The following is a 288,358-nucleotide window of genomic DNA, read 5'->3' on the forward strand; positions in this document are numbered from 1 at the left end:
TCAGTCGACATGGGTAGGATGGGAGGCCGAAGAACTTGTTGTTCTTCAGGGTCCAAGATGGCACCGCGGTGGGCGACGGGCCTGGCACGCCGGTGGGTGACCGGCCTGGCACGCCGGTGGGTGACCGGCCTGGCACGCCGGTGGGTGACCGGCCTCGCACGGCGATGGGTGACCGGCCTGCCACGCCCGTGGTTGACTGGCCTGCCATGCCGGTGGGTGACCGGCCTGCCACGCTGGTGGGCGACCGGCCTGGCACGGCCGTTCTATGGTGGATGATGCAATATGACTGTAAGGGGGGTCATGAACTGTCATTTCGAATTTCATATTCACAAGTATGTGTTGGCCTGCACCTCCCCTGAGGAATGCGTGCACCGCCATGGCGGCGCCACGATTGTATATTTTCAAGAGTTGCACCGTCGCGGAAGCGCGCGCATGCGGTTGCCGATGTGTGACCATGATGGTCCGTGCAAATGTAGCCAATGGGAAGAGGTAACGCGTGGCGCATATGGGCAATCGAAAATAGCGGAAGCCGTGCACCGCCACACCAGGGCCAGTCATTGTTTTTTTTTGAAAGAGGCATCCAGGGGAAACCAATTGCTGCTGACGTGTGCCACAGACATGGGCTCAGGGCCCTATATATGTGTGATTTTCACAAGCACACATTCATTGCTTAGAGCCACTGCTGCCCGTGACCATCACCTCGACCTGCTGCCGCTGAGCTGACCCACGACTGCTGCCCGTGACCATCACCCCGACCTGCTGCTGCTGAGCTAACCCACGACTGCTGCCTGTGACCATCACCTAGACCTGCTGCTGCTGAGCTGACCCACGACTGCTGCCCGTGACCATCACCTCGACCTGCTGCTGCTGAGCTGACCCACGACTGCTGCCTGTGACCATCAACTAGACCTGCTGCTGCTGAGCTGACCCACGACTGCTGCTGTAGTGCCACAGTCCAGGACCTTGCCATGCAGAGAGTGCGAGAGGTCCGGTCTCGTCCCTTCAACGCAGCGGAACTAGATGTTCTTGTGGCCGGTGTGCTCAGCCACTACGAACAGCTCTACGGTGCACCCGGACAGGTGGTAAGTGCAGTGGTGTACATGTTGTTTGCCATGAGGTGGTCAGTGGCTCCTGTCTTCTGCAAGCCTGGCGGTGTGCTGTGGGACCTTCACATGTGTTGTGCAGAGCATGGCTGTATGTATATACGTGTTTCTATGAAGTTTGTGCATGTCATACTGTCCACTTACGTTACCCTCTTGTCTCCCATCATGCTAGGTAAAGCTGCACCTTTGCAAGGCCCTGTAGAGTAACATAGCACGTGATGTACCGGCAGTGGGGGTGTGCAAAAGACGACACACACACTGCCACAAGCGCTGGGACGACACATCCAGGCTTAGCAAGAATGTAGCAGAGATGACACTAGGGATGATTCCAAGATCTTCACAACTGGCCCGACGCACCATGACCCCTCTTATGCACTGTATCATTGCTGTGACGCATCCTGACCTGTCCGCCCGGCTGAGTGGGGATCAACAGCAAACTAGCAGTAAGCAGACTGTATGTATATGTCACTTGGGAGTGCAATGCATGTATTGGTGCTCAGACACAGTAGTGACTTCGGTGGTGCGTATGTTTTGCAGAAATACCATGTTGGTGCCATTAGCGGAGTGTGCGTTGGCATACAGGTCCTCCAGGTTGACTGGCCACTTGCTTAGTAGTTGAGGGTTCAAGGACATGCCGAAGAGGTCTGTGGTCCCATAGCATGACATGTGTGCAGATCTATAGGCACCTGCCCTGTTCGTATGATGTACATGTTTCACGGCCACCACCGGTTCTTTAATGTGAGGATGACTGGTAGGGGTGGGACGTGTGAAGGATGGGGGCTACATGTTCTTTGTCTGAAATTGAATTAGAGATTTATTGTCCTTCAGTACGGGAGTGTGGCACTTACTTACACCTCTTTTCTCTCTATTTCAGCTTTGGCAGAGGGCACTGACCCACAGACGATGGAGATGAGTGGTGGCAATGCATCCGGATCAGACATCACACACACGCAGACTGACACAGAGGAGGGCAGCCCCAGAGAGGGGGACAGGACCGTCCCTGAGGACTCGCATGTCGAAACACCATTGTCCTCATCTTCCGACAGTGTTGGTGAGTCAGCACTGTTGTCACAGACAGGGAGTGGGCAATCAACACCTTCGGTCGGGACACAGCACACAGGCCCCACACTGCCGCCAACTGCACCAAGTGCTGCTCGTGCACGCAGAAGTAGGGGGAGCAGAGTGGCCTTCGGTGCAGGCACCACTGCCCCTGCCCCGGTGACCCAAAGTGCACTTTGTGCTGAGGCTGGTGATCTGCTGCGACAGCTGTGTGTGGGCAGACCAACATGATCAATGCATTCCCAGACCACGATAGGAAGTTGGTGCATTTATGGAGGGGATGCATGGCGATGTTGCTGGTCTACACAGGACAGTTCAGTCATTGGCAAACACTGTGTCTTCTGCCATTGTACAGTCGCATCGACAGGGTGCAACTTCTGTTCACCCATCTACACCACTTTATGTCTCATGGGGGAGTGAATTTTCTGACGAGGACTCATTTACAGGTTATTGCACTAGAAGCAGCCACAGGCAACACGGCAGGGCACGGAGGGCACAGACACCATCCCCTAGGACAGGAAAATCTGTTACCAAAGATGACGTGAGACACACTGGAGTTCACACACAGGATCCCCAAGGGGTGTTGGGTGAAATGGCTTCACATGCTACACAGGCATCCCACACAAAAGGTACTCCCAAGGCAAGGGAAACTCCCAAGTCCAGGGACACTCCCCTGGACAAGGACACTACAAAGACAAAGCCACCTCAAAAGAGCAGGGACACTCCCAAGGACACTACTAAGGAAGGGGCGACTCCCAAGAGCAGGGACAAGGAGACTACAAAGGCAAAGCCACCTCAAAAGAGCAGGGACACTCCCAAGGACAAGGACACTACTAAGGAAGGGGCGACTCCCAAGAGCAGGGACAAGGACACTACAAAGGCAAAGCCACCTCAAAGGAGCAGGGACACTCCCAAGGACAAGGACACTACTAAGGAAGGGGCAACTCCCAAGAGCAGGGACAATGAGACTACAAAGGCAAAGCCACCTCAAAAGAGCAGGGACACTCCCAAGGACAAGGACACTACTAAGGAAGGGGCGACTCCCAAGAGCAGGCACAAGGACACTACAAAGGCAAAGGCACCTCAAAAGAGTGGGGACACTCCCAAGGACAAGGACACTGCTAAGGAAGGGGCGACTCACAAGAGCAGGGACCCTCCCAGGGATAGGCACACTACAGAGAAAGGGGCATCTCCCAAGAGCAGGGACACTCCCAGGGACAAGGTCGCTTCTAGAGACAGGTACACTACAAAGGACAAGTCTGCAGCCAGGGACAGGGCACCGTCCAGGGAAAAGGGAAAGTCCAGAGACAAGACTCCTCCTACGGCCAAGGCACATCCAATGGACAGGGCTTCTCACATAGACACTAGCTCCATCAAGGACAGGCATACATCACCCCTGGCTGCACTGAAGCTGATGTTGTCGAAGGAACGGAAAACAGATGTCCCCGCGGTGGAGTTCCCCCATACCTCCACTCCCATCCAGGCCCGTCAGAAGCAGAGGAAGGAGTTCCCTGTTGGTGCATCCCCCATTACACATGATGCAGAGGCTAGAAGGCAGGCACACAGCAAACGACAAGCAGGGTCCAGCACGTCCGCAGAGAGCAGACCCCCAGCAGCAGATGCTCCACCTTTGGTGGGTGATATTTCATTTGCGTCCGCACCACTTGCCAGTCCTGTCATGTCCAGGGTGCCCTCACATATCCCTAAGAAACGTAGACACACACCATTGACACCTGACCACCCCGATGTCGCTCCAGTACAGCAATCCCCAGCTCCCAGAGCCACCCTGCCTCCTGGCCCATACAGCCCTGTGGCTCATCATTTCGGTGTTCCCAGTGGAGCATCAGAGGTTCACTCTCAGTTGTCAGATAGTGGCACTGTGTCTGTTGTTTGCTGTCATGCATTATGTTGTGGCACTGTCTCAGTTGTGCCCTCTCCTGTTTCTGGTGCTGGCAGTGTGTCTGGGTCTATGGCTCATGTGTCAGTCACTGGAGCTGTGGCTGTGTCTCACACTCCTATTTCTGGTGCTGGCAGTGCGTCTGGAACGATGACTCATGTGTCAGTCACTAGAGCTGTGGCTGTATCTCACACTCCTGTTTCGGGTACTGGCAGTGTGACTGGATCGAGGGCTCATGTGTCAGTCACTACATCTGTGGCTGTGTGTCACACTCCTGATTCTGGTGCTGGCAGTGTGTCTGGGTCTATGGCTCATGTGTCAGTCACTAGAGCTGTGGCTGTGTGTCACACTCCTGTTTCTGGTGCTACCAGTGTGTCAGAGGCAAGTAGTTCAGGCAGTCCACCAGCTTCTGTGCTGTGAGGTGTGTTTCCCTTCACTCACATGTCATTTGACTTGGTGTGTAGATTGTCCATTGTAACCAGCCTTGCATTGTTGTTGTCCTTGGGACGGGTACCTTGAACCACGTACTTGTGCTGCCTCTGATCTACCTGTTCTATGCAATGGACAGTTGAGGCACTTCACCCTTCTCATGTGCTGCCTCTGATGTACCTGTTCTATGCAATGGACTGTTGATGCACTTAGCCCCTCTCATATGCTGTCCCTGATGTACCTGCTATGTTGGCCACAATGCCCTGTTGCTGTTCTGATACTGCATTCTGCCCTCTCATGTGCTGCCTCTGATGTACCTGTTCTATGCAATGGGCTGTTGATGCACTTAGCCCCTCTCATATGCTGCCTCTGATGTACCTGCTATGTTGGCCACAATGCCCTGTTGCTGTTCTGATACTGCATTCTGCCCTCTCATGTGCTGCCTCTTATGTACCTGTTCTATGCAATGGACTGTTGATGCACTTAGCCCCTCTCATATGCTGCCTCTGATGTACCTGCTCTTTGCCTTGGACTGTTGATGCTCTGTGCCCCTCTCATGTGCTGCCTCAGATGTACCTACTCCTTGCCTTGGACTGTTGATGCTCTGTGCCCCTCTCATGTGCTGCCTCAGATGTACCTACTCTTTGCCTTGGACTGTTGATGCACCTGGCCCCTCTCATGTGCTGCCTCTGATGTACCTGTTCTGTGCACTGGACTGTTGATGCACCTGGCCCCTCTCATGTGCTGCCTCTGATGTACCTGTTCTGTGCAATGGACCGTTGATGCACATCGCCCCTCTCATATGCTGCCTCTGATGTACCTGCTATGTTGTCCACAATGCCCTGTTGCTGTTCTGATACTGCATTCTGCCCTCTCATGTGCTGCCTCTGATGTACCTGCTCTGTGCCTTGGACTGTTGAGGCACTTAGCCCCTCTCATGTGCTGCCGCAGATGTACCTGCTCTTTGCCTTGGACTGTTGATGCTATGTGCCCCTCTCATGTGCTACCTCAGATGTACCTACTCTTTGCCTTGGACTGTTGATGCACCTGGCCCCTCTCATGTGCTGCCTGTGATGTACCTGTTCTGTGCAATTGACTGTTGATGCACCTTGCACCTCTCATGTGCTGCCTCTGATGTACCTGTTCTATGCAATGGACTGTTGATGCACTTAGCCCCTCTCATATGCTGCCTCTGATGTACCTGCTATGTTGGCCACAATGCCCTGTTGCTGTTCTGATACTGCATTCTGCCCTCTCATGTGCTGCCTCTGATGTACCTGCTCTGTGCCTTGGACTGTTGAGGCACTTAGCCCCTCTCATGTGCTGCCTCAGATGTACCTGCTATTTGCCTTGCACTGTTGATGCTCTGTGCTCCTCTCATGTGCTGCCTCAGATGTACCTACTCTTTGCCTTGGACTGTTGATGCACCTGGCCCCTCTCATGTGCTGCCTCTGATGTACCTGTTCTGTGCAATGGACTGTTGATGCACCTGGCCCCTCTCCTGTGCTGCCTTATATGTACCTGCTCTTTGCCTTCGACTGTTGATGCTCTGTGCCCCTCTCATGTGCTGCCTCTGATGTACCTGTTCTATGCAATGAACTGTTGAAGCACTTAGCCCCTCTCTTTTGCTGCCTCAGATGTACCTGCTCTTTGCCTTGGACTGTTGATGCTCTGTGCCCCTCTCATGTGCAGCCTCAGATGTACCTGCTCTGTGCCTTGGACTGATGGGGCACTTGGCCCCTCTAATGTGCTGCCTCAGATGTACCTGCTCTGTGCCTTTGACTGTTGATGCACTTAGCCCCTCTCATGTGCTGCCTCTGATGTACCTGCTCTGTTATGCCCAGTGCCAATGCTCTTGCATGCTCAGAGATTGTACCCCGATTATTTTTATAAAGCAAGTCAATCATGTGTAGTGGTTTGTCGTTGTCATTCCAGCTTGTGTACTTCAATTGTGGATATCTTTTTGCGATCTAATGTGGTTTCTCCAACATGATACTCCCCCTCCCAACGTCAAGGCCCTGTCAGGTACTCCCCTTCCGACAGCAAATGGTGTGTTGCGTACCTGCGTCGTCGTCGATGATGGTCCATGACTTGCCGGTGATGGAGCGCGAAGAGTATCGGAAATGCGTGTAGCGCTGGGTCCATGACGGCGAGCAGCTTGTGGTGGGTATCTCTGCAATGTGTGATTTCTTCGCTGTGGGGAATCCGCCGTGTTCAGGCAGGTTGTTTTTCCGCAGCGGTTTTATGTGTGTTTCCCGCCATCGTGATTTGGGGGATGGTCGGTGACGTCAGTCCGTACGGCAGTGTCTCTGGATTGGTTACGTCTGCCGCGGGGTCGGGTGTAGTTCGCCGGCGGGCACGGACTTTTGACAGTGTTTACAATCCTATTATGGCCGAAGGAGTGTCCGCGGCAGGCGGACACGGAAAAGGCATTTTCCGCCTACTCCAGGACGGCGGTCGCACTTCCTAATGAGCCCCATAGTGTACACATTATTTTGATAAGTTCTGAGGACTGCTACTATTGTGTTGTTGAGATGTTTTACATTTTGCTGTGTTTCTGTAGTTATGTTTTGTTTACTTCAGTCCTGTATTTTGAATGTATTTTTTCACTGTGTTTTGTTTTGTTACTTACTCAACTTCCAACTTGTAACAAATGCAAACATGCTTCCAGTCAAAAGGAGCAAATTCTAGTATATAGCCAGGGAAAATGCCTATTTTCCATTGCCAAAGGTGTTATGTGTATTTGTAAAGTGCATTATCATCCACAAGGTTATCCTGCCACTGAGCAGCTGTGTGTGTGTCTAGCCCTGCCAATGTTAGGGCGGTTAATTGAAAAGCCAGGTCTTTAGCTTCTTCGTTATTCAAGAAGAGATGAGGAGGCTCTGGTGGGATGTGGGCTTTAGGAGTGATGTAGGAATGCTTTAGGAGTGATGTAGGAATACACCTGTCCACGTGATCTTGTTCTGTGTATGTATGGGATGTGTGCTAGTAGGAGTCCTGCAAAGCACAGGTGTCTAGGTGGCTGCTGGAAAATGATGTGACAGTTTAGGTTGATGGGGCCTACGTTGTTTTGTGTCTTAAATGTGTGTGTGAGGAATTTTATTTGAGTGCATTTGTGTATTGGGAGCCAGCGGTGCTCTCTAAGATGTGTGGGATGTGAGTACTATTTAGAAGGATAAGGTTGAGTCTGGTTGTTGAGTTCTGGATGTTTTGCAGTCTTCTAGCAAGTTGCCTGGTGATCCCAATGTAGGGGTGTTCCCATAGCGCAACTTCTTGGTGACAAGGAAATGACTGGCAGCTTTTCTGGTGTTGCTTGGGAGCCATTTGAAGATGCAGGAAGCAGTGGCAACATTGACTTGTGCAGACATGTTCAGTTTGCTGTCAATCATTATTCTGAGGTTTCTGTCATGGGGTTTGGTTGTGGGTACAAGTTTGGACAGTCACCAGTTGAAGTCCCATAGTGAGATGTTCTTGTTGAAGATCACTACTTTTATCTTGTTGGTATTGAGCTTCAGACAGTTCACTTTTATCAAGTTAGGGACTTCTGTCATCCAGCTGGAGAACTTGTTTCTTGTGTTGGGTGTATGCTATGAAAGGGGGAGAATAAGTTGTGTGTGGTTGGGGTAGAAGAGGATGATTATGTTGTGCATGCAGATGATGTTGGTCAGAGGGATCATGTGTGTGTTGAAGCCGGTTAGGCTGAGTGATGACCCTTGAGGGTTTGTGGGCTTTTGAGGAGCAAGGTGCCAGGTTGACAGCTTGTGTTCTGTCAGTGAGGAAGGGGCTGATCTAGCAGAGAGTGGATCCTTGGATGGCAATCTCTTGCACGGACCTGATGAGGATCGGGTGTGATATCATATCAAATACCTGCCAAGAGGTCCAGGAGAATGAGGTTTTGCCATGTCTCCTCTGTCAAGGATCATGCAAATGTTTACTGTGACGGCAATGAATACTGTTTCTGTACTGTGGTTGAGCCTGAATCTGGACTGCTTGACATAGAGGAGCTGGTGGTTGCTAACATGGTTGGTAAAGTGTCAGTTGATTAGTGTCTACACACTTTGCCAGGCATGGTAGGAGGCAGATGGGTCTGTAGTTGGAAAGAGTGGCTTGTTCAGGGCAGGTGTTCTTGATAATGTGCATGATGGTAGGCATGTTTTCAGGTTTTAAGGAATGAGTCAATGGAGGCATTGAGGATGGGCGTTTGTGCTTCGTTTATTGGTAGGAGTCCATTGGGGAAAGCGTGGTGGGAGGTAGCATACTACTGATTTAGCTCTACGATTTTATATATCAATCATTCTAAAATCACGACATAGACTATGCCTTAAAAACTCTACCCACATTCATTTTCTGTTTCTCTGGCCAATACATCATACCTTAGTTATACCCTTCATATATAGGTAAAACCAGTAGTAAAGAGTTTTAAATAACTGCATGGTTTATAGCTTTCTATATTTTCTACTGCACTTCACATTTCTGTGTTTCATATCCAAGGCATCAAAACAGCTTTGTATAATAAACTGTAAGTGAAATGAAATGCTGATAGCCCACATCCTCTCCAGTCTCACGGGGTGTGGAGTAGGAAAATGATCACAATCCCCTAAAAATGATTTACATATATCATTTTAGCCTTGTAAATAAAGAATTTGAACTTGCTTTTTTTATATATGTCAGTATAGAAAAATTTTGATAATTTTAAATATTTAAAACCTACGTTTGAGAATAAATTATGGAAGCTTAGACAAGAAGGGGATTTGCATGGCTCAGTTTAATATACTTCAGACATGTGAGCCCAATTCCAGAGTATAGAGGTGCATGAATCCAAAATCAATATGTTGAATGTGTTTTAGCAAAGCCAAATCAGTATGGCGGCTTTTTATCCCTAACAGAAAGGCCAGCTGTAGTCTAAAAATAAAATTACATTGGATTACGCACCCCAAAAAATATATCATCCACATTTTTCAGAAAAGGCTTTATTCATTTGATATAATCTCGATGTGAAACATTTCAATCTATCCATTTGCTTTGCATACATCTTAATAAAAAAAACAGTAGCTCTCGTTCCCTCATGAACAATTACTACAAATAAATGAGTAGGAATCATGAATCATGATCAAGTGCAACATCAAGCTTTATTCACAACCAAGATGGATCGCACACCGCTAGCCTCTCCTCCGGGTCGCCCCTTGGCACTCTGGTACATGTAGTGCATGTAGATGGACGAGTAAAAAGTAGTACGCCACAGTTGGTGCGAGTAGTTACTCATTATCCCCAAGTTCTCTGGACCAGAGACATGGCCCGGATTTCGGGACAGTTTCCCTCGTCAGCAGAGCTTTGACTGTTGTGTGGCGGCCTTCTCTTCCACCCCTAATGATCTTTCTCTACTGATGAGGGAAGTTATCCCAAAACCCGAGACATGTCTCGAGCGATATCCTAAAACCCGGGGCATGTATCGGGTCTAGAGATTCATCAGTCCTACAAGTACCGACTTGCACCCACCTGGGCGATCCACTAAAGAACTGCAAGTACCAGAGTCCCGAGGGGCGACCTGGAGGAGGGGCTAGCGGTGTGCTCTCCATTGATGACTAAACACAATACGGTTCCCTTGAGCTTTGGGCCAACGAGGCTCGTCAGCTCAGGGCTCACGGGAGCCGTTTAAGTACAACCAAGATGGATTGCACACCACTAGCCTCTCCTCCGGGTCGCCCCTTGGCACTCTGGTACATGTAGTGCATGTAGATTGACGAGTAAAAAGTAGTTCACCGCAGTTGGTGCGAGTAGTTACTCATTATCCCCAAGTTCTCTGGACCCGAGACATGGCCCGGGTTTCAGGACAGTTTCCCTCGTCAGCAGAGCAGTGTTTGGGGTGGATAAGAAGGCCGCCAAGTAACCGTCACAGGCCCTGATGCCTCTCCGGCGCGCAGGTGCCTCTCCAAGAGCTCGTCAGCTCAGGGCTCACGGGAGCCGTTTAAGTACAACCAAGATGGATCGCACACCACCAGCCTCTCCTCCGGGTCGCCCCTTGGCACTCTGGTACATGTAGTGCATGTAGATGGACGAGTAAAAAGTAGTTCACCACAGTTGGTGCTAGTAGTTACTCATTATACCAAGTTCTCTGGACCCGAGACATGGCCCGGGTTTCGGGACAGTTTCCCTCGTCAGCAGAGCAGTGTTTGGGGTGGATGAGAAGGCCGCCAAGTAACCGTCACAGGCCCTGATGCCTCTCCGGCGCGCAGGTGCGTCTCCAAGAGCTCGTCAGCTCAGGGCTCACGGGAGCCGTTTAAGTACAACCAAGATGGATCGCACACCGCTAGCCTCTCCTCCGGGTCGCCCCTTGGCCCTCTGGTACATGTACTGCATGTAGATGGACAAGTAAAAAGTAGTTCACCACAGTTGGTGCGAGTAGTTACTCATTATCCCCAAGTTCTCTGGACCCGAGACATGGCATGGGTTTCGGGACAGTTTCCCTCGTCAGCAGAGCAGTGTTTGGGGTGGATGAGAAGGCCGCCAAGTAGCCGTCACAGGCCCTGATGCCTCTCCGGCGCGCAGGTGCGTCTCCAAGAGCTCTTCAGCTCAGGGCTCACGAGAGCCGTTTAAGTACAACCAAGATGGATTGCACACCACTAGCCTCTCCTCCGGGTCGCACCTTGGCACTCTGGTACATGTAGTGCATGTAGACGGACGAGTAAAAAGTAGCTCACCACAGTTGGTGCGAGTAGTTACTCATTATCCCCAAGTTCTCTGGACCCGAGACATGGCCCGGGTTTCGGGACAGTTTCCCTTGTCAGCAGAGCAGTGTTTGGGGTGGATGAGAAGGCCGCCAAGTAACCGTCACAGGCCCTGATGCCTCTCCGGCGCGCAGGTGCGTCTCCAAGAGCTCGTCAGCTCAGGGCTCACGGGAGCCGTTTAAGTACAACCAAGATGGATCGCACACCGCTAGCCTCTCCTCCGGGTCGCCCCTTGGCCCTCTGGTACATGTACTGCATGTAGATGGAAAAGTAAAAAGTAGTTCACCACAGTTGGTGCGAGTAGTTACTCATTATCCCCAAGTTCTCTGGACCCGAGACATGGCATGGGTTTCGGGACAGTTTCCCTCGTCAGCAGAGCAGTGTTTGGGGTGGATGAGAAGACCGCCAAGTAGCCGTCACAGGCCCTGATGCCTCTCCGGCGCGCAGGTGCGTCTCCAAGAGCTCTTCAGCTCAGGGCTCACGAGAGCCGTTTAAGTACAACCAAGATGGATTGCACACCACTAGCCTCTCCTCCGGGTCACACCTTGGCACTCTGGTACATGTAGTGCATGTAGACGGACGAGTAAAAAGTAGTTCACCACAGTTGGTGCGAGTAGTTACTCATTATCCCCAAGTTCTCTGGACCCGAGACATGGCCCGGGTTTTGGGACAGTTTCCCTCGTCAGCAGAGCAGTGTTTGGGGTGGATGAGAAGGCCGCCAAGTAACCGTCACAGGCCCTGATGCCTCTCCTGCGCGCAGGTGCGTCTCCAAGAGCTCGTCAGCTCAGGGCTCACGGGAGCCGTTTAAGTACAACCAAGATGGATCGCACACCACTAGCCTCTCCTCCGGGTCGCCCCTTGGCACTAAGGTACATGTAGTGCATGTAGATGGACGAGTAAAAAGTAGTTCACCACAGTTGGTGCGAGTAGTTACTCATTATCCCCAAGTTCTCTGGACCCGAGACATGGCCCGGGTTTCGGGACAGTTTCCCTCGTCAGCAGAGCTTTGACTGTTGTGTGGCGGCCTTCTCTTCCACCCCTAACGATCTTTCTCTACTGATGAGGGAAGTTATCCCGAAACCCGAGACATGTCTCGGGCGATATCCTAAAACCCGGGGCATATATTGGGTCTAGAGATTCACCAGTCCTACAAGTACCGACTTGCACCCACCTGGGTGATCCACTAAAGAACTGCAAGTACCAGAGTCCCGAGGGGCGATCCGGAGGAGGGGCTAGCGGTATGCTCTCCATTGATGACTAAACACAATACGGCTCCCTTGAGCTTTGGGCTGACGGGCTCTTGGAAGATGCACCTGCGTGCCGGTTCTGGCAACGAGGCCTTTGACTGTTGTGTGGCGGCCTTCTCTTCCACCCCTAACGATCTTTCTCTACTGATGAGGGAAGTTATCCCGAAACCCGAGACATGTCTCGGGCGATATCCTAAAACGCGGGGCATGTATCGGGTCTAGAGATTCATCAGTCCTACAAGTACCGACTTGCACCCACCTGGGTGATCTACTAAAGAACTGCAAGTACCAGAGTCCCGATGGGCGATCCGGAGGAGGGGCTAGCGGTGTGCTCTCCATTGATGACTAAACACAATACGGCTCCCTTGAGCTTTGGGCCGACGGGCTCTTGGAAGATGCACCTGCGTGCCAGTTCTGGCCACGAGGCCTTTGACTGTTGTGTGGCGGCCTTCTCTTCCACCCCTAACGATCTTTCTCTACTGATGAGGGAAGTTATCCCGAAACCCGAGATATGTCTCGGGCAATATCCTAAAACCCGGGGCATGTATCGGGTCTAGAGATTCATCAGTCCTACAAGTACCGACTTGCACCCACCTGGGTGATCCACTAAAGAACTGCAAGTACCAGAGTCCCGATGGGCGATCCGGAGGAGGGGCTAGCGGTGTGCTCTCCATTGATGACTAAACACAATACGGCTCCCTTGAGCTTTGGGCCGACGGGCTCTTGGAAGTTGCACCTGCGTGCCGGTTCTGGCCACGAGGCCTTTGACTGTTGTGTGGCGGCCTTCTCTTCCACCCCTAACGATCTTTCTCTACTGATGAGGGAAGTTATCCCGAAACCTGAGACATGTCTCGGGCGATATCCTAAAACCCGGGGCATGTATCGGGTCTAGAGATTTATCAGTCCTACAAATACCGACTTGCACCCACCTGGGTGATCCAATAAAGAACAGCAAGTACCAGAGTCCCGAGGGGCAATCCGGAGGGGGGCTAGCGGTGTGCTCTCCATTGATGACTAAATCAAGCCTTATTCAATTATATACTTTTTTGTGGCTACTTTGCTACTGGGGTTTAGAACTGAGCGCGTCATCAGCACTGCAGTAAGCATTTTTACAGTAGAGTATGCGTTATGATTCTTTATGGAAGGCAGGGCAACGTGTGCTCATGACTCACACAACTCAAATGGGCAAGCATGCTCACCGATCAACAAATTGTAGCCTGGCATTAATGAAGATCATTTTGGGAAATGTAATTTCACATAGGGTCGTTTGCAGTGCTTATTTTGTAACAGAATATCTACTCAAAGCTCTGCTCAGGACACTGCGATCAGCGCTGTGCAATGTCGGCAAAAAATGGGCACGCTAGTTACTTTGCTACCATGGTTCTGCTATTTTAATTTCTTTTCTGATATTATCTTGACTCTAGACAGTGAGGAAAGATAATCAAAACAATGTAGGTCATATACTGATTACTGATTCAGTTACTATGTATTTCTCGCTTGTGGTGATCATTATTAGTAAGTAGAGTGCCTCAGAGGCTCAACCATGAAAAGACCAAATTTCCCCTCATTCTAAAAGCAATGACTTTTAAACTAAAGCTGTAAAAGAGTTTATATGGAGTGATGTGCAAAGCATTATTTTTGGGTTGGAAGCCTAAAATGAAATGGGAGAAGTTATGTTTATTTTTCTCAGGTGTTGCTTATAAGAAAACAACATATCTTAATGTTCAGTGGTACTTCTCTGGGTAATTGGGAGGATTTTGTTTTAACTATACGAGTCCTTTTCCTTTATTTTTATTTTTTATTTTTTGTGTGCTGGTGTGACATTAGCCTCTTGCATTACCTTAATTATTTGTTGTTCTTGGTTAGGGTTATTAACAATGTATTTGATTCTTTAAAGAATACTTTGCTAAACAACTCTTAACTTGAAGGGATAGCATGTTTTCAATTATTGTTTTTATTTTCTAATTAAACCTAGTGTACCACACATGTGTATCTATTCATTGTTTGAATGTAATGTCTGCATGGCTGGGTGACATTATTTTATCCAGCTCAAAAGTGTACTCATTCTCTGAATCACTGAAAGCAGTATGGGGCATATTACCAACAAGTAGCGATATTTATCGCTAAATAGGCTTAGCCGTGATTTTTTTATCGCTGCCTATCGCTGGATGTGTTAGCAGAGAAAACATGCTATTAGCAACGTTTTTCTCCATTGTGCTAAAATATCCAGCGATAGCGGCGAAATGCGTGAATATCGCTGAGAATACAGCGATATTCACGCACTAGTGACGAAATGCTCTTAGTCATGTTATCCACTTCCCGTTGGATAACATGGCTCTGGTCCTGGTAGGCGGTCGTTTTTGGCGATAGCAGGAATATTTTCATCGCTACGCCTGCCTTGCTAAAAGGCGATAGCGACGTTAGCGACTGCTTTCAGTCGCTAACAGGTTGGGTACGCCCACTTTGCATGTCATTAGCGATAAATGTCGCTGAAATGCAAAGCGGGCCCCAAACCGCTCGCTATCGCCTAATAGCTGTCTCTAACATCAGTTAGCGACAGCTTGCTAATAGAGCGATAGAATTATCGCCGCTTAGCGGCCGAAAACGGACGCTAAAACGGCGATAATTGCATATCGCCTCCCTTGGTAATATGCCCCTACGTTTCTCCTTTGTTTGTACCTGGGTGGTGGTAAATACTTGTTTGTTTCTAAAGTGATACAGTAACAATATCCAAAAATGATCATTTAAACATCGTTGAGATTAATTGCACTAGATATAATTTTAGATAAGAATACTTTGACTATTTGGAATGACCTACTATTATAATTTACAATTGATAACCTTAAATTTCCTCAAATCGAATTTTCATTTAAGATGCACAATTTAGATCCCGCTTACAAGAATAATTCCTGATTTCCATGGTAACAGCAATCTAACTGTGAGAAATGATAACATATGCACGTGACCTGAACAGCTTTCAGGAGCAGCTCTATCAACGTAAAAGTTTTCAACATGTTTCCATGACAAAATGCTCAGAGAAATATTCTGCACAAATCCCCCAAAAATTACTAATTGTTTTAAGATGCGTTATTGAACAATTGAGCCCTAAATATGATATACAGAATATATATCATGTAACATGCTTAAATAACTGTAGTTTAGGTCAAATTATATGCATACGTTTATTCATTGACCCTTCAATAGCAAGTAAGTTATATTCTGCATGTCTTTGTTATTACAAATAACAAACTCACTGGAGATTAAGGAAACGCTTGGCGATGAGAATTGCCTTTAACTGCTCATGGCTTTTCTCTCTTGAAAATTATGAATGGTGATTGTGCACAGCAATATTCATTTCACTTGGTGCAATGATGTTCCTAAAACGATAACACTGCTGATAGTGTTAATGTATGTAATTCTGAGATGAGTGAGTATTGTGATTTTTCGAGGGCATTCTGCGAGCCCAAAAATAAATGGAAATTAAATGGGAATTGTTGTTTCTTTGTGTTATTAAATTGGTGATTCTCTATTTTCTTGGCTATGATATATCTGAATAACAATTTGGCATCTTTTTACTAGTTGAATGCCTGGAAGGAAAATCAATTTGGGAAGCAGTTCTAGGTTCAGCTGGTAACAGGAGTGGCTGTCTAGCCTACTTGTAATGAGGGTCTTAATTGAAATACTGTTGTGTGTGTGTGTGTGTGTGTATAGAGTCACTGAAAAAAAACATAGGTTTCAGGGGTGTTATAGTTAGCTGGACATTTCACTCATACAAAACCATTGAAATTCCACTGTTACAGTTAGTTGTACTAACTGTTACTCGCGCGCCCGCAATCCACTGCTGATGATGTCACATATTACATCATTCATGACATGATCAGTGACATCACTGATGACATCTCAAATACCATCACTGATGACATCACTGATGACATCATCCAGTGAATGTGGATTGGTTTGGTATTTATATATGTATTATATATATAGCAATCTGCATTGAAGAATGAGTGACTATATAAATATCTGGATGGAGAACTTAGTAGCAGCGAGACTGACTGTTTACTTGACTAATTTATAGTGTCTCACTAAATATATTGGATAGTGACTATCTGTATCCTTTTATCAGTTGTTGTTTAAACTGCTGCACCAACTGGTTACTAGCTACGTGAAAGTCTATATTAGTAATTGATTAGTTAACTGAGTATTTGTATGGGAGAGTGAATGTGTGTAGTTCTTTGGTAGGTGTGTGACTGCCTAAAGATGTGTGAATAATTGATTCGGTAAGTATATGAGGTTAAGACTACATGTTATAACAGTTGTTTGGGTGAGTGAATATTGTTATGGGTATGGTGATGAGAAAATATATCTCTCAATGGTACAAGTTCAACAAACTATAAAAATAAAAGGCAGTGTATGTGACATTTGTTGTATGTAAATAAGTATTTATACGACTCAGTGATTGTATGAGTCACTGTATGGATAACTGTATAGTTTTAATAGTGATTTTATAACAAACTAAGTATGAGTTACTATCTATATGAATAAATGAAGTTGTGTTTGTATAAGTGTGCAGCTGAGTAAATATAAGTATGGTTTCCATCAGTGAGTAGGAGAACTGCATAATTGAATATGATGTGTTCTGGTGTGTAATGTCGATATAGGTGTATAAGTATATTTGATAGTGTTCTTTTGATCATTGACAGCATGTATGAGTGAATATATAGGTAAGTGATTAGATGTGTGTGTAGATCTAGGAATCACTGAGAGTGTTTTAAGAAACTTTTATTGGTGTGTCAATGGATTCAAATATGGTACGCTGTATTTTACAGTGAGTGATGAAAGGTTATACTAGTGTATGATGAGGTGTATCTGATTGTCACATGGATGATGTAATCAGTGATGTCATCAGTAATGTCACTGATCATGTCATGAATGATGTAATATGTGGCATCATCAGCAGTGGATTGCGGGTGCGCGAGTTACAGTTACAGTTACAGTTACAAAAAAACACCACTTCCCCAACAACGAGCCAAATCTGCAATGCTACCTAAAAACACAGGCGATAGTTCCACTTACCACTAACAAATTAACATCAGCATTTAACTAGTGTAAGGAGGTCGGCTATGTATTGCATGAATTACATCCAAATCACACCCATATTTAAAGACGAAAACACCCAACAAAATCACAACACCCAGCGCCACCACCACTACAACCACCCCTCCTGACCCCTCCCCCTCTACTACCTCAGAGGCAGCACAAAACAGGACATTGAACTTTCCCAAAATAATATATCCCATCAGCAGCACAATATCTGACTGTCCAGAGATGTGGCAACCAACTATGTATAAGGGAGTGAACAATAATTTACACAATGCCAAGACTACCGGTGATATGCTATACACAACTCACTATACAAACCAAATACTTTTCAGTGTGTAGATATACTATTGATATGTGTAGTGTATTGCACAGGGGACGCAACCATATTATCTCAGACATTGGGGAATATCTTGGTCATGTAGCTTTGTTGTCCCCCCTTGAAGTAGAAGAGGAGTGGGCTGGTCCAACATACGCAACTCCAGCGTAAGAGTATAAGGACATAGGCCTTGGGCGTGGTTCACTTGTGCAAAGACAAAAGACTCTGCTACAGCGAAGGTCCTCACCCTGCCACAAGGCTGCCACCATGACCACGTGCCTCCTCGATACAGGCCCATTGCGACCTCAGCGTCACAGCACTGCAGACTTATGTCTGTATCGACTACACTGCGGACAGCAGGGTTTACAACTTGATTTCAGATTTGGATCTACAATACAGAAAACATTAAATTAAGCCTTGCTTTATTTAATGAGGAGACAATTGTACACATATGTCTTCAAATTGTGTTAACGGATGTGACAAAACGCATACCTTGATGTCTGTCCTGACTACTGCCTTCGATCTACACTGCAGACAGCAGGGTTCACAATTTGAATTCAGCTTTGGATCTAGACTACAGACAGCATTGAATTTAGCCTTGCTTTATTTAAGGCAGAGACAATTGTACTCTATGTCCTCAGATTTTGTTAAAGTATGTGATAAAAAGCATTCCTCAATGTCTGTGTCGACTACTGCCTTCGATCTACACTGCGAACAGCAGGGTTCACAACTTGAAATCAGCTTTGCATCTACACTACGGACAGTAGGGAATTCAGTGTTGATTTATTTAATGCAGAGATAATTGTACTGTATGGCTTCAGATTTTGTTAAAATAAGTGACAAAAAGCATTCGTCGATATCTGTGCTGACTACTGCCTTCGATGTACACCTCGGACAGTAGGGTTCACAACTTGAATCCAGCTTTGGATCTACACTACGGACAGCATGAAATTCAGTCTTGCTTTATTTAATGCAGAGACAATTGTACTATATGTCTTCAGATTTTTTTAAAGGATGTTACAAAAAGCATTCCTCGGTGTCTGTGCTGACTATTGCCTTCAACCTACACCGCGGACAGCAGGGTTCACAACTTGAATTCAGCATTGGATATAGACTACGGACAGCATGAAATTCAGCGTTGTTTTATTTAAGGCAGATACAATTGTACTCTATGTCCTCAGATTTTGTTAAAGGATGTGACAAAAAGCATTCCTCAATGTCTGTGTCGACTACTGCCTTCGATCTACACTGCGGACAGCAGGGTTCACAACTTGAAATCAGCTTTGCATCTACACTACGGACAGTAGGGAATTCAGTGTTGATTTATTTAATGCAGAGATAATTGTACTGTATGGCTTCAGATTTTGTTAAAATAAGTGACAAAAAGCATTCGTCAATATCTGTGCTGACTACTGCCTTCGATGTACACCTCGGACAGTAGGGTTCACAACTTGAATTCAGCTTTGGATCTACACTACGGTCAGCATGAAATTCAGTCTTGCTTTATTTAATGCAGAGACAATTGTACCATATGTCTTCAGATTTTGTTAAAGGATGTTACAAAAAGCAGTCCTCGATGTCTGTGCTGACTATTGCCTTCAATCTACACTGCGGACAGCAGGGTTCACAACTTGAATTCAGCATTGGATCTAGACTACGGACAGCATGAAATTCAGCGTTGTTTTATTTAAGGCAGAGACAATTGTACTCTATGTCCTCAGATTTTGTTAAAAGATGTGACAAAAAGCATTCCTCAATGTCTGTGTCGACTACTGCCTTCGATCTACACTGCCGACAGCAGGGTTCACAACTTGAAGTCAGCTTTGCATCTACACTACGGACAGTAGGGAGTTCAGTGTTGATTTATTTAATAGAGAGACAATTGTACTGTATGGCTTCAGATTTTGTTAAAATCAGTGACAAAAAGCATTCATCGATATCTGTGCTGGCTACTGGATTCGATGTGCACTGCAGACAGTAGGGTTCACAACTTGAATTCAGCTTTGGATCTACACTACGGACAGCATGAAATTCAGCCTTGCTTTATTTAGCCCCTTCGATGCGGCCGCTTTTTTTCCCGTGTGCGGCCGCCGGCCGAACACGGGCGGGCCATGACGAACCCCAGCCGTCATCAGCACACGAGCACCGTAGTGCATGACGGCTGGGGTTCGTCACCAGCATGGAAGGGGTTAATGCAGAGACAATTGTACTATATGTCGTCAGATTTTGTTAAAGCATGTTAAAAAAAGCATTCCTCGATGTCTGTGCTGACTACTGTCTTCAATCTACACTGCGGACAGCAGGGTTCACAACTTGAATTTAGCATTGGATCTACACTACGGACAGCATGAAATTCAGCCTTGTTTTATTTAAAACAGAGACAATTGTACTCAATGTCCTCAGATTTTGTTAAAGGATGTGACAAAAAACATTCCCCAATATCTATGCTGACTACTGCCTTCGATCTACATTGTGAGGGCTCACGATTCAGGTGGAAAGACGATTGACAATGTCCGTTGCCTACTGGAATGCATCATGCATCGCAGGGTATGCACAAGGTGAGTTCTTCAGGTACCACTAACTCACTGCACCACAAGTAATCTCCACATGGCCTTATTAAGACAGAATTCACTAGGCAAAAAACATTGCTACCAGTGTGGCCCCCCGGACCAGGCATCATTGCAGGTTACGTACATGCTCAGTGCCAAAGGTACCACTAACTCAGTGCACCATAAGTCATCACCACGTGGCCGTATTCAGGCAGAATTCAACAGAAAAAAGACATTGGTCGGAATGCTGCCGCCCTGGACCACGCATTATTGCAGGGTACGTACAAGCTCAGGGCCAAAGATACTTCTAACTCAGTGGACCATAAATCATCGCAAAGAAGAGTGAACAGTTTTATATCAGCAATGAGGCATACTATCACTTGTAAATCAAATTGATGCAGAATTCAATAGACAAAAAATATTAGTCCAAGTACTGTGCCCCCCCCCCCGACCACGCATCATCACAGGGTACGTACACGCTAAGTGCCAAAGGTACTACTAACTCAGTGCACCATAAATCATCTCATCGTTACATAGCCTTATTAAGGCAGAATTCAGTAGGCAAATGACATTGCTACCAGTGCGGCTTGGCCAGAGCACACATCATTGCAGGCTCCGCAGAACTTTGATGCTTCAGGTGCCACTAACTCAGTGCACCACCTATCATCGCTGGTTGCACACACGCTAACTTACCAATACTGTGCAGCTCTACTCAACGCCACCTGGCCATGGGCTCTTGCTAACCGCTGCCTCCTGCCTACATTGCGGTGATCAGAGATCACAATTAAAGAGACTCTTGATTCATTATTTGCTAAGTGCAGTACCAAACTAAGTATAACATCCCTCAAACCTACACAATATACCTTTAGTATCCTTCCATCAAGAACTTCTTTTATATCAGTTACAAGTTTAGTTCAATGACAAAATTCACCCTGCAAGTCCAATGGAACACTGAATGCTGCGGACAGCACAGGTCACAATTTGAACTATAATGTCCCGGAAACCTACGTATTTCGACAACGTATTCCATATATGTTTCGCCTTTTATTTGAATCATGATTACAGATGATGCAGTACAGTAGGCAACAGACAATGCTTACAGTGCAGCCCGTTCGGACCATGCATCATCGCAGGGGGAGCATACGCTGAGCACCAGACGTAAGACTAACTTAGTACACCATAAATATTTGCCACATGGCCTTATTAAGGCAAAATTCAGTAGTCATAAGACATTGTTACCAGTGCGGACTCCCTGGACCACGCATCATCGCAGGCTGCACACAAACCGCCCCTACCTCAGTTCACCACAACTCATGAACCCTTTACGATAGAATCTTCTGTGTATTATTTCACATGTAGTGCTCCTACCATTGTACAGCAGAAGTCATAAACCATTTATGATGGAATGTCTGTGTATGATATGATGATTACTATTGTACTTGTTACCAACAGCAATGTAATTAAATGGAGTTGAGCGCATGTGCCCGTACCGACTTCAACTATCTCTCTGTGTCTGTGTATTCATTATGTTTTTAAAATGCTGCCCCTGGGCCCTACCACATTATATTGTGCTGTAAACAGCATATGCAATCATCTTACCTCTGGCAGTAAAAAATTGTTTGGTTACATAACTTTCTCTCGCTCATTCTACAAATACGATTGTAGAAACGGGGGGCAGATGTATCAACATCCAGATTTGCGAATCTCAAATAGCGATTTTTTAGACATCGCTATTTGAGATTTGCAAATTGGTATGTATGTAGAAAATCTCATTCTTTTTGCGATTTCTTAAATTTCCTTAATTGCGATTCGCAAATTGTGAATCGCAATTAAGGAATAATTTCCCATTCATTTATATGGGCCAGGAGGCCCATAGGAATGAATGTGAAGTTATTCTCAATTTGCGATTCGCAATTTGAGAATCGCAAATTGAGAATAATTTCGAGGGTGCAAGGGTGTCATAAGGACACCCCGATGCACCCCTGAAATTCACATGTGTGCGCATATGGAGCACATACATGCCCTAAGGGCATGTATGTGCTCCACATGGAACCTTCACAAATGCAAAAAAATGCTTTTGTGAAAGAAATTGCAAATTACCAACTTCAAGTTGGTGGTAATTTGCAATTTTTTAATGAGAAATCGCACAACTTTGGTGCTTCATACATTACATTTAAAAAGGAATCGCAAAATGTGTGATTCCTTAAATGCAATCGCAAAATAAGGAATCGCAAATTTGCGATTCCTTATTTTGCACTCAAATTTGCTACATACATACCATTTAGCGAAAATGAGTTGGCAAGCGCGAAATTCGGCGTTTGAGAACCCATTTGAGCTTCATACATATGGCCCCAATCACTACAATACTGCAAGCAAAGTGTATAGTAAATTTATACCTGTATCCTATTGCTCGGGTTTATTTTGTAGCATATTTATATAGCGCGAAATCGACCCACAAATATGTCAGCGATTTACATGAGCACCGTATTTACAGTACATTTTCAGGCATGAGTAGATTACGTGATTTGTCTACAATAAAAGGATGTGGACGCGACTCCGAGGCTTGAACACTGATTTCCAGCAACAAGTATAACAGTATACCCGAAAGACCACATAAGTATATATATTAGTTGCCCTTCATGTGTCAAAAACTTCAACCTAAAGCTTTCATAGCCCTGTATTACTACAGCTTCAACACTCCACTGAATGTACAACAAACATTTATATTTGCAGAAATGCATCATGTCCACCATCTTTTATGTGTGGAACTACGGATTTCACGTACCTTCCATGTTGGCCATGTTGTGGGACTTCACAGACATTCGCGTTTAAGACCCAAGTGATGGCAGCACTACAACATAGACACCTGAATCCGTTGATTTCTCAAATAGCTCACGATGGAGCCACGCCCATAGCTCCGGAGTCATTGTTCACAGCCTCACACAGCACTGGCATACGTCAGGCCACCCCACTCTGGTTACGCTTACAGGAACACACAACAACGCTACATGGCCCAGATTTTAATTGTAGTGATTTACTAGTTCCAGGTCTAGTTGTCGGAATGGCACACACACCCTACTTCGTGGCTGGTATACACCCACACCACACCCATCAATCAATCAATCAATCAATCACGGCATTTGTAAAGCGCGCTACTCACCCGGGAGGGTCTCAAGGTGCTGGTGTACTACTCGAACAGCCAGGTCTTGAGCTGATTCCTGAAGGAGAGATGGTCTTGGGTGCGCCGAAGGTGGGTAGGGAGGGAGTTCCAAGTCTTGGCTGCCAGGTAGGAGAAGGATCTTCCTCTGGCGGTGGCTCTGCGGATGCGTGGTACGGTGACGAGGGCGTGGCTGGTCGATCGTAGCTGGCGGGTGGGCGTGTAGAGTGTCATGCGGTCGTTGAGGTACTTGGGGCCCAGGTCGTGGAGAGCCTTGTGTGCGTGGGTGAGGAGTCTGAACGTGATTCTCTTGCTGACGGGGAACCAGTGCAGGTCTCTCAGGTGTCCGGTGAAGTGGCGTTGTTGGGGGATGTCCAGGATGAGTCGTGCGGAGGCGTTCTGGATGCGTTGGAGTCTTTTTTGAAGTTTCGCTGTGGTTCCGGCGTAGAGGGTGTTCCCGTAGTCCAGTCGGCTGGTGACGAGTGCCTGGGTAACGGTCTTCCTGGTTTCTGGGGTGATCCATCTGAAGATCTTGCGGAGCATGCGCAGGGTGTTGAAGCATGATGAGGAAACTGCGTTGACTTGACTAGTCATCGAGAAAATTACAAAAAACAATTTGATGGACAGAATGTAGATCAATGTCTTACATTCACCCACGTACAATGATCTGGGCCTAAATCCATCGTTTTTTGCACTCCACACCACCCTAGGTTAGATAATGGCTTTATGCAAATCAGCTCTGACCCTGTGCCCCATGGGAACAGTCCAGTCCGAACTACACAGCCATATCTTTCCCAGACCGGAATAAAGCATCCGAGGACCGGACCGGTTTGGAGGTAACACCTCTCAACAGCCCGGCTAGCTTGACTCCAGTGGTGTGGAGGCTCTGGGACCCACGTCTAAGCTACCCCAGTACACTCAGGGAGAAAATTACAAAAAACAATTTGATGGACAGAATGTAGATCAATGTCTTACATTCACCCCAGTACAACGATCTGGGCCTAAATCCATCGTTTTTTGCACTCCACACCACCCTGGGTTAGATAATGGCTTTATGCAAATCATCTCTGACCCTGTGCCCCATGGGAACAGTCCAGTCCGAACTACACAGCCATATCTTTCCCAGACCGGAATCAAGCATCCGAGGACCAGACCGGTTTCGAGGTAACACCTCTCATCAGCCCGGCTAGCTTGACTCCAGTGGTGTGGAGGCTCTGGGACCCACGTCTGAGCTACCCCAGTACACTCAGGGAGAAAATTACAAAAAACAATTTGATGGACAGAATGTAGATCAATGTCTTACATTCACCCCAGTACAATGATCTGGGCCTAAATCCATCGTTTTTTGCACTCCACACCACCCTGGGTTTGATAATGGCTTTATGCAAATCAGCTCTGACCCTGTGCCCCATGGGAACAGTCCAGTCCGAACTACACAGCCATATCTTTCCCAGACCGGAATCAAGCATCCGAGGACCGGACCGGTTTCGAGGTAACACCTCTCATCAGCCCGGCTAGCTTGACTCCAGTGGTGTGGAGGCTCTGGGACCCACGTCTGAGCTACCCCAGTACACTCAGGTAGAAAATTACAAAAAACTATTTGATGGACAGAATGTAGATCAATGTCTTACATTCACCCCAGTACAATGATCTGGGCCTAAATCCATCGTTGTTTGCACTCCACACCACCCTGGGTTAGATAATGGCTTTATGCAAATCAGCTCGGACCCTGTGCCCCATGGGAACAGTCCAGTCCGAACTACACAGCCATATCTTTCCCAGACCGGATTCAAGCATCCGAGGACCGGACCGGTTTCGAGGTAACACCTCTCATCAGCCCGGCTAGCTTGACTCCAGTGGTGTGGAGGCTCTGGGACCCACGTCTGAGCTACCCCAGTACACTCAGGGAGAAAATTACAAAAAACTATTTGATGGACAGAATGTAGATCAATGTCTTACATTCACCCCAGTACAATGATCTGGGCCTAAATCCATCGTTTTTTGCACTCCACACCACCCTGGGTTAGATAATGGCTTTATGCAAATCAGCTCTGACCCTGTGCCCCATGGGAACAGTCCAGTCCGAACTACACAGCCATATCTTTCCCAGACCGGAATCAAGCATCCGAGACGGAGGAGTCCAGGATGAAGCCCAGGTTATGTGCATCGAGAGGGAGGAGTCCAGGATGAAACCCAGGTTGTGTGCATGGTCCTTTGGCTTGGGAGCGGTGCCCAGGGCAGGGGGCCACCAGGAGTCATCCCAGGCGGAGGGTGATGATCCCAGGATGAGGACTTCCGCATTGTCTGAGTTCAGTTTCAGTCGGCTGTTCTTCATCCAATCGGCGACGTCTTTCATACCTTCATGTAGGCTGGCTCTGGCGGTGGCGGGGTCGTTGGTGAGGGAGAGGATCAGTTGGGTGTCGTCGGCGTAGGAGATGATGTTGAGGTTGTGTTGGCGTGCGATTGCTGCGAGGGGGCTCATGTAAACGTTGAAGAGGGTTGGGCTGAGAGAAGATCCTTGTGGTATGCCGCAGATGACTTCGGTGGCCTAGGATCTGAACGGGGGCAGGCGGACTCTCTGGGTTCTTCCGGCGAGGAACGAGACGATCCACTCCAGTGCTTTCTCTTGGATTCCGATGTTGCTGAGGCGTTGCACTAGGGTGCAGTGGCAGACAGTGTCGAACGCCGCAGAGAGGTCCTGGAGGATGAGGGCCGTTGTTTCCCCGTTGTCGATCAGGGCTCTGATGTCGTCGGTGGCTGCGATCAGGGCGGTCCTGGTGCTGTGGTTGGCCCGAAACCCGGACTGCGAGGGGTCGAGGGATCTGTTCATCTCGAGGAAGGCGGCGAGCTGTCTGTTGACGGTCTTCTCGATGACTTTGGCAGGAAAAGGAAGGAGCGAGATGGACGGTAGTTCAGTGGGGTCTGCCGTTGGTTTCTTCAGGAGGGCGGTAAGCTCGGCGTGCTTCCAGCTCTCCGGGAAGGTGGCGGTGTGGAAGGAGGTGTTGATGATGTCCTGGAGATGGGGTGCGATGATAGCGTCGGCTTTGTTGAAGACGTGGTGTGGGCATGGGTCGGTTGGTGATCCAGAGTAGATGGATTTTATCATGCGGGTGGTGTCTTCGGTGCTGATGGGGGTCCAGTTGCGGAGGGTGGTGGTGGCGGGTGTTGGTTCGATGATTGGGTGCGTGGTTGGTGCGTCGAAGCTTTTGTGTATGTCGGTGATCTTGCGGTGGAAAAACGAGGTGAGTGAGTTGCAGAGGTCTTGCGAGGGAGTGATGTCGTTGTTTCCGGCGCTGGGGTTGGAGAACTCTTTGATGATGTTGAAGAGTTCCTTGCTCTCGTGGGCGTTGTTGTCCAGTCGTTCTTTGAGTGCCGTCTTCTTGGTGGCGCGGATCAGCTGATGGTGTTTGCGGGTGGCCTGCTTGAGGGCGGTCCTGTTGTTTGTTGTCCGGTCAAGCCCCCAGGCTTTCTCGAGGGTGCAGCAGTTCTTCTTGGAGTCCTTGAGTTCATCGGTGAACCAGGGGGTTTTCTTGCTGCCGGGTCTGCTGGGAGGGTTCTTTAGTGGTGCAAGGTCGCCAGCGCAGTTGGTGAGCCAGCACAGGCATCACAACACACGTGACCCTACTAATAAAAAAGACTGGCTGCACATCCTCTACGCCATTTTAGAGTTGCTCCAATCCCAAGCACTGTGATGGCCCTTCCCGGTAGTTCAGACGCCTCATGTAGGCTTGAACAACCAAACGGGGGGTCCACCACTACGTGCGTGGCCTCTTTGGTCAATAAGTTAGTGGTACCGCAAGGACTGAGCGGGTGAGCAACCTGCGATGATGATGGATGCACGAGTATGTCCTTTGCCCTAGCGATATCAAGACTCAGCACCAAATGTGAGACTTCTTGGTGGCAGAGCGGGACTGAATGATGAAGAAGGTGCTCTATGTGCAGAAAGGTGAGCAGTGAGGAGTGGGTGCGCACCGGAGGGAGTAGATGCAATACAGCAGACTGGATACAAAAAGGTGGCACAACGATTTATGCGTACGCAGTCCTACATACCCTATCTTATTGCATTTGTATTTTTTTTCCAACAGCAGGAAAGCTTTTATAGTCGGTCAAATGTGCTTCGCTCCCACATGCGTAGCGAAGTAGATGAGTATTTATTTTTTTATACACTTAAATTTACCATCTTATTTTGACAATCTTTCCTTTCTCAATTCATTTAGGACTCTCGCCTCCATTGCTGTGAGCAGTACAGCTCGTGCCTTTGCTGGAGTGCAAGACATTTTCTATGTGAAAAAACGGGGATATGAACCTAACCCATGAATTGCACACGCTTGTGCGTGTCTGTTTCCTTCTATGCTAAACCATTGACTTTTGTGTGCGACTTTTTCTAAAAGGCTGCACGCAATTGGCCAGAGCGGGAGCATTGCTCCGTCCATGGCCTATTGGTATCTATTACGCGCTTGCTGCGCATAATAGACTGCAATACCACATGAGGTTTCAATTCACATGCCCAGACATGGGCGTGATGATTGACACCATGTGTATGACTGCGCACCACTTGTTTTCTATAACCAGATGGAAAAAATGACTACTCTACTAATTGTTCATACATTGAAGCCCATTAAACAAGTTGGAACAGGAGAGGTAGTATTGATAATGGAGAAAATCTTCGCAGCTCACCTTTTTCCCCCAGGGAGTGTGTCCAACCGCGTGCCAGGTTATAGTGCACCCTCAAGTTTAGTGATCTAAAAGATAGTATACAATTAGTAATTGCAGAGTACATACAACTGCACATGGATACAAATGGTTGTATTTTTAATGGGGGAGGGATGGTGTGTGAAAGGGCGATGTTATTCTACCACATTAAGATAGTGGCAATTACCAATCATAACATATTTCTTTTACTATTTTTTAGATGTGGAGCTTCAGGGTGCACTATGTCCCGTAACGTGGTGGAAGACACACCGGTGACAGAAAGGTGAGCTGCGAAAATTCTTTTCAGAGTCACTCTCTCACTCTCTTTCTTGCTCTCTCCTTTGATAAACAAATGAGCACAATCTTATCTTCCTTTTTATCTAACAGGTTGTGTTTCACAAATTGGCGTCCAACATCTCCAAAGCTCAATGTTCGAGGAATCTGTGATGATGATACGTGGCCATGGTAACAAAGCCTAAGAAGGTTGCTTCGACACATGGTGGACCCTCTTTGAAACACGCCAGTGGCACAAGGTGAGCAAAGAAGCTTGTTCCCGAAGCAACGAGAAGTCACCTGTGGGCGTGGAGAGTGGTTAGTGTGCAGCAACTTGAGTGCGTAGGAATGTACAATCACCTCCAGGCAGTGGGAGTGGATACAGTCTGGGTGCCCAGGAACGGGCACTCATCTTTCTGACACTGGGAGTGAATGGGGTGCAGCAGTCTGGGCGCGCAGTAATGAGAACTCACCACTATGCTGTGGGAGTGCATGGGGTATAGCACCCTGGGAGGAAAAGTGTGCACAGACACCGCCTTGCAGTGGGAGTTGATGTAATACAGTAGCCTGGGTGTGCAAAGGCATAACGCAGACATATTTGTGCGCAATTGTATACTGTCTTTCAGATCACTAAACTTGAGGGTGCACTATAACCCGGCACACGGTTGGACACACACCAGTGGCAAAAAGGTGAGCTACGAAGATTTTTTCCAGTATCAATACTACCTCTCCTGCTCCATCTATTACTTTCTCTCTCTCAAACTTTCAATGTCTTTTTTTCTCTCTTTCTCTCTCTCTCTTCCTCTCACACACTATTTCTCTTTTCAAGTTATGAACCCTACTGTCCACACTGCAGATTAATAAATCAAGGCTGAATGTCACACTGTCTGCAGTATAGATCCAAAGCAGAATTCAATTTGTGACCTCTGCTAAATGCAATGTTTGCAAAAGGTAAGCAGAGTGGCCTAGGTGCACAAGGCCTCCAATCAAAGGCGGTGCGAACAAACAATATTGTCTTGCATAATGACATGATCTCTCACCTCATGCTGTCTCATCACTGAATCATTTTAAAGACCTGCTGGACCATACTTTAGATCTGAGTCAGAGGGCACTTCCCTACAGACACCTCTTCAACCTGGACCTACGAGAGGGGTGGGATGCATCATTATCACTGCACACATGTGAATAAGCAATATTGCCAAGTGTTATGTTAATTTGTGATCTTTGACCTCATTCAGTTACTTCTCTGTCTCATTTTAAATACCATCTATACCATAAGATAGGCCTAAGCCTACGAGCAGCGCTGCCCTACAGACTCCTGTTGAGGGTGATTCTGTGGGAGGGGTGGGGTGCAATACCCTGAGGGTGCATGTCAGAAAAAGCAATCTTGCCTTCCGTAATGATGTAATGTCTCACCTCATTCAATCACATTGATCTAATTTTAAGGACCTACTAGACCGTACTCTACAGACATGTGACGTTAACTTTTAGGACACTTTAGTTACTTCCTCACTGAGTGTACATGCACACGGGCTCCCACCACTGCATTACAGGCAAACATTAAGCTTCTAGCAAATTCTCTATTCCTATATATATTATCATTAGCATGATATATTATAATTTAACCTTGTGTTTTCTCGTGCATTTCAACTCCCCTTTGAACCACGATTATCACTAACGATTAATCGTACTTTAAAAACGAAGGATGGGCTCAACTCCTATTTACTACCAAGCATAAAATAAACATTCATTTACCTGCAATTGTGTCCTCCTTTAAATTACTTCTCTCTTTACAGAGATTTGTTGATTGGCTGAAAGGGGCTGAGAGGTAGCTCTCCCCTGCAATGATGCCCTGAGCATTCTAACACCATCCATGGCAGTATCAAGACACCATTCCATTGCGGAGACCTGCTCTTCCAAACAAATGTATCCTGGACTTGGAGCTTGCAGCAACACATCGTGGGACACACCAGTGGTGGAAAGTGAGCTGTGAAGCGTCAGTGTGCAAGACCTACATTTGAGCACATTGTGGGGTAGGGACTGCGGTGCAGCACTCTTGGTTCACAGGTACAGACAAGCGATTTTCCAGTAAGTAATAATGTTGGACTATATTATCAAACAACAGCGATCTCTGGCTTCATGTATTTAATTTTAAGGACTTCTTAAACCACATTCTATCTCACAGATCCCTGTGTCCTAGACGAGTGACAAACAGAAAACACTAAGGACTGAGTGCGATAGGCTGACTCTCTATCTCCTCCTGCCTCTTTACTTTGACCTCTCCCTCCCCTTCTCCCTTCCACCCACTACCCTCCCTTCTATTTTAACTATGATCCTTTAATTCAAACTACCTTTTTTTATCTCTTCGACGTAGCAAACATACTTATGTTTCTTTCTTGTTTTGCAGGTTACCTAAACTGCTACCAATGGAGTCCATCTCACGTTTTATTATACTGTTCTATTACAGTTATGTTTCTATTTATTTATTTCTTTTTTAATAAAGGGTAATTAAAAAAATGAATAACTGAGTGTATACGTCTTTTTTCTGACAACATTTGACTATAATTGAGTGTGATATTTATCTGCTTAGAGAAGATTTTAAAGTCAAAACTGTTTAACATTACAGAGAACATACAAAAAATAATGTAAGTAATTCTTAGGCACATAAATCCTGAGTAATTATACAACTACAAGAGTTCTATGAGTGTATCACTTTATAACACCATAAGTACTGTCCATGTGAATTTAGAACAAATAAGGCACTGCCTAACACCACTGAGGCTACAGAGACTGCTGAGGCACAACCTGCATATTAAAATAAAGATCCTGAGTATGACAATTCCTGGACTTAAGTTGCCTCGAACTCCTCGAACAATTAGTAAATAATGGCAGTCTCTTAGACTACAAAATGTCACTGTACCATCCGCGCCCAATTCACATGTGACATTATCACAGTAATTTGGTGATCAAGACCGGGCGCTTATGGTGCGCTCAGGATGCACGGATCCACCGCGGCCATAGAAATATATGTAACTTTAATTGTGATTTCCTCAGGAACTACTGAACGTATTTACACCATTTAAGCAAAAGGCACAAGTCTGAACCAAGGACTACCTCTTTGCCAAATTTGGTATAATTCTGTTCAGCAGTTCGGGCTGTAGCCGCGATGAACGGTTCCTATGGAAAATTGCATGGGAAAAACACATTTTGGGACCCCCTTTTTTCTCAGCCCCCGCTTCACAAATCACCCTAAGACTTTCAGGATAGGAGTGGACTAGAGTGCCCAACTAGTTTTGAAAAGTTTTCAAAGATTTGTCAACCGGTGCCAAAGTTATTATAAATAGAATGTTGCGGATTTCATATGGAAAATAGGTCCTAACTATAACTACCTACTGGCAATGGCCAGTAGGTAATATATACATATATATATATATATTACCTACTGGCAGTCGCCAGTAGGTAGTTATACTTAGGACCTAGTTTCCATAGGAAATCCGCAACATTCTATTTGGAATAACTTTGGCGCCAGTCGACGAATACACGCACAATTCTCCAAGAAGATGGGGCACTCCGCTCTATTCCTGGACTAAAGCAGCCATCTAGCCCCCCACTATCTTCTTTGTGATTCGGTCATTGGTTTGTCAGCGCCATGATGCTCCTTCCGGAGCGAACGTTTGCGCTCTATAAATACCTATCCAATATCCAATATCCAATATCCTATCCTGGAAGTTTCGGGGTGATTTGTGAAGCGGGGGCTGAGAAAAAAGGGGGTCTAAAACATGTTTTCCCCATGCAATTTTCCATAGGGGTCTTTAAGTGAGGCTACAGCCCGAACTGTGGAACGGAATTACACCAAATATAGCTAAAAGGTAGAGTTTGGTTCGCAGATTACACTTTTTGTAAATGGTGTAAATTCGTTCAGTAGTTTCTGAGAAAATCAAAAGTAAAATCATAGATATATCTATGGACGAAGTACCGTACGTGTACTGACCGAGGATAGTATGCGTACCATTATGAGCAAGAGCTGTATGCTAATTTGGTTCTCGACTGTCTGTCAACACTCCAAACCAGGAAGTGTTGGCAGCCCTACGGAGGCACAAGAAATCAGAAAAAGAAACTGTAAAACTGCGGAAAGGGGGTAGGGTAGAAATACCCTGATTTACTAGGCCTGCATAGGGGGTCTCAAAGGACCCCCAAGGTCTTTTTTTAATTTTATTTTTAGTCTCGGGTGGGGGGCAAATCCCGGGAGCAATTGATTGTTTCTAAAGGGGGGGCCCAGAGGGGCCTCGTAGTCCCGACGACCGCCACCCCGGGTCTTCTTTTTTAAAAATAAAATAAATGTGAGTGTAGGGGGCTGAAATCCCCCCCCCCACACGCCCTGGGGACTACTACCTCCCCGGGGCTCTAATATTTAAACTGTGGACTCCGTGATGGATCTCCCAGCCCCGGGGACCACCTCCCCCCGGGGCTTTTCAATTGATGGGAGGGGCAGCCAGCCCCCTCCTGGAGCCTTTGATGGCCCCGGGGACCACCACCTCCCAGGGCCGGCTTCTGCAGTGTCTCAGGGTGCCTATCCCTGGGACACTGCTGTTTGCTGTGGTTGGGTGGGAGCCTCGGGGTTCCCGCCCTACCATAGCAAACTGCTTTCCTATTTGTAAGAGAGAGCAGGTTAACCTGCTCTCTCTTTCAAGTAGGAAAGTAGATTGCTTTCCGTTAGGGAGAGCAGCATGTAAGCTGCTCTCTCTGACGGAAAGCAATGCCGGCTCCTGAAGGACGCGGGGAGCTGGCTGGGACCGTGGGGGCGTTGGGGCTCCACCCACGGTCCCCAATGTTTTATTTGAGCCCCGGGGAAGGGGTCCCAGGGACAATAAAAATAAGTGATAGGGCTATTTTTTTATGGTAAAATTATAATACGACGTATAGTGCGAGGTTTCTAAGTCATACCTAAGCAAGTAAAAGAAAAATATTTTTTAGATATTTATCAAGTTTATATGTTTAGATGCTGGGTGGTTCTAAAGAGAGCCTGTGTGTTTATTGGGAGATTTTAGTACCTTCACAAGAAGTACCGATGCTGAGTCTAAAGTTCCAGAGGAAGACTCTGTTTCCTTCATCTGTGAAATGTACACCATCTCTTCTATAGATGCCATGCATATTGAAACGCAGATTGTTGTGGTAAATGGACCCCATTCTATAGTCTCTGAGAAAATCTGAAACAGATTTATTCACATGTTTTCTAGCTTTCTCAATCTGTGTACAAAATTGATTGGACCAGTTCGATTTCTGTCTTTGTCATATGTTGGAATACACAAAGGCAGTTTGGTGGAAAAGTGACATCAGCTCTCCAAAGTGTCCTTCATAAGCATTTCCAGACCTACCCCAGTCAAAGTGTCTAGGTCATTGCCACCACAGTGCACAATTATGAGGTCAGGGTGCTAGAGATGTAAAAAGTATTTCTCCAATGGCATCAATTGGTGCCACTTTAACCCTCTCTGTCCAATCCATTTAATGTCTACATTTGGTAAACCTAGATCTTTGTGAATTCCTTTCTTTTCTGCGTACCTTTTGCTCCAGAAAATATAGTTCTGTCCCACAATCCACATTCTAAGCATCTTGAAGGGAGGTCTGGATGCACTCAGATGGTCTGTAAATGAAGTGGCAGTTTGAAAAGTAAGATTTTTCTAAAATTGTGGATTACATGCAGTTTTGAAAAAAGAAAAGAAATGATTGGTTGTTTGAGAACATTCTACACTGAAAACTAGGGTGCATGTTTCAGTTTTTTAAAAGCCTGATTTTTAATGGTTAACAAAAACTGATAGAAAAGAACATTACATAAGATAAGCTGGTATATTGACAAGTCGAGCACACTTGCTGTTTTGATTTACAACATTGTTTGATGAACTTTTCACCTGTGTGTTTAGTTAACTGTTCCCTGAAGTGTTTGTATGGTAACAGGCAGAAAGCAGAATGGGGTAGGGTTGAAGGTTTTGTCAGTTGGAAAGGGTTCAAAAGTTCAAGGAATAGAAAAGTGTGTTTCGTTTTGATTTAATGTGGGAATAAATGTGATTTGTTATTTATTTGTATATGTATGCAGATTGAGTGTGTAGTTTGACAGGAATATTTTTCTATTTGCTATAGGTCTTCCTGACTCTCTAGGACTGCTCATGGGGTTTTACAGTGATCCCCAAAGTCAAAATAGTTTTTTTTTTATCACAGTATACTTGTATGGTACGCAGCATAGGCGATGGAAAAAAAAACTGAAATCCGTTTTATTGTTAATTAGCCGCTGCGGGGGCAAAATCCCAGGGTCAATGTTTTTATTCATAATGGGGGGCCCAGAGGGGTCCCCCAGCCCCGGGGACCACCACCCCGGGGCTTTAATGATATGTATGTTGGGGTGCTCCTGGCCCCCCGCAGCCCCGGGGAGCGCCACCTCTTGGGTCTCTAATCTTTAAATTGGGGGGTCCGTGATGGATCTCCCAGCCCCGGAGACCACCACCCTATGGGGCTTTACAAATGATGGGAGGGGGCACCCCTCCTGGAGCCTTTGATGGCCCTGGGGGCCGCTACCCCCCAGGGCCGGCTCCTGCAGTGTCCCGGGGTGCCTACCTTCGGGACACTCCTGTTTACTATGGTAGGGCGGGAGCCTCACGGTTCCTGCCCTACCATAGCAAACTGCTCTCATATTTAGTTTTTTGGTACTTATAAGTAAGTACCTTTTGCAGAGTCTAAACTTGTTGAAGAAGAGTGTTTTACAGTGTGCTGATCATTTGACCTCTGTGGACAGTTGACTTTTGCATGATGTGTTGGGGGAAGGGTTCGAAGTTATGTGAGTTGGATAGGGTTCAAATTTTGAACCAATAGAAATGTGTGTTGGGTTTTGAATTAATGTGTGAAGCAATTTGATTTGTTATTAATAAGTATATATGTGTAAATTGAGAGGGAATTTGTGCCATTTCTTGGTTTTGCTGCGAACACTGAAGTAGAAAGATTCTGTATAAGAATATCTACTGTGTGACTGGCATTCTTCTTAATCTACAATCAATTTGAAAGGTGAGTTCATAACTTGTAAGGGAATGTATGTAGTGCATTTTCTTTTTAATAAGAAAAATGTGATTATCCTTCTAAAGTGTGTAGAATCACATTCTGACTTTTTCTAAATTTTGTTAAGTATTGTGAGAAAACCATTTGGTAAGTTAATGCGATTAGTGAGTAAGCTTTGTCCAATAAAGTGTAGTACTAAAAAATATAGATTGTGTGCAGTCACTTTTTCAGTTGTAGAGTAGTTAATAGTGTTGGTTTGTTAGAATTAGGCTTGCGTTTTAAGTTTACAATTTTCCAGTCAGCGTACAGACACTACTGTAAATTCTCTGGGATATATTTACAATCCTCTTGTGCGTCTTTGGGCTGCTATTGTGTTACTTTTTTTATGAAATGTTCGCAAAAATAATGCAGCAAATTGTTTATGTATTTGCAAAATGAGTCATTGTTGTACAGTAAAATGCAGTAGTTATATTTCTGTATTGTGTGCACTCATATTAGCCCTTCAAGTAATGAATTGTGTTTTTTCTGTAGAATCAGACTTGTGTTTTAAATCTACAATTTAAGTCAGTATACATACACTGCTGCATACACTCTGGGGTACATTTACATGCACCTTGTGCATCTTTGTTGTTGTATTTTGTCAGTTTTTTATGTAATGTCTCTTCATATTTTATCTTTTCCATATACTTCTACTTCTCTCCTGATACTCCTCTCTGTCTCCTCATACTCCCCCTTTCTCCTCACATTCTCCCTCTCTCTTCTTATACTCTCCCCTTTCTTCTGATATTTCCCCTCTTTCGTTATTCTTACCTCTCTCTCTTCATACGCCCCTCTGTCCTTATTCTCCTCCCTCTCTTTTTATAGTGCTCCTCTCTTTCCTCATACTCCCTGCTCTCTCCTTATATTCCTCCTCTCCCTCCTATACGCCCTCATCTCTACTGATATTTGTCTCTCTCTTCATACTCCCCCCTCTCCTCAGATTTATCTGTCTCTCCTTTTACTCTGTTCTCTCCTCATAATGCCTTTCTAGTCATATTCCCCCCTTTCCTCATATAACCCATTGCTGCAAAATTGGCCCTGTACCGAAATCGGCCGAAAACCGGCCCTGTCAAAGAGCTCGGTGGTACCTCCAAACCCCCTGAGTGGGGACGGGGGCCGGCTGAGCACTTTGCCAGGGCCGGTTGTGGTTCCCAGTCTGGCCCTGCATACTCCCCCCTATTTTCAAATTTCCCGCTTTCTCTTCTTATTGTTTTTTCTCTCCTTATACTCCCTTTCTCTTCATATTCTCTACTCTCCTCATATACCCCTTCTCTTCTTATATTTCCCTTTTCTCCACATTATTCACCCCTTCTCCTCTTTCACCTTCTTCTCTCCTCATATCTCCTTCACTCCTCATACTTCCCCCATCCTTTCATACTCCTCTCTCTCTTCATATTCCCTGTTTTGCACACACTCCCCCTCTCTCCTCATACTGTTCTCTCTCGCTCTCCCTCCTCATACTCCTCCCTCTCTCCTCACACTCTCCCTCTTTCTCCTTATACTTCCTCTCTCTACTGATATTCCTTCTCTTTTTCTCATCCTTTCGTCTCTCTCCTCATATTCCTTCCTGTCCTCATTCTCCTCCCTGTCCTCATACTCCTCTTTCTCTCCTCTTACTCCTCCCTCTCTCTACAAACTCCCCCTTCTCTCCTCATACTCTTCTTTGTCTCCTCATAATTCCCCCTCTTTCTTTATACTCTCCCTCTCTCTTCTTATACTTCCTCCTCTCTCTTGATTTTTCCCCTCTTTCCGTATTTGTAAAATGAGTCAGGGTTGTCTACTGAAATGTAGTAGTTATATACATAGAATGTGTGCAATCATGTAATCGTTTTAGACTTGTAAATATGTGTTGGTAAAATGTAAGGTCTTATATTTTTTTGTCTAGAATCAGATTGTGTGGGTCTACATTTAGAATTTATATTGGCTCTTTTTAACATTCTCCCCCTCTCTCCTCAAACTCCCCACTCTCTTCTTATACACACCCCTCTCTTGTTATACTCCTCCTTTGTCCTCACACTTGTCCTCTCTTCTCCTCATACTCTTACTTCTCTCCTCATACTTCTATTTCTCTCCTCATACCCCCTTCACTCCTCATACTCATCCAGTTTCTCATACTCCTCACTGTCTCCTCATAGTATCTGTTTTCTTCTAATACACCCCCTCTCTTCTTATATCACCTTTTTTCTGCACATCCTCATCTTCTCATACATACCCCTCTCTCTTTATACTCCTGTTCTCTCTTTATACGTGCCCCTCTTTTTTATACACACTCTCTGGGGCCGATTCTGAATCGGGAGAAAAAAAGTCGTACGACTCATATTCGTAGACGTCTCCGTATGAATGGAAAAAGACTGTCCGAACTGCTTAGTACGATCCGTATCCCAAAAATACATCTGAATATCTGCGAACAGTACGAACCATAATGGAAGACTCGTACAAAATGGCGTCGGAACCCAAACCGTTTGTAAACTTGCCGTACAACCAAACACGTACGATCCAGACCGGGGACCGAGTACGCGATTTGTACGGGCAAACGTAGTCGTGCCTGAAGCATGATTCGTATGGAAAACATTGCGTATGAGCGAGCCACACTAACAAATACGAACCGCACACCAATCAATAAAACGTACACGAACCCCCACGGCAAAAACGGCACATATCAGCCAGCCGCACCAACAAATGCGAACCGCACACCACTCAATAAAGCGTACATGAACCCCCACCCAGAAAACGGCATGTATCAGCCAGCCGCACCAACAAATACGAACCGCACACCAATCATTAAAGCGTACACGAACCCCCCACACCGAAAACGGCACGTATCAGCCAGACGCACCAACAAATACGAACTGCACACCAATCAATAAAGCGTACACGAACCCCCACCCGAAAACGGTATGTATCAGCCAGCTGCACCAACAAATACAAACCGCACACCAATAAATAAAGCGTACACGAACCCCCTACCCGAAAACGGCACGTATCAGCCAGCTGCACCAACAAATACGAACCGCACACTAATCAATAAAGCGTACAGGAACCCCCACCCCGAAAACGGCACATATGAGCGAGCCGCACCAACAAATACGAACCGCACACCACTCAATAAAGTGTACGTGAACCCCCACCCCAAAACTTCACTTATCAGCCAGCCGCACCAACAAATACGAACCGCACACCACTCAATGAAGCATACGCGAACACCTCAAAAACGTCTCGTATGAGCCAGCAGCACCAACAAATACGAAACGCACACTCCCCACTAATAAAGCGTGAACCCCTAAACCGGCACAAGGAGGGTGCAAACGAGTCGCACAACATCACAAAACATGTCTCCTGTGTACACACCATTTAAAAACAATGTCCTGGCCACATCCAAACAGCCAAACAGAGGCCCAAGTCACACCTACCCCTTAAAACACACACCAAAAATTCAAAATAAGCCACACCCACAAATGGACCAATAAAAGGGCCCACACATACAACCCATCATCCATTGCAACATACCTATTTGCGCAAAGACACTGACAGGGCACCAACAATTGCACCCATACACCTTCACACATACATCCTATCTCATTCACAACCACACCACCCCCTACACAATCAGATTCACACACCCTCATCCATACACACCATCGCCCCCTCAATCACATACACCCCGCACCATGACCACACCAAAGAATCCAAAGTTCACTAACCCGGAGATGGAGATCCTTACAGATGAAGTCATCAGAGTTGAGCCACAACTGTTTGGTGCATTGGTCAGACAGACCAGCATTACAGACAAAACCCGCCTGTGGGAGAAGATCGTCGATAAGGTCAATGCTGTTGCACCCATCAGGAGCACCAGGAGGGATTGCCAGGCCAGGTGGTACGATCTGCGGAGGATTGTCAAGAGGAAGATGGACGAAGACTACCCAATGCACACCACACTGGAGGTGGTGGTCCCCGCAGACCTGCCCAATACCATCCCTGGGAGGAGAAAGTCATGGCCCTGCTACCACCGGTGGGAGTTCATGGAATCGAAGGAGCTCTGCAGCAGTGCCTAACAGTATGGGGTGGTGTGGGCATGACTTACAGCAGTGCCTAACATGACTTCCAGCAGTGCCTAACAGTATGGGGGTGGTATGTGGGTGGGTGCAGAGGACTTCTAGCAGTGCCTACCATGACTCCCAGCAGTGCCTAACAGTATGGGGGTGGTATGTGGGTGGGCGCAAAGGACTTCCAGCCGTGCCTAACAGTATGGGGGCGGTATTTGGGTGGGTGCAAAGGACTTCCAGCAGTGCCCAGCAGTATGGGGGTGGTATGTGGGTGGGTGCAAAGGACTTCCAACAGTGCCTAACAGTATGGGGGTGGTATGAGGGTGGGTGCAAAGGACTTCCAGCAGTGCCCCTAACAGTATGGGGCTGGTATGTGGGTGGGTGCAGAGGACTTCCAGCAGTGCCTAACAGTATGGGGGTGGTATGTGGGTGGGTGCAAAGGACTTACAGCAGTGCCTAACAGTATGGGGGTGGTATGTGGGTGGGTGCAAATGACTTCCAGCAGTGCCTAACAGTATGGGGGTTGGTATGTGGGAGGGTGCAAAGGACTTCCAGCAGTGCCTAGCAGTATGGGGGTGGTATGTGGGTGGGTGCAGAGGACTTCCAACAGTGCCTAACAGTATGGGGGTGGTATGTGGGTGGGTGCAGAAGACTCCCAGCATTGCCTAACAGTATGGGGGTAGGTGCAAGGGGGATGCCAGAAGGCTGGAAGGGGGAGGGGGAGAGGGTGCAAGGTATAGGCTAGGAGGTTGCACAAAAGGATAAAGTTGTTTGTGAGGCCATGCTGCATTAGCCAATGTACATGCCCGGTGGCATTGCTCTGAAGACAATAAAAGTCATGCAATGATGTTACCTGTAATGCTGCTTAACCCCTTCGACACTCATGACGAGCTGGGCTCGTCATGGTGTAGCCTTCTCAAACACTGATGACGAGCCCAGCTCGTCATGAAATAAAGTAAAATAGCAATTCCCAGCACAGGAGGGGAAAACGCATAGCAGCCATGGAGTTAAAGATTCTCCACACGACTGCCAGGGACTGTCCGTACCTTTGATCATCAGAGTGGTGCGATGCTGAAAGGGTTCCATCTCCAAATAGCCCCTTGGTCTGAGTACAAATGACAGACACAAAAGGGAGATCGGGCAAGGGAAGGAGATGATGGGAACTGCATGGAGGGAGATCTGAAACAAAGGTAAACAAGCATAAGGATTCAATACTTTTGTCACAGAATCACAGAATACCTTGGGACCTACACGGTACCAGTCACACCTGTGAACTGTAACCACTGCCACTGTACCCTACGTGTGATCACAGATTTAGCAATGAGCCTAGATCAGATTCTTGAACACCGACACATAAATAGGTAGTACAGTTTCTCACGTAAACAATGCTAGTGTAACGCTCACAAGGCTGCAACTATGCAATTAGATCCATGCGGCCATAAAATATTTCACAGTGTATGATTGAGGGTCCTAATCTCAGAAAATGTAATGTATAGCAGTGCTACTGACACAAAGCCAACAATCCGTATTTAGCCCTGTGAATCTGTAAGGGCCATGACGGGAAAGTAGACATCACCCGCATGAGCCGTTAGCACCTCCTCCAATGAAGAAGGGAGTGACCTGAAAACAAGGAAGCCCTGCGGGAGCCAGTCATTGGCTCTTGCAACTGTGCCCCACTATGCTAAACATGACAAGCAGGTGGGACCAAACTCAAACAGCGAGTAATTTATTTATTTATTTATTTAAAACACTTATAGAGCGCAGCTGTCACCTGGCAGGTATCCTGGCGCTGAGAGCTTACTCCTGAGTTAGAAGCAATGGGAACTGAATTATGGGGGGGTGGGCGTGGCAGGGGAACTAGGGAAGAGCCAAGTTTTTATTCGTTTCCAAAAAGGAAGAAGCTGTGGAATTTGACGGATGTCGGCGGGAAGATTGTTCCAAAGCTTGGCAGCTGCTACTCTAAAAGATCTTCCCCCGATCCTGGCCCTCTTAAATCTGGGTATCGTCACAAGGCAGGCAGTAGCGGATCGTAGAGTTCTGGTAGGGACATACCAAGAAAACATTTGTTGGAGGGGTCTTGGACCTGATCCGTGTAGTGCCTTGAAGACCAAGCAGAGAGCCTTGAAGGCTATTCGGTGCTTCAAGGGAAGCCAATGAAGCTCGGCTAAAGCAGCTGTGGCCGAGGATCTCCTGGTCCTACCAAGGACCAGTTTGGCTGCTGCCGACTGGACTCGTTGGAGTCTGTCCAAAAGTACCGTAGGAGACTCGAGCAAGAGGGCGTTGCAATAGTCGAGGCGACTAAGAATAGTACACCTGTAATGAGGAACCAATCCACAAAAATAAGTCTACCGTGACCATGAGATGCTGCACGGCACAAGATAATCCTGTGAATAACCTCACTCGACTGGTGCCACGGAGATTTAACATTTGCCACAGCCCAAAGTTGTGATGACATCAGCGCAACATACCTGGCATCATGGGAATGGAAAGTTAACATCAACTCACAGAGAAGGCTAGCGAAGCAGGGTTCTCCACCAGCACTGAGGTAACGACATGACAGTGACATGACAAACTGGCACAAGGGGCACTGCATCCATGCAAACAGACTCACATGGCAGTTGAATGAACATGTGGGACATACACTGGCCCACACCTAGAAAACATGGTTTTTGGTAAATCAAACTGTACTGGACCACAAGGTTGAGTGGATGATCCAGACACATCCTGCTGCACACAGTGAGGCTGCAATTCCCCACAGAGGCCGTGGTTGTGATGTCAAGTGAAGCCAAGTTTAAATTTATATATCGCACTACTCACCCAGATGGTCTCAAGGCGCTTGAGGGATGGGGGAGCTTTACTTATCAAATATCCAAGTTTTTAGTTGTTTTCTGAAGGAGATGTGGTTCTGTGTGAGGCGGAGGTGGGTGGGGAGGGAATTCCAGGTCTTGGCCGCTAAGTAGGAGAAGTATCTTCCTCCCATGGTGGATCTTTGGATGCGTGGAATTGCGGCGAGGGCTTAATTGGATTATCGAAGTTGGCGGGTGGGGGTGTAGAAGGACAGGTGCGTGTTGAGGTATTCGGGTCCTAGGTCGTAGAGGGCTTTGTGTGCATGGGTAAGGAGACTGAACATTATTCTCTTATTGACGGGGAGCCAGTGGAGGTCTTTCAGGTGACTGGAAATGTGAGCTTGGCGGGGGATGTCTAGGATGAGTCTGGCTGAGGCGTTTTGGATGTGTTGGAGTTTTTTCTGTAGTTTGGCTGTGGTTCCGGCGTAAAGGGTGTTTCCGTAGTCTAGTCGGCTTGTGACAAGTGCATGGGTGACCGTCTTTCTTGTTTCGGTGGGATCCAACAGAAGATTTTGTTGAGCATACGTAGGATGTTGAAGCATGAAGATGAGACGGCGTTGACTTGTCTGGTCATCGAGAGGGAGGAGTCCAGGATGTAGCCCAGGTTACGTGCATGGTCCGTTGGTATTGGTGTGTTTCCCAGGGCCGGAGGCCACCATGAGTCGTCCCAGGCAGAGGGGGATGATCCTAAGATGAGGACTTCCGTTTTGTCCGAGTTTAGTTTTAAATGGCTGTTCTTCATCCACTTGGCTACTTCTTTCATCGCTTCGTGTAGGTTGGTTTTGGCGGTGTTTGGGTCTTTGGTGAGGGATAGGATCAGCTGAGTGTCGTCTGCATAGGAGATAATGTTAAGGTTGTGTTGGCGCGCAATGGATGCGAGGGGACTCATGTATACGTTGAAGAGGGTGGGACTGAGTGAAGATCCTTGGGGTACACCGTAGATGACTTCGGTGGCCTCTGATCTAAAAGGGGGGAGGCGGACTCTCTGGGTTCTTCCGGCGAGGAACAAGATTATCCAGTCCAATGCTTTTCCTTGTATTCCGACGTTGCTGAGGCGTTGTATAAGGGTGTTATGACAGATTGTGTCGAAGGCTGCGGAGAGGTCGAGTAGGATGAGGGCAGAAGTTTCTCCGTTGTCCAGTAGAGTTCGAATGTCATCTATAGCTGCGATGAGGGCGGTCTCTGTGCTGTGTTTGGCTCGGAAGCCGGACTGTGTAGGGTCGAGGGATTTGCTGGATTCGAGGAAGGCTGCGAGTTGACTGTTGACGGCTTTCTCAATGACTTTAGGAGGGAATGGGAGGAGTGAAATGGGGCGGTATTGCTTAAGTTCAGTGGGGTCTGCTGTAGGTTTCTTCAAGAGGGCGCTGAGTTCGGCATGTTTCCAGCTTTCCGGGAAGGTGGCGGAGTTGAGGGAGGAGTTGATGACGTCTTGGAGATGGGGTGCGATAATGGAGTCTGCTTTGTTGAAAATGTGTTGGGGACATGGGTCGGTTGGCGATCCTGAGTGAATGGTGTTCATGAGGCGGATGGTGTCTTTAGTGGTGATTGGGTTCCAGGCGCAAAGGTTGTTGGAGGGGGGTATAAGTTCGGAGGTAGGTGGGGTGGGCTGGTCTCCAAAGCTGTTATGTATGTCAGCGATTTTGTTGTGGAAGAACGAGGCTAGAGAGTCGCAGAGGTCTTGGGATGGGGAGATGTCGTTGGTGCCGGCGGTGGGGTTGGTAAACTCTTTGACGATGTTGAATAGTTCCTTGCTGTTGTGGGCGTTGTTGTTGAGTCGATCCTTCAATGCTGATTTCTTGGTGGATCGGATCAGTTGGTGGTGTTTGCGGGTGGCGTTCTTGAAGGTGGTCAGGTTGTCGGTGGTTGGGTTTTTTCTCCAGGCTTTCTCGAGGGTGCGACAGATCTTCTTGGATTTCTTAAGGTCGTCATTAAACCAGGGGGCTTTTTTGCTGGCATGCTTGATTTGATGGTTTTTCAAGGGTGCTAATTCGTCAGCGCTGTGTGTGATCCATTGTGTGGGGTTGGTGGCTGCTTGGTTTGGGTCCGATCATTTTGCAGGAGGGTTTTGGTGAAGCGATGTGAAGAGCTGGTCGGTGGTAACTTTATTCCAGTTTCTCCGGGGAATTGGTTGTGGGTGGTTGTGGGTCGTAGCCTTTTTGTAGTTGAAGTGAACGCAGCTGTGGTCCGTCCAATGGAGGGCTGTGGTGTGATTAAAGGAGATGTGCTTGCTGGAGGTGAAGATTGGGTCAAGCGTGTACCCGGAAAAATGGGTGGGGGTGTCAACAAGTTGTCTGAGTCCGAGATTGGCGAGGTTGTCCAAAAGGGTGTTGGCATTGCTGTCGTTGTTCTTTTCCATGTGGAAGTTGAGGTCTCCCATTAGGATGTAGTCCTCGGAGGGGAGGGCATGAAGGCTGATGAAGTCAGTGATGTCTTCACTGAATTGTGTGCGGGGTCCGGGTGGTCTATAGATGAGGGTGCCTCTGAGTGTGGTCTTAGGGTCGGTGTGAATCTGGAAGTGAAGGTGTGCGGCGGTTGTGAGGTTGTCATTGGAACTGATTGTGATGCGGATGGTGTTCTTATGAACAATGGCGATTCCTCCTCCTGTTTGGTTGATGCGCTCCTTTCAGATGATCTTGTAGCCGTCCGGGATGGCAATGGCGATGTCGGGCGCTGATGAGGCGTTCATCCAGGTTTCTGTGAGAAAGGCGACGTCCGGCGATGTAGTGTCGAGTAGGTTCCAAAGTTCAATGGCGTGTCTGTGGACCGAGCTGGTGTTGAGTAGGATGCACTTCAGATGGTTAGTGTCGGAGCTCTGTTTGGAGTCTGTGGATTTGGTGTGGGTCCTGATGCAGTCGAACTTGCAGGAGTGGCAGGTGAAGGGTCCATGGGTGTGTCCTGGTGGGGCTTGGAAGCAGTCTGGGAGGCGGCCGAAGTTGAGTGCTGAGAGGGTAGCGGTGTCGTACGTTATGCGGGAGGAGAGGATTTTGCGAGGGCCAGGGGGTCTGGCGCTGGGCGTGGTCCAGGCGCGTACGGGCGTAGACGGGCTTTACTTTGGCGCACCTTCGGCGCGCATGGGGCGCTTACGCTGCGCGTGAACGCTGCACGCAAATGCATCTGACATAAGTGGATAGTGGAGGGGGCGGAGCGAGGGAGGAGCAGCTGGGAGGCGTGAGTGGGGTGGAGAGGACGGGCTCCGAGGCACAACAACAGCAAGATGGCAGCAAAAGCAAAACCGAAACAGGTTGGGGCACAAAGTTGGATTACGCACCGGCACAATCAGGCACTAACAATAGTATTCAAATCTGTGATGCGAGCGCTACGATAATAACTGCACAAACGAGCACTACAAATTATTGTCTAACCTGCACAAGCGAGCAATGCACAGATGAGCAATACAAATTAGCACTGTAAAAACGAGCAATGTATAAGTCAGGATTAAAGCGCTATTCAATTAAAGCAGGCAGCAGTTCTGTAAAGCGCAAAGCAATGTGAGAGCAGCCCAATGATACCATAGGAGACTAGGGAGCGTGGGGAGCGACCGCTTCTGAAAGCGTCAGGACGGTCACAGCGCTTCTGAGGATGGGGCGAGCCTTAGCAGTCAGTGGGAGGGAGGAGCAGCTGGGAGACGGGAGTGGGTGGAGAGGACGGGCTCCGAGGCACAACAACAACAAGATGGCAGCAAAAGCAAAACCGAAACAGGTTGGGGCACAAAGTTGGATTACGCTCTGGGCAGTGGCACCGGCAGAATCAGGCACTAACAATAGTATTCAAATCTGTGATGCGAGTGCTACGATAATAACTGCACAAACGAGCACTACAAATTATGGTCTAACCTGCACAAGCGAGCAATGCACAGATGAGCAATACAAATTAGGACTGTAAAAACGAGCAATGTATAAGTCAGGATTAAAGCGCTATTCAATTAAAGCAGGCAGCAGTTCTGTAAAGCCCAAAGCAATGTGAGCGCAGCCCAACGATACCAGAGGAGACCAGGGAGCGTGGGGAGTGACCGCTTCTGAAAGCGTCAGGACGGACACAATGTCAAACCATGGTATTTGCAATGTGTCAGGGTCAAGGTTTACACACATTGATGCATTCACCAGAGTCAAAACTCAACTACAGATGACTGTCAAGAAGGGTAACTGTCATGTCATGGGAGTGGGGCAACCTGAAATTTGAGACATGGTAATGTTACAAGTATGTATGGTCCGACAAAATGCACATGAACATTTACCACACATTTGAAAAAATACCATCACAAAACAACCTGTTTGCAATCCTTACCCAAACTGACATTTCAACATGTCTGTGCAAGTAGCGCTGATTCGGCTGACGTTGCTATCTTCATGAGGAATAGCAGAAGAACTAAGATGACACCAATGGACAACAGGCACGGTGACCTGGGAATGACAGTAACACAAGGGGTCACGTTCAGAATAATTCCATTCAGACATGGTCATTTATCATACACTAACTGTACATTCCATGTTCGCACATTGCACGCATGTGTGTGGCATTACATCAGCACTTATGTGACACTGCACAACAAACAACAAAGTGACATTGCATATAGTCAGCTGGACACACAGTATGCTTCACATGCCACTCTATGGTACAAGCTTGCACAATATCTTACTAGGACTCACCATCATAAGAAGAAGTTGCGTATCAGCTGACTCCGAATATCATCCTCCTCCTCCTCATCATTTCTTGCATCCTGGCTAAGGCCTTCATCCTCAACGGGTGGATGTTCCAGCTCATCAGGATCCAGGATGAGTGGCACGGCCTTCTCAACTGCCATGTTGTGCAGCATGCAGCACACAATGAAGATGTTACACACCTTGAGCGGGGCGCATGGGAGGGATCCACCAGTCTTGTCGAGGCACCTGAATCCGCTCTTCAGGAGTCCAAACATTCCCTCTGTGACTCGCCTGGTCTGCCTTGTGCATTGTTGTACCGCTGGTATGCAGCTGTTATGGGGTTGCAGAGCGGGGTCATGAGCCATGGCATGTAGGGATATCCTGCGTCTCCTACAAATTGACATCATGGCAATGAGAGTGTAATGTGATGCTGTGAGAGAGATAAACATAAAAATGAGACATACATGAGAAACAGAGTTTACCCACCAACAAGACATGCCCGATGGTTGCACAGTTGCATCATCATCTGTGGTACCCTGCTACGCCTCATGATGAATGCATTGTGGCACTATCCTGGAAAACGTGCACAAACATGTGAAATGAGCATGTTAGCAAGACACACCATCAGGGCATTTATGGAGTGGTAATGTTTCCTGTTGCGGTAGGCCTGCTCCTGAGCTTGTGGTGGCACCAAAGAAACATGTGTTCCATCAATGGACCCAATTACATGTGGCATCCCATCCAGGGCATAGAAATCACCCTTGACACCTGTCAACGCATCTGGAGTAGGGAATTTGATGAATTCATCAATGTGACTCAACATAGCAGCTAACACATCACGTAGTACACGGCTGAACATGGTCTGTGACATCCCCCCCACATCGGCTATGGTAAATTGGAATGTACCTGTGGCAAAGATATGTAGGGCTGCCATCACCTTTACCTTGGGTGTCAGCGCAGTTGGATACCTGTGTTGTGGTAGGAGATGGGGTTCCAGCCTGTCCGTCAAAATCCTGAATCAACTAGCGAGTGAATCTGTAATGGCGGATGCAATCACGTTCCCTCATGGCATCCAAGTCTGGCAACGGCCTTGGCAGAGAGGGTGCCCTGCACGACATGTTGGGGGAAAAAGGTGTACAACTGTCAGCCAACAACTATTACAATGTACATAGCACAAGCAACAATGCTTCAGCACATCAAATCCCCATTGATTCTGGCATGGGCTGTACATCAAGAACACATATGCCAGCTGGCTGGCACTCCTCCATTAGAACTTATACACCTGTTGTCTGTGACATGGACATGACATGCACACAAATGATCTGCTGGGCTGGTCTGAGTGAGCAGGACAATGTATCACATCTGTGACACACGTCACATGACCTGCATGAGAAGGTTGTCAACACATCCAGACAGCTGACTGGAAGGCACACACCCACGTCACATTTGCTATTGATTGCACAAATCCATAATATTGTGAATGAGGTGTGCATTTGACTAAACTACACCACAGCCATTATCAGAATGCAGACCTGTATGTTTGTGGACAAAAGTTCTATCACACACATGAGCAGTTGAAATGCCCCCGTGGCATGGTGTGCAAACATGGGAAACCTTTGCAATCACGGCACAGACCCATCATAGATGCACCTACAGCAGATTAAGTTTACGGGATACAAACAGCATGCCTAATCTTTCACATGGGACACACATGACATTGTCACACAGGGTCATGCGGGGCATCAATTTTACAAGTGAGACAGTGCCCCTGTACCTGGCATCATGTGACAGATGCCCGTACTGAATAGTGTGCCATCCCAGTGTTGATGTGCATCACAAACATGTTTATGAGGTTACTTATGTGACAAGTGTAAAGGTTATGTGAACCACATAGTGCCCCATCACAAATGACATATCTCAACAGCTCATCACACATCAACTGTGCCACATGATCACATGCCCTGTGCTATATCACTGTCTGTCACACCTAGGGCCTGCTGATGTAAGGATGCCGTGCCAATATATACATCAACATCCTCATTAAGACCTTACACCTACATCCTGAGGTTCCGTGACGATTTGAACCCGTGTTTCTCACATTGTCGTAAACGCATAATTTTGGTATCAGTGAACCGCAAATGATCCATTTAGCATGTCCTGGTGTTTTCGCTATGCTACGAGCAAGAGCATTCCTGTTATAAACATATTTCTGATTCACCCATGGCATCCATCTTAGAGTATGGCAGCCATTTTGTATTCTTGCCCTCACATAGTCAATGAACACACAATGACCTCTGATTAATCCATTTCGTTTAAGGACACGTAAGCCTTAGCCGGCGATTCACCTTGCTAGTGACACGTACACCTTAGGACAGAAACACTGTGGCCGCATGACTCGGCAAAAGCTGCCTCCCCAGCCTGAGGCCAGTCCTGCTATACTGGTTCTCGTGTTCGTTGGCCTGATCATGATTAGGCGGCCGAAGCTGGTAGCCTTGCCCATTTACGACCCACAAACATCTCTTATCCTGCTTTTCTATCTCCTGCACCTGGCTCTGCTCCTTTCCTTCTGGGCCTTTATTAGGGGGAGGTAACGAAATTTACGATGAGGCGGTCCGGCTCTTGAATGAAAAGTTGACATGAGATTATGATGGAACAGTGGGAACCCCTCGTTCGTAATGTTTTGACATCAGATATTGTTGGCGATTCTTGTGTAACACCAAATATTTATTGTTTAGGACATGAAGGTTTAGAAATGTACTAGCATGTGAAGAATGTCGCCCCAAGCTAAAAATTTAGTATTTAAGGAGCAACCCACTTTGTACAAATCGAACAGGCTCCTAGATTCTGCCCGTGTGTAGTTTCTGTGACTTCTGTGTCCCTGCAGTAATAAACCTTTGGTCTTTGACGCCACCATCGAGAAGCCCGTGTTTCTGTTTATTTGTGCACCGAGACAGGTAGAACTCCGGGGTCTTCGGGTGTTGTCCCTGACACCTCTGGACGGAACCAAAAAGTCCAGAACTCCAATTGGCGCCCAGCGTGGGGCGACGTCATTCGGTACCGGTCCAAAAGCCTGAAGAGTTCGAGAAGCTTCGTGTGAAGATTCCAGAGGGAGGCGCCCCACTTCATCGATCCCGGCATATCGCAAAAGTGGCCAAACGTTCTCTTCCACGAGGGTTCCCGTGCGGAAGGCTGCAGTGGTCCGCTGCCTTGACTGTCGCCCTGTCTTGGACCCGAGGTGCAGACCTTAGTACGGCGAGACAAGACGGGTTTCTCCTTGGTGACGTCTCCAGTGCCTCAGTTAAGTATTAAGTGGTTGCTAGTTGTTTGGTTACTTCGTAAGGGTTTGCTCCTGTTTGGATAATCCTTTTAGTTCTTGGTTTGGTTTGGTTTCGTAAGATTATCACTGGTTGTTCTGGTTACGATAATCATTTGGTTTAGTTTGGGTATCGATACATTTGTTCGCTTTGGTAGGCCTAAGTTCTTGGTTCAAGTGCGCACCTTTTTTTGTTTGTGTCTGTTTGTGTTCCGGATTATAAAATGGTAAGTCGGAAAAGTTGTATGTTGTCTTGGTTTGGTTGCAACAGGGATTCCCGGTTAGAGGACTCATGTCTGGTTCCTCCGATTGGGACTCCTCTTTACGATCTTTATTGCAAGTTCGGTGTGGGCCCTATCTCTTATAACGAGGTATGGATCCGCTACACGGAAAAAGACGGTGTCCTTAGTTGGCCACTGCATGGTAGTTTTGAACCTGAAATTCTCGACAATTTAGAAGTGAAATTGTTTAAGATGAAAGCCCGGCCGGCAATGTTTGATTCTTTCCGTTATTGGCGAAAAGAACAGAGAGAAACTAAAAAACTGAAGAAAGAACAGAAAGAACAAGAGTTGACTTTAGAACAGTCTGCCAAGCAGCTGCAACTCAATGAATCTGAGAAAGCGATGGAGGTGGCTAATAGAGAGCGTAATCTAGCGATAGACAAGTGCTATCCTGCCTTGCCATCGAGTACAACTAAGATATTAGAGGACCCTGAAAAGGATCCCCTGTTGTCTTACTTGTTGAGGTCACCCCCACCATATGTACAAGGTGCTACAGCTCCACCTTTGCCTAATGTTCAATTACCGGTTGCTGGACAGCCTGGTATTCCTGCTCCCCTGAATCAAGCACCTGTCGTCCCTGTGGTTATCAATGTTCCTCCGGCACCCCCTCTTCCAGGCTTGCCAGCTCCAGCTACTCTGCCTATACCTGTACGGCTGAATCCTGTTGTTTCACAAGCTACCTTGCCTGTTACCCCTACTGTTGCTGTTTCTTCTGTCCCGACTACTACTCTTCTTCAAACTTCTGCAAGCTATATGACTCCGCTTTCTGTTCGTCGGAGAATCACTGATTCTGTCGCTAATATTATATCTCCCTTTTATAAGACTTTGATTAGGAGTCCTGTCTCTGATTCTGTTCAGAGACGTAGTCAGCTTCCTAGTAGTGAAGAACGTGGAATATTAGACTCCACTGCCCTTAGATGGATTTAGAAGATGGGAAGATATAGTGTGCAAGATGTATTAGATACATTTATGCAATGGAAGGAACCGACACAGCGCTATGTGTTTGATGTCATGTGTTCCCTTTTACGTGAAGAATGGGAAGAGGGTGAATCTGAACAAGTACCAGATGAATTAATCCAAATTCAACAAAAATTTGCTGCAGGTATGATAGTTGGTCAAGAGATAAAGGAAGCTATGGAATTAATTTTAGATTTTAGATTCGATCCCTCCCTTCGTTCACCAAGAGACTTAGAGAAACGTAGCACGAAACAAGGTCGACAATATCCTATGAGAGAGGTTCCTCCAATTTGGCGCGAAGCCGTTCAAGCTGATGTGAACCATGGTATTGCAGCCGCTCCGGCCCAATTCCAGAGAGTGTGGATACACATTCCGTGGAAACGAGCTGAAGTGCTAGCAGTGAAACAGGCCTTGCCAGATCCGCGTAAAAATCCAGCCGGGTACTACAAAGAATTGGCGCAAACAGTTGAAGCTTGTGTAATGAATTTAGCGGACATTGACATGTTATTTGGCAATGTAGTACCGCAACCAATTTGGGCTAAAATACGTAAAGAAAATCATCCAATTGCTCTAGGTGGTGATTGGGCAGCTATAATAGCGGCAGATGGTCAACAAATAGGTGGTTCTAAACCTGAACCTCTAATTGCTGATTTACCTGGTAGGATAATCGAATTAATGAAAACTTTGATGCCAGCATTGCGCGTTAACTGGGACAAGTTATCCGCATGCAGACAGAAAAAGGACGAAAGTGTCTCCGACTTTTTCACAAGGTTTGAAGAAACTTTCATAGATCACAGTGGTCAGGATATGAGCACAGAAGGAGGCCAGAGATTATTCGTTGATACATTTGTTCACAATCTGTTACCAGAGCTAAGTAATAAATTAAAAGATTCTGAAAGTGCCTGGGCTGTCTCTACGACTGTGCAAATACTTGCAACTGCTCAGTACTATGAAAATAGGGATAAGGAAGAAAAAGAAAAGTCAGACAAGAAGACGAAAGATTTAAAAACTAAAGTCCTTTTGCAACAGGCATATCCGCCTCGCACGAATCAGAATAATCAGACTAACACACAGCAAGGGCCATATCAGAGGACAGATTATGGTTCTCAGAGACCACAATATCAATGGAATCAGTGTGCTTACTGCAAGAAGGAAGGTCATTATAAGAATGAGTGTCCTGTTTTAGCACAAAATAATGCTGCAGCAGCTCAGAGAGGTCGTGGTGGTTCTATGCCAAATTCTAGAGGTCGAGGACGAGGTGCTATGCCTCCACAAACGAATGATCGCCCTTCTAATTATTTTGATCAACGAAATGGACAATCTACTCAACCAAATAGATCTCAACAATATCACGTTGAGGACTACTGTGAAGTTAGTGAGGAATTTCAGCAAAATGAGTATTAGGACAGCCATGGACAAAGAGAGGGAGTAGTATCAGTTCCAGTAGATCAGAGTGGGCCTTATGTCGCAGTAGCAACATCAGGTGTAGTCGAACCGTTTCTGTTGGATACTGGTGCAGCAAAAAGTTCTATCATACATGCGAAACTCCCTGGCGCACCTTTGTCTGGCTTAACAAATGTTTCAGTAGGTTTTTCAGGCGCCCCTGTTCACAACCCCGTATCTGGTCCTTTGTCTATTTCTGTTGGACCCTGTCAATTGAAAGCACCCCTGATTTTGACGACTGGTTGTAATGAAAATCTGCTTGGTTTAGACTTGTTAAAACGCCTATATGCGACACTGTACTGTTCTCCGGCAGGAGTACAGCTTACATTAGGTAAGAGAATCATCTCCCCGATGTACTTGTCAATGGATGCGCTCCCACCAGAGCTGCGTTCTCTCCCTGATACTCTTTGGGCGACTGGTCCTAACGATGTTGGTCTTTTAGAAATCCCACCATATGTAGTCACTTTGAAAGCAAATGTCTAATTTTCAAGAATCCCTCAATACAAGATATCTAGTGAAGGTGAACGAGCGCTTTTATTGATCGTGCAAGATTTGATCAAGAAAGGCGTAGTAGAAGAAACTAGAGGAAATGTCTGCAACAGTCCTGTGCTGCCGATTCTGAAACGCACTGATCCTTCTAAGCCTCCAGTCTATAGGTTTGTAATCGATCTTAGAGAGGTTAACAAAATTGTGATTCCACAGTTTCCTGTGGTTCCAGACATTACTGCATTGTTAACGTTGATTCCTGCGACAGCCACATGGTTTTCAGTCATCGACTTGAAGAATGCCTTTTTCAGCATTCCGATAGCCGAGGAAAGCAGAGATATTTTCGGCTTCTCTCTAGGAGGCCAAAGCTTCAGGTTTAAACGTGCTCCACAAGGCTATTGTGAGAGCCCATCCATTTACAGCCAGGCATTAAAAAGTCAGTTAGATTCTTTTGTACTTCCTACTGGTTCTGCTTTAGTGCAGTATGTCGATGATCTTCTAGTGGCTGCCAATGACAAGGAAACTTGCAAAGCAGCTACAATTTCCTTATTACATCATTTGTCTGATTTGAACCACAAAGTATCTCCTTCCAAGATGCAATATTGTTGTCAAGAAGTGACCTACCTAGGTCATCTCTTGTCAAAGGAGGGAAGAAGGTTGACCCCAGAGAGAATAAAAGCAATTACGCAAATGAATGTTCCTAGCACACAGAGAGAAGTACGTGCCTTTTTAGGTATCACCTCATACTGTAGGCAATGGATCCCAAATGTTTCTCTTTTGGCAAAACCATTGGTGGCTTTGACTGGGAAAGGTGTTCTGAGTCCAGTGCCATGGTCTGCCGAATGTCAGCAAAGTTTCTCTGAGTTACGAAATGCACTGTGTTCAGCTCCTGTGTTGGGTACACCCGACTACAGTAAACCATTTACACTCTATGTTCACGAGAGAGAAGGTTGCGCGTTGAGTGTTCTGACGCAACGATTTGGTGATAAACAACGCCCTTGTGCGTATTTCTCATCAACATTAGATCCGGTAGCCAGAGCGTTGCCTAGTTGTTTGAGAGCTACAGCAGCAGCTGCAGCGTCCATTCGACAATCTGCTGGTTTGGTCATGAACAACATGCTAGTGGTCATGGTTCCTCATGCTGTGGACACACTCATGAACCGAACCAAGACACAACACCTTACCAGTGCTAGATTATCAGGCTATGAGCTGACACTGTTAGCGAGTCATATTCAGATTAAAAGATGCAATGTATTGAATCCAGCAACATTGTTGCCGACTAATCAGGAGTCGAGTGATTCCGAACCACATGACTGTTGTTTCAGAACCGAGGAAGAGACAAAAGGACGGATTGATCTTAAGGATACTCCGTTACCAGATCCAGATGGCACGTTGTATGTTGACGGGTCTTGTTTTAAATTGGAGAATGGTGATGTGACAGCTGCATACGCAGTAACGAATTTGAGTACGATTGTGGAGACTGCAAGAGTGAGTCAGAAGTCTGCCCAAGCTGCAGAATTAATCACGTTAACAAGAGCGTGTGTTTTAGCTAAGGGAAAGAGAGTGAATGTTTTCACAGATAGTCAGTACGCATTTGGCGTTGCCCATAGTTTTGGACGATTGTGGAAGGAAAGGGGTTTTATTACGTCCCATGGGACTAAGATCCAACATGGTCAGCTAGTCAATGACTTGTTGGAATCTCTAACCTTGCCGACTGAAGTTGCGATTGTGAAATGCAGTGCTCATCGAGCAATCACGGATGATGTTGGTCGTGGAAATGCGTTTGCTGATGAGACCGCTAAACAGACAGATAGGAATACGATGAGTAGAATGTATGTTGCAACGTCTGCAAGATGGATTGCTGAATCGGGAATGTGTGAGGATACAGTGGAAAGTGTGAAAGTAATTCAAGAAGAAGCGACTGAAGAGGAAAAGCTTGCATGGAAAGAGAATACGGGTAAATTGGACTCGAATGGGTGTTGGATTGATTTGTCGGAACAGCAGCGTTGGATGTTGCCTGATGCGTATGTGCTTGCGGTAGTAACGATGGCGCATGGAGCAGCGCACATCAGTTCTAAAGGGATTTGTAAGATGTTGGCTCCAGTCTGGAAGAATGATGGAATTAGTAAGTGTGCAGAAAGAGTGGTGAGAAATTGCATGATATGCTTGATGCATAATCCTGGCAAGGGAGTCCCCACACCCGCTGGTCACTTCGCTCCTCCTTCCTGCCCCTTCGAAGTGATCCAATTAGACTTTATTCACATGGAACGTTGCAACAACCTTAAGTATGTTCTAGTGGTAGTCTGTGCTTTTTCAAGGTGGATCGAAGCATATCCACTAAAGGACAATACTGCTTTGTCCACTGCCAAAATCCTTCTCAAGGAATATTTCCCCAGATACGGCATGCCACGGATTGTATGGTCAGATAATGGAAGTGAATTCGTAGGGAAAGTTATGCAGAGTGTGTGTGCAGGTTTGAACATAAAACAAAAATTTCACAGTGCGAATCATCCCCAGTCTGCTGGTCTAGTTGAGGGCTACAATGGCACCCTCAAACTGAAACTTGCCAAGAAACAGGCCTCCACGGGCTTGTCTTGGCCAGACGTACTACCTTTGGCTCTGTTATCCACAAGAGCGACTGTACATTCTCGAGTAGGGCTTAGCCCTTACAAAATTGTATTCGGTCGACCTGCGAATGTTTGGGGGGTACCTAGACCGAAGGAATTTAAGCAGCTGGAATATCCAATGCTAATTGATTACCTTTTTGACTTGACTGCTAAATTGAGTCTCATTCACCAACAGGTTTTCGATGCTTTGCCAAAGCCACCGGAGAGTCCAGGTCATCAGCTGAAGCCCGGTGATCAAGTAGTCATCAGGAACTTTGGACGAACCAGGAATCTCCAACCCAAATTCGTCGGACCATTCCAAGTCCTGTTGGCGACGAGGACTGCTATACGTGTGGCTGGCAGAAAGAACTGGATCCATGCGACGCACGCTAAACGTGTACCTCTTCCACTTCCTTATGATAACTGGGTGAAAAAAGGAATTGGTGCCTCTGAAACCCAACCAGTTCCTAGATACATTCCTTTCAGTGATGCAGAACTAATTACTGATCCACCAAACCCTGAATCCACTTCTGAAACTGCTCCTCTGGACTCTGAACATTTATCCCCTGCATCAAACGAACACTTGCCATCTGCGGACTCGAACATTGTAATTCCTGATGAAAACAGTCTGTTTCCAGATCAAACAACGTCAGGAAAATTGAGATATAACCTCCGTTCTCATTTTATGGACAAATAAAGCAGGAAACTGCCTATTTTTCATATTTCAATCTGACACATTGCCTCCAGCCAGGAAGTTTGCTAATATTTTGTATTTCTTCATGTATATTTTGTTGTTTTAAGTGCCTTGCCGTCTGGGTAGCCGTAGGGTCGTGGCCTTGTGCCTAGTTGAATCTGCGGGGGCCAGACACAAGGTCGGTCTTTCTGTCAGTTCTGGGAACTCCCAGGGCTGGTAGAGGCATTTTCAACTACGTACATACCATCAGTGGTCGCGAGCGGTTGTAGAAGATGGAGCTTCCTGAGCTGCACCGAGAGAATGTAATTTATGTCCGCAGAAATAGACTCTACAAGATTCTTCATAACAAATGTTTTCTGATACAATGTGCATTTACGTTTTTGATTGTTTTAATAACGTTGGTGGGTGGAATCGTCTCTGGGGTACATCTAATTTTTGCACCAATAACAAGTACCGTACCTCCCCTTGATCTTGTTTCTTCTACTGTTGCTTCCTATCATTCCTTTTGTCCGTTCCCTGAACATGAGCAAGCTTGACGCTCAGAATTCATTAATAACACTTTTGTACAACTCTTGCATCAACACCAACTGGTAGTTAACACAACAGACTACTGGGTATGTGGACTGATACCACATACTATGGATAAAGGCATTCCCTATCTGGTCTTGCCTTTTAGCTATAATGGATCATTTCAGGCCTTCCAGACTATATTTGTCTATGCCCTATGACCTATCCTCCGCGTCCACCACGTTCCGCTAAATATAACTCCGCTAATAAAGCTTTAGTCAAGGGAATCATTGACATGATTAAAGACGTCAATAACACCCCATCTTATCCTAGGGATGAATTACGAGTATACCTGAGTTGGAATTCTACAGAGTATCGCATTAGTTTGGGTGAAAGCAAGCGTAAGAGCTCCACTCCAGTTTGGGTCGTGCCTCACCGAGGTCAAGTCTGTTTGCAAGGTAATGGGAGAAATACAAGAGCTCAGCTAGGGAAGAGTGAGTGCGTTGAGACTTACGTATATCCGTCGAACTCTTCCCCTGCCTTTCTTACTGCTAGGGGTACCTACTTCATCTGTCAGGACAGGGCATATACATGGTTGCCTGCTGACTTTTCAGGTTCATGCTATATTGCTCGACTATTGCCTCCAACATACACTGCTTCTCCAGATTATCACAAGACCAGAGTAGCAAGAGGTGTTTTCAGCAAAGAAGATACCGCTGGTCAGGAAGCCGGAGACTTCTTCAAAGGTTTCCTTCCGTTCTGGGGGCCTATGGCCAATAGTAGAAATCTACGTCAGCTAACACGGGTAGTTGAATCTACTATTACAGAAACTGCTGGTGCCCTTAGTAATTTAACAGCTGAGCTCCAGGCGGATCGTCTCATAACGTTGCAGAATCGTATGGTTCTTGACGTAATACTTGCAGATCGAGGTGGGGTATGCAGAATGATCCAATCGAGCTGCTGTGTTTTCATACCCAATAATGCTCCGACTGTATACGAAGCGATCTCTAAGCTACACATGATTTCCGACTCTATTCATGTAGACAAGGGAAACTGGTCCTTAATGGAGTGGCTTTGGACTCTACTATCAGCGTGGGGATGGAAGGTTCTGATGGTCATTGGTATTATCTTAGTATTCCTGTTCTCGTGCTGCCTTATTATCCAATGTGGTCCCGCTTTGTGTAGTCTCTGTATTGCAACCTGTTTTAGAAAACCACCTGTGTTTGGAGACAAGGTACGAGAAAGGATGATGATGCAACAGCATATCACTGACCTAATGAACATCGAGATAGACTCTGACATAGACTGAGTAATTGCCTCTGTAAGGGCAAAAGGAGGGTCTGAGGTTCCATGACGATTTGAACCCGTGTTTCTCACATTGTCGTAAACGCATAATTTTGGTATCAGTGAACCGCAAATGATCCATTTAGCATGTCCTGGTGTTTTCGCTATGCTACGAGCAATAGCATTCCTGTTATAAACATATTTCTGATTCACCCATGGCATCCATCTTAGAGTATGGCAGCCATTTTGTATTCTTGCCCTCACATAGTCAATGAACACACAATGACCTCTGATTAATCCATTTCGTTTAAGGACACGTAAGCCTTAGCCGGTGATTCACCTTGCTAGTGACACGTACACCTTAGGACAGAAACGCTGTGGCCGCATGACTCGGCAAAAGCTGCCTCCCCAGCCTGAGGCCAGTCCTGCTATACTGGTTCTCGTGTTCGTTGGCCTGATCATGATTAGGCGGCCGAAGCTGGTAGCCTTGCCCATTTACGACCCACAAACATCTCTTATCCTGCTTTTCTATCTCCTGCACCTGGCTCTGCTCCTTTCCTTCTGGGCCTTTATTAAGGGGAGGTAACAAAATTTACGATGAGGCGGTCCGGCTCTTGAATGAAAAGTTGACATGAGATTATGATGGAACAGTGGGAACCCCTTGTTCGTAATGTTTTGACATCAGATATTGTTGACGATTCTTGTGTAGCACCAAATATTTATTGTTTAGGACATGAAGGTTTAGAAATGTACTAGCATGTGAAGAATGTCGCCCCAAGCTAAAAATTTAGTATTTAAGGAGCAACCCACTTTGTACAAATCGAACAGGCTCCTAGATTCTGCCCGTGTGTAGTTTCTGTGACTTCTGTGTCCCTGCAGTAATAAACCTTTGGTCTTTGACGCCACCATCGAGACGCCCGTGTTTCTGTTTATTTGTGCACCGAGACAGGTAGAACTCCGGGGTCTTCGGGTGTTGTCCCTGACACCTCTGGACGGAACCAAAAAGTCCAGAACTCCAATCCCTGCCATGTGTTTTCCTGGTATCACTATTGTAATGGTGCCATGCGTGAGCTCCTAAAATGCACTGTACACATGCATTCACTAGAGCGTGTCAAACGCCCAGTACCCCAATCGTACATCCGTGTGGACGGGTTGTTTCATTATTGCATTCGAGCCATACACGAGCGGACCCTACCCCAATAGTATGTGCGTGTGTATGGGTCGTTTCACTATTGCATTCGAGCCATACGCGAGCGGACCGTACCCCAATAATACGTGTGTGTGTACGGGTCATTTCACTATTGATTTCGAGCCATACGCGAGCGGACCCTACCCCAATAGTACGTGCGTGTGTACGGGTTGTTTCACTATTGCATTCGAGCCATAAGCACACGGACCCTATCCCAATAGTACGTGCGTGTGTATGGGTCGTTTCACTATTGCATTCGAGCCATATGCGAGCAGACCGTACCCCAATAGTACGTGCATGTGTACGGGTTGTTTCACTATTGCATTCGAGCCACACACGAGCGGACCCTACCCCAATAGTACATGCGTGTGTAAGGGTCGTTTCACTATTGCATTCGAACCATACGAGAGCGGACCGTACCCCAATAGTACGTGCGTGTGTAGGGGTCGTTTCACTATTGCATTCGAGCCATACGCGAGCGGACCCTACCCCAATAGTACGTGCGTGTGTACGGGTCGTTTCACTATTGCATTGGAGAAATACACGAGCAGACCGTACCCCAATAGTATGTGTGTGTGTATGGGCCATTTCCCTAATGCATTTGAGCCATATGCGAGCGGACCGTACCCCGCCATTGCATGTGTGTGTGCGGGACGTTTCACTATTTAATAAGTTGCATTCGCGACAGAAAACGCACCGTACTTGTGTGGGGATCCCAGAAAACACAGAAGGAAAATCTAGGGGACGAGTTGAATGGCCAGAATGCAGGCTCGTTGTCAATGAAACAGAGATTTGAGTGTGTTCTACAGGTGTTGTGAAAATTCAGTTGGGTAAAACTATACAATTTTGCAAAATATGTTGTGGTGCTCAAGCTCAATTTTTTAACCATGCAAATGTGTGTCATGGCCTTATGTGTAATGGGATTGGATGAAACATAGGATGCAAACTAATCTGGCCTATCACACTGTACTCCTTGGACTGACAGCCCCTCTGCAGCACTGATTTAAGGCTGCATGTTGCTGTGAGAGGGCACTTGCCTGCACAACATTGGAGTGGACAACACTGCTGTTGTCTCTGCAATCCCTGGACCCTGAGTTTGCTGAAGATGGAGAGGGCACCTGCATTCAGTGAGGAGGAGAACAAGGCCCTCCTGGATGCCCTCCTGCCAAACTACAGCAAGCTGTATGGGAAACCAGGGGATCCGGTGAGTGATGAATGTGTGAGTGACACTACTGCCATTGTGTATTTATGGAACAGAGATGCAATGTTGTTTGGAGTGAGTGCTGGGTGTGTACATTGTGGTATCTCCCATGCAGTGAATGATGTGGTTAAATAGTGTTTACTGCTTACCTGCATAGTGCTAACTGTGACATTCAATTCAATGTGAATCACACTTTCTGCTGTGCCACACCTTGCATGTTTTTTTGGCATGATTTACTGAGGTGCAACAGTGTTCCCCCCAGAGTGACAGATGAATGTACTCACTGTTGATGATTTTTTTTCATGACCTGTGTGGATGTTGGACAAATGCATGCTTTGAAGTCATGGACATTGAAGAGTGTGAATGTTCTTTGTCACCTGGCTAATTGTGTATGGATGTTTTGCAACACTGATGCATGACGTATGCCACAGCTGTACCCATCTGATGTGACAAGTATGCAGTGCTGTGTGCATGACTTGGACAGTTAGCATGACACCTGTGTCACATCTTTCTAAAGTGTGACATGTGCAAAGTGATGTTGTATACACTGTTGACAATTACAATCAAATGATCTGTGCCAGGGTGTGTATGTGGGGTCTGCTGAGGGTTCTTGGGTATAGTGGGATATGTGACAGCATTTCACGTGCTGTCCACCACCCTGAAGTAGCATATCTTGTTCGGTGTGTGCCATGCTCAGTGAGTGGTTTGCACCCCTTATGGCATCTGTTGCCTTTCAAAGGCATGTAGTGCATTAGTGTTTGCTCAAAGGCCACATTCACATGGACAATGATGCAAGTCCGGGCAGCATCCTATGCCCTGTTCTCATCATCAAAGTGGTGCAAGTGTGTCTTTGGGACATGGACCAGGTGTACTGATGTTGTTTTTCTACCTGACAGGTATCTGCCTATGAGAAGGGGGAGATCTGGCTTGACATAGCCAGACCTGTTAGGAGTGAGGGGGGCCCTCGCCGAAGGATCTGTAACATCAGGAAGAGGTGGCAGGACATCCGGTGCTGGACCCGCCGTATCGCCCGGGTCCAGCTGAAGCTTGAAGCTCCTCGCCGGCATGGCAGCACCCGTCACCTCACCCCCCACATGCTCCGGGTCCTGGAAGTGGTTTTTCCAGTCCTCCATAGGCAGCTGCAGGAGGGACAGCAGCAGGGAGGGGGTAGGTACATGTCTGTATGTTGTCATGTGTGTTACATGCTACCTGCAGTGCTCAGAAGCCTAGTAACACACCCACAGTTGGGGTGGTGTGGGCAGACAGGCAATTTATGCATTGTCATTCCGATGACCCATATTCAGCTGATGCTCTTTTACATCCCTTCCCCTCCTCCACATATGTCACCTGCTTTGGGTATTTCATTTTTGTGCATGTACTCCTAGGGTGAAATGTATTAGTATGCAAATTGCTTAGCACATCATCATGTTGGAGGGAGGTCTGTGACATGTGTTGGTACCTTACCTGTTCCACGACCTGTGCACTGTGTTTACCCTTCATGATTTTTTGGCACTAATCATGAGTCTCAACATGGAGTTCAGCACGGGTCTGCCTCAGTGGCCTTTGTGCCTGGTATACTTTGTATTTCTCATGTGTTAGCTACATGTGCACACTGTCCATGTACACTGTCCATGTATACAATGTTTGTCTTGTGCATACTCTCACATTGGCAGTGAGTGTGTGCATAATCAGAAGAATATGTTGCTGGTTGTTTGTGACTAATATGGATGGGCTGCCACACAAGGTGACCTTGGGTTACTTTCCATTGCTGCACAGTTATTGATACCCTGATACTGACTTTTCACTACTTGAGCTGTATCACTCACATTGAAGGGGTGGTGGGGTTGTTGTGCAGGGGAGGTGTGATGGGCCAACCTGTTTCGCCTTGTCAGTGGTGAGCTGTGTATGTAATTTCTGATGTGAACTCATCACTATGCACTTACCCTTTGATGCTGGACAATGCTGTCGTTGTTGGATTTAGAGGCTATGTTGTTGGCTCACAGAGATGATTGTTCCACATAGATTTGTGCAACATGTATGTATTGGTGGTGCATCGCAGTTTTGTCTTGGTGTGCACACTACTGTATTCAAGTTTCCCATGTGGTTGAGGGTGTGTCAACAATGCAGCGATGTTTTAATATTCACAATTGCAGGCACATTAGCTTAGGCATTTTCAGGATTTTGGACATGTGGGCCACTTCACTTGACAGCCAGTGTGTGTTATATGCTTGGAACTGTATGATCTGGTGATAGATGCCCCTGTGAGGAGTGTGCAAATCTGTCAGTCCATGTGCCTAATGGGAATAGTCCAGTCAAAAATGTCAAGCCATGCCTTCCCTGGACTGGAAACAAGGTTCCTGGGACCACTTGCTGGCATTACAGCCGTCTTAAGCCATGCTTGTTTGTATACACATCTTTGGTTGACGCATGCCTGGCTGTAGACAGCTGTGATGCCAGTGAGAGGTGATAGAAAGCTTGTTTCAGGTCCCGGGAATTACATGGACACAGCACTCCCACACGTAAGTCGAAACGCAGACCTCTAGGCACCCAATCACAGGGGATGTACGCACACCCACAGGGACAGGGGACAGACATCACCCACCCACCCACAGACACACTACACCTGACTCACAGCCCTCTACCTCCACTCCCATTGTGTCCCCGAGTTCGGGTGATAGCCTGTCAGAGCTGGCAGCAGTGTGCAGGTCTAAATATGTTGCCACCTTTTGCGCTACACCTGCCACTGTGGAGCAATCCTCCCCACCTGCACCCACTACCCATACCCTTCCCTCTCCTGTCCCTGCGATGCCGGACACTGACTCCGATGATACCCCCATGTGTCCACAGACCTCTGACTCTACCATGTGCAGGCAAGGTTTGGGGTGACAACCTCCACAACATCACCACTGTTGTGAACAGAATTTTGGACTGGCCATTGGCCTTCTGTGAGGCTGGACTCATTTATTTATTATTTTACATGATGGCGCTGAATAAAGCATTTTATTTTTTAACCTGAACTATTGCATTTCAGGCAATTTCTTTAGGTGCTGTGTGCCCTTGAGGTGGTGTAATGTTGATGTTTTGGTATTGTGAAAGATGTCTATTTTTCTGATGGGAATGAGGTGGACCAAGGTATCTCTGTGCTATCCCAATGCAGCAGCACATTATCTAGATTGGTGTGTTTGCAGTTTGCATGCAGACATTATCCCACAGAGTGTTCCTTCCTCAGTGTCACATGAGATCTTCACTAAAGACAGTTGCACAATTGCTGTGGTGATTTTTGTATGGATTTTCCCTAGGATTGTACATTCCCTTCGGCAATGGCCATGCGTGCTCACAAATGAAATCAGATAATTGGTCATTGCCATCCATGCTACTCCCTGTGCTTGGGTTTGTAATGTGTAGTACTGCCTTCAGGGGGTCCATCATAATTTGTCACACTATGCATGACAATGTTATCCGCCTTGACCTCATGATTCAGATAGTAAACTTAGAACTTTGTGCACACAAAGACACATTTGGCTGCTTTGTATCTAGGGGTTTCGTAGCCTCTTCTTTCCATGAGGGAGTACATGTTTCACCACCTGGATATTCACATCATGTCCGGGATGTACATGATAATTTATTAAAGTAAACACATGGGTGGATATGCATGTGGGATCTGACAAGAAAAACCACATGTGGTGTTCCACCCAGTGTGTGACAGGATGCCATTCTACGTGAAGTAGGTCACTCCTGTGAGAGATGTGTTGATATGCTTACAGGATAGGGATGTACACATACAGCCATGTAGTTGTTGTATGCTGTTGGAAATGCACACCCCTATGACTGAGCACTGCTGGGAGTCCTATCCAGCCACCCCTCCTATGTCTGGTCACTGCTGGGAGTCCTATCCAGCCACTCCTTATATGTCTGGGCACTGTTGGGGGTCCTATCTACACCCCCTCCTATGTCTGGGCACTGCTGGGAGCCCTGTGCAACCAACACCTATACTGTCTGGGCACTGCTGGGAGTCCTATCCACACCCCCCTCCTATGTCTGGGAAATGCTGGGAGTCCTACCTACACCCCCTCCTATGTCTGGGCACTTGCTGGGAGTCCTATCTACACCCCCCTCCTATGTCTGGCCACTGCTGGGAGTCCTATCCAGCCACCCCTCCTGTGTCTGGGCACTGCTGGGAGTCCAATCCAGCCACACCTCCTATGTCTGTGCACTGATGGGAGTCCTATCTACACCCCCCTCCTATGTCTGGCCACTGCTCGGAGTCCTATCCAGCCATCCCTCCTATGTCTGGGCAATACTGGGAGTCCTATCCAGCCAGCCCTCCTATGTCTTGGCACTGCTGGGAGTCCTATCTAGCCACCCCTCCTATATCTGGGCACTGCTGGGCGTCCTATCTACACCCCTTCCTATTTCTTGGCACTACTGGGAGTCCTGTGCACCCACCCCCTATACTGTCTGGGCACTGCTGGGAGTCCTATCTACACCCCCTCCTATGTCTACGCACTGCAGTGAGTCCAATCTACACCCCCTCCTATGTCTGGGTACTGGTGGGAGTCCTATCTACATCCCCCTCCTATGTCTGGGCACTGCTGGGAGTCCTATCCAGCCACCCCTCCTATGTCTGGGCACTGCTGGGTGTCCTATCTCTACACCCCCTCCTATGTCTGGCCACTGCTGGGAGTCCTATCTACAGACCCCTCCTATGTCTGGGCACTGCTGGGAGTCCTATCCAGCCACCCCTCCTTTGTCTGGGCACTGCTGGGAGTCCTACCTACACCACCCTCCTATGTCTGGCCCTGCTGCAAGTCGTAACCAGCCACCCCTCCTATATCTGGGCACTGCAGGGAGTCCTATCTACACCCCCCTCCTATGTCTGGGCACTGCGGTGAGTCCTATCCAGCCACCCTTCCTATGTCTGGGCACTGCTGGGTGTCCTATCTAGACCCCCTCCTATGTTTGGCCACTGCTGGGAGTTCTATCTACACCCACCTCCTATGTCTGGGCACTGCTGGGAGTCCTATCCAGCCAACCCTCCTATGTCTTGGCACTGCTGGGAGTCCTATCTATACCCCCTCCTATGTCTGGGCACTGCTGGGAGTCCTGTGCACCCAACCCCTAAACTGTCTGGGCACTGCTGGGAGTCCTATCTACACCCCCTCCTATGTCTGGGCACTGCTGGGAGTCCTATCTACACCCACTCCCTTGTCTGGGCACTGTTGGGAGTCATGTGCACCCACCCCATATACGGTCTGGGCAATGCTTGGAGTTCTATCTACACCCCCCTCTTATGTCTGGGCACTGCAGTGAGTCCAATCTACACCCCCTCCTATGTCTGGACACTACAGGGAGTCCTATCTACACCCCCTCCTATGTCTGGGCACTGATGGGAGTCCTATCCAGCCACCCCTCCTATGTCTGGGCACTGCTGGGAGTCCTATCTACACCCCCCTCCGATGTCTGGGCACTGCTAGGAGTCCTATCCAGCCACCCCTCCAATGTCTGGGGACAATTTGCTGACCGTGCTGGTTGCTGCTGTGGGCATTCCTAGCCCTTCTTCTTCTGTAGGGGAAGCATGTGCAGCGCAGGGCTGCGAGCGTGTGGGACCGGACTTCGTGTACCAGAAGCCTCGGTAACCCGCGCCTCCCGTCACCTGTCCACTCTCCCTGATCGCCACGCCCCGCCTTCACATTTTAAAAGGACTTGGATGCAGAAACGCACTGGGACAATTTGCTGACCGTGCTGGTTGCTGCTGTGGGCGTTCCTAGCCCTTCTTCTTCTGCCACAACTTGCGGACCCGCTTCGCGGGTCCCGCAGCATTTCTTCTGCCGTCAGGAAGCTTTGGACAGTGTTTGTAGGGGAAGCGTGTGCAGCGCAGGGCTGCGAGCGTGTGGGACCGGACTTCGTGTACCAGAAGCCTCGGTAACCCGCGCCTCCCGTCACCTGGCCGCTCTCCCTGATCGCCACGCCCCGCCTTCACATTTTAAAAGGACTTGGATGCAGAAACGCACTGGGACAATTTGCACGACTGGGACAATTTGCTGACCGTGCTGGTTGCTGCTGTGGGCGTTCCTAGCCCTTCTTCTTCTGCCACAACTTGCGGTACCCGCTTCGCGGGTCCCGCAGCGTTTCTTCTGCCGTCAGGAAGCTTTGGACAGTGTTTGTAGGGGAAGCGTGTGCAGCGCAGGGCTGCGAGCGTGTGGGACCGGACTTCGTGTACTTGTGTAAGCCTCGGTAACCCGCGCCTCCCGTCACCAGGCCGCTCTCCCTGATCGCCACGCCCCGCCTTCACTCTACTGGTCCATGTATTTGGTCCACGTATTTAAGAGAAGAGCTCTCCTCGTGGCGCGGGAGCGTCCCGGGAGAAGCCCGGGACAAGGGCGGGACCGTCTGTGGCCGTCCGGGGCCGGAAGAGGCTGGGCTGGGCCCCCCTCTGATAAGCTCTGATTTTAGTCTTTTATTATTAATAGGTTTGTACTCCTATCTACCATTGAGTTCCTCTGACAGTAGTTCATGAAATGTGTGTTTTTAATTGTTATTGGTTGAGTTAACTTGCCCACCTCCTGTTTATCACCCCTTTTTTTTTCCTTAGGCATTATTTATTACTGTATTATTAATTAAGAATGTCTAGCCCTACTCCCAACTCTCTTCCTAATTTTGTGGGTGTATCCATTCTCGGCCCCCTTGATAAATTTTTTGCTAGAGCCACTAAAGATATTGATAGAGAGTTAGCTCTAGCCGAAAGGAGGGCCGAGCGTCGCCTTTCAATTGAGCTCCTTAAGAGACAGGCACCTTCTAATCACGAGAAGGTTGCTATAAGCACTTCGGTACATGATAGCACGTATGTTGAGGCCGATGCGGAATTGTATAACACAGATAATATTCCCTTAATTTTTCAAGAAAGCCCGCCATTATTGGATGTAGCTGTGGAAGGTCAAAGTAACTTGTCCACGGTCGCATCCAAAAATCTTATAGATCTTAATACCCCTTCATCTTTAGATGCTGTTCCCCATTCTATTAGTAACATCTTACCTCCACCCCTGAAGATCCAAACTGAGGTAGTCACGCTGCTTGATCCTCAATCTACTATTAAAACTAGTAGAGCATGTGACAATCAAATAAGTCAAGAGAGCAGAGGAGTGGTATGCTCTCCAGTTAGGAAAAGAAGGAGGAAGGGAGGGAAAAATAAAAGTGGGTCTGGCAACCCGTGGAAGCCGCCACAGGTAGCTGTCCCCAAAGAAATTCCACCAGATGTAGTGGGGAAAGAATTAATAGTGGAGAAAGAAGTAATAGCAGGGAAACTTGTTACGGACCATAAATCTACTCTTAATGATGGGCTTCTTGAGGCTGTTGAAAGGCTCTTATTCTCCCTCTCGTTGAGAGGCTTAAAAGGCTGGATAAAAAACTGGATCGCCTCTTACCAGAGTTTACTCCGCCAGAGAACCCAAATCCAACTACTCCAGCTATTCCAATTGAAAACAAAACTATAACTAAACAATCTGAAAACAATCAATGTAGGCAACACACTCCCACTGTGAAACCTAATAACGTGCCTGCTAATAAGAATCCCATTAAACCAGTAGGCACATCAGATACTACAGTTATGAAAGCCACAAGTAAAGAAAAGACTCGTTCAGTGGTTCCGAAGCCCGTTCACACCAATAGATTACCCTCCACCCAAATAAATTCTTCTAATAGAGGTAAATTTAATTATAAAAACATAGTAGATTTGCCCCCGGACTCATCTAATTTTGTTATTATTTTAACAGGCGTTCCTGTTGTTCCAGAGGGAAACGTGGAATCAAATATTAGTTTAAAAAACAAAGTCATTCACTGGTTACGTTTGAATAGACCATTACCTTTACACTTGAATGGAGACATTGTCTCAGTTAGAAGGTGTTATTGGGTGGGCACACGCCCTAAAGACATAGAGGGTGATTTGATTATTGTTAACTTCCGGGATAATAGGGTGGTCACTTATATTAGTGGCTGGTTTCCGGGTGGTAGTAATGGAGGAGTGTCAACCCGAAATCTGACATATTTTTACCCGGAAAACATGATGTTCTCCTCGATCAAACCTCTGATGAGACATGGTTTGCATTTCCCTTATCATCGGAAACAATTTACGAACCTGTCTATCCCCACCCATTTCAACAGAAATGTTAATTCTCTCCCTCCGTTAAATCACCCTAATATGTACTCTAGTTCAAATAACTACCTCCCTACAAATCCAAAGGACTTTTGGAATATTCCTTTATCGAATATGTTCCATCTGTTAACTCCTATGGATCTAAATGACTGACTGAATCTAACTTCCCTACAAAAAATACTAGTCCGGGACAAAATGTTTACATTTCCTTCTTTGGTTGAGGAGGTTATGCCTTCCCTGGTGTCCCACCATGAATCTACCTCGTGGGATGATACGAAGACAAAAACTAATAATAATACAAATGATGTAGAGGACCCTTGGGCTAGTAATATACTCCAAAACCGCTGTAAACAACAAAATGATTTTGTAGTTTATGGCAGAGATGGTGATGATGTTATTCATGGGAATACGGGATCTATGTATAAATCAAACCTTAATCCTGACTTAGATCAGCGGTGTGGAGACAACCCTTGTACATTTAGAGATATAAATACTCTTGATACTGATGTGGTAACAAATGGTATAGAAAATAGGGTAGATGGGTGTGACTTAGCTCATCCTAAAGAGAAACCACTACAGGGAAAAGTAGGTAAGCGGGTGGAGGCTAGCTGCTTTCGTTTAATTTCTTGGAATATAGCCGGCCTTGGGCGAAGACTAGAGGATCCTGTCTGGTTAGACTATATTAAATCTTTTGATATTGCCTGCCTCCAGGAGACATGGAGTACTGTGGATCAGAGCTTGGATGGTTTTCAAATGTTTAATGTTTGTGCAACACCATCGCAAACAGGGAGAGCTAAGGGTGGGCTTATGACAGCTATCTCTGTAAAGCATAACTTAAGACATGTGATCCGAGTGGTGGAATCACCTTGGTACCAATTAGTTATGATCAAGGACCTATTTCTGGTAACCCTTCTTCTTATAATTTGGTAATATAATATATTTGATCCCCATGTAACCGTAGTTATTGATAACTTACAGGAGGAGATTGTTAAGGTGACAAACAGGGTTGTCCCTCTTTTTATTATATGGTTAGGTGATTTTAATTGTGAGCCATGTAAATTCAGCGGATCTAGGGTGTGTGGTCTGATGGATTTAACTGACCAACCTATGGCTTATTTTACCCATTCCAAACAAGGGGAGGCTCTAAATAGTATTGTCATGAATAATGATTTATGTATCCTGGATATGTCTAGCTTTTCTGGTGCATTGAATATACCCACCTTCCAAGGTACAGGGGGCAGAATGAGTACAATTGATTTTGCCATGGTATCTAAGGGTGTCTCTCATTTTTTGAAAGATTTTAAAATTGAGGCGAACCCAGCTAGTGACCATAACCCCCTAATTTTGAGCTTTAATCTGGCTCTTGAGAAGAACAAGTTTGTGGAACAACCTATAGTATATAGCCAAATCAGGGTGTCACTTTGAGGTGGGATAAAGTACATGTGAGGCAACTGGAAGCGGACATCTTTAAGGAAAATAAGGATAAGATAGAAATTTGTCTGACACCCATATCTGACCCAGACCGCATAATTAAGAATTTTGAATTGCTACTGGGAAACGTTGCTTCACACCTTGTAAAGACAGGGGGGAGGAAACAAGATCGAGGGCCTAAATGGTTTGATGCGAAATGTTCTTCTGCTCAAACACATTTAACAAAGGCATTACGCCAAGTCCCACATGATAGAGAATTGGTTAGATCAGCTAGGAAAAGATATAGTGATGCAGTCAGTAATAGGAAAAATGATTTACGGACTAAAGCATGGGAAGACTTGGAAAAAGCGGTTGATCTAAGGGATAATAGGCTTTTTTGGGAGATAATAAACAGGCCTTTTTTAAAATCAGGGGAAGAGAATACCATCTGAGTGCATATATCTGAAGACTCCTGGGTAGCTCACTATAGCAAAATCTTTAATCCAAATGAGATACTGCTGGCTGCTACCACGGGAGTGGGTGATTTTAATTTTAATATGGTGTCAGCAAAATCACTTAGTGATTCATTAACGCTTTCAGAGGTAAAGATAGCTTTGACCAAGGGGGCTGCTTTAAAGGGCCCAGGCCCTGCTGCAGTACCCTTGGATCTTTTTAAACATAATTTGGAGGTCTGGTCCCCATTACTTTTGAATGTTTTTAAGGCAATGACTGGGGCCCATTCTGACCTCTTGGAAAGAGGCAGTTGTGGTACCTATTTTTAAGAAGGGTGATAAGTCTGACCCACGCTGCTATAGGCCAATATCATTAATAGACGCGTCATGTAAGTTAATGGGTAGGGTGATATTGGCTCGCCTTGAAACATGGGCAGAGTCAGCGGGGGTTATTGTAGAATCCCAATATGGTTTTAGAAGAGGGAAAGGAACTATTGAGCAGTGTTTAAATCTAGCACTGATTATGGGCAAGTACATGGGTGCCAAGAATAGTTCTATCCATTTGGCATTCATGGACTTATCCAGTGCTTTTGACACGGTATGTAGGGGTAAATTATGGTGGATGATGGAGTCTATGGGGTTTGAGGAGCCTTTGGTTACTCTGCTCCGCAGGCTTCATGCTGCCACAATGGTGAGAATTAGATATGGCCCTGGGGGAGAGAAAACTAGATCTATATTATCTACCGAAGGTGTCCGCCAGGGATGTATTTTAGCCCCCTTTTTATTTCTGGTTTATACTAACGGACTAGAAAGTTTTTTGTTAGAAACCGGTGCTGATTTTCCTTAGATCAATGGCAAAAGAATTCCAATGTTGTCATATGCAGATGACACTGTCCTAATGACCCTTACTTCCAATAGCATGCAGATTTGCCTGAATGCTTTTGATATGTTTATGGGAAATTTAGATCTTGGGGTCAATTTTACTAAATCTTTTGCCATGACTTGCTGTCCGAAAAGTGTTAAAACCCGCAAGTACATGGTGAGGGATTCAAATATAGAGAAAGTTGATAACTTTAATTACTTGGGAAACCTTTTTAATAAAAAATTGAACTGGGAACCTTTGAAATTAGCCCGGGTTCAAAAGGTTACACAATCAATTGAAGCTCTTTTTCGCTTTGCCAGTAAATTAGGACAACGACGTATAGCAGAAATAATATCTTTGTATAAAGCTAAATGTGTCTCTGCTATGACTTTTGGTGCTGGTGTCCACAAAATTGTGAAAAGCTACAGATTATGGAAAATAAATTTATAAAACGTCTCCTATCTGTCCCATCGGGCACGTCAAACATTTTTTGCCATGGGGAGGTTGGTATTGAGTTTGCAAGTGACATTATACATGTAGCTCCATTAGTATTATGGTCTAAAATTTGGCAATCTAAGGAATTGATATTGACAAAAGATATCCTACAAGATTGCCTTAAACTTGAGTACTATAGGGAAATCCCATGGCTTCGATATGTCAGAGATACCCTTTATAAGATTAGGTTAGGCAACATGTTTACAAACCATGGCATGATCAATAAGGATGCTAAGTTAACTATCAAAAACGCCTATAGTTCTAAATTGGGCTCCTTAAGGAACAGTGAATATGTATTACGTGTTCGGGGCAAACTATTGCGACCCTTTTATTTATCATATATTATGAATACGCAATGGCGTTTCTATCTGACAAGGTTTCGCCTTAGTACTCTACACTTCCTTTTTGCCTTTCCAAAGCAGGGGGAGGTGGAGTGAGAAGCTACCTTGTTGCCCCTGTAATGATAAGGTCTCGCAAAACACTCTGCACCTTATTCTTTTTTGCACTTTGTATAAGGTCCCAAGAAATACTTTTATTAAACCATTACTATTATCCTTTGGATCATGCTATTATAAAGAAGGATATGAATATTTATTATCTTTGTCAACTGAAAACATCTGTAATGCTGTACTGAGTTTTATTAGATCAGCTCTTGTTATTAGAAACCGATATTGAATGTTTATGAAAATCAGTATTATGTAAATATGTACTGTGGTTTTATTGTAGCTTGTGTTTTTATATTGATGTATACTTTTATGATTTCTTTGTGGAATCGAAATAAAGTTATTTGAAACGAAAAACGAAAAATGTCTACGCACTGCAGTGAGTCCAATCTACACCCCCTCCTATGTCTGGGCACTGCTGGGAGTCCTATCTACATCCCCCTCCTATGTCTGGGCACTGCTGGGAGTCCTATCCAGCCACCCCTCCTATGTCTGGGCACAGCTGGGAGTCCTATCCAGCTACCCCTCCTATGTCTGGGCACTGCTGGGAGTCCTACCTACACCCCCTCCTATGTCTGGCCCTGCTGCAAGTCGTATCCAGCCACCCCTCCTATATCTGGGCACTGCAGGGAGTCCTATCTACACCCCCTCCTATGTCTGGGCACTGCTGGGAGTCCTATCCAGCCACCCTTCCTATGGCTGGGCACTGCTGGGTGTCCTATCTACACCCCCTCCTATGTTTGGCCACTGCTGGGAGTTATATCTACACCCACCTCCTATGTCTGGGCACTGCTGGGAGTCCTATCCAGCCAACCCTCCTATGTCTGGGCACTGCTGGGAGTCCTATCTATACCCCCTCCTATGTCTGGGCACTGCTGGGAGTCCTGTGCACCCACCCCCTAAACTGTCTGGGCACTGCTGGGAGTCCTATCTACACCCCCTCCTATGTCTGGGCACTGCTGGGAGTCATATCTACACCCACTCCCTTCTCTGGGCACTGTTGGTAATCCTGTGCACCTACCTCATATACGGTCTGGGCAATGCTTGGAGTTCTATCTACACCCCTCTCCTATGTCTGGGCACTGCAGTGAGTCCTATCTACACCCCCCTCCTATGTCTGGACACTGCAGGGAGTCCTATCTACATCCCCTCCTATGTCTGGCCACTGCTTGGAGTTCTATCCAGCCACCCCTCCTTTGTCTGGGCACTGCTGGGAGTCCTATCTACACCCCCCTCCTATGTCTGGGCACTGCTGGGAGTCCTATCCAGCCACCCCTCCTATGTCTGAGCACTGCTGGGTGTCCTATCTCTACACCCCCTCCTATGTCTGGCCACTGCTGGGAGTCCTATCTACAGACCCCTCCTATGTCTGGGCACAGCTGGGAGTCCTATCCAGCCACCCCTCCTATGTCTGGGCACTGCTGGGAGTCCTACCTACACCCCCTCCTATGTCTGGCCCTGCTGCAAGTCGTATCCAGCCACCCCTCCTATATCTGGGCACTGCAGGGAGTCCTATCTACACCCCCTCCTATGTCTGGGCACTGCTGGGAGTCCTATCCAGCCACCCTTCCTATGTCTGGGCACTGCTGGGTGTCCTATCTACACCCCCTCCTATGTTTGGCCACTGCTGGGAGTTATATCTACACCCACCTCCTATGTCTGGGCACTGCTGGGAGTCCTATCCAGCCAACCCTCCTATGTCTGGGCACTGCTGGGAGTCCTATCTATACCCCCTCCTATGTCTGGGCACTGCTGGGAGTCCTGTCCACCCAACCCCTAAACTGTCTGGGCACTGCTGGGAGTCCTATCTACACCCCCTCCTATGTCTGGGCACTGCTGGGAGTCCTATCCAGCCACCACTCATATGTCTGGGCACTGCTAGGAGTCCTATCCAGCCACCCCTCCTATGCCTGGACACTGCTGGGAGTCCTATCTACACCCCCTCCTATGTCTGGGCACTGCATGGAGTCCTATCTACACCCCCCTCATATGTCTGGGCACTGCTGGGAGTCCTATCTATACCCCCCTCCTATGTCTGGGCACTGCTGGGAGTCCTATCTACACCCCCTCCTATGTCTGGGCACTGCTGGGAGTCCTATTCAGCCACCCCTCCTATGTCAGGGCACTGCTGGGAGTCCTATCTACGCCCCTCCTATGTCTGGGCACTGCTGGGAGTCCTATCCAGCCACCCCTCCTATGTCTGGGCACTGCTGGGAGTCCTATCCAGCCACCGCTCCTATGTCTGGGCACTACTGGGAGTCCTATCCAGCCACCCCTTCTATGTCTGGGCACTGCTGGGAGTTCTATCTACATACCCATCCTATATATGGGCACCGTAGGGAGTCCTATCTACACAGCCCTCCTATGTCGGGGCACTGCTGGGAGTCCTATCCACCACCCCTCCTATGTCTGGGCACTGTTGGGAGTCCGATCTACACCCCCCCTCCTTTGTCTGGGCACTCGGGGAGTCCTATCCAGCTACCCCTCCTATGTCTGGGCACTGCTGGGAGTCCTATCCAGCCACCACTCCTATGTCTGGGCACCTCTGGGAGTCCTATCCAGCCACCCCTCCTATGTCTGGGCACTGCTGGGAGTCCTATCAACACCCCCTCCTATGTCTGGGCACTGCAGGGCGTGCTATCTACACCCCTCCTATGTCTGGGCATTGCTGGGAGTCCTATCTACACCACCCTCCTATGTCTGGGCACTGCTGGGAGTCCTATCCAGCCACCACTCATATGTCTGGGCACTGCTAGGAGTCCTATCCAGCCACCCCTCCTATGTCTGGGCACTGCTGGGAGTCCTATCTACACCCCAACCTATGTCTGGGCACTGCAGGGAGTCCTATCGACACCCCCCTCCTATGTCTGGGCACTGCTGGGAGTCCTATCTGTACCCCCCTCCTATGTCTGGGCACTGATGGGAGTCCTATCTACACCCCCTCCTATGTCTAGGCACTGCTGGGAGTCCTATCCAGCCACCCCTCCTATGTTGGGGCACTGCTGGGAGTCCTATCTACACCCCCTCCTATGTCTGGGCACTGCTGGGAGTCCTATTCAGCCACCCCTCCTATGTCAGGGCACTGCTGGGAGTCCTATCTACGCCCCCTCCTATGTCTGGGCACTGCTGGGAGTCCTATCCAGCCACCCCTCCTATGTCTGGGCACTGCTGGGAGTCCTATCCAGCCACCGCTCCTATGTCTGGGCACTACTGGGAGTCCTATCCAGCCACCCCTTCTATGTCTGGGCACTGCTGGGAGTTCTATCTACATACCCATCCTATATATGGGCACCGCAGGGAGTCCTATCTACACAGCCCTCCTATGTCGGGGCACTGCTGGGAGTCCTATCCACCACCCCTCCTATGTCTGGGCACTGTTGGGAGTCCTATCTACACCCCCTCCTATGTCTGGGCACTGCTGGGAGTCCTATTCAGCCACCCCTCCTATGTCAGGGCACTGCTGGGAGTCCTATCTACGCCCCCTCCTATGTCTGGGCACTGCTGGGAGTCCTATCCAGCTACCCCTCCTATGTCTGGGCACTGCTGGGAGTCCTATCCAGCCACCACTCCTATGTCTGGGCACCTCTGGGAGTCCTATCCAGCCACCCCTCCTATGTCTGGGCACTGCTGGGAGTCCTATCAACACCCCCTCCTATGTCTGGGCACTGCAGGGCGTGCTATCTACACCCCTCCTATGTCTGGGCATTGCTGGGAGTCCTATCTACACCACCCTCCTATGTCTGGGCACTGCTGGGAGTCCTATCCAGCCACCACTCATATGTCTGGGCACTGCTAGGAGTCCTATCCAGCCACCCCTCCTATGTCTGGGCACTGCTGGGAGTCCTATCTACACCCCCTCCTATGTCTGGGCACTGCAGGGAGTCCTATCGACACCCCCCTCCTATGTCTGGGCACTGCTGGGAGTCCTATCTGTACCCCCTCCTATGTCTGGGCACTGATGGGAGTCCTATCTACACCCCCTCCTATGTCTGGGCACTGCTGGGAGTCCTATCCAGCCACCCCTCCTATGTTGGGGCACTGCTGGGAGTCCTATCTACACCCCCTCCTATGTCTGGGCACTGCTGGGAGTCCTATCCAGCCACAACCCCTATGTCTGGGCACTGCTGGGAGTCCTATCCAGCCACCGCTCCTATGTCTGGGCACTACTGGGAGTCCTATCCAGCCACCCCTCCTATGTCTGGCACTGCTGGGAGTTCTATCTACACACCCATCCTATATATGGGCACCGCAGGGATTCCTATCTACACCCCCTCCTATGTCTGGGCACTGCTGGGAGTCCTATCTTCACCCCCTCCTATGTCTGGGCACTGCAGGGAGTGCTATATACACCCCTCCTATGTCTGGGCACTGCTGGGAGTCCTATCTACACCACCCATATGTCTAGGCACTGCTAGGAGTCCTATCCAGCAACTCCTCCTATGTCTGGGCACTGCTGGGAGTCCTATCTAAACCCCCTCCTATGTCTGGGCACTGCAGGGAGTCCTATCTACACCCCCTCCTATGTCTGGGCACTGCTGGGAGTCCTATCTATACCCCCTCCTATGTCTGGACACTGCTGGGAGTCCTATCTACACCCCCTCCTATGTCTGGGCATTGCTGGGAGTCCTATCCAGCCACCCTTCCTATGTCAGGGCACTGCTGGGAGTCCTATCTACACCCCCTCCTATGTCTGGACACTGCTGGGAGTCCTATCCAGCCACCCCTCCTATGTCTGGGCACTGCTGGGAGTCCTATCAAGCCACCGGTCCTATGTCTGGGCTCTACTGGGAGTCCTATCTAGCCACCCCTCCTATGTCTGGGCACTGCTGGGAGTTCTATCTACACACCCATCCTATATGTGGGCACCGCAGGGAGTCCTATCTACACCGCCCTCCTATATCTGGGCACTGCTGGGAGTCCTATCCAGCCACCCCTCCTATGTCTGGGCACTGTTGGGAGTCCTATCTACACCCCCTCCTATGTCTGGGCATTGCTGGGAGTCCTATCTACACCACCCTCCTATGTCTGGGCACTGCTGGGAGTCCTATCCAGCCACCACTCATATGTCTGGGCACTGCTAGGAGTCCTATCCAGCCACCCCTCCTATGTCTGGGCACTGCTGGGAGTCCTATCTACACCCCCTCCTATGTCTGGGCACTGCAGGGAGTCCTATCGACACCCCCCTCCTATGTCTGGGCACTGCTGGGAGTCCTATCTGTACCCCCCTCCTATGTCTGGGCACTGATGGGAGTCCTATCTACACCCCCTCCTATGTCTGGGCACTGCTGGGAGTCCTATCCAGCCACCCCTCCTATGTTGGGGCACTGCTGGGAGTCCTATCTACACCCCCTCCTATGTCTGGGCACTGCAGGGAGTCCTATCGACACCCCCCTCCTATGTCTGGGCACTGCTGGGAGTCCTATCTGTACCCCCCTCCTATGTCTGGGCACTGATGGGAGTCCTATCTACACCCCCTCCTATGTCTGGGCACTGCTGGGAGTCCTATCCAGCCACCCCTCCTTTGTCTGGGCACTGCTGGGAGTCCTATCTACACCCCCCTCCTATGTCTGGGCACTGCTGGGAGTCCTATCCAGCCACCCCTCCTATGTCTGAGCACTGCTGGGTGTCCTATCTCTACACCCCCTCCTATGTCTGGCCACTGCTGGGAGTCCTATCTACAGACCCCTCCTATGTCTGGGCACAGCTGGGAGTCCTATCCAGCCACCCCTCCTATGTCTGGGCACTGCTGGGAGTCCTACTTACACCCCCTCCTATGTCTGGCCCTGCTGCAAGTCGTATCCAGCCACCCCTCCTATATCTGGGCACTGCAGGGAGTCCTATCTACACCCCCTCCTATGTCTGGGCACTGCTGGGAGTCCTATCCAGCCACCCTTCCTATGTCTGGGCACTGCTGGGTGTCCTATCTACACCCCCTCCTATGTTTGGCCACTGCTGGGAGTTATATCTACACCCACCTCCTATGTCTGGGCACTGCTGGGAGTCCTATCCAGCCAACCCTCCTATGTCTGGGCACTGCTGGGAGTCCTATCTATACCCCCTCCTATGTCTGGGCACTGCTGGGAGTCCTGTCCACCCAACCCCTAAACTGTCTGGGCACTGCTGGGAGTCCTATCTACACCCCCTCCTATGTCTGGGCACTGCTGGGAGTCCTATCCAGCCACCACTCATATGTCTGGGCACTGCTAGGAGTCCTATCCAGCCACCCCTCCTATGCCTGGACACTGCTGGGAGTCCTATCTACACCCCCTCCTATGTCTGGGCACTGCATGGAGTCCTATCTACACCCCCCTCATATGTCTGGGCACTGCTGGGAGTCCTATCTATACCCCCCTCCTATGTCTGGGCACTGCTGGGAGTCCTATCTACACCCCCTCCTATGTCTGGGCACTGCTGGGAGTCCTATTCAGCCACCCCTCCTATGTCAGGGCACTGCTGGGAGTCCTATCTACGCCCCTCCTATGTCTGGGCACTGCTGGGAGTCCTATCCAGCCACCCCTCCTATGTCTGGGCACTGCTGGGAGTCCTATCCAGCCACCGCTCCTATGTCTGGGCACTACTGGGAGTCCTATCCAGCCACCCCTTCTATGTCTGGGCACTGCTGGGAGTTCTATCTACATACCCATCCTATATATGGGCACCGTAGGGAGTCCTATCTACACAGCCCTCCTATGTCGGGGCACTGCTGGGAGTCCTATCCACCACCCCTCCTATGTCTGGGCACTGTTGGGAGTCCGATCTACACCCCCCCTCCTTTGTCTGGGCACTCGGGGAGTCCTATCCAGCTACCCCTCCTATGTCTGGGCACTGCTGGGAGTCCTATCCAGCCACCACTCCTATGTCTGGGCACCTCTGGGAGTCCTATCCAGCCACCCCTCCTATGTCTGGGCACTGCTGGGAGTCCTATCAACACCCCCTCCTATGTCTGGGCACTGCAGGGCGTGCTATCTACACCCCTCCTATGTCTGGGCATTGCTGGGAGTCCTATCTACACCACCCTCCTATGTCTGGGCACTGCTGGGAGTCCTATCCAGCCACCACTCATATGTCTGGGCACTGCTAGGAGTCCTATCCAGCCACCCCTCCTATGTCTGGGCACTGCTGGGAGTCCTATCTACACCCCAACCTATGTCTGGGCACTGCAGGGAGTCCTATCGACACCCCCCTCCTATGTCTGGGCACTGCTGGGAGTCCTATCTGTACCCCCCTCCTATGTCTGGGCACTGATGGGAGTCCTATCTACACCCCCTCCTATGTCTAGGCACTGCTGGGAGTCCTATCCAGCCACCCCTCCTATGTTGGGGCACTGCTGGGAGTCCTATCTACACCCCCTCCTATGTCTGGGCACTGCTGGGAGTCCTATTCAGCCACCCCTCCTATGTCAGGGCACTGCTGGGAGTCCTATCTACGCCCCCTCCTATGTCTGGGCACTGCTGGGAGTCCTATCCAGCCACCCCTCCTATGTCTGGGCACTGCTGGGAGTCCTATCCAGCCACCGCTCCTATGTCTGGGCACTACTGGGAGTCCTATCCAGCCACCCCTTCTATGTCTGGGCACTGCTGGGAGTTCTATCTACATACCCATCCTATATATGGGCACCGCAGGGAGTCCTATCTACACAGCCCTCCTATGTCGGGGCACTGCTGGGAGTCCTATCCACCACCCCTCCTATGTCTGGGCACTGTTGGGAGTCCTATCTACACCCCCTCCTATGTCTGGGCACTGCTGGGAGTCCTATTCAGCCACCCCTCCTATGTCAGGGCACTGCTGGGAGTCCTATCTACGCCCCCTCCTATGTCTGGGCACTGCTGGGAGTCCTATCCAGCTACCCCTCCTATGTCTGGGCACTGCTGGGAGTCCTATCCAGCCACCACTCCTATGTCTGGGCACCTCTGGGAGTCCTATCCAGCCACCCCTCCTATGTCTGGGCACTGCTGGGAGTCCTATCAACACCCCCTCCTATGTCTGGGCACTGCAGGGCGTGCTATCTACACCCCTCCTATGTCTGGGCATTGCTGGGAGTCCTATCTACACCACCCTCCTATGTCTGGGCACTGCTGGGAGTCCTATCCAGCCACCACTCATATGTCTGGGCACTGCTAGGAGTCCTATCCAGCCACCCCTCCTATGTCTGGGCACTGCTGGGAGTCCTATCTACACCCCCTCCTATGTCTGGGCACTGCAGGGAGTCCTATCGACACCCCCCTCCTATGTCTGGGCACTGCTGGGAGTCCTATCTGTACCCCCTCCTATGTCTGGGCACTGATGGGAGTCCTATCTACACCCCCTCCTATGTCTGGGCACTGCTGGGAGTCCTATCCAGCCACCCCTCCTATGTTGGGGCACTGCTGGGAGTCCTATCTACACCCCCTCCTATGTCTGGGCACTGCTGGGAGTCCTATCCAGCCACAACCCCTATGTCTGGGCACTGCTGGGAGTCCTATCCAGCCACCGCTCCTATGTCTGGGCACTACTGGGAGTCCTATCCAGCCACCCCTCCTATGTCTGGCACTGCTGGGAGTTCTATCTACACACCCATCCTATATATGGGCACCGCAGGGATTCCTATCTACACCCCCTCCTATGTCTGGGCACTGCTGGGAGTCCTATCTTCACCCCCTCCTATGTCTGGGCACTGCAGGGAGTGCTATATACACCCCTCCTATGTCTGGGCACTGCTGGGAGTCCTATCTACACCACCCATATGTCTAGGCACTGCTAGGAGTCCTATCCAGCAACTCCTCCTATGTCTGGGCACTGCTGGGAGTCCTATCTAAACCCCCTCCTATGTCTGGGCACTGCAGGGAGTCCTATCTACACCCCCCTCCTATGTCTGGGCACTGCTGGGAGTCCTATCTATACCCCCTCCTATGTCTGGACACTGCTGGGAGTCCTATCTACACCCCCTCCTATGTCTGGGCATTGCTGGGAGTCCTATCCAGCCACCCTTCCTATGTCAGGGCACTGCTGGGAGTCCTATCTACACCCCCTCCTATGTCTGGACACTGCTGGGAGTCCTATCCAGCCACCCCTCCTATGTCTGGGCACTGCTGGGAGTCCTATCAAGCCACCGGTCCTATGTCTGGGCTCTACTGGGAGTCCTATCTAGCCACCCCTCCTATGTCTGGGCACTGCTGGGAGTTCTATCTACACACCCATCCTATATGTGGGCACCGCAGGGAGTCCTATCTACACCGCCCTCCTATATCTGGGCACTGCTGGGAGTCCTATCCAGCCACCCCTCCTATGTCTGGGCACTGTTGGGAGTCCTATCTACACCCCCTCCTATGTCTGGGCATTGCTGGGAGTCCTATCTACACCACCCTCCTATGTCTGGGCACTGCTGGGAGTCCTATCCAGCCACCACTCATATGTCTGGGCACTGCTAGGAGTCCTATCCAGCCACCCCTCCTATGTCTGGGCACTGCTGGGAGTCCTATCTACACCCCCTCCTATGTCTGGGCACTGCAGGGAGTCCTATCGACACCCCCCTCCTATGTCTGGGCACTGCTGGGAGTCCTATCTGTACCCCCCTCCTATGTCTGGGCACTGATGGGAGTCCTATCTACACCCCCTCCTATGTCTGGGCACTGCTGGGAGTCCTATCCAGCCACCCCTCCTATGTTGGGGCACTGCTGGGAGTCCTATCTACACCCCCTCCTATGTCTGGCACTGCTGGGAGTTCTATCTACACACCCATCCTATATATGGGCACCGCAGGGATTCCTATCTACACCCCCTCCTATGTCTGGGCACTGCTGGGAGTCCTATCTTCACCCCCTCCTATGTCTGGGCACTGCAGGGAGTGCTATATACACCCCTCCTATGTCTGGGCACTGCTGGGAGTCCTATCTACACCACCCTCCTATGGCTGGGCACTGCTGGGAGTCCTATCCAGCCACCACTCATATGTCTAGGCACTGCTAGGAGTCCTATTCAGCAACTCCTCCTATGTCTGGGCACTGCTGGGAGTCCTATCTAAACCCCCTCCTATGTCTTGGCACTGCAGGGAGTCCTATCTACACCCCCCTCCTATGTCTGGGCACTGCTGGGAGTCCTATCTATACCCCCTCCTATGTCTGGACACTGCTGGGAGTCCTATCTACACCCCCTCCTATGTCTGGGCATTGCTGGGAGTCCTATCCAGCCACCCTTCCTATGTCAGGGCACTGCTGGGAGTCCTATCTACACCCCCTCCTATGTCTGGACACTGCTGGGAGTCCTATCCAGCCACCCCTCCTATGTCTGGGCACTGCTGGGAGTCCTATCCAGCCACCGGTCCTATGTCTGGGCTCTACTGGGAATCCTATCTAGCCACCCCTCCTATGTCTGGGCACTGCTGGGAGTTCTATCTACACACCCATCCTATATATGGGCACCGCAGGGAGTCCTATCTACACCGCCCTCCTATATCTGGGCACTGCTGGGAGTCCTATCCAGCCACCCCTCCTATGTCTGGGCACTGTTGGGAGTCCTATCTACACCCCCCTCCTATGTCTGGGCATTGCTGGGAGTCCTATCTACACCACCCTCCTATGTCTGGGCACTGCTGGGAGTCCTATCCAGCCACCAATCATATGTCTGGGCACTGCTAGGAGTCCTATCCAGCCACCCCTCCTATGTCTGGGCACTGCTGGGAGTCCTATCTACACCCCCTCCTATGTCTGGGCACTGCAGGGAGTCCTATCGACACCCCCCTCCTATGTCTGGGCACTGCTGGGAGTCCTATCTGTACCCCCCTCCTATGTCTGGGCACTGATGGGAGTCCTATCTACACCCCCTCCTATATCTGGGCACTGCTGGGAGTCCTATCCAGCCACCCCTCCTATGTTGGGGCACTGCTGGGAGTCCTATCTACACCCCCTCCTATGTCTGGCACTGCTGGGAGTTCTATCTACACACCCATCCTATATATGGGCACCGCAGGGATTCCTATCTACACCCCCTCCTATGTCTGGGCACTGCTGGGAGTCCTATCTTCACCCCCTCCTATGTCTGGGCACTGCAGGGAGTGCTATATACACCCCTCCTATGTCTGGGCACTGCTGGGAGTCCTATCTACACCACCCTCCTATGGCTGGGCACTGCTGGGAGTCCTATCCAGCCACCACTCATATGTCTAGGCACTGCTAGGAGTCCTATCCAGCAACTCCTCCTATGTCTGGGCACTGCTGGGAGTCCTATCTAAACCCCCTCCTATGTCTGGGCACTGCAGGGAGTCCTATCTACACCCCCCTCCTATGTCTGGGCACTGCTGGGAGTCCTATCTATACCCCCTCCTATGTCTGGACACTGCTGGGAGTCCTATCTACACCCCCTCCTATGTCTGGGCATTGCTGGGAGTCCTATCCAGCCACCCTTCCTATGTCAGGGCACTGCTGGGAGTCCTATCTACACCCCCTCCTATGTCTGGACACTGCTGGGAGTCCTATCCAGCCACCCCTCCTATGTCTGGGCACTGCTGGGAGTCCTATCCAGCCACCGGTCCTATGTCTGGGCTCTACTGGGAGTCCTATCTAGCCACCCCTCCTATGTCTGGGCACTGCTGGGAGTTATATCTACACACCCATCCTATATATGGGCACCGCAGGGAGTCCTATCTACACCGCCCTCCTATATCTGGGCACTGCTGGGAGTCCTATCCAGCCACCCCTCCTATGTCTGGGCACTGTTGGGAGTCCTATCTACACCCCCCTCCTATGTCTGGGCACTGCGCGGAGTCCTATCCAGCCACCCCTCCTATGTCTGGGCACTGCTGGGAGTCCTATCTACTCCCCCTCAAATGTCTGGGCACTGCTGGGAGTCCTGTTAACACACCCCCTATACTGTCTGGGCACTGCTGGGAGTCCTATCAATACCCCCTCCTATGTCTGGGCACAGCAGGGAGTCCTATCTACACCCCCTCCTATGTCTGGGCACTGCTAGGAGTCCTATCCAGCCACCCCTCCTATGTCTGGGCACTGCAGGGTGTCCTATCTACACCCCCCTCCTATGTCTGGCCACTGCTGGGAGTCCTATCTACACGCCCCTCCTATGTCAGGCCACTGCTGGGAGTCATATCCAGCCACCCTCCCATGTCTGGGTACTGCTGGGAGTCCTATCTACACCCCCTCCTATGTCTGGGCACTGCTGGGAGTCCTATCTGCACCCCCTCCTATGTCTGGGCACAGCTGGGAGTCCTGTGCACCCACCCCCTATACTGTCTGGGCACTGCTGAGAGTCCTATCTACACCCCCTCCTATGTCTGGGCACTGCAGGGAGTCCTATCAACACCCCCCTCCTATATCTGGGCACTGCTGGGAGTCCTATCTACACCCCCTCCTATGTCTGGACACTGCTGGGAGTCCTATCTACACCCCCTCCTATGTCTGGGCATTGCTGGGAGTCCTATCCAGCCACCCTTCCTATGTCAGGGCACTGCTGGGAGTCCTATCTACACCCCCTCCTATGTCTGGACACTGCTGGGAGTCCTATCCAGCCACCCCTCCTATGTCTGGGCACTGCTGGGAGTCCTATCCAGCCACCGGTCCTATGTCTGGGCTCTACTGGGAGTCCTATCTAGCCACCCCTCCTATGTCTGGGCACTGCTGGGAGTTCTATCTACACACCCATCCTAAATGTGGGCACCGCAGGGAGTCCTATCTACACCGCCCTCCTATATCTGGGCACTGCTGGGAGTCCTATCCAGCCACCCCTCCTATGTCTGGGCACTGTTGGGAGTCCTATCTACACCCCCCTCCTATGTCTGGGCATTGCTGGGAGTCCTATCTACACCACCCTCCTATGTCTGGGCACTGCTGGGAGTCCTATCCAGCCACCACTCATATGTCTGGGCACTGCTAGGAGTCCTATCCAGCCACCCCTCCTATGTCTGGGCACTGCTGGGAGTCCTATCTACACACCCTCCTATGTCTGGGCACTGCAGGGAGTCCTATAGACACCCCCCTCCTATGTCTGGGCACTGCTGGGAGTCCTATCTGTACCCCCCTCCTATGTCTGGGCACTGATGGGAGTCCTATCTACACCCCCTCCTATGTCTGGGCACTGCTGGGAGTCCTATCCAGCCACCCCTCCTATGTTGGGGCACTGCTGGGAGTCCTATCTACACCCCCTCCTATGTCTGGCCCTGCTGGGAGTTCTATCTACACACCCATCCTATATATGGGCACCGCAGGGATTCCTATCTACACCCCCTCCTATGTCTGGGCACTGATGGGCGTCCTATCTTCACCCCCTCCTGTGTCTGGGCACTGCAGGGAGTGCTATATACACCCCTCCTATGTCTGGGCACTGCTGGGAGTCCTATCTACACTACCCTCCTATGGCTGGGCACTGCTGGGAGTCCTATCCAGCCACCACTCATATGTCTAGGCACTGCTAGGAGTCCTATCCAGCAACTCCTCCTATGTCTGGGCACTGCTGGGAGTCCTATCTAAACCCCCTCCTATGTCTGGGCACTGCAGGGAGTCCTATCTACACCCCCCTCCTATGTCTGGGCACTGCTGGGAGTCCTATCTATACCCCCTACTATGTCTGGACACTGCTGGGAGTCCTATCTACACCCCCTCCTATGTCTGGGCATTGCTGGGAGTCCTATCCAGCCACCCTTCCTATGTCAGGGCACTGCTGGGAGTCCTATCTACACCCCCTCCTATGTCTGGACACTGCTGGGAGTCCTATCCAGCCACCCCTCCTATGTCTGGGCACTGCTGGGAGTCCTATCCAGCCACCGGTCCTATGTCTGGGCTCTACTGGGAGTCCTATCTAGCCACCCCTCCTATGTCTGGGCACTGCTGGGAGTTCTATCTACACACCCATCCTATATATGGGCACCGCAGGGAGTCCTATCTACACCGCCCTCCTATATCTGGGCACTGCTGGGAGTCCTATCCAGCCACCCCTCCTATGTCTGGGCACTGTTGGGAGTCCTATCCACACCCCCCTCCTATGTCTGGGCACTGCGCAGAGTCCTATCCAGCCACCCCTCCTATGTCTGGAGTCCTATCTACTCCCCCTCAAATGTCTGGGCACTGCTGGGAGTCCTGTTAACACACCCCCTATACTGTCTGGGCACTGCTGGGAGTCCTATCAATACCCCCTCCTATGTCTGGGCACAGCAGGGAGTCCTATCTACACCCCCTCCTATGTCTGGGCACTGCTAGGAGTCCTATCCAGCCACCCCTCCTATGTCTGGGCACTGCAGGGTGTCCTATCTACACCCCCCTCCTATGTCTGGCCACTGCTGGGAGTCCTATCTACACGCCCCTCCTATGTCAGGCCACTGCTGGGAGTCATATCCAGCCACCCTCCCATGTCTGGGTACTGCTGGGAGTCCTATCTACACCCCCTCCTATGTCTGGGCACTGCTGGGAGTCCTATCTGCACCCCCCTCCTATGTCTGGGCACAGCTGGGAGTCCTGTGCACCCACCCCCTATACTGTCTGGGCACTGCTGAGAGTCCTATCTACACCCCCTCCTATGTCTGGGCACTGCAGGGAGTCCTATCGACACCCCCCTCCTATATCTGGGCACTGCTGGGAGTCCTATCTACACCCCCCCCCTATGTCTGGGCACTGCAGGGAGTCCTATCGACACCCCTCCTATGTCTGGGCACTGCTGGGAGTCCTATCTGTACCCCCCTCCTATGTCTGGGCACTGATGGGAGTCCTATCTACACCCCCTCCTATGTCTGGGCACTGCTGGGAGTCCTATCCAGCCACCCCTCCTATGTTGGGGCACTGCTGGGAGTCCTATCTACACCCCCTCCTATGTCTGGGCACTGCTGGGAGTCCTATCCAGCCACAACTCCTATGTCTGGGCACTGCTGGGAGTCCTATCCAGCCACCGCTCCTATGTCTGGGCACTACTGGGAGTCCTATCCAGCCACCCCTCCTATGTCTGGCACTGCTGGGAGTTCTATCTACACACCCATCCTATATATGGGCACCGCAGGGATTCCTATCTACACCCCCTCCTATGTCTGGGCACTGCTGGGAGTCCTATCTTCACCCCCTCCTATGTCTGGGCACTGCAGGGAGTGCTTTATACACCCCTCCTATGTCTGGGCACTGCTGGGAGTCCTATCTACACCACCCTCCTATGGCTGGTCACTGCTGGGAGTCCTATCCAGCCACCACTCATATGTCTAGGCACTGCTAGGAGTCCTATCCAGCCACCCCTCCTATGTCTGGGCACTGCTGGGAGTCCTATCTAAACCCCCTCCCATGTCTGGGCACTGCAGGGAGTCCTATCTACACCCCCTCCTATGTCTGGGCACTGCTGGGAGTCCTATCTATACCCCCTCCTATGTCTGGACACTGCTGGGAGTCCTATCTACACCCCCTCCTATGTCTGGGCATTGCTGGGAGTCCTATCCAGCCACCCTTCCTATGTCAGGGCACTGCTGGGAGTCCTATCTACACCCCCTCCTATGTCTGGGCACTGCTGGGAGCCCTATCCAGCCACCCCTCCTATGTCTGGGCACTGCTGGGAGTCCTATCCAGCCACCGGTCCTATGTCTGGGCACTACTGGGAGTCCTATCCAACCACCCCTCCTATGTCTGGCACTGCTGGGAGTTCTATCTACACACCCATCCTATATATGGGCACCGCAGGGATTCCTATCTACACCCCCTCCTATGTCTGGGCACTGCTGGGAGTCCTATCTACACGCCCCTCCTATGTCAGGCCACTGCTGGGAGTCATATCCAGCCACCCTCCCATGTCTGGGTACTGCTGGGAGTCCTATCTACACCCCCTCCTATGTCTGGGCACTGCTGGGAGTCCTATCTGCACCCCCCTCCTATGTCTGGGCACAGCTGGGAGTCCTGTGCACCCACCCCCTATACTGTCTGGGCACTGCTGAGAGTCCTATCTACACCCCCTCCTATGTCTGGGCACTGCAGGGAGTCCTATCGACACCCCCCTCCTATATCTGGGCACTGCTGGGAGTCCTATCTGCACCCCCCTCCTATGTCTGGGCACAGCTGGGAGTCCTGTGCACCCACACCCTATACTGTCTGGGCACTGCTGAGAGTCCTATCTACACCCCTTCCTATGTCTGGGCACTGCAGGGAGTCCTATCGACACCCCCCTCCTATATCTGGGCACTGCTGGGAGTCCTATCTACACCCCCTCCTATGTCTGGGCACTGCAGGGAGTCCTATCGACACCCCTCCTATGTCTGGGCACTGCTGGGAGTCCTATCTGTACCCCCCTCCTATGTCTGGGCACTGATGGGAGTCCTATCTACACCCCCTCCTATGTCTGGGCACTGCTGGGAGTCCTATCCAGCCACCCCTCCTATGTTGGGGCACTGCTGGGAGTCCTATCTACACCCCCTCCTATGTCTGGGCACTGCTGGGAGTCCTATCCAGCCACAACTCCTATGTCTGGGCACTGCTGGGAGTCCTATCCAGCCACCGCTCCTATGTCTGGGCACTACTGGGAGTCCTATCCAGCCACCCCTCCTATGTCTGGCACTGCTGGGAGTTCTATCTACACACCCATCCTATATATGGGCACCGCAGGGATTCCTATCTACACCCCCTCCTATGTCTGGGCACTGCTGGGAGTCCTATCTTCACCCCCTCCTATGTCTGGGCACTGCAGGGAGTGCTTTATACACCCCTCCTATGTCTGGGCACTGCTGGGAGTCCTATCTACACCACCCTCCTATGGCTGGTCACTGCTGGGAGTCCTATCCAGCCACCACTCATATGTCTAGGCACTGCTAGGAGTCCTATCCAGCCACCCCTCCTATGTCTGGGCACTGCTGGGAGTCCTATCTAAACCCCCTCCCATGTCTGGGCACTGCAGGGAGTCCTATCTACACCCCCTCCTATGTCTGGGCACTGCTGGGAGTCCTATCTATACCCCCTCCTATGTCTGGACACTGCTGGGAGTCCTATCTACACCCCCTCCTATGTCTGGGCATTGCTGGGAGTCCTATCCAGCCACCCTTCCTATGTCAGGGCACTGCTGGGAGTCCTATCCAGCCACCCCTCCTATGTCTGGGCACTGCTGGGAGTCCTATCCAGCCACCGGTCCTATGTCTGGGCTCTACTGGGAGTCCTATCTAGCCACCCCTCCTATGTCTGGGCACTGCTGGGAGTTCTATCTACACACCCATCCTATATATGGGCACCGCAGGGAGTCCTATCTACACCGCCCTCCTATATCTGGGCACTGCTGGGAGTCCTATCCAGCCACCCCTCCTATGTCTGGGCACTGTTGGGAGTCCTATCCACACCCCCCTCCTATGTCTGGGCACTGCGCGGAGTCCTATCCAGCCACCCCTCCTATGTCTGGGCACTGCTGGGAGTCCTGTTAACACACCCCCTATACTGTCTGGGCACTGCTGGGAGTCCTATCTACACCCCCTCCTATGTCTGGGCACTGCTAGGTGTCCTATCCAGACACCCCTCCTATGTCTGGGCACTGCAGGGTGTCCTATCTACACCCCCCTTCTATGTCTGGCCACTGCTGGGAGTCCTATCTACACGCCCCTCCTATGTCTGGCCACTGCTGGGAGTCATATCCAGCCACCCTCCCATGTCTGGGCACTGCTGGGAGTCCTATCTACACCCCCTCCTATGTCTGGGCACTGCTGGGAGTCCTATCTGCACCCCCCTCCTATGTCTGGGCACTGCTGGGAGTCCTGTGCACCCACCCCCCATACTGTCTGGGCACTGCTGAGAGTCCTATCCAGCCACCGCTCCTATGTCTGGGCACTACTGGGAGTCCTATCCAGCCACCCCTTCTATGTCTGGGCACTGCTGGGAGTTCTATCTACATACCCATCCTATATATGGGCACCGCAGGGAGTCCTATCTACACAGCCCTCCTATGTCGGTGCACTGCTGGGAGTCCTATCCACCACCCCTCCTATGTCTGGGCACTGTTTGGAGTCCTATCTACACCCCCCTTCTTTGTCTGGGCACTCGGCGAGTCCTATCCAGCTACCCCTCCTATGTCTGGGCACCTCTGGGAGTCCTATCCAGCCACCCCTCCTATGTCTGGGCACTGCTGGGAGTCCTATCTACACCACCCTCCTATGTCTGGGCACTGCTGGGAGTCCTATCCAGCCACCACTCATATGTCTGGGCACTGCTAGGAGTCCTATCCAGCCACCCCTCATATGTCTGGGCACTGCTGGGAGTCCTATCTACACCCCCTCCTATGTCTGGGCACTGCAGGGAGTCCTATCTACACCCCCTCCTATGTCTGCGCACTGCTGGGAGTCCTATCTATACCCCCTCCTATGTCTGGGCACTGATGGGAGTCCTATCTACACCCCCTCCTATGTCTGGGCACTGCTGGGAGTCCTATCCAGCCACCCCTTCTATGTTGGGGCACTGCTGGGAGTCCTATCTACACCCCCTCCTATGTCTGGGCACTGCTGGGAGTCCTATCCAGCCACAACTCCTATGTCTGGGCACTGCTGGGAGTCCTATCCAGCCACCGCTCCTATGTCTGGGCACTACTGGGAGTCCTATCCAGCCACCCCTCATATGTCTGGGCACTGCTGGGAGTTCTATCTACACACCCATCCTATATATGGGCACCGCAGGGATTCCTATCTACACCCCCTCCTATGTCTGGGCACTGCTGGGAGTCCTATCTTCACCCCCTCCTATGTCTGGGGACTGCAGGGAGTGCTATATACACTCCTCCTATGTCTGGGCACTGCTGGGAGTCCTATCTACACCGCCCTCCTATGGCTGGGCACTGCTGGGAGTCCTATCCAGCCACCACTCATATGTCTAGGCACTGCTAGGAGTCCTATCCAGCCACCCCTCCTATGGCTGGGCATTGCTGGGAGTCCTATCTAAACCCTCTCCTATGTCTGGGCACTGCAGGGAGTCCTATCTACACCCCCCTCCTATGTCTGGGCACTGCTGGGAGTCCTATCTATACCCCCCCTCCTATGTCTGGGCATTGCTGAGAGTGATATCCAGCCACCCCTCCTATGTCAGGGCACTGCTGGGAGTCCTATCCAGCCACCCCTCCTAAGTCTGGGCACTGCTGGGAGTCCTATCCAGCCACCGGTCCTATGTCTGGGCACTACTGGGAGTCCTATCTAGCCACCCCTCCTATGTCTGGGCACTGCTGGGAGTTCCATCTACACACCCATCCTATATATGGGCACCGCAGGGAGTCCTATCTACACCGCCCTCCTATATCTGGGCACTGCTGGGAGTCCTATCCAGCCACCCCTCCTATGTATGGGGAATGTTGGGAGTCCTATCTACACCCCCCTCCTATGTCTGGGCACTGCGGGGAGTCCTATCCAGCCACCCCTCCTATTTCTGGGCACTGCTGGGAGTCCTATCTACTCCCCCTCAAATGTCTGGGCACTGCTGGGAGTCCTGTTAACACACCCCCTATACTGTCTGGGCACTGCTGGGAGTCCTATCAATACCCCCTCCTATGTCTGGGCACAGCAGGGAGTCCTATATACACCCCCTCCTATGTCTGGGCACTGCTAGGAGTCTTATCCAGCCACCCCTCCTAAGTCTGGGCACTGCAGGTTATCCTATCTACACCCCCCTCCTATGTCTGGCCACTGCTGGGAGTCCTATCTACACGCCCCTCCTATGTCTGGCCACTGCTGGGAGTCATATCCAGCCACCCTCCCATGTCTGGGCACTGCTGGGAGTCCTATTTACACCCCCTCCTATGTCTGGGCACTGCTGGGAGTCCTATCTGCACCCCCTCCTATGTCTGGGCACTGCTGGGAGTCCTGTGCACCCACCCCCTATACTGTCTGGGCACTGCTGAGAGTCCTATCCACCCCCCCCCCCTCCTATGTATGGGCACTGCTGAGAGTCCTATCCACCCCCCCCCCTCCTATGTATGGGCACTGCTGGGAGTCCTATCTGCACCCCCTCCTATGTCTGGGCACAGCTGGGAGTCCTGTGCACCCACCCCCTATACTGTCTGGGCACTGCTGAGAGTCCTATCTACACCCCCTCCTATGTCTGGGCACTGCAGGGAGTCCTATCGACACCCCCCTCCTATATCTGGGCACTGCTGGGAGTCCTATCTACACCCCCTCCTATGTCTGGGCACTGCAGGGAGTCCTATCGACACCCCTCCTATGTCTGGGCACTGCTGGGAGTCCTATCTGTACCCCCCTCCTATGTCTGGGCACTGATGGGAGTCCTATCTACACCCCCTCCTATGTCTGGGCACTGCTGGGAGTCCTATCCAGCCACCCCTCCTATGTTGGGGCACTGCTGGGAGTCCTATCTACACCCCCTCCTATGTCTGGGCACTGCTGGGAGTCCTATCCAGCCACAACTCCTATGTCTGGGCACTGCTGGGAGTCCTATCCAGCCACCGCTCCTATGTCTGGGCACTACTGGGAGTCCTATCCAGCCACCCCTCCTATGTCTGGCACTGCTGGGAGTTCTATCTACACACCCATCCTATATATGGGCACCGCAGGGATTCCTATCTACACCCCCTCCTATGTCTGGGCACTGCTGGGAGTCCTATCTTCACCCCCTCCTATGTCTGGGCACTGCAGGGAGTGCTTTATACACCCCTCCTATGTCTGGGCACTGCTGGGAGTCCTATCTACACCACCCTCCTATGGCTGGTCACTGCTGGGAGTCCTATCCAGCCACCACTCATATGTCTAGGCACTGCTAGGAGTCCTATCCAGCCACCCCTCCTATGTCTGGGCACTGCTGGGAGTCCTATCTAAACCCCCTCCCATGTCTGGGCACTGCAGGGAGTCCTATCTACACCCCCTCCTATGTCTGGGCACTGCTGGGAGTCCTATCTATACCCCCTCCTATGTCTGGACACTGCTGGGAGTCCTATCTACACCCCCTCCTATGTCTGGGCATTGCTGGGAGTCCTATCCAGCCACCCTTCCTATGTCAGGGCACTGCTGGGAGTCCTATCTACACCCCCTCCTATGTCTGGGCACTGCTGGGAGCCCTATCCAGCCACCCCTCCTATGTCTGGGCACTGCTGGGAGTCCTATCCAGCCACCGGTCCTATGTCTGGGCACTACTGGGAGTCCTATCCAGCCACCCCTCCTATGTCTGGCACTGCTGGGAGTTCTATCTACACACCCATCCTATATATGGGCACCGCAGGGATTCCTATCTACACCCCCTCCTATGTCTGGGCACTGCTGGGAGTCCTATCTACACGCCCCTCCTATGTCAGGCCACTGCTGGGAGTCATATCCAGCCACCCTCCCATGTCTGGGTACTGCTGGGAGTCCTATCTACACCCCCTCCTATGTCTGGGCACTGCTGGGAGTCCTATCTGCACCCCCTCCTATGTCTGGGCACAGCTGGGAGTCCTGTGCACCCACACCCTATACTGTCTGGGCACTGCTGAGAGTCCTATCTACACCCCCTCCTATGTCTGGGCACTGCAGGGAGTCCTATTGACACCCCCTCCTATATCTGGGCACCGCAGGGAGTCCTATCTACACAGCCCTCCTATGTCGGGGCACTGCTGGGAGTCCTATCCACCACCCCTCCTATGTCTGGGCACTGTTTGGAGTCCTATCTACACCCCCCTCCTTTGTCTGGGCACTCGGCGAGTCCTATCCAGCTACCCCTCCTATGTCTGGGCACCTCTGGGAGTCCTATCCAGCCACCCCTCCTATGTCTGGGCACTGCTGGGAGTCCTATCTACACCACCCTCCTATGTCTGGGCACTGCTGGGAGTCCTATCCAGCCACCACTCATATGTCTGGGCACTGCTAGGAGTCCTATCTACACCCCCTCCTATGTCTGGGCACTGCAGGGAGTCCTATCTACACCCCCTCCTATGTCTGCGCACTGCTGGGAGTCCTATCTATACCCCCTCCTATGTCTGGGCACTGATGGGAGTCCTATCTACACCCCCTCCTATGTCTGGGCACTGCTGGGAGTCCTATCCAGCCACCCCTTCTATGTTGGGGCACTGCTGGGAGTCCTATCTACACCCCCTCCTATGTCTGGGCACTGCTGGGAGTCCTATCCAGCCACAACTCCTATGTCTGGGCACTGCTGGGAGTCCTATCCAGCCACCGCTCCTATGTCTGGGCACTACTGGGAGTCCTATCCAGCCACCCCTCATATGTCTGGGCACTGCTGGGAGTTCTATCTACACACCCATCCTATATATGGGCACCGCAGGGATTCCTATCTACACCCCCTCCTATGTCTGGGCACTGCTGGGAGTCCTATCTTCACCCCCTCCTATGTCTGGGGACTGCAGGGAGTGCTATATACACTCCTCCTATGTCTGGGCACTGCTGGGAGTCCTATCTACACCGCCCTCCTATGGCTGGGCACTGCTGGGAGTCCTATCCAGCCACCACTCATATGTCTAGGCACTGCTAGGAGTCCTATCCAGCCACCCCTCCTATGGCTGGGCACTGCTGGGAGTCCTATCTAAACCCTCTCCTATGTCTGGGCACTGCAGGGAGTCCTATCTACACCCCCCTCTTATGTCTGGGCACTGCTGGGAGTCCTATCTATACCCCCCCTCCTATGTCTGGGCATTGCTGGGAGTGATATCCAGCCACCCCTCCTATGTCAGGGCACTGCTGGGAGTCCTATCCAGCCACCCCTCCTAAGTCTGGGCACTGCTGGGAGTCCTATCCAGCCACCGGTCCTATGTCTGGGCACTACTGGGAGTCCTATCTAGCCACCCCTCCTATGTCTGGGCACTGCTGGGAGTTCTATCTACACACCCATCCTATATATGGGCACCGCAGGGAGTCCTATCTACACCGCCCTCCTATATCTGGGCACTGCTGGGAGTCCTATCCAGCCACCCCTCCTATGTATGGGGAATGTTGGGAGTCCTATCTACACCCCCCTCCTATGTCTGGGCACTGCGGGGAGTCCTATCCAGCCACCCCTCCTATTTCTGGGCACTGCTGGGAGTCCTATCTACTCCCCCTCAAATGTCTGGGCACTGCTGGGAGTCCTGTTAACACACCCCCTATACTGTCTGGGCACTGCTGGGAGTCCTATCAATACCCCCTCCTATGTCTGGGCACAGCAGGGAGTCCTATATACACCCCCTCCTATGTCTGGGCACTGCTAGGAGTCTTATCCAGCCACCCCTCCTAAGTCTGGGCACTGCAGGTTATCCTATCTACACCCCCCTCCTATGTCTGGCCACTGCTGGGAGTCCTATCTACACGCCCCTCCTATGTCTGGCCACTGCTGGGAGTCATATCCAGCCACCCTCCCATGTCTGGGCACTGCTGGGAGTCCTATTTACACCCCCTCCTATGTCTGGGCACTGCTGGGAGTCCTATCTGCACCCCCTCCTATGTCTGGGCACTGCTGGGAGTCCTGTGCACCCACCCCCTATACTGTCTGGGCACTGCTGAGAGTCCTATCTACACCCCCTCCTATGTCTGGGCACTGCAGGGAGTCCTATCGACACCCCCCTCCTATATCTGGGCACTGCTGGGAGTCCTATCTACACCCCCTCCTATGTCTGGGCACTGCAGGGAGTCCTATCGACACCCCTCCTATGTCTGGGCACTGCTGGGAGTCCTATCTGTACCCCCCTCCTATGTCTGGACACTGATGGGAGTCCTATCTACACCCCCTCCTATGTCTGGGCACTGCTGGGAGTCCTATCCAGCCACCCCTCCTATGTTGGGGCACTGCTGGGAGTCCTATCTACACCCCCTCCTATGTCTGGGCACTGCTGGGAGTCCTATCCAGCCACAACTCCTATGTCTGGGCACTGCTGGGAGTCCTATCCAGCCACCGCTCCTATGTCTGGGCACTACTGGGAGTCCTATCCAGCCACCCCTCCTATGTCTGGCACTGCTGGGAGTTCTATCTACACACCCATCCTATATATGGGCACCGCAGGGATTCCTATCTACACCCCCTCCTATGTCTGGGCACTGCTGGGAGTCCTATCTTCACCCCCTCCTATGTCTGGGCACTGCAGGGAGTGCTTTATACACCCCTCCTATGTCTGGGCACTGCTGGGAGTCCTATCTACACCACCCTCCTATGGCTGGTCACTGCTGGGAGTCCTATCCAGCCACCACTCATATGTCTAGGCACTGCTAGGAGTCCTATCCAGCCACCCCTCCTATGTCTGGGCACTGCTGGGAGTCCTATCTAAACCCCCTCCCATGTCTGGGCACTGCAGGGAGTCCTATCTACACCCCCTCCTATGTCTGGGCACTGCTGGGAGTCCTATCTATACCCCTCCTATGTCTGGACACTGCTGGGAGTCCTATCTACACCCCCTCCTATGTCTGGGCATTGCTGGGAGTCCTATCCAGCCACCCTTCCTATGTCAGGGCACTGCTGGGAGTCCTATCTACACCCCCTCCTATGTCTGGGCACTGCTGGGAGCCCTATCCAGCCACCCCTCCTATGTCTGGGCACTGCTGGGAGTCCTATCCAGCCACCGGTCCTATGTCTGGGCACTACTGGGAGTCCTATCCAGCCACCCCTCCTATGTCTGGCACTGCTGGGAGTTCTATCTACACACCCATCCTATATATGGGCACCGCAGGGATTCCTATCTACACCCCCTCCTATGTCTGGGCACTGCTGGGAGTCCTATCTACACGCCCCTCCTATGTCAGGCCACTGCTGGGAGTCATATCCAGCCACCCTCCCATGTCTGGGTACTGCTGGGAGTCCTATCTACACCCCCTCCTATGTCTGGGCACTGCTGGGAGTCCTATCTGCACCCCCCTCCTATGTCTGGGCACAGCTGGGAGTCCTGTGCACCCACACCCTATACTGTCTGGGCACTGCTGAGAGTCCTATCTACACCCCCTCCTATGTCTGGGCACTGCAGGGAGTCCTATCGACACCCCCCTCCTATATCTGGGCACTGCTGGGAGTCCTATCTACACCCCCTCCTATGTCTGGGCACTGCAGGGAGTCCTATCGACACCCCTCCTATGTCTGGGCACTGCTGGGAGTCCTATCTGTACCCCCCTCCTATGTCTGGGCACTGATGGGAGTCCTATCTACACCCCCTCCTATGTCTGGGCACTGCTGGGAGTCCTATCCAGCCACCCCTCCTATGTTGGGGCACTGCTGGGAGTCCTATCTACACCCCCTCCTATGTCTGGGCACTGCTGGGAGTCCTATCCAGCCACAACTCCTATGTCTGGGCACTGCTGGGAGTCCTATCCAGCCACCGCTCCTATGTCTGGGCACTACTGGGAGTCCTACCCAGCCACCCCTCCTATGTCTGGCACTGCTGGGAGTTCTATCTACACACCCATCCTATATATGGGCACCGCAGGGATTCCTATCTACACCCCCTCCTATGTCTGGGCACTGCTGGGAGTCCTATCTTCACCCCCTCCTATGTCTGGGCACTGCAGGGAGTGCTTTATACACCCCTCCTATGTCTGGGCACTGCTGGGAGTCCTATCTACACCACCCTCCTATGGCTGGTCACTGCTGGGAGTCCTATCCAGCCACCACTCATATGTCTAGGCACTGCTAGGAGTCCTATCCAGCCACCCCTCCTATGTCTGGGCACTGCTGGGAGTCCTATCTAAACCCCCTCCCATGTCTGGGCACTGCAGGGAGTCCTATCTACACCCCCTCCTATGTCTGGGCACTGCTGGGAGTCCTATCTATACCCCCTCCTATGTCTGGACACTGCTGGGAGTCCTATCTACACCCCCTCCTATGTCTGGGCATTGCTGGGAGTCCTATCCAGCCACCCTTCCTATGTCAGGGCACTGCTGGGAGTTCTATCTACACCCCCTCCTATGTCTGGGCACTGCTGGGAGTCCTATCCAGCCACCCCTCCTATGTCTGGGCACTGCTGGGAGTCCTATCCAGCCACCGGTCCTATGTCTGGGCTCTACTGGGAGTCCTATCTAGCCACCCCTCCTATGTCTGGGCACTGCTGGGAGTTCTATCTACACACCCATCCTATATATGGGCACCGCAGGGAGTCCTATCTACACCGCCCTCCTATATCTGGGCACTGCTGGGAGTCCTATCCAGCCACCCCTCCTATGTCTGGGCACTGTTGGGAGTCCTATCTACACCCCCCTCCTATGTCTGGGCACTGCGCGGAGTCCTATCCAGCCACCCCTCCTATGTCTGGGCACTGCTGGGAGTCCTGTTAACACACCCCCTATACTGTCTGGGCACTGCTGGGAGTCCTATCAATACCCCCTCCTATGTCTGGGCACAGCAGGGAGTCCTATCTACACCCCCTCCTATGTCTGGGCACTGCTAGGAGTCCTATCCAGACACCCCTCCTATGTCTGGGCACTGCAGGGTGTCCTATCTACACCCCCCTCCTATGTCTGGCCACTGCTGGGAGTCCTATCTACACGCCCCTCCTATGTCTGGCCACTGCTGGGAGTCATATCCAGCCACCCTCCCATGTCTGGGCACTGCTGGGAGTCCTATCTACACCCCCTCCTATGTCTGGGCACTGCTGGGAGTCCTATCTGCACCCCCCTCCTATGTCTGGGCACTGCTGGGAGTCCTGTGCACCCACCCCCTATACTGTCTGGGCACTGCTGAGAGTCCTATCCAGCCACCGCTCCTATGTCTGGGCACTACTGGGAGTCCTATCCAGCCACCCCTTCTATGTCTGGGCACTGCTGGGAGTTCTATCTACATACCCATCCTATATATGGGCACCGCAGGGAGTCCTATCTACACAGCCCTCCTATGTCGGGGCACTGCTGGGAGTCCTATCCACCACCCCTCCTATGTCTGGGCACTGTTTGGAGTCCTATCTACACCCCCCTCCTTTGTCTGGGCACTCGGCGAGTCCTATCCAGCTACCCCTCCTATGTCTGGGCACCTCTGGGAGTCCTATCCAGCCACCCCTCCTATGTCTGGGCACTGCTGGGAGTCCTATCTACACCACCCTCCTATGTCTGGGCACTGCTGGGAGTCCTATCCAGCCACCACTCATATGTCTGGGCACTGCTAGGAGTCCTATCCAGCCACCCCTCATATGTCTGGGCACTGCTGGGAGTCCTATCTACACCCCCTCCTATGTCTGGGCACTGCAGGGAGTCCTATCTACACCCCCTCCTATGTCTGCGCACTGCTGGGAGTCCTATCTATACCCCCTCCTATGTCTGGGCACTGATGGGAGTCCTATCTACACCCCCTCCTATGTCTGGGCACTGCTGGGAGTCCTATCCAGCCACCCCTTCTATGTTGGGGCACTGCTGGGAGTCCTATCTACACCCCCTCCTATGTCTGGGCACTGCTGGGAGTCCTATCCAGCCACAACTCCTATGTCTGGGCACTGCTGGGAGTCCTATCCAGCCACCGCTCCTATGTCTGGGCACTACTGGGAGTCCTATCCAGCCACCCCTCATATGTCTGGGCACTGCTGGGAGTTCTATCTACACACCCATCCTATATATGGGCACCGCAGGGATTCCTATCTACACCCCCTCCTATGTCTGGGCACTGCTGGGAGTCCTATCTTCACCCCCTCCTATGTCTGGGGACTGCAGGGAGTGCTATATACACTCCTCCTATGTCTGGGCACTGCTGGGAGTCCTATCTACACCGCCCTCCTATGGCTGGGCACTGCTGGGAGTCCTATCCAGCCACCACTCATATGTCTAGGCACTGCTAGGAGTCCTATCCAGCCACCCCTCCTATGGCTGGGCACTGCTGGGAGTCCTATCTAAACCCTCTCCTATGTCTGGGCACTGCAGGGAGTCCTATCTACACCCCCCTCCTATGTCTGGGCACTGCTGGGAGTCCTATCTATACCCCCCTCCTATGTCTGGGCATTGCTGGGAGTGATATCCAGCCACCCCTCCTATGTCAGGGCACTGCTGGGAGTCCTATCCAGCCACCCCTCCTAAGTCTGGGCACTGCTGGGAGTCCTATCCAGCCACCGGTCCTATGTCTGGGCACTACTGGGAGTCCTATCTAGCCACCCCTCCTATGTCTGGGCACTGCTGGGAGTTCTATCTACACACCCATCCTATATATGGGCACCGCAGGGAGTCCTATCTACACCGCCCTCCTATATCTGGGCACTGCTGGGAGTCCTATCCAGCCACCCCTCCTATGTATGGGGAATGTTGGGAGTCCTATCTACACCCCCCTCCTATGTCTGGGCACTGCGGGGAGTCCTATCCAGCCACCCCTCCTATGTCTGGGCACTGCTGGGAGTCCTATCTACTCCCCCTCAAATGTCTGGGCACTGCTGGGAGTCCTGTTAACACACCCCCTATACTGTCTGGGCACTGCTGGGAGTCCTATCAATACCCCCTCCTATGTCTGGGCACAGCAGTGAGTCCTATATACACCCCCTCCTATGTCTGGGCACTGCTAGGAGTCTTATCCAGCCACCCCTCCTAAGTCTGGGCACTGCAGGTTATCCTATCTACACCCCCCTCCTATGTCTGGCCACTGCTGGGAGTCCTATCTACACGCCCCTCCTATGTCTGGCCACTGCTGGGAGTCATATCCAGCCACCCTCCCATGTCTGGGCACTGCTGGGAGTCCTATTTACACCCCCTCCTATGTCTGGGCACTGCTGGGAGTCCTATCTGCACCCCCACCTATGTCTGGGCACTGCTGGGAGTCCTGTGCACCCACCCCCTATACTGTCTGGGCACTGCTGAGAGTCCTATCCACCCCCCCTCCTATTTATGGGCACTGCTGAGAGTCCTATCCACCCCCCCCCCTCCTATGTATGGGCACTGCTGGGAGTCCTATCTGCACCCCCCTCCTATGTCTGGGCACAGCTGGGAGTCCTGTGCACCCACCCCCTATACTGTCTGGGCACTGCTGAGAGTCCTATCTACACCCCCTCCTATGTCTGGGCACTGCAGGGAGTCCTATCAACACCCCCCTCCTATATCTGGGCACTGCTGGGAGTCCTATCTACACCCCCTCCTATGTCTGGGCACTGCAGGGAGTCCTATCGACACCCCTCCTATGTCTGGGCACTGCTGGGAGTCCTATCTGTACCCCCCTCCTATGTCTGGGCACTGATGGGAGTCCTATCTACATCCCCTCCTATGTCTGGGCACTGCTGGGAGTCCTATCCAGCCACCCCTCCTATGTTGGGGCACTGCTGGGAGTCCTATCTACACCCCCTCCTATGTCTGGGCACTGCTGGCAGTCCTATCCAGCCACAACTCCTATGTCTGGGCACTGCTGGGAGTCCTATCCAACCACCGCTCCTATGTCTGGGCACTACTGGGAGTCCTATCCAGCCACCCCTCCTATGTCTGGCACTGCTGGGAGTTCTATCTACACACCCATCCTATATATGGGCACCGCAGGGATTCCTATCTACACCCCCTCCTATGTCTGGGCACTGCTGGGAGTCCTATCTTCACCCCCTCCTATGTCTGGGCACTGCAGGGAGTGCTTTATACACCCCTCCTATGTCTGGGCACTGCTGGGAGTCCTATCTACACCACCCTCCTATGGCTGGTCACTGCTGGGAGTCCTATCCAGCCACCACTCATATGTCTAGGCACTGCTAGGAGTCCTATCCAGCCACCCCTCCTATGTCTGGGCACTGCTGGGAGTCCTATCTAAACCCCCTCCCATGTCTGGGCACTGCAGGGAGTCCTATCTACACCCCCTCCTATGTCTGGGCACTGCTGGGAGTCCTATCTATACCCCCTCCTATGTCTGGACACTGCTGGGAGTCCTATCTACACCCCCTCCTATGTCTGGGCATTGCTGGGAGTCCTATCCAGCCACCCTTCCTATGTCAGGGCACTGCTGGGAGTCCTATCTACACCCCCTCCTATGTCTGGGCACTGCTGGGAGTCCTATCCAGCCACCCCTCCTATGTCTGGGCACTGCTGGGAGTCCTATCCAGCCACCGGTCCTATGTCTGGGCACTACTGGGAGTCCTATCCAGCCACCCCTCCTATGTCTGGCACTGCTGGGAGTTCTATCTACACACCCATCCTATATATGGGCACCGCAGGGATTCCTATCTACACCCCCTCCTATGTCTGGGCACTGCTGGGAGTCCTATCTACACGCCCCTCCTATGTCAGGCCACTGCTGGGAGTCATATCCAGCCACCCTCCCATGTCTGGGTACTGCTGGGAGTCCTATCTACACCCCCTCCTATGTCTGGGCACTGCTGGGAGTCCTATCTGCACCCCCCTCCTATGTCTGGGCACAGCTGGGAGTCCTGTGCACCCACCCCCTATACTGTCTGGGCACTGCTGAGAGTCCTATCTACACCCCCTCCTATGTCTGGGCACTGCAGGGAGTCCTATCGACACCCCCCTCCTATATCTGGGCACTGCTGGGAGTCCTATCTACACCCCCTCCTATATCTGGGCACTGCAGGGAGTCCTATCGACACCCCTCCTATGTCTGGGCACTGCTGGGAGTCCTATCTGTACCCCCCTCCTATGTCTGGGCACTGATGGGAGTCCTATCTACACCCCCTCCTATGTCTGGGCACTGCTGGGAGTCCTATCCAGCCACCCCTCCTATGTTGGGGCACTGCTGGGAGTCCTATCTACACCCCCTCCTATGTCTGGGCACTGCTGGGAGTCCTATCCAGCCACAACTCCTATGTCTGGGCACTGCTGGGAGTCCTATCCAGCCACCGCTCCTATGTCTGGGCACTACTGGGAGTCCTATCCAGCCACCCCTCCTATGTCTGGCACTGCTGGGAGTTCTATCTACACACCCATCCTATATATGGGCACCGCAGGGATTCCTATCTACACCCCCTCCTATGTCTGGGCACTGCTGGGAGTCCTATCTTCACCCCCTCCTATGTCTGGGCACTGCAGGGAGTGCTTTATACACCCCTCCTATGTCTGGGCACTGCTGGGAGTCCTATCTACACCACCCTCCTATGGCTGGTCACTGCTGGGAGTCCTATCCAGCCACCACTCATATGTCTAGGCACTGCTAGGAGTCCTATCCAGCCACCCCTCCTATGTCTGGGCACTGCTGGGAGTCCTATCTAAACCCCCTCCCATGTCTGGGCACTGCAGGGAGTCCTATCTACACCCCCTCCTATGTCTGGGCACTGCTGGGAGTCCTATCTATACCCCCTCCTATGTCTGGACACTGCTGGGAGTCCTATCTACACCCCCTCCTATGTCTGGGCATTGCTGGGAGTCCTATCCAGCCACCCTTCCTATGTCAGGGCACTGCTGGGAGTCCTATCTACACCCCCTCCTATGTCTGGGCACTGCTGGGAGTCCTATCCAGCCACCCCTCCTATGTCTGGGCACTGCTGGGAGTCCTATCCAGCCACCGGTCCTATGTCTGGGCTCTACTGGGAGTCCTATCTAGCCACCCCTCCTATGTCTGGGCACTGCTGGGAGTTCTATCTACACACCCATCCTATATATGGGCACCGCAGGGAGTCCTATCTACACCGCCCTCCTATATCTGGGCACTGCTGGGAGTCCTATCCAGCCACCCCTCCTATGTCTGGGCACTGTTGGGAGTCCTATCTACACCCCCCTCCTATGTCTGGGCACTGCGCGGATTCCTATCCAGCCACCCCTCCTATGTCTGGGCACTGCTGGGAGTCCTGTTAACACACCCCCTATACTGTCTGGGCACTGCTGGGAGTCCTATCAATACCCCCTCCTATGTCTGGGCACAGCAGGGAGTCCTATCTACACCCCCTCCTATGTCTGGGCACTGCTAGGAGTCCTATCCAGACACCCCTCCTATGTCTGGGCACTGCAGGGTGTCCTATCTACACCCCCCTCCTATGTCTGGCCACTGCTGGGAGTCCTATCTACACGCCCCTCCTATGTCTGGCCACTGCTGGGAGTCATATCCAGCCACCCTCCCATGTCTGGGCACTGCTGGGAGTCCTATCTACACCCCCTCCTATGTCTGGGCACTGCTGGGAGTCCTATCTGCACCCCCCTCCTATGTCTGGGCACTGCTGGGAGTCCTGTGCACCCACCCCCTATACTGTCTGGGCACTGCTGAGAGTCCTATCCAGCCACCGCTCCTATGTCTGGGCACTACTGGGAGTCCTATCCAGCCACCCCTTCTATGTCTGGGCACTGCTGGGAGTTCTATCTACATACCCATCCTATATATGGGCACCTCAGGGAGTCCTATCTACACAGCCCTCCTATGTCGGGGCACTGCTGGGAGTCCTATCCACCACCCCTCCTATGTCTGGGCACTGTTTGGAGTCCTATCTACACCCCCCTCCTTTGTCTGGGCACTCGGCGAGTCCTATGCAGCTACCCCTCCTATGTCTAGGCACCTCTGGGAGTCCTATCCAGCCACCCCTCCTATGTCTGGGCACTGCTGGGAGTCCTATCTACACCACCCTCCTATGTCTGGGCACTGCTGGGAGTCCTATCCAGCCACCACTCATATGTCTGGGCACTGCTAGGAGTCCTATCCAGCCACCCCTCATATGTCTGGGCACTGCTGGGAGTCCTATCTACACCCCCTCCTATGTCTGGGCACTGCAGGGAGTCCTATCTACACCCCCTCCTATGTCTGCGCACTGCTGGGAGTCCTATCTATACCCCCTCCTATGTCTGGGCACTGATGGGAGTCCTATCTACACCCCCTCCTATGTCTGGGCACTGCTGGGAGTCCTATCCAGCCACCCCTTCTATGTTGGGGCACTGCTGGGAGTCCTATCTACACCCCCTCCTATGTCTGGGCACTGCTGGGAGTCCTATCCAGCCACAACTCCTATGTCTGGGCACTGCTGGGAGTCCTATCCAGCCACCGCTCCTATGTCTGGGCACTACTGGGAGTCCTATCCAGCCACCCCTCATATGTCTGGGCACTGCTGGGAGTTCTATCTACACACCCATCCTATATATGGGCACCGCAGGGATTCCTATCTACACCCCCTCCTATGTCTGGGCACTGCTGGGAGTCCTATCTTCACCCCCTCCTATGTCTGGGGACTGCAGGGAGTGCTATATGCACTCCTCCTATGTCTGGGCACTGCTGGGAGTCCTATCTACACCACCCTCCTATGGCTGGGCACTGCTGGGAGTCCTATCCAGCCACCACTCATATGTCTAGGCACTGCTAGGAGTCCTATCCAGCCACCCCTCCTATGGCTGGGCACTGCTGGGAGTCCTATCTAAACCCTCTCATATGTCTGGGCACTGCAGGGAGTCCTATCTACACCCCCCTCCTATGTCTGGGCACTGCTGGGAGTCCTATCTATACCCCCCTCCTATGTCTGGGCATTGCTGGGAGTGATATCCAGCCACCCCTCCTATGTCAGGGCACTGCTGGGAGTCCTATCCAGCCACCCCTCCTAAGTCTGGGCACTGCTGGGAGTCCTATCCAGCCACCGGTCCTATGTCTGGGCACTACTGGGAGTCCTATCTAGCCACCCCTCCTATGTCTGGGCACTGCTGGGAGTTCTATCTACACACCCATCCTATATATGGGCACCGCAGGGAGTCCTATCTACACCGCCCTCCTATATCTGGGCACTGCTGGGAGTCCTATCCAGCCACCCCTCCTATGTCTGGGCACTGTTGAGAGTCCTATCTACACCCCCCTCCTATGTCTGGGCACTGCGGGGAGTCCTATCCAGCCACCCCTCCTATGTCTGGGCACTGCTGGGAGTCCTATCTACTCCCCCTCAAATGTCTGGGCACTGCTGGGAGTCCTGTTAACACACCCCCTATACTGTCTGGGCACTGCTGGGAGTCCTATCAATACCCCCTCCTATGTCTGGGCACAGCAGGGAGTCCTATATACACCCCTCCTATGTCTGGGCACTGCTTGGAGTCTTATCCAGCCACCCCTCCTAAGTCTGGGCACTGCAGGTTATCCTATCTACACCCCCCTCCTATGTCTGGCCACTGCTGGGAGTCCTATCTACACGCCCCTCCTATGTCTGGCCACTGCTGGGAGTCATATCCAGCCACCCTCCCATGTCTGGGCACTGCTGGGAGTCCTATTTACACCCCCTCCTATGTCTGGGCACTGCTGGGAGTCCTATCTGCACCCCCTCCTATGTCTGGGCACTGCTGGGAGTCCTGTGCACCCACCCCCTATACTGTCTGGGCACTGCTGAGAGTCCTATCCACACCCCCCCTCCTATGTATGGGCACTGCTGAGAGTCCTATCCACACCCCCCTCCTATGTATGGGCATGGCTGGGAGTCCTATCAACACCCCCTCCTATGTCTGGGCACTGCTGGGAGTCCTATCTACACCCCCCTCCTATGTCTGGGCACTGCTGGGAGTCCTATCCAGCCACCCCTCCTATGTCTGGGCACAGCTGGGAGTCCTATCTACACCCCCCTCCTATGTCTGGGCACTACTGGGAGTCCTATCCAACCACCCCTCCTATGTCTGGGCACTGCTAGGAGTCCTATCTACACCCCCTCCTATGTCTGGGCACTGCTGGGAGTCCTATCCAGCCACCCCTGCTATGTCTGGGCACTGCCGGGAGTCCTGTGCACCCACCCCCTATACTGTCTGGGCACTGCTGGGAGTCCTATCTACACCCCCCTCCTATGTCTGGGCACTGCAGTGAGTCCGATCTACACCCCCTTCCTATGTCTGGGCACTGCTGGGAGTCCTATATACACCCCCTCCTGTGTCTGGGCACTGCTGGGAGTCCTATCCAACCACCCCTCCTATGTCTGGGCACTGCTGGGAGTCCTATCTACACCCCCCTCCTATGTCTGGGCACTGCTGGGAGTCCTATCCAGCCACCCCTCCTATGTCTGGGCACTGCAGGGAGTCCTACCTACACCACCCTTCTATGTCTGGGCAATGCTTGGAGTCCAATCTACATCCCCCTCCTATGTCTGGGCACTGCCGGGAGTCCTATCTACACCCCCTCCTATGTCTGGGCACTGCTGGGAGTCCTGTGCACCCATCCCCCTATACTGTCTGGGCACTGCTGGGAGTCCTATCTACATCCCCTCCTATTACTGGGCTCTGCTGGGATTCCTATCTACACCCCCCTCCTATGTCTGGGCATTGCTGGGAGTCCTGTGTACCCACCACTCAGATCTGACGCACCGTACACATACTTTGCAAACGTGTGTGCGGCACTTATCACTATTGCAATGGTCATATGCGCTAGCTTGTGGCGCACCGTACCCCAACATTAATGGCGTATGTGCGGCACGTACCACTATTGCAATGGTGATATGCACGTGTGTGTGGCGCACCGTACCCCGACATTAATGGCGTATGTGCAGCATGTATCACTATTGCAATGGTTATATGCGCGTGCGTGGGACGCAACGTACCCCAACCTTAATGGCGTATGTGCGGCACGTATCACTTTTGCAATGGTGATATGCGCGTGCGTGTGGCGCAACGCACCCCGACAATAATGGCATATGTGCGGCACGCATCAATATTGCAATGGTGATATGCGCGTGCCTGTGGAGCAAGGTACCCCAACATTAATGGCGTATATGAAACAGGTTTCGCTATTGCAATAGTGATGTGGGCGTGTGGCGCACCGTAAAGGTATACTTAGGTTGTTGTGGTACGTTGTACTCATCGTCTGCACTGTCATCGATTTCGATGTACGAGGTCGTAGGCGTACAGGACTGGGATGACACAGACGATGGGGTTCATGTCGTGTATGTCGTGTACCGGGGTGCGGTTCGGGCCGAACTCTTCTTTTACAGCAGTTTTCAGCTCTCGCAGCAAAAGGGCCGTACGGAGTGTCATCGACACGGATCGTACTTCCTGGTCGGGAAAGAGCAGCCTATTTACGTTCGGACGCAGCGTACCGCCTCATCCGGATAAAATCCGTATGTACTTTCTAATTGTATGGTGTTTGGTACGAGTCGTACGGAGTGGCGCTTTGGGTTCGGATCGTACTTGCTTGTTCGTACGGACACGTTGTAGGTGTACGATTCATATGGGATTAATGCTCCGTACAGCTAATCGGAGCGCTTTTTCCCGAATCAGAATCGACCCCTCTGTCTTTCTCCTCATACTCTCCCTTGTCTCCTTGTACTCCCACTTCTATCCTCATACTTTTCCCTGTCTCCTTATAGTCTCCCCTCTCCTCATACTCATCTTCTCCCTTCATACTCCCCATTTCTTGAAACTCACCGCTCTCCTTATCTTTCCTCCTCTCATCATATTCTCCACTTGTCTCCTCATACCCCCTTCACTCCTCATACTCTCCCTTCTGCTGATACTCTTCTCTCTCATATACCCCTTTTCTGCTTATAGTCCCCCTCTCTTCACATTCTCCTCCCTCTCTCCTCGTACTTCCCCTTCTCGTGTTATGCTCCTTCTCTCTTCTCATACTTGCCCCTCTCTCCACATATTCCACATTATCTCCTCATACTGCCAGCTCTCTCTCATACTCCTTCCTCTCTTTCCCTTTGTACTGTTGTGGTGATGCATTTAGTAGTATGTACTAATCCATTCACTGATAAATTGATTAAGGTACTCTTTCAGATGTACTTCTTGAAAGTGTTATGCAGTATGTGTGCACTTCTGTTATCAGTTACAGAGTAGTTTTTTATACTTAGTTATTTTACATTGTATTTATTTAGTAATAGAATAGTATATTTCATATATTTGTTTTTATAATGTTATATATATTTTATATAACAGATTCTATTTATCAACACTAAAAGAAATCCATCATGCCTTCAAAAAGTGAAAAGAGGAAACAACATAATAAAGCTTATTATTTCAAGAAAAGTCATCCCCAAAACTTACCTGAACAAGAATGTGTGAACAAAAAGAAAAAAACTCCTGGTAAGACAACGAAGATTTTTTTGAAGAAGTTTTCAAACAGTAATAGTGTGGACAATGTTAAAAATACAAACAGTGTATCTGCAAGTAAAAAGAAAAACAAGAGAAAAGAGAAAAACAATGGAAAATCATCTTTTAAAGAAACGCTGTATAGTAAAAGAAGGATGAATCAATTTCAGGAAAATAGAAATAGAATGTTTTATAATATAATTGTCTCAAATTTGATGACGAAATGAAGAAATGTAAAAAAAACAGCATTTTATAAGAAGCAGAAAAGTATAGAAAATCTGGTTGAGAAGGCTTTTGAATTGAAAAACATATTGTTTGTTTTAGTAATCAGTAGAATTCGATCCCTAGATAAGCCAATCCATTTAATGAAGGCCAAAAGTACGTAGAGAAGAGTAATTAACAGAAGCAATTTTTGTGATGTTTTTTTGGGGGAATGGAAACATAATTCAAGTTCTGAGCATTTTTTTAATGAAGATAGTAATTTTCAGAATAATTATTTGTTGCATGCAGTTGACACTAGTGGTCATGCTTATGAGGTTAGAAATGGTTGTCCTATTGAGAAAGAGAAAATTGTTTCTAGAAATGCAGAAGGGGTGTTAGCTGATGAAGTTCTAGGGAGACGTCCTAAAGCTCCAGTGTACACTTGGAATTGCAGTAGTATTTGTAGCGTACGGCAGGAATCTATTGATTTTTTAGCAAATTTTGTTCGTGAGTATACTAAGAAAAGTGTTAAGCAAAAGATTAAGATGTTGCAAGGACTAGACCCTTGCAGAGTGAGAGAAAATACTGGTTTGCAAGGTCATTCTCTTGCTTGTCTTTCTAAAACAGTATGTTGAAGTGTTTTTCACCATTTCAGGATGTTAACAGTACATCATACTCAAATGAGGAAATTAGTCAGAACATTGCATTATGCAAAAAGTCCAGCGCTAATGTTAACAAAGTTGAACAGTGTTCTTTTGCATGGATCTGTATCAGATGTAATGAATGTTTTTGATGAAATTCAGGTTAGTTACTTTAGTCCTGAGGAAGACAGTGCAGAAACTGATACATCAATAGAAGGAAATGTGGAAGAGAATGTACAACATTGTAGTACAGAAAAATTTAAGCAAGAATTTATATAGTTTAAGTTGATTTCAGGTGAAAGGCCAAATTATTCTTGTATTTGTTGTCGACAAACTCATTATAAAAATCAGACCAGGACTGTTGATTTGTATTTAAAAAGTGAAAAGGAAAAAAATAATGAGTCGAAGGATTTTGCAACTTATTTGTTGGTAGAGAATTGTTTTGATTTGGGTTCTGAACAGCGTATTTGTAAATATTTTTATAACAAATTAGACGGGAATCAAATGCCTGCTAGAGCTGTGCATAATAATCTTGAGTTGGTAAATATTCCTTCTGAAATGATGGATTTAAATACCTATGAGTCTATTCTTATTCAATGTGTGCATCCATTTCACGCTATTGTTTGTATGGAGCCTAAGACAGGGAAATTTCATCCTTCAGATTTACAGAGAGGATTTAAAGGGAAGAGTTGTATATTTGCCTCTAGATTTAAAGAAAAATATTGAAACAATTGATTTTGAAAATGTAGAAGATGAACCTTTAGTTAATCTTGTTAATGGCGTTCCTACTGAGAGTAAGAAAATCTGGCAAGAATTAGTGGATGTTAGGAAAGTGAAAAAGGCAACATTATATCTGGTAAAAAAGAATAAATACTATAGTATGTGGGAGAAGAAGAACTGAAGAAATCTACGAACATTACAGTGTTCATCCACTTCATTCCAAAGAAGTGATGGGGAATATTATAGAAGTATTTCAAATGAAAGAAGCAAAAGGAAGTCCCATTAGTGTATGGAAGAAAGCTTGGAAGTTTGTTGTTTCCCTCGGTTGTTTCCAACAGGAAAAGGGGGACAATATGATGAACGACCTGTGCAGATTCCTGCATCGGAATATCAGACATCAAGATTATATGCAGAAGATACAAAATTTTGACAATGTATTCCGTATTTGTTTCATCTTTTGTTTGAGAGTGACTTGTCTGGACTTTCTTATGCAGTCAACCATATATTGAAAACAGGTGTACATCTGCAAAATGTTTCGGCAAAGGAATTTATGGATAAAGTACAGCAGAAAGATAATGTTTTGGAATCTCAGCTGATTAATCTCATGGCATGTCAGTGTGTTACTAATGAGTACTGGTACAGTCGTCATGGAGAACTTAAATGTATGCTAAGGAACTTAGGAACTCCTACATGGTTCCTTACTCTAAGCTGTGCTGAATATGCTTGGGATGATTTACCTAAATTTCTTCGAGAGGCAAATCCAAATATAGTAAATATTGAATACAAGACACCTGGATAATTGTGCTCTTTGGATCCAGTGAATGTATACAGGTATTTCAATCATATATTTGAAGCTATGATGTCTTTTCTCACCAATGAAAAAAATCCTCCTCTTCGAGATGTTCTAGATTTCTTTTGGAGAAAGGAGTATCAAGCAAGAGGTGCTCCTCACATACAAATGCTAATATGGATCAAAGATGCTCCCAAATTTGGAACAGATTCGGATGATACTGTGTTGTCTTTTATTGAAGAATATGCTATATGTGCTATACCCAAAAGCACAGAAGACAAGGACTAAAGACAACAAGTCTTACAATTCCAAAGTAATCGTTGTGGTAAATACTGTCTTCGAAACTACAAATCTAAGGACAAAATCTACACCAAATGTCGTTTCAGATTTCCTTGTCCTGTAATATTGAAAGGAAGAGTGAACAGTTTTATGACATCTTTGCGACATACTATCACAAGAAAGTCTCCAAAAAATACCTACAACTTAAGAAGAAATGAAGAGTCAAAATATATAAATGACTACAACCCAGTTATTCTGTCCATGTGGAATGCTAACATAGATATTCAATACGTTTCCATTGCTGTTGCTCGATATGTAACATCCTACATAAGCAAATAAAAAAAAACAGAATTGAAGGAAATGTGGGAAGGGATTTCCCACGAGAAGAGTCTAAGTAAGAAATTATATAGTTACAGTTTGAAGATGTTATCTCATCGAGAAATTGGAGCGTATGAATGCTCAGATCGCTTACCATCTGCAAGTCTGTACTCCGAATCTAGAAGAATCATTTTGGGTGATGCTAGGTCTTGCTGCAACACGAAATCGAGTACTTAAATCTGTACAAGAAATTGAATATTTAGCTGAAAAAGAGCCAGAAAGTACAGATATTGTGAAAACAAATATGTTGGATACGTATTATCCAAATAGAAGTCATTATCTTGAGAACATTTGTCTCTATGAAGTGCTGCAAAACTATATTTTTTAAACGGAATATTACAGAAAACATCAATAATGGTATATATGCTGTTATTGGTTCTGAAGGATGTTTGGTGAAACAAAGAAAAGGACATTTGATTCATCACCGACAACTGAGTTGCGATACTCCTGGCGAAAGGGAATTTTATTATTTAGCTCTTTTGCAACTCTTCAAGCCATGGCTTTCAGAATTGGAATTACTTGGAGATTTTCAGAGCTATGAAGATTCATTCAACGCAACTAAAGAGTCCTGTTTTGCTAATTATGTAAAAATGTTGAACGACGAAATTGAGCAAGAAGCTACAACTGCAGCTGAGATTGCTAGAGACAGTTCTCAAGACAGTCAAACTTCTGCTCCGTTGAGTCAAGGTCCACTAGGAGAACCAATTGTGAAGTAGTGTGGCTCACTGGTTAGAGGCGGCAGACCCGAGAGCAGAGGACGGCCCGGGACCAGGGTTCGATTCCCGACGCGGCAGGTTTCTGGACCAGGGTCAGCGGACTCGATAATTCTCTCGCCTCGGTGCCCACTCTGATCAGCGATCACACTCGGCAACTCTGGACACTAGCTTGCCTCATCTTCACTAACGGCCCCACCAGAACGCCGGGGATGCCTGGTCTCACCCTGGAGATCCCCATTAAGGGACCATCTCTCAGGGAAGCCAGGAAGGGTTTCGCAGCGGTCGAAGCGCGGAGGTACCCCTTCAGGAGTGATTCCAGCGCTATATAAGCACACAATTAATTAATTAATTAATTAATTGTTCAAAATGAAGCAGCAACTGCTATGGAAGAAGCAGAAACAGCAATGTGTCAAGCTCAAGAAGATGTAACAACCTTAGGAAATTTGGAAGAACAACTAAATGTTGAGCAGAAACAAATATATGACCAAGTGAGAGAACAGATCGACCATGGATTACTTCATGAAAAGAAAGAGTGTTGTTGCTCATTATTTCAACCTATCCGATTGTATGTGAGTGGACAAGCTGGAACAGGAAACAGTTTTTTAATTAAAGTAATTACAACTTATCTACAGAGAACAACTGAGTCGCATTTGTCTTGTCACAGCTCCAACTGGGTTGGCAACACACAATATGAAAGGAATTACTTAAAATTGTTTATTGATGTTTCCAGTAGAGCATGAAAACAAATTGTAATACCACAAGCTATCTGGAGAAGCTTGTTGTGAAGTTTCAAGAGTCTTGAAGAAAATGAAACTTCTGAATATTTATGAGGTAAGCATGGGAGCAAACTTAATGCTTGCCTTTGTGCATTTAAGAATGCAGCAAAATCTTAAAACAGAGTATGACGTATTATTTGGAGGAAAACACGTCATAGTTTTTGGAGATCTACTAAAAGTTACTCCTGTAAAAGGGCAACCAGTGTTTAAAACACTGACTCATGAAGATACCAGAAAGTCTTTGGGGAGTATTGGAAATGTTAATATTTGGTCATGTTTTGAGTATAAGGAACGTATTACAAATATGCGACAGGCAAATGATGCTGATTATGGAACTATTCTTCAAGATATAAGAATTGGAAAAGTGACTGAATATGGCAAATAAGAGTTACAGAGAATATTACTTTCCAATTTGTTTCCAAATGAAAATATTGTTCCTGAGAAAATATATATGAGAATAGCAGAAAACAAATCTGTAATCTGCTTAATGCCAACACTGTGTGAATGTTCTATTTTCAATGGCGAAATTTTAAAGTTGGAAAATTAAGAAATTATAAAATTGGAAGTTATTGATAAAATAGAGCATAAAGGAATCACTTTTATTTTGACAGAAAAGTTGAAGAGGAAATTGGATTATTCAGAGAAATCGATAAGTAAATCTGCTAGTTTAGAAAATAATTTATATGCATGTGTAAACTGTAGGGTAATTTTATGACGTAATTTGAATGTGGAAAAAGGTTTAATAAATGGAGCAATGGGTAAAGTTGTTGATTTCGTTAATTACGTAAATAGAGATGTTATTGAATTTTTGAAAATCAAACTTGATCAAATTGAAGGAGTACAACAATTTAGTTGTTGTTCAGCTCGGTTTTTGCTTGTAAAAGAATTGTATGTTTGCAGAAAACAGTTTCCTGTTTCTTTGGCCTATGCGGTTACTATTCATAAATCTCAAGGTTTAAGTGTAGATAGTGCTTTAGTGAATATTGGAAGTACTGTGTTTAAAGAGGGTATGGCATATGTTGCTTTGTCTTGCGTGAGAACTTTATCTGGATTGTACTTGATTGATTTTGATGAGACCCCAATTTAGGTCAATATCCAGTGAAAAGCTTGTGGTAGGTAGAAAAGAAGATATGGGAATATCTGTAGTGTAGCTGTAGAGAAAGAAAAAAAACAAGATGAAGTTGTGATTGCAAGCAAAAAGAAAAAGGACACTGTTGAAGAGATTGTTGGTTATCAGTTTGAAAATAGTTCTGGTGTCAACTGCTATGCTAATGTAATTGTTAATGTTGTTTTTTTTCTTGAAAGTTTGCAAAAGCAAATTGTTGAAAATCGGTAAAGAAGATTCTGTTTATTGTTGTATTCTGTCTATGAGAAATGTAGTAGTGCTAAAAGTAAAATACAAAGTGTTTCTGATATTCAAAATGTTTTGGACATATGTTCTGGTTCTACTTAATTTACACAGAATATTCAGCAAGATTGTCAGGAATTTCTAATGTATATGCTTGTTGTATTGGAAGATGAAGGTAAAGATATTGAAAATCTTTTTGTACTTTCTTATGAATAGCAACATGACTGTGAAAATTGTTTGTTTACATGTAGCACTAACATAGACACTGAAAGATTTATAGACTGTGAATCAGTGTCTTTTAACAATCTAGTTAGAGGAGCAAGTCAAAACATGGAGTGTAGCCAATGTGAATCACAAATGTCATCAACATTATTTATACAAAGATATGTAATTTTAATGCTGCAACGTTGTAAAGCGGATGGAAGAAAATTAGAAACTTTAATGAAAAATGTTGTAGCTACTCAACTTTCAATATTAGGAAGAACTTTTGTAGCTGTAGGAATTCTTTTTCATGATGGTCCTTCTACAACATCTGGACATTACACTGTTTATTTAAAATGTCTGAAAGGTTGGATACATTGTAATGATAGTCAATTGGTTTTTAAACAATGTTTGCCTAAAGAGTTATCAAATTCTTACCTAATATTATTAAAGCCAAAGTTTTGGGAACAAAATCTGGCCTTTGAGGATTACTGCTATTAAGGTAGGTTGGTCCGGTGTAGTAGAGTACTTTGTTAGTGAGGATGAGGAGCTTGAAGATGATCCTCTTGTTGACGTTGAGGCAGTGTAGGTGTATCAGGTGGTGGGTGATGTGGCTGAAACAGGGGACATTGATGATCAGTCAAGCAGAGGTATTTTGGATGTGTTGAAGTCGTTGTAGGTGTTTAGCTAGAATTCATGTGTAGAGTGTGTTTCCATAGCTTAGTCTGGTGCTGATGAGGGCCTGTTTCATTTTCTTCTTCTTTTGATTTAGGATCCACTTTTAAATGTTGTAGAGCATGCGTAGGGTGTTGTAGCAGTATGAGGAGATGGTGTAGACTTGCTTGGACATGGAGAGGGATGAGTTGTAGAAGAATCCTAGGTTGTGTATATGGTGAGTAGGTGCTGGTACTGTTCACAGTGTAGTCGGCAACCAGAAGTCATCTCAGGCTAAGGGGGTGGGTCCGAGAATGAGTATTTCTGTCTTGTCCAACTTAAAATTTAGAGATCTGATCCTTATGCATTTGCTGATGTTTTTCAGTGGTATGTGGCTCATTGGTGAGGGAGAAGATGAGTTGGGTGTCCTCGCTTAGGAGATAATGTTGAGGTTGTGATGTCGGGCCACTTGTGTGAGGGTGGCCATGTAGATGTTGAATAGCATCGGGTTGAGGGATGAACCCTTGGGAACTCCGCAAATGATGTTGGTGGTTCTGGATCAGAAGGCTGGGAGGAAGATGCTGAGGATTACTATTGAAGAACTTCCAAACTAAGAATTTGACATATACTATTTGGCCATGAGGAAAAGTATGTAAAACCATTTAGGACTATTTGTTGTATATTTTGTCAGTATATATTTGTAAGTAACTTTATTTGAAGTGTTTGAAAATCAATGATAGTTTTTTGTTATTTTGAGATTGTTTGAGATGTCTTATACTTACGTAAGAATTTGCTCTAAGAAAAAACATTTAACATATATTACTATTTTTTGGATTGTTTTTGAGAAAGTTGAATGTTTTTTTTTAAGACAATCTTATTGGTTGTCTTTTTTTTTGCCCGCTGTTATGTGATGAGTACTATTGAACTCACTTTTTCTAGTAAAATTCAACATATTCTGAGAACAGCAAAAAAAGCAAATGAAATGCTTTACAAATTATTTTGTGTTGTGAAATATATATTGTAACTGTATTTATTTTATTATTTATTATGTTTAAGGTAAGTATAAGTAACTATTAAAAATTATCCATGGGATGTGCTTCTACAGAGGTGAAGTAACAAGAGATGGATGGAGTACATATCTGTGCAAAGATGGTTTGTATCTTTTAAAGACATTTAAAAAAGTTAACAAATATCCTGAGTGTACCTGAGGACCTACTATCTTTGACCATTTATTGAAAAAATGCCGGAGACTTTTATTATAGAGATTTTTAAAATGAAACCTGGCTTTAGGACAGCTTTCTGCAAAGTACCACTATGGCATTGAATAGAAAGACATGCTTGACTAGTAGGGACCAGAGAGTTTTAGGATTAAAAGAGATCACATTATTCTCATAAAATATGTCAGAGAGAGTGTTTTCAAATACTCAATTTATGTTTAGAAGGACAGGATAAGTTACTGTGTGTAGTTTTTCTTCTCTATGTAAATATGTCCTCATTATACACAATACTTTGTGTTGACCAATCATTGCAAAATTTGCAATGAATGGTCAGTTCCGCAAAATCGGGTTGGATGTTTGGGTGCGGACTGCTTGCCAGAGGTGGTGCAGTCGATGTGCTTGCAACAGCAGGTGGAGGGTTGTCTTGCAACCTTTGTGTTGCAACTCTTGCATAGTTGTTAGGGTGCAGAGTTTTAACATGGCGCACCATGCTTGCAGTCCCAAACAAGTATTTCTTTGTGGGGTCGCCCCTGGAAAGAGTTGTCTCACAGATCTTACAGTTCACTTTTGGGGCATTGACCTTCTTTTCTCCCTCAGGGAAGATAAAGAAATTCCAGATGAGAGCCTCTTTCTTTTCTGCTGAGGCTGCTCAGGAACACATTCTTCCTCATAAGAGTGGTCGGAAGAGGACTCCACAACTGCAGTCATGGGCAACTTTCCTTCTAAATTGAGGAGCTCCACAGAAGAGATACTTATCCTGAGAAAGTCAAAGAAGAATGATTAAAATGGGTGGGGTCTTTCAACAGGAAGTGTTTTGAACGAATGAAACATGTTCTTTAAAGTAACATGGCTTTGCGTACGTTTACGGAGCGCTTACGCAGCACGTACGTACGACGTACGAATGACGTACCGCCGCGATTTCTGTAATTGCATCTAAAAGTAATATACGCTTATTAAAAGTAAAAAAAAACTATTTTCATGGTTATCCCAGATAATGTCTTCCCTTAATATGTACATTAAATACATAAATATAATATTTAAACAATTAGAAACTTTCGCACCGTACGCATACGGGGCGCCGAACATGACGTCACACAGAAGCGTTGATGCGATGCGTAACATCAAAGCGTATTCGTAAAGTATGTGCCGGAGCGCACAGAGTACGACTTTGTGTATAAAGTATGGTGCAAAAAATGTACGCATACGGTACGATTATCAATAAAAAATATGAAAAAGGAATTATATAGAATTTTATTTTGATATATATTTTTTTTAAATGACATTTTTTTTTATTTAGTTTTGTTCAAGAATATGAAATATAACTTAAAAAATATTTATAATAAAAAAATTATAATAAAAATGTAGGAAATTAGTTTAAAAAGAAACAAATATAATAATTAATGCATTTAAAAATTATTATTTACAAAACTTTTGAAATTCACTGAAAAACCCACTACATGCATAATACATAGCACTTTGAATCACTGCATTTCCTAAAGCCTGTCTCATTGCATGCGTATATGCTTACTGAGTGAATGATTACATTAATATTTGGAAATAAAGAGAAATAAAAAAAGTTTTAAAAAACGAGAAGTTACTAGAATAATAAGTCGAAAAAAAAGGGAAATTAATGTTAATACTCCTATAAAAAAAGTAACCTATTGAAATGCTTTAATAATAAAAACCAGTTTAAATAAAGCATTTTAGAAATTATACGAAAGTTAAATAGTATGGAAAGAGGCACATTTAGATAAACACGTGACACGCTAAAACAGTGGAAATGAGAACACATGTCAACTGAAAAACGTGAATTAATAGTGGGAGGAGCAATACATTGATCCCGTAGACTGTTAAATAACCAAAAAGTATATAAACCACACCCCTGGGATAATTAGTTTCATTTTAGAGAATGAATACGGGCAAAGAAACTACGAGCAAGGTAATGATTCGGGGCTGCGGAAGCATCTGGAGAATATCTTTCATTTCCTCAGAGGGAACATATTGTTAAATTATACTTAAAAATACATAAAACACTATGTTCTCTGTTGAGGAGTTGGATGCATTTCAACAGAGGAAGGGAACAATAGCGAAGAGAGGTAAATTATATGAATGAAAATATAGGTTATTTAATAAGTTAGTACGTGCAAAGTATTGATTAGGAGCGATGTCATAATCTTCAATTTTTCTTTCATTTCCAGAGAGGGATCATATTGTTAATGTATATTTTAATTTATATTAAACTGTATGATCCTTCAACTGGAGTTGTTTGACTTACAACCGACAATTTTCTTTTTTTGTATGCAAGTATTTCTTTATGATTGAAAAATGTACTAAAAACAAAACTGTAAGTATTTATATTATGTAGTGCTTTTTGCAATTTTTACTCGTAAAGAATAGGAGGATATTCTTCCCAAGCACTTTTTTAAAAAAAAGTAATATAATTGTGGTTTAAAGTGTTATGATTGTTAAATGTAATAACGACCTGAAAGGTACATAAAAAATAAAGATGAAGTAGTGAGGGAGTGTTTGTTGTAGCACTTCTATTCTACTTTATATGAAAGTAAAAGAAGCCCAAACATTTATAAATAGATGATGGGGAAACACTTATAAAACGTAAACGTAAGGAATGAGTGCTTATGATAAAATAAAATAAATGTGGTTGAACGCATGATACCAATGAATGTAAAATAATTTTTGCATTTCACCCATATGATGAATGTAAAAGATATTTTAAAAACATGACCATTTATCTTTCAAGAATGGTTTGAAAAGTTATACATTTTATGAAAGAACATAGTACTGCACGCTAAAGGAGAAAAGTCAGCACAAATATGATAGAATAGAAAATAGAATAATGTTTTTAAATACTTTTACAGTCAACAAACTCGTAAGCAGAGTACAAACTTTAAGGTAAAAAACATCCTAGCACAACTAGTTTTTGAAACGCATAGTAAAATAAAGTGCGTCACAAAATGGGCTACATACATGGTGACTGTATCGTAACATCACAGAGAAAAAAGGGAGCCAATCAAAATTAGCATCAAGAAGGTAGACGTAAGTACACAACAGACAATCCTATTCTTTTTAAAATCTGCGCAAGGAAAGGGATTGTTCGCTGATACATTTTCTTACAATGCTTCACAACCAATCAGAAAGAGGGGTTGAAAGTTTCTGTTTTTAACATACAAGCAAATCAGATATGTTTGCATGTACATGCAGAGAGAGGCAATTATTAAAGATAGCTTGCTTTCGCAAGACTCCGTAATGCTTCTTCCAAAATAAGTACCCACTTCCCTGCCAGACCCCATTTAATGATTATCCAGGCTCTCAAGCCTAAACACGTCAGAAATCATTTCTCTTCACTTTCTCTTCTTTTTTAGTATTTTGTGTGTGGCAGTCTGTGTCACCCTATGCCCAGAGCCCTCGAAGGCCCTGGAGAATGTCATGCCGTAAGACCAGCTCCTGCAGTGTCCTGGAGCCGTGCGGCCCCCCCACCCAACATTTAAAAGACCAGGGGGGCTGGTGGTAAATTAATCGAGACTGAATATGTTAGTACAGCCCACTGTGTTTATGCTACCAGGAAAACAGGACAACATGGCCCACATTTCCATTGTAGTGATTTCTTACTTCCAGGTCTAGTTGTTAGATTAGCATACACACTCCCTCATGGCTGGTATACACCCACACCACACCCATCCAGCGCATCTGTCACTGTACACATGACCCTACCTATAAAAAAGATGTAGCGCATTTGTTGTACGCCATTTTAGAGTTGTTCCCAAACTACCGAACAAGTGGGCCCACTATCACATGCCTGGCCTCTTTGGTCACTGAGTTAGTGGTACCCGAAGCACTGAGCGGGTGAAGAACTTGCGATTATGATGATGGGAGCACGAGTATGTCATTAGCCATAGAGATATCAAGACTCAGCACCATATATGAGACTTCGTTGTTGCAGATCGGGACTACATGATGCAGGAGGTGTCTTTTTTACGAAAAAGTGAGCAGTGAGGCCTGGGTACGCATAAATAAATATAGATAGAATCTGATTATTAATATTCATATTTTAGAAAAGTATAGCAGCGGATGAGGCACACGGCCTGAGTGAACAAAGCGGCAATTTAATACCTGAAATGAGGAGAGAGTTGCTTAGCAAACTTGAAGAAAAAGAAAGAAGCGTGGTCTTGGAAACAAGGCTACGCATACGTAAAGACTATACCTGGTGCAGAAAAAAACTGAAACAAACAATCTCTGAGGTGTACTCGTGGACCATTGAGGAGAACACCAGGTGTAAATTCCCTACACATTCATTCAAAAGTTTAACACACTATCATGGAAACATAGCTCTTTTTTTGGCCAGTGAAGTTAGTTCTGAAAAGAACTGTTTTTTTGTCTTTTTTTAACATAAAAAAATAAACTGGAAACAAAACAGTGTCCAACAGGAACAAATAAACAAAACAAATTAGCATTGTGAGCAACGGTGCTCCTGTTTGCGCCATTTAATTAAATAATTTGACTGCTCCCCGTAGCAGAGCATCTCATTGCAAAATTTGCAATGGATGATTAAGTCAGCAAAATCCGGTTCGATATTTGGATGCGGAGTCCATGGCTGTGCTGTTGGTGCTCTTGAAGTGCTGGGAACAGCAGGTGATGGATTGTCCCTTAGCCTATCAGAGCAAGCTCTTGTATAATTGCGAGGATAGCAGTGTTTCACATGGCAAACAATGCTTGCTGTTCCAAATGAGTACTTCTTGCTCAGATCTCCTCTTGACAGTGTGGTGTCACAGATTTTGCAGGTGACCTTTGCAGCATTTACCTTTTTCGCTCCTTCTGGAAAGGTGAAAAAAAATCCAGATTAGTGCCTCTTTTCTTTTTCCCTGTGACTCCTCAGCTATAAATTCCTCCTCTGAAGACTGTTCTGAAGTGGATTCAAGAAATGCAGCCATATTAAAATTGTTTTGTCAAATGACAGGAGCTCCTGACAAGAAATGATTCTTCTGAGAAAGTCAAAGAAGAATGATTAAAATGGGTGGGGTCTTTCAACAGTTGGAATTGGAAGTGTTATGACCCAATCAAATCTCTTGTTTTAAAATTACATGGCATATGCGTAGGGTGCGCTTACGGTGCGTGAATAGACGACGCACGCCGCCATTTGCGTAATTGATTTTTAAAGTAGCATACGTTTACTAAAAGCTAATAAATATTATTTCAATAACTATCCTAGATAATGTCTTCCCTTAATATTTACATTAAATACATTAATATATCTTTTTCAACATTAAGAAACGTTCGCTGTATACGTACAGTGCACTGTACAGACATTCATGACGTCACGCGGAAGCGTCGATACGGTGCGGAACGTGAAAACGTATTCGTAGGCGCAGTTGAGCGCATAGTACGATTATCCGTACAAAGGATGGTGAGATCACCTTACGCGTACCGTACGAGTACTGAAAAAAAATACAAAAATAAAATATATAGAATTTAATTTTAATATATTGGAGAAAAAAAATAATTAAAAAAATAATATTTGAATTTTGTTTTTTATTATTTTAGATAAAAAATGTGTAATGTAACTTAAAAAATAAAATACCTGAAGTAATTATTATAAAAATGTTGGAAATTATTATAAAAAGAAATAAATATAATAATTAATACATTTAAAACTTATAATTTACAAAACCTTTAAAATTCACAGAAAAAAACATAGGTTTCAGCCATATTATAGTTAGGAATTAGCATTTAAAAAACCTTAGAAATTCACTGAAAAAAACATAGGTTTCACACATGTTATAGTTAGGAATTAGCATTTAAAAAACCTTAGAAATTCATTGAAAAAACAATAGGTTTCATACTTGTTATAGTTAGCTGGACATTTAACTCATACAAAACCATTGAAAATCAGTGATGTCATGAGTGATGTCACTGACCATGTCTTGAGTGATGTAATATGTGACGTCATCAGCAGTGCATTGCGGGCGCGCGAGTTATAGTTAGCTGAACTAACTATAACAGGGGAATTTCAATGGTTTTATATGAATGAAATGTCCAGCTAACTATAACATGTGTCAAAGCTACGTTTTTTTCAGTGAATATATATATATATTTATATATATATATATATATATACATATATATATACATATATATATATGTATATATATTCACGGAGGCAACGCGAAGCAGAAGGCTTGTGGCACTGAAAGCGGACCCTGCAAACCGGCCTAACAACTCGCCGCACCCGCTCCGCTGGTGCCGCTTCGGCCAGGTTTGGATAGCAGGCACAGAGGAGGCTTCACAAGGCGGCAGGGCGTGAGGCTAGGCGGGGCTGCGAGCGTGCAGGGACTCCAGCAACCAGGAGTCCCTGCGAGACCAGGTATCAGCTGACGGTCCGCTCTCCCTGCTGGCCCGCCCCCCGCCCATCACCGGAGGATAAAGGCCCGCCCCTCCACCAATCAGCGGGATACCTGTCCTTCACGGAGGCAACGCGAAGCAGAAGGCTTGTGGCACTGAAAGCGGACCCTGCAAACCGGCCTAACAACTCGCCGCACCCGCTCCGCGGGTGCCGCTTCGGCCAGGTTTGGATAGCAGGCACAGAGGAGGCTTCACAAGGCGGCAGGGCGTGAGGCTAGGAGGGGCAGCGTGCAGGGACTCCAGCAACCAGGAGTCCCTGCGAGACCAGGTATCAGCTGACGGTCCGCTCTCCCTGCTGGCCCGCCCCCCGCCCGTCACCGGAGGATAAAGGCCCGCCCCTCCACCAATCAGCCGGATACCTGTCCTTCACGGAGGCAACGCGAAGCAGAAGGCTTGTGGCACTGAAAGCGGACCCTGCAATCCGGCCTAACAACTCGCCGCACCCGCTCCGCGGGTGCCGCTTCGGCCAGGTTTGGATAGCAGGCACAGAGGAGGCTTCACAAGGCGGCAGGGCGTGAGGCTAGGCGGGGCTGCGAGCGTGCAGGGACTCCAGCAACCAGGAGTCCCTGCGAGACCAGGTATCAGCTGACGGTCCGCTCTCCCTGCTGGCCCGCCCTCCGCCCAAACATACTCCCTATATAATAACCGCCCACTCCCGCAGCGCGGGACGCAGCTCGGGGCAAAGAGCGGGCAAAGAGCGAGCCGTTTGAGGCCGTACGAGGACGGAGAGGACTGGTCTGGCCCACCCTCTATCGCTTTTACCTTACAGGCAAACATCCCTTGTCCCATAAGATATGAGTACCAGGGCCACTCGGAGCAAGGCCTCCAAGGCAGCCCCGCAAACTAGCGGCCCTATGGACGATTTTATCACCCGCACCAACATAGCCATTGATAATGAAATATCTAAATTACAAACCCGGGTGTCCTTAGAACTGGGTGCTGCCAGAAGACTGTCACAAGTGATAGCGCTCTCAAAAAAATCCTCCCTAGGCCATATAGCCACTTCGGTTACACCAGAACGCCCTGCCATCCCTCAATGTGTAGTTACACAGGCTGATGTCCATCGGACCTCTACCAATTCTATCCCCTCTCCACCGCTAGAGCGGCATCCCAACGTAGATGAAGCCAACTTCCAAGCTGCATTTTGCGCCCAGAACCGGTCTCCTAACCCTCAGTTATCCTCAAACTCCACTACTGGTAAACCACCTAAAAGGAAGCGTCGAACAGGTACTGCTTATGCTCGCAAAAAAGCGAAAATTGTGCTTCCCCAAAACCTAACCTCCACAAGAGTACTGTTACCTAATGTGAATCAAGGAAAAAGCACAGGGTCTCAACCCCCTAGGGAGGGAGGTACTGTGGACTCCGACGCCACCCCACCTAGCATAGACCAAAAGATCGAGGGCTTGCAGACTGAAGGGTTGGGTAACAATGAAAGGGAATTCATAGATCTGGTCTGGTCAACCCTAAAGAATCTTCTTTCCCCTCTCGACCTTAGACTCTCGAGAATAGAGAATAACCTGCTCGAGATGGAAAAAAGCATTATTGCCCTGGCCACTCTTGGTTTGAGAACTCTTGAAAACCAGGGCCACCCTGTACCAGATGTAATATCACCAATTCCTACCATTCAAGTGCAGGATGTTCCACCCTCAGCCCCAGTCACTTTACGGCCGATCCCCAAGCCAAGGTCTGTGGCGGTGGACCAAATTCCCCTTGCCACTAAACCTAAGGCTCCCCAACGAGCCCCAAATTCCCAATCAGGAAAGCCTAAACCTGGCGCCCAGCCCAAACTTACCCTGAGTACCGTACAGGATCCTCCCACAAAGGACAACTTTAGAGGGGGGTACATTGACCTTCCCCCTGAGGCCAACGACTATGTGGTGGTACTAACGGGTGTTCCCCAGATTGGTGTAGACCAGCATGAGAATCACTGGTCGTTGAAAAATAAAATAATGTATTGGCTAAATATAAATAGACCTATCCCCAATGGCCGGAGAAGCAGAGTCCTGATGGTTCGAAGAACTCGCTGGGTGGGCCCAACAAAGAAATCCAGCCCAGGGGACTGTATAGTGGTGACCTTTGAGGACCCACATACGGCACAATTCATCTGCTCCTGGCCTGGTTCTGAAGGGTCCCCGGTCATACCCAGACCTCTGTCTTTCTTTTATCCACCACGTGTCCAGCATACCCCGGCGGATGATTGGTCCTTAGTTCAGCGCCAACCTTGGAAGAGCCACCAAAAAACTTATAACCAATTCCAACCACTTTGGAACGGCTTTCCAACCTCAAACAGATATGGTGGCCTGGAGGAGGTGGATTGACTTTCTAGCCAGCACACTTATCATAACCCTGAAAAATCTTTTTCCCTGCACACCCGAAGGCCAGCTGAGCATGTACTCCCAGATCATCCATCGGGCCTAGTAGGACTTACAAATAGCTTAGACACCAAGGAAGGGTTGACGCCTCCTGTTATTCCTGACCCACTTGTTTTGGAAGGCTGCTCAGTTTCACCTAGTACGACTCTCCGACCATTAATCCGATGGGGCGCAGTAGAGGTGAACCGGATTGATACAACCAAGGCTCCTTCACCGCAGCATTCTGACCCCTGTGTAAATGTTTTCAGAGGGGCTGCACCCAAACTTTCCCCACCTACTCACCCCTTTTCACAGCCCACCTCTGGTGCGCCATTAATAAAGATCCTGAGTTGGAATGTGGCTGGGCTTGCCCGCAATCTTGAGAATCCAGATTGGATTGCCTTTCTAGAACCCTATAGCATCTGCCTTTTACAGGAAACCTGGTGCCAAGAACCAAGGCACAGAGTGGGGTTTACGTCCTACTTTGTTCCAGCCGTACAACAAGTTGGCTCTAAAGGTCGCCCTTCAGGCGGTTTACTGATTTGGATTAGCATTGCCTTAAGGTTAGGTGTTACCCAAAGGTCCACTAAATCACCTGACCTACAATGGTTATCACTGCATCGCAAAGGAGGGAGGACACTAGAAGTCTTCAACATTTACCTGAGGGGTTCTAATGGTGGGGCTTCACGTTTATCATCAACAGGCCTAAGCAGTGAACTAGCCTCTTGTAACATCGATTCCTATGTCCTTCTTGCGGGTGATTTTAACTGTTGCTTTGAGCCATTGTCCAGGGAAGACATTCTGGATACCTTTGAAGAGGACTCAAGGAGAGGTAGCCCTATTTTAACCATCGATCCGATCCCCAAATGGACGCAAAGCGCAATAGATATTAATGCCCTTTGTCTGGAACACAATTTGAGACCTGCCAACGGCCGTTCCAAATCGGACCCTATGGGAGCCCATACATACAATAGGACGGGGCGAACTTCCAGAATTGACTTTGTCATGCTCAATTTTAAACTTTGGCCTTTCCACCAAGACATGGAGGTCATTGTATCCTGTGACAGTGATCATAACCCACTCTCTCTTTCGATCACCTTTCCATGGCAAGATGGGACCCATGCTAGCTCAGACCATAAGTGGAAAACCTCACGTGAAATCGCTCCCTCTAACTGCAGTAGGCGCTTGAAGTGGGCAAGAGTCTCGGCGGATGAAGAGAGGCTATCACAAGCTGGGTCTATTCTGCTAGAGGCTGATTCCAAGCTCGATACACTAAGCCCCACTGGTAAAAAGACCTTACCATTGTTTATAGAGACCATAGAGGCTTTGAGCGATTTGTTTATTATCTCCCAATCGAGCACCAAGGTGGGCCCAAAAGGTGCTTCCACGTCCAGAACCAAGTGGTACTCCTCGAAATGCCGGGCAGCGAAGGGGGCTCTTATCTCTGCAGTAAAAAATAATGAGCCAGATAATGTAAGAGCTGCAAGGAAGATTTATAAAAGAGTTGTGACCGAAGCAAAAGAGGCATACGATCTAAATTTCTGGCGGGACTTGGCCGAAGCAAGCAAAAGGAAAAACGCCAAGGAGTTTTGGGATCTGCTAAGAGCCAGGGAAAAGCCTATTGATCGGCAAATAACATGCAACATCCCCGGTGCTGCATGGTTGGAACATTTCGCCAAGTTGTATTCCATCCCACTGGGGGCTTGCCACCATATCTTGGCTCCTTTACCTTGCCCTACATCTGTCCTCACAAGTAGTGATGGTCCATTTTCTAGGCAGGAGGTAGAAAATGCAATTAAGGGTATTGTTTCCAACAAAGCTGCTGGCCCTGACGGGATTCCGGGCGATTTGCTAAAAACCTATCCGGTGAGGTGGAGCAGATTGATCACTTCCCTCCTAAATGAGGCCCTGCTGGGAGGCTCTTTCCCTGATTCTTGGAGGGGAGCGGAAGTGGTCCCTATTTTTAAGAAAGGCTCCAGAGACGATCCGGCAAACTATCGCCCCATCAGCTTGCTGGACTCAACTCAAAAGGTGGCGGGCAAAGTTGTTCTGACCAGGATATTGCAGTGGGCAGAGGAAAATCAGATACTGTCCAATCTTCAAGCAGGCTTTAGAACGGGGACTGGCACCATTGAGCAGACATTTTGCCTCCTTATGCTCTATTGGAAAGTTGTGGTGTTGGGGGGGGCAGTTTGTACTTGGTCTTTATAGACCTACGCACAGCGTTCGATCTGGTCCCACGAGCTTTATTGTGGAATGTTCTTAATGAGTTAGGCTTACCACCCTACCTGTTAGCCTTACTGATAAAATTCCACGATAGCAATTTTGCCCAAATTAGATGGGGTTCACAGGGCGAAAAAACACCTCGCATACCGGTGAACAGGGGCGTCCGCCAGGGTTGTGTGCTTGCCCCCACTCTGTTTTCTCTCTATGTTAACGGAGTGGTGGAGCATCTCTTACAAGATCCATCTGATGCACCAACCCTGGCGGGGAAGAAAATTCCGACGCTCCTGTTCGCGGATGACACCCTTCTAATTTCTAAGTCTCCAGTGGGCATCCAAAAATTGCTATCCAGCTTTAAGTCCTTCTGCGATGATAAAGGCCTGGCCATAAATATAGGAAAGACCAAGTTCCTTGTCCTCAACCCCCCCAAAAAAACAGTTGTTCCCCCCGTTCTAGACTCTGTCCATCTAGAGAGAGTCAAGGAATTTGACTATCTGGGCATACGTTTATCCGACTCTATGAGCTGGAGGGCACACCATCAGAAGGTGTTTCTTGCTCACAAGAGGGTAGCTGGCGCCCTGCTCAAACAGCAGTGAGCCTCGCCATTGAAACCGATCGGGGCAGTCCTAGATATTTACAGGGCAAGGGTTGTAAGCGCAGCACTATACGGCGCGGAACTGTGGGGCTCACAGAAAATTGATACCTTGGTCTCCCTTGATAATAATTTTCATAAAGATCTCATGAGACTGCCCCACAGCACTCCTACAATCCCCATTTTGCTAGATGCGGGCTCCCGCTCAATATGTGACCAAGCAAAATTACGCCCTCTTTTATTATGGTCTAGAATCTGGAATGTCCCTGAACTCCACAGCTACGCAGATGCTCTGGAAGATCTTCTGTCCCTTTCCGGATGCTACAAGATTACCTGGCTTAGGGATGTTAAGTGCCTTCTCTACAAACTGGGGCTAGGAGATGCTTGGGATAATAAATCAGCTCCCTCAAAACAAGTACTAAAAAAGGCATACTGGTCGTGGGTGGATAACGAAAGAACGTGTAATACTAATCACTGTAAATCTGTCGCCCAGTTTTTGGTAATTAAAGAACTCCCTTTTAGGGAACCCTATTTGGATTCTATCCACAACTCAGGTGACAGAGCACTGTACATTAAATTCAGGTTAGGTGTTCTCCCTCTTGGTCAATTTACCTCAACCTGGAAACCACCCTTACAAACTGTGCCATTTTGTCCCTTTTGCGAAATGAGGGTTGAATCTGTTGCACATCTGTTGTTCGAATGTAACACCTATGTAGCACCTAGAAAGCTGTGGCTGAGACCATTATGTAGGAGTCTGGGAACAAGATCTCATTTAGAAGCCCTGCGCATTTTATGCACTGATGCGAGACCCTTTTTCGCCTGCTGTATGGCAAAATTCTTAGGCTGGGCTTGGCGCTTAAGAACTGCAAAAAAACTGTTGATACAGTAGTATGCTTTCTTCCCCCTCCTTTTTTTCCCTCTTAAAAAACTATTTTGACTGTTTTTATACTGTATATTGTTAAATATGTTGCTCATCGTACTGCATGTGCCAATTATGTTTTTATTGTTGTGAAGTGCAGCTTTTATGATATGTTTTAATATCGAAATAAAGCTTACTATCTATCTATATATATATATATATCAATTCAATCTGGCCCAAGTTCGGAGGCTCCCGGGTGCTCTGAGGCGGTGCACGCGAGGCGCAGCAGGACCCGCTGCGATTATAGACATTCAGCTTTTCCCGTAGGGAAGTTTTTTCCTCATGCACTCCCGTGTGAGAGATTCAAAAACCACACCGGGTTTTAAGTCGAATTGCAATTTCTTTATTACAGCATTCCAGCAAAACCTAACGCGTTTCGGTCTCTACGGAGACCTTGCTCACAGGTTAGTGTAAATTTACAACAATTTGCTTTTAAATAAAGAAAGGAAGGGGAGGAAAAAAACCATTTGGGTTACATCACTTCCTGTAGGTTGTACAGGTATTCTGGGACATGTAGTTTGTTAATAAACAAATAGTGCAGAACGTTGATTCCTATCTCTATTGGCAGAATGTATACTGCCAAAATTAATAATTCCTAAGAGTTTTTGCATTTAGATTCATGCAATATATATCTAAACCTCCACGAAAATATATTAGAGCCCTCCAGTGGGCAAACCCGTTTTACACCAAGTTTACTTGTCAATTGTTATGCTTGTGAAAAAGTTCTCAAGTTTTGAATTTAAATCATGATTTTAAATCGTGTCTGATAAAACAAATTCAATAAAGCCCTCCAGTGGGCAAAAACCATTATAATTCATAAATCATTCATCAACGCTTCATTATGCAATTTAGTTGCATGTTTCAACATGTCCAAAATAAAGAAGAAGTATGTGAGAATAATTGTGTGAATTAACAAAGAGTCAGCATCAGTCATTATCTGATAAGTGTGTAATACAGCTTTACAGGTGGCAGTGTAGTTCTTCATCCTGATTGTGCCCGAACGGGCTCAAGGTCCGGAAATTCATAATGTGTTTAGACTCTTTTTGCCTCATCACCAGTTCACGGTCTCCACCTCTTCGATTCGGTCCAACACTTTCAATTCCATAGAAGATTAGAGATTTCCAATCACTTTTGTGTTCCTTTTCCATGTGTCTCGCCATGGCATTGCTACGATCAGAATTAATTGTCGCACGGACATGCTCCAAAATCCGAAGTTTGAGTTCTTTTTTGGTGCTTCCAATATATTTTTGGGAGCACGGGCACTCAAGGGCATACACAACAAACTGAGTTTTGCAATTAATTAATTGTTCAATTTTCCATGTTTTTTTGTTGGCCATTTGTATTTCCTTGGTTGTCTTTGCAATGCAGCAAACTTTGCATCCTGAACATTTATAGAATCCTTTTGGTCTACGCCAGGCTTCTGGTTTTTTTTGTTCCTGAAAATGACTGTGAATCAATTTATCCTTCAGATTTTTTGCCCTTCGATAAGTCACATTGGGGTGATCTCCTACAATTTGGGATACTGTAGGGTCCATGTGGAGAATGTGCCAGTTTTTTTTAAGAATCTTTGTGATGGCTTGGTTGGCCGTTGAGTGAGTGGTGATAAAGCGTATTTTTTCTGATTGAAGCTCTGTAGATTTTTGTTTATCCATCAATAGATCCGTTCTTTTGATCATTGTAGATCGATTGGAGGCAATTTGTATCCAAGCTGGGTTGTATTTTCTTTTTAAAAATCTGTTCTTAGCTAGATCTTTATGTTTTTGCCAGTCGTTTTCGTTTGAACAAATTCTTTTGATTCGGAGAAATTCTCCATACGGGATGTTTTGTAAGAAGCTAGGTTGATGAAAACTCTGAGCATGTAAAACCGCATTTGTCGCGGTGCTTTTCCGGTGTAATGTGGTGTGCAATACATTGTCTTTAACAAAAATCTCCGTATCCAGAAACACAACCCTGGAGCCACTGATTGTGTAGGTGAAGTTTAACCCAAAATTAGAGTTGTTCAAAATCTTGAAATACTTTTCAAATTCCTCATTTGTTCCTTCCCAAATTAGCAACAAATCGTCTATGTATCTTAACCATGCTATGGTTTTTTGGACCGCTTGGTCGTTTTCCGATTTCCATGCCCATGTCTTTTCCCATTGCCCCATTGTCAGGCAGGCATACGACCGACTAAATGAAAAGCCCATCGCGGTGCCTTTTGCTTGCCGGTAGATTTAATTTCCAAATAAGAAGATGTTTTGCTCCAGGCACATCGAGATCATCTCTAGCAACATGTTATTGTGATCAGTCAGTTGTATGCTTCTGTCTTTAAGGAAAGCTTTACATGCTTCCATTCCAATTTTGTTTTCAATATTGGAGTATAAGGATATAACATCCATTGTGATCAATTTGTACATTGGTTGCCATGGAGTATCCTGTAATCTTCTTAGCATATCGCCTGTGTCTTTTATGTAAGATGTTAAGCCCTTTACATAAGGCAATAGGAATACATCGATGTAATTAGCAATGGGCTCCAATAATGCCCCTTTGGCAGAAATTATTGGTCTTCCTGGCGGTCTAGTGGCATGTTTATGAATCTTAGGCAAAAAATAGATTGTTGCCATTTTGGGGTGTTTGGTTTGAAGATATTTGTGTTCATCAATATCCATTAGTTTTTGTGAAAACCATAAGTCTAATTTTGTATCCAAATCTTCTTTCAGTTTGGGTAGAGGGTTCGTTTTAAGTTTTTCATAATATTCCTTGTTTTGTAGTTGTGAATGGGCTTCCCGCATATATGCCTCCTTGTCCAGAACAACAACATTGCCACCCTTATCAGCAATTTTAATTTTGATGGTATCATCTTTTTGCAGTGAGTTTAGAGCCTGGCGTTCTTGTCTAGATACATTGTCTTTCGTGAATGGTATGTTGAGTTGGTAAAGGTCTTTTACAACGCATTCCTGAAAGAAATCAAATTTGTTCCCAGGAGGGAGTTGTGGATAAAATCTGGACTTTGGTTTCATGTTTGAGATTCCAGCTCCTAACTGTACACAGTATGTTTGTACTTGTCCACCTCCTTCTTGGGGCGTTTGGCTTAATTCCATCAGATTTACAAAGTGTTTGGCATCCTCAATGGGAGTCTGAAGGGTCGGTTGTATGGTTTTTCTCCTGTAATTAGCCATGTCCGGTTTGTCAATAAATAGTTTGGCAAGTTTGATCTTTCTTATAAACTTGTAAAGGTCTATTCGAGTTTCAGCTAAATTAATGCCACTTGTGGGGCAGAAATTCATGCCCCTTTGGAGAACCTGTAGTTCCATTTCACTTAGTTGTTTCGATGATAAATTGATAACTTGCAATTCTTGATCGTTGGTTGTGTCATGTTGATTTGTATCGGTGTTTGCCATATTTTGATTTATTTCCAGAATATCATCATTTTGGCTCATGCATTCCATTTTTTCCTCATGTTGCGTGTCATGGTTCCTACGCGGTCTGGGCCAGAAGCTTGTGCCGTATTTTCGCTTGCCTCTCCTTGTTTGTTTTGGGGTGTGCTTCCCCGTCCTCTTCCCCTCCCTCTTCCTCTTGGGTTTGTGTACCTGGGGGGACCCATTGATTTTTCCCAAGTCTTTTGGTTGAAAGCCAGTTTCAGATCGCCTAAAAAAGAATTCCTTGCTCTGGCTTCTCTTTGTTCTTCTTCCCCCCCACTGAGGCTTGGTTCTGTTGAAACAATGGAGGAGACTGAGGACATACTTCCAAATTCGTTATTTCTGAATCTTTCGTATTTTTTGGCATACGTGAAAATGCGTCCGTCCTCATAGTCTTCTTTGTCTCTTTAAAACTTTGTTTGTTTTCGGATTCTGACACTTTCCTCATGTTTATCAATAAATATTTCCAGGTCCTCTTTGAATTTTTTCATTTTGGGATTTAGATCAATTGTGGCCAATTCTTTTTCCATTTCTTTTAGTTGTTTTGTGATTTTTTCCAAAGCTATTTCGACATGTTTCACAAGAATCTCCATTAGTCCTAGTGAGGATTTCAAAATGAATTCACCCCACTCCGTTAGTAATTCATTACTTGTGTCTTGGTGGCTTGGCATAAGATTGATGCGTAATCCACGGGGTATGCGTTTCACATCCAGATATTTTTTAAGGGCTGCAACCTCCCACCATTTGTTAATTTCCTTTTTTGACAATTTTTCCCATGCACGTAGTATGTTCCTCACATCAGATTTACGTGCGCCGGCTCCGTTACTGGTTGTAACTATATCATCCTCAAAGCAAGTTTGTATCAGAGTGGTTCGTGATGCCTCTCTTTTATCCATGGTTTGCTGGTATAACAGAGTTCAAGCTGATTTAGATATTGATTTATAATGGTTGCAAGTTTGCACACGGCTCCTGCAGTCACTGTGAAACTCTGACAAGTTTCATTTACACTGTAATTTTAAAAGGATCTGGTTCCCCGAGTATTTTGTCACTCGTGTAGCTTTAGAACAGTGAAATTGACTGGTTAGGAGACCAACCGACAGTACTGTATTAATGCAAAACAATGTTGAATGGCATTACAGGCAGAACACGCCCAGGTCGCTTTCCGGCTGCAGGGTACTTCGGAAAGACTCGCTCCCCTCCGGAACCGCCGTCTCCCGTTTCCAGCCTGCGCCAGCAGGTTTCCTCTCGTGTTGCTTCGCACGCTTGTATCTCCGGTTTTCAGTGTCGGCGTTCACCCGAGCCTTCTTGTGGAATCAATTCAATCTGGCCCAAGTTCGGAGGCTCCCGGGTGCTCTGAGGCGGTGCACGCGAGGCGCAGCAGGACCCGCTGCGATTATAGACATTCAGCTTTTCCCATAGGGAAGTTGTTTCCTCATGCACTCCCGTGTGAGAGATTCAAAAACCACACCGGGTTTTAAGTCGAATTGCAATTTCTTTATTACAGCATTCCAGCAAAACCTAACGTGTTTCGGTCTCTACGGAGACCTTGCTCACAGGTTAGTGTAAATTTACAACAATTTGCTTTTAAATAAAGAAAGGAAGGGGAGGAAAAAAACCATTTGGGTTACATCACTTCCTGTAGGTTGTACAGGTATTCTGGGACATGTAGTTTGTTAATAAACAAATAGTGCAGAACGTTGATTCCTATCTCTATTGGCAGAATGTATACTGTCAAAATTAATAATTCCTAAGAGTTTTTGCATTTAGATTCATGCAATATATATCTAAACCTCCACGAAAATATATTAGAGCCCTCCAGTGGGCAAACCCGTTTTACACCAAGTTTACTTGTCAATTGTTATGCTAGTGAAAAAGTTCTCAAGTTTTGAATTTAAATCATGATTTTAAATCGTGTCTGATAAAACAAATTCAATAAAGCCCTCCAGTGGGCAAAAACCATTATAATTCATAAATCATTCATCAACGCTTCATTATGCAATTTAGTTGCATGTTTCAACATGTCCAAAATAAAGAAGAAGTATGTGAGAATAATTGTGTGAATTAACAAAGAGTCAGCATCAGTCATTATCTGATAAGTGTGTAATACAGCTTTACAGGTGGCAGTGTAGTTCTTCATCCTGATTGTGCCCAAACGGGCTCAAGGTCCGGAAATTCATAATGTGTTTAGACTCTTTTTGCCTCATCACCAGTTCACGGTCTCCACCTCTTCGATTCGGTCCAACACTTTCAATTCCATAGAAGATTAGAGATTTCCAATCACTTTTGTGTTCCTTTTCCATGTGTCTCGCCATGGCATTGCTACGATCAGAATTAATTGTCGCACGGACATGCTCCAAAATCCGAAGTTTGAGTTCTTTTTTGGTGCTTCCAATATATTTTTGGGAGCACGGGCACTCAAGGGCATACACAACAAACTGAGTTTTGCAATTAATTAATTGTTCAATTTTCCATGTTTTTTTGTTGGCCATTTGTATTTCCTTGGTTGTCTTTGCAATGCAGCAAACTTTGCATCCTGAACATTTATAGAATCCTTTTGGTCTACGCCAGGCTTCTGGTTTTTTTTGTTCCTGAAAATGACTGTGAATCAATTTATCCTTCAGATTTTTTGCCCTTCGATAAGTCACATTGGGGTGATCTCCTACAATTTGGGATACTGTAGGGTCCATGTGGAGAATGTGCCAGTTTTTTTTAAGAATCTTTGTGATGGCTTGGTTGGCCGTTGAGTGAGTGGTGATAAAGCGTATTTTTTCTGATTCAAGCTCTGTAGATTTTTGTTTATCCATCAATAGATCCGTTCTTTTGATCATTGTAGATCGATTGGAGGCAATTTGTATCCAAGCTGGGTTGTATTTTCTTTTAAAAATCTGTTCTTAGCTAGATCTTTATGTTTTTGCCAGTCGTTTTCGTTTGAACAAATTCTTTTGATTCGGAGAAATTCTCCATACGGGATGTTTTGTAAGAGGCTAGGTTGATGAAAACTGTGAGCATGTAAAACCGCATTTGTCGCGGTGCTTTTGCGGTGTAATGTGGTGTGCAATACATTGTCTTTAACAAAAATCTCCGTATCCAGAAACACAACCCTGGAGTCACTGATTGTGTAGGTGAAGTTTAACCCAAAATTAGAGTTGTTCAAAATCTTGAAATACGTTTCAAATTCCTCATTTGTTCCTTCCCAAATTAGCAACAAATCGTCTATGTATCTTAACCATGCTATGGTTTTTTGGACCGCTTGGTCGTTTGAAACATGCAACTAAATTGCATAATGAAGCGTTGATGAATGATTTATGAATTATAATGGTTTTTATTGAATTTGTTTTATCAGACACGATTTAAAATCATGATTTAAATTCAAAACTTGAGAACTTTTTCACTAGCACAACAATTGACAAGTAAACTTGGTGTAAAACGGGTTTGCCCACTGGAGGGCTCTAATATATTTTCGTGGAGGTTTAGATATATATTGCATGAATCTAAATGCAAAAACTCTTAGGAATTATTAATTTTGACAGTATACATTCTGCCAATAAAGATAGGAATCAACCTTCTGCACTATTTGTTTATTAACAAACTACATGTCCCAGAATACCTGTACAACCTACAGGAAGTGATGTAACCCAAATGGTTTTTTTCCTCCCCTTCCTTTCTTTATTTAAAAGCAAATTGTTGTAAATTTACACTAACCTGTGAGCAAGGTCTCCGTAGAGACCGAACCGCGTTAGGTTTTGCTGGAATGCTGTAATAAAGAAATTGCAATTCGACTTAAAACCCGGTGTGGTTTTTGAATCTCTCACACGGGAGTGCATGAGGAAAAAACTTCCCTACGGGAAAAGCTGAATGCATATATATACATATATATATATATATATAATATATTACCTACTAGCAGTCGCCAGTAGGTATATATAGTTAGGACCTAGTTACCATAGGAAATCCCCGACATTCTATTGGGAATAACTTTGGCGCCGATTGAGGAATCTGCGTGTATTTTCCTTAAAATTGCTTTGCTCTGCTCCACTCCTTCCCTGAAAGTTTCGGGGGGATTCGTCAAGCGAGGGCCGAGAAAAAAGGGGGGTCCCAAAACGTGTTGTCCCCATGTTAATTTCCATAGGGAACTTTAGACACGGCTACAGCCCGAACGGCTGAGTGGAATTACACCAATCTTGGCAAAATGGTAGGGGCTGGTACGCGTACCGTGTGTGTACCCCGTGATTTAAAAAAATCAATATTATATATATATATATTTATATATAAAGTTATCCGCTAATCGAATTAGCATTTACAAAACATTTGAAATTTAATGAAAAAAATATATATAGGTTTCACGCCTGATATAGTTAGGAATTAGCATTTAAAAAACCTTGCAAATTCACTGAAAAACCATAGGTTTCAAGCCCTATATAGTTAGGAATTAGCATTTTAAAAACCTTGCAAATACACTTAAAAAACCATAGGTTTCAGGCCTTATATAGTTAGGAATTAGCATTTTAAAAACCTTGCAAATTCACTTAAAAAACCATAGGTTTCAGGCCTTATATAGTTAGGAATTAGCATTTAAAAACCATTGAAACTGCTCTTATATAGTTAGTTGTACTAACTATATTTCGCGCACCCGCAATCCACTGCTGATGATGTCACATATTACATCATTCATGACATGGTCAGTGACATCACTGATGGCATCACTGATGACATCTCAAATGACATCACTGATGATATCACTGATGACATCTCATTTGACATCACTGCTCACATCACTGGTGCACCTCCTTACACTCTAATATAACCTTTGATACACCCAGTGTTAAATACAGACTACCATTCTTGAAACCATTGACACAGTTACTACATACGCACTCACTGATTCCTAGGTCTACACACACATTCACTCATTCACCCATAGAATCACTCATACATACAGTCACTCATCAATACAACACTATCATATGCACTCATACACCTATACAGACACTCACACACTGCCACTCATCCATGGAGTTACTCACACACCTAGTCAGTCATGCAAAGAATCAATCACACTTCCATTTCCTCAACTATACAGTTATACACACAACACCTTACTTATTCAAACATATACTAACACATACTTACCCTCTTATACAATCACTGATACAAGTACACAATGATCCATCCAGCCACTCGCAAATTCACTGGCTCTCATGTATAGTCATTTATATATGCCAACTCTCACATGCACTGTGTTTTACATATGTACTTACTTGGACATGTAGCACTGAGATATCCATTCACTCATCAACACACCCATGCACACAGTCAACCGCCCATATAGCTGTTTGCACATGCACTCTTGAACTCATACACCTAGTGAATCAACTGCTCACACATCTATGCACAGAGTCACACACCTCTCAGCCACCCACACACACACTCAGTCTCCCATTCAAATACTTGGGCAACCAATCAATAACCCATATAGCCACTCATATAGCTACTGATCAACACATGCAGCAGCTTACACAACCACAGACATACTGATGCACACATTCAGACAGTTTAGTCACTAACCCATGCATTTAGTAAGACACATTTAATCACTCACTCATACAGTCAGTCCCGCACCTACTAAATCCTTCATCCAGACACTTATACATCCACTCGTTCTTCAATATGTAAAACATATTTAAACTTTACAAAAAACACAGTCACTGGATAATGTCATCAGTGATGTCATCAGTGATGTCAAATGAGATGTCATCAGTGATGTCATCAGTGATGTCATTTGAGATGTCATCAGTGATGTAATATGTGACATCATCAGCAGTGGATTGCGGGTGTGCGAAATATAGTTAGTACAACTAACTATATAGTAGCAATTTCAATGTTTTTTTAAATGCTAATTCCTAACTATATAAGGCCTGAAACCTATGGTTTTTTTAAGTGTATATATATATATATATATATATGTATATATATATATATATATACCAGAAAGGGTTTCCCGCACGATAAAGCCACAGGAAACACAGAAGACTCGCACTCCAGGGTCCGTGTTTGGAAATTGTTTATTGGCGACGCGTTTCGACCAGGCGGTCTTTTTCGTTAGCCAGCCATGAAAACAAACAATCACCATTTTAAAGTGCACTAAAGGGTAGTAGAAAGTGAAAAAGGACCATAACCCATTCTGAACTACAATAGTTACAAAAACTACAATTGCAATGAAAAACAGACCCAGTGGTGTCACCGAGATATGCAGTCTCACTCTGAAAATTTTAATTCAGAAATTGTGCTTTCGTTTTAGCAATTAAATGTACAAATTCATTACACATTCACATTGTGTCGTGGTATCAGTTCAAATATGGTCATCTGGCCCATACTTTTAAGCACTGAGAAATTGATTGTTAATTGACAATTATAGTTGTGCATCACGTCGGGTCATCGATGTAAAAAAGAATTCAAAATTCAAACATAAAGGCCAAGTGGCCATGTCTTGTCCCTCAGCATTTTGCAATATATCAGTGCATACAATGTGGAGAAATTGGGAAAAGGTGGAAAAAAGCAGATTAGGGTTAGACAGCAAATACTCCCTTTTATGTGCTGGCCCTGTGGCCAAGTTCAATTTTGCTGAACTAAAGTGACTGCACTTCTCTCCATGTGTATCACAGCATTGCCAAGAGAATATCCAACTTTGTAAGGCCTATGGGAAAGGGGCTAGGTCCTGGGTGCTGGGAAGTTAAAAAGCCGATCCAAGGGATGGGCGAAACTAGAAAAAGGTGCTGAAATCAATCTTTTAGCCCTGTGAGTAGTGCATAGAGTGAACCCTATCCTATCCATGGGGAACCTAACAGGACCTGCAACAGAAGGATACATCCGGGTGTGATTGTGTATTTACAAAAGTGGGATAGGGAGTTGTGCCAGGGAGGAGTGGGGGAATTCCTAAACTAAGTGATACGGTGAGGGGTTGTCCTCGAAGGGGAGTCAGCCCATGTGCTAGATAGGGCAGGTTCATGGTGAGGCCATCTAATCTAAGCTTCAGTGTGAAGGCTCCTAATCCCACTTTACGACAGAGAGAGCCCTCTCTGAGGGAGGGTGGGAGTCGGATTGATGCGGACACAACAGCAAGGAACAGCAGGGGCGGGGGTAGAGGGAGGGGGGAAGATGAGATACAGGTGAGAGGGTTCTGACAGGTACGATTATGGCGTTCTTAGCCAATGTGCACGTGTAATTCTTCATCCTCATTAAGGCCAAAAGGGCTTCTTGAATCCAGACGAATGATGTACTGGGATTCCATGACACGTAGTTGTTTTAGTCTGTTGCCCCCTCTTGGATTTGTTGGAATTCTGTCAATGCCAAAGAAGGAAAATTGATTAACATCGTTGTCATGAAAGCGTAACCAGTGGCGCGCAGTTGCATAGCTCATGTCAACACTCTTTATTGCCCTCATGTGCTCCAACACACGTTTCTTTATTGGGAAGATGGTACTTCCAACATTGAACTTCGCACAAGGACAAACAATCACATAAACACAATAATCAGTATTGCAATTCATAAATTTGCTAATCCCTGTGCTTTTACCCGTGGAATGAGGATATGACTTGACATTCTTACTACTGGCACAGGCCTTGCATTTGCCACATTTGTAAAAGCCTTTCTGCTCTGAGAGCCAATTTTTCTTCTTCTTAGGTGTCTCAAAGTAGCTTCTTACTAACATATCCTTAAGAGAACGTGCCTTTCTGTAAGTCACCTGAGGTTGCCTGTTGATCATTTCATCATTGACCGGATCGCTCTTTACGATATGCCAGTGTTTCCTCAGTATCTCACGTATCCTGCCTGCCTCTGTGCTATATGATGTTATCACCCTGATATTGTTGGAACCTAGGTTCTCTTCAGTTCAATTTTCTTCTTTTTCTGAGTCAAGAGGGTCTCCTTGTTCCTAGCTCTTGCTTTCTCTTTCGCCACCTGGAGTACCCAGTCCGAATAGCCCCTGGCTTTGAATCTTTCTGTCACATTGGCCTGCTCTTTCAAGAAAGCAGCTTCTGAGCTGCAGTTACGTTTAGCCCTTAAGTACTCTCCATATGTGATGCTGTCCTTAAGGCTATTGGGGTGGTGGCTTCTGGCGTGAAGGATGCTATTGCCTGAGGTCAGTTTCCTGTATAGACTGGTTTCGAAAACTCCCTGCACCACTTTTACCTTGACATCCAGAAAGTCCATTTCTGTTTGGTCAACCTTGTTGGTGAATTTTAGATTAATCTTATTCCTGTTTATACTGGCAAGGAATTTATTCAATTCAATTTTGGGACCATCCCAGATCAGAAAAATGTCGTCGATATACCTGGTGTAAAAGGCAATGTGACTTGTGAGGTTGGTGTTGTCCTCAGACCAAAGAACCTGTTCTTCCCACCAACCCATCAGCATGCAGGCAAAGCTAGGAGCAAAGCAACTTCCCATCGCAGTTCCCACCTCTTGTTTATACCACGTATTGTCAAACATGAAGAAATTGTTTGTTAAGCAAAATTCCAACATTTCAAGAAGCATCTCAGTTTGTTGCAGGAAGAAAATAGACCTATCCCTCAGGAAATGTCTACAAGCCATTAAACCATCACTGTGTTTGATACAAGTGTAGAGTGAAACCACATCTACTGTCACCAACCAGAAGCTCTCCTCCCATCTGATCCCCTCCACTTTGGATATAAAATCCGTGCTGTCCCTTCAATACGAGGGGAGGTTGAGGACATACGGGAAAATGAAGGTATCAAGAAAAATAGAAGTGCTTTCAAGGAGACTACCATTGGCAGATACGATGGGCCTACCCGGGGGATTACTCTCGTCTTTGTGGACCTTTGGGAGCATGTAGAAACAGGGTGAGACTGGCTGTTTGACACACAGGAACCTAAACTCTGACTCTGCTAGTAAGTCCCTTTCTCTCCAAGCCTTGAGTTTGTCATGATACATGGTAATGCTAGCTGCATATTCCTCTCTATTTGATCTCCTGTAATCGCCTGACAGCTCTAGCTGTCTCTTAGCCTCCTGTTTGTACAAACTCACATCCCATAAGACAACATTTCCACCTTTGTCTGATGGCTTGATTATACAACAGGGGTCGGCATTGAGTGTGCCTAGGGCATTACGCTGGTCAATAGAAAGATTGTGCGCATGTTTGTTTTTACTGGTCTCCCAAAGAGAAAGGAGATCTCTAGTTACCACATCATGAAACGTTTCTAGGTTATCATGCGGTGTGATTAGATTAAAGGTGCATTTGGGTCTATGGTTTGTTGCATCCCGTCCTCCTAAACACAAGCCCATCCTGTCTAGTATTTCAAAGTCACTCAAACCGCTCACATCTTCACCACACAATTCCAGTGCACTTGCCAGACTCTCAAAATCCTGTATCTGCAAAGCTTTAGACACCTGTGTGCTACCAACAGTAACATGGCTCCCTTGCTCTAAAGCGCGTTTTTTCTTTAATGTAAACATTTTCATTAGTTTCAGTTTGTGGACAAAAAGATTATATATATATATACGCAAAAAAGTAGAGAACACAGGTTAGTTCTCAAGTTTAGGTGGAAAGCAGCCCTAGTATAGGGCACCCTAAGCCCCAGAGACACTCTAAATTTGCTCACATCAAATGTCTGCTTTTCTATCAAAGTCTTCATATATATAATCCAAAAAGAACAACACTCCTCCATCAAGAAGTACAGCCAGCCCAGCCAGCCTGTTTGTTAGCTAAATGCTGCATAACACATTTAAACTCTCCTGGGCCTTAATATATGCAAATGAAGGGTAGTTGCTCATTCGGTTTTTAAAGCACATTGTGCAAATATTGAAGAAAGAGTTCTTTTCAGGTAAGTTCAAATTAAAGATGTTTTGAATTAAGTTTTGGAAGCAAGCAATAGTGGTTTGCTGCTCTTTAAGTATGCATAAAATTCTTAATTTTTGTCATTTCAGAGACATTCTCACATTTATATTATCAATGCAGTTTAAAAACAAGCCATCCACAGACCACAGTGTCCAGAGTGCATTGCATTCGTGCTAGTCAAGTACTTCTTTTGTCTCAAAGCTGCCAATTCCACCTAGGGCTAAGTAACCAAATGTCCTGCAACTCCAGAAAAACAAAACTCCTGCATTCATGTTTTTTTTTATGAAAACAATATTTAAATTGCCTTAGTGCTGTGCAGAGTTAAACAACGCATGAAAACCCTGGCTGCTTTAATTATTAGTCAGAGTTCAACGTAAGTCAGGCAGACCTCCTGTTCCTCACAGTGGCCTCATCCTGCACAGTTCACTCTTCCTTTATTTGTTGTAGCCAGCTAAAACTTTATTCAGTCTTTCTTCAATGCTTGTACCAAGTACTTTAAACGATGAATAAGCAACTACCCTACATTTGCATATGATTAAGACCAATGAGAGTCAAAATGTGCTATGCAGTATTGTGCCTTGACTAAAATAAATGAAGTTTTAGCTTACAAACCTGCTGGCTATACTTACGCAACAACATCCACTCACTCTCAAATACAGCCAGTTGCACAGCCAATAACTCACCCATGCAGCTGCTCACAATACCAATGACACATCCATTAAGCCACTAACACATCCACTCAAGAGACACATACAGGCACTCAGACACCCACTCACACACCAATACACACATTCACACAGCCAGTCACAACTTAAATTAGAAAGACTATCACTCATTAGTAGTACACTAACCATACTAATTTAACTTTTGTAGTACCTTAGTATATATTTTTAACACTCATAAACGTTTAGAAAACACTCACTGGATGATGTTATCTGTGATGTCATTTGAGATGCAAAAATCAATTGATGGACAGAATGCAGAACAAGGTCATACATTCATCACAGTACAGAGATCTCGGCCTTAACTCATTGTTGCTTTGCTCACCATGCCATTCCAGTTTGAACCCAGCCATATGCAAATCTGTCTTGACCCTGTGCCTCCTGGGAACAGTCTAACCCGAACTGCCAGGCCAGGTCCTCCCTGGAAACAAGCATGCTCGGACCGGTTTCGGGGTTTCATCCCTGAACAGCCACAATAGCATGACTCAGTGGCATGGAGAGCACAGGACCCATGTCTGGGCATACTCGTCCCATTCGGAGTGACACATGCAAAAGGAACAATTTATGAACAGAATGCAGAGCAATGTCATACATTCACCCCAATACAGAGACCTGGGCCTAAAGCCATCGTTTTTTTGCTCACCATGCCATTCCAGTTTCAACCCAGCCATATACAAACCAGCCTTGACTCTATGCCTCATGGGAACAGTCCAGCCCGAACTGCAAGGCCAGGTCCTTCCTGGACTGAAAACAAGCATACTAGGACTAATTTTAGGGTTTTATCCCTCATCAGCCAGGATAGTTTGACTCCAGTGGCATGGAGAGCACGGTACCCACATCTGAGCATACCCATCCCATTCAGGGTGACAGATGCAAAAAGAACAATTGATGGATAATCAATCAATTGGAACATTTGTAGAGCACACTACTTACCCGTGAGGGTCTCAAGGTGATGTGGGGGGGATGCTGCTACTGCTTGAAAAGCCAGGTCTTGAGGAGTCTTCTGAAGGTCAGCTGCCTTGGGTCTGTCGTAGGTGCATGTGGCGGGTGCTCCAGGTTTTGGTGGCTAGGAGGGAGATTGATCTGCCGCCAGAGGTCGCTCTTTGGATGCGGGGGACTGTGGTGAGGGTGAGGTTGGCGGAGCGAAGCTGGAGGTTGGGGTGTAGAAGCTGAGTCGTCTGTTGAGGTACGCTGGTCCGGTGTTGTGGAATGCTTTGTGTGCATGGGTGAGGAGCTTAAAGGTGATCCTCTTGTTGACAGGGAGCCAGTGCAGGTCTCTCATGTGGGGTGTGATGTGGCTGCAGTGAGGGATGTCGAGGATAAGGCGTGCAGAGGTGTTCTGAATCCGTTGAAGTTGTTTTAGGAGTTTGGACGAAGCTCCTGCATAGATGCTGTTTCTATTGTCCAACCTGCTGCTGCTTAGGGCCTGGGTGACCGTTCGACTCGTTTTGGTGGGGATCCACCTGTCGATCTTGCAGAGAATGCAGAGGGTTTTGAAGCAGGAGGATGAGGCGGCGTTGACCTGCTTTTTCTTGGAGAGGGTGGAGTGGAGGAGGAACCCTAGGTTGCGTGCGTGGTCGATGGGTGTTGGAGCTGTTCCTAGTGCGGTCGGCCACCAGGATTCGTCCCAGGCCAAAGGGAAGGATCCGAGGATGATGACTTCCATCTTGTCCAAGTTTAGCTTCAGTCGGCTGTTCTTCATCCACTTGGCGACGGCTTTCATTGCTTTGTGGAGGTTGGTTTTGGAGGTGAGGGGATCTTTGGTGTGGGAGAGGATCAGCTGGGTGTCGTCAGCATAGGAGATGATGTTGAGGTCATGCAGTCGGGCAACGTGTGCGAATGGTGCCATGTGGATGTTGAACAGTGTTGGGCTGAGGAGTGAGCCCTGGGATACACCGCAGATGATCTCAGTGGCTTTAGAGTGGAAAGGGGAGAGGCAGGCGCTCTGCATTCTGCCGGAGAGGAAAGAGGTGGTCCAGTCCAGGGCCTTCTCTTGGATCTCAGCGCCGAGGAGGCGTGAGCGTAGGGTGGGGTTGTAGACCGTGTTGAAGGCGGTTTCTCCGTTGTCCAGCAGGGCCTTGATGTCATCGGTGGCGGTGATGAGGGCAGTTACGGTGCTGTGGTTGCTGCGGAACTCAGACTGGGAAGGGTCCAGGATGCTGTTCTCATTGAGGTAGCGGGTCAGTTGTTTGTTGACAGTCTTCTCGATGACCTTCACCGGGAACAGGAGCAGGGAGATGGGCCAGAAGTTCTTGAGGTCCTTCGGGGTCAGCCTTGTTTTTTTTTTTAGTAAAGCGTTGATCTTGGCGTGCTTCCAGCTCTCCGGGAAGGTTGCTGTCTTGAAGTAGATGTTGATGGCTTTCCGGAGGTGCGGTGTGATGGTGGTGCTGTCTTTGTTGAAGATGTGGAGTGGTGGGTATGGGTTTGACAGAGATCCGGTGTGGATGGTGTTCATGATTTTGATGGTGTTGTTGTCATTTATGGTTGTCCAGGAGAGCAGGGACTCGGTGCAGATGGCGGTTGTGGGGGCAGAGGTCTCAGTGGTTGCCGGGGTGGTCGTGGCATTGAAGATGTTGTGGATGTCTGTGATCTTGCGATGGAAGAAGGTGGCAAGGGAGTCGCACTGGTCTTGCGAAGGTGGGATATCGTTGGTGTTGGAGCTGGGGTTGGAGGGTTCTTTCACGATGTTCAAGAGCTGTTTGCTATTGTGTGCGTTGTTAACTAGGCAGTCTTTGGAGGAGGCCATTTTGGCGGATCTGAGGAGGTGATGGTGTCTGCGGGTGGTGTTCTTGTGGGCTGCATGGGTGTCCGGTGTTCATTCACAGTGCCATTTCATCCCTAGCTTTCAGCAGGTTTGCTTTGAGGCCTGAAGTTCTTCAGTGAACCAGCTGACTTTCTTGCTGGTGTGACTGTTGGAGGGTTTCCTGATCGGGGTGACGGTGTTGGCGCAGTCGTCCGTCCACTCTCTCAGGTTGCGGGCGGCGGTGTCAGGGTCGGTGAGTTTGACGGGTGGGCTCCGGGCGAGGGTGGTGGTTAGCTGGTCTTTGGTGACTTTGCTCCAGCAGCGGCGGGGAGTCTGTTGGGTGCAGTGGTGCGTGGTGTGTTTCCGGAAGGTGAAGTAGATGCAGCAATGGTCGGTTCAGTAGAGTTCTGTGGTGTGGTTGAAGGAGATGTGGGAGCTTGTGGAGAAGATGGGGTCAAGCGTGTGGCAGGCGGAGTGGGTGGATGTTGTGATGAGTTGTCTGAGTCCGAGGTTGCTGAGGTTGGCGATCAGGGTGGTGGAGTTGGTGTTGTTGTTTTTCTCAAGGTGGAAGTTGAGGTCCCCGAGGAGGATGTAGATAGTGAAGGCGAGGGTGTGTGTGCTGACGAAGTCAGCGATGGAAATGCAGAACTGCCCTGAGGATAGTGTTGGGATCAGTGTGGTTCTGGAGGTGCAGGTGTTCAGCGGTGCTGAGGCTGTCGTCGGTGTTGGTCGAGATTCTGAGAGTTTTCCTGTGGACGATGGTGCTTCTTCCTCCTACTCCATAGATGCGGTCCCTGCGGGAGATCTTGTAGCCATCTGGGATGGCTATGGCGATGTCAGGTGTCGAGGATTGGTTCAACCAGGTCTCCGTCAGGAAGGCGACATCTGGGGAGGTTGAGTCCAGTAGGTCCCAGAGTTCAACCGCATGTTTGCGGGTGGAGCGGGTGTTGAGAGGAATGCATCTGAGGTAGTTGGGTTCTTTCCTGGTGGCTATGTTTGCGGGTCGGATGCTGGTGATGCAGCAGTTCCGGCAGGAGAAGGGTCCTTGGGTGCTCTTTGGGGCGGCCAGGAAGCAGGTGTGTGATCATCCAGCATTGAGTGTGTGGAGGGTGCTGGCATCATAGCAGAGATGGGTGTCACGGCACTCGCGGGGGCCAGAGGTTCTGGAACTGAGCGCGGTCCAAGGGTGGATGGGTGAAGCAACCACCATAGGAAGGGGAGGTGGGAGGGAGGAGGCAGCTGGGAGGGGAGAGCGGATGAATGGGTGAGCGGGAGGCGGACTGCAGGGGGTGCAGCAGCAGGAAAACAGGGGCAGGAATGGTGAAGGAAACAGAAGGCCAAGGGGCACAGGGCACAGAATAAAAAAACGGGAAACAAAGAGGAAGAAACGCTAAACAAATAAGCAATACAATTACAAATACAAGGAAACAAAGGCAAAAGGGCATGGGCACAAATTAAAAAATGGGTAACAGCAAGGAAGAAACGCAAAACAAATAAGCAATACAATTACAAATACGAGGAAACAGAGGCAAAAGGTGACGGGCACAGAATAAAAAATGGGGAACAAGGAGGAAGAAACACTAAACAAATAAGGCAATTACAGTTACAAAAAACAAATAGAAAGCAATACAAATACAGCAAGACAAAACCTACCTACGGCCTACCACTGGCCACCAAGGATGAGGCGCAGGTGGCAGTCTGTGGTTGGAGGAGGACCTCAAACTCTCCTCAGCAATGGCAGCTGGGGCTAAGGGCAGGTAACACAAGCGGTGCTGTGCGACATGGGGAGCGACCTGCTTAAAAGGGGTCAAGGGTCCAGAATGCAGAACAATGTCATACATTCACCCCAGTACAGAGATCTGGGCCTAAATCCATCGTTTTTCTGCTCACCAAGCCATTCCATTTTGAACCCAGACATGTGCAAATCCGCCTCAACCCTGCCCTCATGTGAACAGTCCAGCCCGAACTGCCAGGCCAGCCTCTCCCTGGACTGGAAAAAAGTATCCTAGGACTGGATTTGAGGTTTCACCCCTCGTCAGCCAGAATAGCTTGACTACAGAGGCATGGAGAGCATGGGACCCATTTCTGGGCATACCTTTCCCACTTGGGATGACAAATGGAAAAAGAACAATTGATGTACAGAATGCAGAACAATGTCAAACATTCATCCCAGTACAGAGATCTGGGCCTAAATCCATCATTTTTTTGCTAACCATGCCATTTGAACCCAGCCATATGCAAATCTGTCTCAACGCTGTGCCTCATGGGAAGTGTCCAGCCCGAACTGCCAGGCAAGGTACTTCTAGGACTAGAAACAGGCATTCTAGGACATGTTTCGGGGTTTCAACCCTCATCAGCCAGGATAGCTTGAGTCCAGTGGCATGAAGAGCACAGGAGCCACGTTTGGGCATAGCCATCCAACTCAGGATGACACTTTTAAAAAGAACAATTGATGGACAGAATTCAGAACAATGTCATACAATTCCCCCAGTACAGAGATCTGGGCTGAAAGCCATCATTTTTGCTCACCATAACATTCCAGTTTGAACCCAGCCATAATCAAATCAGTTTTGACCCTGTGTCTCATGGGAAGGGTCCAGCCTGAACTGCCAGGACAGGTCCTCCCTGGACTGGAAACAAGTATCCTAGGACCGGTTTCAGGGATTCACCCCTCATCTGTCAGGATAACTTGACTCCAGTGGCATGGAGAGCACAGGACCCAAGTCTGGGCATACCCTTTCCATTCGGGGGGCAAATGCAAAAGAAACAATTGATGTACATTTTTCGTTTTTTTGCTCACCTTGCCATTCCAGTTTAAACCTAGCCATATGCAAATCAGCCTTGACCCTGTGCATCATGGGAACAGTCCAGCCTGAACGGTGGGTGTCTGAAAAGTTTCAGCGCTCCGTCCATCATGTCCTTGTGTTTGCTTTGTTCACCCTAAGTTGGCACCCTAAGTTGGCAGGGTATGCCCAGACGTGGGTCCCTTGCTCACTTTGCCACTGGATTCAAGCTAGCCTGGCTGATGAGCGCTGTTAGCCCAAAACCGGTACCACGATGCTTGTTTCCGGTCCAGGGAAGACAAGGCTTGGCAGTTTGGTCTGGACTGTTGCCATAAGGCACAGGGTGAAGACTGATTTGCAATATAGCTGTGTCTGAATTGGGGTAGCAAAGTGAGCTAAAGAATGAGGACTGGGGGTGAGTGTCTGAAAGGTTTCAGGCTCCATCCATCATCTCCTTGTGTTTGCCCTAAGTTGGCAGGGTATGCCCTGATGTGGGTCCGTTGCTCACTTTGCCACTGGATTCAAGCTAACCTGGCTGATCAGGGCTGTTAGCTGAAAGATGATTCAACTAGGATCAGTGACTGGGGTTGAGTGTCTGAAAAGTTTCAGCGCTCTGTCTTGCATCTCCTGCTGTTTGCTATGTCATTTGAGATGTCATCAGTGTTGTTGTCAGTGATGTCAATGACCATGTAAAAAATCTCCAAAACACCATTTGGAAAAAAGGTCAATTTCTTGACCAACAGCTACCTTTCGGCTAAATTTGGAGTAATTCCATTCAGAGGTTTGAGCTGCAGTCATGTCTAAAACCCCTATGGGAATTAACATTGGAAACGCATATTTTTAACCTCCATGCACAAGAATCACGGCACAATTTTTGGGAACATTTTGTGAAGATTTGAAATATATATATATATATATTGGCGATCGCCAGTAGGTAGTTATAGTTTGGACCTTTTTTCTATTCAAAAATCATTTTTTGTTTTGCCAATATCTTTGGCACCATTGGACGAATCTTCACAAACGTTTCAAAATTAATGGCCAGCGCAATTCAGCTGCTGTGTTGAAAGTTTTAAGGTGATTCATCAAGCGGGGGCTGAGAAAAAGGGGATCTCAAAACGTATTTGCTCAATGTTAATTTCCATAGGAAACTTTAGACATAGCTGCAGCCTGAACGGCTGAACAGAATGACTCCAAATTTGGCAGAATGGTAGCTCTTGGTTCAGGAAGCTCTCTTTTTGTCAAACGGTGTAAGTTCGTTCAGTAGTTCCTGAGAAATGTTAAAATTTTGCAGTTCTACAACTGTGGCTGCGGAGCATCAGTGTACCCTCCTGATCTTGTATACGCAAAAACAGTGGTTCCAGTGGATAATAGGAAAAATTATTTAAGGAATAAAAATGCGCAATGGCAACAAACATATAAAGGACTTGGTAATGTCAGAAGGAGAAATTAACTTACTACACAGATTTGCTCAATATTGTTTAAAAAACATTGTGAATAGTATAAACACTTTTTTTTTTCAAAAAGGGCAACACTTAGTGTCCCCAAGTGAAAGTTGGAACCAAAAAGTGACTGTACACAGTGAAGAATTTTATAGAAGGTTTCCATAAATTGTGAGAAGCGACCATTGAAATACACTTTTTTTTACAGCATAGATATACAGTGATTCTAGCTGATAAACGGTTCATCCTGTGTGATTGTTGGCGGCGTTTCAACACTTCTTAGAATACGGGGTCTCCTCAGGACCAACGATGTAGGGACATCTGGAATTTAAATTAAGATAAGCATTAGGCCCATGTACCTGCACAATTGCGAGAAACTGGAAAGAAGGACTAAAAATGAAGGGTGGTTACCTGGGTTGGTATAAGCGCAGCCTATGTAAACGTGAAGTGCCTTGGTGTGGAGTGAAAGTCAAATAACTCACGTGAGGACCCAGCAGGGTACTTCAAAATGGGGAACAAAGGAGAAAGAAAATTCAAGGTTAGACTTGGTTCTGCAGGGGTAGAATATTTGTTTACTAAAAGCAACCACAGATTCAGTGAAAGTGGAGCTTACCTCACTGTGAGGAAGGCTGGCTTGTGAGGTCAATGTTCTCTTCTGATGCTTTGCTACAGCCATAGCAATCTCATGCTCGTGGTAGAGCCTCGTGGAAGGACAGCGTTGGGCTCCAGAAAGCGCTGTATAATAACAAACGATCGATATGCTATAAACATGAAGAATGCTCTAATTATAACCGGGTAATGGAAGGAAGGGAGGGAGGGGTATGGGAGACGTGTTGAGACACTGCGCAGCATGTAACTTACTGTCTTATATCGACAATAAGTAGCATGCCGCACGCTCCCCAACATCACCAGAAACTGCCATCTCACCAGGGTAAAATAAAAAGAATGCATGGCGGCTCCAGTATCCCCATGAAGCCCCAGGGACCGCCACATCCCCGGGGCTAATTACAGTGTGAAATGCAGTGGGCCATGAGGCCCCACAGCAGCCCCAGGGATGTCACCTCCCAAAGGCGCTGGTTACAATAATGTGTGGGGGGCTCCTGCTACCCACACATCCCAGGGTACTGCCGCCTCCCCAGGACTATGTTTAAAAATAATTTGTGGGGGGCTACAGCCCCCACACAGCACCGGGGACCACCACCTCCCCGGGGTTATTTCAATGATAGGAGGGGGCAATCAATGGCCCTGGGGACCGCTCCAGCAATGCCCCTGGGTGCCCACCCCAGGACATTGCAGTTTGCTATAGCTTGGTAGGAGCTGTGCTCCTGCCAATCTATAGCAAACTCTGCTTCACTGCATGAAAAATGCTCTCACTTTCATGAAGCGGAGCAGAATTGCTCTTGGGCAGAGATTTCAGCTCCTTCTGCCCAAAAGAAATGCTGGAGATGGCAGAGACCACATGTGCCTTGAGGATCCCCCTGCTGTCACCAACGACCTGGACATGCCTGGAGGATTGGGTCCCCGGGAGAATATTGGCACAGGTAGGGGGCCACAAAGCCCCCTACCCATTTTTCTTTTTTAAAAGATAAGACCTGGCGCCAGGGAATGGGTTCCCAGGGCCGAAATTGGTCCCCTTCAAAACTAAAACAATATATAAAATACAGAGCAGGCCCCAAGGGATGGTGTCCCCGGGGCCAAAATCAGCCTGGGAGTAGGGTCGTATGGCCCACCTTCCCTTCCAAAATAAATAAAGTAACAAAGGCCTAGCCCAGGTGGATGGGGTCAACGAGGCAGAAATCAGCCTCGGGAGAGGGGTCACATTCCCCCTCCTGTTTTATTACAACTAAATAAAAAATTAGTCAGACCCTAGGGATGGGTCCCCGGGGCCCAAAAGGGTAAAGGGAAGGGGGGCCACAAAGTCCCCCTTCCTAAAATAAAAAAAACGGAAGCTGGCAATTCGCCACAGTCCCACCCCTGTTCCACTACTCTGCAAACGCGCCTTCTGGTGCACTCTTGGTAGGGGGATGAAGTCTCCTTCACTGCTGTGGGTCCTAAGGGGTTAACTAGCCCACCTCCAACCTCCAGTAAGATGCACACAGTGGGATTGCTGAGAGGTTCTTGGACACCACACCCCTTTTTCCACCGCTCTACAACAGTGCCTCTTGACGTACTGCTGGCAGGGCAATGAGGTCCCCTTGCCTCCTGAAGGCCTCAGGAGTAAAGCAGACTTCATCTCCCAAGCAGCAGTGTACCGGGAGGCGCATTTGTAGAAATGGGACATGGCCTCATACGCCCTCTCAGCATTCCAGCTCTGTGGGGCTTACTGGAGGTAACAGGAGGGCTAGTTGCCCCCCTTGGATCCTCAAGAGGCAAGGGGAATTCATCCCTTAAATAGTAGTGTGCCAGGAGGTGCACTTGCAGAGTGGTATAGAAAGGGGCATGGTCTAGGACCACTTCTCAGCAATTCCACTGTGTGGGGCTTACTGGAGGTAACAGCTGGGCTAGTTGGCTCCTAGGGATGTAGTGTAGTTCCTATTTTCCCAATAGGCTCTGCGCATTGGAATAACATAAACAGCAGTGTAGACGTAGGACTGAGGTCATCTAGGTCTCTACTGACTATGTTAAACTTAATTTAGGTTTGCGCCAACTAGCTCAGAGGTCACTGGAAACTTTCTGGAATGAATAGGGAGGGATTCACTTCCCAGGCTCAGACAAGAAGGGATTCAGTTTCCGACAACCACATAAACATGACAACTTTGCTCCCTCAGAATAAGAGTGTATCTCTAAAGTCGTGTGAAAACAATAGACAGCTATTTCACTCAGTCAGCAGTGCAAACTCAGTTCGACCAGAATGCAGAGTAATGGGCGTTTTCAATAAAAAGGTGTTATTTATTGAGCAGTCTTCTTTCTCATGCAAGAGAAATGAATTGCCATAATTGCAATACTTAAAGTAGAGTAAATTGAGTACAGTAAAAGTAGTATTAGGAAATAATACTGTAAAAGCATTGATATGGTTTCTTAGCCATATGATACTTTAAAATAGATAAAATATATACATACATAAATACATTGACTAACGTACTCAACTGGTGCTTCTAACTAAGCCAACCCCGGTGTACCTGACCTAAGCCTAACACGTGGGAGGGGATGAGTAAGTAGCAGTTTAAGTTAAGTTGGTTAAGATAGTTTTGCCAAGAATCTGCATCAAGAATTCTCTTAAGGGTTTAGTCAGCTCCGTACCTTGGTAATAGAATGTGAGAGGTCTGGTAGAAAAAGACAGCGTCTCTCTCAGTGCATCAAATGGGAGGGGCGGCTTCCGTGGGCTTCTCGCATCAGCTGGGCTCTCGGGCAAGTAGATGGCCACTCTGCTCCAAACCACCATGTGTTTGCTTAAGGCAACTGTTGGTATTTTATCCCTGGAAGGTGCCGGGTTTGACGTAAGGTTAGACATAAGACGTCACTAAGAACTAACAGTTCTTTCTGGACTTCAGAAGTACTTGTTAAAATCAAAACAAAAGCAGGGGGGATTTCCCGTGCTGCTGGAGGCTTGGTTTGTTTAAAGAACGCGTTGTGCTTTCTAGGAGTCGATGGGAGTAGCCGTGCTGTGCTTTGGACTGCATGGGCTATTACTGAATATGGTTCCGATTCTTATGCCTTTATCAGGATATTATTGATTATAACCTCACAAGGGCATAAATCGGGAATATCGAATTAGGGTCCTAGATATAAACACATCACCCACTCCACGGATTGATGTCCATCATTACTAAAAAACTATGCAATAGTAAACATTCAATGATGCATGTGTGTTTTCCGATCCAGTTCAGGCCTATCTGGATGATACAACAGAGGTGTTCATGGAGCAAAGCCCATTGGTGTATTGGTATAGGAAAAGAAGCAACTGGCCAGTGCTCAGCTGGCTGGCGATAAAGTATCTGGCTTGCCCTGTTGCAAGTGTCTCTTCTGAGCGTGTTTTCAGTGCTGCTGGTGCCGTTGTAACTGTGAAAAGGACCAGTCTCTCGCTCAAAAGCTCGGAGAGGTTAACCATGATCAAAATGAATCAGCACTTCATACCACCAGACTACAAAATACGTGAATCACAGCTGGAAGAGGAGAGCGAGTCGGAAGACATAACTACTGGGTTACATGACCCAGAAGAACCACCAAGGTTTGAGGACAAGCTCCACTTCCCTGACAACTAGGCTTTTAAATTGTTATATTCTCCCTTCCTTTATTTGTGAGTATCTGTCTTTCTGGTTCAAACTTCAAACCTAACACCATCCTTTCTTTTACTTTTTTAATTACCTATTGGAGTTGCACATCTGTGCATTTAACTGTGCACTCCACTCCTCACAGTCCTGCTCCATCTTCCTGACTCACCCTAAATACATTTCCATCTTGCCATACATTGGATGGAGATGGAGAATAGTACAATAATGTAGCGTCTAACAGTCCCTCCAAAACAAGTAAAACGTACGTGACTATAGCCATCTTCTGTTTTGTTTCCAATCTGAAACGCATCACTGTCTTAAGGCTACCACCTCTGTCTGCACTGGCATACACAACTCTTCAATGTCAGAACTTGAGCAGGGCTCCAAAATTAAAGTAAACTCGTCATCACTTTCAGAAGGCTCTGCTGCATCGGTGATCTGACATTCACAAAGAAGAGAAAGACAGGTATATGAAATGAATGATGCCATACATTGCATTGGATGCTTGCTGGCTCAGAGCAAATGTGCATGAAGTAGAAGTATACTAGTAGTTTAATATAATATAACAAAGTACTTGTGTCTCAAGTGATGGTCAATGTTTCCATGTTGTTTAATAATATGTATGCAATTGTACTCCTACTACTGCTGATGCAGTCTGGACTTAATCGTAGTCTCTCACTACAGACTGAGTTGCTGTTGTTGGTCTGTTGGACAACACGTACACGTGCCACACCGGATGATGATGACCACCATACCATCTTTACACACTGTCAGTCAGTTTGATCTGTGATGATTGATGGAATAAGTTCAGGAAGTGGAATACAAGTTAAACACAACCAATCAATAAGAACCACAGCAGACCTAGGCTACATGTGTGTGCAGTGGTGGAATAGAATAGTGGTATGATTGACTGACAATGGCGCATTGATTTAATCACTTGATTTGGCAAATGCTAGGTTGCTGTAAATGCCTTTTGTCTGGAACTGTGAAAAATGTAGGTAAATGGAGTTTGGGCCACAGACTCACGGCCCGGTCTTGTGGTGTGGTCCTGTAACTGTTCTGTGCTGGCTCCTATCTTGTTGTTCTTTTCGATGACTGCTGTGCAACTAGAAGAGTAGAGTTAATCAATGTATCCAAGCCGCCTCAGTCTGAAAATCTTTTCGCTCACGAGTCTTGTGACTGTCTTTTCTTTTTTGCACTTCACCGTAATTGATTTTTTTAATGTTTTCATTCAGTTAACTTATTTTGGAATACCCCATTTCTTTTTTCATCAATACTTACAGGCCGGCCTTTTACCCAGTGCTATTATACTTGGAGCAACAACTCACACTTACCTTATCAATCCTCCTCATCATCCAGCCAGAGGCACCCAAGAATGATATTCAGTCACAGTGTCCATGGAAGGGAGGACAAAGAGGAATGACGAGATACAACTACACATTTGGACCTGGATAATACATTAAATTTAGTATCATTTTCATAATTCTTTTGGATTACTTTTTCCTCTTCATTTATTTTATGCTTGTGTTTGGTAATTGATTGTTCACTTAAACTATTGCTTGCTTTTCTTTGCTAGCTTTCAGCCTGCTACAGCAGGTATTACGGTTTCTCAGAGGGCATACAGCCTAGGCAAAAGTCATATTCATATCATATATAAGAAATACTTACTTTGAATTGTGAAGTAGTAGTTAAGTACCACTTTTTAATAACCATCAAGTTATAACTTATCTTCATCATGCATGCATTTCGTTTTTCTGAACTTTAGATTTATTGGGTAGCAGTGGATCATCAATCATCGTCTTCATTGTTTTGCTTTTGTTGTCTCCATGCGTACTGTTTTTCTTTGTCAAACCTTTCCCCAAACCCCTGTTCCCATCCATTCATCAAACCCTAACCCTCTTCCCCCGGGCTGTGTGGTTTTATATTGAGGTGTGATGTTACTACATTAACCGCCCGATTCATCAATGAAAATAGCGCTCGCAAAGGGCCAGATTCTGAGAATCTGGCCCTTTGCGAGTGCGATTTTTGCATTTGGGATTCAACATCCCAAATGTAAAAATCGCTATTTGCTAATTCGCATATTTGCGAGGATTTACATTTAAGGAATCTCTATTTGAGATTCCTTAAATGTAAATCATCATCCATTTTACAATTGCGAAATCGCAATTTCGGGCCGCAATTTACCGCGAGGTCAAACCTCGTGGTAAATTGCGAAAACTCAGAAAAATGCATTTAAATGCATTTTTCTGAGTTGCACGTTACACACACACATGTCCTTTGGACATGTGTGTGTGCAACACCTGTGTTAATTTCCATTGCAGGGGTGCTACAGGGTGTCCTTTGGACACCCCTGGCACCCTTGTACTCGCAATCTCATTTGCGATTAGCTAATTGCTAATCGCAAATGAGGAATGACTCCCCATGCATTCCTATGGGCCTTTTGGCCCATAGGAATGCATGGGGAGTTATTCCTTATTTTCAATTAGCAATTAGCTAATCGCAAATAAGGAATCAGTGGGAATCGCAATTAATATTGCGATTCCTACATGAATACCGTTTTGCGAGTCTCAAATAGCGATTCCTTATGATTCACTATTTGAGCCTCGCAAAACGGCCCGTTCATGAATCAGGCTGTAAATCCACACCAACAATTCATCACACGCTTGCTGGGGCAGATGTGGTGAAAGCAACACTAATGAAATCAAATTTCAAAGAGGCAGGGCGAGGATCTTCTTCTGCTTGCCCACCCAAGCTCACTTTATGTACTAGTATACAAGGCAATTAATTTCCCAAAGTGACCCAACGAATAAATCTAAATAATTGCTGGCATTGTTTGAATTTAATTTTAGAGCATTTAAGTTTACATATTAGATTGTGTTTTACTGACTCCAACACAACTACAGTTATCTTCTTGTACTTGGCAGTCCCCAACACCATTGATTTCTTTGAGGTTGTTTAGCAGTTGCAATATTGTTTGTATTTTTTTGTCAGTCTTATGTATTGTATTTTTCTACTTCTCCCACATTCTCTCTCAGGCAAATGACTGTCTCTTTGTTTTTGTTTGAAAAAGCTTGTGCCAGTGTCTAGTCTACTACTACCATCACACAACCACAGCATATTCTCCGTTGTCTTGGGAAACCATGCACCACTTGCGATGCAAAACTTAACCATCATCAATCACAGGTAGAGGAGAAATGTGGCTCAATGGTTAGAGCGGCAGACCCTGATGCAGAAATCTGGCCCAGGACCAGGGTTCAATTCCCCGCCTCGGCGGGTCTTGGGCTCAAAATTCCACGGACCTGATAATTCTCGCCTCAGTGCCTATTCCAATCATGGAGTCCCACTCTGCAACTCTGGGCAATAGCTTGCTTAATCTCCACAACGGCCCCCACAACGCTAAGGATGCCTGACCTCCACCTTGGGGGTGCCCAGGAGTGGACGCCTCACAGGGAAAGCCAGGATGGGTTCCACAGCGGTATTCATACAAGCGCCTTGAGACCCTTGCGGGTGAGTAGTGCGCTATACAAGTATCAATTTACAAGTATCAATTTACATTTACAGGTAAGAAGAGAAGTTTGCTGGGAGGTATAATGGAGGACAAGCTGGTAGTACTAATAGGACAAATGTAACTGAGTGAGGGGTACCGCATCTATCTGTTTGCATGTTACACACGTGGTCAATTAATAAAGTATTTCAATCAAACACTGGCCGCTACCCTGCACGTAAACCATTTTGACGTGCAACAGTAACCCCACCACAAAACAACATCATATGTGTAAGTTGAAAATAAATAACATTTATTTGTAAAAAAATATCCTCCTAGTCCTATCCCACCCCTAACCCCAACCAATGTCCAAGTCCAAAAAATGTCAAACAAAAATAACCCCAATTCCCAATTCCCACCCACCAACAAAAGTATTAAAAAAGGGGCAAATCAACAGGGTCCATTACAATTGGCGGGCTTTGTGGTGTTTGTCCACTATTATCGTTACGCGCCGCTCTAATTGGTCCTCCGGCTTGGCCACCCGGAGGAGAAGTTTTTGCCGAAATGCACTGCACCTACATTTGCATCCATGCTGTGAGGGGGTGGCAGATGTTAAATGCCGGCGGTGAGCGGCTGCCTGGCCGCGGCGCCGTATTCCTGCAGGTAGGGCCTTGCTGGGGCCAGACACATTGGAAGAGGCAGCAGCTGCTGCCGCCGCCTCTTTCTCCTCCTCCTCGGTCTCATCCACCAGCCGGCGGTACTCCTCCAGAATGGCCTGCAGTTTCCTTTGCCGGGCCCTAGCTGCCAACTCCTTCCTTGATGTTTTTTGGGAAGGAGTATGAGTATCTATAAAAAAAGAAACAGAATTGTAACTGAAACTCTTCAAAATTAATTCAACAGTACATTGTGGCACAGTAGCACTACCAAGCGCAGTACATTCAATTGGTGTCAACTTTTAGTATCTATCTAATCTATCCTCATGCTTCCCCTGCCTGTAGCATTTGTTGAAATTTTTTCCGGCATTATACTTGCCCTAGTACTATGGGTGGACTTGAGTACACAGAAGAACACCAGTCTTTTTGTATCTCCTTTTATATTTTCAAAGTAAGACTCTGCTACCAGTGACAGTCTCCACCTATGATGAATACAATACATTTAGGGGGCATCCACCCATTAAAAGTAAATGCCTATCATTCTTTATTATCGCCTTAGCTGGTTTCACTTTCACCAGCAACCACCCATGCGTCCACTCCTTCCTTGCCTTGGGTTTCATTGACACAAACTCAGCTCATGATTCTTGCTATCCACTATATCCATGCACCCATATTGTTTTGCCCAACCAGACCTGCATTTTCTTTCACCTTCCAGTTCTACCCATCCTTCAACAACCCATGCATCGGATTCATATCAGCCACGTGCATGAACCTTCCAAAGTATCCTTCTATGTTAGTGTTATTATTACATCTCTTTAGTCCTTCCTCCTTCCACCCTAGTTCACTTCTTCCCTTTTTGTTCAACATATCCCTCAAGGTCATCTGATCTAACTTTTAGTCTTCTCCATAACTTTCACAGCTGGTTGGAGTCTGATAGAAGAGGCCTTGTTTACTCAACTCACACTGGTAATGCTGCAAAGGGTGTCTTCTTCAACCATTGTATATTGAGTACAACTTCAAATTCATACTTTCTTAATAAGTCTCTTAGCACAGCTAGGGAAATGTTCCCCTTCCACCGAGTAATGCAAATAAGTAATAAATATAACTTACCACCGCCCACCAGTGAAGTTTCCTCCCCCACTGATGCTCCTGTAGGTGCCGCAGCCACTGTCCCCTCCTGGATGGCAATTGCATCGCTGCTGGCCCCGTCGGCACTGGTCGTTGGTAGTGATTGTGCACCTATAAAAGCAAGTACACCTTTTTAGATGCCTGCACACCTCCCCCTATTTTACTAGTTGTACTTTTTTCACCAGGAAGGAAGATTGAAAAAACAGTTACGTACAACATAAATTGTTGTAACTAGTCCAAATGCGTCCTACTGTACAGCAGTCACATTAGACAGACTTTAGTTTTAATTTATTAGATGGTCCCTAGGGTCATCTAATCTCTACTCCTACTCTAGTCTTTGGAAAGTTTGCCTGAGCCATATAACCATTTTAGATCCGGGAGTACTGCTTTGCCCATGTTACCTCGCAGCTTGTTGCACAGTAAGAAAGACACCTTTGAGGCCACATGAGTGTTACATACAACTAAAGAGGTTGACAAACCAGTATTGTTAGTCCCTTTTGCTTATCCATAATGTTGCACGTTTTGCCATGACTGCTAAAAACTGGCATAGTTGTATTCACTGTCTAACGTGCAACATTTTTCTCATAGGCAGATGAGAAGATTGCATTCTATGAACCAGAGATTTGCAGAGCTTTCGAAAGATGCATGTGTAACCAGTATACGTTCAACGATGAGGGGTCTCCCACAATTCACACATTTCTCTATCGTGCACTAGATGTACAAAATGTATAGTATTTAATCTTCTTCATTTTGCATGGTGGAGTAGGATGTTTTTCATGGAAATACTTACAAGTTACAACAATACAAATCTTGTTATTAAAAAAATTAAGTTTTTGAACTTGCACATACACTCTGGTATATTTTGAGTGTCTGGGGTGTTGTGGACTGAAACGAGTGAGTGAGCGAAAGGGTGTTCTTCTGTTCTGGGTTGTGTAATAAAACCATTGGGTATATATCTAACTATCTTCGTGTGGGGGCCGGGAGTGGGACAAATGACTATGACTGAGACACTTAGGTAGGTAGACGATCATTGGATTGTGGGTTCTTCTGACTGAGTTCTGTGACTAGGGTGTAAGGTGTAAGTACGGTCCAACCTCCCTATCACCAACATCAACATCCTATTTTCATGTGTATAGTTCTGTATGTGCATGTGCAGAGAATAGTAACCACAACAGTAGTAGTAGTATACTAACTGAACAAAAATTAGAAGGCAAACATCTGGTTGCACATTTTGTTGGTGGGAATTGGCAAAGACTAGAGATTACAGAGGACAACGCAAAAGACAGGAGTGGACCCAGTGGCTACAGCTATTCTATCACAGCTTTATTCAAAAGAATACCTTAACTAAAGAGTGGCCAACAGGGCAAGCTTAGCTACACACAGTCTAATAGTAGTAGCACAGACAGTCATAGGGCAGAGGCAGTTTGAAGGAACTGAAAGTCAGGGATGGCATTGGATACCCAAAATTTGGAAAATAAATTGAAGACCAAAGAAGGTTTTGCTAACATTGAATTAGGAAGCAGGCTTAATAGGTTGGAAAAAATAAGGTACGTTAAAAAGTTAGGGAAATTTAATTGTTAATAATATAAGCAATGTAGGACTTACTGGGGCCAGCAGCAGGGTCCTCGGTAGAGGAGCGCTCCTTTCGTGGTTGTCCCGCCAACTCGGACCCTGTCTTCTTGCCCCTGGGTGGTGCTGATCATGTAAGAAATAATAAAGAAAGAGAAACATTAAGTGCTGTGAAACAAAGACATAATTCAAAAATCCTCTCAAACATTTTAGGAAACAACAATTCCAATAAAATTGACTTCCAAGTATAAATGACTACTGGCTTGCAGGATTCACAGGCTGTCTACTTATCAAACACTAATCAAATGTTCCATAAACATTCTGATTGCAGAATATACTAGCGAAGCCAGTACCACCTGACCTACACCACCTATTACAGAATCCAGACGGGCCAATTGTTCAGTAAGTCGGCATTTCCATTTTATTTTTGCCCACAAACATGCATAGATGAGATGGAGGACACATGCATAAATTTGTGCATAGACGGAATTGTTGGTTGCTTGCGTCATATGAACTGCTACTGAATGACGTGACCATGCTATTGCTGCTAAGCATACCACTCAGTAAACAAACTTCAAACCGGTTCTATGGAGGGGTGGGATAAATAAGAACTAACTAAGCATTCAGTGACAGAGGAGGCCTCATGCAGACCATTAAAAAAATATGAACTAATACTATCCATCCACCACTATTTCACTAAAGGACAATGTAAGGACTAGACTCTAGCAATAGCATTAACTAACCTCAGTTCTATAAAAACTCTAACAACGGTAATCACCAACCCAAGCTAGCACAAAAATACAAACAAGTAAGAGAAGTGGCGAGCCGCACCTGTGTCATACAATAACAGAAGATTTTGAGACGGAATTGATCTGCAATGTTATGTTATGTTATGTTATTAAAAATGTATAAAGCGCACGTACGCCCGAGGGCTTCTTGGCACTGGAAAGAGATAAAAAACATAACAAGGGGTGAGTCTGCGAGAATCTTTATTTTAAGTATGCCTGTGTGAAGAGGTGAGTCTTAAATGCCTTTCTAAAGGCAAGGAGGTCCTTACTCTGTCTGAGGGCTAGTGGCAGAGAGTTCCATAGGGTAGCTGCTAAGAAATGGAAACTGCTGCCTCCTTGTCGTTTTTTTTTAAAGCGTGGTACTTCAAGTAGGTCTTTGTGGGCTGATCTCAGATTGCGTGAAGTAACCTATCTTCCAATCAGCTGCCTGATGAATAGAGGTCCCTTGCCTTGCAAAGCCTTGAAGATGATACACCCAGCTTTAAATTCGGCTCTTTGAGCCATAGGTAGCCAGTGCAGGGTCTCTAAGCCTGATTTAATCGATTACCATTTGGGTACGTTGCAGATCAGCCTGGCGGCCTGGTTCTGCAAGTACTGCAGTCTTCTAAGTTGGACTACAGGTAGGCCAAGATATAGACTGTTTGAGAAGTCGATGTGGGAGAGGACTAGGGCCATGACCACCTGAATTAGGGCGGAATGAGTGAGGAAATGTGCGATTTTCCTAATTTTCCTCAATTGAAAAAATCCAGAGGAAACCACGGTTCCAATTTGGGATTTTAACGTGAGGTCCTCATTGATGGTTATTCCCAGACTTTTTACAGTCAGAGATTTCTTAGGGGGGAGGCCCATATCAGCAGGCCAGAAGTTAGGGCTCCAACTGATTTCGCTCTTACCGGGCAGGATCAGCTCCATTTTCCCCGGGTTTAATTTAAGATGATTTGAGGACATCCAACTCTGGATTAAAGTCATAGTGGCTTGAAAGTCCTCCACAGCATTTGGGGAATTAAGTACGAAAACTAGCTGCAAGTCATCTGCATAATTGTATACAGTGACTGTGTGCTTTCTCAAAGCAAAAAGAAGGGGCCGCATATACAAGTTAAACAATAAAGGAGATAACGAAGAGCCTTGGGGCACCCCGCAAAAGGATTTGACTTTGGCAGCAGAAAAGGAGCCTAAGCGGACAGACTGAGTACGTTCAGAAATGAACGATTTCAGCCAGGCTAGAGCGGAGTCTCTAAGGCCTGCCTGTTTGACACGGTTGACCAGAATAGAATAGTCAACCGTGTCGAATGCGGCGGACAAATCAAGAAGTACCAGGGCTTGATGAAGATTTTTGTCAGCATTGGACCTCAGGGTGTTCTGGACGGCCAAAATTACTGCCTCGGTAGAATGACCAGGCCGGAATCCTGCTTGATTGGGTTGGAGATAGCCCGATTCCTCCACGAAGTTTGAGAGCAGTTGGTAACATGAGCCTCCAGCATTTTGGATAGGAAGGGCAGCAAGGATATAGGCCGGTAGTTCGTGAGGTCCAGCGGGTCAATACCAGGTTTCTTGGTGAGGGGAATCAATATGGCCTGCTTAAAGCTACTGGGCACTATCCCTGAAGTGAGAGAGTCGTTAAGCAGGGGTATCATGCTGTTGGGCATGGCTCGACCGATTTCTTTCATGATTTGGGGGGGGCAAACATCCATAGGGGAGCCTGATTTGACTCTAGACAATAGTTCCAAGAAAGTTTTCAAATCAATAAGGGGAAAAGAATGTAAAGTTAAGGAATTAAAATAGATGTCATCCACAGGGGCACAAGCTGGAAGTGTGGAGATGTTCTGTTTAATCAGCAAAATCTTATCACGGAAAAAGTCATTCAGGGAGTTGCATAGCGCTTGTGTAGGAACTACCGGAGGGGAAGTTCTGTCGTCATTGCATAGGTCGTTTACTATCCTGAAGATTTCTTTTGACTTATTGGTGGAGTTTAGGATTTTAGATGAGTAATAGGTAGTTTTATGGTTATGTAGAGTTTTTTGGTATGTCTTCCTGGCTAGGCAATACGTGGCCCTGGCTAAAGGGCAATACTAGGAGCGCCATGTTCTTTCCTTTTGCCTCACTTCCAGTTTCAGTTTTTTAAGCTCAGGTGTAAACCATTTATGTGCGTCCGGACTCCTAGAGCTGCAAAGACGCGTAGGAGGGGCATAGATGTTGATCGCTGCAGTAAGCCATTCATTAAGCCGAAAATCGGCCTCCTCCACATTAGTGCTGTCAAGGGGAAGGGAATCACCTAAAAAGTTTAGAAAGGCTGACATATCCATAGAAGTCCATTTCCTGATGGTTTTGCTAGTTTGTAACTTGAATTGAGTAGTCTTGTCTAACTGGAAAGAGAAACTTATGCTGTGGTGATCAGACCAACAGCAAGGTTTTATATCTATTGAGGATAGTGGTAGGTTCAAAGACCAGATTTGGTCAAGACTATGGCCCTTCTGGTGAGTCTCAGTGTGGATGTGTTGTGTCAAGTTGAGATCACAGAAAAGTTCACTCATCTCTGCAGCTTGGGGGTCTAATGATATGTTATCAAACCAGAAGTTTAAATCCCCGACCAAAAGTAGTTTAGGGTGGTTTGTGACCAACTGAGCCAATAGCTGTGCTAAGGTGGATCGAAATGTGGCCATGGTTTGGGGTGGGCGATATAGTAGGACCAGTACAAGTGATCCATTGGGAGTATCTATTTTGGCGACTATGTTCTCAGTGTTAGGTAGAGGCAAAGATGGTAGCTGTCTAAGTTGAAATTTCTTGTTGACAATTATAGCCACTCCTCCCCCGGTTATTCCTCCTGGGCGTATTGCTGATAGAATGTAGTAGTCTGCAGGTAGGGCAGCTAAAATGTCCGATAGTGAGTCCGGGGTGAGCCAGGTCTCAGTCAGTAGCAACATATCAGGTTGTTTATCCATAAGTAGCAGAAAAATATCTGACTGATGTTTAATCATGGAACGGGTGTTTAGATATAAACACCTGAACGTGTAGGTAGAACTGGGTATGGTCGTGAGCATCATATACTTAGGAGCAGGGGCGGCTGTAAGGGTGGCGGGATTGCCTATGCCCAAGTGAGAAATACGTTTAGCCGTGTTGTGGGGGACAGGTGGACACATAGTAGTAGTTGGCCGTAGCGCTAGTAGATCAGCGGATGTGTAAGTATGGGAGCAGGCAGAATCCTTAGCCCCTAGTCCCGGACGCTTGCGGACGAGCGCAGACGAGCTTGACTCTAGCGCGACTCCGGCGCGCCTCCGTCGCGCCCGCTGCGCTCCCACCAACACATTATGTTTTATGTGAAGGAGCCTTGAGCAACTGGACCGCTACCTCAGGTCCCAGTGCTCTCGGACTCCTCCCAATATGGCGCCCGCTCTCACCACCAGACCGGCACCGGGAGCCGCGGTAGATGAGCCACCCTCCACACAATCGGCAGGGGAGCTGCGGTGGACCGGGGCAGAGGGGCTGCTGTCTAAGGGTAGGAGACAAGTGGCGCTGATAGTCAGCTGCGCAGCGCGCCTTAAGCGATGCAGGCAAAATACACCTTCAGCAAGTGAAAGGATCCAATAAAGTAAAATAACCGTATTATTCACAGTTAATTATAAAACATAACATTAGTGCAAGCACAAGTCAGAAATAAAAGCGAGGTTCTCAGGCTGCACCCTTGTGCGCTGTCACTCTTTCAATGGCGCCGGGAAGCTGCCACCAACCCGGAATCCACTAACTAACTAAGCGCACCAGTAATCGTGTTACTTATTCGTCCAATAATTAAACACAATATTTATACTACTATATTATATGTTATGTTATGTTATGTTATGTTATTTCTGTCTTGTATAGCGCACGGCTACTCAAAGAGTGTCCTGGCGCTTTATTGCAAACCTGTATCACAACATAACGGAAAGGAAAAACAGAAAAATTGGGAAAATCCCTAACTAACAATCAAGACTAATATCTACAGAGTAAAAAGCCAGGTATTAAGGCCCTTCCTAAACGCCAGCAGATTGGAGGTACTGTGCAGTGTCACTGGCAGAGTATTCCAAAGCTGCGGAGCCAACAGTCTGAAAGATCGACCTCCTATACCTGCCCTTTTTATGTGAGGGACCACGGAAAGAAACAAAGACCCCGACCTCAGGGACCTTGCAGGATGGTGAAAAGCTAACCTTTTTTGAAGATATTTTGCTCCTGAAGCATGTAGAGCTTTGTGGGCCAAGGTCAGGGCCTTGAAGACTATCCACTTCTGGATGGGGAGCCAATGGAGTGACTGCAGGAGGCCCGAGGTTCTAGCACGGCCGGGTAATCCAAAAATGTCCTGTGCTGCCGAGTTCTGGACCACCTGCAGTTGTTGCAGCAGATACTCCGGCAGGCCGAGATAGAGGATATTCAAATAATCCATTCTCGAGCCGATTATAGCCTGAACCGTTATCTTCCTGTGATCCTCCGGTAGTATAGGAAGAAACTTGCGGAGCATCCGGAGGAGACCGAAACAAGTGCCAGTGAGACCAAGAATCTGGGATCTCAGCGTCAGGCCATTATCGATCTTAATCCCCAGGTTCTTGGCTAACTGGGAGGAGCATGCAGGGGGAAACATATTAGCAGGCCACCATTCCTGCCAGTCTGGGTCCGATCTGCAGCCAAAGAAAAGTACCTCCGATTTATCCGAGTTGCACTTGAGGCTGTTAAGCTGGAACCAATTAAAAACAGCCCCAAGGCAACCCCGGATACTCTCTCCATCAAAATCTGCTCCTTTCCCGCAAGTAAAGAGGAGCTGGGTGTCATCGGCATAGGAAACGATCTGGGCCCCGAAAGATTCGGCCAGTGCTGCCAGAGGGGTCATAAAGATGTTAAAAAGAGTCGGGCTCAGCACTGAGCCCTGAGGGACTCCGACACCCAGTGACGGCATCTCGGCGGAGCTAGAGGAGGCCCAGACCGTTTGCCGACAGCCAGCCAAGAAAGATCGAAACCAGCTGAACACCGTCCCCCTCAGACCGATCTCATAAAGTCTGGAGAGGAGACCCTCATGGGGGACGGTGTCAAAGGCCGCTGACAGATCGAGCATCACGAGCATCGCTTTGCCTCTTGAATCCAGCACCTCCTTAATTGCTTCTGAAACTTCCAGGAGCGCTGATTCGGTGCTCAGGTTGGAACGGAAGCCGGATAGGGTGGAGTGCAGTAGATCATGGGATTCCAGATAATCGGAGAGCACCATGTGCGCCTGCTTCTCGAGGATCTTGGCAAAGGCGGGCAGAAGCGAAATAGGCCTGTAATTAAGCCAGCACCTCCGAGTCCAGGCCGGGCTTTTTGAGCAGAGGGATGATCATTGCCTGCTTCCAAGTCTGAGGGACCACACCCTCATTCAGAGAGAGGTTCAGAATAGGATTCAGGATGGGATTAATGACTTCAGCCATCTTAGCCAAGAATTTGGCAGGGCATGCATTATATATAAAATTATTAATATTACTAGCTACTCACCAAGCCCCACGACCTCGACACCTAGCAGCTCCAACAGGTCCTGCTCCCTGTCCAGAATGTCTGCCCACCGGTGGGCCCGCAGCTAGTGGGTACGCCGGATATCCGAGCGACGGTAGACTGCCCGGCGCACCTTCACCCACCGGCGGTGACGGTCCTCTGGGAGGTAACCGGAGCCTGGCCTGCCGCCTGCTGCCAAGGTGAAGGGGAGGTGGCGCTGGATGAAAAAAACCAGGGCGGCCACCTCCGCCTCCCCGAAAAGATTCCGTGCCTGCACCCCTGCAGGTCGCATTCTGCCGCAAAGCAGCCCGCTCTTGGGTGTAGGCGCCTTGCCCTTCAAGCCGGTTCTGCTGCTCCCCTTTGCCATGGTTCTGGGGTGGAGGTGGAGGCGGAAAAGAAAAGTTAGAACAAAAGGAAAAAAGTTAGGGGGAAGAAGTAGGAGCTTAAATAAAGAATTAAAATAAAACAGTAGAAAAGTTAAAAAAAGATGGAATAGTAGAAATAAAATGCAAAATATAAACTTAGGGACAGAGAGAGAAAGATGATAAGTGAAAAAAGTAAGAAAAACTGTGAAAATAGGTAAAGATTGCAAAGATAAAAGGTGGATAGAAAACTAGGCCCAGAACCATAGCATATAGTGTGAAAAACAAGATGGCCGCGCCCATCGCGACCACGTGGGTAAGTTCGCGCGCGATTTCACACGAACACGCACTTTGTCAGCGTGAACAAGTAGTTCTGTTCCCGAACAAGACGTGCACCACGCAAACACGTTATACGCGACCCGGAAGAGGAAATAGGGGACGCGAGCGGGCGGGACAATTGAAAAAAAAAGATGGCCGCGCCCATAGCCCAACACATGGGTAAGGTCACACGCTACAATCCTCCCCCGAACACACAGACAGCGCCCCGAACACGCACAGCGTGCTCCCGAGCAAGAAAAACGGCTCATGAACGGGTCCAGCAAGCTACTACGCACGCTCTCGAAACTCGCGTACTGCAAAAACTACACGTACTACGCCTAGGGTTACTCTTTTTGCACTACCTTGGTGCTTTCTAAACCTCTGTAGCTTCTTTCAGCAATTCTCTTTTTCCACCTTTCCTGCCTGTTTCTGCACCTCTCTTGCCTCTTTCTGTACCTCTGTTTCTTTTTTCTGCACTTCTCTTCCTCTTTGTGCATGGTTTGAGCCTCTTTCAGCACCTGTATTGCTTTTTTCTGTACTTCTCTTTCTTCTTTCTGCACCCCTACTGCCTCTTTTGATACCTCTCCTGCTTCTTTCTGCACCTGCACTTGCCTCTTTTTGCACTTCCTTGGTGCTTTCTAAACCTCTGTAGCTTCTTTCAGCAATTCTCTTGCCTGTTTCTACACATCTACACATCTCTTGCTTGTTTCTGCACCTCTCTTGCGTCATGTTGCCTCTGTCATAAGCATGGGCGAATTTTGCGAATCTGGCGTTCGCGAATTTGCGTATTTGCGACCTCGCAATCCGCAAAATCTGCGAATTCTCACGAATTTGCGGATTTTTTTTGTGTTCGCAAGGGTTTTTGCCAGTTCGTGAGGGTTTTTTACCAGTTCGCAATTGCGAACTTACTTGTCGCTCGCAATGGTCGCAACTATGTTGTTTCTACATCTGGTTCATCATCACAGGTTCCCAGCACCCTCTGTTTCACCACTCTCTCCCTCTGTTTCACCCATGCCACCCTCTGGTACATCAATGCCACCCTCTGGATCATCATCACTGTAGATTATGGGGGGGAAAAGCAAGCACACCTGCCCTGCTTCAACTGACATGAATTAATTTGGGGTTGGTTTATTAATGTGTCACTGTTTTAAAATTCCAGTCTGGCACCTGCTTCCTTATCTGTAATTTGCTTTCTGTTGCAGTGCAATTTTTTTTTCCAGGACCTTTGTGGCCTACTTGTAGCTATTCTATGAGCCTGCTGTGAGGGTCAGAGCAGGGTCATACAATTGTTGCAACTAGCAACTGAACTCTGGAGGGGCCCCAGTCAGGAAGCACTAGGGGAATGGTTACTAATGATGAGTTTGAACTTTTGCACCTGCTGATTGCTTTCAGTTTTGCAAAACTCGTTTTTCTGCGATGAGTAATCTCGCAAAGTGTGCGGCTCGCTAGTACAATTTCACGAGTGTTCGCGAGGAAAATCTTGCGCGAACTTACCCACGCTGTCGTGATTGGGAGCGGCCATCTTGTTTCTCATTCATTGCTATGGTTCTGGGCATGCTTTTTGTATCCTCTCTGAATCTCTGCCATCCTTTGCTTGTTTGAAGTTTTTTTTTATCTATTTTACTTATTATCTATCCCTCTATTTTTCTAGCTCTATATTTTTGTGTTTTCTACTACTTTTGGTTAATTTTGAACTACTTTTTTAAACTCTTTTCTTTTCTTCTCTTCCCTATTCTATTTTCTTTATTATTTAGCTTCCTTTCTGCCCAGACCATGGTAAAGGGAGCCGGGAAGCATCCCGAGAAGGGGAAGGGTCCCGCACCCCGTGCCCGGCTCCCGTGCGGGCGTTTGAGGGGGGAGCAGGTTGCACCCCGGGAGATCTTCAGCACAGAGGAGGTGGCCACACTAATTTTTTATGTTCAGCGCCGCCTCCCCAGGACCATCATGGCAGGCGGCAAGATCGGTAGCGGGTACAGGATCCGGGAGCGCCGGAAGTGGTGGGAGAAGGTGTGCCGGGCCATGTACCACCACTCTCGGGTCCGGCGCACCTATAACCAGGCCAGTGTGTGGCAGAGTCATTTAGCTCCCAAAGTCACCAATGATTGATCCCCAATGATGATTAGATTATCCAACGCAGGACAAGAGTACGGAGTCAGAGTCAAGAAGTGTCAGAGGCATGGGCTCATGCTTGCAAAAATTCCAAAACCTTTAGCTCAGCCACTCTAGTCTGGAGGACCAAAAACCACAGAGTCTATTTAAGTATAAAAGCTTTATTAAAAGTAAACACATTTACTAAGGGAGGAGCCCCCGCTGGTTCGCATCTCGCACTGGGTATCCTATGCCAGGTGCCGTGCACCTGCCCCTTAGAGTGGTGGGCCTGCACCCCTGGTCCTTGTACGGCATTACCAGGGCCCACCCCCTTACCACCAGGCTGCCCTGGGACGCCCGGGAGGCACGAAATCTGTCACCCTAGCCTCCCCAGCCGGTGTTGACTTCCTCCCAGCGGAGAGCTTACCATATCCCCCCTCAGAGCTGGCCTATGGAGTCCGCCAAGCGGCCTCCCATCAACAACTGTTTATTGATCGCAAGTCACATTTCCGCCACAAGGGTGGCCAAGGCCCTCAGGTCTGACACTCTCCCCACCTGCGTTCAAGATAAATGACTAAAGTTCTCTAATGAAAGTGTCCGTCCCTAAGTCCAACAGGTGTACCCCATCCTGGTGGTACATTGCCTCTCCAGAAATCATCCGGTGTTGCATGTAGCGCAAGCGGCCCTTCACTGAGCACAACCTTGCCAGTTCACAGTTCAATCTTCACACTGAGACATTCAAAGATCTCGCACGGACTCCCGGGCCCCATGTCCTGCGTGAGAGCATGCCTGACCAAACAATCTTTGCTGCTGGAAAAGTGTGCCCCAGCCAGGCAAACTCTGCAAGTAAAGCCTTCTTGACTGCCAAGCGACCTCTGTCGACCATGTCGTTGCCTCCCAGGTGCAAGATAATCCAGTCAGGTGGCCTGTGACCTTCCTGCGCCCTGAGATCCTCGACGAGCCACCTCAAGTGTCGGATTCTCATCCCCCCGACGCCACGCCAAAGGAATTCGGTCTCGCTCAAGGCTGCCGGTTTCACAACCTGTCGTTGCTGCAAGCGCACCGTCGCGCGACGTACAAACGAGTGCCCAAGTACCCACACCACCCTGGTAGGCATGCTAGTCAGAAGAAGAGAAATGACACTGTTAATCACATTCCGATACGAGAATGCCACATCTGGTCATAACAATTCAGGCCTGACATATCTTTTATAGCACCCTGACGCCCAGCGTCCCACACCCCTTACTGCGTCTGGGGAGAGACCCGCCCCGGCCGCCAAAGTGGCAGCGCCAATCCTAAATGAATGCGAGGAGAAACCGGCTCTACCCAGACCCAATTTGCCCTGGGCCAACTTGAACGCTGCTTTAAATTGGTATTGAGACAGGCAATGTCCATTCTCATGTATGAACAGGGCCGGCCCCCACCCACATGGCCTGTCCCCATGAACACCCCAAAAAATCGAAAAACACAGAAAAATCAGCACAATCCCATGCCATCCAGGCCCTCCATGATGTTTAAATTCAAGACACCCCACAGAAAGACTAGGCCCATGCAACACTCACTACCCCTGGTGAAAAGGCCACAACAACAGCCCAAAAAAACGAAAATCACAGAAAAATCAGCACAATCCCAAGCCCTCCATCATGGTTAAATTCAAGACACCCCACAGAAAGACTAGCCCCATGCACCACTCACTACCCCTGGGCATACAGGTTGAAAGCTAGGCAGAATGGTTGCAGATCTAAGAACACTGCCTGCATTCAAAATGGCCCCTTGCCTCCCAGCACATGCCCAAGGCCTGCCTGTACCAGCACTCAAAATGGCCCCCACCCACATGGCCTGTCCCCATGAACACCACAAAAAGAAAAAAAAAAAAGATAAATCAGCACAATCCCATGCCATCCATGCCCTCCATGATGTTTACATTCAAGACACCCCACAGAAAGACTAGGCCCATGCACCACTCACTACCCCTGGTCAAAAGGCCCCAACAACAGCCCAAAAATCGAAAAACACTGAAAAATCAGCACAATCCCATGTCATCCATGCCCTCCATGATGTTTAAATTCAAGACACCCCACAGAAAGACTAGGCCCATGCACCACTCACTACCCCTGGTAAAAAGGCCATAATAACAGCCCAAAAAAACAAAAATCACAGACAAATCAGCGCAATCCCAAGCCATTTAGGCCCTCCATGATGTTTTTATTAAAGAGACCCCACAGAAAGACTCAATCCACCCACCACTGAGTACCCCTGGGCAAAAGGCCCCAACAACAGCCCAAAAATCGAAAATTCCAAAATTGTAGTTGCAGCAACTGTAATGCCCCAAACAAACTTACTTGTGAAATTTCTAATCCAAAAGTGATCCAAAGAAAGTCAAAAAGCCCTCAAATCCAAATATCCAGCAGCATCCACAAAAAGTAATCCTTCCAGGTGAAGAATCCGAATGAAAGTGGCCAGCACATGAAGAAAGCACTGGGAGGAGCCTGCTGGACAGGAACAGGAAGTTGGAGACTGTGGGGCACTTCCTTCCTCCCACCCCCCCCCAATGGACTCCTTGCAAAACAAAAGTGCAGGCAAATGTCAACCTGAGGAGTTATTCTGATAAAAATCATCATTTCCAGAAGGTGTATGCTGCTTGCTGGTGGATTTCTTATGCAGAATTGCAAATTTTGTATTTTCGTGAGTGCGAGATTGTTGCTGCCCGCCACATCTACAAGTTCGCAATTGCGAACTCCCGTGATACGTGGTCACGGCGTACTCGCGTTGACAAACTCTCGCTGTGCAAGGTGGCAAGCCGCGATGACGTAATCGCGCTCGCCAAACTCCTGCGGGATCCCGCAGCAAGATCCAAAATGGCGAAGCACTCGCAAAATATCGAGAAAACGCTGAATGATGGTAAGTGAACGCCGTGCGCCGCAAAATTGTATCACCAAGAAAAAAAAATCCGCTGCGTGCGAATTTGCGGATTTTTGGTAAATTCGCGAGCGTTCGCAGATTGCGAATTTACCGAAAATCCGCAAAATCCGCGAGTGGAGTAAGTATGGGCGGAAAATCCATTCCGCTCGCGGATTTTGCGGATTTTCGGGAAATTCGCAATCCGCGAGATTCGCGAATCTCCCGCAAAATCCGCAAATCCGCGAGCAGCGGATTTTGCTCGCACTGCTCGCACTGTTCGCGTGAGTTCGCGCCCCGCGAATAAGTGCAAAATTGCAGAAATACGATCTTAGCAAAACTGAAAGTAACTACTTACCAGGTTCAAAAGTTCAGGCTCATCATTAGTAGCCATTTCCTGTAGTGCTTCCTGAGGGGCCCCTCCAGAGTTCAGTTGCCAGTTGAAACTATTATGTGACCCTGCTCTGAACCTCAGAATAGTTACACATATGCCACAAAGGTCCTGAATTACAGCTAAGGGAGACAAGCAGGAGCCAGGCTGGAAGTTAAAATCCATTAATCAGCCCCTAATTCATTATTGTCAGTTGGGGCAGGGCAGGTGTTGTAACTAATTTTGCAACAATGAAAGCACTTAGCAAGTGCAAAAGATCACTAATCAGGGCGCACTAAGGAAGCAGGTGCCAGCTAAAAAAATATTCTGTGACACATTAATCAGCCCCAAATTAATTCAGGTCACTTGAGGCAGGGAAGGTGTGCTTTGCTTTGCCGAAAATAATGTACACTGGACAACCAGAGGGTGTGGTGATGAAACAGAGGGTGGCATGGGTGGGCCAGAGGGTGGCATGAGTAGTCAGAGAGTGGCAGTGGTGACAGAGAGTGGCAGTGATGAAGAAGAGTGTCCCAAACAGGCTGGACACGTAGAAACAACAAGTTCGCAAAACTTGCGACCCGACAGGTAAGTTTGCAAATTGCGAAATTGTAAAAACACTCGCGAACTGGCAGAAACACGGGCTAACACAAAAAAAAAAAATCAGCAAATTCACGGGAATTCGCGGATTTTGCGGATTGCGAATCCGCAAATCCGCAAAATTCGCGAACGCGAGATCCGCAAAATTCGCCCATGCTTAGAGTGGAGCGGATTTTCTGCCCATGCTTACTCTCTCAGTCCTTCTGTTGCTTATTTCTGCACCCCTCCTGTCTCTTTCTGTACACCTCTCCCTCTTTGTGCAGCTCACTTGCTTATTTCTACACCTCTCTTCCCTCTTTCTCCATCACTCTTGCCACTTTCTGTACCTCTGTTGCTTCTTTCTGCACTTCTTTTGCACCCTTTGTGCCTCTTTCAGCACCCCTGTTGGTTGTTTCTGCACTGCTCTTGCTTCTTTCCTCACCTCACTTGCCTCTTTCTGCACTTTTCTTGTTTCTTTGTACATCTCTTTTGCTTCTTTCAGCAATTCTCTTGCCTTTTTCTGTACTTCTCTTCCTTCTTTCTGTACCCCTCCTGCCTCTTTCTGTACCTCTCTTGCCTGTGTCTGCACTTTACTTGCTTCTTTCTGCTCCTCTCTTGCCTCTTTCTACACCTCTGAGTTAGAGGTAGTTTTAATCCCCCTGCCCTATTATGTACTGGATAGGGATGGGCGTAATCTGCGTAATCACGTTAAGCAAATCTCCGCTAAATGGTAAAAAAATCTCTCGAACACGCAGGAATTCCGCGAACATGCGTAATTGCTTGTTCGCAATGCTTTTTTCCTGTTCACAATTGCTGTTTGCATGCTTAGGGGGAAATATCCTGCAAATACGCATTTTGAGAACACAAACAAGCAAATAATTTTACGAAGTCTTGGAATGCAAAACGCGGAACGAGACATTACCCAAATTCCGCAAATACCGCAAATGGAACGGAATTTACCGCCCAGGCCTAGTAGTTGGGCCTTCCAGGGGAGGTCATGAGAATTCAAAATGAGTGTCTTTCAGCATAGCACTGGCTCCGGGCCTTATTAGTCAGAGTCAGTTACCACCAGTCAGCAAAAAGTTGGGGGCACAGGATGGCTTTGCAACAAGTCTTCTTTCTGCACCTCTGTTGGTTCTTTCTGCATATCTCTTGTGTCTCTTCTGCACTTGTCTTTGTCTTTCTGGACTCCTGTTGCCTCTTTTTGCTTTTCTCTTGCTTCTTTTTGAGCCTTTCACCTCTTTCTGCACATCTCATACCTCTGTAGACATAGTTAGAAATTAGCATTTAAAAAACCTTTGAAAGTCATTGAAAAAAACACAGGTTTTAGGGATGTTATAGTTAGATATTAGCATTTAAAAAATCTTTGAAATTTACTGAAAAACCATAGGTTTCAGGGACGCTATAGTTAGAAATTAGCATTTAAAAAACCTTGGAAATTCACTGAAAAAAACACAGCTTTCAGGGACATTATAGTTAGGCTGACATTTTCCTCGTACAAAACCAGAGAAATTCAACTGTTATATTTAGTTGAGCTAACTATACCTCGTGCCCCAAAATGCACTGCTGATGACGTCACATATTACGTCACTCATGACATGGTCAGTGACATCACTGACGACATCACTAATTGCAGTAGCTGAAATTTGTTCCTGATGAAGGTCACAACACTTTTATAGGTATTGAGGCCGAAACATCTTGATTGCTTCCGAATGCAGCTGTCTCTAATGTCAGCAGCAAGCTATCTGTTTTTAATGCTGTCACAGGGTAGCATAATAAAGTTTGCCTTAGCTAACCTTGTAGTCACTTTTCAACCACTACTCCCTATAGCACTGCACTTCATCTGCAGCACACCAAAGCTCACGTAGGGTTAAAGGACCACCCTCTTTTCAAAAAACATCCCTGAGCTCCTCCCTCGTATCAAGGGGGTTGTAGCTAACCATACGCAAAGAACTATTCTACGCTTGCATAACCGCGAGCAAGTAAAATGACATGCTTGCGAAACCTTTTCCTTGTTCTCGATCAGCAACATCAAGTTGCCGATTGCGAGCATGGATAATAAACCTCCTGGCGAGATTCTCAACGTCGGGAGGTCAGGTTTCTCATTGTAAGTGGCCGTGCATGCTCGCGAGAAACTACCAGTCTGCGTTGAGAAAGCTGCAGCTCGAGTAAAAATCTTCTCACGCGGCAGAAAAGTACAGCTCTCACTGTGCAAGATGCTGTTTTCAATGATTGCACAGTTCCGGCTGCTCGTCCGCACTGTGCAATAATTGAAAATGACATCTTGAACAGTGCGAACATGCTACTACGCAGATTGCGTAGTGCTACGCATAGCTCGCGTTGTGCGAAGTGCAATTCACGTCGCTTCGCGTAGCGCTACTTGGCGAACTACGCCCACCGCTAGTTGTAGCCCTAGTCATTACAATCTTCTTGACGTGAGGAGGCACCCCTATGTTGAAGCATGACACCTCTGGTGTGTGAGGGGAACCATCCTTAAAACGGCATTCCCCTCCTGAGCATGGTAGACACAATCCACACACCCTTTACACTTAAGATTGGGACCAATGGGCTCTTTCTATGTTTGGTATTAGAATGAGTGGGGAGACTGCCTATGATGGTCCTTAAAATCTCCTCATAGCCCCCCTTGTGTGAACACAAAGTATAGTTACCTAAGGGCGCAAGGCATACCTACTCGAGGTAACTATAACTGTTGAATGTCAGAGTATTTGTTGTTTAAAACATTTAATTGTCACTGACATTTTCCCCTATTTAGCCTGTGTTCTTTTTAGTGAAATTCTGTTTTACTATATATTAAGCAATGTGCAATACTTGCATCCAGGCCCTGTGTCCAGCACCTCCTGCAAGCAGCCAACTCACCGCTACACCCATACATAATTTTTTTAAAGTGTGAGGGAGTCAAACCCTGTCCAGGCCCCAGAGACCCTATCCCTTGGAGCTGTATTTTTTTAATACAGAAAGGGGTGTGTCACCCCTCTTACTGAGCAACTAGTGGGCACAGGGACTCTTGTGAGATTCTCTTGAAACCAACCATCCAGATATACAAATATGTTTGTAGCTTAATATTTTGAAAACTACTGTAAGGATTGCACCAAATCTTAAAAAGCACCCTTTCTGGAGCAAGATCTAGCTTCCATTTTTTATTTTTTATTTTTTTTATTTTTGGAAGTCTTGATGGGAAACCGGCCGCCTCTATATAGATGGGCATCCTTATCCGGCCCTGATTTCGTTGACCACTAGACAGATATCAAACCTGATCCCTCAAGTAGCCACTGCTTTCCCAGTTCAACTCCATTTCACAGCGTGTTTGGCGCCCTGTGTTACTTTGAAGGCAAGGGAACCATCAGGGCGCCAGATAAATCATAAGAAAACCAATCACTTATCTTGCCATGAGACTAAGGCCGTCAAGGTCTTATCATAACTTATAGGGTCACATGCCATATCAGATTTACTTGTAAAGATAATATGTCTTAAACAGCTTGAAAAGGAAGGGGAGATTGGATCCTTCCAGGCTCTACAGATTTCACGCCTTGCCAAAAGCATAACATTTAAACAAATCTCGTACGGAGTTCATTTACACTATAGTCCATGCATAGCCCAGTGAGAATGATTCTGGTATTAAGTTCTAGAGATGCTTAAAGGACTTCTTCTAGAAATTCCTGAATCTTGATCCAGTACTCTCTTAACTCTAGACAGTCTACAAACATATGGACATCGTCCGCAGCAGGATATCTACATCTTGGACAGTAATACTAAGAGTTTGAGGATTTAGTTAATTTTTTAGGGGTAATGTAAGCCCTGTACATAGTGTACAGATGATTTCTTTTTAATGTAGCCGGCTTGACTACTGCCTGCAAGATGACAAAAGAATCAGACCATAGATCTTTAGTATTTCCGCTATTTGAGTTTACGACATCACCCCAAAGTTTTTGTATCTCTAGTTCGGTAACATTTTCAATGTCTAGCATGGCTGAGTACCTGTATGAGATTTGGTTTTTCCATCTTCCACACCTATATACAGAGTCGAACTTCGGGCTTGGATTGTTAGAGTCCCATGTTCTTGTTGCCCACCATCCGGTTAGCTGGTAATATTTAAATCTGGTAAGTGTTCCCCCAGTCAAATTGGAAAGGGCCTCCCAGCTTAAAAGCTGTGCACCTTCCTGTAGGTCACCCCAACATTCCAATCCTGCCAATCTCAGAGGTCGGGAGTGTTGGTCATCAAGACAGACAGGAGTCCCGGGGAGTCCCATATCGGGGTCTGTATAGTGTAATATGAGATATTAAGCCTTTTCCTGATGAATACCCAATTTTTTAGGGCTGCCCCCAAAATCTTGAGCCTCACTTTCTTAAAAAACTTGGGGTCTCCAAATTTAAAAAGAAAGAAATCTTGTCCCTGCGGAATGTCTTGCAATAATGCTGTAAAGAGAATACCTTGGGAAGATAGATCGATTTTACCAGCTAATATTCTAAAAATGTTTTAAATGAAATGCGTGACAATACACAAATAGGTCTGGGAGAGCCAGGCCTCCTGTTCCTAGGCTTCTCCTAAGCTTTTTCCATGATATTCGTGGAGATTTTGAGTTCCATATGAAGGATCAAATTTTCCCTTGTAATTTTTTTATGGCTGGTGTGTGGAAAGAAATTGGAATAAAGTTGATCAAGAACATTATTTTTGGCAAAATGATCATGTTAATTAAATGAACTCTCCCGAAGATGTTTAAGGGAAGAGATGACCATCTCTGAAGTGGGGCACAAACATCCTTAGAGACTCTATCTAGATTGCTTTTTGGTATCTCTTCAATCTTTTGGGTCAAGTGTACCCCCAGATATCTCATTTTATTCTTTGACCCTAGTGTCTCTACTTCTTGGTTCCACTGCATGATCTCAGTCTTATCTTTATTAATCTTATACCCTGAGATCTCACCAAACCCTTCTGTCAAATCTATTAATCTCGGCAGTGCCCTGTACAACTCCACGGGAAGCCCGTCAGGGCCGGCAGCTTTTCCTTTTTCCAGATTTTTAAAATCTGGGTTCTCACCTCGCCCTCTCTGATCTCAGAAGCAAGAAAAGTTCTATCAACTTCAGACAAAGTTGGGAGCTGATTTTTTTTTTAGCCAATTCTCCACACTCTGCATACCACAATCCGGGTTAGCTTTTTAAAGATTTTGCATATATGTCTCAACCTCTTCTCTGATTAAATCGTCATCAAATGTGGTATCGCCTGAGCTAGAAAGAATTAGGCTATTAATCTGGTTCCTGTTCCTGTCCGCTCGAGATTTCCATGCGAGTAGACGGCCACATTTCTCCCCATACGAGAAATTTTGGAGCTTGCTGGCATCCCATCTATCTTTTAATACCTTGTCAATGCTTGACTGATATCCTGCCTTTAATGTGTCTAACTCTTTTTGTTAGCGGGGTCTAGTATCTAATTGATCTACTGATGCTTTCTAAAGCTCCTGTTCTTTTAATTTAATCTTCAGGAGACTCTCTTCCTTCTTCTCCCTTGTCACCTTATTTCTCCTAATCATCAAGGCGCTCAAGGAACCTCTAACCAAGGCAGGTGGCGAATCCTAAGGGGAGAAATATGAATTTTTATGGTCAATTGTGTCCCCTAACGTAGACCCCAACGGCTCCATGTACGAGCTTAAAGTGCATGTAACTTCCCTCCTCGACCAGTTATGAAGACGCAAATACATTTGCGTCCAACGTTAACATGTCCTCTTTCAGATCCACCATGAATGGATCGATAATTCAGTTCCTAAGTATGCCTTGCCAATGTCTTTTCATGGTGCGCTTTCACGTTTTCCTAGCCCTGCAGAGCTAGGCCCTGATTTCTGCCATCGAGCCCTTTCTGCTCTCTGCCTCCTGAAAGCTGCAACGTGGGATACATCCCTGACCTCTGTCCTACTCCCTGCATGGCGAGCGGTGCCCGGCTCGGCCTGCTTGCCTGCCAAAGACAGTATTTTGCCTTCAAGTTATCAGTATAGCCGAGCTCAGCTCCTCAAAAACACATTCCAGTCTAGTAAAATAGATAAACAATCCCCCGGCTGCAGAGCAAAGGGCCCGGCCTTTCTGTCTCCATGCAAGTAATTCATTGCTCCCGTTACCATGGTAGGCCCATGGCCCCTCGCATTACACGCAGACACGAAGTCACATATGCACGCATTAATAGTCAGTATAGAGTAGCCTCTGCCCAAGAGACCGTTTCCTTCTAGATAATATAGTTCCCCAAACACAAGATATCAGATATGATTTAGGAACGAGTCGATCTGACATGCCAGACTTCTGTCTCTTTCCTCTAGTGCTAAATGTCAAGTCCCCTGCACCCTCCAGCCTCACGTCAGTCACACGTCATGCTGCTGCGCGCGCATCCTTGCTACAGATTTCTGCTGACACTGCAGGATTCCTCTATGAATCCACCCACTTGTGACACTTTCGTGTGACGTTTCTAGCACACACCTCTGTGTACGCCCTTGTGCACGCCTTCTGTTACGCACATGTGTTCTTATCTCGTTTCTCTCAGCTGTTACGCCTTCTGTATCCATCACCATTGTATGCATTCACTATATATATTGTGCTCTGTTAATAAAGTATTGTCTATCCCTTCCTGATCCTTAATGGTGAAAGGAACATGATACCATGGTTCGAACCATTCCATTTTATGGAATAAAACCCTTATAACTCAGATACCACGGACTCTGCCTCTCATTTCCGATTGAGTTATTTTATTGAACTTTACCGCATAGAAATTCCGACGGTAAATATTTATTTACCACACCATCTATCTTTTAATACCTTGTCAATGCTTGACTGATATCCTGCCCTTATTGTGTCTAACTCTTTTTGTTAGCGGGGTCTAGTATCTAATTGATCTACTGATGCTTTCTGAAGCTCCTGTTCTTTTAATGTAATCTTCAGGAGACTCTCTTCCTTCTTCTCCCTTATCACCTTATTTCTCCTAATCATCAAGGCGCTCAAGGAACCTCTAACCAAGGCAGGTGGTGAATCCTAAGGGGAGAAAGTCCCCCCCTCTCCTCTACGCCTACTCTCACTACTCCCCCTCTCGATACACGGTCAGCAGTCCAGGCTGCAGGGCTACAACCAGCGACTCAAGGGAATATATATACGGTCCTAGCAGATGATCCTGAAATAGAGGGGCAGATTACAGAAGATATACTCAGTCACCAAAGTTCATCACAAGGAGCACACGGAGTATCCGTTCCCATAGTATCCACTCTTGTGCTGACAGCTGAAGCCGCAACTACTGAACAAGCTAAGAATGACAGAGTTAATGAGACCGTTTTGGCAGCCCTGGATGGGGGTCTCTCACAGGTGGAGTTACTCCTGCGTAATCTGAGAGGTGATCTACTGTCTAAATTTGAAATATCGGAGGCTAATCAAAAAAGCCTCCATGAGTAATGCTCTAATCTGGACGCAAAATTGGATGACGTTTGTAAGCGGACTGGTATTTTGGAAGAGGAAGTCACTCTGCTCTCTGGGGCCTCACAAAGACATGATAGGGACATCGAGACCCTTAGAACCCAAAATAGAACCCTCCAGATGGACATTGAGAGACTAGAGATTCAGTCCAGGAAAAACAATCTAAAATTTTTTTAAATCCCAGACTGGGCGGAAAATGGGGATTTAAAGTCTCTGATATGCAAGCTTCTTAGAGAGGGAGTAGTTAAAGATAGACCCGACATAGATCTTGAGTCGGAAATCCAAAGGGCCCACAGGGACCCCTTTCGGTTACACACTGAGAGAAAAGCCCCAGGAAGATCCTGGTAAATTTCCAGACGTATACTGTGAAAGAGTTAATCTTAACTAGAGCATTGTCAGATTCTACACTCCGAATAGATTCTGCTAAATATCTTATTCGATCTGATGTAGGGAAAGCAACAGCACAACGACAGTGGGGACTGGGGAATAGGATGCCAGATTTGAGGAGTTTGGGCGCTCAGGTCCAGATGCAATTTCCAGCTTTTTAAAAAGTAGTCTGAGGAAACAAGACACACAACTTCTTTTCTCCTCAGGAAGTTGACTCTTTCTAATTCTATTGAGAGAGAGTTCTCAGTAGAGCTCTGTTTATCCCCTTAAAGGTGTAGACACGACACTTTCTATATTTTTTCTAGTCCATTCCTCTTTTTCACAGGAGGAGGCAGGGAGGGAAAAAAAGGGTGAAAATAATAATAAAAAATAAATAAATAAATACAAGTAGCTACATGGGGACAAATATGATAGGGTTGGAAGAAGCGCAAAGAAAAAAAATAATAATAAAAAAAAAGTAGACGGTATAGGATAAAACAAAAAAACAAAACACAAATGCACTAGAGAACATTTTAGGTGCCTACCTACTGTAATAAGAAAAGGGAAATCCAGACTGGTTACTGGGGCCCCAAGTAGGCGACAAGATCGCCAATATAGGATTGGGGCGTTCCTCACGGGAGGTGGGCAGTTAGTAGGGGGGTAGGGGAAAAAAGGGAAAAAAATAATCCTCATGTACTTGTGAAGAAAGATACGTTTTTTGATGGAAGCATGGCAGAGATCTACCTAAAAGGCCAATATGGCTAATATGACATGTAAAACAAAAATCATTAGCTGGAACGTTAACGGCTTAAGAGACAGAAGGAAAATACACAGGGTAAATGAGTACTTGTATAAATCAGGAGTTCGCATCTATTTTCTTGAGGAAACACATATAGAGATGCAGGAGTGTAAGTCTACATTTGAAAAATGTAGGTGGGTTCAAGACATCGTCTGTTCAGACCAAAGTGGTAATACAAGGGGGGGTGGCAATTTTGATCAGAGCTAATGCTGGGATAAGGCTGATGAAATTTGAGACGGACCATTCTGGGAGATGGTTGGTGGCATTGTTAACTATAGGTCAGACCCCAGTTATATGTGCAGTGTATTACGGGCCCAATCAGGATGCTCCAGGGTCCCTTATGAAGCTCAAACCTAGCTTAGTGGGGACTGCAGGACCAGTAATCTTAGGGGGTGATTTCAATATGATATTTGATGAAGAACTAGATCGAACTTCTAGGGTTAGATTTACGCCCCCCCCCCCAAAGGACCTGAAAGGAGCTAAAGAATATCATGAAAGATTTTAACCTCATAGATATCTGGAGATCTAAAAATGACAGAAAAAGGACTATTCCTTGTATAGTCGAAGATACGGTCATCATTCCAGGATAGATTTCTTTCTCTTGGACCAATCACTCTTTTCAGCGGTTGACTCTACCTCTTTTATCCCCGCTATTTTGTCTGATCACTCAGTTGTTGAAGTTATAGTTCATTATAAACAGAAAATACAGCAGAGGAGGTGGACGCTGGATAGAGCTCTATTACTTCAAGAAGGTGTTAAGCAAGATTTAGCAACACAGGCCGAGGAGTTTTTTAGGCTTAATAATGGCTCAACGAGCCAACAGGTGATTTGGGAGACATTTAAGGTCTTTGTTAGCGGTTCCTTGAGCGCCTTGATGATTAGGAGAAATAAGGTGATAAGATCTAGCTTCCTGACAAATATGGTTACATTCCGTTAAGCAGTCTTTTACGGTAGTGCTGTTTAAAATGGTCTATGGAAAATGCATGGGGATTTTGCATTTTTCAAACACCTTTTTTCCCAGCCGCAGCTTGACAGACCACCACGAAACATTCTAGGCACAAACTTGGCAAAAAAATAGAACATTTGGAAAGTTTTGTCAAATAGAGTCAAACTTATTAGCAGAACAAAAACGCTGTTTCTTTTGAAAATGCTGACCTAATTATAATTATTCCATGGCATATATTCATACAGATATGCCGCCTTTAGAGTTTGCCAGAACATGTAGCATATCCTGTCTGACATTTTACCATATTTCAAGAGCCATAGGCTATAATGACTGTGCGTGGGTGAATGAGCATTTTTTTTCAAAAGATCAGTGGGCAGGCTTTCTTGGTTGAAAACAATATTTCTTTTCCATGCAATAGTTTTTTATCTTGTAATACATAATGTATTGTCTAACGTGTTTTTGTTGCATAATAAGTTGAGCATCGAGTATTTATGTATCCATCGTTTATGTCTTGATTAAGTTGTATCAAATTCTGCTTATAATAATAAATTATTATTTTTTTTTGTTTTAAATTGTGCCACTTTATTATTGTTATTTTTGTGATTTCTTTCACATTTATTGACTGTGTAACAGTTATCCTTTACCTTGAACCGTTGTTGCTGCTCCTGGTTGTGGGTCAGTTGGGCTGCCCCATTTGTGATTAACCATCTCCTAAGGATGGCCTCTAGCCAAGGTAGAAAAGTTGCACCAGTATACAGGAGATTCTGACAAATTTAGTAAGATAATTATTTGTCAAAAATGTACGTTTTCAATTTCCTTCAACAGAAAAAAGTATACTTCTTTCTTGATAGGGAAGCGCATTTCAGAGCTGATACAATACTTAAGGTCCGTTGTCCATGTGTACAATTAATAATCCACCTAAGAAAAATAGATTTGAAGACAATAAATATAAAGATTTCTTTTTCACATTTTATTAGGATAATTTATTGAACAGTAAGATAGATCAAAAGGGATCATCTTTGAGTTCTGACATAATTAGTGTGGTTACCTATTTTCCCAACCACCGACAGATTAATTATTGACTGTCCGTGACCTTCAGGGCATTCAAAAAGGGACAAATTTGTCACTAAACCGAGGTTCCAATTTACTATTCTGTATGTTGAAATTACTTAAAGAACAAATGATTACTACACGCTCATATTCAATACATGTTTTTAATCACTAAATTAAAAGGCATAGAATCCAATATTCCCTAACACGATCTATACTTGTTTTTGTTACCATAAATAAAAATAAATGTTTAGCAGAACACATGTATTATCCGATATTTGGATGCTATTTTTAGGTGTTTGAGCGGGCTAATTCATAACACTGGACTGAAATTAGCTGTATTGGATATCTGATTTTAAATGAAAAATCTAAAACTCATTCCCTTACTTGATACAAGTGCAAAACAAATTCCCGACAGAACCTTACTGGAAAATCTATATAGCCGGAGTTAATATTTGCTGTACTATTGATTAAAATAAATAACAAACACATAAATGTGTGTTCTGCTGATCACTTACATTAATACATGCTTTCCAAGCTTTGGCTTGCTAGCACGTTTACATTATGAAGCACTGAATCAGTTTACCATATATTAAATTACTTACACTGAATCCTCCAATTATGTTGAGGCACAATCCTTCATTCAGACAGTTGATGCTGAGCAGCTTACAATAGTCAATTATTTTCTCACAGTTCTTTCCAGTAAATCCTGACATGCAACTGCAGAAATACAAATGCACATTAGAAAACTCAAAATGTAAAAGATAATTGCATTTAATTGGATTTCACAATGGCATTAAATAAAGGCCACCCTGTAACAGAAAAGATAATCATCCTAAGTCCACTTTCACAAATAGGAGGCAATCGGTTGTTGTTTTTTTTCTGGATATTTTCAAATTTAGCAATAAACAAAAGTGTGTTAATTGAGACTTGAGAATTGTTGATCTCTATTTATTATTCCTGCTTTCGACGACAAATTCAAAAAAGGTATTTTCATAATCGTCATGGCTGATGCTTTAAGAAGCACTTATGACATTTTTAATTTTAAAGATAAATATTCTCACAGAATTTCAAAAAGTACATAACTAAAAAATGATAAGAACTGTATGCCTCGTTAATAGACATACATAATATGCAAATATTAGATAATGTTGATAATTTATTTTGATGATGTAGTGCCATATACAGAATCTATTTGTTTTTGCCTGACAACTGTTCCATGACAGTAATTACAATTACAGATTTCCTTTAGGAAGAGATGACATCATTCTGCTCCTTTGCACTTTATTAAAGTAAAGATGTATGGCATCCTGGCATCTAGAGTAGACACTTCGGGGCATATTTACAAGCCCCTTTCACAACTACAACGGCTCTTTTTCTGACGTTGTGGTGGCTATGGGAGCTTTGCCTTATTCACAAGGTAGTGGTAAGCCACTTAATGTGGCTTAACGCCGCCTTGTGAATAAGGCCCCTTTCACGGTATACTTAGCTTGAAAATGGTGGGAAATGGTTGTGGTGGGTGTTCCACTCCAATACCCATTGATTTTGATGCTGCAAGAGCAGCGTAAATATAGAGCAGCATCAAAATTGAGACCAGGGAAAGCCTGGTCTTAAACAGGCGCAACAAGGAGAAATGTTTCATTTCTCCTCGTTTTTGCTGTTTCTATGTGTACTGTGTTGTGCAGCACACGTAGAAACAGCAAAAGGCCATTGCTTGCTTATGTTCAGGAAGGTGACCCTTCCTGCACATAAACGATCAATAGAAAATGACATTTTGCAACTTCTGTGGGTGCTGCCTTCAGCAGCACACACAGAAGTTTCAAAATGCCATTTCTGATTGTTTATGTGCCGGAAGGGACATCTTGCTGCACATAAACAATATTCCCCTACAACACAGCCCCCTTGCACTATGGTGCAACAATGTCTGCGTTGGCGTTAGGCAGCTAGAATTAGCGCCAGCACAGGGGGAAACACAGGGCTGCACCGTAACCTTGTAAATATGGTGCAGCCCTGCATTTTGGAAGTGGCGGAATGCTGTGTTAAGCCAAGGTGGCTAATGCTGCGCTCCGGAACTTCCTCGTAAATATACCCCTGTATTTCTGCTTAATCCATAACCTATTGATTTAAGGATGAGTCACATGTTTTTCTGTAAGTAGGTGTGGATTGCTGTAGATGGGACTTCCAAGTGTACTTAGTCATCCAGTCATGGAAAAAAATATTTTGTGAATTGGACCTGGAATCCTCTCTTCTCATAGGTGCGCAGTAGCGGTCGGTGGTGGGAGTAGCTGCTGGGCGTTGATGTGGTGAGGGGGAGGGGCAGGGTGAGGTGTAGTAATCTATGCCTTACGGAGGATTACGGGTAAATAAACTTATAAATAAATAAAACAAATTTCATTGCGTGCGCTGCATCCCATTTGGGGATGCAGTGCGTGCAACAAACCTGTACCATGTACCTGTAATACTCTGTAATCTATAGATTACCAACCCCCAACCTGCCCCTTCCCCTCCCCATGTCACCGCCCAGCAGCTACCCCCACCACCGACAGCTACTGTAGGTCCCAATTGTAAGTGGACCAGTGAAAGGACATGGTAATAAAGCAAATATTTCTACCAAAACTGGGTAATAATGAGTACTGAAATGACTCAATGTACTGATAGGGTGATTACATGTATTAATCAACTAGGCAGGACTACTAGTTCAAGAGTGAATGTTTTATGGGCCCAGGTGAGTATGGTAAAACTGAGCTAGTTGGTCCCTGCGTGCTCTAGAAGTATACTTTTCTGGTAGCAGTATGATGGTTAGGGATTAGTTAAAAAACGTAGTTAGTTGTATATTGAATATTGATAATTGATTTTATGTTCTAACCAATAACAGCTTGTGTTGTTAAATGTTGTCTGGAATATCCTGGGATAAAGAAAGCGTGTGGTAAATAGAAGCCATACTGCTTTGAGGTTACTTGCCTTGAGGAAATAGGTGCGTAAAGTTAAGTAAAACTTGATGCACTAGTTAGGTTTTTTTGTTTCTAGTATAAAAAGTGAGAGTGATTGATAGCAAAGGAGTTCGTTGGTGAAACGTAGGGCTTATATCACCTACAAAGGGTAATTCTGAAGGAGTAGCAGGATATTTTTGCTTACTTAAAGAGTAAACGGTAGGTTGTTTTACTCGCAGTGCATGCAAAGTAGGCGGAAAAAGGTTTACTCGTTGTGGGAGAAATTATCTTTTTTTTTGTCAATCAGGCACAGTAGTGAATGTTTTCATGTTGTTAATTAATTAAATGTATAATTGAATTTTAAAAGAAATTGAAATATCGAATTACCTTGCAAAAGAGGGAGTCATTTGCGGGTGCTGCACTGATGTCATAGAGAGTCGCGCTGGGATTAGTAGAAACAGCGGGTGTGCAGTCGTGAGAAAATTGTAACAGAGGGGTGAGTGCAGAGAATGAGATTCACGTCACAGAAAAGCAGCGCAATCATTGGTTATCACTGCTTGTAAGTCTAAACCTAATTGGTCATTAAAATTAAGAGACGCACTGGTATTGGACAAATAATTCTGGAAAGTAAACAAACCAAATCAATTGAGTTAATTGACTTTTTCATGCAAATTTAATAGTGGCATATGTGCCATTTAGATCCAGCATTTATAGGAAATCGTCCTGATAGAAAATATTTAGGATTTGCGAGAGAAGAACAACTTAGAGGAAGGCCTTATATCATGTATGCAGTAAAAAGAAAGATGTCCCTTTTCAGTAGAATAAAGAATGATTTCAAAAAGGACAAAGTTATTAAAACCAGACAAGGGATTATTATTCCACCACCTAATACGCCTCCATCATACATGATTGTCGAAAGGGGCTATCACACATGTGTGTGGTTAGAAAACTGGATAGTGTACACTAAAGAAGATGGTATTTTAGCATTTCCGGAACATGGTACCTTTATGGGAAGATTTTTATATAACTTAAGAAATCTTATGAATAAGTTAGATCCCAGACCAAGATTAATGAAGCTCTAAAGGATTGGGAGACAGAGGCGTTTGCGCGAGACAGGTCCAGAAGTGACAGAAATTGGAGTAATTTTTACCCTAAATTTCCAAAAGAGAATAGAGATATGCAAATGAAAAGGTGGAGACAATCTATGTTAGTAGAAGGATTATATCCTGCTTTTACCATAGAAGAACAGTCAGGAAGTAAAAGTACAGGGTAAACGAAAACTGTAATGACTAGTGATTCGGATGATGAATATTTAGATGACTTATTAAAGAAAAATAAGCCACCTTACCTAGAAGATACACAGAGAGTTACACCTAGTGCTCTGTTCTTACAACCACCTTTAGTTCCGCAGGTTATACATGAAACGTCATTACAAAAGGTACTCCAAGAAAGAGAAAACTAAGCTTTAAATAAACAGTGTAGTGAATTAATTCAGAAAATGTCCCAATAAAATATAAGTCCTGAAGCTTTAACAATACCTGTAGCAATAGGTGCTGTAGTTCCTTTATATGGAGATAAACAAGCTAATCCTAAAGCTCCCTTTCTCACTAAACCCATAGTTCAGCTGAGAAAAGAAACCCTAATAGTTGATGATCAAGTAAGTGAATGTGAGTCTGTAATTTCCCTAAAGGATTTGCCCATACAAGAACCAGTAACTGACTCGATCAGGAAAATTACACCCCCATGTTCAAAAGAGGTACAGATTGAAACATCCTCAGGAACAAGGTATGCAACTGTAGTAAGTCCAGAAGAATTAGACAGATGGACCAGAAACATAGAGAAGCCAAAATCACAGCCGAAAGTATTAGACATATTCAAATTGAGGGTGGAATTAGAAGAAATGGTAGTGGGAAATGTGGGACTAAACTCATTTGATGAAGATTAATTGTTTTTTATATGCAGAAGTATCAATCAAAATACAAAAGTATACCATGAAAAGTTAATGAATTTGGCTTTGGAAATGGGAATTGACATTGGCAAATCAAAAGTATTACAGAAACCATATAGAGCTGAATTTTCTGATAAAGATTTAGAAAACATGAATGTGCCAGGACGAAAATTACAGATAAAGAAATTGTTTTTGTTGTTGCAAAAATGGGGAGATTTAGACAAATGGAAATTTAGATGGACAAAGAAAAAGGAAGAGGCACAGGCAAATTAAACATCTAATGAGTATTTACTAAAAGAAGCAGAAAAAGTTGAAAGGTTGTGTCCGATGAGAGACGTGCCAGGAGGAGGTTATGTACATGTCCCATGGTCCCAACAGGATATTTTATAATTTACTAATGATTACCCAAAGCTTAGAGAAAAACGTGTAGAATGGTACCGACAAGTTGAAAGGTTTGTGAAGGTGTCAAAAGTACTGTTAAAAGATTTGGAAGGAATTGTTTGACATTGTTGTTCCAGCTGATTTTTGGACCGCGTGTAAAATTACAGTAGATTGGCCAAATGATGAATACCCTAGCGACCCTAAAACAGGAGCACCATTGGATGATGTGATGAAAAAATACAATCAGGTGATAACTTACTTAAAGGGAAAGATTCCTCCAAAAGAAACTGATTGGACTTAAATAGATAGACCCACCCAAAATAAAGGTGAATCTGTACATGCATATTATGAATGCATCTTGCAGGTATTTAAACAGTACAGTGGTTTAGGTTTAGAAAACATCAATAATAAGCACATGACAGAATTCATTTATCGGTTTGTGTCTGGACTAAAACCTGACATTTCACAATCAATTAAAGCTCACAAACTGCGGTGGCAAGCGAATCCTGATGACCAAATTCTCAAGTATGCAAAATACTGTGAGGATGAAATTGATAATAAACAAAATAAGTTAGAAGACAAAGTAATGTGGGCTCAAGTTAAAATGGCAGAACAACAGGAACTTCAATTAAGTCTGCAAGCAAATAATCAGAAAAGAGGGGAAGGCCAGGGTGAAGGGACTGGAGGTAAACCATGAGGGGAAATGAGTAAAGAAGAGGCAAAGAAAAAGTTTCCTTGTCATGGGTGCGGAAAATTGGAACATTGGGGAAAGGAGTGTAAATTAATACAAAATAATAATGTTCAAAATCAAAATTTAAATCCACAGACGACGAATAAGGTGTCAATGAGACAGCCGCAACAAGTAATACAGAATCAGTTACCTCAAGCCCCTATGTCAGATTTTGTGAGTCAACCAAATACAGTGTGAACACCGGATTTCGGGAGGGAAGTGGTAAGAAAAAAACGGTAAAACCACAATTTCTTTTGCAGGATACATTTTTTGAAATAGAGGAAGATTGACAGTGCCTGAGAGGGCGGGAAGAGGATTGCGTACTTGGCGCATTCTTACCGGTAGATGAGTCGGGTCCTTACATTGAAGGGAAAGTGTAGGGAAATGATGTTACCTATTTGTTGGAAACTGGTGCTACCGTTCTACTGTGAGAACAGCAGCTATCTCAAACCTACCCCTCTGGGGAGAAGCGATCCAAGTAGTGGGCATTTCTAATAAACAAATCAGGAACCCTGTCACAGAACCTATGGAAGTCTGTATTGGCAACTTCAGAGAAATGAATACATTTGTAGTATGCAATTCTAGCCCTGTAAACTTGCTAGGGGGTGACCTATTGTGCAAAATGAACTGCACAATCTTTTGTACACCAAATGGTGTTGAAATTGAGACTCCAGATGAAGACAGATTGTATAAAATTATGCTAGCCAGACAAGAAGCAGAAGTTAAAAAGATGTGCCTAGAAGACTTACCAGAAGAACTGCAAACTTATGTGAATCCTGATGCATGGGATTTTACAGGTAAAAAAGTAGGATTTATGGCAGATGTCGATCTCATAAAAGTGACAGTAAAAGTAGGTGCAGTATACCCAAATATTTGACAATACAAAATGAGTCCCGAAATAAAAGCAGGAGTTGCACAAGAAATAGGGCGTTTGGTTGAACAAGCCATTCTGGAAGAAATAATGAGCAGTCCTTGTAATTCACCTATAATTGGCATAAAGAAACCAAACAGAAAGTACAGGGTGGTCCAAGACCTCCGTAAAATTGATAAGATTGTTATCACATGTTGCCCTATAGTGCCAAATCGAGCAGTGATTCTGTTTTAAACAACATAGGGGGCAGGATGGTTCACTGTAATTGATTTATTCCATGCCTTCTTTTCCATCCCGCTTTATCAAGATAGCAAGTTTTTATTTTTGTTCACATTTGACGACCATGTTTACGTTTAGAATCGTGTTTCTCAGGGGTACGCCGAAAGTCCATCCATCTTTAACCAGATTTTGAAAAAGTACCTAGAATCACTGGTGCTGCCCGGAAAATCTCTCCTGGTGCAGTGTATCGATGACCTATTGTTGGCATTGAGAACACAAAATGACTGTGTGATTTATTCCATTGCATTACTTAACCATTTACTGAACCATTGATTCCATTGCATTACTGAACCATTTAGCAAAAGTATCCCCAGAGAAATTGCATTACTGTACAACCTCAGTAAAGTATCTGGGATACCAGATAGAAAGAGGGGTCAGGAGAGTGGCATCTGAAAGAATCATAATAATTCAAAACATGAAATTACCCCAAACTCAGAAAGAAATCAGAATATTTCTTGAAGTTGTTGGTTACTGCAGGCAGTGGATTGTGGGATTTGCAGTACTTGCAAAGCCATTGATTCAAATGACAAAGAAACGAGCAAAGAACCCAGTCGAGTGGGATGATGAAAGCATGACTGCTTTCTTGAAACTGCGTAACAGTTTATGTGAAGCTCCAGCATTAGGGATGTCTGATTATTCAAAAGAGTTCACACTATTTTGTGACACAAGAGACAAGTGTGCTCTTTCAATTCTAACCCAGACCCATGGATTAATGCGACGACCTGTAGCATATATTTCTGCCACATTGGACCGTGTGGCATCAGCACTGCCAGTCTTAGGCAAAGTGAATCCATTGTCATGGGACATCCTGTAACAGTGTAACGGTGTATGTTCCACATTCAGTCATGATTCTGTTATCCAGGACACGTACTCAGCACCCTACACCTAGTCAGATGACTAGATATGAAAGAATTATTCTTGGTTCAGAAAATGTGACAATAGTGAGAGGCACTATTCTAAATCCAGAGACCTTATAGCCAGATTCTCATTTTGAGGAAGTAAGAGAGGATATCGAACATGACTGTATCGACTTAGCCTAATTCAGTACTAAACCTCGCACAGACATACAGGAAGAACCTTTAAAAGACCCAGAGCATGAGTTATTTGTAGATGGCTCATGTATACACCATGAGGAAGGAGGACTAAGCGCTGCTTTTGCTGTATGCACACTATCGAATATAGTCAAAGCATCCTATTTACCAGGAGTCAATGCTGAACATGTAGCCAAATTGATTGCTTTAATAAAAGCGTGCAAAAGTGGGAAAAATTGCTGTGTAACCATTTACACTGATAGCCAGTATGGGTACGGGGTTGTGCATGTTATGGATGCAAAGGGATTTTATGACTTCTTCAGGATCCCCTATTAAAAATGAACAGTTTGCAAAAGAATTACTTGAAGCAATTCAATTGCCTAAAGAATTGGCCATGGTCATATGTGCTGCTCACCAATCTGGACATGCCAAAGTGACAGCTGGTAACAATTATGCTGACCAAGTGGTCCAACATTGTGCCAAATATAAAATGGCAATAAACAAGAAAATTGAAGCATAGGGAAACAGCTGCCAACTTATGCTACTGAGTGGTGTGAATACATGGGAGGAAGTGAGAGATTTGCAAGGTGAGGCAGAGCCCAAAGAAAAGGAAGACTAGCAGAAAATAGGATCCCAAATGAGACCTGATGATGGCATAATAGTCTATTTAGATGAGAGACTAGTATTACCTGACTGTATGCTTGCACCAATGGCCAGAATGTACCATGGGGACACACACATAGGGAGAGATGCAATGGTGAGGTTGTTTAGAAGGCACTGGTTCAATGCGAAGTTCAGGAACGTTGCTGAGAGTCTTTGCCAGAGATGCCTAACATGTCAACGATTAAACCCTGGTAAGAAAACTGTAGTGTGCCCTGGGAAAATTGTAAAAGCAGATGGCCCTTTTATTAGATTACATATTTACTTCATTCAGTTACCTGCTTTTTTTTTTGCTTTTTCTTAATTTAAGTTGTATTCCGATTTATGCAGCATAAATCATAAAGTAAAAATATCGCAACAAAGTATAATTACATTCGTTTTCAATTTAACGTAATATCAAACCAATTTACTCAAAATAACACCCCCAAATTTGATCAAATTTTCTAATACACCCAACTCTTTAAGCGTACAACAGTTCCCTTTTCCTAACCCTTTTCATTTTTTCCAACCATTCCTGAAACGTCGGGACATAGGTTGAAAGCCAATTCTGCAATAATAAAGATCTAGCAACGGCCATTATAATATAAATCAATTTTGCCAAGTGACTTGAAAATGTACATTCAGGATCATAACCAAATAATAACATTGTTGCATTGCATGGAACTGATAACATACAATAAGTTTTTAAAAAAACAATAATTTCTTCCCAAAAATGCTTTGTTTTAGGACAAAACGGCATAATATGTGACCAATTCGCTTGTTCGCAATTACAATGTCTAAAACAAATAGCAGACGCATTGTTATACATTTTAGCAATTAATACTGGTGTACGATATAATAGTCATTTGCTAAAATACAACATCCGGCGCCAATTGGCACCACGCAGGAAACAGAAATTAAACTGATTAATAGTTTTCCATATTTCCGGTGACAATATTAAATTTTCCTGAGTGTACCATTTAAGGATAGCTTTAGAAGTCAGCTCTACCTCCCGACTTTGTATCAGACACTGTTTCCATGCTCCAGGTTTCTTCTCCAAGTTATTAACAAAAAGATCTAATACAAGAGTAGAAGTATAATTCGAAATGGTGCCGGGATCTAATTGCGCCAACATAGGATAAATTGAATTAGTGTAGGAACCAATTAGCAAAAAATTGCCAAAAATTCGACCTGACATCTCATTGACAGTGAGCCAAGTCCCGCTGAACAAAAAATCTGCTGATGTTTTAAACCCTGCCTGGCCCCAATTTTCTATAACAATGGGATCGATTTCAATCCTTAAAAAGGAAAACCGCCACATAAAGGAGTTAGTAAGTGAAAGGGAGGAAGTGAATATCTCTTGAGCATTGCATCACGTCGTTTAAAAAAACAGTTTAGGATCTTATACCGCACTAATTTGGGTGATTTCAGCACAGACAAAGGGGATGGAATTTGAATTTCTAAACACATCAAATCAAAGAAAAAATTTATAAAACAACCAGTTGCTGCATTTATATTCTTAAATCTCTCTAAGTACTGCGCAAAATAAGCATAGTAATAATCTTTAAAATTTGGTAGGGAAAGACCGCCATATTCAGTTTCTGCTGTTAAAGTCCGTATGTCTAATCTGGGTGTTTTTTTCGCCCAAATAAATTTGGAAAACATAGATTCTATTTTAGAAAAAAAGTACCAGGCAAATAGACTGGAATTGATGCAAACAAAAAGTTAGAAAAAGGAAGGATTGACATTTTAATTAAATTGATACAGCTAAGAATAGTTAAAGGCAGGGGGTCCCAACGAGCAAACATTGATTGAACTTTTTTTATTAATGGAACGAAGTGTAGTGTATATAAATCCAGAATATTGGAAGAGAACAGAATCCCCAGATATCTTTTTGGTTTTGAGTTAATACTACCTTGCAAATCTTTGTGTAAAACTGGGTCTGCATCCCCACAGACCAAAATTTCAGTCTTTTTTTTGTTAATTAGATAACCTCCCAGAGATTCAAACTCTTCAAAAATTTGAAAAATATATGTCTGTGATTCCAAATCAGGTTTAATAAGTAACATAATATCATCTGCATAGAGTTTGATTTTGGCCATGGAGGTAACTGATGATGTGATCTGAAAACAATTCCTGATAGCAATGGTTAACGGTTCGATAAAAAAAGCAAAAAGAATGGGTGATAAAGGGCAGCCTTGCCTAGTGCCACGTTGAACTACGATTGAGCCTGCTAATGATTTATTAATAATTATGTTTGTGCTAGCGCCCACATACAAATTCTTTATCAGATTGATGATGCGTTGAGAAATGGCAAACTTAGATAAAATAAGAAAAAGGGTGTCCCATACCACCAAATCGAAAGCTTTCTCTGCATCTAAAAGTAAAACCAAGGCCTGTATCCCACGTGCTTCAAAGTTATCTAATGCTTCAACTAAAAAGTGTGTATTAGTAAATAATTGTCTGCCTGTTATAAAACTGTTTTGATCGGGATGGATCAAATCCGCCGTATGATCATTAAGACGGAGTGAGAGCAGCTTATTAGTTATTTTATAATCTGAGTTTAATAAAGTAATTGGCCTGTAAAAGTTCGGATCTTTGGATTCTTTCCCTTTTTAAAAAAAACGAATAACTGTAACTTCATGGAAGGATTCCGGGACTTGCCCTCCTTCCAGCATTGAGGTCAACAATAACAAAAATAAGTCACTAAAGGAACTAAAAAAAACTTTAAAGAATTCTGAAGGGAAGCTGTCGGGACCACAAGCCTTACCTAATGGAAGGTTTTTTACAACTTCTTCCAATTCTGCTTTAGAAAAAGGTCCTTGCATATACCGCTGATCTTCGAGGGATAAACTTGGAATTTCATGTCGGTCTAAAAACTCTGATAATTTTTGATGATCAAAAATTTGTTTTATAGAGTAAATATTATCATAATGTGTAAGCATAATAGTATTTATTTCAGCCTGGTCAATTGTATCGATATGAGTAAGAGGGTCTTTTAAGGAATGGATCAGATTTGAAGCCGCCTGTTCTATTACTTGCCGGGCAAAAAATTTTCCTGAGAAGTTACTCTCTTTGTACACTTTTTGTGATTGTTTCCTAAATACCATTTCACTTTGTTCATAGTAATGAGCGCTAAGCGCTTGTTTAGCTTCCCTCAATTGATTTACAACTGCATAATTTGGTTGACGATGATGGCTTAATGTTAAATCCTGAAGTTTTCTGAAGCAAAGAGTTCCTTGTACTTTTCACAACGTACCACTCAGCCGCATCTTTACTGATAAGAATCCCCTGTAAAAAAGCCTTTAACGAATCCCAGATAACATGAAGAGGGGCTTTACCTATATTTCGGTTAATGTACTCTGCTATCTCCAGCTTTAATGCCGATATCCAATTCATATTCTGTAAATAAAATTTATTAAACATCCATCTTTTCGAAACCTTAGTAATCTCCGCATAATCAAAATTAATCACTACCATGGCATGGTCTGAAAAGCCATTATGGTAAAATCTCCGAGAGCTAAATTTAAGCTGTCTAGAAGTTAGAAAAAAATCTATACGAGATGAGGATTTAAACCTTCCTGACCAGCAGGTATACTCCATTTTCCTAGGGTTTCTCACACGCCATAGGTCACACAAACCAAGTAAAAATATATAATTTAGAATAGTTTTAAGCGATCTAGGCTTAGACTACCTCTTAAGAGATGATGTGGAATCTAAATTAGGGTTCATGAGTATATTGAAATCGCCACCTTTAATGATATCTCCACCTACCAACAGCAGAGATTAAAACAGAGCATCATAAATCTGGGGATTTTCCTCTATAGGGGCATAGAAGCAAACAAAAGTAATTAAAGAGTGATGGTTTTTAACTTTACATGAAACCCAGCACCAACGACCTGAAGAATCATTTTCAGTCTGGACTATCTCAATCTCTAAATTTTTATTTAAAAATAGAGCGACACCTCATTATTAACCCATAGCGCACGAAAAGCCCCGGAAAGAAGCCCACGTTTTAAACATCTTGAAATCCTCTTTTTTAGAAACAATAATATGAGTCTCCTGTAACATGATCACTTTTGGATTTTCAGTTCTAATCCAGGACTCTATTGCACGCATTTTTCTAGCGTTATTCAGACCATTCACATCAAAGGATACCAATTTCAACCCCGTATTAAACGACATGGAGCATAATTAATTGCAGAAAGAAATACAAAAGTTTTAATCTCAAAAAAACTTGATTTATGCATATATATATGCTAAAATATCTACCGGAGTACCAAAAATGTAAGTTCTTACCACATTCAGATCTACTGAAAACAACCTCAATTTTTCCGTTTTTTTTCCCCTCCCCCCTCCACCCATGGCCCTCCTCCTACTACTCTCCCCCACGCTTGCCACCGGGGTACAGTTACCTGCTTGTAGAGGATTAAAATATATCTTGGTCATTGTCTGCCTATTTTCAAAATGGGTGGAATCATACCCTACCTGCAGGAATGACAGCTTACATGTAGCTCAACTTTTTTTAAAAGAACTCATTCCTAGATTCCGTTTTCCAGTAATGATTAAGTCAGACTGAGGAAGACATTTTAATAATGCAATAATTAGTCTGATCTGTGAAGCATTCAAAATTGAGCAAAAACTGCACTGTGCATACCACCCACAGGCTTCTGGAGTGGTAGAACAATTGATTTGCATGATTAAAGCAAGATTGCGAAAGATGTGCAAATTTACCAAATTAGAATGGCCTGATGCTTTACCTCTGGTTCTGATGGGAATCAGAAGCATTCCAGACAAGAAAACAGGCTTGAGTCCCCATGAGATACTCATGGGAAGGGTAATGAGGCAATCATGTGTGCCAGGACATCAGCTGTTAACTATATCTGATGATTTAGTTTTGGAGTACTGCAAAGGGTTGGCTGACCAAGTGCGTTTTATCTTTCACCAGGTTGGGGAAGATGCTGAAGCCAGACATTCAACTCTAGCACATGATTTGAACACAGGAGATTGGGTAGTGATAAAGAATCACTCCCGGGAATCTTGCCTAGTACCAAGGTGGGGAAAACCAGAACAAGTAATATTGGTCACCACCACAGCTGTAAAGTGCAAGGAAATCCCCAACTGGATATACGCCAGCCACACTAAACGGATACCAGAACCTGACGAACTTGAGGCTGAAGGTTGTCCAGCTGAAGGGTCTCAAGAAGTTGATCCTGAAGAAGTTGACAAAGAGCAACCAAGCACCAGTCAGGAGGAATGGATCCCAGTGGTTGACATACCTGAAATAAGAGTGAGAACAAGAAGCCAGACATATTTAGATAGTCAGACTGATAGTGAGGATGAGATAGGTATAGAAAAACATACTCAGATTACAGAAATACAAGTCAATGGTACTCATGAGGAGGACCAGTTAAGGAAAGAGCAATATACTCAGACCAACAAAACCCTTACCAGAACTCCATTGTCTGAGGAGGGACAGATAGGTACTAGATCAAATTGCACAGGCAGAAGACAATCAAGAATCTGCAAGACTTGTGCAGGAACAGACAGGATTAGTAAAACGGGTTCAGGATGAAGAAAAGATTCCTGGCCCAACAAATTCATATCCTGAATCAGGTCAGATCAGTCTAGAAGAATCCATCCAGGCGGAACAGTCAACAGTAATAAGCCCTGGACAAGGTGAGTTAGAGAGGAAACCTGAAGTTGACGGAAATTAAGTTGTGCCGGAACTTAAAGAAAACAAAAGAACATTTGAAGAGTCAGAAAGCACAGTGCCAGCTAAAAGACTCGGAAAAGGTGATAAATGGCCTGGTTAAAAGAATGAAATATAGCCTAGTCACAATAGATGAAGAGCCAGAACAAGTAGATGAACTGAAAAGTCAAACTGAACCGTTTACAAGCAATCAAAGAAGGAGAAGTCCACGCCTGAAAAAGCTGAACAATAAATTCAAAGTCCCTAAATGGACATACGTCATCCTTGAATATTTCGAAAATCTGGAAAACAGTGATGACAGTGATGTAGAATTGATTGCTGATCAAGATATTGAAGAAGTGAGGCCAACTTGAGATAAACCACAGGTGTATTCTGAGTAAAAATTCTCAAAGAGGGGATAAGCCTCCTTAGTCAAAAATGTCTGATAAAAGAGTTACTGGAAACTCGAAAATAAGTTGTATAAAGACATGCTGTAGAATATGTATCTGTAGTGTATTGATAGTACCAGTAGTATGGTTAGGACTGACAATAGCAATACCGTTCTTGATGGCTGCTAAGCAAAATGACAATAGTATACACTGAAAGATAGCGCACCACAAACAAGATAGAGTAGACTTAGAAGCACCTGATGAGATAGAATAACATCACTTTAGAAACAGAAACAAAACTGATATGAATGTCTTTGCTAGTCTATTAGTACATTATGTAGAGACTATGGGGCAGATTTATGAAGGGCTTGCGCCACGTTTACGCCGCCGTTGCGTGACGCAACAGCACGGAAACGTGGCGCATCCCTGCGCCCTATTTGCAACGTGACGCATCTAGGAGATGCGTCACGTTGTACAGCACTGCGCCATGAGGAGGCGTTCTTGCGCAGGGGGGGGGCGTTCCTGCACAGGAACGCCTCCTGAAAGTGGCTGAGTGAAATCTATGAGATTTCACTCAGTCACTTTCAGGGCAATGCTGCGTCAAAACCCTGCGCCTGCTTGAAGCAGGCGTAAGGCTTGAGGCAGCATTGAAAGAATAGGCCCCCCCAGAGCATTGCTGGAGCTGCGTCGCGCTTGCGACGCAACTCTAGCAATGCGCCACATTTCCGGCACAGATGCGTGACGCATCTGTGCCGTTTTTGCCCCATGGTGCGCCGCATCATAAATGCGGCGCACCATGGGTGGCGTAGCTGTGGCGCACTGTGGTGCATGTTAACTGGCGCATCCCTGGGCATGCGCCAGTTAACATAAATCTGCCCCTATGCATATTAGTGATTGTTATGTCTGTATGAAATTACCTACGTCAGTAGCTGAAGGTGTTACTTACCACCATTTACCCCTAACCTATGGTATTTCTTGTAGCATATTAACTAGCCTGTTTTACAAAACTGGAAGACTACAGGATTATTATTCTAACGTAGATGTAATCCTGTCCTTAGTAGCAAAGATTCACAATTTATGGGTTGATATTTTCTAACAATGGAAATAATAGATATAGCTGATGCACACAAAGACAATTTAACATGCAAACTTCACAAAGAAGAGAAGATATTTTAAAATTTAGTGGAGAAAAGGAGACAGGATTTCCAAAAGAAAGCCACTGAACCGAAACCCAAGTTACCCAAATGGGCTGAAAGGGAGGAATTTATGGCAACTTGCAAAACTCATGCTGCTATGTCTTTGGACTTTGAAAAGAAAGGGAAAATCTGTCTACATAGAAAGAAAACTGAGTATAACAATGTATTCATTGGTTCTAGTGAATGTGAACACAATTTCTTCATAATTGGGCGGTTGGGTCCTAAAAAGGGGAACTGATCCAGTATTTCCCGGAGTCTATTACATTTGTGGGAACAAAGCTTACTTGTAGCTGCCTGATCGTTGTTGTCGAAGTTTGCTATTCCGGAATAATATTCCCAAAAGTATACCATGCAAAAAGAATCACTGGAAGTGATGAACACGAAAATTAACTAACCCAATATAAAACAGCTAGTTTTGCAGAAATTGTAGGTGATATATTTCGTGCATTGATACCTTCAGTGGGAGTAATTCTGAATACTCAAAGAATCTGTAAATTGTCTACAGTGGTGGATCGCTTATCGAATGATACTGCTGGAGGATTCTTATTGATCAATACCCAATTGGTTGCGATCAGATCAATGGTTTTACAAAATCGACTTGCTCTTGGCATTTTATTGGCAAAAGAGGGCAGAGTCTGTAGAATGTTGAAAGCGCAACATTGTTGCACTTACATACCAGATAAAAGTGTTGAAATTGGAAGGTATGTGAGGAACATTACTAACTTGGACGAAGAATTGAAACCACTGGAAGTTGACAGTGCATGGAAGAGAATAACTGATGGTCTCTCCTCTGTTGGTAATTGGATTTCTAATGTAGGTAGAAGTATTGTAGGTAAAATACTGATGCCAATAATGGGAATATCACTAATATTGTTGGTGATATAGATTTGGTGCAAATGCTGCAGAAATAGAAAAATATATATAGTAAATGAGAAAACAAAGAAAAGAAAATTAGATGAGATTCAAATTGAAAAATTAAAGGGGGATCTATAAAAAAGAATGAAAGTTTCCAGAATGAAAGTGAAAAAAGAACTCCCAAAGTAATTGAAGAAATTGAACTGGGAGAATGTTGAAGTTGGCATCTGGTTCCCTAATTTGTGATGATATAAAATATCATCAAAGTCGGGATTGATGGAGCAAGGTTTCATATATCCCGAAACTTGCTTATATTCAGCCCTCTCTAAATAACTTATAAAATATTAAACAACATGTTTTGTTTATAAAATATTTGCAATACACAACATTTCTAGTATCTAGGGGAAGCTTTTCTATGTACTTTTACTAACATTAACTCGAATGTCCTAAAATGGCAGCCGAAAGCGAGGGAATTGTACTATGCATGCGTCCGCAACATCTACTTGGTATGACATATCTCTGCTATGGAGGCATTTTCTCACTTCTGCGCACTGGTGCCGGAAATGGCCGCTTCAAACCTCACATGCTCACACTTATGCCGCAGTTTGTACTAAGCTTGTTCGTCTTGCATAACCATTAATGCAAAAGTTAAAATAAAATAATGGGGTTAGAGTAGAGATAAGTGGTATACAGTGCATTCATTAATCTTTGTATTATAATATGTTTCTCTTTGATTTTACTGATAGCTCGTACTTTGTGCCTGAATACTGTCACATCCTCCATCTTGGGCGATGCTGCGCAAGCGCACTCAAACTCCGAAAGTGCTGAAGCATTGGCATTGAATAGCTGCCAACACCCTTCTTTCCCACAATGTTCCTGGGAATCTGCTCTCCTGACCTCTAAAGAGGAAGCAAGAAGACTCAAATAAATACAATGTATATAATTTGTATGCCAATAATGGTGGGCGGAATAAAGACGTGAGAAAGTAAATTGTGGATGGGAACTTGATCAATTCAAGTCAATGTAGGTGATCTCATCTTGGTATGGTGTGCTGACCTCTCCTCGTCTTTCCAACCAATCACTGAAGGGGAACACATAGATTTGCAACATTTAGGGGTGGTACATTCCCACAAAATGGTATAACTAAGTTAGATTCAGATAGAGAAATTGTCCGACTTGTCCGAATAGCTGACCTGTCAATTACCCAACGCACTCAATAGGCGATCGAGAGCAGAGGTGCTGCCGGAGCACTCTGTCAGAAAAATTGATCACCCAATCGGGGTACTAATTGGCTTTTCCTAGAGAGAGGGGTGTGACGCTGGTGTTGCACTTAGAGGAGGTCACCTGACCTGATCTGCACCTGTCTTGTCCCGTGGGCACCTGATTAGTCGGGAGCCTGGCCATGGTCTTTTGCCCCAGCCTGTGACCAGGATTGGTCATTGCACCATTCTATGTATATAATCCATGTGGTATGTCCTTGTGCTATTTCCCTTTCTCACCCTTCCCAGGTACCAATTTTTAAAGGTGTTACTGTGATTTCTTACAAACTTTATGTCCTACATGTTATATTCTTGCCTGTAAAATTCATAGTCACAAGATTGTGACTTTATCAAATGTGACTACAGAAAATCTTTTGTAGATAAAGGTTTTAAAACTGTCCCCGAGTCTGTGGGTATTACAGGGAAAGTAAATGTGTTTTAAATACTGCTTATTTAAACTCAACTCCCTTTTCGATCCCTAGGACTTATAGCAAAGGTGACAAGGATTAGTAAATCATGGTTTACAGGTAGAAGTCCTGAAAGGACTCAAAGTACTGATAGGGTGATTACATTTAGTAATCAACAAGGCAGGACTACTGGTTCAAGTGTGAATGTTTTATGGACCCAGGTGAGTATGGTAAAACTGAGCTAGTTGGTCCCTGCACGCTCTATCAATAATAATGTGCTTTTAAGATTTTTGTCCTCTTTCTGTATTTTTTACTGAACTCCTGTCCATTTTCCACACATATTTCGACCTGCTTTTTCGCAACTAGAACTGACCCAAAATAATGAGGTGCTGGTAATATCGTTCTAGATGCTTGGAACTGGACCTATAAAGCTAATGCGGAGAAGCATCGCCCCACTGCTTTAAAGCAGTGCAGATGCAAAAGCATAAAATGATAATAACTTGGGTGGCGCTGCTCTGTGAGCGGGGTTGTGGAGGAGTCGTTTGCCCACTCCTAAAAGTGCACAGTTGCTGTTTGTTCGGCACTTTTGGGCCTCCCAAACCAGTCATGCACACGTTCACACTTCTCTATGCAGGATCCATTACAGTCTGCATAGAGAACAGGGCCACCCCTAGAGCCCCTGGCTGAGCGCCGTGTCACAATGCTCAGACCAATCACAATGCTGCATTTACAGCATTGTGACTGGCTTAAGAGACGGAGCCTGGCTGCCTGCTTCTTGTTCCTGACATCGGAAGCAAGCGAGCCGGGGCAGCAATGCGGGTTGAGGTGGCGTCAAGGTAAGTGATTTTTTTCAAATGTGTTTTTTTCCCTTCCTCCTGCAATCACAATACCAGTGCAATCCCCCCTCACCCCCTGCAACTCCTCCCACCCCCTACCCACACATAAGTCATGCCGGCTGCTTTCAGGTAACTAATAAAAAATATTTAATCAAATCTTCGACTGCTCATACTAATTACCACATTTGAATATCACCTAAATAAATCCTATCAGGAATGGAGACCGCAGTTTTAAGAACCGAGTTAGTCCATGGCCCTTTTCGTACTAGTTCAGATTAAACTTTAAAATATCAGGCTAGATTAGCCAGTATTGGTCAGATGAACCTGTCTATATTTCTGTCTTGATTGAATACTTCAATATCATTTTCCACCAATATCTACTTAAATATAAAATACAGCAGCAATTGGGAGATTGCTCTACGGCACAAATTAGAACTCTACATCTCCACAGAGGTATTTACAAAACCTATATAAAAACCTGTTTGCTTTTCAAACCTCCACATGCTACTTCAGAGAAACATACTCAGAGAAATATTTGAGCCACGACGAGCAATGGAACTTTGCTTCACCTGATATGCAAGATACATAAACATATTAAAGAGTGCAATCTTTGAAAAGTTAAATTTCCCCAGTCTGATAAGCAGAAACACAGTTTTGGCCATCATTCCAAAGAGCAAACACTCACTCATCAAGGAAATGCCGCATGCAGCAGTGTGCTATTTATGAACTCTAGAAGAGACTGAATTTGAACAACCTGTAGGCTCTCAAATGTTTTTTTTTAATGTTGGGAGTTTTGTGAGGAAATCTCATGCACCTTAGAAGTTGATCACAAGATAGCAAGGCTGGATTACCACCAACTGTTTAAGCAGAAATGCTTCCAAAACCAAATGTCGCACTGTTGCTACTTATTACTTGCATAAACATCTGAGTGCACATTATCAATCTTCTTCCATAGGAAATAGTACCACTGAAGTCAAAGACAAGGTCAGTACTTTTGGAGTGAGGTTAACGAGGCATTTTTTTTCTATGGATGTGCAATGTTCAAGTATTTGCTTTTGGTGATTACATGACATATTGGAAAAATAAAGCAAAACTACACCATTGGTACTGCTCCTATTTTAATAAAAGCGTGGGGACTACCTGTGCCCCTAAGCCATGTTTAAAATGAAAACATCTGAAGATGAAAGGCCTAAGCTGCTGTTCTCTGGTTCATTTTGCATTCTGATCATTGCTAGAAATGGGATTCCTGCTTGGTTGAAGTATGCACCAAGGCCAGGCAGGAAGCACCACTTTAGTCAGGTTAAGCTAGATACACACTAAAAGTTAACCTGTACTCCCCCTTTGGTAGCTTGGTACAGGCAGTCAGGCTTATCTAAAGAGGCAATGCGTAAAGTATTTGTGCAATACACATACACAGTAACACACTGAAAACATTACAAATATACTCCATGCAGGTTTAGGGAAATAGAGAATATTTATTTGAGCCCAATGAGACCAAAATGATAAAAATCCAATCAGTAGAAGTTTTAGATATTAAGTTTTAAAGATTAAATGCAAAAACAGTGCTAAGAAGTCACAAGCGGTTAAAAGGTCACCTGAGGTCGTAAGAGAGTGGTGCAAGTCCAAAAGTCAGGCCGAATGTAATGAAGGGCAGACCAGCTACAGGATCCAAGCATTGTCTGCTTAGAAAAAGTACCTTAAATGGAGCAAAATGGCAACTCTGAGGGCTGATGCACCAATCTTGTCCACCCTGTCATTGTTGATCTTCCCTAAGGTGAAGGCAATGCGTGGTCATTGAGTTGGACAGTCCTGTTGGCCAGGCTGAATGTGGGGTAAATCAGTCCTTTGTGTGGAAACAGGACACATCCTATTGAAGCAAAATGTTAACCTCTCCCTTCCATCCTGCCCAGGCAAGGCCATCAGAAAGCACATGTATGTAGATGGCACATATATGTACATGGGTAATGAATACACCTATTCTTCCTGTGTTATAGCAAATGTGGAGAGAATACAGCAACTGTAGCTGTCACCCACTCCAGACCTGTATTATAAATAGGCTATAAAGCACACTAAGTGATAAGCGCAGAGAAATGTCCGCTTGCTAAAAGTGGCATTTCTTAAACAGTAATGTAAAATCTAACTTAACCAGTAAGGAACATTTGTCATTACCATCCCAAACATATGAAGCATGAAAAAGCTCCTCTTCTCTGATCGGGAATTATAGCTTAAAAGTGTATAGAGGAATTCCCAACTGCTAGCCTATGAGAGGAATAGGCCTCACTGTTGTTAAAAAGGAAATAGGCTATTTGTCACCACAAGGACATGTAAATCTTAAAAGAGCATGTCATGTGTTTTACTTATACAGCACCGTGCACTTAGGGCTACTAGGCTTTACCTTCAGGGTGACCTACGTACAATAAAAGGGGAGTTTCAAGCATTGCAAACAGTTTAAAATTCCAAGTCAAAGTCGCAGTAAATTGCACAAACAGGCCATGCAGAAGCAGGGCAGGCCTGAGACAGGTTTGAAAGGCTATGTCTGTGGATGGCATAATCATTGCTGCAGGCTCAATAGTAGCATTTAATTTGCATGCCCTGGGTATATGGTATACCACTTTCTAAGGGACTTACAAGTAAATCAAATATACCAAACGGTTGTAAACCAAATATACCATGTTTAGAGAAGAGAGAACATGCATGTTAGCACTGGTCAGCAGTGGTAAAGTACCCAGAGCCTTAAATCCAACAAAAAGAAGAAAAACAGGAGGAAGAAGGCAACACGTGTGGGGTGACCCTTCGAGAAGGACCATTTTCCAACACATCCCCTGTCTAAAGCTAAGGTAGCCCAATCAGTACATTGATTAACTTCCCTGCTCAGGGCTATAAAACATGGACAAAGGCCCCCTACTGCAAGGGTACCTACCAGTTCTACACCACTCTAAACCCAGTTGGATCCCTCTATCTGCGCTCTCACGGGGCCCTGAGGTAACTCATGGAGAATCCTTCACCTTTCCCATGGACCCCATCTGTGCAGCACATAACATTTACTTGCTCACAGATGCATCCCAGTAGGAAGATAGTATCACCATGGCCTACAAAGTGATGTGGCCCATTCCACTTATTGCGCCTGACTACTGTCTTCAATGCAAAAAAAGCTCAATCCACAAGAACAGCAGTCAACAGAAGCTACTGACAGATGTAAGTAATATAAGCCAGTCCCCAGGCCTATCACTGGTCACTGTCTTCTGTGGTTTCTCAAAGCAGGGGGCAGTAGCCCCCTGTGCCTTGCATCCTTTCTCCACTATCCCTCCGGCCAGTTCAGGGGTGAAATCCTGCAACTGATACTAAAACCCAGGGTCTGTACCCTTGGGCTGGGCAGGAGCCAGGGCTGAGTACTTCCTCCCTACCCCTCCACCAGCTGTTCTATACCCTCCATTTGGGAATGATATCCCAAGAAAACAAATCAGTTGTGCAACTTATGGCAGCTGCCCTCCCACCACTTCAGGGGGAAATATACTGAGCATGGCCCTTTAACCCAGGGTCTGTACCCTTAGGTTGAACCAGAGTTAGGGGTTTAGCACCCTCCTCTGTGAAGTGGTACTGCCAGAAACCAGAACTGGGGGATGCTTATGGCAGCCACCCACCCAGGTTCTCCTTTCACTGTAGGGCCCCTTCAGTGGATGGTGTCTCGTTACAGACTAGGCTCCCCTACTGGTGCTCCCTCTAGGAACCATACAAGATCTGGGCCTGGGAATAGGGTCCCATATGTCTCTGTTTACCCCCCAGCTCTTTCTACTCGCAGAAGGAACATGGGACCTCTGAGGCCCCTAATTAACTGGGACCTGACTGGATTACTGTGAACCACCCCTACCCTCGGTTGGGGGAAACCTGAGCCAATCCCCTTAGGATCACTCCTAAATGCCTTTTCAGATACTCTGGTACTCACCCAGAGGTCTGCCTCCTTTGCAAGTTTCCTGGGTCAGAGGAATTACACTCATCAAACGTGTTTAACATGCTACCCTTCACCCAACAATCCAATGCTTTGCAAAAGTACCCCACAAAATTCTCCCAGGACTGGTGATACAGTTTGTGCCTGCCTCTGAACCTCAACCTACATTTGTTTTGGGTGAATCCATACTTCCATACATGGGCCTCCTTCATGTGGGTATACCTCGCCCACCCTTCTTCTGGGACCATCACGGCATCCCTCCCTCCACCAGGAATATAACTCCGTATGCCAGCTCCCCAATTTTCCTCAGTATCTGGTGCAACCCTCGACCTACCTCATATGCCTGAAACCACTGGTGTATGTCATCGCTCTTCTTGAAGCTAGACACCAAGTCTTTGGATATACAGGCTGTGTCTTCAGCACTCAACACAGTAGTTTTGATGTCACCAATATTGTTGCTGCTGCACCCTATCTACAGGGCTCAGATTTTCAGCTCCTTAAGACTCAGTTCATGAGAACACAAGACCTTTTTCTCTTCCATGCCTCTCTCAGCCTCACCTGCTTCCACGGCAAGGTTATCTCTAGCTAAAGTCTTTTCAACCTCAGACATCCTCTCCTCAGCAAGGTGTTTGTTGGCCTCAGCTCTTCTCTCTTCTGCAGTGGGTTGGGCCAGCTGCAGCCTCTCACTCTGTCTGTCTATGAGCTCCTCTGGGGACAGAGTTTAGTAGGAGATGCATCGCCCAGCATAAGATCCAGTCGGGGGCTCCCTCTCTGTGGGCTTCCTTCTCTCTTCTAGAGCCTTTGACCAGTCATTTTCTACTCCTCTCCTTTCTCGGGGACACTACCCTCTTGGGCCTCTGATTAAGAATCATTCTGTAGAATTCCAATGGGGTCCTCCCCCTCAGAGTTTCCTGTTATTGCTCCCTCCCTACGTCTGAAGTCAAATGCATGTAGGGCCAGTTTCAGGATCAACCTCTCTTCACAGGCAGCCCCATTTCTTTGCAGAACCTCCTCAGCTCGCTCATACTGCAAGATGACAGGCAGCTTATATCCATTTCCATTCTGTCAAGTGTTCACTGGTGGAACAAGAAAACTGAGTCCCAAGTCAATGAAGATTAAGCCGGAGTAAATTCAGAAAAATGACCAATTGAGAGAGAATTTGACAATTGTAATAATCTGTGTAATGCATTGCATTGAACAATATGTTCCTATATGGCATTGCACAAACCCAGGTCCTAACCCACCACTCCCACCAATGTTAGAAATTACATTCCTGGTTGGTAGAGGTATGCATCCAGGCCAAGCAGGAACCACTACTCTTGTCAGGGTATGCTAGATACACACTAATAGATAACCTGTTCTCACCTTCTGGTAGCTTGGCAAAGAGCAGTCAGGCTTATCTAAAGAGGCAATGTGTAAAGTATTCATGCAACACACACACAGTAACACAATGAATACATCACAAAATGTCTCCACACATGTTTAGTAACACACATCAAATTGAGTGAACCAATTCATCACCCAAGAGATTAAAGAAATAGGAAGGTTTTTAACATTTTTCTAAACCTAAGGTGGTTCTCTTCCATCCGAATAGGGTCCGGCAGGTTGTTCCAAAGTTTAGCTGCTTGGACAGAAAAACATCTGCCGCCCATACGGGTTCTCCTTATTCGTGGGACTGCCAGAAAGTTCTTACTACTAGATCTCAGGGTCCTATTGGTTTGGTAGGGGCAGAACAGCGGTTGCATTAGACCAGGACCTGTATTGTTCAAGGCTTTATGAACAGTAGTCATAGCCTTAAATTCGATCCTTTGTTGTATTGGTAACCAGTGGAGTTTTTCGGAGTGCCGGTCTGGCGGACGTTCTACGTGGTATCTTTAGATCAACCAGCTCCTGCAGGAGATGCAAATATCTACCTCCTCTCCCCGATGAGACCCCCCCAGCCTCCCCCTCAGAAACTCCCATCACTCCTCTGTCCCTACGAACCGTGACCTTCAGTCCTCTACAGACGATCAGTCCCCTCAGCCCCAGCTATCCTTTCCTCTTCAACATCACCCCAGCATCCCACAAACCCAGCCCACTGACCCCCATCAATCTGTCGGAGAGGATCAAGCCCCACCTCCCCATCAATCTTACCCGCTTCAACAACATAACACCTTCCCTAGGGCCCGGATTTGACCCCCTCATCACTCCAGCTGAATCACGGAGGAAGAGCCCAAGACCAAACCCCCTACCGAAGGCTGCTAACAGTGACAGCCAGGCTGACCTTCCTAGCACTAAACCTCCTAATGGGACCCAGCCCCCATTTCACGAGATATCCCTATCCAAAACTGCATGTCACCAGCCCTGGAAAATATGGTGTATCGGCTGGCCTTACCAGAAGGTCAGCTAGAAATTATATTCAGGGGCCTGGATGAAATCCTTTCCAACCTAGACAAGACTCGTAAGCCCCAATTTGTGCAACTCAGGGCTTCCAGTCCATTTGATTCTTTTCCTCTTAAACCCCGATTCAGGAGCTCCCCCGCCCTCGAGAACCGGATGCCAAGGCCCCCTAGAACCGACGAGGTGATCCCACCTCATTCTCCCACAAGAATGAAAGCCCCTGCATCTGAAACACAGACACACACCAGTAATGATGTGGAGACCCAATCAAATAGACCTCTCAGATCTACAGCAGCAATTTCTGATGAAGAAGCTATGGATCTAGCCTCCACCTATGTCTCCCCTCTCCCAACTGCCACCAACGACAAGATTCAAGTGATTACGGGCTTCAGAAGGGACTTCCCACCCATGATGCTCACTAGACCCCTGCCCTCCCTCACCTCCATACCGAGGGCCCCCTTCGGAAAGCATACGATCAAAAATAATATATCTACCAACTGCATGCTCATTAACTGTAGATCTGCACCTAAGCATGCAACAGAAAGGATTACCATGCAGCATACAATAATTAGCGTGTATACTAGACAGGAGGGACAGTACAAATGCAACCACCCAATAGCACATTTGTATAATGTGAAGCTGGCTAAAATGTTAGCGCTGGACCTACTCCCCTTTTCTTTTGATGAAGGAGTGGGTTTTCTGGAATTTGTGACAACCATCTGCCCAAAATGGAAGGTTCCCAGCCGCTACAATATCACTAAAGTTGCTGTTCCAGCACCACATCACGACGTGCTGAAATTGCTTGGAAAAGCCTTAAAACAGAGTGCTGTTCAGAGTATCCACCTGACAACAGACATGTGGACCAGTTGCCAAGCCACTGATTACATGTCAATCACTGCACACTGGATCTCTTTTTCGGGTGTTAGAGAAAAGATATCTGCAGGTGTTGACACTGCTGAGATTTTTAATGACACTCGCAAACATGCAACTGTAGCCATGTTTGCTATGGAGAAATTTCATACTGCTGGAAACATTTTGGATGAATTTAACAGCAAGGTCTTGGAGTGGCTGCGACCAAGAGGTCTTAACATTGGTCATTAAAGATGGTGGCTATTTCAGGGTCCCACGTTTGGCACACTGCATTAACATTGTTGTTCAAGACTTCCTGAAAAATTAAAGCAAAGTCAGCAACTTATTGACCACCTCTAGAAGAATATGCACACATTTCAACCATTCTTTTAAAGCCTGGAAGCAGCTGAGGGTCATTCAATGTGAGCATAAAATGCCAGTCAAATCACCCATCCAGGAGGTGCCAACATGTTGGAACTCAACTTATTATATTCATGAGCGTCTGTTTGAGCAGTACATACCACTTCATGCTTATGTCATGACGAGAAGATTAGGGGATCCTACTGTGAAAGCCATGACCATTAAGATAGGGCAATGGGACCTTGTTAAATGCCTGACAGAGATGCTACTTTCTTTAGACGTGCAGTCAGCAGGGAGGACTGTACTATGGACCAAGCTATCCCATTGTTGTACATGCTAGAGCAACAGCTGAAGGAGGCGTCTGAAATGTACGAAGGTATGGAAGACAAAGTAGATGCATGTTTTTTGGCAAATGCCTTAGCCGTTCGCTTATCTGAAAATACAAGAATTCAAAATAAGATTGTGTCACATCGACATTACATTACTGCCACAATTTTGGATCCACGGTACTAATTATTTCTGAACAGTAATGCAGTAATTCCTTTTTCAGAAGTGGATATTTCCAAGTACTAAACTTTGATAGGTGAAGAAGCCACTGATTTAGAAAACAAACGGCTCTCAATTAGAGGTCCACCAGTGCCAGCCCAGGACAGAGCAAGTACTCAAAAGCATCCAGATCAAATACTACTTCAGAGCATGAGAGCAGTGCATTTGCTTCCCAGCAGTCACCAACACTACCATTAATAACATCAACAACAGCACCAACAGGATCAGAATCCATCAGAAACAGCAAGCCAAATGCTAACTGATTGGTTTCTACAGAAAGGGATGGGTAAGCCCGTTGCTGATGCAAAGTCAAAATAGGCCAAATAAATCAAAGCATCCTTGAACATTGAGCGGATGGTCCAGGCATATCTGGATAAAACAACAGCAAAGCCCATTGGTGTATTGGTATGGGAAAAGGAACCAATGGTCAGTGCTCAGCAGGCTGGCGATAAAGTATCTGTCTTGCCCTATTGCAAGTGTCCCTTCTGAGCATGTTTTTAGTGCTGCTGGTGACATTGTAACTGTGCAAAGGACCAGTCTCTCACCCAAAAGCGTGGGGAGGTTAACCATGATCAAAATGAATCAGCACTTCATTCCACTGGACTACAAAATACGTGAATCACAGCAGGAAGAGGAGAGCAACTCCAAAGACATGAGTAGTGGGTTACATGACCTACTTCTGTCTGAACCACCAGAGTTTGGAGACGAGCTCCTCCTCCCTGACAACTTTCAAATTTTTACTTTCTTCCTTCCTTTATTTGTGTGTGTGTATATCTGCCTTTCTGGTTCAAATCAAACCACAAAAAATCCATCACCACCGTCTCCTATTTTCATGTACCTATTGAAGTTGCACGTCTGTGCATTTAACTGTCCACTCCACTCCTCAGAGTCTTGCTCTATCTTCCTGACTTGCCCTAAATACATTTCCATCAAGTCAGACATTGGATGGAGATGGACAATAGTAGAATACTGTAGTCTCTAACAGTCCCTCCATAACAAGTTAGGCGTCGTGACTATAGCCATCTTCTGTTTTGTTTCCAAGCCGAAACTTATCACTCTCCTAAGGCTACCACCTCTGTCTGCAGTCATCCACAACTCTTCACTGTCAGAACTTGAGCAGGCATCCAAAAGTAAAGTAATCTTGTCGGATCGGCATCTCTGATCTGACAGCCAAAAAGAAGAGCAAGACAGGTATATGAATAATGAATGATGCCGTTCATTGCATTGGATGTAGTTAATATACAAAGTAAAAGTGACTCAAGTGACATTCAGTGTTTCCTTGTTGCTTAATAACCACATTGTACTCCTACTACTGCAGGTGCAGTCTGGACTTACTTAATCGGAGTCACTAACTACAGACTGAGTTGGTGTTGGACAACATGTACACGTACCAGACCATGATGATGACCATACTATCTTTGAACACAGTCAGTCAGTTGGATGTTAGATGATTTATGGAATAACTCTGTTTCATGAACTGACATAAAAGGTAAACACAACAATTCAACAAGACCCACAGCAGACCAAGGCTACATGTCCGTGCAGTGGTGAAGTCAGATAGTGGTATGTTGATGACTGACAGTGGTGCAATGATTTATTCACTTGATTTGGAAAATGCTAGGTTGATGTATGCCTTTTGGTCTCGCTCTGTCAAAATGTAAGGTAAATGGTGTTTGGGTCACGGCCCGGTGCCGTTGGCCTGTTCTTCTGTGCTGGCTCCTGTCCTGTTGTTCTTGTAGATTAATGCTGTGTAAATAGTACTAGAATAGATACAATGTATCCAAGCTGCCTCAGTCAGAAAATGTTCTCGCTCAAGAGTCTTGTCTTCTTGCACTGCACCGTAATTGATGCTTTTTTTTAATTCATTTTTTTTAATACCCCTTTTGTTTTTCCATCTACACTTACAGGCCGGCCTTTACCCAGTGCTATTATACTTGGAGCAACAACTCACACATACCTTACCAATCCGCATCAGCCAGCCAGTGGCACCAAAGAATGATATGCAGAGACACTGTCCATCGAAGGGAGGACCAAGATGAATGACGAGATACAACTCCACAATTGGACCTGGATAATACAGTAACTTTAGTATCATATTCATCATTCGTCTTTTAAATAATGTGATTCCTTTTTTCTCTTCAATCATTTTACGACTGTGTGTTGTATTGTTGTTTGTTTGCAAATTGAGCCATACAATTACTTTTTTCATTTTCTCAGCTAGCTTTCAGTCCAGTACAGCAGGTAATTACGTTACGAGTAATGTTGAATACGATCTATGTCGACTGAACCTTCAAAATACCAAAACTGAGCCTTGTCCTTTAAACTCAAAAAATGACTGTAAAAATGGACTAGATGGACTATCTCTAGATAATAGTGACTAGGGCAGCAATAAGTAAATTCCTAACTCCATCACTTGGATGGTATGCACCCAGCCGGAATGTTATAAATAGCATGTCAATAGCCAGTTGTCTTAGACTTTTGCTGATACATCAATTAACTGTATACAATTGTTTTTACACATAGGGGGTTTATTCTTTGATTAATTATTAAGTCCTGAAGAAGGTCTTACACAATTAACAAGACAAGATCGAAAGGTCGACCTGAGTCATCAACTCCCCAGTTTTTATACACTGAAGAACACCTTCATACATATGTTGTGTTTGGTTTTCTTTGCTTAAATTGTTTATGGAGCTGATGAATTGTTCTGAATTGTTAGGTGAATTTTTTAAACACTTCCTTTCATGACTTTTATTTTAGTTTTGTTCTATTATTGATCCACATGATTCTTTATGATTGACTCAAATATAATTGATTTTTAACCATAGCTTTCTCTTGCTGTGTGCTTTTTCGCTTCCCTTTTTCTGTGTTGAATCACTAAAGAGATTAGGGAAAGATTGGGAAAGGTGCCTGCATGCGCGCTGTACTGGTCGCATTTAAGCGTGCTGCGCTTATTTACCGATTTTAAAGCTCGTTTTGACCTGTGTAAAATTTCTGTTTAGGAGCCTCGTTTTATTTGGATAATTGTATCTGGCCACATACTTGCATTTTAAATTGTGCCCCCACCGCGTTTTTTCGCGGAATTTCACCGTTTTGTCTGCTTCTTCGTGGTGCCTGGCCGCCATCTTGGGGTGGTCTCTGCCTCCTTGTGCCATTTGCTGCAGCGCTCTAGCGCTTCCTGTAGCCCAGGTGAGCTGCTACTTAAGGCGAGCTCTCCCATTGTCCTTTCTTGGGAAAGGTGCCTGCATGCGCGCTGTACTGGTCGCATTTAAGCGTGCTGCGCTTATTTACCGATTTTAAAGCTCGTTTTGACCTGTGTATAATTTCTGTTTAGGAGCCTCGTTTTATTTGGATAATTGTATCTGGCCACATACTTGCATTTTAAATTGTGCCCCCACCGCGTTTTTTCGCCGAATTTCACCGTTTTGTCTGCTTCTTCGTGGTGCCTGGCCGCCATCTTGGGGTGGTCTCTGCCTCCTTGTGCCATTTGCTGCAGCGCTCTAGCGCTTCCTGTAGCCCAGGTGAGCTGCTACTTAAGGCGAGCTCTCCCATTGTCCTTTCTTGGGAAAGGTGCCTGCATGCGCGCTGTACTGGTCGCATTTAAGCGTGCTGCGCTTATTTACCGATTTTAAAGCTCGTTTTGACCTGTGTATAATTTCTGTTTAGGAGCCTCGTTTTATTTGGATAATTGTATCTGGCCACATACTTGCATTTTAAATTGTGCCCCCACCGCGTTTTTTCGCGGAATTTCACCGTTTTGTCTGCTTCGTCGTGGTGCCTGGCCGCCATCTTGGGTGGTCTCTGCCTCCTTGTGCCATTTGCTGCAGCGCTCTAGCGCTTCCTGTAGCCCAGGTGAGCTGCTACTTAAGGCGAGCTCTCCCATTGTCCTTTCTTGGGAAAGGTGCCTGCATGCGCGCTGTACTGGTCGCATTTAAGCGTGCTGCGCTTATTTACCGATTTTAAAGCTCGTTTTGACCTGTGTATAATTTCTGTTTAGGAGCCTCGTTTTATTTGGATAATTGTATCTGGCCACATACTTGCATTTTAAATTGTGCCCCCACCGCGTTTTTTCGCGGAATTTCACCGTTTTGTCTGCTTCTTCGTGGTGCCTGGCCGCCATCTTGGGGTGGTCTCTGCCTCCTTGTGCCATTTGCTGCAGCGCTCTAGCGCTTCCTGTAGCCCAGGTGAGCTGCTACTTAAAGCTCACTCTGCTAGCGCAGCGGTGACGCGCAGCGGTAGCGCCCGACTCGCGCCGGAGTCGAGCCAGAGTCTGCCCGTCTGCGCCCGTCCACGCTAAGTACGCGCGGTACGCCGGGGGATTATATCTTTCATCCTTACATTGTGTATTTTCGTGTGCCCTCATCTGTCGGCTTGTCAGGATGATTGCTTATTCCGGTGCCTCGCTTCTTGCCATCAGAGATACTCTCCCACGCTGCTCTGCCACTCGCTACCATCCGCTGAGTGGCCCGTGTCAGTGTGCTTGCAACAGATGGTCATTGGTCCAGCCTGTGGGTATTCGCGAGCTCGCCACTTCCCCTGCCCCACGAGCTCCTCCCGGTCTCCCTCCGCTACCTGGTAGCCTGGGATCTGGTCTACGATTTTTAAATCTGAACACCAGATCTCTAGTGAAACACCATCTGTCCGTGGCTGATCTGATTTTGGATAAGACACCAGATCTGCTGGCTGTAACTGAAACCTGGCTACAAGACACTGATGACGCTATAGTCAATCTCGCCTGTCCTCCGGGCTATCTATGCTTTAGATCTAACCGCCATTCTAGAGGTGGAGGGATCGCCTTATTTATCAAATCCGCCTTCACATGCATCTGGACGGTCTTGCAGATTGCTGGATGTGAGAGTGCGCTGTTTAAGGTTTCTATCAGCCCCCAGTTCTCGTTGTCAGGTATGGTTGTTTATCGCCCCCCAGGCAGCGACGTAGCTATTAGAGGTGCCTTTCCGGAGGCGGTGAGTCTATTGGCTAGTGGTTGTGCAAATTTTTCTATCTTGGGCGACCTAAATCTCCACTTTGACAGGTTAGAATCTCTGGCCATCAGTGGTTTTCTGGCCGACTTAGAGGCCCTGCAGTTGACCCAGCTTGTTTCTCAGCCTACACACGTGGCCGGCCACACTCTTGATCCGTTTTTTACGACTCTCTCGGATGTTCGGATTGTGGCGGTTGATCCTGTGATATGGACTGACCACTATCTGGTATCTGCTTGGCTTCCCCTCCCTGCTAATCCCACTATACCACCTCCTTTGCGGATACCCCGTCGCCACTGGAACAAACTCAGGTTAGAGGATCTTCACCGCATTATGGGTGCTGAGCCTCTAGGTCCCCTGCTGAATGCCACCTCGGGCTATGACCGGTTCTGTAACTGGATTACCAGGGCACTGGACGTCCTGGTACCTATCATCTCCAGCAAGTCCAGTCCCCGGCAGGCTAGCCCCTGGTATGACAGCGCGCTGCGTGCAATGAAGTCCTCCTGCAGACGGGCAGAAAGGGAGTGGCGTAAGTCGTACGATGCCGACAAGAAATCCATCTACCTGGCCTTAGTTAAGTTTTACCATCGAGCTATATGTAGGGCCCGGGCGGCGTTTTACGCAGCCGAATTCAGAAATAGCCCTAACCCGACCAAAACCATCTTCAAAACCATAAAAGACCTGATGGCAAAGAGAGCTCCCCCACAGTTGGACAGTTCCACCGCCCACTGTGAAGCCCTAGCCACCTTCTTTCTGGACAAAGTCAGGAAAATCTACCAGGCGTTTCCGAGCACACTGACACCAGTGATTCCCTGGAGCGGCTCGAGCAGCTGTTCATCATTGCACTCCCTTCCTACCATCTCTAATGAGGAGTTTGCTAAGTGGGCCCTGCGAGTCAAGTCTGGATCGCCGGCAGACCCGGTAAGATCTGCTCTTTTCAGGGACGTTGCTTTTCAGGGACGCACAGCAGTGTGCTCTCTGATCAACCTCTCCCTGACCTCTGGCCTGGTCCCTGCCAAATGGAAGCAAGCGGTGGTTTCCCCGATCCTAAAAAAACCATCTTTGGATCCGTCAAGACCAGAAAACTACCGCCCAATATCTTTGCTCCCTTGGCCGGCCAAGGTTATGGAGGCCCATGTAAATCTGGCCCTCACGGAGCATATGACCCTAGTGAATGTCCTGGATCCCACACAGAATGGGTTTCGTGCTGGCCACAGCACTGAGACGGCCCTTCTGGCAATGGTCGAGCATTTGCGGAGTGTGCTCGATGCAGGTCAAACGGCAGCGCTTATTTTACTAGACCTGAGCGCTGCCTTTGACACGGTTTCCCATCGCATCTTGCTACACCGTCTGCAGGACATTGGCATTTGTGGTTCAGCTCTACAGTGGTTCCGCTCCTTCCTCAGTGATCGCTCCTTCTGCGTTGCCACCCCTCCATTTCAGTCCAAGTACCATCCTTTGGACCTGGGGGTCCCTCAGGGCTCCTCGCTGAGTCCCACGCTTTTTAATCTGTACGTGCAGCCGCTGGCTGAGGTCGTCAGGCAATGGGGCCTAACCATGGTCTCCTATGCTGATGACACTCAGTTGGCGGTTACGATCAGCGGGGATGCCAAGCAGGATGCCCTCAGGTTCCGAAGTGGACTGAGAGAGGTGGCCAGCTGGATGAACGACAACTGTCTCCAGCTGAACGCGACAAAAACAGAGGTGATGATCGCTGGAAGGGAAGCGGACCACTGGGGGGACGAATGGTGGCCTCCGGAGCTGGGATCAGCGCCGGCCCCTGTCCTGGAACTCAGGAATCTGAGAGTATGGCTTGACCACACGCTAAGCTTTGTGACTCACACGAAGAGAGTGGCGGCCTGCTGTTTTGGAGTATTACGCGGGCTAAGACCCCTGCTGCGATTCTTTGATGCTCCTACAAGACAGCTGGTCATTCAAGCAATGATCATCTCGCGGCTGGACTACGCCAGCTCACTCCTTTTAGGAGCGAACCAAGCCGAGATTCTTCGCTTACAGCGAGTCCAGAACGCGGCGGCTAGGGCGGTGGTTGGTCTGCCTCGAACCTGCCCTACCTCTAACACTCTGCGGTCCCTGCACTGGCTCCCGATAAGCAAGCGTATCCAATTCAAGGCTCTTTGCCTTGTTTTTAAAATTCTGAGAGAGTTGGCACCCGGGATACTCAATACACTGATCTCTCCCTACGTTCCTACCCGCTCACTACGATCCCTTGGACAGTCCTTGGTGGTCGTCCCCCGTTTTAGACTTAGTCGGATGGGGGGTCGCTCCTTCTGCGTGAAAGCTGCAACCCTTTGGAATGCGCTCCCCTTGGAAATCCGCCTCTCGAATGACTTAATATCTTTTCGTAGGGCTCTGAAAACCTTCCTGTTTTAAATGTTCCTTGCTTTTAATGTTCTGCTTTTTTGTTACTGGACTTGTGTTGTGTTGTGTTTTCCTTTCCCTGCGCCAGGACGCTCCTTCGCTGGAGCAGCTGTGCGCATTAAAATGCAAATAACATAACATAACATAACATGTATACTCTGCCCAATGAAAAAATACAATTAATTTTCTAGTAATCCTGTGGATACATTTGGCTCAATTTCTTAAAGAGCCTCTGATTCGAATTTCTATAAATTCATCTGAACTAGTTGTGAAATAAAATCCCTTGTAGTCTCTTTTTACTTAAACCAATCATTGCCCAAGCCTACAAGGGTTTATTGGGTTCCCCACGTCCTCAACACCCACCCAGGCAGGCATCTTCTTTCACCTTCCACCCATCCTTCAACAAGCCATGCATCTGATTCCTATCAGCCACCTGCATGCTGCTTCCAAAGTATCCTTCTCTGCTAGTCGTATTACATCTTGCCCGTTCTTCCTCCTTCCACCCTTCTTTCCCTTTTTGTTCAACACATCCATCAAGGCCATCTGATCTGACTTTTGGTCTTCTCCATAACTTTCACAGCTGAGTTGGAGTCAGATAGAAGAGGCCATTGGATACTCAACTCATGATGGTAATGCTATTGCTAATGCATTGGTAATGCTAAGTAAAGGGTGTCTTCTTCAACCGTTGTATATTGTTCAGTACAACTTCAAGTTCATACTTAATAAGTCTCATAGTACAGTGAGTGAAGTGTTCACCTTGCAGCTAGAAATGCCAATAAGTAATGAATATAACTTACCAACGCCCACCACTGCTGCTGGCTCTCCCCCCGAAGCTCCTGCAGGTGCCACGTCTCAGGCCCCCTTCGGAATGGCTGTATTGCCATTGCCGCTGGCCCGCCAGCACTGGTGGTTGGTACTGGTAGTTCGCCTATAAAAAAAATTACTCCTTTTTAGATGCCTGTACACCTCCCCCTATTTTACTCGTTTTCTCTAGGAAGAAAGATTAAAAAAACAGTTAAAGTACAACATACATCATCACTAACCCAAATTGCGTACTAGAGGTGAGTCAGTAGACAGACATTAGTAGTATTGTATGGTCATCTCTACTCCTACTCTGCTCTTTGGAAAGTTAGCCTGAGCCATGTAACCATTTTAGGTTCATGTCTACTCTTTTGCGCATGTTACCGCGCAGCTTGTTGTGCAGTAAGACGCCTTTGAGGCCACATGAGTGTTGCATACAAGTGAAGAGGTCGAAAAAAATGCCACTTTTTTATGGAGTTCGGTTTGTCCCTATTGCTTAGCCAGAATGTTACACTTTTTGACATGACTGTAAAATGCTTGCAGAATTGCATTATACTGTCTAACTTGCACCATTTCTCTCATAATAGGTGGAAGAGTCCCTTTTACGAACCAGAGATTTGCAGAGCTTCCGAAAGATGCATATAACCAATATTTCTACGTTCAACGGTAAGGGGTCTCCAAAAATTCACACAGATCTTTTCTATCATGCACTAGTTGTAACAAATGTTTACTGTTTTAATCTTATTTATTTTGCATGTTGGAGTTGGCTACAGTAATTTCATGGAACAACTTACAAAGCTTGTTATTTCAAAATAAATAAACTTACACATGGACTCTGTGGTATTTGTTGTGGTGGACTTACACGAGTGAGTGAGCGAAAGGGTGTTATGTTCTGGGTTGTTTAATACTCATTGGGTATCTTTGTGTAGGGGTTCAGGAGGGGACCTAATGAGACACTATATCTAGTCGATCGAGGAATTGTGGGTTCTGAGTTCTGACTGAGGTGTGAGTAAGGTCCAACCTCCCATCACCAACATCCTATTTTCCTCTGCATAGTTCTGCCTCGAAATTAAAGAGGACAACCCAAAGGACAGGAGTGGGCCCAGTGGCTACATCTATTGGTCTATCAGAGCTTTATACAAAAGAAAACCTAAATAAAGAGTGGCCAACAGGGCAAGCTTACCTACAGACAGTCTAATAGTAGTAGTACAGAGAGTCATAGCAAAGGCAGTGAGAAGGAACTTAAAGGCTGGGATAACCAAAGTTTGGAAACAGACAATCAAGATCAAAGAAGCTTTTTTTAAAATTGAATTAGGAAGTGGAAATGTACTTAATAGTTCGGAAAAAGAAGGTGTGTTAAAAGTTAGGGAAATGTAATTGTTCATATAACCACTGGAGGACTTACTGGGGCCAGCAGCAGGACCCTCAGTAGAGAAACGGTCCTCTGGTGGTTGGCCCACCGACTCAGACCCCGTTTTCTTGCCCCTGGGTGCCGATCATGTAGGAAATAATAAAGAAAGAGACAAACATCACTGAGTGATGTGAAACAAATAAATCATTATAAAAAACACTTAGATAACTTTTTAGGAAACAGCAATTGCAATAAAATGGACCTATCTAATCAAAACGACTACTGACTTGCAGGATTCACGGACCGTCTACTTATTATGAACACTAATCAAATGTTCCATAAGCATCATGATTCCAGAATACTAACGAAGCCTAAATACCACCTGACCTACTCCATCTATTCCAGACGGGCCAATTGCTCAGTAAGTCTGCATTTCCATTTTATTTTTGCCTTCAAAAATGCATAGATGAGATAGAGGACACATGCATAAATTTGTGCGTACACCAAATTGTTGGTTGGTTGCGTCATCTGTTGTTCTGCTACTGACTGACAATGCTAAGCATACCACTCAGTAAACAAACTGCAAAAGGTTCCATGGAGGACTGGGGTAAGCAGCATTCAGTGACAGTGGAGGCGTCACGCAGTCTGTAAAAAAATTATGAACTAATACTAAGTAAACCTATTATCCATACACCACTATTTCACAGAAGGACAATTGAAGGACTAGACTATCTAGCAGTAGCATTAAGTAACTTCAGTTCTCTAAAGTAAACTCTTACATCATTAATCAGTCCAAGCTAGGGCAAAGTTGCAAACAAGTATTAGTAGTGCAGAGCAGCACATGTGTCCTACAATCACAGAAGATTTTGAATCGTAATTGACCTGCAAGGTAACTAAGCCCACCAGTAATCGTGTTATTATTTGTAAAAAAATTATACACAATACGTATACTACTATATATTAGCTACTCACCAAGCCCCGCAACCTCGACTCCTAGCAGGTCAAAAAGGTCCTACTCCCGGTCCAGAATGTCTGACCACCGGTGGGCAAGCTGGTTGTGGGTGCGCCGGATCCCTGAGCAGCGAAACACTGCCCTGCGCACCCCGAGTCTGGCCTGCCACCTGCTGCCAAGGTCAAGGGGAGGTGGCGCTGGATGAAAAAAACAAGGGCGGCCACCTCCGCCTCGCCAAAAAGATGTCGGGCCTGCACTTCTGCAGGACGCATTCTGCCGCAAGGCAGCCAGCTCTTGGGTGCAGGCGCCTTGCCCTTGGAGTCGGTACTGCTGCCCTTGGCCATGGTTCTGGGGTGCATGTGGAAAAGAAAAAAAGGAAAAAATAAAGTTAGGGGGAAGAAGTAGGAGCTTAAAGAAAGAAGTAAAATGAAACAGTAGAAAAGTAACAAACACAGTAAAAGTAAAAATAAAGCAGAATATAAACTTAAGAACATAGAGAGATAGATGATAAATAAAAAAAGCGAGAAAAACTGTGAAAAAAACTAAGGATTGCAAAGATTAAAGGTGGATAGAAAACTAGACCCAGAACCATAGCGTATAGTGAAAAAACAAGATAGCTGCTCCCATCGCGACTGCGTGGGTAAGTTTGCATGATATTTCTCGCGAGTATGCACTAGTCCTCGCGAACAAATAGATAGCGTTCCTGAACATGGCATGCGCATCGCGAACACGCTATACATGACCCGGAACAGGAAATAAGGCATCGCGAGCGGGTGGTAGAATTGAAAAAACAAGATGGCCATGCCCATAGGTGACCGCATGGGTAAGTTTGTGAGTTGGTATCCCCGAGCACTCAAACAGCATCCTGAACACAAACAACGCGCTCGCAAGAAAGAAAAATGCATCGCGAACGGGTGCGACAAGCAACTATGCACACTTGGCGCAGCTACGCAAAACTCACGTAGTGCAAGAACATCTTCGGGTAGCTTTGCATAGCTTCACGTAGCGCGACTACGTGCACTACGCCCAGGAGTAATAACCGGCACTCTTCAGACTGGCAGCAGTTATGTGGATGATATGCTACAGCTCGGAGCAATGATTTGTATGTGTGTGCAACGTTTGGACGTATGGGTTGTTTTCTACATATGTGTCAAGGGCATCCATGCAGGAGTACCTCAGGCAGGGATAACTGTGTGTGGGATGTAGACACGTTTTTCTTTCATTAGCACAGTTTATGGTATGGGAGTTGACAAAATCTGGTATGGTATCTCTCTCAGGGGGCAGGCCGCATTCAAGACCAAGGTCGGAGGTTCAGATGTCCTTCTGCCTTATGTATTGAGACAAAGGAGCTTTCATCCCTAATGTCAGTCTGGCTAATGCTTGCATTTTTGAAATGTGATGTGGCCTTTGCACTGCAATTGATACCAAGCCTTAAACTTATGGTGCACTAATAGCGATACACACACAACTGTTGGCATGTATCAGCCAAGAGCCCGAATAGCCTTGCACTCCTTGTACAATCTCTCTCTTTCTCTCTCTCCCTCACTCCCTCTCTCTCCCTCTCCCTCCCTCTCTCTCTTTCTCTCTCTCTGTCTTTTGATGAGTGACTAACACACCTTCTTATCTTGAATCAGATTGTCCAGGGATGACTGACCATGACTCTTCCAAATAGTTCTTTAGAGTCAAATTTGAATCTGATATTTTGCTTGAACTTTCAATGATGAATGAGTGATTCTCCTTTTTCTGATCACTCATGAATTTTAATTGTTGTAATTGTGCGACATCAGGTGAATGATGTTGTTCATGATTTTGTGAAGTTCATGTGCAGTATCTTGGTCCGTGGTCCATTGGGAAGGGGGGTGCTCGGGGTAGGGACGGGGGGGGGGGGCCCTGGGGGTGGTGGCGGTGGGTGTTGTGGCCCTCTTGGTTGTCCGAGCTGCATGATCGTTGGCTCCATGGCATCTCTTGTTCTTTAGGTGTGGCTCTGGGCTGGGCTCCCTTTTATGGTGCAGGTTGTCATCCGACATTTACACCAAGTAAGAGCAGGTGTTAAATCCCTGCTGCTAATACACCTTATCGCCTGTTTTGGGATCTTATCACAGATCTGGTTGGTCGTATAGAATGTTGTGATGTGGTGTTGTTGCAACTTTTTGCACAGGAACACCTACTGTGCATATCATTAGCGTTAGTTTCCGGGGTCATCTGTAGCAATGTGTTTGTCACCAGTCTCAATAGATTTTTTTTCCTATTTTGGGGAAGGGAAAGAGTCCATCTTAGCCACTTACAATGAGCCAACTCCTTCCCTTCTTTCTAACACGGTAACTTTTTTTACAGGTATCTTTAAAAGCAAAGCATGTGGCAGGTAACAGAATCATGAGGTTCTAATTCATTGCAGACTATTTATAGGAGGAATTCAAATCCTTTGTGAAAGCAAGTCGAGCTTCCAAGTTTTGTTCCAGTTCCCCGTTAAGACATCATTTCATGTTTTAAGATGATATCTTGCCAAAACATTTCATCATACTTGTTATGTTGATCCCACTCTTCCTGAGTTTAGTTTTTTTATGCATGACTGAGGACTATGCTCTCCTGGACAATTTGATGAACGGTGATGGCATGAAAATATATTTTAAAGTGATTGAAATATCTAAATATGTGAAATAGGGTATACATTCATTAGTATGGCATTTCCTTTACTGTGCACACTGGAATAAGATAGCAAATGTATATCTTTCTTTCAACTGCAAATAAACATAACATTAAAATACACTTTTTCTTAAAATGAAATAAGTACATTCTCATCATCCATTACCCTCGTTGAGCTCTGATTTTTCCTAGGCACGCATATTAGCACGAAAAAGAGTCTATGTCATCTTTACAACTACAGTTTTTGTTGATTAGACAAGGATCTATGGAAATAAACATTTATACAAGAAGGGTTTTTTACTGTTAAGAAATACTGCATTATCAAAAACCTGGGGTATTTTGAGGGTTGGTTGTTAGGTTTGTGTGTGTGTGTGCACACGCTTGCTCAGGTCCAAATGATTGCTTGTCAGTAAATGCTATTGGCCCTTATTTATGAACAGCTTGCGCCGAAGATGCGTCAAAAATAATGACGCATCTTCGGCGCACCGCATGCGCCATATTAATGAAGTGACGCATCTCCAGCGATGCGTCACTTTTACCTCACTGCGCTACAAAATCCACTGCGTCAGAATGCCCTGCGACGCGCAAATAATAATGTATGCAATGTGGGCGTAACCGCGGAAAAATTTGCGCAAAAGTGACGCATCCGCATTTACTAACTTTCCCGCTTTTGACGCATCCGCGACGGAAATGGCGCAGCATAGCGGATGCGTCGGAATTGGTGCGCCTACAAAACGGACGCGCAGGAAATGACGCATCGGCACATAGCGAGAGGAGAGGAGAGAGGAGAGGAGCCCATTGAACTTTGCTGCAACCATACCCACACCATGGAGGTCGTTATGCTGAGAGTAGCTGCCAGATGGAGACAACTAGCTGCAGGAATACCACCACAACCCCCTGCACCACAAAATCCACCCCCACCCCCAAGGCAACGCCGCAGAAAGGAGCGGTTATTCCGTCCAAGGAGCGTCCTGAGAGGCATCAGGGATGAGGAGGTCATAACTCTATTCCGCCTGAAGAAGGAGACCATTGAACATCTACTGGGACTCATTGGACCAAGGCTAGAGGTAGGAAGCAACAGGCCTACAAACATACCGCCACAGGCAAAGCTCCTGGCTGTGTTGCACATGCTAGCGTCGGGCTCCTTTCAGACAACAGTCGCCAAACTGGCAGGAATATCCCAGCCAGCTTTTTCATCATTCCTGCCAACTGTCCTGGATGCCATCATCCATCTCACACCCCGCTACCTCCGTTTTCCCACAAATGCACAAGAGCAGATGGAGATAAAGCAAGGATTCTATGCCATAGCAGGCTTACCCCATGTGCTGGGTGCCATGGACTGTACGCATGTGCAATTAGTTCCTCCGGCAGCAACTGCACATTTGTACATCAATCGGAAACACACCTATTCAATTAATGTACAGGCCATCGTGGATCACCGTGGACTATTTACTAATGTGCTGGCAAAATACCCTGGCAGTGTCCATGATGCGTTCATCTTCAGGAACTGCATCATAAATGATCGTTTCAAGAATGGCCAGTATGGAAATGGACTACTTGTAGGTAAGCAAAAGAGTATGATACAATGCACCATCCATGCTACCATGCTGCTAATATTGCTGTAATGACGCATAAATGAGGTTCAGGATGTAATAATGTTGTACTAGCACACAGGTACCCATAGAACGGCCGGCGGGCCGTCAGCGGCCCTGCAAGCCTTCCACTGCGGTCCGGCAAGCCTTCCTGTGCGGCCCGCGGACCTTGCAGACATGTACCTCTGTTAAATTAAAATTTATTCAAAAGTGTCTGCAAACACCACCGGTTGTTGATTTATGGGGGCCGGGTGATTTCAGGCATAGGGTGGAGATGCAGGGGCGCTAAGAAGAGATCAAAATCAACAAGGCCTCATTAACAATTAAATGGTCTTTCAAAGAGCCGTTAAATACTCCGCTGACTGGAGCCAAGGGGGCGTTGGCCTCACTGCTGGGGGTGCCATGATGTGACAAGTGGTGGGACACAGACCCTACAAAGCAGCAAATTCTGAAAGAAAAGTAGCTGGCTTGTACATTACAGGGGGGGAGGCTGTCTCTGGGCTGGTGACGGGGACGTGTAGACACAGAATGTGTGCACTACCCGAGAGACAGAAGGGGCAGAGACAGAAGGGTCAGAGACAGACAGGGGCAGAGACAGACAGGGGCAGGGGCAGACAGGGGCAAGGGCAGACAGGGGCAGGGGCAGACAGGGGCAGACAGGGGCAGATAGAGGCAGAGGCAGATAGAGGGGGGGCAGATAGGGGCAGAGTGTCAGAGACAGATAGTGTGAGAGACAGATAGGGGCAGGGCTAGAGAAAGGCAGAGACAGGGACAGACTGACAGAGGCAGAGACAGATAGGGGCAGAGACAGATAGGGGCAGAGACACATGGGGGCAGAGACACATGGGTGCAGAGACATATTGGGGCAGAGACAGAAGGGGGCAGAGACAGATGGGGGCAGAGACAGATGGGGGCAGAGACAGATGGGGGCAGAGACATATGGGGCAGAGACAGAAGGGGGCAGAGACAGATGGGGGCAGAGACAGATGGGGGCAGAGACAGATGGGGGCAGAAACAGACATACATAGACAGATAGCGGCAGAGACAGACAGAGATAGACACAAGGACAGAGAGACAGAGGGAGGGGGAGGAGGGCCAGACAGAGACAGGCCCAGACACAGACAGGGACAGACAGAGAGAAGGAGACAGAGAGGTGGAGACAGAGAGAGACATAGAGGGAGGGAGACAGAAAGGGAAGGAGACAGAGAGAGACAGAGAGGGAGAGTGACAGAGAGGGAGGGAGACAGAGGGAGAGACACAGAGGGCGAGAGAGGGAGGGAGAGAGACAGACAGAGTGAGACAGATGGAGAGAGAGGAGGGAGGGAGACAGACAGACAGACAGACAGAGTGGGAGAGAGGGAGAGAGAGGGAGGGAGACAGACAGACAGAGGGACACAGAGGGAGAGAGAGGGAGGGAGACATACAGAGGGAGAGAGAGGGAGGGAGACAGACAGACAGAGGGAGAGAGAGGAAGGGAAACAGACAGAGTGAGTGAGTGAGTGAGTGTGAGAGAGTGAGTGTGAGAGATGTGTATGCCAGGTCTGGTCGCTCAGTAGACAAAGGCGTCTGTCGCTGCGGCCTGTGTCCAACCTCATGGTCAGTTTGTATTTGTGGCTCTAGCCCCGGCCACTCCCCCACTGACCCCGGCCCCACCACTGCGGCCCTCGGCCACAAGCCACACTGTAAATTTGGCCCTGATATAAAGTTTGTGAGTACCCATGTAATAGCATATACATAGACATTAATAGAAGGGCAATAATTAATGACGGTCATGCACTGCTGGTGCGTCAAAACTAAAATGGCAAAAGGTCACGCACCAGTGGTGCAAGTCCCTCATAAATGAGGCCCACGGTCATGTAGAGGCATATAGGGAGTCAATGCATGTCCTTCCAAATTTGAGAAAATACAAAAGGATGTGGGTGGTGCACAGCGGTAGTAAATGAAGTATGTAGAATCTTGTTCAGCTGAGGGTGCTCCCAAGGGTGGTGCTTCCGTCAAAGCAACAAAAGTGCAAGACAGGTAGTGTACACAAACCACTGCAAATACATTCCCTTGGCGAGGCACTCCGTACATGATCATGAAAATGATCCGAAGAAGTTGTAATCCAAGTTCTGTTTTTAATTCACAAGTATTCAAGTGAATGGGTTATCGATGATATCAACAGCATATCAATCCATAGCAAAAATACATTTCTACAAGCCCCTTTGTCAAGGAGCGTTCATAGCAACGCGTAGCAAGGACTGCTACTTGGCTGTTCCAAGACCAGCATAACAGAACACCAGTCTTAGAACAGCCGAGTAACGGTCCTTGCAATGCGTGGATATGAACGCTCCATGACAAAGGGCCTCCTGGCCAAAATGCATAGGAGGACTTCATACTTATCTACTTTAAGAAATAAATTTATGTTATGGAATGATATGCTGTTAATATCAGTGGTTTGCCTACACTACCTGTCTCTTCCAAATATGTGTCCATTGCACAGCAGAACTATGTTGCAAAGGTGTCTTGCATGTGAGTCCCTGGGTGTGTTATCTGCAACATCCATGCCCAATGGACACTGACAAATGAAATATTACCCACAACATTTGGCCTCTACTTTACCCCAACCATATCAAACTTTTCATTGTACCTTCTCATTTATTATATTACAGCTGACCAGGGGTATGGCATTCAGCCGTGGGTGATGACACCGTATGGAAACCCACAGACACCACAGGAAGTTGCATACAATCAAGCACATAGCCGGACCAGGAACATTGTGGAAAGAACATTTGGCCTGCTCAAGGCCAGGTTTCGGCGCCTGGACAAGTCTGGTGAACGCATGCTGTATTCACCAGAGACAGTGTGCAAAATTATTTTGGCCTGTGCAATACTGCACAATATTTGTGTTCTCACACGTGTTCCCTGGGACGATGATCCAGATTTGAATGCAGAAATGCCACAGGATGACCAGGAGGATGGCCATTCTCCTGTAAATCCAAGCACAGCAGCAGGCATCCGTAGACGTGCTCAGATAGTGCGCAATTTTTTTAAGAATGTCACTAATAACATCCGCATCATGCATCTACATTTGTGTTTGCACAAATAAAAATACTTCATACAACCTTATGTACCTTGTGCATGATTATTTGACAATAATTCACACTGCAATTTGCATGACAATCTCATATGTGGAGTTCATACATTACACTTACTCTCATGTCTGGAGGCTGACATCAGACATACATCAGCCCACACATCCATTTACATTGTACTGCCTTGCAATTTCACCCGCAATGCGGACACTCACCAGTGTCTGGCCAACACAGGTACCCTGGCACCATAGTGCATGTGTCTCGGTGTGCAGGGTATGAATGCACATGTGTATGAAGGTGACCCTTCCTGTACAAAAGTATTCCTCCATGCAACACAGCAAACATACTGCAGGTAGGCAGGCCGCCCATTGCGCGTCAGCACACATGAAAAGCACATGAATCTCCCATATGTCATAGACACACCACCTTCACACCCTATTTGCTTGCTGTAGGGAAGTGCCGCAGGAATGCATGCAGTAATATTATACGCAAATACATCATAAATTAGGTTGTAAATTCACAATTGTCAAAAAGCAACATTTAGAATCCATATGTTGTGGTGCAGAAATTTTATAAAGCACTGGTGAAGAGGAGTCCACATAATGAAATCACACAGCAGGAAAAATAACAACAAAGTCCTTGTATGTTGTAAAGTCATGATGAAAGTAAATAAGTAATATGTCAAAAATTACAATCATCAACATGTTACACAGTGGGTGTGCGTCAAAATCTGACCATCCATCAAAAAGTAGCCTTCAGTGCTCACACAAGTTTGCACAAATAAACAAAAGTGGTAGGCACATAAATGAAGTTAGTGTATCATACTTGAGAACCTCATTCATGATTCAACACACAAAAGTGACGTTGGGTCTGCCTACCTCAGTATCTGACCCATGCATTCCTGACTCCACACACATAAGTGACGATAGGTCTGACAACGTCAGAATCTGAGCCATGCATTCCTGACTCAAAGCAGAAAAGCAACGTTATCTGATGTAACCTTCTCATAGGTGAAATTTATAGAGTGCACAGAGACCATAGGCTTGCTGGCGCCATAAGACAGAGTGAGTGAGGAAGGAAGCGTGAGTGGCCGAGAGTTAGCACATGGAAGGGAAAAGGTGTGTTTGAAGCGATTACCACAAGTCCAGAAGGGAAGGGGAGGATTTGAAGGAGAGAGAAAGGAGATCCCAAAGCCCAGGAGGCAGATGACAAATTGTGCAACCACCAAAATTCTGGGTTTTAGTATTGGGATTGACTACCAGATGACGGTGAGCTGATATGAGTGTTTGTGTTGTGCGGTGAGGGCAGATAAGATAATTGAGAAACGTGGAGCGGGACCAGTGGAGGGCTTAGAATGTGAGACAGGTCACCTTAAAATATGCCCTCTGGTCTATTGTGAGCCAGTGAAGACTGTGGAGTAGAGGTTTGGCTGATTGCCATCTGGGTGTAATGTGAATTAGACGGGCTGCTTGAATCTGGACAACTTGGAGGCGGTGTGGCAGGGATCGTGGGAGACCGTACATGATGGACTCACAGAAGTCCAGGCGTGAGAGCACGAGTGAGAACACCACTTGGGTAAGTGCGGTGGGAGGGAGTAAGTGACTGACTGTAACGATCTTCCGGACCTGGTACATAGAGGAAGAAAGTAGCGCAACCACTTGTGGCCTGAGGGAGAGTTCAGCCTCAATGATGACTCCCAGACCCTTGACTGATTTTACCAGGGCTGGGGGGGAACCTAGCTCTGAGGGCAGAACTGAGGGCCACAGTGGCCATGACTGAGTCCACGGAGGAGGAGCTCTGTTTTAACGGGGTCAAGCTTCAATAGGTACTGGTATATCCATAATTGGATGTGGATCATGACAGCGTGGAACGTCTTGATGGCAGGAGGTGAATTGAGCGGGAGGATGATCTGTAAGTCGTCAGCGTAGTAATACACAATAAGGTCCCATTTCTGTACAGAATGGATCAGCGCCCAAAGGTATAGATTGAACAGGAGGGTTGAATGGGAGGAGCCCTGTGGGACTCCACAGGACGTGGGGGTATTTGTTTCACTATAGGGTCCCAGGCGGACCATTTCAGTCCTTCCAGTTAGGAAGGACTCGACACACTCAAGAGTGGTTCCCTGGATGCCTGCATGTTTTCCAAGGTGGAGAAGGATGTTATGGTCCACCGTGTTGAATGCGGACGACAGGTCCAGGAGTAAGAGGGCTTGGGGGGACCCTGCGTCCGCGTTGCCCCTGAGTGTGTACAAGAGTGGCAAGATAACTGCTTCTGTTGAGTGGGCAGGTCTGAAGCCGCCTTGATTGGGCTCCATGTGACAGGATGATTCGATGTAGTGTGATAGACATCGGGTAACATGGTCCTACATTAATGTTGAGAAAGGAGGGAGATGGGAGACGTTAGGTTTGCATAAGTCTGAAACTGACCCATGCTTTGCTGACTCTAGGCACAAAAGTGACATAACACAAGGCCCAAAAGTGACTATGGTCAACATATGTCTTAGTCTGACTCAGCTGAATATTGAAAAACACATTTTCTGCAGGCTAACATGGTTTGTCCCTGTTGAGACACTTCCATGCTAAGCGTAAACATGCATCTTTTGCCCACCATCAAAAAAACAGCAGCTAATATATGCAACAACATTGACAGATAAAAAAATGCAATGCTCCATTACTGAATATTGTGACACATGCCAATAATGTTGCATGTAGTCAAAGTGGTCACACCTTGAGGAGAAAATATATCATCACTCAGCCATGCTTCAAATTTACAATGCCACGTAATAATGATTTGGTCACATGACAATAATGCGGCTTTGACGATAACTGCTCGCACCGTAAGGGGAAATAAGGAAGTAGCGTACCATGCAACAAATCAACGATGCAACATAATTACGTTTAATGCGCATGCCAATAGTGACGCTTCTACTACAACTGGTCGCCACTTCATGGTAAAATATGGCATCAGTCACCCATGCTTCAAATAACGATGCGACACAATAATGATTTGGTCGCATCACAATAATGACGCTCCCACAATAAGAGGTCGCACCGTACTGGAAAATATGTCATCACTGTACCCTGCGTCTAATCAGCGATGCGACATAAATAGGTTTCAGTCGCATGCCAATAGTGACGCTTCTACTGCAACTGGTCGCACCTTCATGGTAAAATATGGCATCAGTCACCCATGCTTCAAATAACGATGCGACACAATAATGATTTGGTCGCATCACAATAATGACACTCCCACAATAACAGGTCGCACCGTACTGGAAAATATGTCATCACTGTACCCTGCGTTCAAACAGCGATGCGACATAAATAGGTTTCAGTCGCATGCCAATAGTGACGCTTCTACTGCAACTGGTCGCACCTTCATGGTAAAATATGGCATCAGTCACCCATGCTTCAAATAACGATGCAACACAATAATGATTTGGTCGCATCACAATAATGACGCTCCCACGATAACAGGTCGCACCGTAATGGAAAATATGTCATCACTGTACCCTGCGTTCAATCAGCGATGCGACATAAATAGGTTTCAGTCGCATGCCAATAGTGACGCTTCTACTGCAACTGGTCGCACCTTCATGGTAAAATATGGCATCAGTCACCCATGCTTCAAATAACGATGCAACACAATAATGATTTGGTCGCATCACAATAATGACGCTCCCACGATAACAGGTCGCACCGTAATGGAAAATATGTCATCACTGTACCCTGCGTCTAATCAGCGATGCGACATAAATAGGTTTCAGTCGTATGCCAATAGTGACGCTTCTACTGCAACTGGTCGCACCTGCATGGTAAAATATGGCATCAGTCACCCATGCTTCAAATAACGATGCGACACAATAATGATTTGGTCGCATCATAATAATGACGCTCCCACGATAACAGGTCGCACCGTAATGGAAAATATGTCATCACTGTACCCTGCGTCTAATCAGCGATGCGACATAAATAGGTTTCAGTCGCATGCCAATAGTGACGCTTCTACTGCAACTGGTCGCACCTTCATGGTAAAATATGGCATCAGTCACCCATGCTTCAAATAACGATGCGACACAATAATGATTTGGTCGCATCACAATAATGACGCTCCCACGATAACAGGTCGCACCGTAATGGAAAATATGTCATCACTGTACCCTGCGTCTAATCAGCGATGCGACATAAATAGGTTTCAGTCGCATGCCAATAGTGACGCTTCTACTGCAACTGGTCGCACCTTCATGGTAAAATATGGCATCAGTCACCCATGCTTCAAATAACGATGCAACACAATAATGATTTGGTCGCATCACAATAATGACGCTCCCACGATAACAGGTCGCACCGTAATGGAAAATATGTCATCACTGTACCCTGCGTCTAATCAGCGATGCAACATAAATAGGTTTCAGTCGCATGCCAATAGTGGCGCTTCTACTGCAACTGGTCGCACCTTCATTGTAAAATATGGCATCAGTCACCCATGCTTCAAATAACGATGCGACACAATAATGATTTGGTCGCATCACAATAATGACGCTCCCACGATAACAGGTCGCACCGTAAGGGAAAATGTATTATCAGTGTACCATGCTTAAAATAACGATGCGACATAAATCGGTTATATTCGCATGTCAAAAAATGACGCATTTGCGGAAACGAGTCGCATCGCAACAGGAAATGATGTACCCAGCTTCCCAGCCTGCCCTGCTCACAAACAGGAAGTTATATGATACTTTCACTTTCTATTTCACTCCTTTGTAGTCTCTGAGAGGTGTAGGAGTGTGTTTGGAAAGTGCTTGAAAGTTTTGTCCAGTCCTGCAGTTGTTTTACAGTGTGTGTCTTGGTAAGTGTGTCCAAATAGTGGCCTATGTTGTGTATTGTCTAACTGTGTCTTGTGTGTCAAGGGGTGTCTGTCTGTTTAGGGGTTTTAATACTTTTTTCATAGGGGGATTACTGTTCTGTTTAGGGGTTGTTACATAGTTAATAATAGGGGGAGTAGTGTACTGTTAAGTGGAGAAATTGTGTATTTGTTTGGATTTCTGTGCCAGCAAAATTTTATTTGTGGCATTTACACAGCGTGGCTTGTGCTTTGTCACAATGCCACCCAGGTCTAGGAACCTAAGTGAGAAGGAGTATGGGGGGCTACTGTGGCTGATACTCCACTACCTCCCAAATATGATTGGGAGTGGAGGCAGGGTAGTGCAGGGTTACCCAACCCAAGAAAGGAAGCTCAGGTGGGAGAGGGTCCGGTACCAGATGTTGAGAATGTTTGGAGTGGACCGGACCCTCAGACAGTACAAACATCGGTGGGCAGATCTCATCAACCGTGAGCAGGATCTCCTGGACCACCTTGGCATTGAGGTTGATGGAACAATTGGTAAGTCAATATATAATTATTTCATGTATTAACAACGGTATCCTAAGGTAAAGCGAATCAAATGTCAAACCACAGGGGCCTCACTGATGATCCCCTTGTGCCCCTGTAAAGTCAGACATAGGGCCATATCTATCAACAAACCCTTTCTCAACAAATAAATGTAGGTTCTAATGTAATTGTTTTTTTTCTTCGCAAAATGGTATGTATAAAGAAAAATTACTACTTTGTAGGAATTCGATAATCTCCCATAGTTGCTACTTTGCATTGTCTAATTTGTAAGTAAGGGATCAATCAAAATTCATTCCCATGGCCCAGGAGGGACATAGGAATCACTTTTCAATAAATACTGTAATAGCAAATCAGCCATTGTGATTTCTCCAAAGGGTGCAGGTGTTTCTCAAAAAAACCCTGCTGGACCCATCAAAATGATGTGTGTGCATATGGTGCACATACATGCACTATGGCCATGTGTGTGCATCACCTGGCACCTTCAAAAATGTGCAATGGAGCATATTTCCCTAAAATAGCTACTTACCATCAAATACAGGTTGTTGTCAATTAGCTAAATCTGAAACATAATTTGATACACAAAAAAAATACATACATAGGGCATCATTTATGAGGCCCCTTGCGCCATCGAAAATTCACTTTTCATGAAGTTCCGTGGCGCAGAAGCCTGCGTGGTATTTATCAGGCAGCAGTACGCCAGTTTTGGTGGCGTACTGCTGCCTGATAAATATCAGTCCCTTTAACGCAGTGTTCTGCGTTAAAGGGGCGTGCAATGGGTGTTGCTGGGGGCGTTCCCAGCAACAACCATGCCCTTTTGACACTGCCCCACATGTACCAGAAATCGTAACTCTGAAGCAGTGCCAAAAGCTTACGCCTCCCCAGGGGAGGCGTAAGGGAGGCGCAACAGGGAGAAATGTCCTTATTTCTCCTCGTATTTCCTTTTTCCATGTGTGCTGCATTCTGCAGCACACATAGAAAGAGGAAAAGGCTCTTGTGCTTATTTTTGTACTGAAAGGTTTACCTTCCTGTACAAAAATAATCTTCCCCGCAACGCAGCCACCCTTGCACCATTGTGCAAGGGTGCCTGTGCTGGCGCAGGCAGCACATTGTGCACCGGCGCAGGGGAAAAGGACAGGAATGCGCCGTATCTAATAGATATGGCGCATTTCTGCCCTTTTCTTTTGCCATAGGGAAGCGCAGCAGGAAGGCCTGCTGCGCTTCCCTACGGCAAAAAGTCATAAATGAGGCCCATAGCACTTAACTAATAGCAAATTTGCAAGTACCAAAATGCTATGGCAAATTGTGGTTTTCAAAAATTTTCAAATTCCGTAAATGCAAAATGTTTCATACATCCTAAGCCATGGAAGTAGTCAGTTTGAAATGCTCCAACGGCAAAATCCTGCAATTGTCAGACTTAGCAATTCACAAAAGGCATGATACACATGGCCTCTACTGACGTAGTGGTAACGCACAAGCAAGATTGATCTTCACCATGCTGGACTATGCCGCTCATTGAGGCATAATCATGCATGATAAAGGTCAGCACTTTCAATGCATTGTTATGTGTCAAAAGGGCGTGCAATGGGTGTTCTTTGCCATCTTCACACCAACATCCATGGACCTTAGTCAATGCACCAGGGGCCTCTGTAATGAAGGCCTTCTGGCGCCGCAGCAACACTCATTAACATGTGTCAAAGTTACGCTCTGGCGGCGCAAGCCCTATGAAGATAAGGCCAGAGATGTACAAGTGTGAGGCAGCGCAAAAAGCACATGCCTGCCCTGGGGAGGTGTAAGTGAGGCGCCACAGGGAGTGAAGTTTAAATGTATCCATGTATGCCATATTTCCCTGTGTGCAGCTGCATTGTGCAGCACACAACAACACATGTGTATGCAGTTTGACCATTGACGTACAGGAAGGTATCCCATACGGTTTAAATACATTCTTCAAAGCACAATCACATACATCTACATGACAATAACATATTTTCTCAATGGGCCAAGTGTGCAGATTTTTAGCAAATGCCATCTCAATGTGACACCACAAACAAGGGATCGGATGTGTGTAATACATGCAGTGCAAGAGTGTGCTTCACATGTGAAGCAGTTAGCCATAGACTGTTGTCTGATTTACGTTGACTCATGGGACGCACGTAAGCCAATCTTGAGGATACAACTGACTCTCATGTAATGTCTGTACTGTGTGGAAATATGCTGCATACGCTGACATTCTGGTATATTGTCTTTCACTTGTAGGTGGGCCACCACCATACACAAGGGAAGAGGTGGAGTCCTTCAAGGATCCTAAGGCCACTGGTGAGTGTGAAATCCTTACTATCTTTGTCTGTATGCTTACAATGTCTCCTCATGCATGACATGTATGCAGACAGTCGAAATGCATCATTCTTGCATGCATCCTGTTTACACATCACATGTGCATGGAAGTGTCAAGGACTCAATGGCACCATGTGGAAATGCATGAACACAAATATAAGGGTCACATGTATGAGGTGTTACAGTCTGCATGGAACACAGTAACACTTATTGTGCTGCTGTAAGTATACATCACACAAAAATAGACCACAATTAAACAATACATCTAGCCCTCCATAGAGCACCATACTCAGGTGTGAGGGTCTCAAGTCACTGAAGGGAGGGGGTGTGCTGCTACTCATGAAATAGTTAGGTCTTCAGTTATTAAATGAAGGTAAGATGGTCCTGGTCTGTCGTAGTTGTGCCCCAAGGGTGTTTCATGTCTTGGTGGCCAGGTAGGAGGGTGCTCTACCTCCAGTGGTGGAGCAGTCAATCCTTGGTATGGTGGCTAGTGGGAGGCTGGTGGAGCAGAGGTGGCCGGTAGGATCAGAGAACAAGAGCCCCTTGAGGAGTCATTCTGGGCCCATGTCATGTATGTGTGTGTGTGTGTGTGTGTGTGTGTGAGGAGCCTCAACGTGATCCTTGTGTTGACGGTGATCCAGTGTTGGTCATTATGGCCTGTAGAAATGCTGCAGTGGTGACGGATGTCGTAGAAGAGTTGTGCCGATGCTTTCACTATAGGTAGTAGTTCTAAGTGAAGTCGGGCTTTGATTCCTGTGTATGGGGCATTCCCCTTGTACAGTTGGGTGTTGATGAGGGCCTGGGTGACCGTCTCACACGTTCCCATGGTGATCCACCTGAATATCTATTGGAGCATGCGCAGGGTGAAAAATCAGAAGGATGACATGATGTCCACTTGTTTGTTAGTTGTGAGTGAGTAGACCTGGAAGAATCCCAAGTGGGGTGTATGGTCCGTGGGTGTTGTTGCAGTGACCATTGTTGTGGACCAATAGGCGGCGTCCCTGGCGCTAGTTGATTAGCCAAGGCTGATAACCTCTGTATTATGTGTCTACAGTATCTGCTGACTGACCTTCTTCCATTCTGCAGTGGCTATCTTTCCTTCATGGTGGTTGTGTTTGGTTGTGGCTGGGTCTTGGGTGAGGCACAGTACCAGATGGGTGTCATTGGCATTGGATATTATGTTGTGGTGGTGTGTGCATGCAATGGTGGCAAGTGTGCTCATGGAGATGTCGAAGACTGTTGTGCTGAGCAAGGACCCTTGGGGTACGTGACAGTCAGTGTATTCATACCATGGCTACATGAGACATGCTCATTGTAGTACTACATAGATATTCCTATTACAAGTTCGATTTCCTTGTGCCCCACGTGTGTCAGTACTTGCCATTGTTAGAGGGATAGAACAGTGCTGCAAGTCCATCATTAATTAGCACAACAATCATGCACTTACCTATGCTACTAAAAGGGTCACCGGCACAATTCCCTATTGACATCAGTAGTTGATATGGTATGATGTATATGTGCTTAAATGTCCATTGCATCAATGATCATGCATAGTCAATCCACATACCAGCCCTTAATGCTGTCTATATGTTGTCCCCTGTCAAGAAGTGTCTACCATGGAAGTGTTGTGCAGTGTGTGTTGCCTTGTGTGAAAACACACCACATATTTACTCCCAAGCAGCACCCCATGTACAAGAGTCACATGATAGGAGTCAGTCCCCAAATCTATTGCAGTGCACACCTGTGTTTCTCCTTCCAATACAATGCTAATGTGCCCATGTTTTGTTTACATGGTGCTTTTCACATGTGTGTTGCCTTGTGCAGCATACAGGGCTGATGGTCCATATACCTTGCTTTGTATCTGCGTATGAAGTGTCAAATTACAATGCCTAGAGAAAACTTGCCTGCACACAGATGCTCTTGCATCATGTTGAGAAGGAGCTTGCATATGTGAATGGGGGGCATTGGGTTCATGCCCAGGACAAATGCATTTGAATGTACCATCTCATATGTATTGATGCCTTACATATCATCTACAGTGATTATCATCTTAGGTATTACGCAACATCACTTAGCATCCCTGTGTATGACAATCGATGATGATGACCCCATGCTTTGAAATAGATGCCCTGTTAACGATAGGCCCTTGCCAAAATGTTCTGAAGATCGCATAATGTGCATGTGTACAGGTGTCAATGTGTAAGTGCAGACTTATGTGGATGTCATTGCTCCATTACAGACAACATGTCACAAGATGAGGAGAGGCATTATCGCATCCGTCTAGAAAGATACAGACACATACGCAATGTTGGTCGTGCATTCAGACAGATGGGATGCCGACATGATGCATTACGTGCTGAAGGAGCCTGGAGATCACCAACTCCCACTTCCCCATGCAACATGCGGAGCAGGAAGCAAAAGGGGAAAAGGTCACACATTGACTCAGGACCAGCAACTGGCTCACATGTAGATGTAGACCCCCAAATGGACAGTCAATCTGCAGGATCAGCAGGTTGTTCCACATCTGGACATGCCTCTAATCTGAGCCCAGTGACAAGCACTCATCCAAAATCAGGAACCAACATTGCACAGGCCCTTGGGACAATGACAGGTAGAGCTGCAGTCGCCCCACCTAAACAGGCTTGTGCGCAGGCAGATAAAGACGGTGTGCTCCTGATGGCCAAGATTGACAAAATAGAGGCCAAAATGGAAACTTTTGAAAAGGGCCAAAAGGAGTTGACTTTAAAGGTTGCGGGCATGCAGCTGCAGCTGGCCACCCTGCTGTCCATGGTTGCCGACCTGAAGGCCACCATTACTCAAATGGACGAGCAGGAATAAAGACATTGAAGAACTGTGGTTGTTGTTGATGACATGGTGTTGCACCTGTCAAGTTACGGACCTTGTTCTTGTTTAAATGTTTAAGTAGTCAGATAGTTTTTAGGATAGTTTTAGTACTTAGGAATAGTGTTAGGATAAGTGTTAAGTTATTAGGAGTGGGTGGGGGGTTGATGTATAGTGTATGTTAAATGTTTATAAAAATTAAAAAATATATATATATATATATCCTTGTTTAGTTAGATAGGTTAATTAGTATGTGTTTAGATTAAGTGTATGTGTGCCTGATGTGTGATTGTTGAATAGGGGGTGGGGGGTCATCTGTGTGTTGTGTAGTATGTGTGAGGTAGGTATAGGATAAGTTAGACAAGATAAGTGTAGATGTTAGCGCCTTAGATTAGCTTAGTGTAGGATTTGATTTATAGTTTTGATAAGTGTAGTGTAGTTTAGCATAGATTTTATTTAGTGTGAACTTTTTTTGCAAATAAATCATATTTTTCTTTCACAATGACTCTGACTTGTAGGCATATGAAGTTGTGAAATAAGCTCTGGGTGAGCGTTATCCTTGCTGGACAAGGAATGTCAACAATGATCTCATATCTGAGATTACCATTACGTGTTGGCTATTCTAAGCCAGTTGGTCTTACACTATCACTAATTCATACAGGACAATACTCACCCTTGAGGGACTTTAGCTAATGCGTCTCAGGTGAGCCCATGTGAACAACTATCATGTGTAAAGATTGTGGGACCTCTTCCATTAAGTTTCGCCATAGTGGAGCACAGCAGCCCTTCCAGTTGCGCTACCCTTTTGCAGGAGGGAGGGCAGGACCGTGCCATGTCTGCACGATACAGCGCAGTCCTGTTGTTCTCACCATCACTGTTGTACAATGTCCTGTTCTTCGCTAACGCAGTCACCTTTGCACAATGGGGCAAGTGTGTCTGTCTTGCGGGGACCATCAGACTTGTACAGGAACGGACACCTCTCAGTTAATCAATCATCACAACGGGCTCTTCCTCTTACAATATGTACTGCATTGTGTGAAAAAGGTGAGACAAGTAGACTTCTTCATAATTCTCAACATTAAGCCTTCGTCAAGCCTGCCTTGGGTCAGTGTATTTCTGGACAGAGCTTACCATTTCATGTTCCTATTACATCTGGGCCAGTGTGAAAAGCAAATGGATGTTGTTGGCAAGGCACCCAGCAACACCCATTGCACGTGCCTGTAACGCAGAACAAGGCGTGTTAGGGTCAGATTTGATGCATGCTGCATTATCGCATGACCATGTGCCTTGGTGATGGATGATGACTATTAGGCAGGGTTAGGCGTCACACAACGTCACAACAAGTGAGGGTCAAATGGCACAATGGCCGTCATCAATTGGGCCACCTGGTATTGAGACTGTAGCTCAATGTTTGCAGTGTTTCACAATGCTCAGGGCCACTATGACCCACGTCTTTCCTGAAAGTGGAAAAGAAAGCTGGTTCACAAGCTGGCTATGTAGATGCAGAGAAATGTGACCATGGCTAGGTCTGTATTCCAGACGTATGTCTTGTGGGACTCGAAGCAGATTCATTGGTAGAGGTTTGGTTGCCCAGGGTTGTGGCTGACTGTGTGTGTGTGTGAACTCCTTGAGTGTCAGTATATCTGTATGGGTGTGGATGCAGTTGTTATCCTGTATGTGCTGGCGGTAGTGGTATAATCATGGGAGCCACTGGGAACGTCTACCTACGGTTGTCTGGACGTTAATCATTTTTGTCCGGAGGGTATTTTTGATACTGATATTGAGGGCATTAACATTGAACCGGATGATGATGATGGATGTGTGGCAGGTCTAATCAATGCATCAGTTGACAATAATTTTGATGCTCTTGCACAGTTTGCAGAGGGTGAAGAACTATGGTGAGGATACTACTATTATCCGTACTGACAGGGTGAGGGTTGTGTTCTGTACAATGTATAGTTTGTGTTAGACATATGAGTGGTGAACTGTTTATCCAGCCCAGGGTACCCCCAGGTATAGTCCCATGTGGTAGTGGTTGTTGTGAGGGTGATGACCTCTTTTGACAACAAATGGAGATTTGTCCAGCTGAGGCACATACTTGTTGGCACATCTTGCATCCATAGTGGTTAGTTGTGTCCTGTGATGTTGTGTACCTTGGTGAGGGAGAGGCAGAGCTGGGTGTATTAGGCGTAGGGTACTATGCAGAGTCCATGTCCACTGATGTTCTCAGCAAGTGGGGCCATATACACATAGTAGACAAAGGTACTGATGGACAGTCACTGAGGGACTCAGCATCAGTACTCTGTGTGTTGTACTGTGAAATGTGTTATGCAGAATCATCTGCTCTGGTCTGCAAGGGAGGAGACAATCCAGTGTGGTGTATTACCTTGCCGCATGCCATAGTGGAGTGTGGCAGCTAGTGTGTTGTGGAACATTGTTTCTGGAAATGAAGCAATGTATATTGTCTATGGATTGGCAGTGTGACCGACTTTGAGGATTGTGTGGATTTTGCTGTGGCGTGTAGGAGGGACCTCTTGATGCTGTTTGTCATGGAGCAGGAGAGAGGACCAAGACAAGGAAACACAAGGAACAAGCACTCCCAAGGATGAACCTCCTACTCCACCTCCGGGTCAGGTACAAAAATAATCCTACGTCTTTCTCCGAAGGTTCCACCCTTATATACTCCACCCAGATCACAGGGTTTGTGGAACATGTAGTTTGTGATGACAACAATTGCTCGTGAAGGAAAATCCGACTCCTGACTGCAATGACTTGAAGTACAGTGGATTGTAGAAGAAAATGTAGTTTATTCAAAGTAACAACCCCAGGGAGATCCAAGGACCAACTCTCACAGTAACTGTTCATCTGTGTACTGCCCCCTGGATTCCACACTCTGGAATCCTGTGAGCACAGAGACCATAGAACATTACATTATTACAAAGATATAACACTGACAATATGTGCTTCTAACGCATTGTTCTGCGGAGGACTGGGAATTCTTCAGATTCATCTTCATCAGATGGGTTTGTCACAGCTGATGATGTGACCAGTGGGGCAGTCGACACAGTAGGCATAGCCACTTCATGGACTGCAGATGTTGATGGTGTTGGACCTGCAACATGTTCGATGCCCATCAGGTACCGCATAAATGCATTCAGCATTATTTGCTGGCTCTCAAGCACAGCTGTCACATCTCGTTGATAGTCAGCCAATTTTGTGAGGTATGCATCCTGTTTGGCTGTCATTTGTTTGAGGGTGTCCTGTATTTCCTTCAGAGTGTTGGCCACTTCAGAGCTGGCACTTGTGGTGGGCATTTGTCTGTGCCTCTGCTGCATGACTTCGGAAATTTCAGTCATGGCGTCAAACAAAGTGCGTGGTGGTGCTTCAGTGGTGCTACCAGTTTCCGCACTGGCAGTATTTGATGTTAGGCACCGGAGCACTCCCTCTAGGGTCCCTGCCATGCTCTCAATGCCCTTACGCACCTCCTGTGCCAACTGACTCTGCACATCCACTACACTCTGTTCAAATGTATTTAGTGTGTTTGGCGACTGGTGAGGCACAGATGTTGTGGGAGGTGGCATAGGAGTGCTTCCCTGTTGGCCAACCGGAGATCCCACTGGGCTGCCTTGCCTTCTTGTGGGTGGAGAGGGAGTTTGTAGTGATTGTATTATGTCCTGGATGATTTCTGGGCCCATACTTGTTACACTTTCACCACCCTCATTGTCCGTTTCAAACATGGCTTCCAGCTCCAGAGTAGGTGTACCATGGCCTGAAATCAAAAATAGATGTATGTTTATGATCATGTCTGACATGTGGTGTACAAATGCACAATTTAGAGTCATCTACCCTTTTTGACTTTGCTGTGTTTCAACATGTCAAAGTTCAAGCGACACATCATCACTCATGTGTACAAAAAGTGACATGGCATTAATCATTTGATGGATACGAACTTTACAAAAAAACATGGCACATGGGCAGACAGTGCTTGCACACTTGCAACCTTCTACTTGAGTGCATGTCCTGATATCTGTTTAGTTGGTGTGTATTGGGGACACATTCCAGCACAGTAGGAAGTGCATGTGGCATTTTGCACTCCATCACTAGGGACCCACACACACCATCAACAAACCTCCACGTGGAAATGAAGTCCCTCACCAACTGGATGAGGAGCAGCAGTGTGAAACTGTACTTGGAGATGACACAGGTCATCATCCTCGGACCCACACCCTGAGCCTGGGACAACTCCTGTCGGGCAACCACACTGGGAACAGCAACAACACTCACTGACCATACACGCAACTTACAATACTTCCAGTACTCCTCCCTCTCCATGTCTGAGCAGGTCAACGCCATCTTCCCCTCATGCTACAACTGCCTCCACATGCTATGCAGGATCCACAAGTGGATTCCCACCCCAGACAAAAATAACTGTGACACAGGCCCTGAGCACCAGCAGACTGGACTACTGCAACGCACTGTAGGCAGGATTCCCTGAAAAAGACCTACTACTACTGCAACACATCCAATGCACTTACGGCTCATTGATTGTCAACGTCCCCCACCGCAGCAACATCATCCCCCAAATGTGAGACCTACACTGGTTCCCCATCAGCAAGTGGATCAGCTTGAAGCTCCACAACCAGACACACAATGCACTCCATTAGGCCGGACCACCCTACATGTGCAGCAGACTCAGCTTCTACACCCCCACACGCCACGTCCACTCCACCAGCCTCCCCTCACCGCTGTCCACCGCATCGTATGACCAACCTCCAACAGCAGTTCCCTGTCCTACCTCAACGCCAAGACCTTGCACTCCCAGGCCATCTACGGCACACCCAGGACCTACTCCCATTCAGAGGACTCATCAAGACGTATCTCTTTGAGCGTTAGTGGCAGCCCCTTCCCATCAGAGTGGTAGATGCAACATGTGTTTTCACATGCTGAAGGAGTTGTTCCAATGACACAGAATTCTGTATTCTCTGATTTTGATTACATGCAGCTGTGGTTGATGCAGACTGCGACGTACTGCATTCCTCACTGTTTTTCATGTGTTTAGTTGGTGTAGTCTTAGGTGTGAGAGAGTATGAGTAGTCTGTCATCAGCAATGGATACAATGTTGAGGCTGTATTTGGTTAGTAATGGTGCTGAGGCAGCCCTGTTGATGTTGACAGGGGTCAGACACATAGATGGTCCCTCTTGCATTCATCATTGGAATAACGTGCATTTGAAGGCGAAGGTTGTCAGTCTGATCCTTGAACCTCTTGCTGGGGTGAGTGACCCAGTTAAGCAATGTTCCTTAGAATCCTGCATCATGTAGTGTGGCAAATCTGTGTGCTGTTAGTCTGTGTTGGAGCACACTCACAGCTCCTGGTCCCGGAGGGTGGAGATGTCACCTGTGGCTGTGAATATGGTGATGTAAATGTAAATGTAGTGTATCTTATATAGCGCACAGCTGCCCCAACGGGGCGTACCGGCGCTTGCTTAGGGAACCCGTCCTGGTATTCCCCTGTGAGATACCCGGCAGGGCATCCGCAAGGTGAAAGCCAGGCATCCCGCCACGAGGGGCCGTTGTGGAGATTGAGCAAGCTATTGCCCAGAGTCGCAGAGTGTGAACCCGTGGTTCGAGTAGGCACCGGAGTGAGAATTGTCGAGTCCGTGGACATTTTGGACTCAAGACCCAGCCGAGCCGGGAATTGAACCCTGGTCCCGGGCTGACCTCTGCTTCCAGGTCTGCCTCCTCTAACCAGTGAGCCACACTTCTCCACTAAGTGATCTTGGTGCTGTTGTTGATATAATGAGGACAGGGCTGTAGTGATCCCACAGGTGGCTGTATCTCATGTTTGAGGGTGTGCATTGAGCTGTGACTGGTGTCCCGGTGGGTTTGGTAGTATGGCTGTTGTGTTGTGAGAGGTGTGGGTGGTGCTGCCTGTGGCATCTCATGTAAAAGGGAAAGTTATTGTATTGAAATTGTTGTTGTTTATGGTGAACTTTGTTGGACACTTATCACAGGTCTGTAGTGCCAGGGTGATGTCTGTGGCTTTGCAGCATAGGTTGTTGTATAAATGCAGGACCTTGACTAGTTGGCAGGACTTTCCATTATGTAGGATTGTTTATTTGTGGTTCTCCCTCATTGGGGCCATGTATATGTTTTACATTTCAGGTGTCTTGGTGTTTATACAGTTCTTACCAAGGTATCTGCTGGTGCCTCTTGCTTCTTAGAGATCAGTGCTCTACCATGCCGTGTCCCTGTAGTGCTGTTTGTTAGGCTTGCAGAGGGTGGAGGTGTGGTATGCACAGTTGTGTATCCAGGTGTGACTTTCACTTGCAGTAACGCTGGTGTAGGCTGTGTTTGAGACCAGGGTGGTGTTAGAGGTTTGTCAGCAGTGTAGGCATGTGCAATGTCTGTGGGTCATGTTTGGAAAGGCCTGTTGTCATTCTCAAATGTTTTCCATGTATGAGTGCATGGAGGCTGGCTGAGCTGCATCAGTGAATGACTGTATATCAGATGCTGCTGCAAATGATTGCATTTGAGACCCAGATGGGCACATTCAGACTTCCCATAGGCGTGGCTTCAGCACACCATGTACATCCGTCTGCTGTGGGCTTGCACAGCATCTGACATTGAGTAGGCTAATTGTGACTTACAATATTCAGTGATGACCGAACACATGAACACAGGGGTGGTGGCCTTAGTGGTAGTTCATAGACCATATGTGGAGTGTGGGCTCAGATGAGAGAACTGAAATGACTTATTATGGAGACCCAAGGGATGAGTGACTGATGTGATAATGCTATGTGTCATCATGGCATGGGAGGGTGGGTAGGGGGCATCTTAGATGATGTGGCTCATGTGCATATTGCCAAGATGACTCAGGTACCACCCATGATGACCAGAGCAGTAATACCCACTTCCATGTTTGGTATACAGGCTGCATTTCAGCCTCCATGGCAAACATGGCCAACATTCCAGCATGTATTGTCCCACTTACTATTACAAGTAACACCAGCACTTAACAGCATTGTGATTGACTCAGAGTAGTGAGCCTGGCTGGCTGATTCCTTTAACGTGACACAAAGGCAGGGTTGCATAGGCTGCAGAGAACTGGGACACATCTTTGAGGCGTGACTTCCCTCAATGTGTTCCAGATTTACAAAACAAACTTGAAACTCAATAGTTAACTTGATACATTTTTGGTGTTGATAGAATACACTTACTACTTTGGGCATTCACATAATGGACTTCGTACTTTTGGTATTCACAGGAGTTAGGATTTTGCCTTTACTCTATCTTAAGTCTGTCTTCAGAGACACTTTAGTCAAAATCGTTACTTCTGTGAATACCAAAAGTATTAAGTTCATTCTGTGAATGTGAAAAAGTAGTAACTGCATTCTGTGAATTACAATATAGTAGTAAGATTAGAATTGAGTCTTGAGTTCATTCTGTGAATGGGCCTCTATATGTTTTCCTGCACACACTCACACACACATCCCTGCAACCATGAGACATTGATTGTTCTGTCCTGCATTTGTTAACTCACAGCTCTCCCTCCACAATTGCCAATGTTTGACACTGTGCCCCCATGGACAACAGGTGTGACACTATTGTACAAAAAGGCACACACATTATACCAAAACATGCCGTGTCATGACATTCCATTTCATTCATTGTTCATACTAGGCATGTTGCAACTGTAGAGTAGGTGTTTCACAGCGGAGACTTTAAATACACTGTTCAAAGTTCAGTGAGTACATGGATTGAGTTTCCTTGTCACCACACACCCAGACCTGAAGCATTAAATACCTTTATGAACAACCACAACACACACAATGGAGTCAGATTAGTGAGTGCTGCACACACCATTTTTCATAGCCAAAAATTATGTACACAGCATTGGTTCATAATCTGTGATGTTACCCCATATTTCTCATGATGTACACCTATCCAAATAATAGTTCAGACATATGTCCCCCATGACACAACCAATTGTTATTGTTTGACACATAAATGCACAACATTTTTATTACTCTTTAACATTTGTCAATATTTTTTTTTTAACATAGTGACACACATTACCACATGTAGTACTTATATCACAACATAATTGGGGTCACAAAGAAGTAGAATTTCGATATATTATTTTTGAACACATGCATTGCATAGTTGACATTGTGCAGCATACATTGAAATGGTCATCGCATGACACAACGGCTACCATACTGTACGCTGTTTGCATTTGACTGGCTCAGGTACACACTGTGAACAAAGGTTTATTCCTCTTGAACACTGCAAGAATACAATGTCAGGTACCTCCTCACCTTCAACCCTGTATGCCACCTCACCTGCCAGGACATAACTCTGCTACAAACATCACCATCACTGTCACTGACAACTTCTGTGTCACCTGCATGTGGCAGCACGACAATCATCAAAGAGGCATTGTTAACCCATACACTGGTACACTCAGAATGAGCAGGCACTCTAATGTGCCATGGTTGACCATGTACTACGACAACTACATTATCGTGACCAGGCCCATGGCCATACTCAGCAGCACACCTGTCCTTCACAACAACACAGGTACACAATGCTTGGCATGCGCCAACCCAGGCAGACTTGCACCATGTTGCAGGGGGTCCAGCTGTGCAGGGGATCAGTGTTTGTGTGCATGGAAGGGACACATTCGTGCATGATGCAGTCATGAAAAGATTTTTCACCTTTCTATGTGTCCACTTGAATGCAAAAGAGATATGTTGGTTTTATCATGGAGGGGAGATTAAGTTTTAATTCAGGTTGTGCATGCCTTACACAGACCCTGTGTATGCATATCTTTGTTGCGCAGCATGATAGTTACATTTTGACGTTCCTATTGTACATTGTCAATTGGACATAGATGTTTCTGGGTATACCCTTAGCAACAGCCCTGGAAGTGCGCTTTCTGACACTTTAATGTGGGAATGATGCAATGACATGATATGTTGTACTATGTTACATGGCTGTCTGTGGCCTATTATTGTGGGTGTGGCACATTGTGGCACCACTACATGAACAAAATAACATCCTGCCAGCACAGTGGTAGCAGTCCAAGTCATACAAGTGTGACACTCGGTCTGTTGCAGGATGTTGTGTGATTTTATTTTCAGGAGGGTAGTTATATCTTTGCACCTGCGTGTGGCACTTGTCAGGTGCAGCAGTGGGCTGGGACTTCACTTTGGACATATATGTTTACTTACACAGGGGTAGCTGTTTCCCAAATGTAACATGTGCATGTCCGTGGTACAATACTTTTTGTAGACCCTGCACAGTTCATGACATTGCATGATTTCTCTTTCCACAACACGTCAGTAATTGAACCAGCCACCATACTTTATGCACAGCACAACATTACCTTATTTGCACATTTCCCCTTGTAGGGACTTACCCTGTGTGTCTTCCTGTGTCTCTTCCAGTTCCTCATGCAGTGCACTGTCCTGCCCTGGGATTCCAACAACCAACTCCTCTGGGATGACCGCTGCAACCCGCTCCTCAAGGCCATCCAGCTCTTCTTGTTGTGATGGGCTGCCTCCTCCTGTAAGCCCAGAGTCTTTCCGGTTTTTGGCCATTTTTTCTTTAGTGCGGCGCTTGATATCATTCCACCGTTTTTTTAGGTCAATGACTGTCCGCCTAGATTGGCCAACACTGTTCACCTTGGTCAATATGTCCTGCCAAATGGCCTCTTTTTTGGATAGTGGCAATTTGGAACTAGCAAACAGCTGGTGCTGGTGGTCTGTTACCTCATTTATCAGTGTATCGTTCTCCTCAGCACTGAAATTTGTTTTGCGCTTCCTTTTTCCAAGAGTTTCTCCCTGTGTTGCAGACTGGGCATCCTGGCTGCCATGTGGAAGGTTTCCTTGGCTGCTGCTCTGTCCTTCAGGCTCCATGGTGGCAATTTTTTCCATTTGCGGGAGAATTAGGTGATAGATGCGCGTGTTTTTGGCGTTTTCCGGATTCTGACGCAACGTAATAGTGACGCAGCGATGCGTACACTTGCGTTGTTCCGCAAATGCGACTTACGGCATTTTTCCCGCACTTGCGTGTCTTTTCGCTACGTCAGGACGGCCGCGTCTGCGTCACTTTTCCCCGCCTTGCGCCTCCGCTTGCGGCATGGTGCGTCATTCCGTAGATATGACGCATCCGCGCCGCAAGTTTCTGACGCAGCGTGTCGTACGGAAAAGTGACGCATCCTTGCGTTTGCGCAAGGATGCGTCACTTTTCATAAATGAGGCCCATTGTATTAATCCCTTAAACTGAATGGGAGGTATGCTTCTTTTGCCAGCAGTTCGGATTGTGAGGATGTCTTACAATGTGCATTAACAATTAGAATGTTTCAATACAAAATAATGTGTTCAATAATACAAGGGAACAAATAAAGCGTATGAACCCATCAGAGGTTGGCAGGTATTTCGTTCTACGGACTCAAATAAGGGTGATAGTCTGGGACATGTGGATGAACAATACAACCTGCATTGTGGGCTGTTAACGTTCACTCTTTCACTCGTTTGCCCCAAAGATGTGGAATTCAGTGCCTGCACCGACTACAAAAGAATATCAGCCTTATTCATGAAGGGGCCGTTTTGCGAGCCCCTAATAGCGAATCATAGCGATTCGCTATTAAGGACTCGCAAAACGGTAATCATGTAGGAATCGCATAATAAAATGCGATTCCTACTGATTCCTTATTTGCGATTAGCAAATTGCTAATCGCAAATAAAGAATAACTCGCCATTCATTCCTATGGGCCAAAAGGCCCATAGGAATGAATGGGGAGTATTCCTTATTTGCGATTAGCAATTAGCTAATCGCAAATAAGATTGCGATTTGAAGGGTGCCAGGGGTGTCCACAGGACACCCTGTAGCACCCCTCAAATGACATTTCACACAGGTGTTGCACACACACATGTCCAAAGGACATGTGTGTGTGTAACATGCAACTCAGAAAAATGCATTTAAATGCATTTTTCTGAGTTTTCGCAATTTACCGCGAGGTCTGACCTCGCGGTAAATTGCGGCAAGAAATAGCGAATTCGCAAATTTAAATTGGATGTTCAATTGCATTTAAGGAATCTCTAATAGAGATTCCTTAAATGTAATTCCTCGCACATTTGCGACATCGCAATTAGCGATTTTTGCATTTGGGATGCTGAATCCCAAATGCAAAAATCGCACTCGCAAAGGGCCGGATTCTCAGAATCCGGCCCTTTGCGAGCCGATTTAGCCTTCATGAATAAGGCTGATAGTGTATTATTCTTTATTCCATTATTTTGGTTATATTTATTTTTAAATTTTTTATGATTGGAAGAAGTGGCCAAACATTTCGGAGGGCAAAGATTATCTAGAGAGATCCCACAACTGCAGAACTTAAAAATGTATCACTAACAATATGGTGCCCAATTCACTATTGGTCCAGTGCGGACATTCACAAACGTGTAATTATTTAGGCATAAAGGAATTATGCAACTACACTATACAACCACATTCACTTTCACGTGCTGTATACCATCCACAAACCCAGATCACCTTCATTATTTTGTATATCATCCCAAATTATCCACACATTGTAACGTTCTCAGACTCTATTTATAACTTTTATTTATCAAAGTAGCTTATTATATTAAATGTTCACTTGGTAGTCTCTCGGCAAAACTTTGCTTCGCTCTTCACTCCCACCCAGTCCCCTCAGTGTTGGTTATTTTTTTTTCTCCCAGATAAAATTAATGTTGGCCTCCAGCTCACTCCCTTATTGCTGGCTTCATTCGAATGCAATCATACATGTTTCCTTTCTATACTTTTCCTCTCTCATTACCTAAATGTGTCATCCTTGTCTCACATTTATCGTGTGCATTTGAGCTGATATATTTTTCAGCAGTGCGTACATTATGACATTATTGCATATTTCCAACATGTACTAGATTGCATTCCACACAAACATCATCAAATAAATGAAGGCCGAAGCTAAAGCAATTTATGAAAGAGTAGGCGCAACCCCATAATTCATTACTTGTATGTGAATGTATTCTGTATTTGTATTGCTGCAGTTAGATGTAATTTCAGAAGGCTGACAACCATTTCTCCTAATTACGATGTGTGTGGGTGTAATAATATATGTAGCAAATGTGGAGTAAACAATGTATCTTCTTTCTATATGATATAAACATTGCTTCCTGACATCAACAATTTATATGTCCACTTCTAGGGGCCTATTCACAAACTGAATTTTGTAGTGTGTTTAGTAGTATTATAACAGTACTACATGTGATTTTATTAACTGACATGTAGAAGTTAATGCTTCTACCCATTGATTGTTTATGTTATGTTATGTTATGTTATGTTATATTATGTTACTATAGTTTTATATAGCGCAAATCACCACTGGTCTCTAATTGCTTTTAAAGAAAAAGGAACACAACAAATAGCCACCAGTAGACCGCCCGCGACCACACAGACGATTTAAAGTATAGATGTTATCTTTTTAAACAGGTGGGTCTTCAACGCCTTTCTGAAGGGCAATAGCACTGGCTCCCCCTGCAAGGTTGCCGGTAACTCGTTCCAGATTTGCGGAAGGAGGACCGACAGAGCTCTACCACCCTTTGATTTAAGGTTAAATCTCAGTGGAGTTAGTGTTCTCCTCGGTAGGGAGAAGTTCAGCCTGGCCGCATCATTCTGAACCACCTGCAGTTTCCTAAGGAGCTTCCGCGGAAGACCCCAATAGAGAGCGTACCATAGTTAAGCTGCGAGATTACTGTGGCGGACACAATGGATTGCAGTGTCGAAACAGAATGAATGGCAAGGGGCGACCAATCGGTCCCCCCGAACGTATGGCAGAGTACCACGATCCCCCCGGGAAGCCATCTTGGGCGGGAGGCGAGTCTCGGCTGGTATGCCCGAAGCGGCGTAGCCGGGGCGCGCCTTTTCCCGCCCTAGAGTGGGTTGGCCTAGACACTGACGCAGCTGGCCACGCCCTTTGGGCAGGCAGGGGCGGGTTTACGCCCGCCCTGAAGACGGATAAAAGGAGGAACAAGACCAGAAAGCATCCTCTTGTTCCTGTGCTCTGAAGCTGCACCTCCTCGCTGCACGTGAGCTCGAGACGGAACGAAGAGCCATTTTTGAGCGTTGTAATCTTTCTCGTTTGTTTTACAGATACTCTGTCGGAGAATGCCGAAGAAGGCGGGAAAGCGAATGACTACCGAACAGATGCTGCGTGTTCTCATGAAGGAGATGACCGACCTAAAGAGGCGGATGGATAAAAATGAAGAAGGGGGCCCGAAACGTCCTTTGGAGGGAACGGCCCCGGGAGGAAAAGGCAAGAGGACCAGGAGAGGAGCAGCTGGGGGAGATACCCCGGGTCCCAGTGCTCCGCTCGAAGCACCCACTCCTGTGCCGGAGGAAGGGAATCCGATTCCCGTAGTGGTCACCCCCGTGTCCGGGGAAGACATGCCGCCCGAGCTGGCAGCACAAGTAGCAGCGTGGTTGGGTAAAAGTAGCAAGGGCGCCACGGCTGTCGACGCGCAGGTGTTAATGAAGCAACTGCGGGAAACTCGTGAAGCAGCGAAGGTATCCACGCCGGCTGCGGCCGTAGAGAAGCCACAGGGGACGGTTTTAGTCGCAGAGACAGCGTCCAGTTCAGGTAAGCGGCCATTGCCGATTGCGAGGGAAGAGTCGGCACCCTCTCGAAGGGAGAGGTTGGGTCAGCATGTTCCTTTAGCTATTAAAGAAAAGATATGGGCAGGGGAATATGTAAACATCTTCTCGTTGCTTACTGATCATTATGAGATGGAGCATGTTAAAGGTCAGAAGGATCTCATGCATCCGAGTGTTTGGCGCGCAAAGATGGCCGCCTTTAAGGTTAATGAAAACGTTGGCAATTGGGGCAAGGCATGGGGAATTTTCACATCGATCTTGGGAGAACGGAGGCCCGAATTACTACCCGAGTTGCCGAGTTATCAGTCACGGATCATGGGGTACTCTGTATCACACGAGGGTAATCATTGGTTTTGCTATGATAATCTTTTCAGAAAAGCAAAAGAACATGATAAAAACTTAACTTGGGATTGTTATGATTCTGTGTCCTGGTCCAAAATGAAGGAGACTGGTATGTTGAAAGTGCCATTAGTAGGGAGTAATGTGGGCGAATCCTCCCGTCAGTATGCGGGGACGCCTTTTCGATCAGATACGGGTACCGACAATTACTCGAGGCCTACCGGTAATACAGGTAAAAAGGGGGTTTGTTGGAATTTTAACAGGAATAAATGTACTAGGCCCCAGGGATCGTGCAAATTTAAACACGAATGTAGTGGGTGTGGGCAATCATCCCATCCTGAGTCCACGTGCAGAGCCAAAACGGGTGATAACGGGGGTAGAGGAGGTGCCAAACAGGTCTAACATAGTCCGAGGGGCGCCTTTACCTACCCCGATTGATACCTCGGCAATGATTCCCTGGCTCAGTGAATACCCGGATCGTGCTTCCGCTGGGGTGTTGCGGAACGGGTTTTCATATGGTTTCCGCATCCCAGTGGGGGACTTTCAGGGTGTGGAAAAATGCAAAAATCAGATATCGGTCTTGCAGCATACGACCGTGGTACAGGAAAAGATCCGGAAGGAGGTTACTCGAGGTCGAGTCGCCGGTCCGTTTAGTGTGCCCCCGGTGGCTAACTTTGTCTGTTCGCCTTTAGGAGTGGTCCCCAAGAAGGACCCGGGTGAGTTTCGGGTGATACATAATTTGTCAGCCCCACGTGGTCTTTCCGTAAACGAAGCGATAGACCCGGAAATGTGTTCGGTACGGTACGCATCTTTCGATGAGGCCGTGGCCATTTTGAATCGCCTGGGGCCCGGGGCGCTGATGGCAAAATCTGATATCGAGTCAGCGTTCCGGTTGCTCCCGGTACATCCAGACGATCAGCGTCTACTGGGTTTCATGTTTCAGGGTCAGTATTATATGGATAGATGTATGCCGATGGGATGCTCAATTTCTTGTCCCTATTTCGAGAAATTCAGTAGTTTTCTACAATGGGTCTTCACAAAGAAGACGGGTTTTCAACATGTGATGCATTATCTCGATGATTTTTTGTTCCTAAGGGCAGCCGGGGATCCGGAATGTGGGCAAGCTTTGGCTGCATTTTGTGTTTTAATGAATCAGTTTGGCGTGCCATTGGCACCAGGTAAGACGGTGGGTCCTTCGACTTGCCTCGAGTTTCTGGGGATCGAGTTAGACTCCGGAGAAGGTTGTTTCCGTTTACCAAGTGATAAAGTGTTAAAGTTCAGGGCATCCCTGCAAATGTGTTTGAGTGAAGCTAAGGTTAAGCTGCATCAGTTACAGCAGTTAGTGGGCCAGTTGAATTTTGCCCTGAGAGTTATACCTATGGCCCGCCCCTTTTCCCGTTCGATCGCTCAAGCCATGATCGGATTGAAGGAGGGCCATCATCGCACGAGGCTCTCGGCCGAGGTCCGCCAGGACATGCGCATTTGGTTGGCATTTCTGGCAGATTTCAATGGTCGAGTCGTCTGGAATAAACCAGCCGTGTCCTCTGAGGAGCTGGGGCTGTGGACAGATTCGGCAGGGAGTGTAGGTTTTGGTGCCATTTTCGGTGCTCGATGGTCTGCACAAAAATGGCCGGCATGGTGGCATAACAGTGGACTGACAAGCAACATTGCTTTCCTGGAACTTTTCCCCATTTTCGTGGCCCTGAGAACGTGGCCCGAAGGGTTCAGAGATCACTCTGTGGTATTTTGGTCTGACAATATGACCGTGGTTGAGTGTATCAATAGTCAGGCAGCACGATGCAAATGGGTTTTGAGGCTGCTCAAGGAGATCGTATTACTGTGTATGCAACTGAATGTGTTATTCAAGGCAAGACATGTCCCTGGGGTAATGAACCAGGCGGCTGATGCCCTTTCTCGTTTTCGTATGCAGGCCTTCTGGGGTTTTCTGCCCACAGCGGACCCGGAGCCGGCACCCTTTCCCGAAGCTCTTTGGTCTCTCGGTGCCCCGAACTTCGTAACCTCGTGGGAGAGAGTTTAGCACCCAGGACGAGGAAGGCATATGAAGGGGCGTTCCGGTCCTATTTAGCCTTTTTGGGGACTGCTAGAGAGGAGCTTTGGGGCCAGGAGGAAGGGGTTGTGAACTTTCTGATGTCATTACATCTGGCAGGAAAAACGGTGGCCACGGCCCAGAGGCATCGGGCTGCCATTTCCTTTGTTGCTAGGGCTCATGGGATCCAGGACCCGACAGCGTCTTTCGTTGTGCAAAAAGCGCTACGTGGGTGGCAACGCCTTGAGGGTCGCAGAGTAGATGAGAGGCGCCCGATAGGTTTGGATAGGTTGGCCCAGTTGTTATCCAGACTCCCTACAACATGTTCGTCTCAGTTTGAGACAGTGTTATTCCGAGCCGCTTTTACGCTGGCATTTCATGGGGCTATGCGGGTAAGCGAATTAGTGGCAAGGAACAAGCAGGATGTGACGGGAGGACTGTGCGCAGAGCACGTTCAGATCAGAGGGGAGACGATGACTGTCTCGTTTGTGAGGTCCAAAACCGACCAGAGTGGGATGGGTGAATGCATAATTATACGCAGGATTCCCGGGTCGTCCATGTGCCCAGTGAAGTGTTTAGAGGATTATTTAACACGAAGGGTGGCAGCATGGGGGGGGACCTTGTTGAGACACGCGGACGCCACCCCACTGACAAGGTTTCAGTTTCAGCGGGTGCTTGCGATGTCGATTACAGCTGCGGGCTTGAACCCGGGCGAATTTGGGACCCATTCCTTTCGGATAGGGGCTGCTACAGAGGCTACAGCCAGGGGTCTGAATGTGGAACAAGTTAAACGTGTGGGGCGTTGGTCCTCCAATTGTTATAAAAGGTATGTGCGTTTGCACATGTTGTGAAGCCGTAATGATGTACTCACGCTTCTTGTTTTTTGTTTGGTTTTCAGTTACGCAAGCCTACGAGGCGGGGCGGACTATGCAGTCGACCCAACACCGGGCCAGCGGTCAGACATCACCGGCTGTTAAAAAGGAGGTGTGGGTCGTGGGCCACTCATACGTGAGGCGTGCCGCGGACGTATTCAAGGCAGGTGACATGGTGCACGTGGCTGGGGAATACGGGTACAGTGTGTCCTTCTACGGAAAGGGCGGTCTCTGTATTGACCAGTTCCAATCATTTTTCGAGGGTTTGCTAGGGCGGACGAGGTCACCGCCGTCTGTAGTCATAGTACATCTTGGGGGCAATGATTTGGTCACCACTGGTAGACGACTTCTCCTGGAAGCGATGCTTTCCACTGTAAGTTGGTTAGGGAGGAGAGTTCCAGGGTGCACGATTGCGTGGTCCCATATGATCCCACGAAAAGTGTGGCGGGGGGCTTTTTCGGTTTCTGCTTTAAATCACTCTGTGAGAAAAATTAATAACAAAGTAAGTAGGTTGTTCCGTTCCAATGCACTGCATTCTATCGCGCATGGATGTATTAATGATGACAGTATGTACTTGGGGGATGGTGTTCATTTGTCTCGGATGGGGAATGAGTTACTCATAGGAGACTTCATAGCTTGGCTGAAGACGTTAAACATGACCTTTAGGTAGGAGTGTGGTGGGGGGTCCGGATAGCCGGTCAACTATCCGGACCTGTGGCGGTAAGGTCATGATCGGTGAGCACTAATTGGAAGATCCCTATGAGTGGGCGTCACCCATTACGGATGGGGGCGCTCGGGGGAGGTGGCCATTGGCCCCTCAACGGGGAGGCGGTCCCTTCTAAGGATGGGTCGCCGAAAGGAAAGGGAAGGCGGTCAAGGCCCCTTCATGGGTAGGAGGGGTTACAGCCCCCTCCTGGGGAATTTCCCGGGGCCAGTACGTCTGCGACGGCAGATGTGGTAAGTTGTGTGGGGTTTGGGGGGGGGTCTACGCTACCTTCTAGATACCTCACACGAGTCCTCGTACGACCTTTAAGTGGCGTCGAGTTTTATTGGGGCCCCCGTCAAGTCAAGGGAAATTGGTAGTTGCACTTGAGGTAAGCCTCCGTGCCGCCCCTCTCAAGTGAGGGGGATATGTCTGGGTTAGGGATCTTGACACCGGTTACGACCTTGCCGTTGGCCCTTAAACGTTAGGATGTACAATTTCAAAAGTTAAGTAAATGTTTGCTAGGATGTTAGTTCGGCTAGGAGAACCTTTGTACTAGAGGATATGTTAAGGTTAGCCAAACATCGCAATGTGGTAATGAAATTGTACATAATATGAAACTGTTTATTTTAATGTTTTAATTTTGTTTCATATTTTAATAAATACGGCCCGGGAGGGTCACTCCCTCCCGTCTCCAAAAACTTCAGAACTGTTTCCGGTTTCCCATCCTTGGGGATTGTGTTGAGAGGGGGTGGCGGGTATCTCAGCCATATGTGTCACGGTTTGCAGTGTCGAAACAGAAAGAATGTGTAACGATCTTCAGTATGAATGAGGATATCTCTCCACATGCAAGTATATGTTTTTGTGGTAAATGTGGGACAAATAAAGGAGAGCGTTTTTAAATTGGGGTATGTTTACAAATAAATGGGAAGTTTTTAAGGAGGATTAAGCAGTGGTTGAGATAGGGGCATGCACCCACCCACATAAGAGTTAGCACATTGCTATTAACAAACTGCATTTTTATAGTTACTACAAATAGTTCAATAAAAAAATAGCCCACATAGTTTCATAACATGAGTACAATTTGTTTTTTGATCCTACATTAAAGAAATATGATTTTTTTTACGTTGAACCAGAGAGTTATTGATTTTAAAAGACATTTAAATAGTTGGGCTATGTTTAGTACTGGTTAGTAGTAGTGTTGGTTTACTTTCCATCACACAATGGATGGAATTCAATATTATGTCAGGAGATCTGTCGTTGAGAAGGAATGAGGGTGCAATTTTCAAATGGACCATTTTGCATCAAATTATATTACAATTCAATTACAATATCATTAACCCCTCCGCAGCGCTGAACGTTCTGCGCTGGTGCAGAACGTTCTTTTGCGTGGGCGGGGCCGGAACTTTCAACAGACGAGCGCAGCACTACCGAGGTAATTCACGCAAAGTCCTATGAACGTGGCCAGCGCGGAATAAGTTAAAATGTCATACTTAGGTCACCTTCTCTGTAACAATCTACTATAGAACATGCAGCACATTTTTTTAGATTCCCAATCCATTTAGTCACACCAACCACCAAACTAAGGGGCCTATTAGGATGGCGGGCGGATCACCACCACCTGTATGGTGGTGGCGATCCGCCCACCATTTCCGTCTGCCTGCCTAACATTTACCCCACCATATTACGTTGGCGGTGGGGATCCAGGCAGAAGGAAAGACCGTCCACCAGTTTTCTGCTGGTAGGCAGTCCGGTTAATTGCATACCGGGAGGAAAAGACCTGCAATATGGTGGTCTCATGCCTTTCCATGGCGGAGACTCCGCCATGGAAAGGCATGCAGAGAATGCCTTTGGGGGCCTGTTGCGTGCCCCCAGGGGGTTGTGGGGTGTGTGTGTGGCTGTACTTGGGGGTACCCATGGTACACCCTGACATTTGCATGCACAAGGTGGCGGGCACCACGCAGTGCCTGTCACATCATGCATGCAAATGCACAACATGCTCTTTTAACATTGCGGAAGGTGCTGAATACAGCACGGCCCGCCGCAATGTTAAATATACAGGATGCGACCGCCATGGTGGCGGTCACATCATAATAGACACAGCAGGACCACCACACCACTGGCGGACTGTCCCAGCACACTAGGGTAGTGGAAGGACCGGAGTCTTCCCACCATCCTAATAGACCCCTAAGTGTGTGACACAGGCAAGATTATTCGAGTTTCCTTTTTTTAACACATGTTCCACCCTCTGAATCTATGCCTGTTTGTGGCCTACTCAAATTCTGTGTTGCATTTAAATAATAACAGACATTTTTTTTGCCAGGGTTCTAACTAATCATATCTAATAGGATTTACTATTTTCCCGGAAGATTTGAAGACTACACTACTTGTTCCTCTTCTGAAAAAAACCTACAGTAGAACATGACGACATACCCAACTACAAACACCAGCACTCACCTACCATTTATTGGCAACATCATTGGAAAAGTATTCTATGTCCAATTAGATGATCACATCAGTGATAATGTCAATAACTACCAGTCAGTCTATAGATCACCCTGATGCACAAATAAGTCTACTTTACACTTCAGAGTCGATTCCCTCCCAACTTGGAAGGCAGCAGACTCCCCAGCACTCCTGTCACTGACTTTATGAAGCTCAGTCATTCCGACTTGCCCACGAGTGGTAGTCTCCTGTGGCCCTGCCGTGCTCACTCCTGCCACTCACCATAACGTGTTGATCATGGATATTTTGAGCCTTGAGCCTGCTCGTGCCTCCCAGCAAGAGTATCCCAGGGTGTGGCAGGGCACAAAGTTTGCTACTGCATCCAGGGAGGCTCCGGAGGATTGATAGGGGTGATGTGAGAAGTCCTTAAGCTGTCTATTCTTCTGAGACCAACACTCCAATCGCAATCATGGGTAAACACGATAGTTGGCCAATCTAAGCTCACCTTTGAGGGCAAACACCACACACAACAGGTGGATCAGGAAGCCCACATGGAATCGTCCTTTAAGGGCCCAATGGACGATGGTTCCCAAGTTATAGAAATCAAGGAATTGCTGGTAGTTGTCCAGATGAGCTTCAGAGCTATAGATGCCAAATTAGACATCCTTACCAAACCCCTCGACAACATGAAACAGAGGGTTGATAAACACTCTAAAGAACCCATTATAGACATGACCAAGGCAAAAAATGAAGATCTGGAAGGCAGATCATGGTTCAACAATCTTAGAATCATGGGGATTCTGGAATCCAATGCTATCAACACGATGGAGGGCTTTGTAAAAACTCTTCTCTATGACCTCTTCGGAGAAGCATTGTTACCTGTCCCATTTCTCCACGCCTCCTTAATTATAAGGATCGTGACACGATAATCTGACTTCCTTGAGAGTGCCAATCTTTATGTCATCAGGGAAACACTCTCTCTTTCTACCCTGATTTCACTGCATCAGTACAGACTGCCTGACGTGAATTTCTGCCAGTCAAAAAGCTCCTAAAAAAGGCTGGAGTGCCATACTCTTTATTATATTCTGCCAAACTGCACATCCCACCACTTCCCTAATGATAAATCAGCCCTCATATTTACTAAGCACATCACTCGCCAGTAGCGCTCCCCTGATTCATTGCTTGCCACATCATTCTGCTGGCAGTTCTCTATATGACAATGATTGACTGGTCGAAGTTGAGATGACATCAAACTAATAGTATTAGAATAACAGGAGAGTCAGGGTATCTAATCATTCTTTTATCCCTATAAATTATATAACAACAACATAAGAGTGACTCAAAGGTGCTATAATGATATTAACCAAAAGCATCCAACAAAATGCAAAGGTGACCCGGTAGTGTACCGAAAGAGAAAGAAGAAAAAAAAACGTATTTCTTAAAAGAACCCTCACTCACCAACCTAGTGATGAGATGCTTCATAATTGGGTTCCCACTGGGGGAACCGAATGTCCCCCCAATGTGCTACAACGCCTGATTTACAGCGGAGTGGGTTGTTGTGATGGGATCGTGCAATGTGCTCAAGTGTGGTGAGAGTGAATATTAAAAGATAACAGCTGTACCTTAAATTATTTTATTAAGTGGTCAGCTGATACCATCAAAAACTGGTGAAAAGGACCTTTAGTGGTCTAGTTATTTGAACCACTGTGTCCTAGAAAATGTAGGTCGACATGTTTCAGCTGTTTATTGCTATATTCAGCTCAGCTTTCTTCAGGACCAAAAAAGTATCCCCGGTGGTCCACGAACGCTAAGGCGTTGCCTTTCCGTGAGGATATCTGTGTGAAAGTGAAGAAATTCACGGTTTTACCCGTGTGGGCACTCCTAGAAATCTCCAGGGGCCAGAACCTGTAAAATATGATTTTAATATATTAGATTACATCAAATTTATCCCATGCAATTAGGCAGAAAAATGAACAGAATCCCACATACAATCAATACTATGAAGTAGCTGCCAATCGCTACATTCCCCTTATTAATAGGGAAGTTTAGCGATTGAGAATATCCTTTTGGATATATACACACTCCTTTTGGCCGGCAGACTACTAGTTATGGTCTTGCCCCAAAAAATTAAGTGCGAGCAAATGTCAAAAGATTGACACATAGTACGTGCCCCCGTTAAAAAGTTTTTTATCTATGTCCCATGCAGAGAAAGAAAATTTTGGTCATAAATCCATCGAGATCCAGCAAACTGAGAGTCATTTTAGGACAACACTAACGGGCTATAAAAAAAGATTAGATGACCTTAGCAAAGAAATGAACGAATATAATGAGAATTTAGCCCAATCAAAAGTACAGAAGTTCCAAAAAGACCTCAAACGCTGGTCCTATGTTAAAGTCTATCCCTATGCTAGCCCAGACTTTACACCTCCTACCATGACTGATTAAAATTCCGACACATCAGGAGATTCCAACTCCAGTGGCTTCAGTTCCGGGAGCACAGGCAAAAGAAATAGAGGACGTGGTAGGGGCAGGGGCATACACAATCAAGGTTGGCAACCATATCAAGGTGGAGGTAATTATTGTCATAATGTTTTTCAACAACTTTCTCCATTTCCACCAATGATGGGATGGAACCCAGCCTTTGGCCCTCCACAATACCCTCATTATCATCCAAACATGTTCCCCCAGCCTTTTTTAGGGAGGGGCTGGGGAGGAAGGGGCAAACGGAGAGGTCCCAAACAGGTACATTGGGAACAGACAGAAGCTGTAGGCAACAACACCAGAAACACCACACAAGAACAGAGAGCGGGCACAAGCAATCAGAGACTCTGATTACCAACCTGTCCTATGTTACTCTCAGTTAATCAGAGACAAACATCCTGGAAAAAGGTCTCAGTTTTATACCGACCCCACGTTTAGACCGCTTTCAGTTACACTGCGAATTGACGGAGTTCTTTCTCAAGCTAAGATTAAAAAGCTTTTTTGAACAACAGGCGAAAGAACCTTCGCAGACTACTCAAAGCGACACGAGCTTCAGATTAAAATCTACTTTCACTCCCCCTCCACACACTATACGACCAGAAGTACTAGCTTTTAAACAAGCTGTTATTATTGAGATGGAAGCCTTGTTAGAACCGGTGCCATTTCAAAACCTTACAGCAAGTGAATTCCAAGCTATACAATCACTACAAAATAATACCAAAATTGTGATCAAAAGTGCAGATAAGGGGGAGGTATAGTCGTTCAAAATGTGGAGAACTATGATCAGGAATGCCGCCGTCTACTAAACAATCAAACAAACTATGTGTATCTAAGAGAAGATTAATCTGAAGCCTGAAAGCTGAGATTTTGGAATTAATCACAACAGCAGAATGTGAGGGACAGATTAGTAAACAAGAAGCTGACTTGTTGACAACCACGGAAGGTAAAACACCATATTTTATACTCTTCCAAAAACACATAAGGGTTTAAACCCACCCCCTGGCAGACCCATCGTCTCGGGGCTTGGATCGTTGCTAGAGCCTCTTTCTAAATATTGTGATTTTTTTCTTAAGACCTATTATCGAAGCTACCAGTACTTACATCAAAGATACCAAAAGCCTATTAGCTATGCTAAAGACAATCACAATACCAGAGGAACCCTGCTTCTTGGTAGCACTAGACATCGAGAGTCTTTATACCTCTATCCCTCAGGATACTACTATTAGGGTGATCCCAGACATGTTAGAACACTCTACATGGGAGTTTAATACCTCACGTGCCTTTGAAGTGGAATGTGCTACCTTGGCTTTGAAACTAACTTTTTTGAATATGAAGGTAACATCTATCTACAAGCTACAGGCACTTCGATGGGGAGTACTTTCGTGTCAAGTGTGGCGGGTCTGTATGTCTATGATTACGAATGTGAACATATCCTCCCATAGACCAACCCTTTTACATCTAATGTGATACTATGGCAACGGTACAGAGATGATGTACTGCTTGTTTGGAAGGGAGAGGAGAGTGTCTTACTAGCTTTTTTGGAGTGGGTCAACAACCAAGACCCACACTTGAGATTCACTCATGAATATGCTAAGGATAAAATTGTGTTCCTGGATGTCACCATTACTGAAGTAGGCAACCAATTACGGACTAAGACCTACTATAAACCAACGGCAAAGAACAATCTTCTGCACTATTCTAGTTTTCACCCTCAATCATTAAGGGAGAACCTTCCATTTGGGCAGTATCTTCGGATACAACGAAATTGCAGCACACTCACAGATTTTAAAGATCGAGCTCAGGATCTCACTACCACGTTACAACGTAGAAGCTACCCTAATCACTTGTTGAACAAAAGCTGTAAGAGGGCACGAAACCAGCATAGGGATGCTTTGCTGGTGGATTAGCCCTAAGACACATCTCCAGAGGTACCTCTAACATGTGTGACGACTTACAATTCTGTGTCCGATGTTGTAAGCCGTTGTATCAACAAACACTGGAGAATACTTAAAAGCACCAATCATGATTGGGGGAAGCCCCTGTTTTCTTACAAACGGGCAAGGAGCCTGAAGGATTCGCTGGTTCACACACGCCCTAGAAAACAACAAAAAGAGAATATGGGCAGTGTACTGAATGCTTGGGGCCTACCGCCAGTTAATGGGCATTTTCCTTGTGGTGGATGCAGTGTCTGTCACTTGTCAACCAGTACCAAGACATTGGATCTCAAACCTTGAAAACAATGGCAACAACGCAACCATACAAACTGTAATTCTTGTAATGTCGTTTATCTACTTACCTGCCCCTGTGGGCTGAGATATGTTGGAATGACAAAAATACGGATTAAACTCCGCATCTGCGAACATCGTAGTAACATCCGATGCCAGAAGAGTAATAATAAATTGACAGCACACTTTTTACAGCTGAAACACACCCCGAATGACATCAGTTGGACAATTATCAAACAACTTTTTCAGGGCTCTGACAATAGTTTGTTTGAGAAAGAGCAAAGGTGGATTTACCGCCTTTCTAGCCACCTGTCGGGACTAAATGATGATATTCCTTGGGGTACAGTGATGAGACGCTGAGAGTGTTAATGAAAAAACTCTCTGTGGCAAGTAGTTATTCATGTGCATCATTACCCCCTGTCTCTTAGCTTTGTACTCAACCTATTTAAAATCTTTGGGTATGTAAAAAGTGTTGAAAGTCTTCCACCAACAATCTGGACCCACTCTTTACCTATTCTTAATATGTGCATGTACGCATCAATATGTACGTGTACGCACCAATAGTTAAACGTTAATGAGCAAAAAGATTATTCATCAACTGTCTGGTTATGATTTACTTGGAAACCAGTAGCCAGAATTACATACTGGATGTAGTCTGATGCCCATTGTATCAACTAGCCCCTTCAGGCTTTGTGGAGGGAGTTTTAAATAAAGTTTGGCTTTTGAAAAAAAAACGGACTTCCCCACTAGTTCATTGTGAGTGTTTGATTATCAGGGATGAATGAGGTTTCACTCAATAAATATACAGAACTATTTTTCAAGCATGACGACTTGATAAATCACCTACCAGTGACCCTTTCGGATAACTGGAACAAATGTTTAATACTGTTTTTTTTTCCTGCGAATCACGATGTAATTTACATCGAGAATTTTTCTCAGGACCCCCCTTTTTCATAGAGCCCTTTTTAAATCACTCCTTAACAACACCCTGATAGAATTTTTATATCAGGTCTAATTGGGTAGTTGTCCGTGGTTAAATTATTGATAACATTGATACCAACAAAGAAAAAAAGCCTCTAATTCAATCTGACAAGAATGACTATAGCTTTAAGAGCAACTCCGCGACGACGTCCATACACGTTGATCACGTGACACGGACCAAATGCTTTTCACTTTCGAGTAGGTTGTAGGCGGGGAGTCGTTGTTTAACAAGTGGGGCGCCCCGGCGGTCTGTTTGTTTGAATTTTGCTAACTATCACTCAGCCTTGGCCGGCAGTGCCACTACTTTGATTGTTCTGTTGCCTCATAGATCAGATGCAACGTGAAGATTAACCCCCCCACAAGCCCTTGTGGCACGCACAACAAACTTGTGCTGTGAGTGAGCCTTTATCTTCCTTTTTGTTTTTGTTTTTAATGGATTTATGACCAACATTTTCTTTCTCCGGATGGGAGATGGATAAAAAACTTTTTAACAGGGGCACGTACTAGGTGTCAATCTTTTGACATTTGCTCACACTTAATTATGTTGGGGCAAGACCATAACTAGTAGTCTGCCGGCCAAAAGGAGTGTGTATATATCCAAAAGGATATTCTCAATCACTAAACCTCACTATTAATAAGGGGCATGTAGTGATTGGTAGCTACTTCATAGTATTGATTGTAGCCTAACCGACCACATTGGTGTGAACAAGGTGTTATAAAGTAGATATCCTTATTCATATTTTGGCGATAATGATGAAAGGAACAAATGTGGGATTCTGTTCATTTTTCTGCCTAATTGCATGGGATAAATTTGATGTAATCTAATATATTGATTTCATATTTTACAGGTTCTGGCCCCTGGTGATTTCTAGGAGTGCCCACACGGGTAAAACTGTGAGTTTCTTCCCTTTCACAGAGATATCCTCACGGATAGGCCACGCTTTAGCTTGCGTGGACCACCGGGGATATTTTTTTGGTCCTGAAGAAAGCTGAGCTGAATATAGCAATAAACAGCTGAAACATGTTGATAACAAAAGCCGAACGATTAACCCTTCTTACTAGCAGCACCTGACTTCCTTTCTCCCCAAATGTTTGTCTTCCCCTCAAGTTCCAATTGGGGTTTGTGTGCACAATGCCTGGCACCCACCGTAACTGTGCCTATTCCCTAGGGAACTAAATTCAACTGAACAACCGCAAAGGTGCACCACTAAATACTTCAAAGAACAATATTTATGAATATAATCAATCACAAAAGATTATGTTTTCTTGTCTTTCAAGGTTCTTTATTTTCAATAATTAACGCCAAACAGCCAATCGAGCAAAGATGCACTGGCGACCTGTCAGGTCTGGAAAGATGAACAAAGTAAAATAAACCGGATCATGCTTATGGAAAACATCACCCAAATAGAAAATGGTTAAACGATTGCCAACAATCAAGGTAAACTATCACACAATATCATGTTTAGATGTTTAGAGTTAAAGCCACATAGTGGCAATGAGCGATGAAATCTCCCCTCAAGCCCGGTACTGTCGTGACTCGTGAAGGGTCATAAGATAGATTCAAGTGTCTTTAAGTAAAAAACGGCTAGTCATCTGTGATTCCTAAATAATGACCCCCCCCCTTTCATAAAGGACAAAACCGTAGTAGTGGACCCCAAAACATATTGTGCCCCTAATCTGAACAGAAAGGAGAAATCGGACCACCCAAATGTGAAATGGCAGCGCTGTGCTAGGCGTCCCAAATCCAAAGAAAAAAGAGTAGAGAACAACAGAATCTATCATCTTACCGATCGTAATAAATCGTCCAGTGGAAAAATATGTCCAGAGAGCCCTCGCCTCCACCGCAATCCGTATTCCGATGAGCCTAAGCATGATAGCAAACCGTATTTATAATCAAAGAAATTGAAGGCAATTGCCTACACCTTAAATTGACGCGCGAAATCCAAAGGAGAGAAGCCTGGCATTTGCTTCATAGTGCAGTGAACGTGCGGCGGCCATCTTGTAGTGAGTTAATCCACATCGGATTCAATGCAAAACGTGTCATAAATATTATCTCTAAGTGTCTCTTATAGATCCCCATGTGTAAGAAGTGGAAAAGAACAATAAGCTCAACACATGGTTTTAAACAATCTAAAAAGTTTATGTTAAATTAATTACTTGATCGCGTCGGTAAGCATTCACATTATGAGTAGAAACGGTCTATAAAATCATGCCGAACTCACTACGAGAAAAAACCATGTTACGTGCCCGTGGTGGTTGCATCTGTAGATTTATTGGAAACCTCTGCTCGAAGAGCAAAATGTTCACAAGTTGGGTTATGAATTCCATCCATGTTTTTATAATGTCAACGATCTCACAGGAGGCGAGTGCAGCGCATGCTCCATGTAATGGACAGCGCACCTTCTGCAGTGTATTGAAGCATAGATGTGATCGGTGAGGAATGTAAACCCACTACCTAGTGATATTGTCTATAGTGCTTGAAAAGCACCATAAGCGCTTATTACACAAATGGAATATCGCACCAAACACAGCGCGCTCAGAAAATATTAAGTAGATTTTAAGCACCTCTGTCCCATAATGGGACAACAGAGTTGGGGAGAATATCAAAGCTAGTGAAGGGATTGGTGAGCAGTAAGGTGAAGAGGTGCATAATAAAGAGACAGATGAGGGCATACAGAAAGAGTCATTATGTTGCATCCTTGATATATGCAGACAGTCTCACCAAGCATAATAAAACAGTAAACCTAGTTTGCATATTCACTTTCACACAGATATCCTCACGGAAAGGCCACGCCTTAGCGTGCGTGGACCACCGGGGATACTTTTTTGGTCCTGAAGAAAGCTGAGCTGAATATAGCAATAAACAGCTGAAACATGTCGACTTACATTTTCTAGGAAACAGTGGTTTAAATAACTAGACCACTAAGTGTCCTTTTCACCAGTTTTTAATGGTACCAGCTGACCACTTAATAAAATAATTTAGGGTACAGCTGTTATGTTTTAATATTCACACTCACCACACTTAAACACATTACACAATCCCATCACAACAGCCCGCTCCGCTGTAAATCAGGCATTGTAGCACATTGGGGGGGATATTCGGTTCCCCCAGTGGAAACTAATAATCTCATCAGTCCTGACTCCTTATTGGTTCGACTCTGAGGACAAGACGCGTCCTCACGTCGCTTATATTTGAAATGGCTCATAGAGCTCTTTCATGTGTTTGTTCCCACTTGTGTGAACTGTGTCCTACCATGGGGTCTTTCTCCTCCGGCCCGGCCACTGTTCGACAGGGGTTGATGTTCAGCCCAGTTTCGTTCCCATGGATGTATTCCAGCGTAACAGTTCTAGTTGTGTTGGGTTGTACAGGAAGGGGTGGTATCTAACTGCTCTACCACGTTTGGGTGTTGTACTAGGAGGAGGGTGGGATGGGTTATATCTCACTGTTTTTTTCTTTTCCTTCTAGTCTGTTTGGTTCCCTTGGTGATACATCACAATACACTCAATTTGTCACATTTGAACTATTACACAACCAATTTTTCCCTTGCTGCGTATGCTTATTAGCACTACACACTGACGTTAGCGATGTGTCTCACCTTGATCATTCAAGGCCTACATGACAACCAGGAAGCCCGTCTGGTCCACACCTACTTAGTTTATCAACAAATAGACATATGCTTCCTCCAAGAGTTACATCTCACCTCTCACATTGCTCCAGGGTAACGTGCTAGGTGGTGTGCTGAGACGCATGCCTCGTTGTACTCTAGCTACGCTAGAGGTGTTGCTGTTCTAATACTCAGAGGCCTCCCATGTAATCTAACATGTACAATTATAGGCAAGGAAAGCCGCTATGTTATATCAGTGGGTACTCTTCATCGACAGTCAGATCTTTTAGTCGTGGTCTATGGCCCCAATACAGATGCACCTGATTTCTTTATTGAATTCTGGAGCTTGGTGGTTGAATTTGGTCCTGGTGCTATCCTTTGGGGGACTCTAATGTGATGTTGGACGATGGGTTGGATGTCTCTGGGACCTCTTGGCGACCACACCTCAGCACGGTTCTGACACACTCCACACTCATGCATGGCAAATACTTGCTGGATGTCTGGAGACAGATGCATTCTGAGACACAAGAGGGCTCATGCTTCACATTGCAACACAATGCCTGTTTGAGAAGTGATTATGCGCTTGTATCAAAGGATGTCAAAACATGGGGACTGAAGGTATCACATTTACTCCACACATTATCTGATCATGCCCCAGTGCTTTTGGAACTGACAGTTCTGCAGGCCTCTTCCAGTGTTTTCTCATGATGTCTCCCCCCTGGGGGCACTATGGGACACAGTATTTCAGGAGGAGAAGATGCACAGACGAAATTGCTTATTTTACACACAATGAGGGCTCAGTGTAATCCACATCCACATTGTGGATTGCATTCAAGGTAGTGGTACGCTGTGCCTGTATCACCAAACAGTAGGCCATCCTAAATACTATCCGCGGCCAGGCTAGAGAATAAGATACTTAGCCTGGAGGCTGATTATTTTCAAAGCAATTATCCCATCTCCTTAGCCACTGTATGTGGGAAAATCATTGACATCTCTGATGAGCCTGTCTGAAAAATCTACGATTTCAGGCTGATATGCCCAAGCTCACCGCCATGGAGAGGGGTACCGCCCGGGTAAAAAAACTGGCTGTCTACTCATTCAACCCCTATGCATCTATATATGGGACAGAACTGTTAGATGAAAAATCTAAACTCCAAGACAATCCCTCAGGCATCCTAAAAATATTTTCCATGTGAAATGCCCAACTATAAATTGCTACTTCCAAATATACTCAGTCAGCATTAACAGAATATTTACATACTATCCAACTGATTTGGCTTGACAGATCACACAAAGAACACCCTGACTGCCCAATCACTTTCGAAGAAATTGTGCAGACATTCAAGTCACTTCCAGGAGACAAGGAACCCGGGCTCGGACCCTCACTGCCACCTTTTACAACAAATTTGCATCTCTATTAGCCCTGCATCTCTTAGCCATGTAAGAAGACTCTTTGGAAGCAGTTGAGCTGCCCCCAGGCTGAGAGCAGTCTTTACAGTCTATCTCCTTAAACAAGACAAGATCGCTTCCAAATTAGAAACTTACAGACCATTATCAATTATCAATGTATGTGATAAAATTCTCACAAAAATTTGGTGAATTGCCTAATACCACTGCTATACAATACAGAACACACGGACCAATCTGGATTTATCCTTGGCTTAACTACCTCACATAATCATCATAAAATGTTTGCAGTCATGCACTATCTAGACCCCCTAATCTTTGCAGTTGCTTCATTACTTGACGCTACAAAAGCATTTGAATCGCTGGAATGGTCAAATCTCTTCCCACTTATCCAGTGCTTGGGACTTGGTTCCACCTTCATCAGTTACATTCATCTTCTTTACACACTCCCCAAAGCACATACCCATCTAATTGGACTGATTTTAGACCCGTTTACAATCACTCATGGCACGCAAGAGGGCTGCCCACTCTTGCCTTTGCTATTTGCAATGGCTGTGGAGCCCCAAGCAGCCAGACTCTGGCAACATCGTGCAAATTGCGGCACAGGCTTTACCTCAATGGGCCTTATAGTTTCAATGTATGCTGATGACATTACACTATATATCTGCAACCCCGCCAAAACCTGGCAATAACTACACGAGAGGGAATCCGCTTTGGAGGTTTTTTCTTGCATACAAGTAACCTAGGCCAAAAACACACTTTTTCCCCTCAGAGACAATACTCACCTGTTTTAAATTGAGTACCCTCTGCAATGGGTAACCAGGCCAATTTGATATCTGGACATATGGCTTAGCCACAACGCGATGTAACTTTGGACAGACAACTACGGCTGTGCAATTGCTTGGCTAGGGGACAGAATCACCATATGGTCCTAACTATCTGTATCGCTGCCAGGCAGGGTACCCTTTGCAAAAATGTTGATCCTATCTAATTTTTCCATTTATTTCTCAATATTCCCCTTCCAATCACTGATCACTGGTTATGCCACCTACAGTCAGACTTAATCACATTGGTCTAGGCTGGCAAGCATACCTGAACCTCGTGAAACACACTTACCCAACCCCTGACTCAACGAGGCTTAAGCGTGCCAGGAATTTCTTTATATGCGCTTTTCACTCAGGCACAATTTTTACCCTACTGAATTCACCCCACACCATATCAGTCTCAGGTCTCAGCATAGACAGATCGTGCTGCTCCATGGCCCCTGTCTACGGCAACATTCCTTCCCTACAGAGCACTAAAGGCAGAAGTTGATACTGTGGTCTGTGTTCGCTGGGCCTTTGGAGAAGGGCTGGACTAACCTGCATTAACATGCCTTCCAATCCCCTAGGGTGTTACTCTCTGATGCCACCACTGCAGGACAAAGGTGCTGTATTATTAGCATGCCATTATCATATAATCACATTCTCGAATCTCTATCCAGAGGACATCTTCCTCCAATCCCTCAATATTAATAACTCACCAACGTCCTCCGCACTGAATCTTCCTTTATATTACCATATCAGAGCTACCTGTTGCAACATTCACAACACTTTTCCAACCCTTCCACTGAAACTCCAGGCACTTGAGCAAATTCTCACGACATCCTCCTGCTGAAAATTATGAACCCGATTGTACAATATCATCCAACACACCTCTCCAATTGTAACTCCAAGAGCCCACACATAGTGGGAACTCGATTGTGGCTCTGCTCACGGATCCTCAGTGGTCCTTTTACCTAATTACAGACTGTGGTGGATATATTTAACATTTTTGCATGGTATATATTGAACCGAAGCACAACGGTTTAAGATGGGCCTAGCCCCTGATTCTAAATGCTGCAGATGTGCTGCAACACATGCCTCCTTTCTCCATTTGGCATGGCTGTGCCATAAAGTGGTGAAATTATGGGAGAAAATATTTAAGAACATACAGGCAATCATTGGGCAACAAATTCATTGTGACCCATGATTGTTTTTATGGGCTAGGTCAAAGACATTCCTGGCACAAACCACAGACTTATAGCCATGCTTCTTCTACTTGCCAAACGCAGGGTGGCCATGAAGTGGGGAAGACGCCCGGTGCCCATGGTGGATGCCTGGTTATTAGATGTAACATACTGTTCCGAACAACTCTCCCATTACTAGGGTCTAATGCCCCCTCAGTCATTTCCCAAGTATATATGGGAACCCCTGATTGGTTATTTACGCACCAAGGATACACCAATCCACATGCCACCAATGTTAGTTTCTACTGTGACACCGGGCTGACTTGGCAAATTATTCCTTATTGTTTACATTTTTTAATAGGCTGCTGTGCCCTCCAGTCAGATGACCTCTATTTTTCTATATCTGTCACACCCCCATCTGCTGTTCATTATAGGGGAGCTATTTTGCTGAATGTATATGTTGCACTTTGTTACTCCATCTCAATTGCCTCTACAAGTTAGATAACTACATAGTCTTAATCATACACATGTTATGATGACATGGTCCTTACTGCTCATGACTTCCCCCTTTCCTTTTTAAATTTTGCCTCTGCTTTTTCCCCTCACTTTTTCCTTTGTGTTTATTCAATGAATCATCAATTTTTTTCATGGTGTGTGTTAGACCTGGCCTCTGTTAAAGTTTTTTTCCCAGTCTGTTTGCTTTCTGAGCTCCCGGTTTTGACTCTGTTTTTGCTGGTTTGGTGTCTCTGTGCACGTTCTCACTGTTGTTCAATGTTAAAGTGCAAGTGCTCCTATTGTAAATTGGACTAAGGATTAGTGTTTCCATAATGGGCATATTTGATTTACTGGTAAGTCTCTAGTAAAGTGCACTGAGAGTGCCAGGGGTCTGTAAATCAAATACTGCTAGTGGGCCTGCTGCACTGATTGTGCCACCCACATGAGCAGAGTTCTCAGATCTGCCACTGCAGTGTCTGCACGCAGTTTTACTGTCATGTCGACTTGGTGAGTGCACCCAATTGCCAAGCCCTAACCTTCCCTTTTATTACATGTGAGTCACCCCTAAGGAAGGCCCAAGTTGACCCTATGGGCAGCGTTCAGTGTATTTGAAAGGTAAGACATGTACTAGCGTGTGTGACATGTTGTGATATTGAATTACAGTATATTTTGTTTTTCACTGTTGAAAGTCCATCTGTCCCATAGGATAGAATGGGGAATACTTTGTAACATTGTGTGAGTATATCGTCCCATTGGGACATGATAGAGAAATGGTGTTTACTATGCCTGCACTAAAAAAGGAGAAATGCATCTTTTAGTAAAGATAATATTTGTGTTCTGTGTTTAAAAATACCACTTTTAAAAAATTGGTATTTTCTTGCTTGGTGCCTCTGCTGGGTTGAGGATTGACTGTCTGGCTTTGGAATGACAGCGGCTTTGGATGTGCATTCTCTCCAGACAGCCACTGGGGGGTCGAGGTGTGTCTTGGCTTTCCTGGATGAATCAAGGCTGGGCTGAATAGACCTGGGCCGTATTTAGAGTAGTGGAAGGAGATTTCCTAGCACCTGAATGGGCTGGTCTACCTTGGACAATGCTGTCCCCACCTCCTGCCAGAAAGCTGGGACAGAGAGGACCAAACTGGTTTGGACAGAGCATGGAAACTCTCTGCCTAAGAGAACAAAGAATGGATTCTTTATTAACCATATGATTACTTAAAATATTTACAGTACAAAAAAATAGGCCACACCCCTCCTCCCATCTGCCCTCCCCCAAGGAGCTTCCCGGCATTCAGAGTAAAAAGGCACCATGCTTGCATGAGCTCTGTTTACTGCTTTGTGTCTATTTTATATTTCAAATTAAAAACAAATTAAAATGTGGGATCAACTCCTTTTCACCGATTTTGCTTAGTCCTGTGAGGATCAATAAGTATGTAAAATCCATCAGGATCATTCCCTTCGAAATATCAGTTGTTGTTGATAAAAGTTCTTGATATGCCCACTACTGGGCCCCACTCTCTCTTTATGAATTGATTGTCCGTACTGAGAGCCCCTGGATTGAGTAACATCCACTGGGGCTAGGGCACCAGCTGGTTTCATTACTGGATGATTGCGACCCAGGAATCTGCAGCGTGTTGCTGGGAGTCAAGTGTAATTCTAATTTGATGAGTAAACTTGCCGGCTCTAGCTAGTAAGCAGGTAGTAGTTTCTGAGCAGAACCACTCTGAGGCCTCCCTGCAGGTTCTGAAGCCCTTATCCCATAGTGCCGGGCAAGGCAAATGATGGCGATCGATGGCCGGCTTGGGGCAGCAGCATAGAAGATGAAGCCAGGATTCCCTGTAGTAACTGCATAGCGGGCAAGAGACAATGTTGGTTGAAATCCAGGATCTTGAGGGCAGTGAGGCGCAAAAACAGGATTTTCCCTCTCGCTTGTACTGAGAGTGGGTCACTCATATATGGTTCAGCTTTCCCAGGAATGTATGAATTGTCAAGTGCCAGTGTAACAGAGTTGTACCGGAGTGAAGCTCGATCCAGTTCAAACGAGATGGTCTGAACTTGACGCTTCATTGCTTTAGCCCAGGCATAGTAAGGTATTTAATGAAGGGACATGCTCTCTGCCTCTATTTTCAGACAATCTATTGATTGGTGCAGTTCAGAGTGCCATGGGGAACCCGCTGCCCTAAAAATCATTTTTATAAACTGTTTGAAAGTAGTATCTGGGACTTTCAGTACTCCGATATAGTATTTTATGAGGTCCCCTTGTAATGCCATGTCCGGTCTATTTAGTCCTATTTCCAGCCTAAGCCTGGTGTTCCTTGCTTGTTTGGGTACCTGTAGCATGATTTTATAAGCTGTTATCTTGACTGCATTGATGGATTTCACTAATGCACCTGGAAAGGCTAAGTGACTGTAGGTGATTTCTGGAATTAGTTTTGTCCTAAGTACTGTCAGCCTGGGCTCTAAGGACAGACTTACTAGGTGATAGCTTAGACATCTAAGAGACAGACTTATTCTAGTGTTTCTCGGCAATATCTCCTTTAAGTGTTTAACTGCTGTAGCCCTCTCTGTTACCCATATCCCCAAATAGTTGTAAGATGTAGCTGTCTTAATTTGATGATCGCCTAGAAACCAGATTGCTTGCTTTTTGTGTGGGCATTTGCCAAAGATTATTATCTTTGTCTTGTTCTCATTAATGTGCAAGCTGTTTTCCTGGTTGTACACTGCTCGAATTTTTTTTTTAACATAAGATATTATTCAAAAGACAGCAAAGTCAATAAATCAGTCATATATAGAAAGCATACATCTGAATCTAGTTGCATCGCAATCACATTAATAACATGAGAAGCATTTTAAGAATTGGGTCCACTCCGGGACATTGCCAGTTCAAGCGTTGGAGAGTCACACAATTCACCTCGGAACTTATTCCAGTGTCCACATTTCCTATCCCATTTCGTGGGGCAACCTCTAATTTTGTACACAGTTTTTTCAGCAAGCATGCAGAGATCCAGCTCAGCTACCCAACCCACCACCAGAGGCCTCTCCGGGGAGCCCCACTTCATAGCGATGGAGCGTTTGGCCAACAGGAAGACTAGCGCCGCCCACTGTAATTCCAATTCAGTCAGGTCTGTGGCCCCCCATATATTAAGGACACACTCTTTGGGGGATAGTGGAATCGGCTTGCCCAAAGAAGCCCTCATTTTACGTAAGACCCCCTCCCAAAGTTGTTGCACCTTCGGGCAGTCCCACAGGATGTGATAGAAGGTGCCCGGCTGGCCACACCCATTGAGGCATAGTGTGTCAGGGCGCCTGCCAATTTTAGCTAGTGTGAGAGCAGACATGTAGGCTCGATGTAAGACTTTCAGTTGGATTAATCGGAATCTATGGTTGATGGCTGACTCCCTAGGAGACATTAAAGCCGCCCACGTTTCCTCTTCTTCTAGAAGCCCCAGGTCTTCCTCCCATTTATTTTGTAGGGGTCGGAAGGTGTTGGGGAGGTTGTTACAAAGCTTACGATAGGTGAGGGATATGGCCTTTTCGGGGAGAGGTTCCGACAGTAGTCTATCCTCCAGGGGGGAACTCTCAGGTATGGAAGTGAGGTCGGGGATGGCATTGAGAAGGGCATGTTTGATTTAGAGATATCGGAATTGTTCTGTTGGTGCTAGGGAGTATTTCGATTGTAGGTCTGCAAAAGTCAGTAACCTGCCCCTGTGTACTAAGTCGCCCACTGTGGAAATCCCAATCATGTCCCATTTATCGAAACCCTGAAGAAAACCGAGGGAACCCAACTGCTGCGTCGACCATAGAGGGGTCGCTTCAGTGATTTTATGCGACCATCCCAAACACTTGTTGGTCTTATGTCATATCACAATCGATGTGCCATGGGCCCAACATACCTTTTCCTGGTTGGTTTACTATATAGGGCCCCCTGGTATCCCTCCCGCCCGGTTTGAACCTTGTCAAGGAGATAGGCCGGATTCAGGGGGGAGCTGTGATTCCAATGATTGATGGCTACTAGTTGCGACGACCAGTAGTAGAGACGCAAGTTGGGCAGGGCTATACCCCCGTCATACCAGCCCCGAGTATATTTATGAAGGGTTATGCGGGCTGCCCCGCCGTCCCATAACAGTTGACGTATGTCACTCTAAACGGCATTGAAGTAGGAGTCTGGGATTGGAAAGCAACAGTTTTGCAGGGTGTATAAGAAACGCTGGAGTGCTAGCATTTTAAATAGAGCAGCTCTACCAGGAAGCAATTGTGGAAGAGAGCGCCAGTGTGCTACGTCCTTGTGCAGCCTTCGCAGGGGGCCCATTAGATTCCGGTCCAGGAACACCTCCAGGTTTGGCGTGATGAAGATACCTAGGTACATGAAACCATCCGGAGCTGTCGTAATGGTAAATCCTTTAGGCAGCTTGGGCGGGGGACCATGCAGCATGATAAAGTGTCGATTTGGACCAATTAATTGAGTAGCTCGAATATTTCCCAAAGTTAGTGAGGACATGGAAGAAGCTGTTAATTGAAGATCGGGGGAGGCTACATATACCAGGATGTCATCGGCATAGAGAGAAATGTTGTCTAGTATCTCATCGTTCCATTGGAGGCCTCTAATAGACACATCTGTGCAAGCCCAGTGGGCCAAGGGTTCCAGAGTGAGGGCAAATAGTAATGGCGATAGAGGGCAACCTTGTCGGGTCCCCCTGTGGAGTCGGAATTGTCGAGATGTATGGTTATTGACCCGCACCTGGCCCAATAGGTCGGTATAAAGAAGTCGCACCCATTCGATAAATCACTGCTCGAATTTTTAATGCTTTTTGGGGCCCCACCCTGGTGTGGTCCATGATCACTGTGTCATCGTTTGACCCGCACCCATGTCCCCTCGTAGAGGGCTTTTCTTGCTTTTAAGACGGTTGCCAGGATCCACCAAGATTCAAGTTGTGCCCATAATCATCCTCAATTGACTCTATCAAAGGCTGTGGAGTATTCTATAAAGAAGAAAAACACAGCAGCTTGTTTCTCATTACCGATTGCTTTGAGATGCTTTGAGAAGGTAACACAGCGTTAAGATGTTGTCCATGGTAGAGCTGTTTGCCTTAGCGAGTTTGATAGGCGGGAGGATACCATTCTTGTCCACCCAGTACTCCAAGTCCCTTAGTAGTAGACAGGCATAAACCTTTGCTTCAATGTCAAGCAGGGCTATTAGCCTATAATTGGGAGGGTTTGAGTGGTCTCCCTTCTTGTGTATTGGAAGCTTTGATTGAGACTTTCCAGGACTGTGGTAATAATGCTAGAAGTATGAGCGATTATATAGCGGAGAAAAGGATGGATGCAGAGAAAGCTACAGCGACATAAAAAACTTGAATGGGATTACCATTTGGTCCTGGGGGCCCATCGGTTCTTATTGCCCTGATGTACTGGGTGGTCTCCCCACTGTGTAACCATCAAACTGACTGGGCGCTGTGTTTTCTTCCTGTGTGCATTGATGTTTTATGTCTTCGGCTGCAGCTAGGGACCACACTGAGGTGGGAGGGACCACCTTGTATGAATAACTTGTGTAGAGACCCTTCACGTATTGTTCCTAAACATTGCCAGCAACACTGTTTTCTTTGGGCAGGTTTCAGGAGCTCAGGCCATTGATGTACCTCCTTAACTTGCTGTTATCTTTTTCTTTAATTAGCGAGAACACTTTAAGTCAGTTCTTTTCCCTCTGCTGTCTTTTCAGCTCCCACACTTTCTTCTTATATGTGATTCGCAGGGCGAAGATGGTGGTCATCTGTGACAAATGGACTCCTTTCCTTGCTTTGTTTACATTGTATCAGGCAATTTGGTGCTCTTTGTTCCTGCAAAGGTTGTTTTGGGTTGGGGCTTCTTGGTTGGCATTTCCCAGTTCTTCTGTAAATCCACTATCACAATTTTTTAAAGACTTATGGTGTTCCTTGTGTGCCGTGTCTGAAATACCTCCTCCCTTGCGGCTACATATTCCAACCAGCTATTGCTAAGGTTGGAAATCTATTTTAATTTTTTAAGCACTAAATTTCAATCTTCACCCAGGGTTGTGCCAATTGTTTCCTGAGCAACTGCTAGTTCCAGGTCCAGTTTTAAGGTGGCACGAAGTGGCCTACGGTCGCTTTCATCTCTGTCATCCACTACAAAGTCGCATAGCTTATGTGCATTCCCTTCCTTGATTAAAATGTAATCTATAGTGGATTTATTCCTAAATGTCCACTTGGGGATCCATGAGGGGTTGCTGATTTTTTGTATTCCTTGAGTGGATTGTAGCTCAACATTTTTAAGGAAGGAGATCATTGCTGGGGTGGCTGGGACTTGAGCCAGGCCTCTCGTATTAATATTTGCCACAATTATCACATTGTTAATGCTCAAATCTAATGAGTATACCTTCCAGGATGCTGATAAAGGATTCCATGGCAAGTTGAGTTTGGCATTTCATTGGGTTAATGGTGCAATTGATCAGTAGCAAGGAATGGGGCAGTTGGGCCTTTCTCAGCCCCTCCATTGTAATGACTTGAAGGTCAGGTGTTTCTACTTTTATGGCTGTAGTTTTAAGTTTGCAAGCATGATTTAAAAATATTGATAGACCTGCTGAGGGCATCCAAAGAGGGCCTTTTTCGTCGTTGGTAGTTGATGTTTATGGAAGCAGCCAATTGGAATGGTTGACTTGGCTCAGGTCTCCTGAAAACACAAAATGTACCCCTTTGCAAGGTAGTCTTGTGTGGACTCATCACTCAAGATGTTGCTTAACCCCGCAATATTCCATGAAATGAGGGTTGATTTGCGTTGAAGACCACAAATTGAAGTTGAGCATCCTCTGCGGACGTTGTTATGTCTTTGGTTAGTGATGCTGCTGCCATGGATCCTACATATGGACCTGCTCTTGCTGGAGTGGCTGCATTCTACGATGCGTGTCTCTGTGCGAGATGTGTATTTTTATCTGAGTTCTTGGTCGCTTGGTTTTCTCTCCCTTCCTAAGCTTTTAATCATTGCGCCTTTGATGATTGATGTAGGATCCTACTGATTGTGTTTAGGTATGAGAACATGTGGGTATTTTGGCCTACTGAGAGCAGTGGCTTATATGTCCCATTTTGCTTGATGTGGTGCTTCGGTGAGGACCGCCGGTTGTACTAGCTTTTGGGTGAAGCCGACTAAGTTGGTTCCTCCGTGAGTATCCCTCTCTAAAATTCTCAACTTTACCCACTCTAGGTTATCTGAGGTGATGTGTGCCAAGGATTTGATGTGTCCAAAAAGACGTGTAATGTTGGACCTGTTCAGAATGTCATAAGAACCTTTGGCTGTGTATTTGGAGGTGAGCAAAACCTCATAAATTGCTGGATGATTATTGTGCTTGTAGGTGTTCAGTGTCGATCTATCCTCCCACAGAGATCGACTCTTGAGATTCTGATTTGGTGGGTTACTGTGAGTATCTCATGCCTGATGTCTGCCTGTTGCCCCATTTGGCAATCCAGCCCTTGTTTGCTCTTCATACTGCTCAGCCTGGTTGCTTTTAGGGTGTTTTGCCGCACTTTATAGGGGCTTTGGGCCTGGGAGGTGACAGCCCTGACTTGTGTACTGACAGCCTCCTGTGAAATGGGCTGCCAGACTACCTATTCTTGAGTCTTCTCTGTTTTTTGCCCTGCTATTTGTGGACCCTCCCAGTGAGTGTTCCATCGACTTCGATTCTCACCTATCTCAATGTGTTCATCCTTTGTCGTCTGGGCCTCATTTGGCTGCTTGAAATTAAAAATGGTAAAAAGTGGTTTTGAGTTGTTTATATTCTCTGTGCAGCCAGAATTCCGTATTCCTGGTACTAATAATTATCTTCTTTTGATTTGGGATTATTTCAGTTATTTCTTCTGCTTCTTCTTGGCCCTCCTTGACAGACAGACTTCTGCCCCTGGGGCTGATCCTTCCACCTTTTACGCAGGGGCTGCGTCTTCCTGTGGGACATCGATTATGTGTAAATTGATTGGGCCTCAGGGTCCCCATTCCTTTGGGTTTTGCTCTTCTTGCTTGGCCCAGCCTGAGGATCCTTGAATACAGTGCTATCTGCAGGAAGGTGGTTTTCAGGGAACTCTGGTTTCTCATTCTTCCAATCTGATGCCTTGGGGGTTATTTGTTCTAGTGGTAATGTTTCACTCTGTCCCTTAACTACTGTCAGCATGTCCTTTAATACTTCTGGTAGCCCCGGCCACTTTTCTATGATGTCGGCTTAAGAGCTAGTGCTTGCTGAGTTGGCTTTGTGAATCTTGAGGGAAGCCTCTAGTTTTGCCAGCTTATCTTGGTGGATTTGTGCTGTGATCCGTATGGGGCTTTAGCTTTAACTGCAGGTTTTGGGGTGTTCCCAGTGCTCCCTATTTTTGGTTTGGCAGCAGGTTCTCTGGAGTTGTGACCACTCTGACCCTTGTTGTCCGCTTGGGGTCCTGAAGATTTAGAGGTGGTTTCTTTCTCGCCTTTCTCGCCACCTAAGTGATTAACTGGTATGCCTGTTGGACTACCAGAGCTCTGAAAGAAGTGAGTAATGAATCCTTTGGTGGTGGGTGTTAGAGTTATTCTGCTCCTGAGTTTGAAAGATGGCTGTGCTTCTTGTTGCCCTTCTTCATACAGGCCCTGCGGGCCCAACTTCCACTGGGTGTCGATCCTTGTTCTTTTTAACCGTCATGTTAATGCGCTGGTATACGGAAATGGCAGAGGTTCTGTTTAGTACTTTTGCCCCTCCTGGTTGATATGTGCCTTTACCTTGTGCTGGTGGCCAGGGTCCTCTTGAATCCCTTTAGGGCAGCCCTCGGCTTCCACTGCAGACCACACACCAGCACAAAGAGTCAAGACAGGCAAGAAAGGGAAGAAGAAAAGATTCCAGCATGCAACACCACCTTGGCTCCTTGGCAATCGCTCTGCAACCACAAGACTTCAAGGCCTCAGATGGCCCGGTAGGGAGGCATCCACCATGACAATGGAGGTTACCAGCTTGGCGATTCGTGGAATTCCAGATATGTAGAACTCCAATCTAATCCGCAGCCAATATGCTTGGAGGCTACCGGACCGTTAGGTGGTCGAGTCGAGTTGGGCTGCGGTTAGAGCTATGGATCCTCGCGGGTCTAAAGCACAGCATGCAGTAAGACCAGAGCTGAAACCAGGACCTGGAACTGAGGGCAAAAAGATGAAGATGGGGTGAGGCATGCTGCTCCCCCTGCACAAGACATCCCAGCTTTTCCGGCATTTCCTGCTCTTTACTACTCCTACTGCCTCATAATACAGTGTGCACTACAGTGTGCACGGTAAACTGAGAGAATATCAAGTTTTTAGTTTTTGATGTACAATAATATCAAGTTGCAAATATTGAGGTACGGAAAATACCATCAAGAATATCATGGTACAGAATATCAAGAGGAAGGTAAGATATATTATTTTTTTATATCAAAAACAGTAAAAATATTGTTCTTAATTATATCGATATTTATATTAGTGTTCTGTATTTTAGTATATTTGTTAAAAGTATGTGATGTAATTATTTTGTTTAAGTATAGTAATTTTTACTAATGTATGTGTTCAATTTCTAGCAATAAAAGCAATAATACATTTTATGATAAATAATTTTTGCGTACGTTAGTTCTGTAGCGGGTTGTGGGTCTATAGGGGAATAGGGTGGGAAGTAATTTAATTATAATAAAGTAACTATTAGTTTGTATTTATTAGTATTTAAAATTAATGTATTATTAATGTATTATTAATTGTTTATTATTAATTATTAGATCATTGTAATATTTGTGTTATAGTTTCGGGATCGGGTTGTGGGTTTATAGGGGAATAGGGTGGGAAGTAATTTAGTGATAAAGTAATTAGTAAGGTTTATTTATTAGTACTTAAACATAACTAATTATTGATATGTTATAAATGTGTTAAAACTTTTATTAATTTATTAATTGCTCATTATAATAATTGAGTTATTTATTTTAGGTGTGGGTCATGGTTTTATAGGGGAATAGGGTGGGAAATAATTTAATTATAATAAATACATATTTTATTTTTATATATTAGTATGTATAAATAATTTATTAATTACAATGTATTAATTACTTATGAATTTGTATTAATTGATTAATTGGTAATGACATCTTTTTTTATTAGTGGGTTGTGGGTTTATAGGGGAATCGGGTGAGAAGTTTTAATTATAGTAAAGTAATTCTTACATTGTATTTATTAGTATTTTTAGTTAATTTATTTTTAGGTATTTCTTAATGCAGTATTAATTTATTAATAATAAGTAACTTGTTAATTATGGTAATAGTGTTATGTTGTTAAGAAGGGTGTTGTAGATTATTAGGGGAATAGGGTGGGAAATAATTTAATTTGAAATAAATTCATTATTATTTTTTATTTATCACTATTTATTATATCTCTGGAGTGGGAATTTTTACCCCTATGCTATCCAAAACATTCCCTACTGTTGCATCTCTCTGGAGTGGGAATAGCAATTTTTACCCCTCTGCTATCCAACACTTTCCCTTCTGTTGCACTCTCTGGAGTGGGAATAGTAGTGTTATTCCCTCTGCTATCCAAAATGTTATCTACTGTTTAAGTTAATGTAGTGTAAAATGTATTTTGAAAAAAGATTTAAAATGTTTTAATAATTTAATTTAGTAGATGTTATTTATAATGTTATATTATTGGTGTATGTGTATATATATTTATTTATAAAGGTCAATATGTTTGTAACAATTTATAATTTATTAGAACAATTATTTATTAATATTATTAAGTAAATATGTATTATATTTTATATATATATAGGTATGTTTTATTTATTTTTACATTATATGCAGTAGTTATAATTTTAAATTTTGTTTAATAATTCTAACAATGTTTATTTTAAATATATGTACTATTTAATTTATTTTACATTATTATTATTTGTTTTTAAAACTATATTTTTTACAACAGTATTTTTAACAAAAAATATTTTATTTTCGGTATTTTTGTACTTACCATTATGTAGATTGGAGTTCAATATTTTGGACATCGATATTTCGGGTACGATATTTCTGTTGTCGATATTCTGGTCGTCGATATTCTGTCAGTGATTCGTGTGCACTTCACCTCTGCTTGTTATTGCTGCTCCCACAAGCTACTCAGAATTGTTATATGTAACCAGGGCTGCTCCCAATTGCCCTGTGGGAAATCAGGCGAGCGGGCCCTCTGGCGCAACCACAGGGCACAACCAACCTATTTGGGACGCTTTCGAGGTGCTGCCCGGGCTCGCACTCAGCAGCAGCCGGCTAATGACAGCTGCGCTCGCCGCCCCCCCTGCTTGTCCACTTACTGTTACACCTGGTTGGAGCTTCTTTACCTGGTCCCGATAGCCTCTGGGAGCCGCAGACTAATTACTGTGGAGGGGGTGGAGGGAGACTACATCCCCTGCAGTCGTAGCGGTATAGTGTGAGTCCATAATAGGCAGCCGAGTTAGGGTTCAGCAGGTCAGCAAGAAGCAGCAGGGGTCAGCGAGAAGCAGCAGGGGTCTGCTACGGCTTCAAAGTGCTGCCCCTTCCTCGCAACATACAAACATCTGACATCATACTCTTGTGGCTTAGTATAAATATTGGTGCCCAAACCCCAAAACTTTAGAACTCGCTTGGATCAAGGAACCTGCCAAGAAGAAGAGCTCGAAGAACTGCCAAGGGGTAGTTCTGCCTATTTGCTGTGTTGTTGCTTTGCTGGTTTAGCCTTCAGTTGCTGCTTCTGCCTTGGGCAGTGAAAGGACTGGATTGAACTTTCTTCACTTGTCACTGACTATCTTCAAGGGCTTGAAATAGAGGGTGCCTCCTGTTCATGAAATCTCAGTGACAGCATAGACTTCACTTACCTCTGGGTACCACCTCTGAAACTGAGGGTTTCAGTTGCACTTGCGGAAGAAAGCAGCCGACATGGTCACCACACCACTGCTGGCTCCATGTCCTGAAGGCACTGCAGAAGGCACTGATGCAATTTGCACCGCAACACTGGTCTTACCGACAACGACCACCACCGTGCCGCTGGTTGCACCGTGAACTGTGGGCACCTCACCCACACTGCCTTGCTTCACTCCACTGCTCTGGTCTCACTGACGACGATGCAGTTCAATGACCTCGACACCCCTAACCGCACCATGGTTTGGGGGCACCGCTCGTAAGTTACACAATTCACTTTTCTGCCCCACACCACATTCTGGGCCATCCAACACCAGCTCCCATCAAACAGCACTGTTGCTTGCACCGTGACAAATCAGCAGTGCCACAAGCACCACCTTGCTCCACACAACAGCCTTCGTTTCAATGATACCCCTGGACAACCCTCACCTAACCGCTGTCTGCACAGTGACTTGAGGGCATAGCACATCGCACCACACCGCTACACTTCACATTGCAACCACGAAGATTACCATGACAAGGCCACACCGATGAGGTCGGCTGGAACCAAAAGGTACTGCTTATGAGTCTACTGACAGTACCACCGGCCTGAACTGTTAATTCTGTTGTCTTCAGCACTCTGGTAGTCCACGACAGAGCTGCTTGTTTTAAGGAACTGCATTTTAAAGTTATTGCTGCAAAGTGTATATTTTTTCATTTTGGTCTTGTTTGCACAGATAAATATTGGTTATTTTTCAAAAAATGGTGTGGTGTCCTTTTGTTGTGTTTGGACTGTATTACTGTATGTTATGTGAAAATACTTCACACACTGCCTCTGAGAAAAGCCTGGCTGCTCGTGCCAAACTACCAAGGGGGTGAGCAGGGATTATTTCAGTAGTGCATTCCCTTATCATGACTAGAAAGAAGGGTCCCTATTTCAACAAAGGTGCAAACCATTGCCAACTAGATACCCCAATTTCTAACAGAGTATATTTGTGTTTTCTTCTTAAATGTCAATAATAACAATAACAACATGATATCACCAATATGCTGATGATACACACATTTACTTGAAAGTCTACTCTTTTTCAAGCATCCGTCTCCTCAAACACTAACTGTACACCATCTGGTTATGGATGTCTAGTTATACTGCATCTACTTGAAGCTGAACCTAACTAAGAAATAATTCTGTATTTTCCAAGAACAACAAACTAGAAACAGTACAAACCTGGTTCATTGACATGAACCTTGACAGCTTCAATCCCCGACTTTCACTGTATGCCATATTACTTGGATTTAGACTGAGCACCAAGAAAATATTACCCCCAAAAAAAGATATGATACTAGCTCTCTCTTCCGAAGAAAGTAAAAGCATTTAATCCAGAAAAAGACTTTAAGACTACTGTTCAAATTCACATAATCTTGCACCTGAAATATGTTATTGCCCTGCTCCATGCCTTGCAGACACCATACTGCTACACCTTACAGGATATTAGACCTGTCACCCTTTGAGTAATCCACCCCCATTCATTTCTGCCTTCCTCCTCCATTTGTTGTTGGCATTAGGACTTTGCACACTTTACAACTGCTAACCAGTGCTATAGAGTACGTACTTCCTCCTTAAAACATGGTAAGATTGGCTCATACCTAATTGGCATATTTAATTTACTTGTAAGTCCTTAGTAAAGAGTTACTACATGTACTCAGGGCCTAAAAATTAAATGCTACTGGTGGGTCTGCAAAAGACACACAATTGATGGACGGACTACAGAACAAATCAAAACATTCACTCCCAGTCAAGAGATCTGGGTT

At 46.0% G+C, this 288,358-nt stretch overlaps 1 pseudogene; it reads left to right on the forward strand.

Moving 5' to 3' along the window:
- The first annotated feature begins 2,389 nt into the window (after positions 1 to 2,389).
- LOC147707456 (uncharacterized) lies at positions 2,390 to 122,578 on the forward strand (annotated as a pseudogene).
- Positions 122,579 to 288,358: the final 165,780 nt, after the last annotated feature.

This window comes from Lissotriton vulgaris, chromosome 6, assembly GCF_964263255.1.
Source record: "Lissotriton vulgaris chromosome 6, aLisVul1.2, whole genome shotgun sequence".
Lineage (NCBI taxonomy): Eukaryota > Metazoa > Chordata > Amphibia > Caudata > Salamandridae > Lissotriton > Lissotriton vulgaris.